Raw genomic sequence first — 217,413 nt, 5'->3', positions numbered from 1 at the left:
TTATGTTACACATGAACTTAGGCTATGGTAGGCTACATTCAGGATTGCAGGGTGTAGTGTTTTGTATGTGGATAACAGTTAGCTTAGCGGTTAACCTTAGCGTGATTTGTCACAAGCCTGGATTTTTCGTCTGCTCACACCAGGCTTAAGATGTGTCTAGAGCTGTTGTCAGTGCAACGAGTAGGCTGCAATCTTGCAAAAGTGTAGTTTGACTGCTCAACATGAAGTCATAGTTAAAGACGCAGGTTCACTGAATAAGAATTATCAGGATCATTTTAGCTGGCTGAAGTCACTTGAGGAAATCAATTCAGACATGTTGGAGGAATGGGCCAGAGGCCTTCAGAATAAGAGCCTCGGTGTTGGCCTACAGCTGCCACCTGACCTCACCATGCAGACTGCGCAGGATCAGGGCCCCGTTCTTCGTACGTCGCTCAACCAACGCAAAATAAAGCGATGTGTTTCGTCTTTGCTCATCCTGATCATTTGCATCCTAGTGATGGGAATTACAGCTCTTTGAAGGGAGCCAGATCTTATGGCTCCGTTCCTTTCCGAGAGGCGGCTCTTTCTGCTCCCAAACGGCTCTTCATTCAGTGCCACTTCTGCTGGTACTAAATCGGCTCTCAGACGGGAGCTGGCTCCCATCGTTCACCCATAGAGCCGACTCGTTCGCAACCGACACATCACTGGAGAGTTGGCAGCCCTGGTCTTATAGAACTGCAAACATGGCTAAAGAAAGAGCCCAGTTCTTCAACAGCAGCTCATAATGGAGGTTATGGTTATGAGGGGATCAAAAGCTCAGTTTCGAACAAAAGCAATATGGCAAAGGCATCCAAACCTAGAGAACAAGGCTGGCAGAAAACTGCTGATAATTTAAATGCATAAGTCATCTGCAAATAGAATTATTTAATGTTTTTCCATGTTTATAGTGTCATTATTTTGGCATTTAAAAGAACAATTATATGATTGGCTTTCAGAGCAAATAGAAATAGAAATTAAATAGAAAAATATCCTACAGAATGGTATGTATTGGGCTCGCTCTTCTTTCTTACTTTCTTACTGATAATTTTGTGATGGTATTCTGAAAATAGCCAACAGGAAGAGGACAGCATCAAAAAAACAAAAACTACGATGCAGCAACAGAGACATTGGTGGTAAATAAAGTTCGTCTCACATTTTGCAGTATTTTAGTCATATTTTCAAAGTCCTTTTATTTTCAAATACGTTAAGTTTTTAAAATTGTAATGTGTTAATTAAAAAAATAGGAATTGTTAGTCTTTTGAATATTTATCTTTATCATCTACAGATGGTTGAGCATGGAGATACTATTTCCACTGGCTCAGTTCAGGGTGAGGTAAGTCCTTGTTGGTGTTACATTGTGGAAAGATAAATTCACCCAGGGCATTGCTATAAAAGTGACTGTAGTGTCCATAATGTACCGAAGAACCGGTCATCATTCTGTAGGACCCTGGAGATGTACCCTCCCTGTATATAAGCAGTACCTCAAAATAAATGGAAATTAAAAGTAGGGAGAAAGAAATGTAGTATTGCGTCGTAAAGCTAAGGAAATTGGAAAAAGATATTCAGTTGCTTGATAAACATCTTGTAAGTGGCAACACTGTTAAATTTGAATTAAATCATGCCTCACCTAATTGAAACTTAACTAAACCTTTTCAAGGTCATCATCAGCCTGCATCTTCACTGCAGGGGCCCTTTCTTGTCGAATGGCGGTAATGTTATGTAGCACACATGCCACTGTGATGTTGCATGCCCCGTCAGGTGCAACCCTCAGACTATGAAGACACTGAAACCTTCCTTTCAGTTGCCCAAAGATCATTTCACTTGGAGCCCTTGTCCTGGCTGGGGCTGCGTTGTAGTAGCTCTGTGGTCCTGGGGCTGGGTCAGGGAATGGGGTCATAAAAAATAGCCTGCAGGCATATCCCCTGTCTCCTAGAAGGATCCCATCATAATGATCTGTAACATAATCAATAATAATGGTCAACAAAATTAGTAATACAAAGTTACTGGTGCATATTTTACATACTCCTGTTCTTGAGTCAAGCACAGATCCAGGCCATTTTGATTCAACATGGCTTATCAGACCGGCAGCATTACAGATCATGTGGAAATTGTGAATGAGGGAAGGCAGGTTAAGTCTCCCTCATTAGGGCTGCGGTCGAATGGTCCGATGGAAAACGTCATGAGGTCAAGGAAAGATGTGAAGGAGAATTCATAAGGACTCAGGAAAAGACAACTGCAGTGCTAAGAGAATCCAACTGCACTTGCACTAGGCTTTTTTTTTTTTAAACCAACTTTATGTATAACACATGGAAGATAAGTACAGTGACAAACTCAATGCTGTACAATTCAAGTAAGGTTTCCTGTCCAAAACAGAATCACACCTCCTAAGATAGGATGCTTTTAATTTATACACATGGTACATTTAACCATCAATTACTCATAGGAAGTAACAGCAAAATGGATATTGTTGAAAATAAAAATGAAAACAACACAATCAGGATTGAAATGTTGAAATAATATAATATAATAAAAGGAATATACAAGTAGAGAAAGTTGAGCCATTAAAATAATAATTAAATAAAAATAAGGAATTGAAAAAGGGCCAGAGTAAATTATATTCAGACATCATTATATAGAGTTTCCTGCCCATGGGCGCTTTTGCACTTTAGTGGTCCACAATGGGGGGTTAAGACAAGGCAAGTTTATTTGTATAGCATATTTCAAGGCAACAACAAGGCAATTCAAAGTGCTTTATATAAAAGCAACACAGGGCAATATAAAAAGACATTTAAAAACACTTAAAAAGAGTTAAATAGAAAATAATAAGATAAAACAGGAGAGTAAAAGTTACAGTGCAGTGTAAGAAATCAATCATTATTTGATTTAATAAAAGGCAGCAGCAAACAGAAGTCTCTCTGTAAACCAGAGAAAATTGCCATGTTGCTGTATGATTAAGACCTTACATTATGGTGAAATGTCCATCTTGGCATTGCAATATCATGTAGTGCATTGTGTTGCAACCATGTTTCTGCATGTCAGCATCCAATATCCTGTGATCATGTTTTGGGTCTGTTTCATGTACATCTAGAGCTTGAATGTTATGTAAACACACCTTCAGAGAAAATTCTGTTCTTGTTACTGAAGCCTCAATATATTTTTCCATTTTCTGTAGATGATGTCAATATCATTTTTTGGATATATGGCAGTGGCTTTAAAATCTTGAATGACAAGATTTTCCAGAGTCACTCGACTTAAGGCTACGTATGCTTGGCCAGCCGAGAAAATGTTTTTAAATGACACCACTGCAATGTTAAGCCTTGCACTATACGTATTGTCCAATCCAAGCCCAGGCTAGACGTAATGGAGACTGACGTCTGACTCCACCACTGCTCGTCACTTGGTCCTCGTCAGCAACTGTTGGGTTTGCATTTTCAAGCCCTCGTACTGAACATAGAAATTTAACCTTAAGTTTCATCAAAATGAATTGATATAAATCATTTTTGGGAATTTGATGTTTCAATCAAATTTCACAATACAAACAGTGCCAAACACTCCATTAACAAGACCATCTGTAACATCTAGATTTTTGATAAGCATAACACGAGCCTTCAGACCAACACTTAGCAATCTGTCCAAATATGTTTTTTTTATCATAGGTATCAAAATCTTGAGCTTGAATTTGCACAATATCTGAACATACCTTGTGTAACATACTGAAATGATGTTTGCACTTCACTGTTTGTTGCTAAAATGTGGGTCCTCTGTGTCTTTGCCCATACCTGTCTCACATTGTTTTAACAACACTTCATCCTGCTCTTTAAGTTTTTCCTCTTTGGCACGTTTCCTGAGTTGATTTAGTGTCAGGGCAAACTCTTGGTCTATTTGCTGCATTATTCCTGTCAACTCTATGTGACTGGAAGGATTTGCCCATAGGTGGTCCCTATTTGCTCTGTATAAAGAGGCCTTCCTTTAACTGGTGGCAGCTGATAAAAATCTCCAACAGCTATAACAGAAACATTGCCAAAGGGAGAAAAATCAGCGCATTGTTTAATTTGTCATAGTCTGCCATGGATATAGGCCGAAAGTTTGTGATCAAACATGGAAATTTCATCTATTCCCAATATTTGTAGATCTTTCAAATTGGCTCTTAATGTATTTACTTTTTCCTCCCTTAGAGGCTGATATGGCAATGAAACACTATTACCAATCGCAAGTTGTTGTGTATTGTCGTAGCATTAATGTTATATGCAGCCACACCAGTAGGAACAGTTAGTAAACAAGAACGTCATCTGGATTATTAGACATTCTTGCTAACAATCTGCATGCCTCATGATACACAGCTTTTATTAAATGATACTGTGCCTGTTCCTCGAGAAATAAATACATGAAATGGGTCAGGATTTTTCCCATTTACTTTATCTAGGCACCATTGATGTATTTTGTAAAACACCTGTGCCTGTAGCTCATTTGATGAGCACATAATAGACAATGCTTCTGATCAATACATTTTCTGCATTTGAAATTCAACTGACACGGCCTCTCTAGTGGCTGTAAATCTGGAATTTCTTCTTCTTCATTAGGACACACATCCCTGTTAATACTAATTTCTTAGAAATATTCTAAGCGTTCCAATTCTGCTTCAGGACAAAGAGCTGCCCTTGTTTTCCAATCTCTGTGCTGATCTCCACCTGCGACTTGCATCACACTCGTGGGACTGCAGGTCCGACTTGTACTGTCTTTCGCATGTAGCAACTTGCACCGTTAATACCTGCTTGCAGGTCTAGTTATTCTTTTCTCTGCTAAAAGTGTTCGTGCAAAAAACACAAGTGGAAAAGTCACCAAAATTTGCCGGTGGGTTGCAAATTCCACCCACTTCTCAGGCGAAAAAAATGACACTGATTGTCCTCAAAGCGGCGCTCTAACAATCAGGTTTACGTTTTTGCAATTATTTTGAAAACGGCTTGCAAAAATTTGCAATAACTCATGAACGTAGATGAGATATCAACCTGAAATTGGAGCCACATGTTAAGGAGTTTTCACGTAGCTTACGTCGCTGCACCTCTAGGGGGTACCACTAATGCGAAAAGTTTATACCGCATAATTGGCTACATCGATTTGTACAAAATTGCGTTGTTTGCACAAACTAGGTTCATGACTCAGTTGATGCTCAAAATTTAGTAATGATTGCTTAAAGTGGGCGTGACTTATTTCAACAAATTTACATTTCTAGACACTTCACATTCCAAACATCAAAATAAATCACCCATACCTCCCAAAGGGCTCTTCATTTAGTATCACTTTTGCTGGTCACTGCCTTTAAGTTACATTCTTATTTGTTGCAAGAAATAAATATGCAAGATTCTTCATCTGCAATACATTGAAATAGTCTGTCATATTGATGGTTAAAAAGTGGGACAAAAATATCACTACTAATGAAATAGTAGGCTATGGTTAATAAATAATTACACAACTCTATACAGACACATACAGTATACTTTAATTTAATTTGTATGATATAATATTAAACTAAATATTTCTGCTCTGTTCAAAAGTGCCATTGGTTCGTTGTCATGCACTGGGTGTGGGGGAGAAATTGGCTCTCAGACGGGAGCCGACTCCCATCGTTCAATTAAAGACCGACACATCATTACTGTAGATATGAGTACTGGAGACAGAAATGATTAATTAATGCTATTCTAGTGTGTGCATGCACTTCATAAGTCAAAGTCTGGACATGCCACTGCCCCAATAACATTTGGGATGCTGACGAAGACGAACTGGCAAAGAACAAAGGAAGAACACAGACTTAAATACACTCAGGTGAAACTAATCAGGGCAGGGCAAACAATTAAAACTGGCGGGAAAAGCAAACAAAGACAAAAGGTAAAACTACACAAGACACATGAGGCAGAACACTTACAAAATAAAACAGGAAATAACACAACTAAACCCCAAAACCATAACAGGCCAGGAAACACAATGAAAATGTTCATGAACATCCTGAGTGCTAAGTACACTTTTCTTTTAGCGCTGCACACAGGTTGAAATGACTTTCTGTGGGCATGAGCAGGCTTTTAAAGGCACAGGATGATCCAGCTAATTGTCAATAACCCTGCCCTTTTGCAGGTTTGGACTTAAGGATTTGTTGCATCAGAGTGCACATTTAAATCACAGACAAAGAAATGCATGATGACTAACAAATAACATTTTTGAACAGAGCAGAAATATTTTTTGTTTAATGGTAAATGGTAAACGGACTGTACTTATATAGCGCCTTTCTAGTCTTTCTGATTACTCAAACCGCTTCATATTATAGCATTACAAATTTAATTGTCATACAGCCTACTGTATGTGTCTGTATAGAGTTGTGTAATTATTTTTTAACCATACTATTTCATTAGTAGGGTGTTATGTTTGTTAGACACAGTAGGAGATGGGAGGGGGGATGAGGGGAGATGCCACCCCACCTTGTTAGCAAAATGACCAAAATCTGTCCCCTTTGTTAACCTGCTCAAAAGATGCTCTGTGCTTTGTCCCGTTGTGGCACTTCACATTGCTGCTTTTAATAATCACCACAATCTCAGAACATATGAGACATACTGGTTTTGAACTGCCTATGGGAAGACTGAACATGTAAGAGTCTGTCCATTCTTGATTAAAAGCTCTGTTTCCGCTGTCTACTTTTCTCTTTGTAGAGCACAGCATGTGAAATTATTTTTCTGACTCGTCTCGTCTCTACTCTCCCTGCGTGTGTGTACCTCACTCACTGACCTGACTCATTGGCCACTACACCAGTGCTGTAAAGGCTAGAAAAGCTGCACCGGTTAAAATAGAAACACTCAATTTTATAATTCTTAATAATGTATCGATATTCTCCACAGCAGACAGGGGTGGGGGGAGAAAGTGTGGCAGCAGCAGGTCTGAAATTAACAGAGCTTGGGGGGGTGCTGTTCTTAATTTATTTTTTCAAATAAAACAAATATTTGTGCCAAACATTGAGTGTTTATTTGACAATAAAACATAATAATTATACATTATTTCAGAGTTTAGTAAATGCCCCTAAAAATCAGCTCAAGGGGCAAAAATAGGATACCTTTTGAAAAAAAAAGGCACAAGGAAGCCCTCCTCGCCCTCCAGTTACGGTAAATTTTATGTCAAATTTCCAACAAATTGAGTTAAGAAACTGACTCAAACTGGACTAAATGTTTTGTTTTTCTCCAACAGTACCACTTTCTAATAAGACAGATTTTAGAGAGGGTTTATAATTTGTAATTTATGACTTAAATAATGGTTAATAAATAATTTACAGATGCTTTATAGATCAATTATAAGCCATTAATGAGAACAACTTTCAGGTTGCCAGTTATAAATGTTTCTGATAAGTTATCAGCAAAAGTCATCTGCAATTATAGGTGTTAATAGGACATTAATATAGAATGTTTACAATAATCCACCAAGTTTGGAGGAGTAAATGTTAGTTAACAATGTAATTAAGTTGTTAATAAATGGGATTTTGTTCAAATTCTCTGCAGCACTTTTCCACAAGGTCCATTGGAAAGCCTTCCCAGTGTATTAAAGAGCTAACTGAAAAGAAGTAAGAGTCATTCTGTAGGAGGATGGACACCAGCCAAAAGGATTTTTTCACAACCTGGCAACACAGGTTGTTTTCAATAATGGCTTATAACTGATCTATAAAGCATTAGTAAATTATTATTATTAATAAAGCCATAGTTACAAGTTCTACACCTTTTATAAAGGGTGACTTATTAGAAATCTGTACCCAAGTTATACATATGATACAACATTTCATACATTTTAGTGTTAAAATGACTGAATAAGGAACCTAGCCCAAATCAGAAAAAATAAAATAAATGGTCACAGCAGGCAGCGTCACAGTGTTGAGTATTTATTGAAAGATCATTGAGGAGAGAATGCATATCTCACATGTTGGCCATGTACAGATGAGAGGTGAGCGGACGTGGTGAGAGTGAAGAAAAATGAGGAGCCAAAGAGGATCTTTCCCCACACCATCATACACATACACAGTATAAACACACAGACACACACACACATACACACAAGCAAATGCATCGGATCTCATTTTAACAAACATTGTAACTTACTTCATTTTAAATACTTAAGTGCTATGTCAGAACTCTTCTAGAGTGGTGTGAGGGCCTATTCTTAGCCAAAGTGGACCAATGAAATGGAAATATGACACTGTTTCTCTGCTCTCAGGGTGTTGCAGTTTGCCTGTGCAGACTTGTCCTTCACAACTACAGTGTAGTAGTTCTGTATCAAAAGCTTCAACTGAGAAAATTCTGTCATTGTACAACAGAGTAATACGGACACTGTTAAGAATTTTTTTTGATAAATATAACAACTTTTTCTCGTAATATTGACATTTTTCTATCACAATTGCGTCTTTATTCTAACATTATGACTTTTTCTTGAAATGCTATGATCTTTCTTGTAATATTATGACCTTTTCCCTCAAAATTACAACTTTATTTTAGCATGACTTTTTTCTCAATATATTAAGACTTTTTCTCCTAATGCCTTTTTTCCAAATTACGACTTTATTTTAAGTCAAAATACAACTTTTTTCAGAAACATTGACTTTTTTTTTTTTTAAATATTATGGCTTTTTCCTCTAAATTACAACTTAACTCTCCTAACATTATAAATTTATTCTCAAAATATTTTGACTTTCTCAAAATCTCAGTTTTTTGTTTTAACAGTTGCCCTAATACTCTGTCGTATTTATAGCATCACCTATGCAACCAAAGTTGACACATGTATCCAGTATCTGCAAACGTGTTTCTAAAAGATGAAATGGTTGTTGATGAAAACAGAATCCCTGAGTTACACTTTCCAGGTGAAGAAGTGACATTTTATGGCAGACTTTTCTTTCTCGGACAGCTTTAAGCTATTCTTCAACTTCTTTTGTTGCATACACTTTGTACAGTGAATGCAAAAATTAAGCAGTACCAAAGCTGGAGCAAACCTTTTAAAGCAAAAGTCCAACGAGCCATTCTCAGCTGTTAAAGAACAAGGTCATTGTTGAAATCTTGAATGAAGTAGAAAAACTAGACATAATTACAAACACATTTTGTAGAAACCAGGGTGCATAAAAGTGCTTGTATAAAGGAAAAATAATTCTATTTTTTCATATATTTACATATTCTTTTTTTGTGCAGTAAGATGAGTTTTAGATGATGAAAGGGATGCAGGCCGGTGTAGCAACAATGCAGACTGACAGAGAGATAACATATCTCATTATAATGGATGAGAGAGAGGAAGACGTCCTTCTCCTCCACTGTAAACAAGAAATTAAATAGACTAGAGAAATCTGACCTCACTGACTGCACGCTGGTATTCATTGTCTTCAGCAATAACATCAAACACAGTCTCATTCGATTGGCTGTACAGAAGGAAAGCTGGGGTTTAGTACATTTTTGGGGACAAAGTGCTGTGTTGTCTTCAGACACATTATCGTAAAACTAATTCACCTCGGCCTCGCTGGAGACTCGGTTTCTAACTTCCTGAGAGCGTAAGACTCTGGCCCTGACCAGAAACAAGCCCTGGGCCCCTCCCGGACCTGAAAGATAATAGGTAGACAGCACATACCATGACTACAAATTTTGGAGTTAAAAAAATAAATGTCCAGACACTCATAGAGGAGTTTTAATGTCTAAAGCCCCAGTTCAGTATTAGTGGCTGGTCAGACCAGAAAGTGCGTAAGCGAAAATAATTTGTGTGTCTTCACAAAACAGGTAGCACTAGAAGCTCGGTGACGTAGTAGTGACTACTTGCAGGGCTAGTTTTCTCTCTGGCAAGCTAACTGGTAACATCATTTAGTTGGCTGGACTTTCATTTTTTAGGCCATGACATTTTTAGGTTGTAAAACTTCATTTGTGGCTACCTGCCACAGGGCATAGCAGTACTCTCAGATCCAGAGTTCCAGTATTTGTCAACCTGGGTCTTATTCTCATATTTTTGTCCATTATGACAACTAGTCATGATAACATTTTACTCAGCAACTGCATTGTAGAGATTTGGGAAATTCTCTACAACTACTCTGGTAAGAACAAAGTCAGAGGGGACAAGGGGCGAGAATAAGACCCTGTTTGACAAATACTTGAATTTCCCTTTAAGAAAGAAGGGGGAGGGCCGTTTCTGAACAGGGGCCATGTGAGGAGCAATGGATGGAAGCCCTTTCTAAGTGCCAAAGTGTGCTGGAGTGGGAGCCAGCTCGGTGTGTCCGTGGTCTTGGGAGGAGAAGCAGTCATCAGAGTGGATGAAGTGCAGGGCGGTCTGGTTGTAGCTCAGCAGGGCCTGCTGCTTCTCCTCTGGGCTGTAGTACAGAGAGTGGGGGTGTACCTGCTGGATGTGCCTCTTGATGGTGCTGACCTTCAGCGTTGCCAGAGTGGCTCCACACACCATGCAGATGAGCCCGTGTCTGCGACAGTCGTAATCCATCAGGTACTCCATCCGCCAGCGCACCTGGTAGTTCCTCCTCTGGTCCTTCCCGGGGTAATGGCCATGGCGAGAGGGCGTAGCTGCAGCGCTGCCGTCCCTCGCTTTACCCTTCCCTCCACTCACACCCTCCTCCTTCTTCACCATTTTGCTGGGTGTTCTGACATCAGAGGAAGCGTCCTCATTCGTCTCTCCTGTGGTGTTTAGGACATCGGCTCTGCTCGGGTCGATTTCTGCTAAAACAAAAAGTGAATGAGCGGGAGGGTGCTGCTGTAGTTAAAGTAAATGAACCGCCTAACTTTGACATTTGTGTCTATTTCCTTTGCCAAGAACTACTAACAAAAAGTTGCCCTGCTTATATCACAAGCTGCTTTGTCATTTTTTCTATCTAAAAGCTGCAATATGTCATGATTTGTATGTAAGAAAATTGGTCATCTATCTATGAAAATCTAATTATACTGTCAGACATGGACACAAGCTAAAAAATGTATAGGCCGGAAATGGTCAAATACATGCCTTGGTGTGCATGGTTTGCACAAACAAATTTACAAACAAAAAAAAGTACTTGTATAATACTACTGTGTACACACTTTTGTTTTTAGTTTCAATTTTTGAATTCTTGTTCCTGTCGCGTTTGAATGCACTTATTTTTGGGACAAAAATGTCTGCCGAATAACTGGAAGTGGAAATGTAAGTAGAGGGCTTTTAATGTGAAACAAATGTGCAGGAAGTGGAAGGGTTTTAGAAAAAAGGCAAAGTAGAAGCTTTTGCAAATGATAAGTGAATGAAAACAGTCTTTATGTTAAAAGGAGAAAGTGAGAGCAGCAGAGAGGTGAGGACGGCATGACAGTGTTGTTGTGCTGATGGAAACAGTGCTGATGGAAACTGACATACTATACTGTTGAGTTTGCATTAACAGCAAATTAAAACAGGAGCAAATCAGAAATCAGGAATAAAATATACTTATAAAACAAGAAAAATAAGGAATGAAGCCGTCTCTAGTATAAGCCTGTTTTTATCTGTAGCTGACATTAATAAACTAATAAATACCACTATTTGACAATTTACAGTTTTACAGTAGCAAGTAACAGTGGCTAAAAGCATCTCACCGTCTTGAATTTGCGTGCCTTCACTAGAATAATCTTTGGTCCAGGCAGCAGCCATGGCTTCCCTTTCTTGTCGGCTCAGGGTTTTGGTCTCGGGGTGATATTCCTGGATGTGGCGGCGGAAGCTGCTGACCTTGGTTTCGTGCAGGACCTGAGAACACACCATGCAGAACGTGCCCCGGCCCTGAGGCCCGTAGGCCACCAGGTAGTCGAGGCGGAGCCGCCACGGGTCACCCCCGCGCAGCCGCCTCTTCCTGGACTGGCGGAGGAGCTGGGGTCCCTGTTGTGGAGCTCCAACACCTCCGTCCTCACCGATAAGACAAGTGTCCTGAGTTAAAGTGCCATCACCTCCTGGGTACAAGTCAGTGTTGATCTGGATGGCCTCCACGTCCTGAGCAAAGAGGTCCACCCTGCCTTCTTTGGTGTTGGGCTCTGATTTGATTGCGTTTTCTGACTCTTCTGTTATGGGGCAGAGAATCATAAAACATATAATCTATGAAAGATTAAAAGATATACAAAGATTAGTTCTTTGGCATTTAACAACTACAGGCCCCATGAGGTTTTGGCACTGTTCCTGGGGATTCGTGGGAACTGTTGTTGAATGATAAAACCAAATAATCATTATTGTTGATATTGTTGGATGCTGATGGAGCACACTGAGGAAATCCTAAAAGCAAGAGACATGGACTGTGATCAGGAGGCAGTGTTGGAAGTTTCAAGAGAGAGACAGGATGTCCGGGCTGCTCGGTTCACCCTGTTACCATGGCAACACTCATCTAGATAAACAGTGATAAAAAGGGTTGGTGGGTGGTGGACAGGTGGATTTGTGCTTGTGACGTCAATACATTTCAGATGTCAGACTGATAAGACTAAAAGATAAGATGAATTTATTGAACTATACATTATCGAGTTAAAATCTACTTAGTGTTTTCCTTAATACCAATCGCACATCTTGTTTTTGAGTGCATATAGCGTTGTTCCTTCTGTTCTTACCATGAGTCTGAGCCCAGGCCTGCAGGATGCAGTGCTTCTCCTCGGAGCTGTAGACCAAGGAGTTGGGGTGGGTGTCCAGCACGTGGCTCTTGATGTGGTCCAGGTGAAGCGAGGGCAGTTCTCCTCCACACACCATGCACAGCAGCCGTCCGGCCTCCGCCTCATACTCCATCAGGAACTCCTGGCGGAACCAGGCGTGCAGCGAGTCATTCAGGTAGCGTTCCAGGGTCCGAGCTGATGGCCCGGGGAGGTCCTGCTCCTCCTCTTGGGGCTGGGGGGCTTCACCCTCCTCTGAGCGGGGAGATAGACTGAGGGGTTGCTGCTGCTGCTCCTGGGGTGTCACAGGGTACAGGGGTTCTGCTGTATTTAAAAAATATAAAACAAAACAAAATTAAAGTTAGAGTTCTTCTTGAGTATTATTGCTGTTGGCCACAGTGTATTTTTGATACTACCGTTGCCAAAAGTGAAAATGTCAAATTCTACTTATAGGGGCTTTAAAACGATCTATTTCAAATGATTGCCGACAGGCCTGCGTATATGTGGCTGTTTTAACATTAAGGAAACAAAAAAATGATATTAAGTCCATAAAGGCCTTTGAGCTTGTAAATGATACACAGCTAAACAAGCCAAAGGGTGTATTGACCTCACACTGTGGGAATAATGGAAACCAACAACCACAAGAGTTTATTTTATGATTGCCCCTTAACTAAGTTTTAGACAGATATGTAGGAATTTATCTTCAACAGAACAAGGCATTCTGTTTTAATTGGGGGTTAAGACATTATAATTAAATTTGAATGTAACAATAACACTGTGTTGTATTATAAATCTCACAATTTTAATGGGTAAACAAAACAAAACAAAAATTTCTAAGTCTTCCCCCAATATAGATGGGTTTTTGCACAGTTTGTGACACTATGTGACCATCTCTTACAAATGAGAAGTTGAAGTCATAAGTAATGAAATGGACCCTTGCTCATTTCAGTACATTCATGGAATTTTTGTTGCTACAGTCTTACTCCAATTTCCACTACCGCCAAGTGTGAGATTTAGGAACCTCCTAGCCAAGTAGAGTCCAACCCACCGGCAGCGTGTTGGTCTGAGTCCAGTTGCTCCTCTTCTTCCTGATGTGACGGTCCAGAAGCAGAGCTGTATGACCTCTGGCCTCCCCCCAGACTCAGGTGGCTCTCCCACCCTGAGCGGATGACCTCCTTGTCGGCAGCGCTCCACAGCAGGGAGTCGGGGTGCTTCTGTCGGATGTGCCTTTTGATGGTGCTGAGCTTCAGGGTGGCCAGCGAACTGCCGCACACCATGCAGATCATCCCGTGCCGTTGGGGGTCAAAGTCCATCAAGTACTCGCTGCGCCAGTACTCGTGGTAGTAGCGGCGATGGTCGCGGCCTGGGATCCGGCTCAGGCCCGGACGTGAGGCCCTCTGGACCCTGGGTTTACGTCCGGATGGCCCGGGGGCCGGGGAGAGGAGGAGCGGCTGGTCTGGGCCCTCTGTGATGCTCCAATAGCTGGTGCCTGGAGACCTGACAGGCGTGACCATGCCAGCCTCTGATTCCTCCTCACCATGGCCATTGGCAAGACTGTCCTCTTCTGACAGGAACAAGAGAGAAAAGAGATCAGTCCTGGTATGTTGTCTGTTTAGATATGTTTATGGCAACTAAAAATCTTAAAGACACACGTAAATATCTTATTAGTTGGGACGGCCGATCCTATTTCCAATGCCAATACTTATGCTCTTTGTGTTGGTCAATATGGACTGTGCTGTATATGTACTGTTAGCAATACTACTAATCTGTAAACCTCTCTGTGTGGATCTGATTGGAATCATTGTCCTAAGTGTACGTGTACTATGTTCATACACCAACATTCTTTCTGGGCTTGTTGTTCTTTTAGGTTTATAAATTTGTTTATTTAAATGATAGATTATAATGACAGTGACTAAGAAACTGTATCTAATGTGGATCTGGCTGATGCCCAATCCACTTAATAAGGTGCCAGTATATTAGTACTGTTTTTAAACAATTAGAATTATATTTATTAGAGCCCAACCAATAAATTGTCAAAAAATGTTTGAGTTAATTTAGAAACAGTGTCACTGTTATATAGTTTGTACTGTACACTGTAAAATATCCTTTTTCAATACATATCTTAAATGTAAGAGAGCCATGTGTATATACTGTAAATATATATATATATATATATATATATATATATATATATATATATATATATATATATATAATGTGCTTATAGAAAAACATTTATATTGGTATTGGCCTAAAAAATCTGGATCTGACCAATCTATGTGCTGACCAAACTGTGGAGTTTCCCTAAATGTGGAACTACTGCTTATGGTGTCTGTAAATGTTTAAATTTGGGTGTGTATGCTCTCATACACAGGTTATACATAGGTCTCTCTTGATTTTGCCTATTAAAATAAAGGATTACATCATGAGGATGCATCAGAGAAAGTGGCATAAAAACTATGCAAGTAACACGGTACATATATAATAAATAACGCATAAACATAAAGAGAGATTTCCTCAAATGTAATCTTTTAAGCAGGCATTGTTTGGCTCATGGTGACAGCTGGAACTCATAGATTTCCCAGTGTAATTTTTTAGCACCCTCATTCTTTATGTCTTTATGTTACCTTGTTTATATACTGTTCAAATCCTACGTGAAGGGATTCTCGTGTTACATATTATCTAATATGGGTTATTTATTCCAATAACCCATATTATTATTGTTTATTCATCGGTATGAGGCGGCCTGTGCCGCCGCTGTCCACTAGGTGGCAGCTGTGTGTCTCGGTACGCCTGCCTGCGTGCTGTTGAGCCTTTGTTTATAGGAGCCACAGAGACGGAGGGGCCATGCTGCTCCATGGCATTGTCCCTGACACGGATTAACTGGCTGCTTGACAATGGCCGTGGCTCTGACAGCCACGCAGACCCACTTTGCGGTGGGATACACCAAGAATAATAACACTAGTGTTTTTTTCTTTACCTCCCAAGTCACTCTCCTCTTGCGTCGCTTCCTCCTCCCCGCATATTATTAATGAAAGCAGCTCAGCCTGCTCGGCACAACGGAGGTCCACAGGCTCGCTTCCCCCCGTTTCTTTCTCTTCCATCACTGGCCTGGCTGCTGTTTTAATAGTGGCTAGTGTTCCTCCTTCCTTCACTGTATCGTAGCGCCGAAGCGGGACATGTCACTCCAACAACAACATGTTACAACAGTAACATGTTAACAGCGCTCGGCACCGTTCGACACGCATAGCAGGCGCTCTATAGCGAGCCCATCGCAGAGGAGCCCGTGCTCTACGATGTCCCCCCACGCGCCCCGCACGGGAGCCAAGTTAACTTTTCATATAATCACACAATCTTGTATTCCGCTGGCGATTAGAGCCCGCTCCTCCGTCCTGCTCTCAGTGGAAGCGCCTCAGCGCAGGCCTCCAGTAATGTATTTTAAGGCTCTTGCTTGTCTTCAGGGTGGGGAGCCGGACTAGGGGCCCCTGGGGCTCCTTAAGGGGCTCCTGGGTAAATTTAAAGAGACAGTAGCAGCGTCGACAACGCACGCACACCCCCCGCCGGGGGGACGGAGCAGCAGGCGCTAATACTGATAAGCAGCTAATACTAATGCTGTTGTTCTCAAAAATCATGCGATGATAGAATCGGTTTGGTTCGGCAAAGCATCGGTTAAAACACGAGGCGAGTCCATTGCAAATCAGGCCCTCATCTGTTCCAGCTCATAATATTTTGTGCTGGGGTTCCCATAGCCTATAGTAAACCGGTGTTTAGTGTTGTTTAGCCAATAACAAGCGACATGCTGGGTCTATACCAGATAATAACCTGCGTTATTATGTGTATATATATATATATATATATATATATATATATATATATATATATATATATATATATAGGCTAATTGTTTGGTCAAGAGCCCAAGCTGACATGTTCAAATTACTTGTTTTGTCTGACCAATAGCCAAAAACACAAACATATTCAGTTTGCTATCACAGAAGACAAAGAAAACCAGCAAATATGCACATGCTCTATTTTATTTAGTGTTATTTGTTCTAATTTAATTCTATTTAAATTAAAATAGCCTATTCTTATTTTGTTGGGTGTTGCCCCCGCATAAAGACCAGCCCCTAGAGATTAAGATTTATGTAGATAGGCTTCATAAACTGTGTTGATTAATCGATAATTGTTTCAGCTCTAATTATACATTCTCTTGATGTTATTTGTGGTAATTCAAGTTATATTGAAACAAATTTTTTTGTTTTTTGTTTCATTCACACCCCTCTTGATAGGCTACAGATTACGATTTTAAATAAGCTCTATAAAGAGATTTTACATATTTGTCTACTTTTAGCCATTACTACTACTTCTGCTACTACAAGCCGGATACCACCACTGCTACAGGTAGGCTACAGATATTTCATGGCGCCCCTGCTGATTCTGCACAAACCCCCACATCAATTGAGGTCATCAGCAGAAAAAAACAATAAATCAATGGACCTTTGTCCAGCTGTTCCAAGTTGGAAAAGACTATATGTAATTGTGTTCTTTACATAATCTCTGTGCCTTTCCTTTGATTGGTTTCAATTTGTCTCCTGTCCCAAATTCAGGTTTCCCTGAACAGTGAACTGGCAAATGAGGTTAGGCCCAATTAGCAGTCAGACTGATGGTGTGACTTATAGACGTATGAACTCATAGCAACAATTTTGTGAAATTCTTTTTATGCACTCCTCAACTCCTCTGGGTTAGGGTTTGAAAAGGAAAGGAGGGGGCGTTGTACTCTACTGTCTCTGTGTGTCCACGCCATAGCGTGAACACACACACACACACACACACACAGAGCAAGCATCCAGGTCCCACATCCTGGTACTTTTCAGCGTTGTCAAGCACGGCTGGCTGGCGGAAAGTAGCTGCGGTGTCCGGGCAAAATAGCTGTCCAAAAACGTTCATAAAACTGTCCCGGAAAGTTAGGTGTAACTAAAAGGTAACGGGTATGCATGTTTTTCTTCCACACGTTTCCAAGCGTCCTGCTTTACGACAGTAATGTGCGGGGTTTCTCGCTTCTTTCAGAAAGGCAGCAGACTCAGACAGGCGCCAGTCCGTGTGGACAAGAGAACCAAGATCTTGTCCATTGTGCCGCTAAGAGAGACAGCGCTTTAGGCACGATTTACTGTCTAATATGGCAATTTTTTACTGCGTTTCTGTATGTATTGTTAATTGTGCTTCAGCTGAGTCGCTTCGCTGCGTTTATAATCAAATAGACACAGAATATAGAATAAAAATGGCTCTCGACAGATATAATTTGTGATAGAAAGGGACAGGTTTAAAGGGACAGTGTCACTCTGCTTCCTTCCTGGTTCCTGTAGCTTACACATTCGCTAACACAAACACGACATGTTTATATCACCAAAGATGCTGTGTATTGAAAATACTGAACATTTATATTCTTAAATGCTACATTTTAAGATTCAGCCAACTATGTAGGCTACTCTGTCTCACGTGGAAATCGCACAAGTGTTGTGATAGAGGAGATGGGCGTTTTAGTGCATATGCATTGTCTTTTGATTTGCATTTAATCAATTTAAGCAAGCATCACTGGAAATTGAAACACTTGCTATAGTGAGTCCAAATGTGAACATTTTTAGTATGTTAATGAAAAGTTACGAAAAAAGCACACGTGAAACTAATGTTTTCAGAAGTGAAATGTCCTACAACCACATGCCTATATGTGAATTCATTCCATATGAATTGTTTCACATGGGATAAACCACAAGGCCTGAAATGTGAATATATCACATCTGAAATGTGATTCACAGGTGATATCAAATCATAAATTGATGTTTTCATATGTTGTGTGTTACATTTCAAATGTGAAATATCTGAAAATCATGTCGCTTTATGATGTTAATTCATCATAGGTGAAAAGCTTGATCTATGTGAACCCCCATGTGCTTCTGAAATATTATCACAAATATTATTCACATGTTAGATTATGTTTTTACGTAAGATGCCTTTCACATGTGAAATATTTGAAAATCACTTGCACCTTTATCATGTAAATTGCACATGTGAAAGATTCATGTGCGCTTTTTTTTGTAAGGAAAAAATGTTAATGGGTTGATAATTTGTCTCAAGTAATATTATTTTACACACTATAATTTCTGAAGTTAAAGTAGAGCAATAACTGTTCACTAGCAAGATACTGTATCTAATGCAATCCACAACAGCTCTGCCACATATTCTACCTTTTTGTTAAAACTTTACGAGAGGTGCTAATTCAACTATATGTTTATTATTGAGGTCGTAGTTAATGTTGTTGTGCTGGACTGCATTGTGTTGAAATGTGGTTCTAATATTCTTATGTTTGTAATAGAGCTGAATTGATTAAAGCGATTAATCGATTAGTTGATTGACAGAAAATTAACTGGCAACAATCTGATAATCGGTTAATCATTTTACTAAAATACTGAGCCTAAGACTCAATGGTTTCAGTTGCTAAAATGTGAAAATTTGCTGGTTTTCTTAGTCTCCTATGGTAGTAAACTTTGGACTCTTGGTCAAACAAAGCAAGACTTTTAAAAACGTCAACAAACGTAAATTGTTATGGGCATTTGTTTTTTTACTATTTTATAGACTTTTATAAAATATCTGACATTATATAGAGCAAGCGATTAATCGAGAAAATCATTGGCAGACTAATCGATAATGAAAATAATCATTAGTTGCAGCCCTAGATTATAAATGGGGTGGGCAAAACAATTAGAGACAAATCTCAATGTAGTGCAGTCCTGTACAACACCACTGTTAACTACAACCTCAGTGATAAGCACATAGTTGAATTAACACCTCTCTGACAGTGTCAACAAAAACTGAACATTATAGACATACATTTGTAAGGATAGAATTTATGGCTGAGCTATTGTATTGGATTGATTAGATTGTATACGTGTACCCAATAAAGTGGCCACTGAGTGTATATTATCAGTCATTGCTCCACTCTGACCTCAGAAAATTTAGTAATTTTTTATCAGAATGCTGGGATCTCCTTTTTAAAGACAAATTATATAAAATTTTGTTACAACCTGTTTGATAAACTACTCCTTCAGATCACTGAAATGTTGATGCAAATAAGAATTGTTTTCTGTTCCTCAGGACACCTGCATACCGATGTGATGTCTGAGAGATTTGGCAGCTGCTCTTCAGAGCAAAAACACCTACTGCGGCATCATATAGGAGGACACCATGTAAGTTAATGGCAGTGAGGATTCTAGACTGAGGCGATGAATTGAAACAGCGTGACAAGGGAAGAGCCAACCAGTACTGTTGGATGAGAACTGATGGGCTGTCCAAGCTGGCAATAGCATGCCAATTGCAAAAGGTAAAGGTGGTTCAATGTCCCACCGCTACCGGCCTGCCTCAGAATATGATGATGCCACCCTTGCCCAAAAGAGAGAATACTGGAGAACCAAGAAACGAGAGCAGAGGGCCAGACTGTCAGAGCAAAGAGGAAAGCCAACACAAGACAGTCGAGGAGAAAAGCTTCCACATCGAAATACCCCTGCAGTGGTAAATTCCAGTTTATCTGGCTCCTTTTCTGCTTTCTCATCTCCTTTGCAGAGTAATGATGAGTCATACAAAACAGCCGGTGTCTTTCCTGCATCACAGAGTGGATATACAGTGGGGGACAGATCAGTTGAAGCCACTGAAAGCCAAAAGGAGAAGTGGCTTCAAACAATGAAACTCAACAAGGTCTTGCCTCAGTTGCCAGCATCATGTTCCATCTCAGCCAAAGCTGCTGGAGGCAACACAGCCACAGTGAAATGCCTAACAGCAAGGGGTGCTGTGAGCAGAGCTGTTACCTCACCCACACCCAGTGGAACCCAGCCGAACACCAGTTCCTCAGTGCCTCCAGTCAGAGTGACCAGAATTACCAATGGCATCTCCGCTAAAACAAGACCTCAGCCATCTGTGTCTATGCAGGGCGCATCTGTCCCCAAAACGCAACATAAGGCACAAGTTAAATTACACATTCAACCCAAACTCTTACCCACCAATGTGACCACAGGTATGATTCTTGTGTCTTCTCCTTGTGTCCCTGTTTCTATTAAAACAGAGGACAAAACGGCAAACACAACACCTCAATGTGGAACAAAGAGTGCCTTGGTCACCTCGCAGAGGGCTAAATGTGTTCGTAACTCACAACCTTCCTTGGAGTCCGAGGAGGAGAGAGCAGCTAAGCGCAGAGAGCACTGGCGGATCAAAAAGCGAGAGCAGAGAGCAAAGGTGGCAGCTCGGATAGCTAAAGCCAGAGAGAGGATGCAGAGCGCAGAGATAACATTACAAAGGCAAACAGCACAAAAAACAGTGGGCGGCACGATTCTTCAGCATCTTCCATCTCAGTCGTTTTTGAGAGGAGTAGGCCAGAAGCAGTGTCCTACTCGAGTCAAAACTTCATTTACATCTGCCAAAAGGGAACATGATAAACTGCAAAGTGGGACAGCGAGTTTAGCTACAGTTAACCTGCAAGCAGATCAGATAAAAGTACAAAATCCACATGGGAATAGGACAACACAGACAGCCAACGCATCTGATGTTATTTCTGTGAAAAAGCCAGGGGAGTCACATAGAAAGCTTCCAAATTATGTACATCTTTCTAATGTTTCCCGAGGGATCGCACGATGTAAAACACCTAGACAGAGGTTCATTGAAGCCCAGAAGAATTTCATGAGTCAAAGAAACATAAGATGTAAATCCCCGTTGCTTGCTTCAGTCTTTGGTACCAGAAATATCCCCAAAATTGACCCCAACGACACACCTGAGCAGATAATAGCCAAACGGAGAGAGTACTGGCGGATTAAAAAGCGCGAACAGCGAGCTAAGCTGTCGATGGAGGTGAAGGCTAGGTTGAAGGAGAAGGACTCTCTGATGCGAAGAGTGAAACGTTACCAGAAAATCCTAGAGGAGATGAGGAGGGCCAGAGCGCTGACGCAATCAGCAGGAAGCACCCTTACCCACGCCTCTGAGACCATTGGAGGGTTCATCAAAGAGGACGGGACAGTGACCATTAACATTCCCCAGGTTCCTACAGATCACAGCACAGCAGCACACAAAAGTAAAGAAGAGTTTCATGTAGTTTCTAATAATACCCCCATCACAAAACCTCAGCATCAACCTGATACTAAACGGAGAGGTATTGCACCCATTTGTGTAAACCAGTCCCCCCCTCCGCTGCACCCAGCTCAGGTGAAAGTCTCTTTTCCACTTGCTGGACAGTCGGTCAACAAGCCTCAAAGACTACTGTCAACCAAACCAAACCAACTTGAAAGCACAACTATTCCTAATTCACACCCATTAGCAATCCAAACTGTAGGTCAGCTTACACTCACTCATCCTCAAACCCCTGAAAATGCTGTTTCTGGAGAATCAACAGCAGGGTCGACCCTCGGTGGCTGTGTCATGAAAATGGCTGTCTCAAGTAGTGCACCATCACTGTCAGTGCTCTCTCTGGATCCAGAGTTGACAGAGGAGGAGAGGATGGCAAAGAAGAGGGAGTACTGGAGGATAAAGAAACGTGAGCAGCGAGCAGCTCGTGCTGCTCGATTCAAGCAGGGTGTCTTACAAGCAAGGGCCAGTGTGGCCTTACAGAGGAGGAAGGCCCAGAAGCAAGTAGCAGTAACCACTGCACCACTTAGCAAAAGGCTTACTAAAGATACAGGAAATACACAACCTCTTCCCAACAACAATGTGCCTGTTACGCCACATTCAAGTGAAATAAAACAAGAGTGTGAGTCTATGCCAGCAGTTGACCTAAATTCTCAACCAGAAGAAGCCATCTGTCCAGATATCAAAGCCCCAACCTCTCCACCACCACCTCCAGTGCTTCAGCCAGAGCCTGACCCAGCTGTGAATGCAGATAGCCAAGCTACCACTCTGCTAGCTGTGGCCTCTATGAAGAAACTCCTGGAGGAATCACTTAGCACTGTGTCGGAGTGTAAAAGTGAGCAGACTGATATTAAAGTAGAGTCAACGGAAGAGGCTCCAGAGCCAGTGATGAAGCCAAATTTACCTCAGCTCTTTTTTGAAAAGGATGAGGTGGCTCCTATTGCTGCTGACCTGACGCTGGAGATAAAAAGCTGGCCTCCAGATACTGATGCCTTGGTACAAGAAGGTTCCATAAGCCCTCATTTCAAGGACTCACAAATTAGCGAGACATCTCCACCTCTTCCTACCTCCAATGAGCTAGTCCTGTATCCCACCTGTGAGCATGCATCCCAAACCCCTACTAACTTCATAGTAAACCCCTCCGTGGAAGCCTCTGACAGCCCATCTTCACCACGCAGAACTCAGAGGCTCTGCACCAAAAAAGCAGGCCATCAAAACTGTTGTTCGCCAGAGCCGCCAAAGCTACATCACCTACCCATGGATCAACTACAACCACAGCAACAACACTGTGAACAACAGTGTCAGGCACAAGAACAATGCCAAAACAGCAATTCACCATCAGCACAAACATATCGCAGTGTGGTAACGGAGCACAGTGGTTTGACCAGCCTGCAGAGGAAGAGGGAGTACTGGAAGCTGATGAAGAGGCAGCAAAGGGCCAGGTTAAAGGCCAGGCAGAAAGAAAGACAGGAATGCAGCAGTCGGCTTTCCCAGAAAAACATCCAGGTGATGTGGCACATGGCAATAATGTTTGTACCATCTGCAGTGTGCCGATACATTGTGTGGCAGTGTAACAAATAGCCAATACGGTACAGTAGTAGTTACCCATTTAGGTCAGATAATGGAAACCGCAGGAAAAGTTTTTTTAGCTGTAAGAAAAGCCATTGAATTACAAAAATTTGTGGAACAGCAGCTAGAAGAGGGGGTTACATTTCTGTGTACTATGTATAGATATGAGGAAAAACCTTTAGTTTGGTTTCTGTTGTGCACCAGTCACCAGAAACTATCTGGTGTTCACTAAAATATATCTGGTGCAGATGGGATACTATCTGGTACGTTCCAGAAACTTATAGAAAATAAGTTTTTGCTCATGTCCCCTTAGGGGCTCCATACACTCTGTGTACTGAGGCATTTAAATATTATTGTCTCAAAACGTTTGTGACCAAAGCGGTGGGTGACCCTTAAAAAAACCACCAAAGAAAAATGTTACCAGCTTTTGACCCTTGATGGATGAACCCTGATTATACTGAATTCATAGTTTAGATAAACTAAAAACTGAAGACCCAGAAAAGTCATTTAGAGACAGACCTTTGCCTTTTTACATTCTCTAAATTATGTGTGTTTCAGGTGATGGAGATATCAGTGACTATGCTGTGAGACTTTGGCAGTTAATGTCAATTTGTTTGTAAGCATGAAGAGTTCTGGGCTTGTAGGCATGGCCAGTGCCCTCTCCAGCCAAAACCTGAATCATTATACTGCATTTGACACTTGAACAGCAAAGGGGTGACTGAGAGGGGTATACTTAAAGCTAGGGGCAAACACATATGTGCATGTTTCAGAAAGATTATTATTATTATAGTACTGATAATTTGTTCATGTTGTGTTGTTGTCTTTCAGGCTCCAGGTCTCGTTATTATCAACACTGTTAAGGGTGTGAATCCTCGAGCAAAACCAGCCCTCCAGCCCGAGCCATCCATTTCTTCTCTGACTGCAGTGACCAGTATCCCTACGGTCCTGGTCGTTAGCCCTACAACATGTAATGCCGAACAGTCACCTGACACACTCCAGGTCAAATTGCCCGTCACCAGTGTCTCCTGTTCACACAAAAGCGAGCAGAACAACATGAACGTTGGGCCTTCACAGATCATGTCCACTCCAGAAAATCAGCAACAAGCCATGCCAGGTTCCCAAAAGTGGATGTCTAGAAGCACAGATGTAGACTCAGTCCCCTCCCTCCCTACTCTGAAGCCCCCAGACAACCCACTGTCCAGCATCAACCTGCACCCCATTGAACCCCCTGGTCAAACTCCAGATTCCACCCTCAGTCCAATAAAAATTCCTTTTGCCCAAATTCCGAGCCCCACACAGATGATACAATCTCCCACAAAGCTAGCACCTATAAGCACCATGGTTCCGCCAAAGCCCATCCCAGGGGAGTCTGAGGAGGATTTTCTGAGGAGGAAGCGGGAGTACTGGAGGATAAAAAAGAAGGAGCAGAGAGCCAGGAAGGCCATTCGGGACAAGGGAATCACCCCAAGGAGACCCTCCAACAACTGGAGGCCCATCCTGCCTGCCCAGGACCTACAAACACAAGTAAGAGCTGCACAGGTATATAAAAAACTTTTTTTTGGCTTAGAGGCTCTGTCTAATTATTATGTTCATATTATATGATGAAGAACACAGATTAGTCATAATAAAACACCTCTTACAAAAAACTGAAAGATAATTGTATGATAGAGTCTGTTTGCGGGTTCAAATGTCTGTTCACAAATCACATAAGTTTTGATTGAAGCATGATGTCTCTATTTATCCTCACAACACACAAGTAAGCCTTTAGAAAGTGACAGAGAGAGAGAGGGAGGGAGAGAGAGAAAAGAGCGCATAAGAGATAAAAAACTAAACTAAACAGAAACCAAACCAAAGCTTTACTTTACTTACTAAATTAAACAAAAACTGATGGACCTCTCAGCAACCTTCAGATAGTGTCCCCACACAGATGTTCATGTACTGCTGAATGCCTAAAGGTGGTGATGTCAGACTGGTTATCTTGTATACTGACAACCCACTTCAATTAAAAATCAGTATATTGTTTTAGGGGGCATGTTAGGGAGGGATCAATAAAATGTGGCTGAAACAGATGGTGTCAAGTTCAAATTAATGCAAAAATAATCTCTAAACATCTATAAAGTTATATAATTATTATTATTCAGCTTCTTTATACAGTGAGATAGATTTTTTTTTTAAATGGACAAAATCAAAGCAGCAGAGATATCCTGACTTTTAGTTACTAGTAGTATAGGTCCAAAAATACTAGATCCTACAATTCCCATAATGCAACTACATATTGTCTCTTCATTAGTCCTTCACCCGAGATTGTAACATAGGTCTTCTGTTACAAATGTGTAGTCTCCGAGGCCTTGCCAAGATAACCCTGAGGACAAAGTTCATCTAGAGCCACAGAAGACATGATACAGTTTCCACAGGCTGAGTAGTACTACCATGAATGGATTACTGAACGGGCCTGTCATGGGGCCCCAGGACCACAGCTTTTGCCCTAAGTGACTGCTAATATTTCTTATTCGAAAGTCAATCAAATTATTACAAAGACAAACAAAAAATGACCACAAAGAGATGCAAAAAGACTACAAAGAGACACAAAATGACATGAAAGAGACATAAAACCACCACACTGACGACTACGAAGAGAAAATTCTATTCAGTTTTACAGTGGTGTGCAAAAGTGTTTGCCCCCTTCCTGATTTCTTATTTTTTTGCATGTTTGTCACACTTAAATGTTTCAGATCATCAAACAAATTTAAATATTAGTCAAAGATAACACAAGTAAACACAAAATGCAGTTTTTAAATGAAGGTTGTTATTATTAAGGGAAAACAAAATCCAAACCTACATGGCCCTGTGTGAAAAAGTGATTGCCCCCTAAACCTAATAACTGGTTGGGCCACCCTTGGCAGTAACAACTGCAAACAAGCATTTGCGATGACTTGCAATGAGTCTTTTACAGCGCTGTGGAGGAATTTTGGCCCACTCATCTTTGCAGAATTGTTGTAATTCAGCCACATTGGAGGGTTTTCAAGCATGAACTGTCTAAGGTCATGCCGCAGCATCTCAACGCTTGTTTGCAGTTGTCGCTGCTAAGGGTGGCCCAACCAGTTATTAGGTTTAGGGGGCAATCACTTTTTCATACAGGGCCATGTAGGTTTGGATTTTGTTTTCCCTTAATAATAACAGCCTTCATTTAAAAACTGCATTTTGTGTTTACTTGTGATATCTTGGACTAATATTTAAATTTGTTTGATGATCTGAAACATTTAAGTGTGACAAACATGCAAAAAAATAAGAAATCAGGAAGGGGGCAAACACTTTTGCACACCACTGTACTTATATAGCGCCAATTCATAACAGAAGTTATCTCATTGCACTTTTCATATAGAGCAGGTCTAGACTCTTTATAATATTATTTACATAGACCCAACAATTCCCACCATGAGCAAGCACTTGGCTACCGTGGCAAGGAAAAACTCCCTTTTAAGAAGCAGAAACCTCGAGAGGGACCTGGATGCAGACATAATGGCAGAACTCTGCACGAGGCACCTCCCGCCTTAGCAGCGGAAGTTGTCTTCTTCATGTCGTTTTTGCGTAAACATCTACATTGCGCATGTGCGTGCGTAGTCCACTTGTGGCAGATAATGGAAAAAGATGAAACAACTTTATTTACTGATTTTGGTGAAATTGGATCATATTTTATTGAGTCAATATTTTCTGGTTTTCCTTCTGATGTCCTCCAGCTGTTCTTCCTCAACTCTTGGTGATTTATGCAGTTTCCTGATGGACAGATACCATCACCAAAGCTCATTTAGGTGTGCAGCTAACATAGCCGTCCTATTAGCTGACTCTACCCGGACTGGCAGCTTGGAGCACTGAGGGAGTGAGGAGGTTTTCAGGCCTGGGATGGGGACGGGTGGTTAGGCAAAGGACAGCTAACTGCAGGCTAATTGAGCCGTGGAGATGGAGAAACACTCTGCTCCGGTGTCTATTTTCCAACCTAATTCTTGTCTCATTTGTGGTCTGATAAACAGTAAATTCATCAAATGAAGTGCCCCATATCACTACTTTAACCAAAACCAGTGAATAAAGTTATAAGAATAAAGTTGTTTTACAGTAAGGCCTGCCACACAAAAACAACACGAAGAAGACCAACTTCTGCTGTTGAGGAGAGAGAGAGAGAGAGATGGGATAAGAATGCGTCTAAGAATGCGAGCAAATGACTACAAACAGATGGAGAATGACTACAAAGTGGCACAAAATGACCACAAAGTGACATAAAATGACCACAAAGAGACTTAAAACCACAACAAAGAGATGTAAACCAACTACAGAGCGATGCTAAATGACTACAGAGACTCAAAACGAAAAAGGTTTTACCATTAGCTACACTGCCTCAGCTCAGCCTCCAGCCTCACTTGTTATTTCTGTCTTGTCTGCTGATATTGTCTTGTTTGATGATGAACCAATAATAATAAAATACTCCTAACCATGCATAATGGTAGTGGATGGAAACGCATTTTCTTTTGCAGATTTTCTCTAAATTCGGTTAACATTTACGATACATTTGAATGGAAACCTAGCTATTGATCTTATGTCATTGTGAGAATGAAGTGAGATTACATTTATTTTATTGTCATATACAGTAAGAAGAAAAAACAGAATTGGGAGACATTTGGTACAGTGTAAACATATTCTAAGTTTGTTTATTACAATCTTTATTTTTTCTCTCTGACTAATCCCTCTAGGATTCTGGTCAGTGGGTGAGCTACTCTGAGGAGTCAGAACATCTAATGAGGTGAGAAATTTGTATTGCTCCCATAAAATTAGTTTTGCTGCCAGCTTGATGGAGGATAATAATGATTGTAACTGTTCTCTCTGTTTCACAGCACTTCAGTGGACACCGACCCGGGATCCTTTGCATACTCACATTACACAGCACCAGTAGAAGGTGAAGTATCAACTATGTCACGTTGAACCTAAAATAATGCACATTAGAATGGCAAAATTGGCACAAAACTTTCTCTCCTTCTACTGTATTTCAGATGAGTCAGAATTTCTGTTCCCTGACTATGAGAATAATAATGGCGAGGAAGGTCCTGTCTCAGATGGCGTGTGGAGGAACCGCTACCTCATGGACTACGATCCGCTCAACCAGCTGCTGGTGTGCATGGTGTGTGGGGAGCTGCAGTACTCCCACAGCCTGGAGGGAGTGAGAGCCCACATCGACGAGGCCCACCCAGAGACCCTGAACCTGGAGCCCGTGGAACAACAGCAAATACTGGAGGCCTGGGACGAGCAGGTATCCCAGCGGGAACGCTTCTTCACCAGCCAGCTCCAGCAGCATAGCGGGGCCCTGGCAGGTACAGTATGACTGCAGAGAGAAAACATGTAGAGAGAGCATAGGTGTTAAAGTATTGTTTATAGATATGGTAGTTCAAGAAGTGAAAGGATGTAAATATTGAATACCAGGACCAAACATTTTTGCTGCGCTAGTATTAGTCCAGAGGAAAATACGACATTAACTACTGGCCACATTAACCATGAAGTTATTTTAAGTATGACTGTGATTTTTGAAAGAAGAAAAAACACATTTTCCTTTTTAAAAATGAAAAGTTGAATTCATAAGCATTACAACCCACCCTTGCTTAATTCAATACACTCAGGGTTTTTTTGCAACAGCCTTACTTGGTTTGGTATGACCATTAGCTTATGGTGGCTAATGTTAGCAAACTTTAATAGATATTGCTGTGTAACTGATATGAATGAGTCAGTTTGCTGACTTTGACTTTTGTCATAGATGAACATTAGCTTTTTTTCATAAAAACTAAACCCAGAAGTAAACACACTGTACCTCACCAGGAAACGTTCCCCACTCGAGATACCCGTCCACTTGCTCTCAGTCAGGTGACCTAATGATAATTCCTTTAAACCTGAATTAATTGATTTTTTGTGACCACTTGGGGGCAGCGCAAAAACCTTTTAAACATATTAACATTTGTTCACCTTTTTAAGTTTTTGTGGTGGACATGTTAGGAAACAGTTACCCATTTACACATCCAGCAGACACAGAGCAACATTAGCATTCATTTGTGCCTTGTTTCTGTCCATCTGACAAATGCAAGTCCAATATTCACTCTCGGTTTAGCTCTGCTTTGGTCTCCACCAACTCCCGAGTCAAAATATCTGTCTCTTTCGCTGCTAAGTGCTCCACTATGTTCACCAGCTAGCCGCTAACTTTGTCCGTTTGCTGTTTGATGCTGGGCAGGTAGTGCACAGTGGGTTTATTGGAGTGGTAAACTAAACCAAAACGGTAAAGTTGAGAGCCATAAAACCAAAACAATGAGCTCAAAGATGCTTAAATGCTCCATAGAGCAGATGGAAACTGCAGAGTTGGTGATAATTCACTTTAAAGCAGCTGACTCAAAAGAGTATATTAAAAAATTAAGGGAAGTCAATGTGTGATTAATTACACTGTAATTACCACCTGTGCCCACAGTGGCTGTGGTTAACCAGTTACATATAGTTATAGAAGTTACATGTAGACGTTACACAGACCCACTTTAATGGTCCCCAGATGATGATTTCTAATGATTTTAGTGACCCTCTCTCACCTTTCTTCTAGCACCACCATCAGGTCACACAAGAGATCTAGAGGAAATTGCCATGAAATTTACTGGGCACATTCATACTCCCCAGAGACTAAAACCATGTCAGGTTTTGCCCTGCAACACCCTCAGGACCTTTGCACACTAGACATTTTATTTTCTGATATACAGATGGCCATGAAATTTGCTGAGCTCATTCAAGCTCCCAAGAGGATTAATCCTTTTGATTTCACAGTTTTTTCTCAATCGCTTTGGTTCATTTTTTGAAATAGTCTTAACATTCTCAAAACTGTAAGTGCAAGTGTCACAACTGTTTCATGGGACATCAAAACTCTATTACTAAGGTAGTAACTCACCCAAAACATTTCATTCATACTTCAAAACCTAGTTATTGTGTCAGTAAATTGGCCAGTGCCACCAAAATGAAAAGTTTTTTGTCATTGTGTGAGCCGTACTGGTCAAAATGTTTAGATGTTTTTTTTCACCATGGCAGTCAACACTGGAATTGTTTCTTATATACAAATCTCTGCTTTGTAGTACTACGTTTTTGTTGACACCGACTGCTTACTGTACTAAACAAGAATGTCAGTTTTGTCCAGCTGAATGCTGTTGTGTATAGCACTGAGCTTTTTAGATTCAGATTTCAACAGTAGGTAAAAGTTTACTGGGAAAAGTCAATACTGTACATTACTGTAGTACAGATCTTTCATGTGAAGTCATATACAGTGAACAGAAAATTTGCCACAAAATGACATCCATGCCAAACCCCGGAACAATGAAGAAATCTGCGGTAGTTCAGTAAAAAACAACAAATTGTACCTCCTCACAGTACGTAACACTACAATTTCTCATTTTCTTGGTGGACATCCTGTCGCTCTTGTTTGTCTGGCCAGAGATTTTCGTCAACATCACATCTGATGTTTGTTCCCTTGCGATGCACCGGGGGAAAAAATCTCCTTGCGTGGTGCAACCATCCCCTTCAATGATCGCCTGTGATGTCCTCACAAGCAGCATTCATGGCATCTAACAGCGATCTGATCTGATCTTGTGGCCGATGGTCATATACTTTCCACCTCCCTGCTGAAAAAATCTCTTCTATCGGATTCAGGAATGGGGAGTATGGTGAAAGTCATGTCATAGATATTTATGAAATATACATGTAGATTTTGATAATTGAATGGACCATTTTGCATGTGATGGCTCAAACGATGAAAGAATGTTTAGAAGTTGTGAAGAGTATGACCATTTCACTGTGAATCAACTCATCAGTTTTGATCAGCAAGCCAAGTGCAAATTGTAGACAATTGTACTTAGTCTTTTGCACATATGTGCCAAAACAAATCTGTTGTGAACAACAAATTAATTGTTCACAGATTAGAACTTATTGATTTGAAAAAATAATTCTCGTTCAAGAATTGAGCCAAAGCGAAGGAGAAAAACTGTAAAGACCTCATGGTCTCTCTTCTAGCAGTGGTGCCTAGCTTTTTGCCCCCAAATAGAGATATTTCTTTCTCAGTCTGTTTCATTTGAAGATTAGAGAAAAGTTAACATACTTCTGTGTAGCTGAAGTATGTTTTTATTCCTTTCTAATCCTATTAATGATTGCATGACCCCCAGGTTGGAAACCCATCCTCTAACGCTCCCTTCAAACTAGCTACTGGTTAGGCTGTATAGAAGAATCACCAGTATGTTGTTTGTCCATCCATTTTTACAGAAGCACATGGGAACTGAACAGCAGAGGACATGACTGCAGCAGACAACTGAAGACCACGGACCAGGAGACAAAACCCACACTTCTTTATTATATTATTTATTTATTGTAATTTTTATTCATCTGTTTACTTTCATAGGAAGTCACCTTGAAAGAGAATGCTGTATAGGGAACATTCACCCCAAAAAACAGCTTTACCTCGCTTCCTACCAGGGTTGTAATGTGGGTTTATGAAAGTCAATATGGACGTTTTTTATATTGAAGCTGGCACAACTGAGAATTTGTGATAATATTTAAAATATTTAAAGGAGAAGTCCAATATTCTGGGAAATACAGTCTTTGTGCTGAGCTAGGCTAAAAGCATCCTGGATGTATCTCTGTAATGGACACAGATAAAACTTCCTAAAATCTTCAATTATTTCTTTAAATGTAGCCATTTTAAACCTTAAAAACTATAAACATTCAGTATCTCCCACAGACTTTAAAGGGTAATTCCGGTATTTTTTAAACCCGGGCCCTGTTTTTACATATTTTGGGGTCAGACAACATTATGGAAAGGATCCCTACAGAGACAGACCTTTTTGTTAAAGAGTAAGATTTTTTTTTTAACCAGAAACAGAAGTCTTGCTCAAGAAGAAGTCTTGCTCTGAAATCTTGCAAGAGGTGAGTTGTTGCAGGATGACGATGGTGGAAACGTGAGTCAGTAAGTCATCTTACTCTTTAACAAAAAGGTCTGTCTCTGTAGGGATCCTTTCCATAATGTTGTCAGACGCTTAGAATAACAATCTGAGCCTGTCAGTGGCAAAAACGAGCACTTTAAGTGGACATACTTTTGACAAGCACAGTCGCCCATAAGGTTTACCTTGCAGCCATTGCAGCCCATTTTGCGGCTGCTGGCTGAGGCGATCTACTGGACCAATTCCAAAACCTTTTGTACCAATTAGTCATTTAGACCCAAAAATATGTAAAAATAGGGCCCAGGTTTAAAAATACCGGAATTACCCTTTAATTCAAATCTGATAGAAAACTCTCAGCATTTAGACCATCATAGGAGAATAAAATCCTTCCTTTAAGCAGACTAGTAACTTTTTTGATAAAACCATTGGTGACATGCTGAAATTGAGCCCTATTTATGACCTCAGCATTTCGTACATAAATCCGTGATTCAGTCACATAGTGTACCCTACACACACCCTGGGGGGGAAAAATCGAAAACTTTGTGTGATCCCACAGATGTCTATTATCTGCCCACAGTGATAAAATATTTGCCTGGAGTGAAACCAACAATGAAATCCAACATTTCCACAAACTGTGCTGCTCTGTTCAACCCCTCTTCTCCGCTGTGCTAGCTAGGGCAGGACGAGGTAGTGGCCAGCTCAGCACCGAGATATTGTTTTCGTCATTTTATCATTCCGGGAAGCCAGTAGACATCTCTGAGATCATGAAAATACAACCTGCTGCTGGATAGCAGGTAAAAGTAATATTTTGAATTTTCCCCCCTAAGGTTTGCACAGGGAACGACGGTATGTGATCGAATCACAAAGTTAGGTATGGAGTGCTGAAGTCACAAATGGGGCTAGCTAAAATGTAGTGTAGCACAAGTACAGAGTCATAAAGCAAACTGACCCAGTGAAGTCAGCTACACAGCAGTAACGTTAAAGTATCTATCTAAAGTTTGCTAACATTAGCCACCATAAGCTACTGGTCATACCACACCAAGTAAGGCTGTAGCAGCAAAACCCCTGAGTGTACTGAAGTGAGCAAGGGTGTGTTTTATGGCTTTTGAATTTCAGTTTTTATTGGTAAGAGGAAGATTGTCTTATTTATAAAGTTACATATTCTTTAGAGGTCATTAGAGGGTTTAGCACCCTCTGCAGCCAGAGAGACCCACCTTACCTGATAAGCAAACTGTGGGATATATTACTGCTCTAAAATGTTGAATTAATGTACATCAAACACTGTTGAACAATTCAACTAATAAAGAAAATGGGTTAAAAAGACATTAAAATGAAATGTCAGGTTTTGAAGCATGTGTTAACATAGCTGTTGTCAGAATCACATCAGTTGAACAACACTGACACATTGATATCTGATAGTTACAATACATTTAAACCCCCTGTATCAGCCAGAAAAGAAACTATGTCACACACATACAGGACAGGAGTTAATTTTTTAGAGCTGACACTTCCTATCAGTTTTGTATACAGTTTTCTTCTGCACTTCTGGTCTGGCAGGCTTGCATTCAGGTCCAAAACTGTTCTAGACCCTTGTTAGTTATTGGATTGTTGCATGGGCGTCTAGAACTGTTCCACATGTTTTTGTATGTGGTACTGCACCGTGCTGTTCTCCAAATCCTACATATTTTCCATGATGACAACTTTTTGTATTGAGACAACTTTTTTCAGTAACTTTCTCAACTCTGTAAAACATCTCTGCAGTTCATATCAGCTTCGCCATATGACGTAAAACATCAAACCAACTTTCTGCACTGTAAATACACAAAATACTAAAGTGGTTATGAGATGCCAAATTTTTCTTTAACTGTGCTGTTTAACAATTTTTTGAGCAACTTTATTTATTATTTATTGAATCTCCTATTATATAATGATTATTGATGATGCATTACACATATCCGTAGATAATTCCATGTTAGAGAAGTTTCTCATTTGTGAGTATTGAGGATCCAAAGGCTTTCCTGCATGAGTAGTAAATGGATGAACAGTTGTATATCAGAGATGAACTCTGGAATGCATTCCCATGTTTTTGTATGATTTTCATTAAGAGTAAAATGCTGAAATATTCTTCTGTTTGAGCACAAAGCTGTGGAGGTCAGTCATGCTTGGAGAAACTGCCTGCACAGCTACAACACCGTGTAAATAGCTGGAAGTGACCAAGCTATTTTACCTTCTGAGAATGTAATTCTGACTTGATGACTTGTTTACCAGTTCAAAGGGAATGTTTAAATGCCTTTTCAGTAATAAACCTTTTTTACCTTTAGGCTTGTTCTTTTAGTTCTTTTTTTCACGTTAACTATTTTTATTAATATAATTAATTTATTTGTTTGGTTTATTTGATCTTTGTTTTTGTCAGTATGCAATCAGCAACATAGCTTTTTACAGCTTCCCCTGCATTAGATTAATCAAAGTATTTAGATATTCATTATTGGGATACACTGTGAAAAAAAGGCTTATTGATTGGGTTTAGGATTGATTCATACCTTAACTTGAACACCTAAAAGCTTAAACCTGCAATATCTTATAACTTTTTTTGGCCACAAGATGCGAACACAACATTGACATATCTTCACCTTTTTAAGTTGATATGGTGAACGTGTTGGCAAACAGTTGCTTATTTACACATCCAGCAGTTACAGACAGCAACATTATCAATCATTAGGAGTCGTGTTTGTGTCACCTGATGAATGGAAGTCCAATTTTCACTCTCCTTTTAGCTCTGTTTTGGTCTCCACCAACTCCTGAGAAAAATATCTGGCTCCTTAGCTGCTAAATGCTCCACTATGTTCACCAGCTGGTCTCTAACTGTGTCTGCCTGCTGTTTGCTGCTGAGCAGGTAGTGCACAGTGGGTTTAGCAGAGCTTTTGGCTGAAAACAAATCAATGCTATGAGAATGAGAGCAGTGAGAGTGAACCAAAAGAGTAAAGATGTGGGCCGGACAGGTGAACAATGAGCTGAAACTGACTATAAAGCTCCACAAAGCCGAGGGGAGCTGCAGATTCAGGTTATAATTCTCTGTAGGTTCATCACTACAAGCTTTCGCGTTGTCACATTATCATTTGATACATTGCTAAAATAATAATAATAATAATAATAATATTTATTATAGCCTTCTTAAATACCGTAAACCTTAAATTGAATACCCCAGTGACTTAGTATTGCATTTTTATAAAGTTATGTGACATACAAGAGACAGATTTTTTTAATAAACCCCATATTTCCCATAATGCAACATATAGCATCATATTATATTATATCCTGCCTGTCTGGTAAACACCCCCATTTTTCAAATGCCACACCTCCAGTTTGTGACATCACTATGACATCATCAAGGTTATTTTCTCAGACTTGATGAAGCTCCTCAGAGCCACAGAAGACATTATACAACTGTTTTCACAGGGTAAGCAGTACAAACCATGACCAGTAAACTGAACTTCATGTGTGAAATCTGTAAAGTGCCCTTTCAGTATGTAGAAAGAATTGGCCAGCAGAGTGAAACAACTTCAATACCTTAAACCTTAAATTAAAGGCACAATCTGAGACCGAAATGTAAATCAAAGGGTAGCCCCTCCACAAGTCAAACTCTTATGTATGTAAATATATCAGAGCTTTTCCAGGATATTTTGCCAACATCACCATTTATGAATCCATTTATCCTGGATTTCTAGGATGAGCAGGAAACTTGTGTAGTTATTAATAAGCCAAATTATTCATTTATGCATTTATGCTATCTGCAGTTTTTCTTTAGAATTTTTTGCCAAAGACTTCAATACTTCTTTGTTGTTTTCCTACTGCTCAGATTGTTCCTTTTGAAAGAAATGAGAAAAATATGCTGCTCTGGATCCATCCATATTGGAGTGATTTAGTAGAAACCCTAACCTTAATTACATATCCACCACCATCATTTAAATATATTTCAGCTGCTTTTGTGAACACAAAAACACTTCAGTCAAAACAACTAGTTATTCTATATTTTCTGATATATATATATATATATATATATGGTCCTTCCCCTCTCTCTCTCTCTCTATATATATTTATATATATGGTACTGACACAACAAGAGAAAGACAAGAGAAAGCTGACCCTTTCCGTTTGAGTTCACTTCCGCTCAAAACAACAATGGCAGACCAGTTTGACTTCTTCTTCTTTTTGTTTTACGGCGGTTGGCATCCAGCATATTGGTGCATTACCGCCACCTTCTGCTCCGGAGTGCAGAACAGACAATAGACTTAGACTCTTAGTCTTCCTGTTTTTCCATCATATCCTATTAAAAACCCCTGTGCCCCTTAGAAAAGCTAACAGTACCTGACCTGTGCTCTCTTGCCCATGCTCAGTAATTCTTTTAATGTGAATTCCTGCACCCCAGATTCCCTCAGATTACTCCTCATCATGTCTCGCTGTGTCCCATACCCCCTACAGCTCAGAACTACATGCTCCACTGTCTCCTCTTCCTGACATCCCTCACACACGCCTGTCTGCTGTTTCCCTGCCATCTTCAGCGTTTTGTTTAGTGCACAGTGCCCTAACCTTAATCTTGTCAACACTGTTTATTAGATCTATATATAAATGTCTCCCTTTCCCCTCTCTGTCCCACCTTTCTTGCCATAATTGATTTGTTTTTCCCAGAGTAAACATTTAACCTCTGCTTTAATGATACTAATGTGCATTTCTATATTTCCTTTCTTTAAAGCCCTCTTTGCTAACTCATCCACCCTCTCATTTCTCCTCACCCCTACATGTCCTGGAACCCACAGAAATTTGACCTGACCTCCTGATGTGCTATTCTTGTTACTGACTGAAGGACTTCATATAGTATACTGTATCTTGATGGCTGTTTGAATGGAAAGACCTTAAACTTGCTAGGGCTGAAGATGAATCTGAGCATCAACACCTTATCTTGTCTAGTTTTTTCCACCCACTGTGGTGACACCAACACTGCCAACATCTCCACTGTGTAAACCCCTAACATATGGGATGTTCTCCTGTTGATTCCAATTCCTTTTGCTGGTATGTTTTAAAAACCCCACTGTACACTCTCAATGTGTCATAGTCAGCCACCATGCACATACGAACCCTGCAGGCTCTGGTGTGCCTTCCTCTCCCTGTGTGTCTTGTGTGTCCTCTGTTAGTCTCGAGTTGTGTGTGTGTGTGTGTGTGTGTGTGTATCTCCTGGTCTGGCTCCCTGGTCTCCTGCCAGCCGCTGATCACCGGCACACCTGATGCCCATCACTCATCAGTCTCCACAGCATAAATACCTGGCTCTTCCACACTACCAGATCGTCTCTGTACGACCCTATGTAATGGCTCCCCACTCGACCAAGCTAAGTACTATTGTAGCGCTGTCTAGTTATCTTGTTTTTTGTTTTTTTTTGGTTTGCTTCTGTTGCACAATACCCCTCACTGGTGATCGCAGTCACGTTCTCCTCTTGGATCTCTGCCAACCTGTTTGCCTGTCTTATCGGCTACACTGCCAGCCTGCCAGCTGTCTCCCCGGCTCTGCCAGCTACACCTCATGAGCCACTACCACTCGGATCCGGTCCACTCCACTCTGCGGATCCGCTGCCGCGCCTACACATCGCCATACCCGGACCACGCCGGAACACACCTCCCCAGTCTCCGTTCCTGGATCTTCGCAGTCCGCCCAGGGTCGGGCTTACTGCCTTACAGTAGACGTCTCCGGTGCTACCACTCGGGAGAAGTGCTATCTTCAGTTATTTCTTCTGTTTAAATAAATACTGACTTACCTTAAAACCAACTCATTATGTTCTGCATTTGTGGGTTCTCGATCGTGCACTACGACACAATGTCTGCGTTAACCGTGAATCAAAGAACTCCCAAAAATGTAAATGTTGCAACCCTTTCTAATTCTTTCCCATACGTCCTTAGCTTCATCCTTTCCTCAATTCTTTTCCTAGTGAAAAAGACCGTTTGAGTTTTTTCTACTGAGAACCTACACCCCCAGTCATAACCCCACTCCACCACCTCATCGATCGCTCCTTGCATTTTCCTGATTGCATGCTCCACGTTCCTTCCTCTCTTCCACAAGGCCCCAAACAGTGACCTACCTATATCTACTGGTACCTTTTGAGAAGACGTCATTGATCATAATGATGAAAAGTAGCGGGCTTATCTCACTGCCTTGAGGTGTGCCATTTCCAACCATGTACTGACTTGACAAGTCTGACCCAATCTGTACTTTGAATTTTTCTTCCAAACAGAAAATCCTTTACCCAGTTTAAAAACACCCATCTTGTGCAGCTTAATTAACAATCCTTCCTTCCACATCATGTCATATCCTTTTTCTGTCAAAAACACTGCAATTGCTGACTCTTTATTTGCCTGGGCCTTTCTTATTTCAGTCCCTAGCCTTATCACTGAATCCATAGTATTCTTTCCTTTCCTAAAACCACTGATAACTTGCCAGCATTCCTCTCTTCTTAAGCTTACATGATAACCTTTCTGTTATCATCCTTTCCATTATCTTGCATAGATTTGATGTTAGTGCTATTGGCCTATAACTAGTGGATTTAGATGGATCCTTGCCAGGTTTTCTTATCGGAACTGCTTCCTTCCATGCACTAATCTTCCCTCCTCCCACACTCTGTTATAAAGATGCAGCAACTTCGATAGCACTCCTTCCCCTAGATGCTTTAGCATAACATAGCATACCTGATCTTCCCCTGGAGAGGTTGGTCGGTCTTAACCTGTTTATTGCTCTCACCCATCTCTGCCAAAGAAAATGGTTCATCAATTATATCATCTGCTTCTTCCCTCCTGTCTAACACACCTGGATGCTGACTCATTGTTCTTTCCCTTCTTTGGTTACAGTTTCTGAGCTATGTATTTTTGCGAATGACTTGGTCATGATCTGTGCCTTATCCCTATTGGAGACTGCCGTTTCCTCCTCAGATGTCCAGATAACTGGATACTCCCATTCCCTTCTGTCTCCTCCCATCCTCTTTATCATTCCCCATACCTCTCCCACAGGTGGTGTTCTTCCTATTTTGTTGCAAAAAGTTCTCCAACTTACCCTCTGCGCTTGGCGTACTGTTCTTCTCACCACTGCCTGTGCCTTCTTATACTGCATCAAATGTTGCATGTTATGGGTTCTTTTAGCTTGTCTGAATGCTCTGTTCCAGTTTCTTACAGCCTGGCGACACTCCTCTCTCCACCATGGTACCAGTTTTCTATTCTTCCTATTTTTATTCCTGGCTATAGATCCATCTGCTGCCACAATAATTGCTGCGGTTACCTGACTGTTTATTTCTTCTATATCACCAGATGTGTCAGTCCTTGTCATTGTTTCCTCACTCAACTTCTGGAACGTATCCCAATCTGCTTTCCCAAAGACCCAGTTTGGGATTGCACCGCCTGGTCTCACTTCAACTCTTTCTCTCACCGAGCATGAGACTGGGTAGTGATCGCTGTCTACTGTTGTAGCTGTCCAAACTTCCAAGTTACTAACTTCAGTCAAGGGATTAGACACTAATGTTAGATCTAATGCTGATTCAGTACCTGTTGTTATGTTTACCTTTGTTCCTCTACCATCATTCATACAGACCAAATCCCTGTCATCCATCAAATCCTCAATTACCTTTCCATTTGAGTCTGTATGTGAACCCTCCCCACATTGTAATGTGAGCATTAAAATCTGCACACCATATTACTTTATGCTTTATGTCTGTTTTGCCCTTGTATCCTTAGTAGGCTATCCAAGTCCAACCTTTTGCATGGATTGTAGTAGTTTATTATAACCCCCCTCCCCTTCACACACCTCCACCTTCACACACCTCCACCACTATGTATTCTGATCATCTCCTTTCCCAGTGGAATATCTTGTTTGATGAAAGTAGCCCAACCTCCTCCTTGCCCATGATTTCTATCTTTCCTTATCACTATATATCCATGTACCATAAAGTCTAAAGTTGGTTTTAACCAGGTTTCCAGAACACATACTACATCTGGTTTTAGAGCCATTTTTTTAATGAAATGCTTCACTTCCTGGCCATTGGCCAGTAAGCTCCTGGCCTTCCATTGTAATACAATTACCATAATTAGTATTAACCAACCCATGGTGCTTCCTGGCTTGACTAATTTGTGAGGTTCTCCCTCACTTCTTCCCATGTCAGTCCCACTAATCCTAAATGATTAACTGCTGCTTTGACAACCAGCCGCACCGTCACTCCTGCAATGAATGAACCCCCATTGCTCTGTTCTCTTGATACTCATACAGCTTCTGCATAAGTGATCCTTCTTTCCACTCTACTTTTTGGATTTTATTCTCTCGTCTCATAATCTCACACCCACCATATGCCACATTATGCGCTCCTCCACAGTTACAGCATTATTGTTGCACCCCTGTTCCACTTCCCATACTCATGGTCGCCCCCAGATCTAGCACATCTCCTCTTCTCTTTACAGTTTTTGGCTGTGTCCAAGCCTTTGACAATTAAAACATCTCAGTGGCTTCGGCACACATAAAACCCAGGAATATCTTCTTTGGCACACACTCTTCTTCAAATTCAAGTAACCCTATTTCGCTATCCTTTTTTACTCCATCTTTTGTTGTTTTCAGTCTTTGCATTCACTACTTTTCCCCCTTTGAGATTCCTCTTTAGTTCCTCCATACCTACACTCATTGGCACCCCTGTGATCACTCCTTTACATCCGCCACCATTTCGTGCTGCCACCCTCCCTGTGTTTGTCACCTTATGTTTTCCCATCTCTTTTAGTTTTAGTGCTCTTTCAAGTTGTTCTTCATCCGCACATCTCACCAATAGATTGCCATCATTAAGGACCTTTGCATATAGTATCTCCCCAATCTTACTTGCCAGAGTTGTTGTTAGCATAAATGGGTTGACTTTCTTTATGTTTTCTTGAGCTTTTTCATTAAACCTTATTATGACAATACATTTCTCAGGTCTTTCCCTCTGGATTTGCTCATGCCCTTTTCCCCCACTTTCAGATCTCTGATCATTGACATTTCTTTTATTCCCTTTGCCTCATTTTTCATTCATCCGTCCCCTCATACTCTTCATCTCTCCCTTCATTGTAATCCATTTCTGCCCAACTGCCTACCTCTGATCCATTCACGGAGCAGTCGTGCTCAACCGCCACCAAGAGACTATCTTCAGCTCGATTTGAAATTCCCGAAGTCGCCGCCATCTCTCTCTCCTCCGACCAGTTTGACGTAGCCAAAGATACTCTTTAACAAAGACAACGCATTACAGGCAGCGCCAATGGTATGAAATTGTAAACACTTTGTCTCTTAAGTGAACATGAGCACAGATCATGACAAATTCTTTTGCCCCATAGTCACCAAGTAAATATCGGACCCGTTTTTCACAAGCCACATATCTTGCGAACATTCTGACACTAAGACAGACAAATCAGGAGAAAATCAACTTCCCCTCCTCTACATTCAGACAGGAATGCAATTGAAACCGTGTATACTGTACTGTCATGGAAACGCTCTGATTAGCTTTATATCGCCCCCTTGACGACTGACGTTTGTTACCTTCACCGGTATGTCAGAGCGCACATTGAGTATGTGCTGGTTGCACGTTTGTGCCGGCTGGTTGCACGTTTGTGCCGGCTGGGCCAGGCGTTGCCATTTGCGTTCACGTACTTGTGTTGAACATGTTTGTGCCCTTAGAGGTGTTTATAGGTGGATTTTGTTACCTTTGGACCAAGCCAGGCTAGCTGTTTCCCCCGCTAAGCTAAGCTAAGCTAAGCGTCTCGTGGCTGTAGCTTCATATTTAAAGTGGTATCAATCTTCTCATCTAACTCTCAGCAAGAAAACACATTTATGAAATGTTGAGGTATTTCTTTATATTTGGTTGGTTGTAAACAAGATATGTTCTGAGCAAGACAATTTACAGTTTACAATAATTGCCAAACTTTTCATTTAGATTATGACAGGATTTTCTGCTTCAAGTAAAAATAAACTTCATTTGAAGTTATTTGACTAAGTGTTGCAGCCCCCAGGTTGGAAGCCACTGCTTAAGATAATTTAAAATGTAGACTCAGCAACCTTTGACAGAGGACTGACTAAAATGAGGAAGCACACAGTTTTTTTTAATTTAATTTATTTGATTACTGAATCTTACCTGAACTAAACATTATTAGGTTCTGCTGAATTGGTGTGTTCCCAAGTTATATTAACCAGTACCTCGTACTAGTTCAGCCCCTACCCAGCATGAACATATACTTCTAAAATCAGCCATATACAGTATGTCATGATTTTTTTTGTCAGTCTTAACCACACAGTCTGACTGCTGTTCACTGTTTCATCCCCTGGCTTCTTCTAGGCTCTTCTTCCACTATAACCTCAGGTTCCTCTTCAGGCCGTCTCTCCTCTCTCTGGGTCTCAAAGTCTGGCCTGTGGTGGTAGCCTGACTCTGTTTCAGCCGTCCCCTGCAGTTCCTTGGGCCCAGCGTCCAGGCGGAACAGAGTAGGAACTTGACCCAGGACGGGATTGTTCTGCTGGAGGCCAGAGATCCACTGGTTGAGAGTGGCCTGGTCTCCCTGGCTGGTCATACACATGGCATAGACTGGACCCTCATCCACTGGATACAAGACACAAAACAGCTGCATTACATACTCAACATGAGGTTTCCTATGCTTTTATACTCCTGAGCACAATAAAAATTAACCAATAACTGTCAAGGTCTTTAAAGACCAGCAGTAATTTGGGTGTTAACTGAACAACCACATCAGCCCTGAACACCAGTCAAAGATAAGGAACTATCAAGAAAATCAATTTGACAGCTTCAGTGTTAATATCTTACAGTCTTCCACACTGAAGCTCTCGTCGTCCCCGAGGTCGCGGTCCAAATCCAGGTCTAGCTGCAGAGGATAGTCCAAACACCTCTCTGGATCATAGGGCTCCTCTACCTGTGGGGGAACACACAGATACAGCTGTATGAGCTTCAGAGTCAGTGACAAATATGAACGTGGATGAACAGAGAGGTCAGCCTACTGCTGAAGGCACGCTCAGGCCCACAGTTCATCCAGGGCTAACCTGAAGAGCAGCTTTAGGAGGGCCAAGCACAGCCACGAACTAAGGATTGAGGAGTTTCACCCAGTTGCACTCACCCCCACCATCATGAAGTGCTCTGAGAGGCAGGTCCCGGCTCATCTCAAAATCTTCCTGCCACTCACACTGGACCCCCTTCAATTTGCCTACCGCCAGAACCGGAGTATGGAGGACGCCATCTCCACAGTGCTACACTCCGCCCTCTCCCACCTGGACAACAGTAACACCTATGTGAGAATGCTGTTCATCGACCTTAGCTCAGCATTCAACACCATCATCCCCTCCTAACTGATCACCAAACTCACTGACCTGGGCATTGACACCTCCCTGCAAACTAGATACTGGACTTCCTAACCAACAGACCCAAGTTTGTTAGGCTGGACAACCACACCTCCTCAACCCTCACCCTGAACACTGGCGTCCCATGGGGCTGCGTGCTGAGTCCCCTCCTTTACTTCCTCTTCACCCATGACTGCACACCTGTACATGGTTCTAATACCAATATCAAGTTTTAAGACGACACAACGGTGGTTGGCCTCATCAGCGACAAGAATGAGTTGGCCTACAGGGAGGAGGTCCAGCACCTGGTGCCGTGGTGCGCCGACAACAACCTTGCCCCAGACCAAAGAGCTTGTGGACTTCAGAAACACCAAAGGCAGCACACACACTTCCTGTGGAGAGTGAAGAAAGTCCATCTGTCTCCTCAGATTTCTAGTGAATTTCTGCCACTGCACCATCGAAAGCATCCTTACCACCTGCATCTCAGTATGGTATGGTAACTGCTCTGTCTCGGACTGGAAAGCACTGCAGAGGGTAGTGAAAACTGCCCAACGCATCACCTGTTCTCCACTCCCCCGCCACTGAAGCTGTCCAGCGCAAGCGGTGTCTGTGGAGGGCGCGCAGCATCGTCAGGGACACTTCTCACCCCGGCCACAGACTGTTTGCCCTCCTCCCCTCTGGGAGGCGCTACAGGACTCTTCATTCCAGGACCAGCAGGCTCAGGAACAGCGTCTTCCCTTCAGCTGTCACCTTGCTGAACTCTGCACCATGGTAATAGCCCCCCACCCCCGGATACCCCCTCACACCTTCCTCCAATGACTGAACTTTTTTATTGTATTTATTTCACACTGTTCATACTGTTTATATCTTAGCATATTCATATCCACTATATCACTGTTATTTATATTACTCTGCACTTTACTGCTTTTTGCACTTCTAGATGCTAAACTGCATTTCATTGTCTCAATACTTGTGCAATGACAATAAAGTTGAATTTAATCTAAAAAAAATACAAGTCCCTGCTGTGATGATGCAGAAAGATTTCAGTGGGATTAACAAAGATTCACTGCATAATATTTGATGAAAATAGTCTTAACATAATGAGCAATTAACAATTGCACTGTGTGGATTAGGTCAGAAATATAAAGACTCATAGTGGCTTCCACTGCTCATATCCAGCTTGGATGCAGTTGAGCCAGGGTCAGTTTTTGATCAGGAAGGTTCCTAAATGACTGAACTGACTTGAAGTGTCTGAGTGCCAGCTGTGGAAATCATTAAATGGGAAGCTAAGAAACTTCCTTGAGCTTCGGAAAGATCAGAGCACCTTTTCTGAGAGGAAAAGACGTGATTCCTAGATGACTCACAATGCCCCTATCCCCAACTATCTGTTTCCATAATTTCTGTCGACTTCTCTGGCTGTAAACACAACTGTGGCTGGCAAAGTCAGCTCATTAAATTTGTTACAGCAAGATTGTTGAAAATACAAACTCACAGAATGGCAGGCAATCCTCTTAATGACTTAGTAGGAAAAAAAACATCAGGCAGGAGTTAATTTACAAAAAACATCCTTAACTCCAACTAAGAAAGGCCTCTTTCATTAAAGTCAATACAAACCATGTAAACTCAAAGATGGCGAAGGATTGCTTTATTGCTCACCGACTGGAGAGCTACTGAGCTGCAGTGTGCTCAGTGCTGCCACTGGTGACTGGAAGATATATCGCAGTAATACTACTGAATAAAACTGCTGTCCAATAACAATAATATTTATTAACTGCTATTAACTTAATAATAGAGGGTTTTCCCACCTTCTCGTCAGGCGGGGTGGGGTCAGCCCTGAGGATGTAGTAGTACACACACGTCTTCCTCAGCCATAGAGGGAAGGGTCCCTCCACAAACACCGGCCTGCTCGGGTTATGCTTGGCCAGCTGCTCCATCTGGCTGGGGCTCTGGATACCTGGTGTCAGTGCAGGAAGGAAAGAAAAAAGAGGCAATGGGCAAAAGTCTGGATATACAGTATATGGATATGATCCCGCCATTGTACTAATATAACATTTCACAAGAGAATGCAGTTTGCTGGATTGTTACTGTTGTTTCTCTGGTTTCCTTTCCAGTTAGGCTTAAAATCATCTACTGCAATCATGTGTCAAAGAAGACAATATCGGATATATTTCTGTAAAATTACAGGAGTATACAAAATTGTACTCATAATCCATGACTTCTCAAGAGATTATATCCCCTGACTTAACCAGTCTGGGTTAAGTCAGGTCAACTCTTGATATTCAATGAGCAGTGGGAATCCTGTAAACCATTATAACACATTAAACTTGAGACAAAAACTGTTTCCATACCTACTATATGTGGAAGTGTCATCTGCTCTCCACTCTCTGTAATGTCTGTACAGGGCATCTAATGGGAAGAGCAAATAAACAACTGATCTTTAGAGGTGTTGGTGTATTTTTGAACTTGAAGAGCCAGGCTAGCTGTGTCCCCCTGCTTCCAGTCTTTATGCTAAGCTAGGCTAACCACGTACTCCAGCTCAGTACTTAACACACAGACATGAGATCGATATCTATCTGAACATATAGATAAGAAAGAAAATAAAGATTATTTCCCAAAATTCTGAAACTAGTTAAGTCCAATCCAAAGTGTACAGTTGTACCTGGTACACAGTGACTTTAGCATCCAGGTCATTAGCGATGCGAGTCAGGGTGAAGTTAGCCAGGTCCACTGGATCTACAGGCAGCTGCTGGGGGACGGGGAAGGGGTTTATGTGTTTGAATTTGGGGAACCAGTACATGATGCGCTGGTACTTCCTCATGGGGTGGCTCTTCTCTCCAAAGATCTGGACCAGCAGGACTTTGGTTTCCATGTTGGGCATGATACCTGAAACACAATCATTTTAACGAAGATAGACAGACACTGCTGTATTAGTGTAAAATGTATACATTTCCCTGACATCTTGATGCTTCCAGATCCCTGGCCTACCCTGTCTGGAATAACCCTCTCTAAATTCCAAAGCATTCCAGGAATTCCATGACCAGACTGAATTCTGTAACAGACACGTACCATAGTTCTCCATCTGCTCCAGTAACTGCACTCCACACTCCTGCTGTCGGGGATAGTGGTTGAACATTCGCTGGATAAAGTTTCTGGGCACGAACACCTCTTTGGGAAAAACATCCAGCAGCTTGTTGTACACGGCCAGGTCTCTCGCCACGCCGAACTCCGGCATCTTCTTCAGAGCAGCGTAGATAAACTCCACGTGACCCCGCCGTCTCACGTCTCTCTTGATGAAGACGTCCACCACTTTGTTAAATGTGGCCTTGGTTTTGGCCTCTTTGGCCACCTGCTCAAACAGGTCATCATGGGTGACCAGAGACTTGTCCCTCTTCTTGTCGTCCTCATTGATAAACTCTGCGGGTACATGTCGACTCTTGGCACATGCTGGGCTGCTCTGGAAACGCCTTAACACCTACAAGTGACAATTTATTTTGTTTAAATATGGAGATTTGCCTTCCTGATTTTGTTCTAGCGCCCAAAATCACCGTTAAATGTGCTAACTGTGAACCGGGAGCACATTTGACAGTGTGGCTCGGTGCTAGAACAAAATCAGAGAGTGTATCTTTAGGCAAAGATACAAAACTAGATAAACACACTAAAATCAACCAATAGAATAACAAACAACGTTAAACTATAAATGTATACTTTTTAAAAAAATATGATTTACTTGAAATAGCTTTAAAATTATGAGACGTTTAATATACCATTTCCTTGAGGATTGTGTATTGCTGGATGTTTCATATCTCAGATACCATGACACATTGGGTCTCACTGAGAGAACATTTTCATATTTTTGATTTAAACCTCTCTTACTTTTTTACGTCACGCTTGCTAATACGAGTGTTCCAGGTCAACTCGGTAAACCTTCTGAAAAAGTCAAAATTGTAGTAAATTGTTTCTGTCAACTTGATGAATACCACTGTATGAGAGTAGATGTGCGTTCGTGAGATGTGATCATTAGCATAATCGATGCCCCCCAAAGGCTACCTGTTCTGCTCCAATTTTATTCACAAAAGTATTACCCAAGAGTAAAAAAAATTAAAAAAACGTTCACACAGCTTCAACTCCAAATGTAGCAGTGTGTGTCAGTAGTTGTACTAGGGGACCTGAAGCAATTAGAAAATATTAATACAGCTGCCAGTGACGTGTTATCAGAGCAGAGCTATACTGTCACACTCCCTCTTGTGACAAGAGGAAATAGTTTGACATTAAGTTAGATGGCAAAACACATCTGGCCAAAGTGAAGTGGTCCATATCTAAACTAGGAGGTGGTCAAGACAATGCCACAGAGATGGACGACAGAATACATTCCATTACAGGCGATGTCACACTGTCAGGTGTTATAACTGTATAAAGACCCTGAGGCAGCTGTTGGAGTGAGAGTATTGTCTTGGCAACTGCTGAACTGTATAAATTGTCATGCCAAAATACATATACCAATGAAATAAAAAACAAAAAACAAACATTGTTTAAATAAAAATAATAATTGTTTAGCATTTTTTGGCTTTATTGCTCAAACACGCTCATCGTTATCATCGGAAAGGGAAGCCGGCGTTTGGATTAAAGACCTAGAGCCAGATCAACCCGGACCAGGACGGCGGCTGCTGTGATCTCCCAGGAGGAGAGGACAGACAGCCGGGATAGGAGCCATGCTGGCCCAGCTTTGACTTAAGGCTGCTCCTGGCTAACGTCCGGTCTGGACGAAATGGGACTCAGGCTGGCCAAGCAACCGGAATCAGAGACTGTTGTGCCCACATCTTTACAGAGACCTGCTCCATCAACATCCCGGATCAAGCACTCGACGGGCGGACCGCGTACCGGGCTGAAGGAGCGCAAGACTCCAGCAAGATGAAAGGAGGAGGACTCTGTGTTCACATCGATGATGCTTGGTGCTCAAACGCAGGCAAAGTGGACGGACACTGTCTAACAAATGTCAAACTTTTTATGTGACGATGAAATCCATATTATCATCACTATCTCTATCTGCTGTTTACATTCCAAATTCAAAAAATGCGCTGCAGAATTAATTCCTGGGTGTGTATGTGTAGGCTATGTATATACAGTATGTATATAAATAACTGTATATTGTTTTATTTTACTTTATATGTTACATGTTACCCTATTTTAATATGAATTTAGTTATCTGTTATGTTCTATGTGTGTAGCATGACAGGACTAGAAACTTTCAAACTTTCATTTCATTATACAACCTTGTAAAATGATAAATAAATGACCTTGTACCTGGTAAATCCTCTCAGTAAATTGGCAGCCATAATGCATACCACAGTGACTGTGAACAGAATATTAAAGGGGAACTCAACCGATTTTACGCATCAAAGTATGTTTCCAGGTGTTGGGAGAGTCCTACTGCATGTGTGAAAACAATTGTGTCTCTAGAGGAAGCTGTGTGAAGTCTGATAAATGTGACTCAAGTGATGCCACTTGAGTCAGTATTTGTTGGGGCTGAAGACTACAAGTTCAAAGAATCTGGGGATGTGGCATTAGAAAGAAGTGAGCTTACCAGACCTCTGTAGGCTGCTCTTCATTTCTGCTTAAGACTAGAGGCTCCAGGCTACATTAGCTGCTACTAGCATAACACACCCTTATCCCTGACTCAACTGTTGGCAGTCGAATTGTATTGTGGGAAATGTAGGTGCCAGGTTTATTTAATGTTTAGTTTCACATTAAGGCATTACAATTCTTAAGTCAAACTGTGGAGAAAGGCAGACTATCTGTACTATCTGACAGGTCTGGACCAGGTCTGGACCACTCAGGAATTTCATTCACGTCGAAGAGAAAATTCCAAATATGAGAAAATTAGCTTTCCTAAATCACTTGTACAAACCTGTTCATAAGAGTGGTTCTTGCAAGAGGCCCAATAATTTCAATTAAAAATCTTATAAGATCCTCCCAACAAGATACAGTATATCGTTTCATTTAAAAAAATTATATATATAATAAAAAATAATTTTCTAAAAACAGCTGGCCATCTTAGTTTTTAACAAACATTACTGAAACAGGAGGAGACTGTACATTTGTTGGGGACTATGTTCAGCAGCGGATTCATCCACATTTGGTGCTCTTGAGAGTATTTGGGGCAGCAGGAAGGTGTATGTGTATGAGTCAAAATAAACTACAGTGTGTGTGTTCATGGTAATGAACCCAGTGCAAAGGTGTGGCTCATTGATGTGTTTTTAATAGTTTTTGGACAACAATGGAGGTTTATGGAAAAGAGGAATAAGATATGTCAGGCTTTGGATACACACACACAATACTTATTTGTAGGATCAGTTTAATGTTGGTTTGGGTCTGCATATGGGATTTGTTGGCAAGAGGAAAAAGGCTGGAATTTCCGACATGCTAGCTTCATTAAATGGCCAATGTGTTGAGCAGAGTCTGGAAGATACGTGTGGACAAAAAAGTTTACCTGGTGCTGGGTGTTATGTGGCATGTCGGGTTGTCTGGAGGAGGCTGACTGGAGCAGAGCGCCATACTGGGCAGCAGACCTGGCTGACTGGCCCACCAATCTGAGACACTGCAGCTGGAGCAGGCAGCGGGCACACTTCATGGTGGAGTCATTACACTGACCTTCTGGAAACAGGACTGAAGAGGGACAATGAACATGACACGGACAGTATTCAGAAATACTTAATTCCTTTAATAAAGCTGGCGATTTCATGTGGCACTCAAGGCAGAAGGAAGATGGTTGTAATGATGACTGAAGAGCAGCTTAATTATTTAAATCAATTAAGTAGAAAATAAAAATTACTTTTTAATGAATTTGTGTAAGCCGACCTGAAGAATGGCTCTGCTTTACACATTAACGTTCTTCAGTCAACTTCTATCGCGTATAAATATTTGCCAAGAGGTAAGAAAACATTAAACGGACACATTTTGTACGAAGTTTCGTATGAGGGTGTAATATGGCAAAGTGTCGGGCAGATTATTAAGAACTGATATTCTATAATACATGACTTATGTACATATTAGACTAACATATATAACTATATATCCCTTATGCAATACCAACCATGTATGCTGACGAACGTACGAAGAAATTAGTCTCCTTCAAAAAGCAGCCTCTGTGGACGCGTCCATGTTGAAAAGCCGGCCGAACATCCTGGTTCTACACACATTCGCTTCCCCCAAACAACAGAAACATTAGCGCTAAAGATTGTTCCACAAACTCCTGTTCTGTACAGTCAGTAAATACACTTTTGCGGTATTGAATTGTGTTGTACATTGATCTAAAATTGACCCTGTGGTAAAGATGTTTTGGCGCGTGTTTCTGCACTGAGTTACCTCGCTGTGAAGACAAAAGAGGAAAAAAATGCGCACTAGGCTTTTTGAAATACATGTATTTAAACAAAGGTGTGACAAGTGGAAGATAAATAAAACAAAAATTATTTTCAATTTAATACCCAGTCATGTTTTAGGTAATCATTGACAATTAAGATTCGCGCGCTACACAGCCCTGCCGCGTGGTGGTGACAAATGCCTTTCAAACAAATACAGTCTCATAGCTCTTTTGACAGGCGCTGAGGTGTAGCCCATAGACGATAAAAAGGTGTAGCCTGAAAAAGTTGTGTTGCAAGTTTCATACTGCATTCTACTATATATTTGCTACATCTAGATACTCTTTAGAAAATAACTGTTGGAGAGAGTTAATAGGTGCAACTTTTGACATTCGTAAAGCATCTCTGCATGTGCACTCCCGCGAATAGTATCAAACTGGCCATAATGAGATACAGGACTTCCGGAGGACACTTTCAATCTTTCAACTAGCGATGTGTTTGTTTTTTATTTCGTTATTCTATTTCATTTTATACCTGCAATTAAAGAAATGTCATACTATCATTTAATTTCCACGTGATTTGGGAATTTATTTGAAATCCCTTTTTAACAGTTTAATAAACAATAGCGCTTTATTTACTGTTAGGGAAACTGTCCACGTTTCCGGTATTCTTGTTGCTAAACCTGGCAATTTGACGCAAGTCCCCAGTGTGTGACTTCTGACACTCCTCTCTCAGCATGGAAAACACACCTCAGTCCAGGCTTTACCCCTAGAGAAACTTCACACAATTTAAACTTCGGATTATGGATTCCTCTACAAACAGTTTGGGTGAGTAAAGCAACGAAAAACGTCTTTTGTGTTTATGTTTAGTGATTTTCACTGACATTAACATTAACATTAGCATTATGGAAAGTTGACTGACTGTGTTCGGATATGCCACTCACATCGCTATGGAAGGAACACTTTGCCAAACTACTTTTCAAAATTTGGCAATAACTGCTTCTCGGCAAGCGTACAAACGTCGGACAACATGACTTACAGTATTTTACAAAACTGTAAAATTACAGGTTCGTTCGGTATACTCTACATATTTCTTCATCTACATCTTTCATAAAGCAGCGTTTAATTTCATAGATGTTTTATTGTCGTTTCGCAGTGTTAGCAGCCGCATTCCTTGGTATATTTTGGTGGAAGAGGATAGTGGGGGAAACAGGCGGGCTCCTACAAAATGTTGACATTTTAAGGAAGTTTAGTGGTGCTGTGGGCGCTTGGCTTTACACCGAATTAAAGAATAGCGCTTGAACATTTGGCACCGTCTTACGGTTTATTCAGCTATATACGCTACCGTTAAGCTAGGCCCTATAAACTTTGAATTTTTCAAATAGTGATGGAGGGCACCTCGTTTATCGTTGCACAATGACTGCAGCACTTGTGTAAGTGTGTAACTGTGTAACTGTGTAAGTGTGTAGGACCTTCCGCGTATCCTGAAGCGTCAGTAAACATCTGCTGTAGTTAAATTGTCTGCTGCTGCTAGTTTCGGTTTTAGCACGTGATGGTTCAGCATTGTATTCAAACAACTGTCTTCATTTTGTCACGCGGGGTCAAGTCAAATTTGGGGCGCGAGGGAAACTCTTTTTCTGTTTCTTAATCTGTCTCGCTCTGTTGCGACCAATGTGAACTGGCGGCAGAGTTTGTTAACTTTATGAAACATTCACTTTTGTTAAAATTAGGTTTTGCGTTGCTAATAGTTGCATGAGGTCCTCTCTGTGTTTTCAGCAGCCACATTGACAGACCACCAACAGAGCTGTCAGGAGATCAAAGAAAACTCTGGTCTGGTTAAATCCAAAAAAAGTATATGGTGTATATATAATGTTTTGCACCATATATGATATTTTAACAGACTTTCCATGTTTATGCACAAGCTTGACTCCTAAATTTAATTGAAAAATGATACATTTCTTGCTCCAAGTCAAGCTGACATTTTGCAAGCAAGCAATAATCCTGAGGGTTTCAAAAGCTTTACCCGCTCTGCCCCCACAATGCTGCCTGTTTAACAGGAGCTGTAACAGTGCTGCCTGTTTAACAGGAGCTGTAACAGTGCTGCCTGTTTAACAGGAGCTGTAACAGTGCTGCACAGTGCTGCCTGTTTAACAGGAGCTGTAACAGTGCTGCCTGTTTAACAGGAGCTGTAACAGTGCTGCACAGTGCTGCCTGTTTAACAGGAGCTGTAACAGTGCTGCCTGTTTAACAGGAGCTGTAACAGTGCTGCACAATGCTGCCTGTTTAACAGGAGCTGTAACAGTGCTGCACAATGCTGCTTGTTTAACAGGAGCTGTAACAGTGCTGCACAATGCTGCTTGTTTAACAGGAGCTGTAACAGTGCTGCACAATGCTGCCTGTTTAACAGGAGCTGTAACAGTGCTGCCTGTTTAACAGGAGCTGTAACAGTGCTGCACAATGCTGCCTGTTTAACAGGAGCTGTAACAGTGCTGCACAGTGCTGCCTGTTTAACAGGAGCTGTAACAGTGCTGCACAGTGCTGCCTGTTTAACAGGAGCTGTAACAGTGCTGCCTGTTTAACAGGAGCTGTAACAGTGCTGCCTGTTTAACAGGAGCTGTAACAGTGCTGCACAGTGCTGCCTGTTTAACAGGAGCTGTAACAGTGCTGCCTGTTTAACAGGAGCTGTAACAGTGCTGCCTGTTTAACAGGAGCTGTAACAGTGCTGCACAGTGCTGCCTGTTTAACAGGAGCTGTAACAGTGCTGCCTGTTTAACAGGAGCTGTAACAGTGCTGCCTGTTTAACAGGAGCTGTAACAGTGCTGCACAATGCTGCCTGTTTAACAGGAGCTGTAACAGTGCTGCCTGTTTAACAGGAGCTGTAACAGTGCTGCACAATGCTGCCTGTTTAACAGGAGCTGTAACAGTGCTGCACAGTGCTGCCTGTTTAACAGGAGCTGTAACAGTGCTGCCTGTTTAACAGGAGCTGTAACAGTGCTGCACAGTGCTGCCTGTTTAACAGGAGCTGTAACAGTGCTGCCTGTTTAACAGGAGCTGTAACAGTGCTGCACAATGCTGCCTGTTTAACAGGAGCTGTAACAGTGCTGCACAATGCTGCCTGTTTAACAGGAGCTGTAACAGTGCTGCACAATGCTGCCTGTTTAACAGGAGCTGTAACAGTGCTGCCTGTTTAACAGGAGCTGTAACAGTGCTGCACAGTGCTGCCTGTTTAACAGGAGCTGTAACAGTGCTGCCTGTTTAACAGGAGCTGTAACAGTGCTGCCTGATTAACAGGAGCTGTAACAGTGCTGCACAATGCTGCCTGTTTAACAGGAGCTGTAACAGTGCTGCACAATGCTGCCTGTTTAACAGGAGCTGTAACAGTGCTGCACAATGCTGCCTGTTTAACAGGAGCTGTAACAGTGCTGCCTGTTTAACAGGAGCTGTAACAGTGCTGCACAGTGCTGCCTGTTTAACAGGAGCTGTAACAGTGCTGCCTGTTTAACAGGAGCTGTAACAGTGCTGCCTGTTTAACAGGAGCTGTAACAGTGCTGCACAATGCTGCCTGTTTAACAGGAGCTGTAACAGTGCTGCCTGTTTAACAGGAGCTGTAACAGTGCTGCACAATGCTGCCTGTTTAACAGGAGCTGTAACAGTGCTGCACAGTGCTGCCTGTTTAACAGGAGCTGTAACAGTGCTGCCTGTTTAACAGGAGCTCTAACAGTGCTGCACAGTGCTGCCTGTTTAACAGGAGCTGTAACAGTGCTGCACAGTGCTGCACAGTGCTGCCTGTTTAACAGGAGCTGTAACAGTGCTGCACAATGCTGCCTGTTTAACAGGAGCTGTAACAGTGCTGCACAATGCTGCCTGTTTAACAGGAGCTGTAACAGTGCTGCACAGTGCTGCCTGTTTAACAGGAGCTGTAACAGTGCTGCACAGTGCTGCCTGTTTAACAGGAGCTGTAACAGTGCTGCACAATGCTGCCTGTTTAACAGGAGCTGTAACAGTGCTGCCTGTTTAACAGGAGCTGTAACAGTGCTGCACAATGCTGCCTGTTTAACAGGAGCTGTAACAGTGCTGCACAGTGCTGCCTGTTTAACAGGAGCTGTAACAGTGCTGCCTGTTTAACAGGAGCTGTAACAGTGCTGCACAGTGCTGCCTGTTTAACAGGAGCTGTAACAGTGCTGCCTGTTTAACAGGAGCTGTAACAGTGCTGCCTGTTTAACAGGAGCTGTAACAGTGCTGCCTGTTTAACAGGAGCTGTAACAGTGCTGCACAATGCTGCCTGTTTAACAGGAGCTGTAACAGTGCTGCACAATGCTGCCTGTTTAACAGGAGCTGTAACAGTGCTGCCTGTTTAACAGGAGCTGTAACAGTGCTGCACAGTGCTGCCTGTTTAACAGGAGCTGTAACAGTGCTGCCTGTTTAACAGGAGCTGTAACAGTGCTGCCTGATTAACAGGAGCTGTAACAGTGCTGCACAATGCTGCCTGTTTAACAGGAGCTGTAACAGTGCTGCACAATGCTGCCTGTTTAACAGGAGCTGTAACAGTGCTGCACAATGCTGCCTGTTTAACAGGAGCTGTAACAGTGCTGCACAATGCTGCCTGTTTAACAGGAGCTGTAACAGTGCTGCACAATGCTGCCTGTTTAACAGGAGCTGTAACAGTGCTGCCTGTTTAACAGGAGCTGTAACAGTGCTGCACAGTGCTGCCTGTTTAACAGGAGCTGTAACAGTGCTGCCTGTTTAACAGGAGCTGTAACAGTGCTGCCTGTTTAACAGGAGCTGTAACAGTGCTGCACAATGCTGCCTGTTTAACAGGAGCTGTAACAGTGCTGCCTGTTTAACAGGAGCTGTAACAGTGCTGCACAATGCTGCCTGTTTAACAGGAGCTGTAACAGTGCTGCACAGTGCTGCCTGTTTAACAGGAGCTGTAACAGTGCTGCCTGTTTAACAGGAGCTCTAACAGTGCTGCACAGTGCTGCCTGTTTAACAGGAGCTGTAACAGTGCTGCACAGTGCTGCACAGTGCTGCCTGTTTAACAGGAGCTGTAACAGTGCTGCACAATGCTGCCTGTTTAACAGGAGCTGTAACAGTGCTGCACAATGCTGCCTGTTTAACAGGAGCTGTAACAGTGCTGCACAGTGCTGCCTGTTTAACAGGAGCTGTAACAGTGCTGCACAGTGCTGCCTGTTTAACAGGAGCTGTAACAGTGCTGCACAGTGCTGCCTGTTTAACAGGAGCTGTAACAGTGCTGCACAGTGCTGCACAGTGCTGCCTGTTTAACAGGAGCTGTAACAGTGCTGCACAATGCTGCCTGTTTAACAGGAGCTGTAACAGTGCTGCACAGTGCTGCCTGTTTAACAGGAGCTGTAACAGTGCTGCCTGTTTAACAGGAGCTGTAACAGTGCTGCCTGTTTAACAGGAGCTGTAACAGTGCTGCACAGTGCTGCCTGTTTAACAGGAGCTGTAACAGTGCTGCACAGTGCTGCCTGTTTAACAGGAGCTGTAACAGTGCTGCCTGTTTAACAGGAGCTGTAACAGTGCTGCACAGTGCTGCCTGTTTAACAGGAGCTGTAACAGTGCTGCCTGTTTAACAGGAGCTGTAACAGTGCTGCACAATGCTGCCTGTTTAACAGGAGCTGTAACAGTGCTGCACAGTGCTGCCTGTTTAACAGGAGCTGTAACAGTGCTGCACAATGCTGCTTTTGTTGCACATCTGTAAGCTCCCACCTTGTGTGCTGATGTTGTGTTTACTTGTCTTGTAAAATGGTGGTGCGGCAAGGCACTGGGGAACAGTAAATATCCCGTGGGGACGCTCGCCAGCATCTGTGGGCGAGGCTGCTGTGGCTCAGTGCTGGAGGGACCTGAAATATAAAATACAGCCACTCTTCTCAATGAAGGACTCTGTCTTTAATTGGAATTATCTTGTACTAATGCCTCATAATTAAGGTGATTTAATAACCTTGAAAAGCTGATGTGGGTGCTCTGATACTGTGCAGCTGTGTGTGTACTGTATACACCTACAACATGGTAAACTAAATATCTGCAGTAACAATCATTTACAACACATTTATGCTTTATAAAGCTAATATCAGCTGATTCTCATACTGTGTTTGTATGCTAGGCTGCCAGGCTGGCAGTCTTTTCTTCATCTGTACTCCCACATACATACATACACGGTTCTTTTTTTAACTGCCTAGTTCACTGTATTTATTGCAAACAAACAGGAAGCTAAAATGCATCACTTCCTGTGAGCCAGAGAGATTTTCCCAGAAAAGAACTACAGCTACCCGACAATGACACTGTCCCAGTAGCTCACCTGGTAGAGCACACACCCCATGTACCAACCAACACTGAGTACTTACCGCAGCGGCTTGGCTTTGAATCCAGCCTGTGGTGCTTTGCTGTATCTCCCCCCTTTCCTGCCTATCTTCAACTGCTCTATCAAAAAAAGCCTCCCAATTCTTTTTTTTTTTATTAAATACTTCACCAATTCCTACCGGTTTTGAGTGAGTAGTGCATATTTTTACTCTACTTTTAAAAATTTCAAACAAAAATACCGAAACATCTGTTGACTCACTGAGTACAAAACGGTCAACTAATTCCTTACATACAACATGCCAAAATTTTATACATGAGCAGTGTTCCAATTCCATAATACATAGTTTACTGTATGTTCTATATATAGTAACTGTCAGACTCATAGTGTTTTTGCACTTAGTATACAAGAAACCAGTGTATGATTTATGGTTTTGTACTAAGATGAAATTATGTGCCAAATGTCAATCAAACTGCAACTTTGGAATGCCACTGCCAATTAAACATCACTGAGAGTAAGCAAAATGTTTTTCTAAAGCTTTAATACTTATTTTTTTTGTTTATTTTTATTTTTTAATTTCTTTATTAAATTGTTTTGTGTTTTTGTGTTACCACCATCTGTGATTTATCAGAATGTTTTGCAGTTGTGAGTAGCTTTCCTTTGTGCATTGCATTGAGGGACAATAGTGTCCATCAACAGGACACTCAAAAATCAAGTGGATTTAGTATGAATGCTGACTTTTTTGAGTGTACGTTAAGGATAACTTCAGTGTAATACAACTTTAATTGCAGCCTGTCTGATTGTCAGACTTGCTCATGTTTCTTGCCTTGGACTGTTGTAGTGATGTCTTTGTGTTCCCAGACAGTAACGATAACTAAAAAATCAGAATTATTCTTTAATGTTGTTCTTTTTTCATTGTGAATAACTAACATATTTGAGACATAGTGCAAGTTGCTCAGAGATCAGCAGGAAGTTGCATCAGCAGATGCCAGCTATTTCAGTGTTTTTCCCAGAATGTTGTAATACTGCTTTTTGTTTTTTTCAGAAGAGCAGGCATGCTGTTTTGCTGGAATCTGGAGGTAAACAGTCACTGTTTCTGTCTCTTAGGGCTGGGGATTAAACCCTCTTGGCATTGACCGAAATGTGTCTGTAGCACTAAGTATCAAAAACTGACGAATACAGAAAGCTGGCTGCATATGTCTGGTCAGATTCAGAGTTTTTTAGTTATTCTTTGATCATTTAAGTTGATAGTTCCGGACTTCAAGCAAAATTTTGACAATTCTATAGAATTTTATTTACAAATAATATGTTCTTTGACTTATTTTGTGGAATGAAAAGGTATGGTATCGACAAAAGTATTGAATCTCAGGTATTGTATCAGCACTACTATCAAAACATTTCAAACAAGAAAAATTGCATTTCCTGCTGAAAATGCAAATGTTTGGAATGATAAAAGCTGAAATTATTTTGCAAAACACTGCTGAAAGATTGTAGTTGTAGTCATAGTAGTAGTTCTAAAGACTGTAGCAGTAGTAGTTCTAAAGACCGCAGTAGCAGTTCTAAAGACCGCAGTAGCAGTAGTAGTTCTAAAGACCGCAGTAGCAGTTCTAAAGACCGCAGTAGCAGTAGTAGTTCTAAAGACCGCAGTAGTAGTAGTTCTGAAGACTGCAGTAGTAGTAGTAGTTCTAAAGACCGCAGTAGTAGTAGTAGTTCTGAAGACTGCAGTAGTAGTAGTAGTTCTAAAGACTGCAGTAGTAGTAGTTCTGAAGACTGCAGTAGTAGTAGTTCTGAAGACTGCAGTAGTAGTAGTTCTGAAGACCGCAGTAGTAGTAGTTCTGAAGACCGCAGTAGTAGTAGTAGTTCTAAAGACTGCAGTAGTAGTAGTTCTGAAGACTGCAGTAGTAGTAGTTCTGAAGACTGCAGTAGTAGTAGTTCTAAAGACCGCAGTAGCAGTAGTTCTAAAGACTGCAGTAGCAGTAGTAGTTCTAAAGACCGCAGTAGCAGTAGTTCTAAAGACTGCAGTAGTAGTAGTTCTAAAGACTGCAGTAGTAGTAGTAGTTCTAAAGACTGCAGTAGTAGTAGTTCTAAAGACTGCAGCAGTAGTACTTCTAAAGACTGCAGTAGTAGTAGTTCTAAAGACTGCAGTAGTAGTAGTTCTAAAGACTGCAGTAGTAGTAGTTCTAAAGACCGCAGTAGCAGTAGTAGTTCTAAAGACCGCAGTAGTAGTAGTAGTCCTAAAGACTGCAGTAGTAGTAGTAGTTCTAAAGACTGCAGTAGCAGTAGTAGTTGTAAAGACCGCAGTAGTAGTAGTAGTTCTAAAGACCGCAGTAGCAGTAGTAGTTCTAAAGACCGCAGTAGCAGTAGTAGTTCTAAAGACCGCAGTAGCAGTAGTAGTTCTAAAGACCGCAGTAGCAGTAGTAGTTGTAAAGACCGCAGTAGCAGTAGTAGTTGTAAAGACTGCAGTAGCACTAGTAGTAGTAAAGACTGCAGTAGCAGTAGTAGTTGTAAAGACCGCAGTAGTAGTACTTCTAAAGACCGCAGTAGCAGTAGTAGTTGTAAAGACCGCAGTAGCAGTAGTAGTTGTAAAGACCGCAGTAGCAGTAGTAGTTGTAAAGACTGCAGTAGTAGTAGTTCTAAAGACCGCAGTAGCAGTAGTAGTTGTAAAGACTGCAGTAGTAGTAGTTCTAAAGACCGCAGTAGCAGTAGTAGTTGTAAAGACTGCAGTAGCAGTAGTAGTTCTAAAGACTGCAGTAGTAGTACTTCTAAAGACCGCAGTAGCAGTAGTAGTTGTAAAGACAGCAGTAGCAGTAGTAGTTCTAAAGACTGCAGTAGTAGTAGTTCTAAAGACCGCAGTAGCAGTAGTAGTTGTAAAGACTGCAGTAGTAGTAGTTCTAAAGACCGCAGTAGTAGTACTTCTAAAGACCGCAGTAGCAGTAGTAGTTGTAAAGACAGCAGTAGCAGTAGTAGTTGTAAAGACTGCAGTAGTAGTAGTTCTGAAGACTGCAGTAGTAGTAGTTCTAAAGACTGCAGTAGTAGTTGTAAAGACTGCAGTAGTAGTAGTTCTAAAGACTGCAGTAGTAGTAGTTCTAAAGACTGCAGTAGTAGTTGTAAAGACTGCAGTAGTAGTAGTTCTAAAGACTGCAGTAGTAGTAGTTCTAAAGACTGCAGTAGTAGTTGTAAAGACTGTAGTAGTAGTAGTTCTAAAGACTGCAGTAGTAGTAGTTCTAAAGACTGCAGTAGCAGTAGTAGTTCTAAAGACCGCAGTAGCAGTAGTAGTTGTAAAGACTGCAGTAGCAGTAGTACTTCTAAAGACCGCAGTAGCAGTAGTAGTTGTAAAGACCGCAGTAGCAGTAGTAGTTGTAAAGACTGCAGTAGCAGTAGTAGTTCTAAAGACCGCAGTAGCAGTAGTAGTTGTAAAGACTGCAGTAGTAGTAGTTCTAAAGACCGCAGTAGCAGTAGTAGTTGTAAAGACTGCAGTAGTAGTACTTCTAAAGACCGCAGTAGCAGTAGTAGTTGTAAAGACTGCAGTAGCAGTAGTAGTTCTAAAGACCGCAGTAGCAGTAGTAGTTGTAAAGACTGCAGTAGTAGTAGTTCTAAAGACCGCAGTAGCAGTAGTAGTTGTAAAGACTGCAGTAGTAGTAGTTCTAAAGACCGCAGTAGCAGTAGTAGTTGTAAAGACTGCAGTAGTAGTAGTTCTAAAGACCGCAGTAGTAGTACTTCTAAAGACCGCAGTAGCAGTAGTAGTTGTAAAGACAGCAGTAGCAGTAGTAGTTGTAAAGACTGCAGTAGTAGTAGTTCTAAAGACCGCAGTAGCAGTAGTAGTTCTAAAGACTGCAGTAGTAGTAGTTCTAAAGACCGCAGTAGCAGTAGTAGTTGTAAAGACTGCAGTAGTAGTAGTTCTAAAGACCGCAGTAGTAGTACTTCTAAAGACCGCAGTAGCAGTAGTAGTTGTAAAGACAGCAGTAGCAGTAGTAGTTGTAAAGACTGCAGTAGTAGTAGTTCTGAAGACTGCAGTAGTAGTTCTAAAGACTAGTAGTAGTTGTAAAGACTGCAGTAGTAGTTGTAAAGACTGCAGTAAAGTAGTAGTAGTTCTAAAGACTGCAGTAGTAGTAGTTCTAAAGACTGCAGTAGTAGTTGTAAAGACTGTAGTAGTAGTAGTTCTAAAGACTGCAGTAGTAGTAGTTCTAAAGACTGCAGTAGTAGTAGTTCTAAAGACCGCAGTAGCAGTAGTAGTTGTAAAGACTGCAGCAGTAGTAGTAGTAGTAAAGACGCAGTAGCAGTAGTAGTTGTAGTAAGACTGCAGTAGCAGTAGTAGTTCTAAAAAGACTGCAGTAGCAGTAGTAGTTCTAAAGACCGCAGTAGCAGTAGTAGTTGTAAAGACTGCAGTAGCAGTAGTAGTTGTAAAGACCGCAGTAGTAGTAGTACTTCTAAAGACCGCAGTAGCAGTAGTAGTTGTAAAGACCGCCAGCAGTAGCAGTAGTAGTTCTAAAGACCGCAGTAGCAGTAAAGAGCAGTAGTAGTTCTAAAGACCGCAGTAGCAGTAGTAGTTGTAAAGACTGCAGTAGTAGTAGTTCTAAAGACCGCAGTAGCAGTAGTAGTTGTAAAGACTGCAGTAGTAGTACTTCTAAAGACCGCAGTAGCAGTAGTAGTTGTAAAGACTGCAGTAGTAGTACTTCTAAAGACCGCAGTAGCAGTAGTAGTACTTCTAAAGACCGCAGTAGCAGTAGTAGTTGTAAAGACTGCAGTAGTAGTACTTCTAAAGACCGCAGTAGCAGTAGTAGTTGTAAAGACTGCAGTAGTAGTACTTCTAAAGACCGCAGTAGCAGTAGTAGTTGTAAAGACTGCAGTAGTAATAGTTCAATTTATATAGCGCCAATTCATAACAGAAGTTATCTCATTTCACTTTTCCTATAGTGCAGGTCTAGACCGTACTCTTTATATTAATTACAGAGACCCAACTAATCCCACTATGAGCAAGCACTGGCAGAACCAGACTGAGTGTGGGCGACCATCCGTAGTAGTAGTAGTAGTAGTAAACCTATAGTTGTAGTCTGTCAGTAAAAATCCCCACAAAGATGGAAAAAACAGTTTGTGTCTGTGTATGTTTGTATGTTAGTGCATTAGTGTGTGTGTCAAAAAGTTTTTTTTGAATTTGCCTAATCACTAAAGTTGAGGGAAAAAAGCAGCCAGCCATGCATATTAGACTGAGATTTAGGCATTGAACTAAGCCAATCACATTTGAGCTGAGCCACTGGTTGCTATGGTGATTGATCCCTGAAAGTGCTCAGTCATGGAGACAAACAGAGGAAACCCTGTCAAAGTACCACTCAAAAAAGACACCCTCATTAAAAAACTGTCGTATCATTGAAAAGACCACGCTGAGAGCATCCTAAGGCTTTGCCGAACGTGCACATATGTAATTTGTGTGGCTAAAGTTAAAAAATGTGAGCATTACAGCGATTTTAAAAACTGGCACTTCCTGCTTTCCCCCGGAAATTTCGACTCTCAGTTAACATGTATAAGTCCGTTTGATTCCATAGTTACATGTTTAGAACCAGCACAAAGTTTCCTACGTTTTGGTGTAAAATGATGTACGAAGAGTCAAAACTGTGGGAATAAGAGCAAATTGAAGAGAAATTTTTAAGAAGATTTCACAGCTGCCCTACACGCAATGATGTCACGCACTCTAGCTCTGAACATTCTGACCAATTCACACTCATTACACACTCAGAAAAGGCCTGAAAAAAGCATCAAACATTAATTGTGATATTGAAAAAAGTTTAATAATTGAAAGGCTTGTGACCTGTTTAAAGTTTATATGACTTCTGTAGCTGAAAGTATGCAGAACTAGTAGCATTTCAAAGTGGAGTAAGTTTGAAGAGGATTTGAAGATGAAAGATGAAAAAAGCTTAATATTAGAAAAAGTAGAAAAAGTTACAGAATCTTGATAGTTGAATGGTTTCTGTAGCTGAAAGTATGCAGAAGGAGTAGCAAACCAAAAAACAAATGGAAGAAGAATAAAAATAAGAATAATAAAGAATACAATAACAATAGTGATAATAATACACTAATAATACCCAGCTCTAGACTCTTTGTATGAAGTTCCATTTGAACCTCTCAGCTGCCACCAGACATATAAATCAGAAAGAACAAAAACAACTCATTGTGGACTTAAGCTCAGTCCCCAAAGATAAATGGTTAAATCTCTGGTTATTAAATCAGTAACTGTAAACCTCATTGCTCCTCACTCAGTGAGATCATCTTGCTGCAGATATTTATGTTCCATCAGGAATCAACAGACTAGCTGACTGTTTTGTTATCTGTATCCAGAGCAAGCATGGTCTTGTATAATGTTTGTGTCTGCTTCGGCTAGATATGACAGTAAAATCTGCGACAGTATGTTGACCCGCTGCCAACGCTGTGAGCTTGCACATGTACCATCTCCTCTGGCTTTTTGACAATTATTTTTAGATGCTTTTATCTTCTAAGACAGTGCATTTAGCAGGCATACCACATAGGCTGATTGTGAATTTCTGTCTACAGAAGAATCTAAATAAGAAGCTTGACGGCTGTTGAAAATGAAAATGTTTAGTGTAGCTAAAATGAGAATTGATTGTTGGGGCTTTATGTATCACAGAAATCAAACTCTTACTTAAAGGAACTTAATTTGAACTTTTTAATTTCAACTTTATTTAGGAAAATGCACTGTGTGAGCACAGTATATACTAAAATAAAACTAGATTTTGACACAGGACTGGTGGAAAGCTCCAACATCTGTCACTTAAGAGCTGGACTTCTGACTTCTGAAAGATAGAAAAAACAAAACAAATCAGTGATTTAGTTTTGCTCTTTCGTAAGATTTAGGGACTTGCGAGAGATAGATTGAAAAATGGTGTCCCTAGTAGGGATAACCCGATCAACGGTTTTTAGCCCTAGTCCCGATCCGAGTCCTTTTTTAATAATGGGTATAAGAGCTACTTGATCCAAATACTGACAGTCATGGTTCAAAATGATAAAGCTGATAAGCTTAAATTATTGATATGATATGAATGAAAGATTAACCGGGAGAACGCAACTCTGAAATTGACATGAAGCGATCAGCTGGAGAGAAGACGTCTCACTCTGTTGGAGTTTTGGACCTATAGAAAGACTCAGTCCACTTGCAATTGTACATCGGTGTTACGGAGTCAGTGTTCTTCATTTTATCCATCATTAATATAAAAATATTAATTAGTGCAGCTTAAAGTGAAGGATTTGCAGTGGAGGTCGGTGCTGCCGTGCATCCACCTCATTTGATGTTGAATGTTTACTGATGCTTCACACAGTGAATCAAACTCGACTATTCTGCTGTTGCACAACTCAGCCATGCAAATGGTGCAGTACTCTTGTGCAGTGGGGGAAGAGAAAGTGTTTCTCAGAGGTGATGCTTCTCACTGTTTCACTTCTCAGATGGGACCTCAGACACTAGTGCAGGGGCGTACAGGATGTTGAGCGGTGGCGAGGCGTCAAAATCGGAGAAGAGAACAAAAGGCAGTGAGCAGTGTGCTCTGGGACAAACGGAGTCTGTAGGTGCTTGAGGTCATTATGCAGCACCCTTGGGTGAGAGGTAGAGAGAATGAGTGGGTGGACACTGTGAGATTATGTTACATGTGATTGTCAATCAACTGCTACAAGAGATACATTTGGTTTTTGAAGGCTGGAAGACCTTTTAGCACACATTAAATGCAAATAAAGAAAGTATCTTTCATTTTTGGGACTTTGATACATTTAAAATATAAAGCGACATTTGGAGAAGAGGCAGTAACCCAGATTACAAACATATTTACTGTAGATAAAAAGTAAAATGGGAACACATGCTAGGCTAATTATATCTGCTGCTTCCACTCTACTTCTGGCTCTAATCAAGCTGGATGAAAAGGGAAGTTTTTATAAACTCGTACTACAACCAGTTGGACAAGAAAGACTGTGTAGCTGAGCACAGAGACTCAACAAAAGACTCTGATCAGGCCAAGAGTGTGTGGCTGTGCAGCTGTCAGGCAGCCAACCTCCCACAAGACCTGGAATGACCCCGAGCCTTTCAGAAATGTGAAAATCAAATAGAGGATTTGTATTCCCTGCTTTGGAATCAAATTCTGCGGCTTTTTCTTTTTTTAGGATCATTGGATACATGTGGCTTTTCATCCGAATACCACCAAGTCTGAGACATTGCACTCACTTGTAAGGGGTGTGATTAACCGGGAAAATATGTTTTTTGGTGAATTGATCTGATTCATTTTCCTTCATAACCTGAACCATAAATTAATAATTTGTCACAAAGTTATTGGAATTCAATGAGGCCCCTTAAACTTGCAAACTAACCTGGTTTAGTTCACTGCTGCCAGGGCTGGACTAAAATGACCTCAGGGTCCCTGTTTTTATCTGTTTAGGTAATTGTACGATTTTGATTCAAATGTTGCTAAATCCTGATTGGTGCGTAGAGATGCATGACATCGCCTTTTTCCAACTGAGCCCCACCCTTTTCAAACCAGTAAGAGGAACAAAGAGGAAAACACAAATACAGAAAACTCTCATGCGAAATATCTGAAACAGTTTTAACTTTGACAGAAAATGCTGTGTTCATGTTCAAGACGCCATCACTCGTACTAAGAAAAAATGCTTGTTGTCATCATGCGAGGGGCATTATGCTCTGGAGATCCCTATTAAAATTTTGACCTTAAACTATTGATGTGATTCGCTTACATGTATAACTGACGGATTCTGACTTCTTTACTATCCGCTAGTGTTGGCTTTCGGGTCAGTACTCGGCTGAGTCCTTACCGCAGAGGCAAGGGTTCAAATCCAGCCTGTGGCCCTTTGCTGCAACTCACGAATTTAATGTTAATTGGCTACAGCGGATAATATATAAAAATGAGAAGCCTGCTAATATCCTTGATTTTATGGGAACTATTAATTAAGCGCAAATTAATTTAAAAAATAAGCCCCATGTAAGCCCAATATATACTAAAATAATAATAAGGCCTTAACTAGATTTTATCTGAAGATATCTCAAGATTCTGCCTAATCAGCTAATAAATAACTATTGGGACCAAAACGAGAAGTAACATTTTTGGTTTGAAGGTGAAAACAAAAAAGTGACCGTATTTGGTAGCTTAAGATTTGACCATTTTCATGGCCAAAACATTCCAAACATCAAGTGTTTATTAGAGCCAAGAAGACAAAATAGGAGTGCCTTGTCTACCATGTTTGATATGCATGCGTGCATCATTTCCTGTCAGTTCTTCTGCATGCTGGTACTTTCTGGGCAGGAATGTCAGACGCCACCGCCTGCAGTGGAAACTAGCAAATAGAGAAGCATTTAGAGGACTTGAAAACATTGAATTGCTAACCAAAAATGCTAAAAACAGTGACATAATGTGCATTTTTCACAGTAATTTTGAATGACCCTGTTAACACAGTAGTTGTATGATCTGACAAAGTCTTAATATTAACCAGAATTTCAGTGCTGTTGCTGTGAATTTAATATGGATCAGATTCCTGCTTCCCCTGAGCTGTTGCCAAACAGCTATGCGTCACCCATAGTCTTGGCTTGTAACTGAAAAAATGAAAACAAGAAAAGCAGACTCTCAAAGTAAAGTGGGAAAGCAATCATGCGTGCAGATGTGTGTGTGTGTGTGTGTAGATGCTGGTATGCTCCACCATATAAAATGCTAACTGCTATGGTGTCTGTTAATGTGTGTTTGTGTTGCGGTTAGACTGTATTAGGCCAGTATCCTCCAATAAAAATCTGATATTGATTGATTTGATTAGAGCTGTAGAATTGATCAATACTAAACTGAATGTTTGTAGGAGGTAGTTACCGGGACAGGATGTTGTTTGTTCCGTGCCACTCAGCGGCGGTTATCGTACCAAAATATTAATAAATCTACATGCCTTTTCAAAAACTGCACCTGCTGTATATTGTATCAAAGAGTGATATTTTGCACCCCGGCCAATGGACTAAGAGGCAGCAATGTGAACTTGTCATAATGTAATATTGATAATAGAAGTAGAACAAACTTACATAAGGATGCACTTAAATCAGAATGAAATCCAAACAAATTCTGTATTTGGTTTGAGATGGACTGATGTTTGGTTGGTTTCATTCATTAATATTCAGCTTGCATGTTTATGACTAGTTCAGAGTGCTTAGGTGTCATTACACTTGTAGCAGCACACAATAACACAGTCTAAAAGGAGGAAAGTAGGGGTAGGCGATATGGCCAAAATCTTCTTCAATTTCACTCTCCTCCTCCATGTTTTCTTGTCACTCTCTTCTTCTGCGGCGGTTGGCAAACCAGCTTAGAGGTGCATTACTGCCACCAACTGTCGCTCTCGCGCCACGTGAGAACGTCGTACATAGTCCTGCTGCCCAAATCATGTGACCTCGCAAGGCAGCTGGAGAGTCGCAATAGCCTACTTAATACGAAAGAGTCATATTTATAGTCTACTGTATATTAAAAGGACTGTCACTAACTGTGATTACAGTTATCCTAACATGCACATTAACAGATAAAGCACAGGCTATGAAAAGATGAGACATTCTAGATAGTGAAGAGATACTTAAATGTTCTATTTTAATTTGGACGTTGGAGTGTTGGCCCATATTTAACCTTCACATTACCACTGGCACTACCAGTAAAACCAGACAATAAACACTCTATTCATCTAGTCCATGTATAAAACCAGCAAACTACAGTACAGGATCCCACTGCCATAAACAGATCCTGTGAAGAAGCTCTTTTACAGCAGAAGTGGGTGTGGTGCCACCAAACTGGAGTTTTTCCCAAGATAGACCCACAGAAACAGAACTCAGAAACATTTCTGATATGCTGTGTGTTGACTAAAATAATATAAAGTGCTTTGGACTGTACTGTATTCTTGAAGGTCCACATTTCTTGGAAGTTTGGTTTTTCTATGTGTGAGCAGGAATTGCAGATGGAGCCAGGCTGGTTGGGGACAGTAGTGGTTTTTCCCCCGAGGACAAAATCAGCAATAAACAGTGCCTTTGGAGAAAACTCCTACTTCCTGTTTGGTTTACCTTCCTGTGGAGAATTGACCAGATGTAGACAGTGTAATGTCGCGTCCAGATGTTTACAGCTAATACTGATGACTCTGATGGTAGAAAATGTTCCCGTTATGTTACATGTCAATAGTGAATCTCAGTTTCAGGTGTCAGTCCCTCAGAACTGGAAGAGTCTGGGCCATGGCTGTTTAAAGAGAACTACACAAGGGGGCTGCAGCTCATCCTTGCTTCCAACTTTGAACAGTGGCCACTCGCGGCATTTCAACGAAAAATCCCCCTTTGGCTCAAAAAGCATTTATCCAATAGGCCACCATTACAAAAGAGACGTCTGTAATACTGTTGACAGGACACTTTGAACTGCAAACAAGGTCAATTATGACTCTTTCTATTGTGGATTTTTGATCCATGGAGGTTTTATATTTGTAAAACTTTCCTCAAGCCAAGAAAAGCGATTTAAAAATCTGTGACATCATCACAATGTGAAGTCCATGGGTCGAGTGGGAAGCTATATTCCACAGCTTTCTAGGTTAGTACCCTCCTCTAGCTCCTGCCTGCATTATTTTGTGCAATTGTGCATGTGTACACCATAGACTGTATATAAAGATGGACGACACGTCTCCACATCCTCCCACTGTACAAAAATGAAGCCAAAATATCCTGGAGAGTCTGCGCAGTAGTGACGGGGTTTGGAGCCGCGGTATCGAGGTCCCGCCCACACACCTGGCCGACTCAATCACGAGCCGGCCTCATCATATAACTAATTAGAACCAAACTTATCGGAAAAATTAACGCTTGAACATACACCAGCATGATAAGAACTACCTAAAATGACAGAAACCATCTTTGGGAAAAATTTATTTGACATGTACATTTGAGTTTTTAGTTTGGCTCATGTCCCATCCGCTAACATGGAGGGGGCGGGGTTTATGACCTATACTGCTGCCAGCCACCTAGGGGGCGAGGGAAACAGCTAGCCTGGCTCTGTGCAAAGTTTAAAAAATACACCTGCCAACACATCTAATGCTCACTAGTTAACATGTTGTATCTCGTTTGTTTAATCCATACATGACTAGAAATGTACAAATGACAACTTGTGGTTTTGGGGAGAGTTATGTGTCGAAATGTCCCAAACTGGTATTGGGGCTGAACGGGCATATTGTAATTGATCTGTATGTGATTTTGGGCAGTAGTCTTTGCAAGGTGTACAACAGAGATATTTAACAGAGATTTTGTAGAGTTGAAGCCTATGAGCTTGTTCAGGCAGTAAACTCAAGTCCGCTGCTACACTGACATGGCACTCTCCTCTAACTGCAACATATATCCAATACACACTTTAAATCATGGCGCTGTTATTAAGCCTCCAGCGCTCTGCTCACTCTGTTACTGCATGCCTTCTGCCACACCTCACCTGTTGCTGCTGTTACTGCTGCCATCGCTGCTGCTGTTCATATACCATTTTATAAGCCCCACCTCCACCTATTCTACCTTCCCCTAGGGGGAAATTGGTATCGTCAACAAGGTCAAAGCCTAGACATCAAAATGTTAATGCTGTCCATATTCTACATTCACATGATAATCTGTTCCGTGTGAGTTGGCTGACTGAACTAAAACTTACTATACTGAAAACGTGTGCAGTGTGGAACTAGTAAAAATGAAAATTATGGGAAACCCACAGCTACATACAACATTTGTAATACTAGCATTTCACAAGGTAAGAATATGAATGCTACTTTCAACCATAAACTGTATGAAACATGGACATAGTGTTTGTGATGTCATATGATTATAAAAAATATTTTAAATACTAGTCATAGTGATAAACTACTCTTATTACCTTTTTACTCGCAAAGTTTTATTACACTTTCAGTAACGAGATTTTACTTTTAAATCACGATGTTACGATGGTAGAGTGCTCAGTGGTCGATGGTTGTCAGCCATTGGCGATGGACAATGACATTGTTCATTGACCTAACCCTAGTGGGCAGCTCTGGCCATCGCCATTTTGGCAGTGCCTAACTCTGGCTAATCCAAAAATGGGCAAAGCGGTAGAGCTGAGGCGGGCTTTAGAATTACTTAATAACCTAATTAATATTATTTTAATACTCTTATCGTTGATCTGTTTTGCGTTTCCACCACAGACAGTACTCTTAAAATGTAGGCAGGGTTGTTACATGGTCTTCAGGGCTAACCCCCTTCATTTTTACAGCAGTTCCAACAGACGAGTCTTTTCTTGGTCTTGAGAAGCTGCAGCATTTATTAACAGGCACACTGTAACCTACACTGTACATTTACAGCCAGATTGACATCTTACTGCTAACCTTTTCCTTTGCTCTGCTCCATTCACTGTCACTGTTTTTTGCCGCTCGCTCTCTCTCTCACTCGCATCTCACTCTCTCTCACCTACAACAAGGAGACAAGCTTTTACTGCACTTCTGAGCTCTGTCTTAGAATGATCTGTTCTGCCCGACCCCTGTAAATAGTGCAGGTGTAGCCCTGCTAGGTAGAAGACGCATCAAATTGAAAATGCATGGTAGGCTACAGACAGAATTAATTAAAATAAAATACAGCATGCAAGAGACAAATAATGGTTTATTTTAGTATGTACATGTACACACCTTATAATTAACCATGGCAGTGTTTTTCTGGCCCAAAAAAATAAAATAAATAAATCGTCGAGCATTGGCAGCTGGATAGGCATTGCCGATTGATTCAGTCCATCGTCAATTCTCAATTAAATTGACGATCCGCCCAAGCCTATAAGGCACCTGAAACCAAAACATTGAACATAATATAGCAAGTTCACACCGATGACAGAGGCGACACCAAAGCAGCAAACTTTGGAAGGGAATTTTTCAAAAACAAAACAAGTCTCAGCGAGACACTGACAAACTGATGAAAAGGTAGCTGAATTTATCCCTATGCTGACCAGTCAATAAGCTCTTTTCCATGTGCGACATGACAGGTGCGTGGCTGGCAGAGCTGCCCCCCTTCCCGCAGCGCTAGGCAGCAGCAAACCGAAGCAATGAGTCAGAAATGATAATAAAATTTAACACTGCTCATAATATAGCCAAAAAAGAGCTGCCTATTACAAAATTTAAGTCCATTAAAAAACATTTATCTGCACCTTCATTCCTATTTACAATCATTTACATGTGTTAAGAAATTACCGATGTGTATGGGAACTGACAAAAAAAGGTAACGCTAAAAATGTAAATTATGTGCTGGTGCACCTAAATGAAAAAGTTAGGCGCACCAGTGCCACCAATGTAAGTTAGTCTGGAGCTCTGCTTTAAAGATAGTGTGTGTTTACTTAAAAACCAAACAGTCCCAACTTTAGACTAATTATAGCCTACAACTTCCATTAATAGCCCAGGCTTTTATTTGCTTCAATCACTAAACTCAACCTGCCTATATTTGGGACAGGCCTTTAATTCCTTTCGCACAAAACTCTTGCTCGGCATAGATACTATCAAATTGTTTATTTAAGCCAGTATGAATATTATTTGTATAAAAATTAGGCTATCGAATAACATATAAATTATGAATTATTCATTTGATCTAGCGCTGAGGGACAGCACATCTAGGCCAACCTCATGGAGGGAGAGAGAGAGAGAGAGAGATCCTTAGCCTAAGCCTAAGGTTACCGTAGTTATTTCAGCCTTTATTTGGACTTAGAAAAAGGTGGGGACACTTTTATTTTGTAGCCAGCAAGGTAACGAACACACTGCAGGAAGAAGAGAAAATATTGTTTCAGTTAAAGTGCAGTCTTCGTTTGACAAACAAAGTTAGCAGACAGGGAGGAATGGACTTCACATGACAATATTCACAACTTGGATAAATTTTTATGAAAAAACATTTTGATTCTTTTGATTGGTGGACCCTTACGGACTATAGGAATATAAATAATCGAAGAATGGACATATATTCTGACTTTATGGCCGCTTTAAAGGTAGGGAGTCAACACTTTTTTTTCGTCTCTCTTAATTACCATGCCGGTAAATCTGAATGAATTATACTTTGGTACAGTTGAATTGTGGAGAATGTAATCGATCTAACAATGTGTAGCATGTCCATATTGACAAAAGTTTAACATTTGTATGTGCGATCTAAGCAGCATAGAACTAGCTCATCTTCATTTTAATTTGATCTTACATTTTTTATTTATTCGTTTTGATAGTATTTGGCACTATATTGTATGGACAAAATACAGCCTGTCCGAGTCAACTCCTGACTTCCAAAGAAAAAAATGTCCACCACGGTGCGGGCCATATATATTTTAATAGCTATTTTGTTATCTTCTGTTAGTTCAACTGCTGTAAAATAAAAGTGTGTGTGTTTTGACTGTTATTTTTTTATTTAATTCCATTATGTTATTTATTTGTTTTTATAATAAATTGCATTATATTATATGCACAATATAGTTACTACTTGCTCCCAGTCCGGGCAGAGTCAGCTAGCTAATAGGACTGCTAGCTGCATGGCTAACTGAGCTTACTAGCTAACAGCAGCTACAGTTAGCAGTAGTTAGTGGTTACTTTCAGTCAGAAAGTCAGGGCTCCATTACTCATAGTAAGAAGCTGAATGAGAAAATATGTTTTCAGGGCCTTTAAACACACTAACAGCAAATACCCAATACTGAAGGACTCAGATTGGGACCAGGGCCAAAAAACTTGATCGGAATAGATAGGTGACAGTAGAGAGTAGAGAGATGGGGGATGATACAGTAATGTAGCAAAAAGGCTACCCAACTGGACTCTGGGTATTTCAGATTGCATAGTAAGCATCTTAAGCCCCTAGACCACCAGCAGACCCCCCAAAATGATCAGATTTAAATATAGAATATAAAGAATATTGACATGGCTAGCTATCATTAGCTTCTAAACAGAAATGTAAAATAAAAACAACAAAAACAACATGCAGGTAAAGACAACTCCACACCACAAGTATTTTAAATTCTCAATGGCTGCGCGGCCCGTGTGAGCCAAGTACAAACTGAGAACATGATTTCTGGATGAAGATTTGCTGACGATAAAGTTTTAACAGTAATGTGTCCATCCATCATTGTCTGAGTGTTGGAGTTGAATGAGGTTCATCTGGGTTTCAAAAGGGAAACTAGTTTATTTGCTAATGATGTTGGGCTTTGATGCTCCTCATTGACTGATGAAGGCTCTTTTTCCCCTCAGAAGCAGGAGGCCCGCAGTGGGAATGAGCTTTTAGCATGTGTTTCTGCTTTTCTCAGCCTTTTCTGTCCACATTTCAGCACCAGCCTCACAAAAGGAGGGTTGGAATGTTTTAATTGTTTATCATCAGGCAGTGTTTAGTGAGGAGGGTTTGGGATGGCTATTAAAGCTCCAGCCACTTTCTGTTAAAGTCTGCAGAGGCAGGAAGGCCCAGTGTTTAGAACTGGGGCCTTCCACAAGATCCTGTGTTATCAGGTATTTTGTATCTCCAGGTTGAAGGATTACATTCCTGTCGTGTGTGTATGGTATCTGTTGTTTTAAAGGAATAGTTTTGGAAATACGCCTATTCAATTTCCTCCCGAGAGTGAGAAGAGAATCAATCAAATCAAGTTTATTGTCAGATACACAATCATATACAGCACAACGTCTAGTGAAATTCATCCTAAGTATTAGGAGCAGTGGGCAGCCATCTCTCACTCCCAGTCAGTCAGCCCTTCTCCCCTTTGGCAAATTCTTGTAAATTTAGCTACTGGCTGAGACGGCAGCCCCCCTCCAAACCAGCCCCTCCTCTCTCTACAAGCGGTACCTGCAGGCAGCGAATCACAGCAGCAGCAGAGGGAGGAGGACAGAGGACAGGAGGAAGGACTGACGCTGACTGATGTCTACCTTCTTCATTCTTTCTAAACTTCACTCAGTATTTTGAGGTCAGGAATATTAGGCTTATTTTACTGACATTTTAGAATTGTTTCCAGTGGGATATTATTAAGTGTATAGAGTGACTTTGCTGTTGTTGCTGCTCTAGAAACAATGTTAAGTTAAATATAAATCAATCCTGTTCTGAATTTATTTATTTTTTTTAAAAATCGGTTCTTTTTTGTTATGAAAAAAAAGAGTACTGATAAAGAGCCGGCCGATTAGGGTATGGATAAGATAAAGCTACAACCCTCAGGATCCCCACCCCTGCAGCTGGTTATGGCTTCACCCTGACAGGATGAGCAGGTTCACATCCCTTCACTATAAGCCTTGTTTAACCAGTGGTATTTTGTGATGATGATTTTTTACACAGTGCGATCACTCACACAAATGTGAAGGATTACTTCAGGACATCGTGCTTACTTCATCAGTGAGCATATTTTTTCCCCCTTTTTTCTTGTTAATGTCTAAGAGTATGTGAAAAACTACAACCTGTGTTTTTTTTTTTTTATAAAAATGCATAGTTTTTTGTCAAATAACATCAAATTTTCTTAGGGTAGAACCTCCAAACCCCACAACCACACAACCCCCCCACCACAACCACAGCACCTAAGCCCTCCAGAAACCTAGGGAAAACCCTGAATGTGTTTATGATCAAATTGTTTACTAGAGCACAAAATTCTTCATAAATGTAGCCTCTTAATTTTGCTCTCAAAAAGAGCACCTGATTGATGCATTTAACTTTAACGTGCACAAACTTTTCTTCCGGGGGACCGTGCCCCCAGGCCCCCCTTTAGGGTCTGAGGTACACCCACCACAGTCTCATGAAATCCTGTGGGAAACATGGTACACCTGCCAACACCTCTAAAGCTCATTACTTAACACGTTATATCTTGTATCTGTAAAAGTTTGAAAGCATAAATCGACACGTTGTGGATTTATGTGAGGTTACGTTACATATTGGACCATTTGCTGTTAATGCAAAGTCTTTATCCATATTTAGCTGTTGTCTTAAATAATATAAATAATTAATAATATAAATTCGGGATAATGTGCGTTTCCACAGCATTATTATACAGAGATGTCCCGAGCCGATCCTAAAGTTCGCTTTTGAGGCCGATCCAGGCATATTATAATGGATCGTATCAGCTTAAACCGTGAGGTGCCGACAGCTGGCGTAAAACTGGCACAGCTAAAAAATTGGAAGGTAGATTTCATATCCACCTGAAATACTAGGCTCCATTTATTAGTTGTGGCGAGCTAACATTGATGCATAAAGCTACTGCTGATACCATGCCACTTTCTGCTTGTGCTTCACAATAAATTCACAGCTCAGTGGTGTTTGTAAGGTTTGTACACAACACCAATAATCCTACAGCACGATGTGTGTATGTGTTACATGTATTTAAGTTGAACATGATGGTGTGTCTGGCATTGTGAAGTTAATTTCATAAACCTTCTAAACAATATAATAACATTTTGCACACGCCTAAAAAGGATGTTTTTGTATGAATGTCTTCACTGTAAGAATTGAAGCGTAGTTACAGCCTTGTGTTACCTTACACATAGAATAATGGGTATCAGTAATGGGGGAGAAAACTGATTGATGTTGGTATGTGTTGTACATACTGGTGCACTGGGCAGGGAGTGTGTTCATAGTCTGCATTGCAGTCCACAGGACATGTGAACAGACACAGAACCCAACGTGGAAACACAATCGGATATCCATTCCATTGTGTACAGTATTTTATTTTCATTCATGTTCCTTAAATACACATTTTTTTGTAAAAGAAAAGAGGTGCTTAGAAAGAATTATTGGCAGATATTGGTCACTGGAAATTCTGTATGAAATTCTGAATGACTGATGTTGGAAATTCTACATTGGTCTAACCTAAATGTGAACAGATCCTTCACTTGTATTCCTACTTGCTAGCTTAAGAATTTAAGATATTTATCAAGTTTCAGAAGAATTTAAGAGAGCTCTAGAGGTCTTTGAAGTTGGCAAAGAGTAGATCCTAGATGGCTGCAGTACAGAAACAGAGGTGAACACATCTTCTGAGACATGTTTTGGAATGATTATTCACAATAGAATTGGTCCGAGGTGCAAACTATATAAATAAAGCTAACAGATTTTGAATGCAATCACTTTCCGTGTATCCTCATTGTCGGCATTGGTCAATGTCGTGCTAAATTCTTCTTATACGTTTTCTCTTATGTATACCATCAGCAGAATTTCTTTTTTCTTTTCTTTTTGTTTCCATTTCAGCATATTTCCTATTATTTACCCCCCATTTTATATTAATATGTAATAAATATATTTGATTATTGTTAATTCCACACATTAATTGCGACTTGAGTAAGGATTTCACACCAATACAATGAACATTTTTAAAACTTAAAATTTGATATGTTTGCAGAAAAACATATTCCTGACAAAAATACAAGCTTTTTTTTAAAAAAAAAAGAAAAAATAGAATGAACAATGGGACAGAAATATGGTTAATCCTTGTCTCTGGCTGTTCCTGCTCAGCATACACGTTGCTCTCAAATGTTACTCCTACACTTTGCTGTAAGTAGGAGTAAGTTGCTTGATAAATGTGTCTTATTCTTCATTCTCAGCAAAGAACTTTTTTTTTTACACCCAAGTGTAATTCTCAGTTTCAGACTTTGATAAATATGGGCCCAAATCTGTGGGATGAGATGAAAATGAGAACCGTGACATTTTCACACTTTCACACTTAGCACTGTGAACATAGCCAGAGAAACCTGTTTGACCTGAGATCAGCAGTGAAAACAGGTTTCATGGCTCCATTTCACACTTAACATCCAACTGATAGAGAGGTCTGCTGCGTTCCGCTCTGTACTTATTATTCTAAAGGATAATCAGTGTGCAGGATTTCCAAGCGGTCCTAATTGTTGAAGGAACATTTCCTCTACTGCTGAGTTGGATCAGCTCCAGGCGTTTTGCAACAGCACTGATGATGAAATGCCTCTTCCAGTGAAACTGTTACATCAAAGGAAAATGTCTTAAAGGCCTCAGTGAATCATAATCCTGACGTGCCAAAACTTCCACGAAGCCTCTGGCAGCTTTTACATCATTCAGCTGGCAAAGGCAGTGACATCTGGTGTTGACAGTCACCGTACAGCGAGCAGCTACCAGCTGCAGGCCAACTGTGGGCAAGTGTGGGCGTCTGGATCCAGGCTAGGCTACATTTATTAAATACATTTTACTTTCTCTTGTAATTTATTTACTGAGGGCTTTATAGATATACAGTATATATCAGGTTTTTAATTGCAGATATTATGCACTAATATTATCTTTAAATTTGGACATTTTTTATGCCCAATAACATTCCAAAAAGGATTCATCAGAAATTAAATAAAATTTTCTCAATACAATTCAATCCACGATATGGGATTTGATAAAACCACGATACAATAAAAAGTAGAGCTGCAACGATTAGTGGACTAATTGATTAGTCGATCGACAGAGAAATAATCGCCAACTATTTTGATAATCGATGAATCGTTAAAATAATTTTTCATTTTCAAAATGCTGCTCAAATATGAAAATGTCCTGTTTTTGTCTCTGACAAAACGAGACATTTAAAGACATCACCTTGGACCTTGGGAAACTGGGATAGACATTTTTCACTATTTTCTGACATTTTATAGACCAAACGATTAATCTAGAAAATAATCGGCAGAATAATTGATAATGAAAATAATTGTTAGTTGCAGCCCTAATAAAACGTTTATTGACAGCAATGTATGGCTGTGCACTGCAGAATACTTGTGCTTAATGTCCAGAGCCATATATCTTTATAGATAAGTTAATAAGCACTGTTTGATTAGGCGCTGTACCCCTGCCGCTGTACCACGTTTGTTATTTCATTGGCTCGCAGACTTGTTTGTGGTAGAGGGGTGGCAAATAATTTCTTCACTGTTGTTTGGACCCGTGGCAGTTTTTTCAGCATATCCATTATCTCTTTATGGTAGCATTGAAAATGAGTGTTTATGTAGGTTGTGTTATCAGTCATTTAGGTTTTGCACAACTTACAGATAGTCTTCATCTTGTCGCTTACTTTTTCGTTGTTTTTCCACAGGAAACCCGTAGTGCTGCCACACTGCTGATTTCAGTGCTGGTGGAGCATTCTCTATCTATATCAGACGTTTGACTTACGTTACTAGCACTTCCTGCTGCCATCTTTAAGGAGCGTTAGGTATCAGGAGACATTGCACCAAAGGTGTTAGCGTCCTCTGCAGTACAAAGTATGTAATGGGCAAGGGAAAGCTTGTTGAAGTGGTTATGGAGCTAGCTTGTGACTACATCTGTACAACAGAAAAATAAGAGAAAAAATCACATACATACATCAAGATACATATTGTCACTTTTGTATCAAGATATATTGAATTTATATGTATTTTCCCATCTCTATTAAAAAGAGTAGAAGATCTTGTTCATGTTAATATCCCTGTAATGATAGAAAATCACTGCTATATTCTTTATGTAATCTTGTTTTTGTATTCTTTTCACAAATCTGCCCGTGATGCTGTTCGTGTTTGTTTTATGGAGGTGTTAAAACTCCAAAGCAGCAAGCTGTTTCCTCCATGCTACAACACTTTTGATATGAGCTAGCTTTCTAACTAGCTTCACTAGCTTGCACTGAAACCAAAACCAGTCTTGTTAAATATTTTATTGGGTCTGTTTACTGTAGGTGGTGGATTGTAGACAATATGATGCTTCATCCAGGTATTTTATGAGCTACAGTGTAGTTTGTTAGGAGAAAATGATGAAATCTGCCTTATTAGCTGTAAAAGTCATATTTTGGTGTCAGTCCTTCAGAATTAAAGAACCAGAGCTTTTCTCTGTAGTCAACATTTTGCACCAAATTAATTCAGCTTCAGCGTAGTAGGCTAGCTATCTGTGCAGGTGAAGCAAAACAAAATCTAACATCTTCGAAGCTCAGTTTTTTTGGTTGTTTCAGTTGACATGCTAGGGAAAGTGATTTATCACTAACTGCCATGGAAGAGACAAGTTGAGACAAAGTGAAAATAAATGGGAACGTCATTTACATGTTGTCAAAAACAATGAATTGAAGTAACAGACTGAAATCTTCTAATGAAGCAGTAGAGATTGAATGCCTGCCAAGTGCAGACAAGACTTTGTGTAGCTTCTCTGAAAAGGGTTCAAGGACATCTGTTTTGCAGTGATGAGTCATGTTTAGATCGCGAAGGAAACATGAAGATTTGATCTTGGACATCAGCCTGCTGTACGAGGGCTGAGAAAGAGGCAGGAGGATCTGGTGATCGTTGAAATAATTCCCGGTCTGTAAAACACTGTAATACCCCTTTCCTGTCATGCAGAGGCACCCTGATAACAATTCATTTCTGTGTGTGTATTTTATATGTATGACCATTTCCGTTGTGATCCTGGGTTACTTAATGTGCTGGTTGGGAGCAGGGGGGAATATATATTATATGTTAAATAATGCTTTTATCCAACTGTTTCTTTGTCAGCTAATTTCTGGTCAGACCACCTCATAAAACCTTAAACCATAAACCTGAGAGCAGTTAGGTGACACATCATTCTCTGTTACCAGAATGAACTTTATTTTGATTCCCCCCATGGCTCTGTGTAGTAATGATGACACGGAATGACAGCTCATCAAAACTGACCCATGAATGAGCTCACTGTCAGGCCACGTGACTTTGTGTTTAACACTTTTGGTGTGTTTATAATAAGGCAGTGTGAACTCTAAATGGATAAGAACTGAATAAATCATAGCCTGCTTTGGTCTTGACCAAGGACAAGGACGAAGTACAAGTCATCTTCGGTGTGATTTCAGAACTACGTTGACCTTTGTGGCTCTGTAAAACTCTAAAGCGAGACTGTGTAATACGGGTGGGAATCTTTGGGAATCTCATGATTCAACTGAAAAGTGATTCTTGATTCAAAACCAAAAATTTTTGATTGAATAAGTGGAAAGTGGGCAGTAGTTTTAGGCTCTTACTCCTGTATACTGCGTGCCAAACCATTTACTTGTCCTTAGTCCACTGAATTGCAATATGAAACATAAGTGGCAGTTAAGCTAAATTGTCTTGATTAAACTCACTGTGTGACAAACAGAAAAGAGGAGAGAAAAGCTTTTTTGATTAAAAAAAAAAAAAGAAAGTCAAGTGCATTAATTTGGAAGCATGTTACAGTCTTATATATGAACTCTGTTTAAGAATAATTAAATGAAATTGTCATTTACTGTCCAACACCACTGGCTAAATATCTTTTGAAAAACAGAAGCTGCTCTATGTGTTCTGGAGTAATGGGGAGAGAAAGAAACTAGGATTACTGCCCCGCAGTTGTAGGCCTCTGCCAACCAGTCAAGTTGCAGTTTACATCCATGTCTGTCCAGACTCATAATATATGCAGTGAATACTTGGGAGGAATTGAATAAAAGGTATAACGTGTGTCTTTATATATTATGATGTCACAGTGAAGTTGACCTTTGACCTTTTGGGTAAAAAAATGTTATCACTGTTAAACATCTGTGTGAAACTGTGTCATAATGACTGCATCAGTTCTTGAGTTATGGCCAACAACGTGTTTGTCAAGGTTGTTTTTAGGTCACAGAGACCTTGACCTTTGACAACCAAACTCTAATCAGTCCATCCTTGAGTCCAAGTGGACGTTTGTGCCAAATTTGAAGAAATTCCCTCAAGGTGTTCCTGAGATATCGCGAGAATGGGACCGACGGACAACCCAAAACCATAATGTATTAAAAAAAAAGCTGTGTTGAATTACAGTCTCTCTGTTAGAACGTTAGCACCAGTGAAACCCGTCATTATCCACAACTCTGTACGGGCGCAGGTCTTCTGAATTGAAACAGACCGTGGACCGAGTTATTTTCTTCACCCCACCAGAGCTGAAGTTTTTGAAAGCGTTGCTCAGTCAGCTGGTCTCGCTAACATACAGACAAAGTTGAGTTCAGTCTTTTTTTGTTCCATCAACATAACGTTATTAATGACATACAAAAATCGATTTTTATGTAAGAATCACAATTCTCATGTGATGACATGCAGCAAAGGGCACAGCACTCAGCAACTATGTCTTTTAGATAATGTGTCTCAGGTGTTTGGGGCTAAGTACAATAACATCAGGTACATGGGTGCGCGCTCTACCAGGTGAGCTACCGGGCCGCCCCTTGAATTGTATTTCTGTTATAAAGAGAAGCTCCGAGCAGCAGAGTAGTGAGTCAGACATGACTCTGTTGTTGTGCTGATGCAGTTAATGCTGTGGGAATGTACATTATAATGAATTTGTCAAGACAACAGGTAAACATTGAGGAAGGGTTGAGTTTGCATTAACATAATTAACAGAAAATTAAAACAGGAGCAGAGCATAAAATAAAGAGGCTTCTGACTAAATATGTTAAAACTTCACATCCTGATCTGTGCTTTACCTGGCAATGTTGCCACTTTGGTTCCCACTAGGGCTATTAATGAAGATTTTAAAAAAGTTAGTCCTGAACAAGAACATTTCTAGAGAATATTGTTTGTGAATTGCAAGAGAATTTTGATCTACGTGGAAATGGAGCTTTAGTCCAGTGTTTCTCAACATTTTTTCAATCAAGGCTAGTCATGGGATGATGGGAAAATTTCATGTCACGATTATCCTGGCCAAAATACTTGCGATTCATTGATATTATCCTGATAATCATCAAAACATGCTTAAAACTCGTAACATGGCACTACAACATACTGGAATCACTTTACCTTACATTTTGTTAAGAAACAAATATTTTTATTGCATCACAGATATGAAAGTGGAATAAAACAATCATAAATAAGGTAGTAATCAAAAATCATAAGGCCCCCCTGCATAAATAAAGGATAAATAAAAAATAGAAACATTGTGTGAGTATGTTCTTCTTACATGATAATTCCAGTATTTTTTAAATCAGGCTCTATTTTTCACTTTTAACATGATGTCAAATGGTACAGACTCAAATATCATCAGTTGCATCAGTATATTTACCCCTGACTTCAGAAATACAGTAATTATCCTTTAACAAAAATAAAGTCCAGCCGGCATTGTGGCACAGAGTCAAGCTGTACAACTTTAGACCTGTCTTAGTAAAAAAAAAAATAATAAAAAAATAAAACCTGAACAGCACTGTGGCACTTTAATGTCATCAAACAATACTGCTAGCCTTGTGGTCTAGAGAGTGAGATGTGCCAAAGTATTTTGCTCCAAGAGCTGAAAAGTCTTTTTACACTTGACTTTTGCTACACTTCTGCCGTGGCAGAGATCTGCAAATGCGTGTGGCAATTTGCAAATGTTTGTGGAGATTTGTCTGTGTGCCTCTGTAGCTATACATCCTACATACACCCAGTGATTTTAAGCGTGACATTGCTGGGCTGGGTAGTGGTAGTGGCTGCAGTTGTGCTGATGCAAGGCAGACTACGATGGAATCTTGGAGGGAAATTTCTAGGTTAACTACGACTCCTACGGTGCACTTCAACATGAAACATCCAATCGCTGATTTTTAAAATTCTGTCAGATGAGCAAAGCTGAGATCCTCCCAGTGGCACTCTTCTCCCATAATATTTGGTCCCGCTCTAGTTGACAGTGAGTCGAGGGAGGCGTCTCTCAACTGCTGAACAAGTGCCGCTCACCTGCCACACAGGCTGCCACGAGCAGACACAGAGCTCCTGGTCCACAGCCCTCAGTCTCTCCCTGTCCTTGCTCTTGCTGTAAGTTAGGCTCGAAAAGCTCAGTTCACACAAATATGTTGTGGAGAAGGGTAGCAGAATTGCAGTGGCCCTACTTGAAGCTATTGGGTACTCCTTCTCCAGTGATATCCAAAGCAAGTCCAAAGCCGTGTCTTGAAATCAAATTTTTCTTCCCTGATCTCTGCAAGTTGCCCCTGTGCCAGCAAGTCTTTTGAGCTTTCCTGTGCACATGAACTCCAAGGGTCATGGACCCAGTCAAAATGTGCAGAAGACTATAATGGAAAATAATGGCTAAATCTCTCCTCCAGAATTTTCAGATGCTGAGAGATAAATAGGGCTGGGTTTAAAAAATCGATTTTCTGATTCAAATTGATCTTCATTTGAATTATCCGATATGGATTCATAAACTCCGAGATCGATCTTTTAATATATGCCTTTTCCCGTGGATGCGTGAAGCTTTAATCCTGTTAGGCTTGTGTCCACATGGCCTAGTGGGGTTTTTCTGGCAGAGAAACGCTGGAGTGAAGTGCTTGTGCGGAGAGGGAGAAAAATGCTGTGCGTGGGTTTTGTTTCTATGACAAGTAGATTGACATTAGCTAGGTACCTAAAAAGAGAAAAAACCCCACCCAGGTCAGAAAGTAATGTTTACCCGTATTTTTTAGATGTATGAGGCTGCTATGTAGCCGGTTTTCCCCGAGGACCGGGACCCCAGCCACCAGTGTTATTTGCTCCTTTCCAGGAGAAGCTTTCTCCGGCCATGAAGTGCAGCGAGTTGGTGCTCCGCGGATCGGAAGGCGTAGCAAGGGTGCAATACTGGAATACTTGGGGAAACTACAGATTTGGCTGCTTTCACCTGTTGTGCTGCTAGCTTGATGAACTCTTTCTTTGAGCTAAAAACAGCACGTAGATGCGCCGAACGTAAGGAGGAGGAGGAGTTTCACAAACAGCGTGTATAAATGTTGATACATAACCACTCAGTATGAAAGTATTAAAGCATATTATGCTAACTTACATGTATCACGGAGGTTTAGTGAGTTGAGTGAAAATCTGCCATTCAGTCATACAGGTTCCCCGGCTCACCTGACTGACTGACTGTCATCAAACAATCTATGTCTAATCTTTCTAACAATCCATTTAGCATGGAAAAACCAGCACATTTAAAAAACAATACTTAATGATACTTTATGATTAAGGGACATTATTTCAACCTTAAATGTCAAGTTGTTTTTCTTAATATCTATATATTTATTTATAATATAATGGTTGGGGAAACACTGGGGCGTCTGAGTGGAAATATCAGCTCTGTTATAGGTGATTTAAAGGGTCAATTCTTAATGTAAACATTAATATTTGTAATAATGCACCAGGTTAGAGGTTTCCTTGTACAGTTTACTGCATTAGTTCTCTGAGAATCTCTTTTATATCCATGCAAATTAACCAAATTGATATTGAATCAAAACGGAAATCGAATCGAAACCCTGTGAATCGGAATTGAATTGATTCGGGAAATCTGTGGCGATACGCAGCTCTAGAGATAAGGTCAGAAAGTGTGCTGCTGTTTGAATGTTCACTGCACAAGGGAAACATGTCAAGCCTGCCCTGTTCCACAAAGGATCGCCAGAGTGTGAGCTTAGATCTGAAGCACTACAATTTGTCAGACGAGGTGAGAAGATTTTCTTCTTTGCCTTTTAGTGTTCAGTTCATTGAGATGCCTAAAAATGTCGGCCAAGTATGTGAGTTTCGCACTCAATTGCTCATCTGCAATCAATTCCGCATATGCAGAATTCTCTCCCATCAGGAAAGTTCTGAGTTCTTCTCGCAACTCGTACAGTCGGCCCAAAACCTTCCCCCGTGAAAGCCAGAGGACGGCCATTTGTAGCAACAAGGTATGATGTTCCGCTCCCATTTCCTCACATAGATTCAAAAACAGAAGGGTCTTTAACGGCTGCACTTTGATGAAATTAACAGTGTCCACCGCTTTGTCCAGTACATCTGAAAGTTCTTTTGGCAGCGTCTTTGCAACCAGTGCCTCCCTGCCAAGGAAACAGTGAGTGGTTTGCACGTTCAGGTTTTGTGCTCTGACCCTGCTGATGAAACCCTTGGCACTCTCCATCATGGCAGCGGCCCCATCAGTGCAGATACTGATACAGTTCTTCCAACTCAGTCACCCCTGTTCAAGATACTCTGTTGTCACGCGATAAATCTCTGTTAGGCATTGCTTTGAAAAATAAAAAATTCTCTCTGATATGGTTCCTATCTACGATTTGAACATTTGCCAATAGCTGAGCGTGCCCAGCAGACATGTCATTGATTTGCCTTCTGACTGTACAGTCCCACAGCAGAACCTTTGCATTTCTTTTGCTTCTTGTGGGCCTAGCATTTTATTGACAATTGCTGGCAATATGACCGTGTAGGCAATCGTGTGTGGCTTCTTAGCCTTTGCTACTATTTCAGCCACTAGATAGCTAGCCTCCAGTGCTTTCTCTGACACTTTTGCACGCTTCATCATCACTTGCTCTTGTTGGTTTTGTTGACTTTTCAAACAAATAAAATATTCTGCATCCTTGCTGGCTAGTGACGGATGAGGTGTTTTTTAAGTTTGCTCGGAACCATTGCTTGATTTGACAATTTAACACCACATACCAGGCACAGAGGAAGAGGGGATGATTGATCCCTGGTAAAGATGAAACCATATGATACGTAGCTGTCATCATACTGTCTTTTCTTCGTCTTGCTGCTGGCCTCAACTACCTGCTGCTGGGCTACCACGGGATTGCGAAGTCGATGGCTCAGATTCAGAGTTATCTGATTCTGGCCTTTCTTTTCAAAAATCGTTCCATGCTAGTTTGTGTGCATTGACTGCTTCACTTCACATCTAACTCTGCATGCATCACGCGGTACTGAAAAAACCCCCACTGTATGCTATTTACTTAGTCACGGTGATGTTGTGACATGAGGAAAGGGGCATGTGAAACAAATTTTGATGATGTATGAGGTGGCTAACGATTTGCATTTTCATGATAGCTTTTTTTGATTTACAGTGCATTTATTATGTCTGCAATGTCAGAATACATTTTTGACGGCACCCCTGACAAAGCCAGAAGGCACCCCAGGGTGCCGCGGCACCCCGGTTGAGAAACAATGCTTTAGACTACAATTACTGGCACTGTGTGATTCCACTTTGTGGCTCTCAACTCTTAGCCTTTGCTAAAATTGAGGATTTGTGCAGAGAGGAGTGGTGTCTGAGGACCTTTTACCTACTTATAACTGAGTGGGCAAACCATTTCCTCAGAACTTCTTGGTCAATTAACACTTGTGCTTTGTTGGACTGCAGTGCAAAAATAACACTTAAAATGGCTGAGCGAGAATTGAGTGGCTGAGTAATCATCAAAACTACCAACACAGCTGAGTTGAGCTGGAGCAGGAAAATATCCTCCTGATGCTCGCTATGCACAGCTTTGTTCCATCCGGTGACACAAGAACAGAAGGAGGCATTTCACACATTCACACACACACACACACACACACTTTTTGAACTAGAACCAGCTATGTCCTTCATATGCACTCACTCATACACACACACACACACACACACACCAGAACTCAACACATAATAGGGTCTTTGAGAGGCTTTGGACACTCAATGCTCTAAACATCTGTAATTCCCTTCTTCAAATGTACAGTGCGCCAGAAAACACACACACACACACACACACACACATTTGTCTTTCTATACTTGTGAGGACCCTCATAATTTATAATGCATTGGTTGGCATAATGTCCTCACACACACACACACAAACACACACACAGGAATGACACTAGAATTACTTAATGAACCAGAACATTTTTGTTATAGTTTTAGTCATCTATTACAGAATTGTTAGCATGTATTCAGGTCCTATTTCCTTTTCTATTTCCATCCAGATGTCAGGTTAATTTTACACTATCCTTCAAAATATTGGGGAAAAAATGTAGTGTAATTGTGTTTCCATCAGTTGGGTTGACACAAATTATTTGGCTTCCTGAACGTGGAAAAAGTCTTTCAGTTTGCAAAGGTTAGTGTGTATTGGTAAGGTTGCTGGTGTCAGCTAAAATGGTTGATTTTAAACTCTCATCCAAAGAGAAAAACAAAGAAATCATGTTTCATGAAATCATGTTCCAACTTATTGTCATGATTCTACAACAAACACATGTTAAAAAAACAACTGGGACTATATTGTTTATGAAAATAAACTAAATGCAATGACAATGTTTATGTTTTACCTTTATTGTGAAGTGCTTTACAATATTTATTAAAACTCAATTTGCTGTGTTGTTTACTCCTGAGGAGTGTTTAGTAAGCCAGTGTTACAATCTACTAGCCAGACTTCAGAGTTCCCCCACCGCAGTCTCTCCAGACTGATTTATTGTGACCACACAAGTCAAGTTGCAGCACATATTTATCCAATTTATCACAATTTGACATACATTACGAGACATTCCCAACTTGTAGAGCTTAGACCTTTGTCAGTTTCATCTGTAGTGAAAAAAAAGTTTGTTTGTTTTTTCGCTTTAGGCTGTGGTGTATTAAGGACAGGTCAAGGGTCCTGCAAGATTTATTTCTATTTACTTTTTTTTTTTTTACTTTACATAAAAAACAACAACAAAGGGATGTACAGTAACTACATTTTTACATTAGTTTTTGAAACATTTCAATGAGAAAAAAAAAAGCAATAATAATGTTATGGCTAAATCTGATACATTTACATCAGATTGATGCTAATTAATAATGTCTGCCAAAAAAAATAATAAAGAGGGGGGAAAATAACTGTCCCACGTAGAAAAGCCTCATCTGCAGGGAAAAACGGAGGGGTGCAATGAAAAAAAAAAGTCACTATCAAAGGTTACCATGGTGCTTTAGGCTATTTGATTACATTAATTAAATTAAAGCTAATAAAAATATTAAAATGCAAAATGTCGTGTAAATAAAAATGCATTATTAAACAGCAAAATCCAACTGATAAAGAACCTTAGTTTCTAGAAAATGCTAATTATCTCATTTTCTTGCTGCAAAATAATTATCCGTGCGCTGGAGTCCTACTTGCAACTTCGAAGTTGTTTAATGTTATGTTGCATCTTATACATCTTGTACACAAATGTCCAGCACTTCACATTGAATTTACATTACTCACCTGGTTTGAGCCTCAGTGGCATATAGTAATTAGATACAGAGTGCTGCAACAGACTGAGCAAACAGAGGAGTTCATCTCTACTTGTGTTAAAGTCTGAGCTCATCGCTGGTCTACAACATGCTGCTAAATGTTGTCTTTGGCTTTTCATGGCAGTGGTTTGGTTAATTTTTGCTTTGATATTTTATTCTTCATATTTTATGTTTAGAATGTGTTGCACTGTGGCTGTGAACACTACATGTCAGTTTTCTTTATTGTAAAGCAAAGCATGCATCAAGTCCTTACCGCTGGGGCCTGGGTTCGAGTCCAACCCAGGCCCCTGCGGTAAGGACTTGATGCATGGTACACGCTCTACCAGGTGAGCTACCGGGGAACCCTGAGCCCTGCTTTTCTGAGCCACCTTTATGAAACACCCTTCTGGTCTCTTTGTAGATGACGTGTCTGCAGACAGCAGCGCTGAGTTCCCAGACCGAGCTTCCATGATGGAGGTGCGTCTGCAGGCACAGGAGGATGAGATCACTCTGCTGAAATCCTCACTGGCTGATGCCCTTCGCAGGATCCGCCTCCATGATCAGCTCTTACCATTACTGAAACAGCAGCTGATTGCAGGTGAGTGATCGTCAACATGTCATATACAGCATACTCTACAGCCTTATGGTACACTGGATGGTAGAACATTGTCCAGTGTTTTCACTGTGGTTTTTTCACACTGGACAATTACATATGCAATTTGACTTTTTTCCAGTTTTGTCAATTAAGGAACCTACAGTGTGTTAATGTGGCCTGTGTTATGTTAGGCTCTTGATTCAATACATGTGAGTTCATCATATTTTCTTCAAAATCATTTCAACAGTGAGGTGCTATGGTGGTTGAGCTGAGCTGAAAATAGAAATGTAAGGCACTTCTTATATTTGCTGGTTAAAACTTCGAAAATGTTCTGGTACACCATAAAACCTTAATGTTTGGCAGGTGTCATGCAAAAACCAAATTGTAATGCACAAATTAGTAATTCATGGTCGTGATTAAAAACTTGTGTGGACTAATCAGTAATTTATGCTCTTGCGTTAGTGTGAAGGATTCCATTCCTGAATTCTTCATATACTTTCATATCACTAGGTTATCACATTGAATACATTCACCCATGTCCCCTCACACACTCTTTTTTTATATAGTTGTGATGCTACATTGGATGGTGTCTCTGCAATGTTGGTTAGCTTTGGGTGCTATCAGTTAGGTGCACTGTATAGCCTAATGTTAATGCAGTGCAAAATAAACAGTAAAAGTGGATGGTAGTCTAATCTAAATGAGCCACTTGGATTTCATAGTTAATTTTTGATTTTGGACAGATACATAGATATGCTTCATATTTTGCCTGTTAAAGGGACAGTTCACTCCAAAATCAAACATACATATTTTTCCTCTTACCTGTAGTGCTGTTTATCCATCTGGATTGTTTTGGTGTGAGTTGCTGAGTTTTGGAGATATCGGCCGTAGAGATGTCTGCCTTTTTTGAATATAATCGGACTAGGGCTGCAAAATTAATTGAAATATTATAGAAATCCCAATATGGCCAAGCGCAATTGCCAAAATCGCAGAAGCTGCAATTTTGTGATTGATCTAAAACATGGAAATGAGTTTTCATTTTTGCATTTCCCTCGTCTCGAAATCAGTGGGTTTTTTGAATGGGTTTTTGGTTAGATGCCTGAAATAAGGTCTGTGGTTAACACAAGCTTAAGAGATTTTCACGTTTTGTTCTACGCCAGTAAATACCCCACTTGTGAATTTTGAAGCTTTTATCTGTCTTATAAAAGGCAGTTGCTAACAAGTAGCTAAATGAGAATACAGAGGTTGTCAGGGACATTAAATGTCATCATGCTGAACACGGAAACTCATCTACTCACTAGCTAACTCAAACTTTCCAACTTTCCACAGCCATGACCACTAGCTAGATCAGGTCTTGTTGAGGACAGGCATTTTTAGAAGAAATAACACGCAAAATCAAATTACAAGTTGGAAGCTTAGTGGTGGTGACGTTGAAGTCATGCAACGATGGTGTAGTTCGTTTATAGTCTAACGTTAGCTTTTTACTTCTGCGGATCAAAAAGTGGTGTTCATTTGTGAAGATTATCTTGCCGAACAAAACATGTATCATAAACTTTGCCACAGATCTTATTTTCTGCAATAATCCAAAATCCAGTGGAAAATTCCTATTGGCTTTTTGTCAAGGAAACCAGGGCGATGCTAACTTCCGGGTTGGCCTACAAACATACGTCATCCTTGCGGCACTCTATTGGTTCTGAAACTTAGGTTTCTGCAATTGTATCAAACCATTTCATAAGAAACTCTGCCCTAGATGGTGCACACTGTTATTCTATTACCCACCCTTCATGGAAAAATTACTGGACATACAGAGTGCGCCAGTGCAGTATCACTCAGAAATAACTAATAATGGCCATCTACCTCTGGTCATAAATGGTCAGGACATTCAATAGGTGGAACACTACAAATTCTTGGGTGTAACAATCTCTTCTTCTTTAAAGTGGGAAGTCAACACTACAACTGCTGAAGATAGCTCAGCAAAGACTTTTCTTTTTAAGACAGCTGAAAAAGTGTTCCATAGCACTGGTAATGGTTTGATGCAATTTTATCATGCTGGGATCGAAGGCATCCTCACCGTTGGAATAACTGTGTGGTATGGAAACACCTCAGCACAAGAGAAATGACTGGACAAAATGGTACGCACTGCATCAAAAATCATAGGCCAGGAGCTACCATTCCTTGCTGAAATCTACACCATTAGACTGCGAAAAAAAGGGATACGATATTCTTCATGACTCATCTCACCCTGCTTACCATCTTTTTAACTTCCTCCCTTCTTTTAAAAGAGTGAAAAGTATCAGAACCAGGACAGTCAGGTTCTGCAACAGCACCTACTCAGAGGCTGTTCCAGCCCTTAACTCCTAAATCATTAATGTGTTGTTATTATTCCTGTCTGTAAGGGCATGTATACAGTGGTATACATCATAGCTGGTTGTGGTACTGATAGGATCCCCATGGGAATGCTTGTTTTAATTATTTCATTATTATTACTTAATGTATTTTTATGTCCTAAGGTGGTCCCTGTATGTGAGTTCTTGTTTTTTGTTTTGTTTTGTGTGAGCTCACCAAACCAAATTCCTATCGACAATGTTGAAATGGCAATAAATGATTGAATCTCTCCTCCAACTAATAATCAGCTTTCATCCCACTCAGTGAACCCAGGTGCTGCACGAGTGCTGAACCAAGTGTGTTGCTCAGATGGTTGCACCAGCAGCAGAAAACTGTCCTCCAGCTCAGCCGTCGACGGGATCCGCCACCCTGCTACCAGGTACTGGACCTAGGACAGGAGGGATGATGAGGGGCCATAATTGTTTTATTTCACTTTATTTCATATTACTTACTACATCAGAGGTATGCTAGTCCATTCAGAAGCCTGGTTGTGTTCATATGATGTCTGTGTAATTTCCTGTATGACTCTTCTGTGTTGACCTCAACCTTTGAACTATCTCTAGCCAACTGTCAGACAGCATCGTGACCAATGCGAATGGCCACATAGGGAGCCCAGTGTCGATGAAGCCAAGACCAGCAACACTGGACAGGTCAACCCAGACAGATCCCACCCTCCCAGGGCAGAACACTGGGCAAGACAGGGTCCCTCTGCCCAGGCGGGTCCAGAGCCTGCACCTGGAGGACGCCCTCCCACCAGGGGAGCCTGTGGTCGAGGGGACGCGGGCCAAGCTCTACCGTGTCCCTGGCTTGGAAGAGGAGGATGAGGAGCAGGAGGAAGATGAAGAAGGAGGAGGAGAAAAGGAGTTGAGTTGGACATCATCAGTGGAGGAGCCCATTCAGCCTACCACCATCAGAGGCCTCCAGAGGGAGGACTTCCAGGATGGAAGCTGCTCTCCCGAAGAGCCGGGCTCTGCCTCAACCTCAGTCAGAACCTCAGACCAGAACCTCAGCTCCCGCTCCGGACCGCTGTCCCCCATCCAGGAAGGAGAGAAGAAACCGCTGTGCGTGATCTCGCCATCCTCCCCCTCACTACTGCTGTCTTCATAATCAACTTTCTCTCACGCAAGTGATTGCATGGCTTTTAAGGACGAATCAAAATTTCCTGACTTGTGTGACTGCAAACCCCAGCTACACTGCAAACCCCCTCATGAAACAATCAGCCTCAGGTTGCCAGGGTGTGATTATGCCGTGTTAGAGCAGGAAACCCCAGTAGGATGACATGTTCTATCGTCATGTTCGCTCCAGCCTCCATGTACTTTCTTCTCCATGTGTTTGAGCAGGGGGTGAGGGAAACATAAAGCTGAGGCTGAACATAATAGCAGCACTCATCCACACTGAGTGACAAATCCAAGATTAGCGTAGCACACAAAGATTTGCGCTCAGTGGAAAATGTGATGTGAGGGCAATTGAACACAGCATAATGTACAGAAATGGGCAGGAGCAGGTTTAGGGTTACAGTATGTATACACTTGACTGAACAAGAAAGGTCAGAGGGTTTGCAAGGCAGTGCAGATGTAACCTTTCAAGGACAGAAAACATTTTGAAATGGTATGTCTGTCCAAATAGCATGCATCAAAGTTAATATCCATCAAAAGAACCTCCAGAGTGGTCCTCTCTGTTACAACTTCACTGTAGCCACAAAGTATTAAAGTTGATGGTTCTTTAAGATGATGCAGATGTGCAGAGTTGACACAGTGCTACAAAGGATCTGCCATTCAACTGGGTTTTGCAGAAACACACAAACTGTCTTAAATATTGAGGTTTTTCAATACAGTTCTGCTCAAAACTTTAATCTGTCTTTTAACATTGTCTTCCTCAAACAAATCAAGGATATTTTGCATGCTGTGTTCTCCACTGTGTTTGTTCTCCACTGTGAACTCAAATGATCGGCTTTCTAATAGTGATTACAAAGCAGTGCCAGAACACTGCTGCTTTTATTTACTTGTGTATGTGCTTGTGCATGCATGTGTTCTTTTGTCCTACTTCCTTGTTGTGGCTTTTAAAAGGGTTTCATTGGTGATAGGTAACATAAGCTCTAGTCCCTCAGCTCAGCTCGGTCATGCCCCTCCATGGAAACCTGAGGTATTGGGAAAGTTGTACCTCAGTGCTCACCTCTACTTTCAACACTTTTTCTTTAACACATTTAAAGATTAGTAGCACAGCGATTTGGGAGGAGGGGGCGGTTGCCAGCAGAGTTTCACTTCCTAGAACAGTGATAGATGATAGACGTCAAAGCTACTTTTAGTCCCGTAACACTTCCTCTGGTGATGCTTCTGTTACAATGGCATGTCACCAGGAAACAGAAGGTGTGTCGCAAGAAATCCCCAGAGACAATAAGAGATTAATTATGGTTTACAACTGTGTGTTTGTGTGTGTTCTTGTTCATCTGTCCTTGGTGAATTCAGTTTGAGACCCTCAGTATGCCCACAGCCTTTAGAAATAAGGTAATTTTCACCAATCTTCTCCTCTACAAGTTGCCAGTTTAGGATTAGGATTTGGGTTTAGAGCAATAAAAGAACTAATATAAATGGCCAGGGATTTTAGGGTAATTACAGTTTATTACAACATGGGTACAATTTTCATGGTTTTGTCCAACATTTCTATGAGTAATAACAACATTGAACTCAACAAGTTCATTGCTGAAATCTGGGAACAAGATGACATTGCCAAAAGTATGAGCCCCCCCCCCCCATCAGACAGGTTGTAAAAACAAAAGACAGGTTAGCCAAACTTGTTTGGAAGAGAAAACGAAGATGAACAATAAAGTCACTACCCAAACTGTCTGTTGTAAACATCCATCACAATTTTCAGATCCACTTCCTGCTCTGGATAAACTGTTGGCTTGTTTACAACCTGTCCGATCATCTGACTGCTCATGTTACCTGTGTGTTTGTCTGCTTTAAAGTAAGCTGAAAACGTTAGCATGCCTGGCTAACTAGCTTACTAACTATAGTAGTAACCCAAGCTTATCTCAAACATATTGTTAAAAAATACTAACAATAATAAATCTAACCTTTGTGTTGCTCATCCAAGCAACTTATAATGTATTTCTAGAGTAAACATCTGAACAGCGCTATGTATGTTTTCTTGTAATAGTGTACTATAATACTAGAGCTATTATACTAGAGCTTACTAGCTCTACCCTGTAATACAAGAACAATGCTGCTCTTCTATTTACATGTCTTCTACATGGATCATCAGCTGGTGAGGATGCTGACTGTTTGCCTTGGACCTGTTAGCTTTAGTCTTTAGGTTTTTAAACTGAGTTTGAGTTCTTTGACACAGAGTGAATAATTAGCTGGTTAGCTACAGCTGATCAAATCTGCCAGCAACAGGTGTCATTTTAGCCAGCTACAAATAAGAAGCTGCGTTTGTCTACATCTGTGTGAAATCAAGGACCATTGTTTTAAAAAGTACCACAAATTTTGGTGGTAAATCTGCCACCATTATTATTGTAAACTGCAGTGTTACATTGGAAACCTAGACAGGCATAGCAATAGTAAATAGCGGGGGCAGGGCTTAGCGAAAGGTTAGTTGCTTTGGTGAGTACAATGTTATTATTACAGAGAGTAATGATGGCCGAAACAAAAAAATAAGATTTGTATTAAACCAGATTTTTCCTTTGGGAAGGTTGGGAATTAAATCAATAAAATATTCCAAACATGCATGTTTCTGCGTGTACATGTACTGTATGTAGTCACATTGGTAGTTTGTGGATATTTTGCATGCATAAATAGTGGGGTAACTGCATCCATCTGTGTAGGATTTAGTGACTGTATGTGGACATAGAGTATTTACTCTTGGAAGCTGAATCTGATTTCTGTCCTCCGGTGTTCCAGGGTTCGTAGGAACAGCGAGAAACTGGGGAACCCGGAGAGGCAGAGGAAACGTTTGGACAAGAAGGCGGCGTCCTCAACCAACCTCCTCACCCGCTCACCCAGCCTGGAGAAGTGAGCCATGTTACCATCACTCACAGCTGTCACCACACAGTCACACAGCTCACTTTTTCCTATGGCTGCTGCAGCCTTGCATATCTCATCAAAGAGACACTTGCTGGAACACTGATGGCCCCTGTGAATAATAATAAAATTCCATTCCCATGAAAACCTCGCAGTAACACAGTATGTGATTCTGAAGTGAGGGACTGACGGATAAATGCTACTAATTTATATGAAATGGTGTCATATATTTGTTTCACACAGTTGCTTTCTGTCTCCACAGCCGGGCTAAGGAGCTGATCGCCAGTGCAGGTGATGTATCTTTAAACATTTCTGTCTTGTCTTTAAGCCTGAAACTGAAATTGACATCACTGTTTTCACCACTTTACTTCACTTTAAGACTCGTAACCTGTAGATGGAAAACAAGATTTTTGGCAACTCTCATAAATTTGCTTCAATCAGTATTTTTTGTGTGTGTGTGGGGGGGCACATACAGTACTTAAAGGCCCTGAAAACCTCAACTTCTCTATGAATGTTGGCATACATGTACAAACATTTTCTGCCAAATTAAAACTGTTTTGGTTATTTCACGAGATATTTCTGTATTTATGTTTTTCTCTGAGCTCTGTTGGAAAAGGATAATGTCATGCACATCATTGCACCAATCAGGATTTAGCAACATTTTGAATGAAAATGTGATGACAGTTGGTGGGTTGTTTGGTTACTGTCAATCAAATCTGATTAAACACCACCCACACAGTCCTGATGAAGCAGATTAGCTGAGTTTTCAAGGGCTTTAAAGAATGAATTTCAAGTCTGTACAAAGCATGATCAAGGTCATATGAAAAAAATCAATCCAGTTCTTCTTTTTATTAGTATTTCATTTTTAGATAAGTGGTTCCTCAGTTGTTCAGTGCCAGGCAGAAAATTAGGATGTGGAGGTTAGGGTGGTGGATGTGCACCTAGTGCATCCTGCTTTGATGATGACCAGAGCTCATGTTTTGGTTGCCATACCTCACCATACCTTAACCATACTGTACTATAGTAGCCATGTGCAGATATGATATTTTAGTTAAGGTAAATAATCTACATCTGGATTAAACGTTAGTTAAAAGTAAACATAATTGGTTTTGCAGAACTGTCCAATCAATTTTATGACTTGTGATAAAGTTGCATATAGTCATGCATAATGCTGCTTAAGGTGTGTATAGTGCTGTTTTGACTATGTGGAATGCTGCATTAGGTGCCGCACCAGACTAGGTGATTTTCTGCCCAATTTGGCTACTTTTTATTTGATTGGGCAGTTTACTGTGATGAAAAGTTATAGAATATATTCCAATCAATAAGACCTTCCTCTCCTTCAATAAGAGTACATTGGCACTGATGGGATGCCATCATTGTATCCAGTCTGCTGCAACTTTATGGAGGAGAAAAAGAACAGAATTGACAAGCACTGATCCAAAGATGACTAATGGCTGATAAAAAACCAAATGTCTTTTCAGCAGAAACCTTTTTCTTTAAATTATATTCAACTCCAAAGTCATAACTAAATACAAATTTTGTAAAAGCTTCCATGTGTTCATATAAGTGAAGACTTTGTCTGTTTAATATACCGTTATCCAAAAGATAATTTTTCATTATAATAAGGTAAATCTGGCAACACTACGTACAGTGTGCACACTGTGTGTGTTTGGAAGCTTAAAAAAAAGGTTTATGTCCCTTGTGCCCTGCAACTTGAACAAGCTATCTGTGTTGCACTGTGTTTTATGCGCAAGCGTGTTAATAATAAAGGCAGCGCATATCAAATTTGCACAAGGCTTTGCACCCACCTTGCAACGGCTCTGGTTGTGCGGTAATTCATATAATAATGTAACTAATCATAATGAATGTGTTTACATGTCCCCTGTTATCCCAGTTATGATTAGGTTATTGCAGTATGCCAGTTATTCGTCTGCATATATTAGCATCATATCCTGGTTTCAGAAACCTGGAAAAGCCTTTGTCCTGTCCTGTTATGTAGTAGTCCGTCAGTAAAACTATGATGCTAAACAACAAAATGACGGTCCACATGCTGCAGTGACAGTGGTAAACTGTATTGTCGCTCTAATCTTCCATTATTGGTGACTGGAAGGACAGGCTAAATGCAGCCAAAGCCAAGCTAAATGAATACAGGCTGCCACAAGCTAAACTGGGTTCATCTGCAGCAGTTGAGTTGATTCAGTACAAAACCAGAGATTTCATTTAAATGGAGGGAACAAAGACACACCTGCGAGCAGACTATCAGAAACCTAGATAATATCAGTCATGTAAACAAAGAGTTGAATAACTAGGATTCCTTATGTTCTGTGTGAGTGTCATATCCTGAATAGGGTAAGGGTTACCATGACTATAATAATACTCTTGTGTTGGCATAGGCTTTTGTTGGAAATTCTTTTAGTCACTGTGATATTGTTTCATCCTATTGATGCAAAAATTGTTCTTGGCAGTTTTTCCTCAGTATGCTGCCTGCCAGGCAGTGTCTATAGCCAGACATCATAGGACCAGCTATACTGCTATACTTTGATTGACAGGTGACCTTTATCTGGAGTGCAATGCAAAAACAGCACAGCAATGAATGTTTTTTCCCCAATGAATACTGTCTGTAGTGTAACAGAAGCATAATCCTTAGAGGAGCAAATATAGACACGGTGCATGGGTTTTGAAAAGCTGTCAGTGATCATTATCACATGTCATTTTGTTATGAATTGGGGACTTTTCCGACAATTTCATCCATCCTTCCTGACTTCAGTGTTGGCAAGGCCTGACTTAAACTACGCTTTTTTACTTGTGCCCAGGCAGCTTCTCACTGGTTCACACATGAAGTCATTTGTGCAAAAATGAATGCATTTCCCAACCAACCACACTTGTGGTTAACGTAGCTTTTATGAGTGTTGTTCTTCAGTCTGGTTATGGTTAGCCCTGTTTTTAGGCCTCATTCCTACAGTACAGAGTGTTAGAGGACTCTCACTCGCTCACATTGTTTGTGAAAGTTAAGCAAAAGAAGAATTCTACTAGTCAAAGCTAGTGGAAAACTTTGACTTGGCAGTCACTGTGGCTTAATATAAGTGCAACAGGCAGTGCCATGTGTTGTTGTTATTTTCGTTAACGTAAAATGGAGAAAGTTAGTGAGCTGCGCTGAACAAATAATCATGTCACCACAGGTTTGGAAGCATTTAGATGGAAAAATCATGAATAAATGTAAAGTCCTTTGCTGGCTTTTCAAAAAGCAACTTCCTGCAGTAACATTGCCACAACAACAAATCTGAAGTCACGTTTTAGCTTCTCATTGAGGCAGCTGAGGCACCATGAATAAACGTAACATCAAATTTATGATGTATTTTACAATTAGGCAATGTGGGTGTGTCAGAATTCATTCAAACAAATTGCATGTTACCCTTTTTTTGTTTTTAAAGAATTGCTGGATGGACGGTTAGACTGTTGCTAGTCATAAAATAATTCTAGGACGTAACTGTCACCAAAACAACACTTTGACATTTTACATTTCTATTTATGTGTACAAATTAACAAACAAGATTCAATTACTTAGTGTGCTGGTAGGAGTATTTTTGAACTTTGGACAGAGCCAAGATAGCCATTTCCCCCTGCTGCCCGTCTTTATCCAGTCGCGTCACGACTCCAGCATGAGAGTGGTCAATTGTCTCATCTCACTTTCTAGAATAACTACTTACTAAATCACTAAAACTATTTGTAAGTCAGGGAACTGACAATATATACCTATATTATAAGTTTGCTAACATTAGCCACCATAAGTTGTCATACCAGACCAGGTAAAGGTGTAGCAGTAAAGACCCTGAGTGGGCTGAATTGGGCAAGGATGTGTTTTATTGCTTATGAATGAAACTTTTTATTTGTAAGAGGAAGAAGGTTCTAGTTTTTTCTTTCGAAAGTTGAATAGCGTCAATTTAAATTAGTGCTCATGGGTAATTTTTAGGCATCGTGAAAGCATTTCAAGCACAAGTACATTTTATTCTAATCAGTATGAAAAATCCAGTACATCTGTGCTACCAATGGATGTGTTACGTGTGTGAATGGTCTTCAAATACAGTGATAGACAGTATGAAGTGTATTAGTAAATAGTGAGTAATTTCAGGAAAGTGTGGGGAGCCCATACATTTCAAACTTCTCCCTCAGGGAAACCTGCCTAGATAACTGTTGACATAAAACTGCTTTACTTCAGCTTGACGTCAAACTGAAAGCTACCAGGTCATTTAGAGGCTATCTTTATGGCTTAACATACCCTTAGAACACCAGAAATATCACTCAACAGGGCATTTCCCCCTCCAGTATAAACTGGCCATCACTTTTTTAAGTGAGTTCTTGTGAAGTCAATCACTGCAGGGCCAGTTTGAGCTGTGGGCACTGCCTGGAATCACAGTCACTGTGGTTAGCCGAGCTGCCACACCACACCAACTCGCCTGATGGAATGATGGATGGCCAGCTCTGCAAAGCAGGTTGTCTTTAAGTCTTTGCCTCTCATTCTGGATGTCTCCACAATTCTTGTTTGATTGAGTAATTGTTGTGCTTGGCATCAGTCTAGCTTTTTAGATTCCTGACAGTGGAGAGTGTCAGGAAATTTAGGGGGGCATAGGACAAATGTCTCCTGAGACTATACTGTTTGGGTACAGAACCAAATGTGTCCGTAGCACTGCATATCAAAAACTGTCACTGAAAGCTGACATCGACTACCTGGTCAGCTTCACGATCTTTTTATTTATTCTTTGATCAGACAGTTGATTTAGATCATAATTGTGCCAATTTTAGACATGATTTGGAAAGGCACACACCTGTCTATATAAGGTCCCACAGTTAACAGCGCATGTCAGAGCACAAACCAAGCCATGAAGTCCAAGGAATTGTCTGTAGACCTCCAAGACAGGATTGTATCGAGGCACAGATCTGGGGAAGGGTACAGAAAAATGTCTGCAGCAGGAGGGCCCAGTGAGCACAGTGGCCTCCATCATCTGTAAATGGAAATTTGGGACCACCAGGACTCTTCCTGGAGCTGGCCGCCCGGCCAAACTGAGCGATCAGGGGAGAAGGGCCTTAGTCAGGGAGGTGACCGAAAACCCGATGGTCACTCTGACAGAGCTCCAGGGTTTCTCTGTGGAGAGAGAACCTTCCAGAAGAACAACCATCTCTGCAGTGACTCCACCAATCAGGCCTGTATGGTGGAGTGGCCAGACGGAAGCCACTCCTCAGTAAAAGGCACATGACAGCCCGTCTGGAGTTTGCCAAAAGACACCTGAAGGACTCTCATGAGAAACAAAACTCTCTGGTCTGATGAAACAAAGACTGAACTCTTTGGCCTGAATAGCAAGCGTCATGTCTGGAGGAAACCAGGCACCGCTCATCACCTGGCCAACACCATCCCTACAGTGAAGCATGGTGGTGGTAGCATCATGCTGTGGGGATGTCTTTCAGCGGCAGGAACTGGGAATGAATGCAGCAATGTACAGAGACGTCCTTGATGAAAACCTGCTCCAGAGCGCTCTGGACCTCAGACTGGGGCGAAGGTTCATCTTCCAACAGGACAACGACCCTAAGCTCACAGCCAAGATAACAAAGGAGTGGCTACGGGACAGCTCTGTGAATGTCCCTGAGTGGCCCAGCCAGAGACGTGAGCGCAGATTCCTTCACCTCATTGTCACCAAAGTAAATATTGGGCCCAATAGAGGGGGGGAGAGGTGACCACGCCCACTTAGGCGACAGGAAGTGTATGCCATTTCATACCATTGGTGCAGCTTGTAATGTGTTATCTTTGTTATAGAGAATCTTTGGTATGACCTTCTCCAATTCACTAAAGTTAACTGCTCATCTCCTAGCAATGCTGGCTCTCATTTGCCAGCCAACCTCTGCCATGTGAATCGCCAATCCAGGGCCTCAAGTTGCTGTTTCCACAAATATGTCCAAAAACAGTTTTAGTGATGAGAATTCAAATGTCAGTTTGACTTTAAAAGCATTTAACATTTGAGAAGTTTGCTTTAGCTGAACGAGGGTTTTGTTATTTCTCATGGCATAGAAAAAGTATTGTTTTGGTATCAGTACTGAAACTCGGGTATTGTTTTGGTACTAGTAAAACTAGTAGAAAAAAATCTAAGTGATACCCAGCCCTAAGTGGGACAGTCCCACTGTATTTATAAAAAAAAAAAAAAAAACTTTGTTGGATTCATTAATCAAAAAATGTAAATTTTCAGAAATAGAGTAATATCCTTTCTTTCCTTTTTTTCTCTTCTTCTTTTTCCTTATCTGCTAATATTCCCAAAAGTGTCTTTACTCTCATATGAACTGTCAAGGTAGACAGTGTGACCAGTGTTCTTATTGGGATTTGTTGGGTCTCTGTAAATAATATTATAAAGAGTACGGTCTAGACCTGCTCTATAGGAAGTGCAATGAGATAACTTCTGTTATGAATTGGTGCTATATAAATACAATTGAATTGAATTGTCCTTTTACTGGATACAACTAAATTGGCCTTGCTGCTTGCCTTCCCCCTCCAGTCTCATAAAAGAACAGAACAGCTACCAAGGTAACAGAGTCAGGTTAGAAGTCCCAAAAATAAATGGAAAATATAACCCAGCTTGAAATTCAAAGCTCATAGATCTAACCCGTATAAACTGGGAATAGATCCTTGGGGATTCCTAAAGTTAAAGTTAGGTCAGCTACAGCTGGAATCAGCTGTGAGTTAAAGCTCATGGTCTTGGTATTTATTTGTGCTTTCATTCTCACACAGGATCCCCCGGGTCCAGAAGAGGAACCTACAGCCAAGGTAGATCTGCTATTATGTCATTTGTATCGTTAGTTCTTTTTATGCTTTGAAGGTCAACAGACCATGTTGTACTTTTCCAGCAATATCCCATTAACTGTTGCACACGTCACACACAGTTTTCTGCTGTTGTCTATTGACTGCTGGCCAGTATAACCATACTGAGCGTGAATACTGGACTTTGATTCATCATGGACAGAAAAGAATTACAATGGGATGATAATGTTGCTCTGTGTTGTTTGCTAACATGTTGACTGAAACAACTTTATAAGGTGATATACACTCAGTTGCCAGTTTATTAGGTACACCTAGCTACCACTCAGTATAACGGAATACAATTCAAAAGCACCACAAACTACATTCTCTAAAACAGTTTCAACAAAAACTGAGCATTTTAACCTTCATGAAGGTAGGATTTATTGCAGGACTGTTATATTAGACTGCATTAGTTTTAGCTAGGTGTACCTAGTAGACTGGCAAGTGAGTGTATATCAAATTATGTTTTTTAAGCTTGTTCTGCTGCCCCCAAGTTGCCTAAATAATCAGTTAATGCAGCTTTATGTAAAACAAAACTGCGATCAGTTGCACAAAACCCTTAATTAAACTTTATGTTTGACCCACGTCACAGAAATTACTAAAACATTACTGGACGCATTTTAAAAGTTTCTTTAGGTGAAAAATAAAGTCAGCCCCATTAAATACTTTATAGTTGCTGCAATGACTTAATTCTATCTCCAAGGGTCTGAACATTTCTAAGGTTGTGGTGATTGATGTTGCTGTCTCTGATCATTCATGTGTTTTCTTTGAGAGTGCTATCTCCGCGCACACAAATGTTCAGAGGTAATCACAAAACGCTACATTAATGAAAACACCAGTGAAATATTTATTCAGGCATTCTCTTCCACACCCGCCCTCTTTAGGGTCTCAGTCTATGAGCTTGTTGATAACTTCAATTCTAAAATTACAAATTAAAAACAAATCTCCATTATGACATGTATAAAGCATTTCTAATTTAGAACTGAGAAATGCAAGGCGTCTTCTCTGACGTCATCGCCAAAAACAACAATAATGCACATGCCTTGTTTGCTACTGTCGACAGGCTAACAAACCCTCCTGTGTCTGAACTTCTATCCACCAGGGCCTGCAATGAATTTGCCCCCTTCACTGGCAAAATTCAGAAAATTAGACAGGCAGTCAGTGCCTCCAAATCAGGCACAGGATATCTGTTGTCCCTGTGTCCACTCAAAATCAGTTCAAATAGCATGACATAATTTGATCCAGTTAACCATATAAACTTGGAGGGCATGCTATTATACAACATCTGAAAGCCTTGTTATTCTGCCAACAGGCTCTTTCAAAAATATTTCGAACTGCATGGCCTCAGATCATCTACAAACTGTCAACATGACTCTTCTCTCAGGTGTCTTCCCACAGGCCCTGAAACCAGCAGTCCTCAAACCACTCTTAAAAAAGAACAATCTAGACGCGTCACTAATGAACAATAGGCCTATATCAAACCTCATGCTGTTTCTCAACAGCTGAACAACTTCTTGGCATTAAACAGCTGTTTTGATGTCTTCCAGTCAGGTTTTCGAGCACACCACAGCACTGAGGCTGCTCTTGTTAAAGTCTTCAATGACATCCACCTAAACACAGACAGTGGCAGAAGTTCAGCCTTGGTATTACTGGATCTCAGTGCTGCATTTGACACGGTCGACCACAACATATTACTAGACCGACTGGAAAACTGGGTGGGACTTTCTGGCTCAGTGTGAAACTGGTTTGAATCCTACTTAAAGGACAGAGACTACCTTGTGTCTATAGGTAATTACACATCTGAGCGGACAAAAATTACATATGGAGTTCCCAAAAAGTCAGCACTCAGCTTCAATCAGTAATGTTAAAAACCATAAACCAAGCCAGAAATCTTGGTGTAGTCATGGACTCAGACCTGAATTTCAACAGCCACATTAAGACAATTACAGCCTACCCTTAAGAATATATCTAGAATTAAAGGACTTATGTCTCAGCAGGATTTTGAAAAACTTGTTCATGCATTTATCTTCAGTAGACCCGACTACTGTAACGGTGTCTTTACAGGTCTCTCAGACAGCTGCAGGTCTTTATCCTGGCTTCCTGTCTGTCAAAGAATTGATTTCAAAATACTACTGTTGGTTTATAAAGCGCTGAATGGTTTAGGGCCAAAGTACATTTCTGATCTGCTGCTACATTATGAACCGTCCAGACCAAGGTGTGCTTTCTGTCCCCAGAGTCAAAACTAAACATGGAGAAGCAGCGTTCAGTTTATATGCTCCACATATCTGAAACAAACTCCCAGAAAACTGCAGGTCTGCTGCAACTCTCAGGTCTTTTAAATCGAGTCTGAAGACTTTTCTGTTTGCTGCTGCCTTTTAGTAAATCAATGATTAACAACAATGATTCATTTCTTACACTGCACTGTAACTTTTACTCTTTACTTACTTTTTATCTTGTTTTTATTTTCTATTTAACTCTTTTGAAGTGTTTTTAAATGTCTTTTTATATTGCCCTATGTTGCTTTTATGTTTTATGTAAAGCACTTTGAATTGCCTTATTGTTGAAATGCGCTATACAAATAAACTTGCCTTGCAGGAAAACTTAAACCTACATCGGCCCCCCTTAAACTGATTTCTTTGGCCACTTGGGGGCAGCGGAAACAAGTTGTGAACAAAACATTGAAATATCATCACCTTTAAGTTGACATGACAAAATTATTAGCAAACAGCTGCTTATTTACACAGCCAGCAGCTACATTAGCTTTTATTTGGAGTTGTAGTCATGGTTACCTGGCGAAAGTAAGTCCAATATTCACTCTCTTTTAGTGCTGTTTTTGGTCTCTGCCATCTCCAAAGAAAAATATCTGGCTCTTTAGTAGCTAAATGCTAATACAGTTTTGGTAAATAATGGCCCTGGCCACTATTTGATCATTTATGATATACAGTAAATGGTACTAAGTGGAAGTAGGAATAGGATACATTCAGGGACAATAAACAGTAAAACACTTGTCTTTGTTTGCCTCTATCTGTATTACCGCTACATTACTTTTCTGCTGCTGTGTTTGTCTTCCAGGACAGTCTATCAAAATGTTCATCCGAGGCCGGCCGATAACCATGTACATACCCTCTAACATCCAGAACTACGAAGACCTGAAGATGGAGCCGCCCTCTGAGAGACTGGAGCTGGACTGGGTGTATCCTTCCAGAATGCCACAGCAGTGTTCAGCCTCTTGTTCATATTTATGAGGGTTATGTTACATTCAGAGAGTGATGATTTCACTGTATGTTCATTTCCTAGGTTCAAGCCACAGTGTCTGTATTGGAAAGTATCTCTCTTAATAGTTTAGTGTCTGTGAGAGCAGCATCAAGCACAGATTAACTGTTAGCTGTGAAGCTGTACACTAAAACAGTGTCATTATTTATTCTATGTCAGTTAAAAATTCATAGAAACTCAAATTTTCACATGCTGAATAGTTGATAATAACACAATTTTCATTGTTGAGTGAACTGTTCATTTGATGAATAAAACGGACCAATGAGTAACATGAATGTCACCTTGACCCTGTCATGCCAGCTATGGTTACCGGGGACGGGACTGCCGGGCCAACCTGTACTTCCTTCCAACGGGCGAGGCAGTGTACTTCATCGCCTGTGTTGTTGTGCTTTACCACATCAACAACCGCACACAACGCCACTATAGCAAACACACAGATTGTGTCCGCTGGTCAGTGGAAGAGAATTTACTGTAAATCATCTGCATCCATAGATAAGATAAAATGAAACTTAGGCAATAGATCACCATTTTGGGAAACACACTTACACACGAACACAACATTTCTGAGAAAGAGATGACAAGCGCTGGACTGGAGGTATTTAGCCTAGCATAACCTAAAGACTGGAAAGAGAGGGAAACAGCTAGCCTGGCTCTTTTAAAAGTGAACATACCAACATCTCTAAAGCTAGCCTACAATAACTGGCAGTCCTATACTGATGTTTTTCAAGAAATAGTTCCAGCACGTTATGCTCCTCTTAAACCACAAAATGTTTCTTTATATTTCTGTTTGTGTACAGATGTACCAAACAAGGTACAGCATGTTAATCAGTGAGCTTTAGAAGTGTTGGTAGGTGTATTTTTTTTTAACTTTAGACAGAGCCAGGCTAGCTCTTTAAAACTGTTTCCAGTCTTTATGCTAAGCTGGGCTAGAATACAGGGCTCAGATGTGGCCCACAGCTAACTCACTGGCTCCATGCCATATTACTTCATGTTTACATCACCAAAAGAATGATGGGAAATGGTGGTGATTGTGAAATCTCAAAAATTCATTTGAAATCGAAATTTTAAAAAATAAGAAGTGACAAAAGCCATCCTTTTTTGTTTTTACACCATCATTATCAATACATTTGTGGACAGAACTAAGGCTCAGTATGTCCTACATGATCTATATATCCCTAGAATACTGACACTCCCGTTTCTATATTAATTTACCAATATTTGTGGTGTGTTGAAACATGTACTATATAGTACCACTGACAGTAGCCTAACTCATGGTCATTTGAAATTAACATTATTAATTTGCCTAGCTTAAACTTGTATTGACTATCCCATAAGCCTGTAAATAAAGGCTGTGAAAATCAAAAACAAAAATAGTCTTGAGTTCAAATGGTTAAAGCTTGTTCGAACATCTGACAAATATTAAAACACACTAAAATCCATTTAAAACATTTAAACCATCACAGCCCATTAGAACCTCTCAAAACATTTAAAAACCCATTTAACCCTGTTAAGAGGTATCGACATGCTGGCAACCAACACACCAAGGGCAAATAAAGAGACTAGAGATTTGGGAGGCGATCGGCACATTGGCATGTTACCACATGCCTCAAAGAATAGGTGTGATTTGATATCTCTTTTGACAGCTATAATAATAATAATAATAATAATATAGAAAAATAAAAGCAATGGCGGTGGTGTAAAATAACAGATACCAAATACTTATATTCCTGAAATAACGGGGAACTTACTATGGTTTCCAAATGGCACTTAAAGGCTTTGGGACAAGCTACAGTTTAACTGTTCACTACAGTGCAGTCCATAATTATTTAGGCAGTGACACACTTGCATTTTGGGGCAGCCTGATAATCATAATGAATTACCATTTAGTTATTATTCAGTCTGACATTGTGTTCATGTTAATTGTATCCATCTCGCTGATGCCATTTTCATGCCATTTTAGCAGTTGCTAGGAGCAGCTTTTTCATATCAAAGAAATATGTAGATTTAAAGTGGTCACATTATGCTCATTTTCAGGTTCATAATTTTATTTTGGGGTTGTACTAGAATGGGTTTACATGGTTTAAAAAAAACACCATATTTTTTCTCATACTACACATTGCTGCAGCACCTCTTTTCACCATGTGTCTTGAACGCTCTGTTTTAGCTAAGCGAGGCATCTCACCTCTGTTCGATCTTTATTGGGAGTTGCACATGCTCAGTACCGACGTAAGGACTACTAGCGAATCAGAAGCAGTAGGGCGGGTCCTGACGAGGAAGTAACTGTGATCCAAAACAAAGCCTCTTTAGCCAGTAATGGCTAAAGAGGTCTGTATGGCTTCAGTTCAGCCGTACATGTTCCAGCCTGAGTCTGATACCGAAACACAGGCAGCCCAAACCAGCTTCACAAGATGTTTCAGAGTTGTAAGTTATTAATTTGTAACTAATTTATCTTTCATACGTAATGTTTAACTGTGCACTGTCTCTACATCACAGTAACAACTTGATGCCCATTGGCTGCCTGGAGGGTATCTAACATTTTAATTAATATTTAGGTGTACTTATGGAAACTGCTCAATTTGTGCATTATGACAGGTGTTACATAGTGACATAGATATGTTACAGAAGTAACGACTGGACTACAATCGAGCTGTTTTCAGGCAGTTCAGGAGCAGTGAGAGGGTAACTCCCTTTGGGGTGGACTTTGGGCTTTTTCACTTTGCAAACCTACTACATAAACAAAAAAGATATATAACACAATAAAGTAAAGGGGGAAAGCCAAAAAGCATAATATGACCACTTTAAGTTGTTATTTTGGTAAATTGACTTACAACAACCTGTACAGCTGCATCAGCTCCTCTATGCTTTTTGCCACCATGTGACCCTTTGTCTCTATTTTTCATGGATGTAGTTAGGTAGCTAGGTTGCTATGTAGGGCGATAACGTCCCCATTCTTAATCCCACCTACAACGATCTGATTGGTCGATTGTTTGTCCAATCGACACCAAACGTATATAAGCAAATCGAGATGTGGGCAGAGATTCAGAATTTCGGTTCACATTTACAGGTATATCTATACTGGCTGATATCTCTGGGTCGCAGATCTTAAACAGTCACTGACAGCAAAGGGTTTGAAGCCAGATATTAAAGGGACAGTTTACTCCAAAATCAAAAATACATATTTTTCCTCTTACTTGTAGTGCTATTTATCCATCTAGATCGTTTTGGTGTGAGTTGTCTAGTTTTGGAGATATTGGCCGTAGAGATGTCTGCCTTCTCTCAAATATAATGGAACTAAATGGCACTCTGCCAAAAAAATACATTTGAAAACAGCAATGTCTCTTTCCAGAAATCATGACAGGGGTTACGAAAGATAATCTACAGACCCTGTTGTGAGCAGTTTCATGTAGGAACTATCGGTAGAAAGAAAATTCCCACATGAAACTGAAACACACACGTTGCCATCAAAAATAAACTTTAGCCACTCAGCTCCTCTGTCTTCTGAGCCTGGGGGCCAATGTAGTGATTTGTGCTGGTTCTTTGACATGGTGTTAGTTAGTATGGAGCTGAGTAAATGTTCAGTAAGTTATTAGCAGTCTCGGTTGGGCGGTTGGGCGAGTTCAAAGTTGTGAAAACGGGTGATTTGAGTTCCCGTCTTTTAAGTCTCATAGTCTATTAAACCATACGATTATTAAAACAGAAACACATTTGTTGAGTAAAATATGTTTGAATATAATTTTTATTCATAATCAATGTTATTTCTAACATCACTCAAAAAGTAAAAAACATCAGGTCTGCATATCCCTCCCGCCCCCGAAAATAATGGATAAAGAAGCGCTTCTCCTTATAAAATTAACACCAGCGATTGCCTGACCAATGAGAATTTGGTCGGACAAGAGTATTGACCAACCGACCAGAAGGTGTCAGCCCTACTTTAAATATAATGAGTGTATTTAAGTTTATTTATTTAAGTTTATTTTAATTTGCTGAATTACTTTTGTTCCCCTACAATTTGGGGAGTATGTGTAAAAATGGCTACAATTCCTTCACTGTGCAACTGAATTGGATGTAAACATCCTCAAATTAAAGCAGAGTCAGCACTTTAACCTCGTAGTCTTTGTTTTGTTTTGTTTTTAAATCCAATGTGCTGGACTACTGAGCCAACACAACCAAAAAATGTCTCACTGTACGTAACGGACTGCACTTTATTTGACTACAAGTACACTTGTCATTTTGCCATGGTGGTTAAAATCACATACACAGATATGTTGCCACTGGTCAATATGTTTGAATAGATATTTGTTCAAAAGCCATGTACAACCCTTTCTTGTTATTTAGTTACATTATTTTTGTTCATCCTGCAGTCTTACCCTCCATCCTGACAAGGTGCGAGTGGCATCTGGCCAGACAGCAGGGGTGGATAAAGACGGCAAGGTGACTACTGCTGTGATACCAGTCTGATGCACTTTGATCCATTATAGACAAATGTTTTTTACGTCTTTAAATGCTTTATACTGTATTTCTGTACACGTATGTGTGCAGCATTAATGCATACTGTATATTGTGTAATCAGGGCCCTATGAAAGTCAGACATCTTATTGGGGACCCTAGCAATGACCTTAACCCTCATGCAGATATACAGTGTTTTGCTCCATTTTAATTCTAATGCATATAACCAGTCACTAAAAAATCTAAAAAAGTTGTTGAATTTTGGCTCAAAATAATACTGGTAGATAGGTAGAACTATGTGTTGAGGATAAATGTAAGTAAAGTTTGTGTGTGTGTGTATTAGCCCCTGCAGCCTTGTGTTCATATCTGGGACTCCACTACCCTGGTCACCCTGCAGCAGATCGGCCTGGGAACTTTCCAGAGGGGAGTGGGATCAGTTGCATTTTCCTTTGCTGTGAGTTGATTGTAAAATAACATAATGTAAATTCTCAGAGTTATTCACAAATGATTTACCTCAACTGCAGCGAGACCCAGGCCTTTATTTGAAACAGACTTATATTTCCCCTGTCCCCCAGCTAATGCAACATGATCACCTGTCTTGATTGATAATACATTTCCACAGCCCTAAACTTATCAGTACATGTCATATTTACTACTCTGCTGCTATCACTTTCTCTTTTCAACAGAAATATTGTTTTTCATTTAATAATTATCTCCAGTCACTTGCCATTTTTAGATCGCAGTGAAGCTGTTGTCAATGAAACTAAACACTTCCTGTACAGGTGTTTCACATTGAAAATCTTCAAGCCTTTCCTTTACTGGCTCTTTATGTGAAATATCTGCAGGACAGGTGGAGTTTCATTGATGATAGCTTAACATTGACCAAAAAATGGCAAGTAGAAGCAATTGGAAATAATTAGTGGCATTAACAGTATTTTTCTCAAAAAGAGAAAGTGAGAGTAGCAGAATGGTGAGAATGACATGACTCTAGGTGGGTTTCCATCCACCTGTTTTTATGCGTATTTTCAGTTTGCGCATAAAAAAAACGAGTGGAAAATTCTAAAAAATCTCATAGGGCTGACGTGAATGCTTCGAAGCTTCAAATCAGTATTGCAGGGTTTTTCATTATTATATATGCATTATAGTAATCCAACATTATTAACATTAAATGGCATCTCAGAGGATGACAGCAAGGCAGTGTTTCCCCTAGGTTGACTGCTTTGGGGGGGTGACCGTTACTCGAGTTGACGACAACTCATTACATTACGTAACACTGAACCATGGTGTTCTGTCAGGAGATGCAGTGACTCAAAGAAAAAGTATAAATAATATGTAATTTGTTAAGCTATGAGTAGAGGAAAAGTCTGCTAGCCACTAGGCTAATTTATGCAGTGTAAATACAATTGTTTTGTCTATGAACCTTGACAGTTATACCCCTCCCCTGAAGCTTATAATATTTGCGGGGAATTCTCATCAAAGCCCCAAATCTTTTTTTTACTCTCGGCTGAGGTGGAAAAGTTTGTGCAAAGCGATAACCAACTCCTAATAATTGCATAATGGTAGTGGATGGAAACGCACATTCATTTGCATTTTATTTTGCTGATTACTGGTGGAATTGGTGCTGTGGAAATTTACATTATGCTGAATTTAGCTTCTTTTTTTTTTGACTGGTCTTTATTTGTTCCAAATGTTGTTTTCAGGATTCTGGAGCGTTCCTATGTGTGATCGATGACTCTAATGAGCACATGCTTTCAATATGGGACTGCAAGGGGACCAAGCATGCAGAGGTCAAGGTAAAGAACAGTCAAAGTAAGGTCAAGTGTGAATGAACTTAACAGGCTCAGTAATAAAGAAATCTCAACCCTTTACAATGATACTTTACAATGATAAGGCTAATTATTATCACCAGTTTTATTCAAAGCAGAAATACTGTTAACATTCCTCATTGTTTTATAAAGTTGCATTAATCTTAGCTGAGTACACTTACAGTACAGACTGTTACTGTTACAATAATAAGATGATACAATAAAATATTAAATATAATATTTCAAAAGTACAATAATAAAACAGTTGCTATAATATGGGCATGAATACTTCTAAAGAAGGTAAGTAGGTTAAAAAAATTACAATAATAATATAATATGTTTGATGTTGTGTTTTCAGCTTGTTGTGGATTTCTTCTGTTGCCATGTGGCCAAAAAATAATAGTGTTTAAAAAAGTATTTGAGAATTATGAAGGAGGTAAGCAAGCCGTTTCCCCCTGCTTTCAGTCTTTGAGCTAAGCTAGGCTAAACATGTCCTGGACCTACTAAATCTCCTACACAGACATTAAACTTGTATTGTGCGTCTCATCTGACTCTGAGCAACAAACCACTCTCTTTCCCAAAATTTTGGACTGTTCCTTTAACAGGTTTTATTACAGTTTGCCTGCTTTGGGATGACATGTTTTTACTTTTAATTTGAGAAGGTTCGAGTTTTTTTATTGTCACATACACAATCGTAAACAGTATAACGTATAGTGAAATTCTTACGTGCCTAGCTCAGAATGAGTCTAACAAATAGATAAATAAAATAAAGATGAATCTAGCAAATAGATCAAATAAAATAGAAATATATAAAAAAGAGTAAAATTAACAGTGGAACAATGAACAATATAACCAGCAGTGACTTTTAGAAAAATGGAACACTAAAACCAGTGCATAATAATATATGCAATATAAGGTGACATTAGTATGATGATGTAAGCGTAAGTGATGTATTATAAGTTATGTATGTGTGTAAAGTGACTGGTTCAGGACCCAACTGGCTTGAAGGAAGAAACTCCTCCTCATCCAGGCAGCTGTAGCGCCTCCCTGACCGCAGCACAGAGAAGAGTCTGTTGTTGGGGTGATTGAGGTCTTTTATGATCCTCCCAGCCCTCGTCCTGCACCTCCTAGTGTAAATGTCTTGTAGGGCTGAGAGTTGACATGCGATGGTGCGTTCTGCTGACCGTACCACCCTCTGCAGGGCCAGGCAGTCCCTCTTGGTGCTGTTCCCAAACCAGGCGGTGATGCTGCTTGTCAGTACGCTCTCTATGGTGCAGGTATAGAAATCCTTTGGCACCTTGAGGGGTATCCTGAAGTCTCTTAGGCATCTGAGGTGGAAGAGACCCCAAGGTGTCGACGCGAGAAGACCATGATAAGTCTTTTAGGCCCTGTTTACACTTGGCATTAACATGCATTCTGAATGATCCGATCACAGGTGGACAGCTCTAAGTACAGGTGTGAACGCACCCAAGACGCATTGAGGACGCATTGAAATCAGATTGCTCAGACCACATTCGGAGGTGGCTGTGGCTTAGTGGTAGAGCGGGTCATGGACTGATGACATTAGTCAGTTTCTTTGGACTGATGACCACTCAAAGAAGCGCTTTGAGTGGTCGGAAGATTAGAAAGGTGCTATACAAGTACATACAAGTAGAGTCCATTTACCATAATGCCAGGTGTGAACTAACGTACTTGGAGCTGTCCACTTGTGATTAGGGCTGGGTATTGTTTAAAAAATGACGATACCAGTACTAATAACAGTACCCTTAAAGTGATACCGGTACCAATAGAGTACAGTATATAGCATTTTTTTCCCTACTTCATTCGATACCCATCATGTGAATGGAAGCATTCCGTTGCATAAAATAATCCAAATGATTTTTAGAGATACGTGTAGAGAGCCAGCACAACAGACCAGCCTTGTTTATACCTTTAAAGGTATCGAGTACCGATACCCAGCCAAGGCTCAGTACTAACTTTTAAAAATGGTTGCCAGGCTGGCAACCAGGCATCAGCTTTTGGTTGCTGAAAAACTGAAATATGGTTGCCATTTTTGGTCACCTTGTATTGTGAGTAATTAAGATACTATGCAGTTATACGTCAGCTTAATGATGAAAATGTGGCATAAAAGAATGTTTAAAAGCATTATTACAGTAACCAAACAAAATTCTTTCTAGTTTGTGTTTTATCTGATATTTTACAGAATTTGAAAGTGTTATCAGTGTCCACCCTCAATTCCTGGTATCCAAAATACCAGCATTCGTTTGTGATGTTGACAGATTAGTCGAACTTTTCACCCCATAGTCAAACAACTTAATTTGCTTCGCCATTGTCTCTAAGACATTCATGAAAACAAGATGCCTGTGAGCACGTGGGTAAACTCACCAACGCACGTGCAGCATTGTCTAGTTCCAGCAATATTTCAGTAATGCAACAGAAAATGTATTCATGTTGAGGTGCAGGTTTTGCTGTTTGCTGTCCCTACTTTTTAAATGTTAAAAAGTGGTTGCCACTAGGGATGGGAATTGATAGATTTTATTGATACCAATGTCATTATCACTTCTGCTTATCGGTCCAATTCTTTATCGATTCCCTTATTGATTCCTGATTAATTTTCTGTGTGGGGAAAAAAGTAGGCCTACACTGGTTTTCAGCATCCATGCAACAATTTTATTATCTTTGAGTCTGAACCTACAGTCTATGGTCTGAACACAGTGTAGAGTACAGTATTTCCCTCCCCTAGGTTGACTGGTTTTGGGGGGGGTAAGGTTCATAGAAAAAGCTATTGTTTTTTGCTAGTTATCATTATTAGCTTAAGCCTATGGCATTTTACACTGCATAAATTAGCCTAGCGGCTAGCAGACTTTTCCTCTACACATAGCTTAACAAATTACATATTATTTATATTTTTTCTCACTCACTGTTGGTTTAAGTCACTGCATCTTCCGACAGAACACCGCGGTTGAATTTCAGCGTTAAGTAACGTAACGAGTTGCCGTCAGCTCGAGTAATGTGTACTTCACCCGTCTCTCCTCCGCTCCGTCTGTGTGCTCAGTCCCACCCTCGATGAAACACAGGGAGCAGACAGAGGAGAGGAGAGAAACTAGCGCGACCGGCATGCCGGCATTGATAAAAAGGAATTGATCAGCTCCGAGGCATACGATTCCGATGGATTGGACTATTTAGAACCGATTCTGAACTGGAACTGGTTCTTGATTCCCATCCCAAGGCCAAGAATTGGTTGCCAATTTCTCAAATTGGTTACCAATGGCAACCTGGCAACTGTTACTGTCAAGCTCTGCCATCCCTACTTGTGATCGAATCACCCAAGACGCATGTTAATGCCAGGTATAAAGGGCCTGTGATGCACACACTGAGGTATCTGAAACTGTCCACCCTTTCCACCAGGGCCCGGGTTTTACATCATCTGACATTTATGAAATTATCAGTCACTGCAGGGTTTTATAACCCACACAGAGACAATGAAATCCTTCAACTAAAGTTAAAGCATGAGAATCAGCCAGGCTGCAGTGTGAACATAGTGCCAGATAGGCTGTTCTGCAGCCAGATGCCCAGCGTGGCTGCGTGCTCAATATGTAGATGCTTTTTATAAAGGAGGTCTGTTTGGAGAGATTAAGGAGGGGGGGAGGTGTCTCTGCTATGCTTTTATGGGCTTTTATCCCAAAATGCCTCAACTTCCCTGAGAGCAATTTCAGCACAGCTGTCATGGCAACAGTGTAAATATTTTATACAGTGTGTGTGTGTATGTCTTCTCTAATGCAGCAGTGGGAATGCATAGGTGGGTGTTTGAACTTGTATATCATCTCAAGTCAAGAATTTAATGGGCTTGTCCAAGAACTTATGTTGTGTTGAAGGTAGCATCCAGTGTACATGGTTCAATGTGGGAAGGCAGCTCAGTGCTGAACAGGCACACTGACCCACGCTGTATAAACATACGAGTTCATCCAACAGGAACAAGGTAATTATACCAAGATACCCCTTCTCCACAGCAGTGGAATAGTACATATGCCACTTTACAGCACAGCTATGAATGGAGCTTTTTGTGTAGAAATGATGCTTCTGTACTTTTTGTACATACTGCATACATGGTTACAGAAGACCTGCCACTGGGACTGTGTTTCCATTTTGTGTGTCTGTGCCTGGTGGCAATAAACATCTCAAGAAAGAAATCCTATATAGTTCTCTTTGGGGTTGTTTAGAAAATAGAGTTGCACAAATTTAACTTAAAGCTGCAGTTCTTGATTTTATTTTACCACTTCTGGGCAGCGGTACAAGCTGAAAACACAACATCAAGTTGTTACGAGTAACCTGTTACAGTGTGAGTAAACAAATGCCTAACTTTGGCTGTAATTTGGTCCTGAACAGGAAGTTTACAGTGGGTTTTAACATGGCTTTGTTGCTGCCTGCTACTGGTGGAAAGAAGGCTGAGTTTGAGTTCGCAGGCTGTAAAAAAGAAACAATAAGCTAAAAGAGGCTAAAAAGCACAATAAAAAAGTATGATAATTCTTTGTGGGTTCCTTACAACAACCTCTTTCACATTACACGGTCATTTGATCCATTGTTCATATAAAAATATTGATTAGTGCAGCTTTAAATAGATGCATGAGGTGCATTTTGAAGTTCTTAATGCCACACTAATCAATATTTTATATGAACAATGACTCAGATGATTGTGTGAAATAATAATAATGTGATGAAAGGAAAGCAGTCGATCATAGAGATGATCAAACAGAATTATCACCTGACCCTCCATCTCACCTCAGGTCTACAGAGCCTTTTAGCGTCTTTTATCTCCACAACTTCAACAACACAATTTCTCCACAACTTTACTGTTTTGGTTCACAAATACATCAATCTGTACACAAATAGAGCTGCAACGATTTGTCAATGAATTGATTAGTTGTCAACTATTAAATTAATTGCCAACTATTTTGATAATCGATTCATCATTTTCAGTCATTTTTTAAGAACAAGTGTCCAAATTCTCTGATTCCAGCTTCTCAAGTGTGATTATGTTCTGGTTTCTTTAGTCTTCTATGACAGCAAACTGAATATCTTTGGGTTGTGGACAAAACAAGACATTTGAGGACGTCACCTTGGGCTTTGGGAAACAGTGATCAACATTTTTCACAATTTTTTTTTTTACATTTTTTGGACCAAACAACTAATCGATTAATCGAGAAAATGATTGACAGATTAATCATTAATGAAAATTATCATTAGTTGCAGCCCTATACACAAACACGACTCCAAATGAATGCTAACATTGCTCCGTATCTGCCGGATGTGTAAATAGGCAACTTTTTGCTAACATGTTACATGCCATATCAATTTAACAATGCCACAATATGTCAAGCATGTGTTTGATTTGTTCATTTTAAAACACCTACAATGTGTTATGAGGAAATTTGAGGCACCATAACAAAATCAGGGTACACTTTTTCCATGTGACAAAGGCTTGCAGTCATCGTTTAACATTGTAATTGTGCAAAACACGTGTTTGTGTGTGTTGTTGTTTTTAGAGCACCAACGAGGCTGTGTTTGCTGTAGAGTTTAACCCTAGCGACAGCACCAACATCATCACCTGTGGTAAATCCCACGTGTACTTCTGGACGCTCAGTGCAGGACAGTTCACCAAGAAACAAGGCATCTTTGGAGTAAGACACACTTGAGTTTATTCTAAATCAGTTTATCCTGACCTGGCAGCAAAAAATGTTTTGCCAATTTTCTGTATCTTTCTATTCACTTCAGTTCCTTTATTGTCTGTGTACGAGTAAGTTCTACAAAATGAAGTTTGCAGCTTCCTCAGTTTGAGGCTAAAAAGGGAAGTAAGGAGCATAAACAAAGAGAACTGAAAATTGAGAGTAACCATATGGAGATATGGAAAATCCAAAAGAGAAATTAACAATCTGGGTTAATCGAAGGTGTAAATGTGATTTAAACTCACTAACATATATTTGAATAACAGAAATATGTTATTAGTATAGTAAAGCAAATATTTACTTTTAAACCTGTACTAACAATAAATCAAATTATTGTTCTAAAACCAATCTCCCTTTCTTTTCAGAAATACAAGAAGCCCAAGTTCATCCAGTGCTTTGTGTTCAGTCTGACTGGAGATGTTCTGACCGGAGACTCTGAAGGAAACATCCTGACTTGGGGAAAATCAGCTGCAGATGTCAAAACGCTTGGCAAAGGAGCCAAAGGTCAGTACTGTAGATCAATATACACTATATAAAATGAAATGTCAATATGAAGAAATTAAAGCTGCAAACAGCGATGAGCGGGCCCTTGCACCTCCCGCATGTCGGGGCGTGCCGCAGCGTTGTTACCGGAGATTGGTCGAAGTGGCTCTGAATTGTCATGTATTTTGGATGCTGCACGAAGGAATAAAATTTCACTTCCTGCGTCCACTATGTGGCGCTAGAGAACACCCACTAATTATACATTACCTTCCAGTATATCAAGTGTACACCAATGAAATTTCATGTAAATTACAATTACCTTGTCACACAAGGGTTACGTCCTGTTGCCAGTAGGTGGTGCAATGACTAATCTCCTAATGTATGTAGATGTCCCAGGCTGGGACTCTCATCAAACATGCGAAATTTGGAAAAGATCTGACATTGTGGAGCTTAGATAGTACAGTTACTTTTTTCGAAACATCGAACCAGTAACCACAGTTACTAACTGCGAAACATTGAAATTTGCCGCATCGCCATGGCCACGCCATTTGATGGAACCTCAAATGCTTCGCAATTCAGCATCGCAAAGGTCTTTAGATTGCACTGCCCAAATTTGAAGTCGATCTGATTAATTCTCTAGGAGTTCATTAAAGTACGGAGCCTGTAAATGGCGAAAAATGCCCTAAAAGTGCACTGTAAATTCAAAATGGCTGACTTCCTGTTGGGTTTAGGGTAAGAGGGGGTTTTTTAAGTTTAGAGATGATACATCTGCCTCCCAAATTTTGTACGTTTCGTTACTTTTCAAGCATCCTAAGCCCTTCAAAAACAGCTTCCTGTTTCCGAACAATGCGTTGCCGTGGCAACAGCGTTTGATGAAAACTCACAATTTTCACAATAAATCATCATCAATGTCTTAAGGCTTTTCTACCCAAATTTGAGGTGGATCTGGTCGACCTGCTAGGAGGAGGAAATCAAAGTATAGAATAGTAATTTCCTGTTGCCAGTAGGTAGTGCTATGACCATGACTGAATATTGGCCTGTGGATGTCTTCAGGCTGGACTCAGGGTTCAAGGTTCATACATACAATTTTTTAGCTTTTCATTTTCAATTTTGTTTTTCATATTGACAAACCTTATGGCCTTCATTTGTCTCCATACACACTGATGAATTTGTCTTTCATTTCCCACAGAGACCTTCCAGATCATGCGACAGACCAGAGCCCATGAAGGCAGTGTGTTCACCCTGTGCACCCTGCAGGGCGGGGCTCTGCTCAGTGGAGGAGGGAAAGACCGTAAAATCATCCGCTGGAGCGCTGACCTGGCACCTGAGAGAGAGTGTGAGGTGAACCACAACTGTATGTGTGTGTGATGCTGTTGGTGGAGGGCTCTGTGAAGTTACATTCAATTAAGAGGGAAAGGCTTGTTGATTAATGTGATTATTTGTCTAGATTCTAGAAAAATATGGGGCAGTCCGTACCATTGCAGATGTGGATGGGGAGGAACTATTAGTTGGTACAACCCGTAATGCCATCCTCAGAGGCACCTTCTCAGATGGATTTGTGGCCATAGTACAGGTATGCTTATTATGTACTTGTACATTAGCATTGTCAAGTTTTTTGGATGCTTGCTACCTGCAGGTATTTTAGGATAAAATTTTCTTGGATTGAAGCTGCCAAATGCTTTTGTATGTACTGTATATATTCTACCAATATTAAAGGAATGGTGGTAACAACAAGTGCAGTTTAATACTACAGCAAACAGTCCTTGAGGAGCTACAGTCAGAAATACAACAGAAGAACAACTGGTATGTCTGTTTACAGTACAGCCAAACAAACTAACATTGTTTTAATGAAATAGCCATTTAGTCTTTTTCCATCATGAGCAACTGTGATCTGATTTCATGCTGCACGCGGTGTGAGTAGTTTTCCACAAAACAGCAGTACACAGTAAAAGGATAATATATGATAAGACATTTGTCATTGTAGGCATACAACAAAATTATGTTTGGTAACTCTCAGAGACCAGCAGCAATAGAAAACAAGATAAGTAAACAAGATAAATATGATGAGGTAGCGTCCTCTAGGCCTGTCACAATAACTACTTTTGTTGGACGATAATATTGTTCCAGAAAAAAGTGCGATATACAATATCATTGTCATTTTAAGACCATTTTATGCCACTGATATAAGGATAATATCATAGCATAACAATGCAAGTACACCTTTTCAAAGAGCAGTTAAATTTTAAGCTGCCTGAACCCCACCCATGGTGAAACTCAGACACAGAAAGCAGACGACGAGAGGACAGAAGCAGCGCGACCAGAAATGACAGCAAAACGTGTCTCACACTCGTGTCTGTTACATTCGGCTTAGCAGCTGTGGAAAAAAAAGGTGTTGTGCCCCAAGTCTTATAATGTAAGGAAAACCCTGCTGTTTATTCTGGCATCATGGTTGGTTAAAATGTTGGTGACATTCTTATCCAAATAAACATACATGTAAACGGGAAATATCAATATATGGACATAACCTAAATAATTTTTGCTGACCTTGATAAGTCGATAAAGTAACTATCGAGACAGACTTAGTGTCCTCTATCTATTTATAATAAATAAAGGCACTTGGATGAGGCAGGAAAACAGTGACAGTGTAAACAGTGCAATATAAAAAGGTATTGCACAACAAATTAGATATTATTAGACATGTGAGCATAGAAGTAGTGTTTTCTATCTGTACATAATACTTAAAAGGCACTTATGCGTGGCAGGTTAACCGTAACAGTGCAGTATATCTCTTCAACCATTGACCTGTTTGAGTTTTCTTAGGAAGAAAAGCCTCTGTAGAGCTTTCTTCACCAGGTGGGAGGTGTTAAGGGACCATGAGAGGACCATCTGTATAAGATAATAAGGATTTGAACCATGTGAACCATGCAAAGCTACTCTAGTGGAATCCCAGAATAAAAATATAGAGCTGGAAATGAACATTATAGGTCCTCTTTAACTGACACACTGTAACATTAACCTACACTGTACATTTACTACCAGATTGACAACTTACTGCTAACCTTTTCCTCCGCTCACATTCACCATCACTTTCGCTTGCTCCCTCTCAATCGCACCGCACACTTACTATGCACACACACTATGTGGTTGTTTATTACAACAAGTAGACAAGCTTTGAGAAAAGGCTACAGGCAGCAAGTCAAAATACTGCTGAAAAAACAGGAGAGTTTGGGAAATCCCACATCAGAGCGTAGACGACGAGGCGACTCTGGTTGCTCGTACTCCCATTCACCAATCGGTGCTCTGCAGTGTTTTAACTTCACCTTTTATTATCGGCTCGGCTCGCTTGGAACCTCAACAGAGGGATAACGAAGAAACGGGACGGTATGGAGTGGTTCTTTTGGTACCATCCACAACTTTTCAAAGTATCAAAAACTGGGTTTGATTTCATAAAACTCTTAAGGACTTTAACTTTAACGCAAGTCCTACATTTTCACCTCATTTTGAGGCCCTGTCTAGCAGAGCCACTTGTCTAGTTTTAAAACCTTTATTGTGTCAGTTTCTATTGTGCTTATCTGGTGCAAATGTATGTAAGTAAATTACTAAATGACCTCAAACTTCCTCACGCACAGCAAGCCTGGGGCAGGACTCTGACTCTGGGTTCCCATGAGTTGTTTACAGAATCACAATCAGAATCAGAAATACTTTATTGATTCCAGAGGGGAAACTCTTTTATTACAGCTGCTCACTGTCACGTCAGTGCACGCTGGAGAATAGAAAGGAGACTTACTAAGCAAATCAGAATATAATACACTATAATACAGGTAAGATAAATTAAGTACAAAGTGGATATAAGTAAATAAGTATAAAAGCTAAATAAGTGTAAGTACCAAAGTGGATTTAGAGGTTTGATTAGTATGCACGGTATAATACAATGTAATAATATAAGTAATAAGTAATAGTGCAATAATGAGTAATGTCAAGTTAAGTGTAGCTTATTAAGATTATTATGAGACAGTGGATATTGCACAGCAGTAACAGAAGTATGAATAAATAAATATCTGAAAACAGAGTATAATACACAGCAGTATTAAACAGAGAATACTGCACAAGTATTTCAGGTATTGCAGTGATGTTAATGATCAATGTCCAGTTTAATGACTTAGGGTCATACAGACTGACACTTAGAGGGAGGAGTTAAAGAGTTGGATGGCCACAGGCAGGAATGACTTCCTGTGGCGCTCTGTGGTGCATTTTGGGGGATGAGTCTTCCGCTGAAGGTGCTCCTTTGTTTGACCAGCACGTCATGGAGCGGGTGGGAGACGCTGTCCAAGATGGCGTGTAGTTTACCCAGCATCCTCCTCTCTGACACCACCGCCAGAGAGTCCAGCTCCACCTACAGTGTACTATGTACACTGTACATGATGGGCACTTAAGAATGACTGGACACATACACAATTCACAGAGTTTGGGAGGAATGGGGAGTCAGAGGCTCATTTATGTCCCATGGTCCTTAACGTTTTAACTCAGCCCTGAGTATGTAATATCCACACTTATTCAGTCTGTTTAGATCCAACAGATGGCAGCAGCTGGCATCAGAATGCATTTTAGCAATGTCTCTACTGACCACTGGAATTTGGCTTCCTGCTCACATTTGATTTTTATCTGTGGGAAACTGAAACCATTTTCAGCTACAGTGATCACTACACCCCACAAGTGTTGGATAGAATGAACAACATTCATTTGACAAACAAGATTTAGTTTTTCTTAGAGCCTTACCAGGATTGGAACTAAAAATGTAAAGTTTGTCCTGAGGGAGGCGCAGGAGAAAATGCCACGAGGTTGTAATTAAAAGGGTTCATCCTCTTTGGAGTATGAATGAGTGCAGTAAATTTCACAGCAATCTACCAATGACCTCTTAGATTATGAGGTATTTTGGGAGCCATATTGACAGTGTAGCCTAAGGTTGGTGGTACAGGAAAGCTTCCTTGTCATGGACCGAAGCGGTTCAGGAGAAACTTTGAACTAATTGCAGTGCTACGCAAAACATCAGAATGTCACTAAAGTCATTAGAAATCACCTTCGCACACACACACACACACACACACACACACACACACACACATGCATACACACACACTCTCTTAGTCCCCTAGTTCATCTATGTATTTGTGTAACTGTCTTGTTTTCTTTTTTATGTGTTGATTGCTTGCTTTCTCTGCACTATTTGTCTTGCACATGTATATGTAAACCCTATGTTAACTTGCATAAAAGGAGGCCCATCACAGAGGACAATGGAGGGGACTGGCAGAGGCAACTGAGATATAATAATTAAACACTAACCTACCACATTACTCTCCATTACAATCCTTAATCCAAAACTTCTCCATGCCCAACAATAAGTCACCTGGTTCTGATGGCTACACAATAGAATTCTATAAATAGAAATTGGACTGTACTTGTATAGCCCACACTACTGGTAACTCATAATTCCTCTGTTTAGCAGGATGGTCAATGAAATCAAATCATCAGGAACCATACCCACACACATGAACACAGCCCTTATTTCAGTTTTTCTCAAACCTGACAAAGATCCATCCCTCACCTCCAGCTACAGACCTATAAGCCTGGTTAATTGTGACTTAAATATAATTAGTAAACCACTAGCCAACAGATTAGAAATAGTCATATCTACATTAATCCATCCAGACCAAAAAGGATTTATAAAGGACAGACACTCACTCATGTGTTGTCTATTCAGCCTCATCAGTCTATCCCAGAGAAACCACCTCAACACCGTAATTGCTTCATTGGATGCAGAAAAGGCCTTCTTGCCCTGCTCTTTTTCTATGACCCCAGTCTAACCTACATCACATTGATTTAACACTCTAGATTCTACCATAATGAAATTCTATTGGAAACATAAGAAACCACAAATCAAATTATCCACCATGCAGAAACCAAGAGACCGTGGAGGCCCTAGCCACCCCAAATTTCAGATTTTACCACCTATCAAACCATCTTCAGTATATACCTGTTTGGTTGCAAGAGACTCCACAATCACAACACGCCTGTCTAATTATAGAACAATATGACTGCTAAGAACCCAGTCAATTAAAAAACATAACTGTTTCAAAAATAAATTCATAGCAGTGACTCAGCGGCTTGGTGGAAATCCAATCAAATCACTGGATACCCCACATCTTCAAATAAATTCACCACAATCTGGCAAAATCCGAACATTCAGCTCAAAAATAAACCACTATCATTTAATTCATGGAAAAAAAAGTAGGAATTACAAATTTGGAACACTTATTACCCTACGAGACACTAAAACAGAAATATATCGGTGGTAACAGCTTCTTGCAACATCCACAACTCCACAATCCACAATTGTAGATTGAAGAATTAATCCTAAACCCTCACATAAGAATTCACATAACTAATATGTAAATAATTTTTTAAAATTCAAATGTAATTTTTTATTCATTTCTGAAATTTGTTTGAACAAATTATGGATCTTTTTTATTCCTCTCATTTGATATACAAGATAATTTTTTCTCAAACTAAAACTCTTTTTTCCATAATCATATATTTTCTTTGAGTTGCCCTGCACCTCTCTTTTGATCCCAGCTCCCCATGCCAGGAAAGGGTTAAACGTCAGATGAAGAAAAACAACATTGGAAACTTAAAACTATTTAAAAAATTGGGGAAAATTATTTTTCAGCTGATGTTAATGGTGTGAGTGTGCATTCTCTCTTAAGTGCTGCTTTGGGAAATTAATGAAAGAAAAGATTTTAGAAGTTAAGATTGTTTTCTAAGAGTTTTTGTAGAAAGCTGTTCAATTCAATTTTATTTATATAGCGCCAATTCATAACAGAAGTTATTGCATTTTTCCTATAGAGCAGGTCTAGACCGTACTCTTTATAATATTATTTACAGAGACCCAACAAATCCCACCATGAGCAAGCACTTGGCGACAGTGGCAAGGAAAAACTTCCTTTTAACAGGTAGAAACCATGGGCAGAACCAGACTCAGGGTGGGCGGCCATCCGCTGCTGCCATATTAGGTTTTGAGAGAGGGAGAGAGAAAAGGGGGGTGAAAAGGGGGCCTGATTTTTACAAGATTACGTAGGTGAAAAAAGGCAGTCCTTGAAGTAGTTTCAAGTGGGAGTTAAAGGATAAATCCTGATCAAAGATAACTCTGAGGTTCCTTACAGTGCTGCTGGAGGCCAGGGCAATGCCATCTGGAGCAACAATATCTTTAGATAATGTGTCTCGGAGGTGTTTGGGTCCAAGTACAATAACTTAAGTTTTGTCAGAGTTTAACATCAGAAAATTGCAGGTCATCCAGGTTTTTATGTCCTTGAGGCTTGCTTGAAGTTTAGCTGACTGGTTAGTTTCATCTGACTTAATCGATAGATATAATTGGGTATCATTCGCGTAACAATGAAAGTTTATGGAGTGTTTCTTAATAATATTGCCTAGAGGAAGCATATATAAGGTGAATAGAATCGGTCCAAGCACAGAACCTTATGGAACTCCGTGACTAACTTTGGCGTGCACGGAGGACTCATCGTTAACATGTTCAAACTGAGATCGATCTGATCTAGGATTTAAACCAGCATAGTGTGGCTCCTTTAATGCCAACTGAATGTTCCAGTCTCTGTAATAGGATGTGATGGTCAATGGTGTCGAATGCAGCACTAAGATAGAATCGAGTGTCATTCGCAGTGAGCCTGCAGCACTTTCAACAAGCTGGTGAATTTGGGAGGGCTGAAATTAGTTTAGGAGTCCTCTGTTATATTGAGACATGGCACCGAATTAAATGCAGATGGGATCACTTCCTTAAATTTAGATACAGCACTATCAGATAGACATCTACAGTAGGAGTTTTTGCCTAATGGCGTGTAGTCCAGTAGTAGGAGTTCAAAAGTTATTAATTAATGGTCCAATAATGATTCTGTGGAAATACTATTAAATGTTCACTTTCAATGCCTTATACCAGAACAAGGTCGAGGGTGTGGTCAAACAATTAGATAAACGCAGTACTAAGGCTATCATTTTCAATGTCCACATGAATATTGAAATCACCTACAATAATCACTTTATATGTTTTAAGGACTAAACTTGAAAAAAAACTCTAGAATTCAGATACAAATTCAGAATAAGGACCAGGAGCGCAGGACACTATAACAAATAGAAATGGCTGTCGTGTTTTCCAGGTTGGGTGTGAAAGACTAACAATAAGGCTTTCGAGTTAGTTATAATTTAGTTTAGGTTTCTGGTTGAGTAATAGGCTTGAGTCGAAGATGGCTGCAACTCCACCTCCTTGGCCAGTGCCTCGAGGAATGCGAGTATTACTATGACTGGGTGGAGTGGATTCATTTAGGCTAACATATTCTTCATGACCCAGCCAGGTTTCAGTAAGACAAAATAAGTCAATATGATACTCTGATATTAAATCGTTCTTCAAAACAATCTAACTTCTAAGATCAGTTGTTATCAGAAAATGGGACCCTAGTGGTTCTTCAGTGTGGTCAGGGACACCTTTGCAGACACACCACAATACATCCAGTATGTGGTCAAATCCATCTGATCACCTCTGATTGGGACTTCAATGAACTGTTGCCAATGCATCCTGGATGCCTTTTGGGGGCATTCACAACTGCTGTGTACTTATGATGCAAGATACAATATACCATATACAATATGATGCAATGGGATATCTACAAAAGCACATGGAAGTAGCATTTAGCACTTCCTTTCATTGTATACTGATGAATGTATACTGATGAGTGTGTGTGTGTGTGTCAGGGCCATGTAGATGAGATGTGGGGGCTGGCTACACACCCCTCTCAGAACATCTTCCTCACCTGTGGTCACGACAGGCAAGTCTGTTTGTGGAACACAGAGGAACACAAGCTGGACTGGTGCATCACCCTGGAGGTAGGACACACTGATCCTGGACTCTGACTGATGATGAACTAACAGTACTTATATTTGAATAAAACACATTGATACTCATTTCAGTGCTGACACACACTGTTAACTAGACCTGTGTGTCTCTGACAGGAGTATGGGTTGTGTGCTGGTTTCTGCCCTAATGGATCAGTGGTTTCAGTCGGCCTCAGCACAGGAAGGTAATACAGCACAAAGTCCCAGCAAATATTATACTTAAAGGGACAGTTCACCCCAAAATCAAAAATACATATTTCTCCTCTTACCTGTAGTGCTATAAATCCATCTTGATTGAGTTGCCGAGTTTTGGAGATATCGGCCGTAGAGATGTCTGCCTTCTCTCAAATATAATGGAACTATATGGCACTCAGCTTGTGGTGCTCAAACAGCAATGTCTCTTTTCAGAAATCATGACCTGATTACTCAAGATAATCCACAGACCTTGTTGTGAGCAGTTTCATATAGGAACTATCGTAGTTCCATACTGGATGTATTTTTGATTTTGAGGTGAACTGTCCCTTTAAGCAATCTATGAACTGAAAAAAAATTCACAAGATAATGGGGGGAAAAAAATGATAAAAATTTGCACAATATGAAAATTTACCAAAAGGTTCAGTAGCTGAAACCCATTTCAATATATGCAGTATGTAATAACTGAAACATTTTAAAGGTAATGGTTCAACATTTTGGGAAATACACTTATTCACTTTCTTTCCAAGAGTCTGAGTGTCTGAGCTGGAGTCAGGATGTGATTAGCCTAGCTTAGCATAAAGACTGGAAGTAGTTCCAGCACGTAACTCCCCTACAACTTCAAATGTAAATGTTCCTTAAACAAATGTTTCCCCCTATTTCTAGTCTTTGTGCTAACCTAGGTTACCCATGTCTTGACTCCAGCTTCGTACTCAAAGCAGTAATAATATTTATTTTTTATTTTGTTCAAGCTGTGAACACAACATCTGACATATTATTACCTTATAAAGTTGTTATGGCTAAGATGTAAGAAAACAGTTGCCTATTTACACATCCAGCAGACACAAAGCAACATGTGTTCAATATTCTCTTTTAGCTTTGCTTTGGTCTCCACCAACTCCAGAGAAAAATATAAACAAAACCAAAACAATGAGCTAAAACATGCAAAAAATCTGAGAGCTGAGAAGAACCGTAGAGTTGTTGATAATTCTCTGTGGGTTCATCACTATGAGTGACATCTTTTACATTACAAGAAAGAGCACTAAAGAGACTAAAGAGCACTTCTCCCTGTAATAAACTTAATTGTAAGAAATCAGCTGCCTGCTGTTCAGTCAGTTGTCATTGCTGATGAATCTCTATCTGTCTACCTCTGTCCTGATGAACCTCTCCCATCCTCTTGTAACACTAACAGGTGGATGGTCCTTGACCTGGTGACCAGAGAGGTGGTCTCTGAGTCCACCGATGGGAACGAGCAGCTGTCTGTCATGAGATACTCACCAGGTCAGACTTCTCTGCCAGCGTTCTATTGTCTAACTGCTCTCAGAATTCTGACTGTAGAAATTACAGCTGGGTTTACAACATCAGCTGTGAGAACTTTGCAGGAAAAGACTTGAGGCTGCATTAATAACCATTACATTTTCCTGTGGATTGCTATTGATGAGCTTCTTCACACAAAACACATGCACTTTGAGGTAGGATTGCATTTTTGGAAAAAAAAAACTTTCTAGCTCTGGAGGCTAAGCTGGTAAATTGACCTTGAGTTAAGATTTTTGTCAAATCACTGTTCTGTATATACTGTATATGGTTCTTTTTTATTATTCCTATTATTTTTGGGAATTTTATGCCTTTATTAGATAGCAATAGTAGAGAGATGACGAGGGAGAGACAGATGCAACAAAGGTCCACAGCTGGATTCAAACAGGGGACGTTGCGGTTCATGGTTGGCACCTTAACCTAAACCAGGGGTTCTCAACCTTTTCTACTTCAAGGCCCACCTATTCATACTTGTAACGGCCCAGGGACCATTAAAACATAAATTATAATAATGATAATAATACAAATGATTTTGGCTATTATATATAGGTCCTGGCAGTCAAAGAAGGTTGCCGCAAATGTGCCTGTTCAAAATACTAAAACTAAATCTTTTACAACAATGTTCAGAATGACATACTATCTGGAACATATATTTTTCATATATTGAATGAATTGTATTGAATGAAGACAAAATAGAATTACGTTTTGTTTTGTTTTTCCCGTTTTTAATTACAAATGAAGTACGAATTATCCAACGATACACGGACCGAACTGTTACATTTCCAATGATTAAACACCATTTTGTTATCTTGAGTGTGAGTAGGATTATTTGTCATTCATTCATATCACGAGTCATTTTGAACATTTTGCGGAAACTGTCTTTGACTGCCAGGACCTGTTTGGCACATGTGCAGAACGGATCAGGCAGCCGGTACAGATCAGGCACTGACTTTCGCCGCACCACAGCTTAGCTTAACTGTCAACAAATTAAGCATCCCGGCCCAGTGGTTGAGAAAGTATGCCCGAAACCACGGACAACAACCAGAAGAAGGTTTTATTTGGACATTTTTGACTTTATTTTAGATAGTTGACAGTAGAGGTGTGATAAGAAATGAGAGGGGGGGTGACATGCAACAAAGCTTCCAATTACATTGCAGTTACTTAGTAAGTGTCTTTAACCATAAGGCTAGCTGGACACCCCAAACAGAAGATTTCTGGATGATGGATTAACTCAAATATCTGAGCAGTTAAACAAATACAGTTTGCAAAACAATACCCTACATTACCCTAAACCTTCCTGCAACCCAGCAGAATAATGGATCTGGACAGCCATCTGATATGAAAATAATAATAATTAAAAAACACATTGAGTGGTTATGGCCAGGGTTTTTTTAATTTCCATAATAGCAGAGATGCGGCACGCTGACTGAACCATATCCATAATCCAAACGTTAAGAAGAGCCAATGTTTGACAAAGCCAAAACATCAGCATAAATTACATTTCAATGCACTGAATGAAAAAAACCTGGACCCTAAGAGAAAGATATTGTGGAAATCCCCTTTAACTGTGTGAATGTCCTCTTGTGTTGTCAGATGGCAGCTTTTTAGCAGTTGGATCCCATGACAACTTCATCTACATCTACAATGTGACTGAGAGCGGCCGACGTTACACCCGCTTCGGGAAATGTAATGTGAGTTAAATATCAAATCCATGTCTAAATGTTTGGTCCTTGGATTTTCCCTTGATCCAGTCTGACTTTCTGTAAGTGTGTTTTGGTCTCTGCCTGTTTAGCCATGGTGGCTATCACTCCTAATGCTAACTACTCAGTTCTTCTTCTTGAACAAAGTAAAGTCTGGTGATAGTCTATATTTTTCTTATAGTCAACAAATCCCACCTGCAAAGCCATACTTTAAAATCCGACCCAGCTGAACCCAGCTGGTACTGTCAAATTTGAGACCTGAACCCGACCCAAGACCCAAGGCTAATGTAACTCTTTCCCACTGGACATTGTTTATCTATTTGCTACACATGACATGCATGGATGCAGATGTTTGGCAAAGTCAGAAAGAGAAAGTGAGAATTTTTTTAAGGAAATAATATTTTTGGGATGCTTTGTTTATGATTTTCGTCTTAGAACAGACAATCAGACACAAAGGATGTCCTTTAGCAGTCCAATTAGAATAAACGGTACAATGGGGAACATTTCAACAACAATAACAACAAAACCCCTCCTACCTACCCACACACCTTGTTGGCAAAAGAAAATGAATGAAAAGAATAAAAAATAAAACATAAAAAAGTCAGCAACATTCACATCTAGACCAGACCACGTTCAGAGTGAATGTGTGTGCACTTCTCGACACGAGTAATAGTTGCCGGTCTTCATGAAATTTATAATTAGAATCCCTCAGAATGAATCTAACCTTCTGTAACTGCAAATGAATTAGACCCCTAATCCGCCCACTGCTGGGTATTTCACCTGTCTACTTTAGAAGGGTCAGTCACACTGTCGGTTTGGGTCAGCATGCAGGATTTGTTGACAATAAGAAAAATATAGAATAACACAAGCCTTATCCTCCAACATTGATTTCACAGGGTCATAGAGCATTATGTGACACTGCCTCTGCTTACCTCTGCTGTCCAATCAGGGTCACTCTAGCTTCATAACTCACCTGGATTGGTCCAAAGATGGAAAGTACATTATGTCTAATTCAGGCGACTATGAGATCCTTTACTGTGAGTGAACAAGTATCTTTTTGCACTTCAATCCTCACACAGCATGCCAATCTACTGTTGTGACTCTGAAGATGAATGTATTTTGACAGGGGACATAGCAGCAGGGTGTAAACTGTTGAGGAATCGCTTTGAGAGTAAAGACAGAGAATGGGCCTCCTATACCTGTGTGCTGGGCTTCCATGTCATGGGTGAGAAATAGAACATTTTTGTCCTTTCACGTGTTATGACTGTTGTGGCCCCTAAACAAGGTAGTGTTATTCTGTCAAGTCAGATTGACGACTTTGTTGCTGTGGTGTTCCAGGTGTGTGGCTGGAGGGCTCTGACGGCACAGACATCAACGCCCTGTGTCGCTGACGACTCACAGTCCAGACCCCTGTCCTAAACCTAAGGTGGCTGTGGCTGAAAACCCTCCTGACTTCTGTAAGAGCAAAAGTCCACCTCTTCCAGTACCCCTGTCCTAAACCTAAGGTACCACTAGATTTGGACAAACCTGTCTGTCTTCAGTAACCATTCACAGGTTACTGTAGCATAGCAACATTTTGTCACTGCTTTAAGTTTGAGTGTTAGTTGATCACCATCTGAAAATCTAACTTTTTCCATTCTATATGTTAACAATAATGACTTCTGACACCTGCCCTGACTCCAGAAATGGCTGCTCATCATCAGTAACATCATCAGCACCATCAGTAACATGTGCTGAGTGATTCCTAGTTGCATGAGAATCTTGTAGCACTATAAAGGTGCTTTGAGTATTGTAACTTTTACACTCCCTGCAGCATCCTGTACCTCCGGGTCAGAGTTGGTGAGAAACATCTATTTGCAGTAGAGCAGTTTGAGACAAACAGCAGAATTAAGGTGGAATTATACTTGCCTCTGGCACAGGAATCAGTTTAGAGTTAAGTGTTGTAGGTGTAACTGAATACAAATCCATTGTTGGGATACGGACAGATAATGCACTCTGAACAGATATGAACAGCAACTGAATATGTGCTGTAATATTCCTTTTTTCCGCCACTAAATTGATCTGTCAGCTGATTGGCGCAACTTGCCTCAAAATTCACTGCCCTTCGTCTCAGACTCAGACTTTAGACAAATCTAAACACACAGATATCATACACACACTGCTGAAATCGTCAGTTTCATTGAAAGCAGGATCTGTGATGAGTATCTCAGTAGCTCCTTATGATTTCATGATTCACTTCAGACTTTTTCCTCAGTATAAGTAATCCAGGCAGTGGTGGAAGAAGGATTCAGATCTTTTACTTAAGTTTACTTAAAAGGACCGTTACAATAATGCAAAAATACTCCGTTACAAGTGAAATTCCTATATTCATAATTTTACTCAAGTAAAAGTACAGAAGTATTCAGTATCAGCAAAATGTACTTAAAGTATAAAAAGTAAAAGTACTCATTCTGCAGAAAAATGGCCACTGTGAGTGATACAGTATATTATTATATATGACATTATTCATTCCGATGCATCAATGTATAAGCATAAACTGGTCGAGGTGGAGCTAGTTCATATACAGTTAGCTAGTTTAGTCCAGTGGTTCCAAACCTAGGGGTCAGGACCCTCCAAAGGGTCACCAGATAAATCTGAGGGAAAGAAGAAAAAACTAAGTTCTGCTACAACTTTTATTTTTGGAAACTTTTCTTGAATATTTGCTCTCTTTTTTTTTTTAAATATTGGATAATTTGACCTCTTTGGGCCTCAAAATTGTTGAAATGAAACCATGTGAGAAGTTTAGAGGGGACTCTCTCTTTGGTGAATCTGCTAACAACTCATACCATCTGAAACATGACAAGGAGACAACTACAGACTGCTCTTTTGTTAGGGGTCACAAGCCAAAAGGTTGGATACCCCTAGTTTAGTCTATAACACTGCATTGTATTATAGAAACTAAACATTTGTTTGTTTATATAAAATCTGCAAAGCAACCAGTAATTACAGCTGTAAATAAATGTAGTGGAGTAAAAAGTACAACATTTCTCTCCGAAATGTAGTGGAGTAGAAGTATAAAATGGCTATAGTCAAGTATGGTACAAGTACCTAAAAATTGTACTTACGCACTGTACTTGAGTATAGGGCTTTTCACACTGCACTTAGCCCTAGGCTAAGAAAGCTTTTATACTGGCACAAGTGGACTAACCCCGACTTCAGCCTAGGGCTTGCTGGCCCTGCTCTGGAGCAGCTATCCTTAGCCCTAAGGTTAGCTGCTGAGATCAAGATCTCTTTATGTCTTTTACACCAGAAACCTGAGAACAAAATGCATATATTCCGTACAACATCACAACAAGACAATTCACACAAAGCTGTCCTCATACACAGACATACACAAATTAAAACAGTAACAAATATTATTTAGAAAATCACCAAGTTGGACTTTATAGTCTCTGAGAGGAATGAGGCTCTAACTTCAGTTTGCTTTGCAGTTTATTCCAGTAGTGCGGTACATAGTACTGGAAATTCAGTCTGAGGTATCAGGCTCAGGTATGAGGGACTTTTAAGGCCAACATATCCTGTGATCTGGTGTCATGGTTATTTACTTTAAACTCAACTGAGGATGTTAAATATCTCTGCAGCTCAGATCAAGATAATGTAAATGAAAACACAGGTACGCTGATTGATACCTTCTGGATATCAGTGATGACCAATGACTTTTTGTAGCAAGCACAATGAGTAATGAATTGAATGGCACTGTGGTAAATGGCATCCAGTGGTACTGATGCATGGTGCTTTGGAAACCTTGTGCAATTGACAGTAGAGAGAAAATGATTTAAAAAAAGTTAGGGACCGTCTTAAAAGTGCATGCAAAATGGCAAAGAGAGCTTTTCAGATTTGTGTCAATAACATTCTCATTTTTATCATAGACACTTCAGACCATCTTTCTTCTGGACCTCTTCCCATTATATTCACGACCTCCATTTTAAAGAAAAATCATGCAATATGTCCCAATGATTTATTCTGACTTGTATTTTCTCACTGTTGAACCCCCCCCTCCCTACTGGCGTTTACAGTGTGCTACAACGTGGCGAAAAAAAGTGGACTCTTTCTCTCTTTCCTCTCCAGGCACCGAGCCACAAGTACGAGGGCCACGGCAGCCACGTCACCAACGTGTGCTTCACCCACAGCGACTCCCACCTCCTCTCCATGGGTGGGAAGGACACCTGCATCCTTCAGTGGAGGGTGATGGGAGGCGGGGTGGGCGACGGCAGGGAGAGACTGGCCTCGGCCTCGTCCACTTCCACCAGCTCTCCAGAACCTGCCACCAGCTAGGAAGGACACCTGTTATTAACTGTGACAGAGGGGGGACTGTTCATACACAGCCAGAGAGGCATGTTAGTCATTGGCCAGCAGCCACAGTTATCGGCTCAGACAATCCTCTGCGGTGCCACTGCTGCGTCAGTTTCATACAGAACATGTAGAGGAATCCTCTCCAGGACGAATGTCCATATTAAATTTACACTTACACACCTCCATAATCATGTAAATCCTTCTGAAACTGGACAGTGTGATCCTTCCCTTAACACAGAGTCTTTGTCATTCTGTTGGATATGTGGTGAGGATCGTTAGAGGTGGTCATGTATGTTTGGTGGTACACAACATGACTTGACTTCTTTGGTGACCAAGATGTTGGTTTCAGTGAACATTCCTGTGTTTTAGTCCATCTTGTTTATCAAACTTACCAAAGTGCTGCATCGTGGTGTGCGCCATCTAGTCTATAAAGACTTTTTCATAATGTTTTAACATATTTTGAATATTTTAGCAGTGTTTGGTAGACATCTCAGCTAATAATGAAGCTGTTTTTATGCTTGCTTTAGACAGACTGTGACAAACCTGTTCCAATGACATCAACTCTCAGCATTTCTGACTAATTAACTTCTCTAACAGTAGATCAGTACATGATTACTTTACAGTTTTATATATTTAAGAGAATATTGGGAATGCGGTGATGTTGTTCCTGTCAAGCTCCCAATAAATAACTGAAGACTGGAAAGTGTATTGTGTGTGAAGTGTCACTAGTGGGCAGTGCTGCTCCAGGGATTGTGTGCTGTGCTCAGCGTTGAAGAAATGCATGTTCCCAAACTACATGTCCCAGACTAGAGCATCCCACACTGAACCCCATAAGTACAGTAGGAGTTTGGTCTTCCAATTCAGTTCAGTTAATGAAACTTACATCCAAACTCTGCTGATGAATGTCTTTTCATAGGAGAAGATAACAGGTAAGTAAGTCAGTGGTTTCAAACCTCGGGGTCAGGATGCCCTCACCAGTGAAAGTGAAAGTAAAGTAGCAACACTGCAATATAAAAAATACTCTGTTAAAAGTAAAAGTCATGAACTAAAAATGTGACTTGAAAGTATAAAAGTATTATAGATAAAATATATATGAAGTATCAAAAGTACTTATAATGCAGAATGAACTTTTACAGTTCAATATATTATACAGTTGGATTATTATTACTGATGCATCAAAATGAAACATGTAGCTGGCTGAGATGGGGCTAATTGTGCGCCTAGATTAATAAAAGTAACAAAAAACAAAAAGTACAATATTTCCCGCTGAAATGTCATGGAGATGAAGTCTAAAGTAGCAGAAAATGGAAATACTCAAGTAAATCACAAGTACCTCAAAAGCTCAACACATAAGTGCAATACTTGAGTAAATGTACTTAGTTACTTTCCTACACAAGATACATGTGGTGGGTGGCAGATGAGTAACGGGCTAGGGAAGGAACAAACATTTCTGTAACACAAAATTGGTTTTATTTTCTTCACTTTTTAGTTTATATTGTCCAATTAGCTTTTTTTCTGGTGAGATGAAAAAATGAAAATGTTGACTTTTTAAGTCAAAATGATTGAAATTTAAAGTGAAATGTATTCTTGTCTGTCAGTAATTACAAACAAATAGGCAAAGATGAAAAAACTAAAGAAAATCCCAGCCAACAAAACAGTAGGCTACTTTTCAGTTACATAAGTAGCAGACAAAATCTTAACACTAACCCACCATACTAATGCCCACATGCCTTTCTGATCATACATTTTTAAACTTGTTAAATTACAGAAAAAATGATTAATAGTAAAAATCTTGACTTTTTAAGTAAACATAATGAGATACTAAGTCATAATATTGAGATAATCAAATTAAAGTTATGATATTGATTATTTTTTTGATTTTGACTCTTGACAGACTAAAATTACTTACTGTAATTACAACCATAACGTGACTTACTAGTTCATTATTTTAAATTAAAAAGTAATGATTGTGTCTTACTCTTTCCTCATATTGACTTTGAAACTATGACTTACCATGGGTGTGTTTATTTTTGTCTTTCATAACATGCCATCCCGTTTTCCCTCCTAGCAGTAATAGGCTTCCATTCTCAGGCCTCTAAAATGTACTCACATTAAACAATCTGAGAAGTAAACCTCACTCCCAGCTCACAGACATGCACACGCTGTCACTGCAGGTCACAAGTGGACATTGCTTCATTTTAAAGGCTCACAAGCTAAAAAAAGGTCTACTGGAAGAACTCATTCTCTTACACTGAGTGTTAGTGGATAACAGAAATAACCATTGCAGCTGTGTCCCCGTGAAATTGGTGATACAACATTACTTAGAACCTATTACATAACTTGGTGCGTTCGTTCAGGATTTTATTTTGAAGGAGGCACATTTTCTTTGTTTCTGCTGTGTGTGTGTGTGTGTGTGTGTGCAGCCTACTCTGTGCATTTGTGTAATATGTGGAAACTGCTATTATTTGCATGTAAACCTTAATTTCTCGGTAACCAATTTTCTACATAAACTTTTGGTCTCCAAAAAGCACATGAGAATCACTTTTGGGCTTTAGTCATGCGTGTGTGAGTTTGTATTTCATATTCTAAACAGGTTTATTAAACCAGGACAAGTGAAAAAGTTAATTGTGAGACACCGGAGATTGTCGACAATCTCCGAAGATGACGATTTGCGCACGAACGAAGGGGGCCAGTGAGTGAGTGTGTGCTTTCTGCGTGCGAGTGTGTTTGTTGAACTGAGCGGAGGTGAAGAAGAGGAGGATGAAGCTGGGAGCGGAGGATGGGAGGAAGAGTGGAGTAAGAGACAGGCTAGCTGTGTGTGAATGAGTGAGTGAGAGAGGAAGAGGAGAGGAAGGTCGTCCGAGGGACCGAAAACAAAGACAGCATTTTTGGGGGATAACCTCCGGAACATTACTAACGGAAACTTTCAACTTTTTGCCCGCCACAGCTCGGCTTGTTGTGCACGGAGCCGGCTTTGTTTCACGGCGGGGGTGTCTACGATAAATGAAGGAATAAAATAGATCCACATCGACCTTTTTCTACCCAAGCGGGGAATACCCTGGGACTGCTTTTGATAAAGGTTACGAGAGAATGGCGGCCAACATGTACCGAGTGGGAGGTAAGGAATGTTTTACATTTTTAAGACACCCCCCACAACGTGATTGTTCGTTTCGACAGCAAGGTGGTTAGCTAGCCGCTAGCTGTCTGTTCGGTTAGCCGCTAACTAATGCTAGCTCTTTCCTAGCGTCCGTACGTGCGTCCACTCTTGCATGGAAGAACGTCAAACCTATTAAAACATCCAACAATGTAATGTGACTTAGCCAGTGGGCAAATAAAAAAAAAATCCACATTCTGACTTAACAGCTAGTTTCTACTCAGTTCTAACTAGCCAGAAACGCTCCTGCATTTGGCGTGGATATAACGTTAATACATCAAGCAGTATTAATTTATAGAAAATAATAACTTTTACAACAGATTGGCGTGATATCCCGACTACTTTCCTCCACCAAAGTACGTTAAGTTACACCGCTGCGGGCGGCTGCCGAACAGCATGAACCGGTTCTAAAAGTTGGTCTTTAATTTGAAATATATGCAGCCTAGTGGATGCTAGAGTTTGCCGAATTGTATTTGTAGTTGCAAGTAAGCGAAGCAACAGTAATTTGTCATATTTTCTGACGTGGAGTCTGTAACTTTACATATGGTAACGTCCTGGAAGTGAACACAACGCTAGTTAGCATTAACGTTAGCTGCTAGCTGTGGATGGGTCAGCGTCCAACAAATTATAGCAACGTCCGTGGTAGCTTGCTAAAGCTGGCCGGCTAGCTTTGTCGGTGTGGTGGGTTAATTTCAGTATCGCCTCCGCCATACCACTTCATATGCAACGGATAGCGTTAGCCGTGCTAGCTAACGTTGATTGCTAAGTTTTGTTAGCTTAGCGTTTCGTACCGTGTGCGATGTGTTAACCGGTGCGATTGCTTTTTGAAATACTAGCAGATACGTGGTTAACTTACAAAGAATAACTAACGTACCTCCCGTCGTATACTGTTTAACGTTACAATTAACTAACATTATTACGAAACACCGGCAAGAGAAACACGTAACTTAGCATCTAATTCCTTAACAAGCTGAACTAAGTTAGCTAACACTAACTTGCTACCAGTCTAAAACATTCTGTCTCAGTGAGACTTCTCCTACCTGTACTTTGCCACTGGATGGAAAGCAAAATTACATCAGGATATATGATTGACATTAAGCACATCGTGGAATGTCAAGTGTTTGTGTGAAACAGTAAAATGGTACAGGTAGCATTAGGTAAGATTTTCACCTTACTCGTTTGCTATCACTGGGTTTCAAAACGTCACCATTATTGTGGAGAGAAACGAAGCTGGAGACGGCTAGCTGCCAGCTGTACTGTCGCCACTGTTCCCCCCTAGTTTGATCGATCCTTCAGTGTGTACAAGTGTACCTGTACTTCTCAGTGGATGTTAATCTGTCGCCTCGTCTTTTCAGTGCTTGTGCTTGACGTTTAATGTCTCTAAGCATTAATAATGGTTAGAGATTAATAATGATGTTAGGACTTGGTGTACCTTCTTTGAGCCTGTGTGGCGGCAGAGATGGCTAAATTGACGGTGAGACAGTGTGACAGGCTTATCGCTATGTAAGGTCACACTAGAGTCTGAAGGCTATTTAGGTCATGCTGATTAAACACTACTCTGCAAAATATGCAGCATAATTCTGTACACTCAGTTTTTGTCTAATGTTATATTAGCATACTACAATGTAAACGTGTTTGTTATAAGGTTGCATTGTTTTTTGCATTGTGCATTTCTTTAGTATGATGCTATAATGAGTCTGGAACTCTGGTATCCACAGCAGATAGCAAGAGCACCTCTTGTCAGTGGCAGACTAGATAGATTGGATTGGTATTGATTATTCACAATTGCTCAGTTTTTTTCAATTCTTCATTCAAGGCGTAATGTATGTATAATGTATGGCTCAATCTGCATAAGACAACTCAAAAAACATTTTAGCAAATTGGGGTTTTATTGGATAATTTCAATGTCCTGTGATGGTAAAAAAAAAAGAAGCTATTTGAAGAGCTGTTCTGTAGTTTTAATCCTTAAAACACCGTTCTTAGGTGGTAATGATTTGTGTTTACGTTGAACTCTCTGACGTGTAGTTCCATATTCTACTAATTTTCTCCCCTTTGGTGTTATGGTTTCTCTTGCTGTAAAGTAACTCGCTATCCTGTCAGCACACTTGCATTCTCTTATGTGGCGTTATGAACCAGTGTGTGTGTTGCAGTCACAGCAGGAAGTGTCCTTCAGTGTGGCTGTTAGGCTTTGTGGCCCTTCCAGTTGAAGATGAAGGAGATGCATAACATGTGTAGGGAAGCAGAGTAGTGGTTTCTGTGTAGCTGTAGCTAGAGGAGGCTTACAGGGCAGCTAATGTATAAACCTTGAAAATGTCAACCAGTTTGTAGTAATTATTTTAGGAAAAAAATTCTATGTCCCAGAAAGACCTATGTATTTTGGAACTAATTATAGGCAGTCTTTCAAGAAAAGTTATCTTTGCACACCTGTGTACATACAGGTGCTGAGTGGTGAGTCAAAGCAACAAAAATCATCTCCTGCAAATTGTCAACACTAGTGACAGATTTACTAAATAGCTACGTTTTGGTACATCAGCGGCTAGCTTGTAGCAAAATAGTGATTGTATTCAGTTGGCCCACTTCAATTTAATTAGATCAACAATTAGGCGATTTATCTGTATTTATTAATTAGTTGATCGTCAGAAAATCAATAGGCAACTATTTTGATAATCAACTATTGGTTTTAAGCGGAATTGCCAAACATTTCATGGTTCCAGCTTCTCATATGTGAGAATTTGCCGCTTTTCTTGTCCTACATCACATGAAATTGAATGTCTTTGGGGTTTGAACTGTTGGTTGGACAAAGCATGACATTTTATGACATCATCTTGGGCTCTAGGGAATTATGATGGGCATTTTTCATAGTTTTTTTTATGCTTTATGGATAAAACAATTGATGGAGAGAGTAATTGGCAGATTAATCAATAATGAAAGTAATTGTCAGTTCCCTACAATTAATTGCTTGTGTGACTTAGTCTTTTAGTCGTTGCATAGCAGGTCAGCTGAACATACTGAAATGTGAAATTTGCCTTTAGTGTTATCGGGTAAAGTGTCCTCCCTCAATTCCTGGTATACCAAATACCAGCATTCGTTTGCGATATTGACGGGTTAGTTGAACCTTTCACCCCGCAGTCAAACAACTTAATTTGCTTCGCCATAATCTCTAAAACAAATGCCTGTGCGCGGATGCGAGTAAACGCAAGTACAGCGTTGTCTAGTTCCGGTTCCGACTGTAACAGCAGTATTTAAATATCACTAATGCAACAAAAATTAAAAATGTTTTGCTGTCCCTATTTTTTATGTTTAAAAAGTAGGGTTGTCACAATTTTCCGAATCCATGATTCTATTTGACTTTCGATTTCAAATTCGATTTCGATAAAAAAAATTTCAACTTAAACTTTTTTTTCCAGCCATTTTTTTCCAGCAGTCTATGCCATTGTTACTATCGTCTGTGTCAGTACAAAAGTTCTCTGCTCAGTTGAGACTTTCTTGGTTTCCACAATTACTCCGCAGAATTGGCGATCCAAGAATTTAGACAGAGTGAAACCTCTCTTCAGAGTTGTAGCCTTGTAATTTGGCCCAGAAAGTCCGGCATTAGCTCATGTACTCTGGTCCTGATGAGGTGGCAGGCTCTCGGGAATGGACGGCCCGGACGGACTAATGGATGGTTAGTCGGTAAATGGCATGGAGGGTGAAGAGAAGACGGCTCCGGACTGTAAGGATGGGCGGCCTAACAAACGGCAGACTTTTTGGACGCACTGCCAGGCGTTGGCAGGCTAGCGAAGAACACTCTCAGACAGTCTGACCACTTCCCTGTGTGTGTGCCTGGGTGTCCCGAAAAGTGCAGCTGCAGGCTACCGGTAAGCTACGCTGTGTCTCGTTTGAAGTGCTTTTTCTTCGGACGCTACTAAAGTAGGTGTAGGTGGAGAGAAAAAAATAAACTGGGAGAATCGCTGATCCTGCATTTGATTTTGAAGCTTGAAATCAAAAAGTGGTTGCCACTGATGGTAACTAAAGATTTCTCAAAATGGTAACGGCAACCTGGCAACTGTAACTGTCGAGCTCTGCTGTATCTGCTATTTTGTTTAGGGCTACATATTTAATCTGAAAACTGACTGACTGGTGTCTTTAGAACTGCATTTTGAAAACTGGCTGGTACTGAAATTTGGCAATGAATGCTTGATCTGATTCTTAGTCTTGAGTTGAGTTATTTGTTATGATATTTCCTGATGTTGACAATAATTTGTATGTTTTATAATGTATTTTGTGATGCTGAATCCCTGCATGGCTGTTTACGTTAAGACAACATTAAACACTAATGCAGTTGAGAAACTGAAGCTGGGCTCGCACTACAGTTTTAAAATCCTAACCGATTTTGAAATCGGGTTGCATCACACACTTAAGGAGTATCTTCACAGATGTTCTTCTCGAGTCTCAAACATGCTCACACTACAAGATTTGAAATGAATGGCGCATCACAAACTACAGGATATTATTAAGATTATCAGGCCAGAGGGAGTGATACCCCACCTCGCGTGATCTCACAGGAACTTGCTTTGCTAACATAAATGATTTTGCAGTGAGAAGAAACAAAAGCAGAAGCACAAGTCTGGGTGAGGAAATGGTTGGGGAGACGCGGTCAACATGGGTTGTCAAGTCTTAACAGAGAACTGGAGGTGAGATTTTAAGTTTTAACAGTAGCTAGTATGCTAGCTAACGTTAGCCTCAAGTGCTAGAATGTTTACCGTTGCTTGGCAACACAGTCAGCGTCAACGTCTCCTTGTAGACTTGTCTCTCTCATTGGCTATTGTGGTCCCGCTGGGAAAGTACTGACGTAATCATCCAGATTTTAAATCCTAAATATCAAACGTGTTTGAAATTATCGGGGCGGCCCAGATGAGTCTGTGAGCAGGTTGGGAGGCTTAAGACTGGATCTGTAAACCCCTCACATTACCAGATAATCTTAGTTGAACATTGGTACCGACCACTGTCCCAGACCAGAATTCCCCTCCGATTGTCGAGAGGGGTGAATCGGGGATAAATCGGCCCAAAACTCCTGTAGTGCGAGCTCAGCTTTAGGTATTGGACCCTTAACGTTCCTAGTATCACACAACAGGATTTTCTCTTTATTTTAATTTTGCTTAACAAATAAGTTTCCAGGATTTGGGTATGTTGTTTGGATTCTTCCTTAGTTTTAGGTGTATTTTGGTTTGGTTTATGTGATATTGCTGTCCAGTGCACACATTAAAATGTGTGTGCATGAGACCTGTAAAGATGGATGGATACAGAGGCTTGCTGCTCAGAGCTGTGCCTCATTCCATAAAGGACTTTTGATGTTTCTGTCTTGTGTACAGTCAATGTGCATTCTGGTGGAACGTTGCACAAGATCCATTCCATTCTGGAGGCTGCATAGAGCTGTTGGGTATTTCAGGCAAAGTTGTACATTTTGCCAGCTTGCTGGATCATGTGTGCATTGGAATTTCCACAGCAGGAATGCAGTGTGATGTGGCAAAAAAAATGTTAGTGTAATGCAATAATATAGTCTAGCCCATATAATATTGTAGTCAGCAACAAGCATATAATTATGTAATGACTTAGAAATTGATTTTTAAGTAGCCCACACAGTAACAAGGATAAGTTGTTTGGTATGGGGTGGGTGGTATGCCGGTTTCGTCACTGGTGTCACGTTCTTCCACGACATGGATTTTGCAATGCCGTCTTTACCATGATAAATATTTTAGCATATTAAAACTAAGTGCTTTGTGTGCCTGCAATAACATGTAGGTAGAGGGTTACACACATACTCATAGAACTGGAGTTACATCCAGAAATGACTGTTTTCCTCACTAACGTCAACTCCAGTAACACAAAGATGTGCAAGGATGTTACGAGCAAAGCATGCCGATTTCTGTCGTTGGCTGCAAAAACCAACACAAAGGTCTTCATCTACTCACACCATCCGAGGAAGTGAAGACCCAGTGGATTAACTTTATTTTTGATGGAAATGTCCCCGCAACAACTGGAAAACTCTTATGTGTGTGCTAAGTTAACCTTTTTACTTCGGACTGCTTGAGCTTTGACTGCTATGAGTTACAAAGCAGGCTTTGCTTCAAAACTGAAGCTCAAGGATGGATCGATACCGACTTCAAACTTGGAAACTGTAAGTTTTGCTATTTTTATGTTGCTTGGCTGTTGCGGGGCTAATGTGACTAGCGTCTATTGTACTCGATGTTGGACTAATGTAATATTAAGGGACAGTCATTAGAAATTGTGTGAATGTTACGCCTCATTTGAAGCCAATTAAATAACCAGAGTAGTAGGTTGGATGTGGGAAACAGTTTTTTTTTTTCACGTTGCTTTTTGTGGAACTCCATACTGCGTTCCACGAAAGCCCCCTCTGTTCTCGCTGGTTTTATGTCCCAATTGGTTTTCAAACTAACTGGTTCCCGTACGCGTCCATGCATTGTGTTCACCTAACAGCAGATTACATTTCTTTTTTCGTAGGTGGCTGTGATGTAGTGCTCACTTATACAATCATATTCGTTGCAGTAGCTAAGAATCTGGTTGTCTGCCAAATAAATGCTGTTGAGATGCCTTATCCTACCCCTTGTCTAACTCTGAGAATGAATCGCATTACATTAACTAATTAACCTACATTATGGGACAGGCTACTCCTCCCAAAACACATGTAGGCCTATACCGCATTTTTGGAGCCAATAAACACATCCAGTTTTTAAAATCATTTTTTCTTTCTTAAGATATCCACCTGCACATTACCAATAGAGTGAAAAGAGGTAGAATCATGTTTTGAGTGGAGTATCCCTTTACCGTATACAATACATACGCATTTATATATATATATATATATATATATATATATATATATATATATATATATATATATATATATATATATATATATATATATATAATATAAAAATGTAAATTTTAGGTCAGCCCACCCCTATTGTTTGGTTGTATAAAGCAGAAACAATAAAGTAACAACTCCAAATTTATTTATAAAACAAATTTAAAAATAATAGTTGACCAAAGTGCTGTACAATCAAAAATAGCAAAAACCATTGAACATAATAAAAACACAAAGACTAGTTTTAAAGACAAAAGGGCAATAACATAATAAAAGCAATAAGACCATAAGTAAAAAGGCAGTTAAAAGCCAAGGAATAGAAATTTGTTTTAAGACGGGATTTAAAAACAGGCAGTGTAGCCTAACATGCAGAGGCAACTTGTTCCAGAGTTTGGGGGCTACAACTGCAAAGGCGCAATCTCCTCCTCATGTGTCAACCTTGATCTTGGGACAACTAGAAGCAACAGGTCAGAGGACCTGAGTGACCTTGATGGCACGTGTGGTTGTAAAAGGTCAGAGAGATAGGTAGGAGCTACCCCATTTAATGATTTATAGGCAAACAATAAAATCTTAAAATAACCCTAAAATGTACAGGAAGCCAGGGAGTCAAGGCCAGTATGGGGGAAATGTGCCCTTGCTTGCGATTTCTTTTTTTTTTGCGAAAAAACGAGCTGCAGCATTCTGGACCAACTACAAGCGTGAGCCGGAGGCCTGGCTAACACCAACATAAAGGGTATTACAGTAGTTGGGTCGAGATAAAAGCATGTATAACCCTTTCAAAATCACTTAATGATAATAAGGACTTGACCTTAGATAAGAGCCTCAACTGGAAAAGGCTAGATTTGATCACTGAGTTTATCTAATTTAAAGTCATTTTCCATTATCACACCCAGATTTTTTACAGTGGGTTTTACTTATGGTTCCAGGAAACACAGGCCCATACAGTTGCGTTTCCACCGCAGGAACTTTCCCCAGGGACTTGCAACCTTTGCAGGAACTCAGTGCGTTTCCACGGCAGGGACCAGGGTCTAAATTAAGGGGACATTATTTTACCCCCCAAAAGGTCCCTGTTCGGGGGGTAGTACTTTCCAAAAGTACAGGAACTTTTGGGGTGGGGCTTTCAGTATTTGTTTAAAAAGTGTCAACACTTCCAGTTTCTCTCAGATCCTCATAAAAAAAGCTAAAAGCTGCCTCACCAAAAGTTTTAGTTCTGCACTTGGAAACAACTAACAGACTCGTGCTAGAGGACCTGAGGGGCCGTACCGGTTTATATGCTGTAAGCATGTGTGCCGGTGCCAGACCCTAAAGTGCTTTAAAAACAAGTAAAAGAATTTTAAAATCAATACGGAAACTAACAGGCAACCAATGTAAGGACTTTAAAACAGGTGTAATGTGTTCTCTACTTCTGCTCTTGGTCAGCACTCGGGTCGCAGAATTCTGATTCAGCTGTAGATGATTTATAAGGGTTTTTTTTGGGTAGACCAGATTACAGTAGTCCAGCTTGCTCAATATAAAAGCGTGCATTAGTTTCACTGTGTCAGAAATGGTCGCACTTTTGTGATATTTTTACGGTGATAAAAGGCTGATTTGGTGACAAACCTCACATGAGCTTTAAAGTTTAGGTTGGAGTCAAAGACCACACTAAGATTTCTTGCTTGTTGGCTTGGGGTAAGTCCAATGGAATTTAATTTTGTGAGTTTCTCTCTCTGAGCTTTTGGACCTATGACTCAAGTTTCAGTTCAGATGTCCTGGTTGAGCTGTAAAAGGTTTTGTGACATCCATACATTAATATCTAAAATACATTTAAAAAGGGAGTCGATTTGTCCTGTGTCATCAGGAGACACGGCTACATAAAGTGGCCCTAAAATCGATCCATGGGGAACCCCACAGGTTATTTGGGAGGTTTTGGAGAAGTTATTATCAATAGCAACAAAAGACTCTCAGCCAGACAGATTAGAAGAAAACCATTTAAAAACAGTTCCTGACAGTCAAATGTGATTCCTCAGTCTCTTTAAAAGAATGTTGTGATCAACTGTATCAAAAGAAGCACAGAATCAGAAATACTTTACCAAGTGGGTATAATTATAAAATTAAAATAAGTGTGAAGTACAAAGTGGGTTTACCGGTTGATGATGATAATACGGTATAAAGTATGGTATAAAGTAATAGTGCATAGTAATAGTGAACTGTTAAGTGTAGCTTAATAACATAATAAAAACCAACACCGAAAGTTTGTTGGTATCCAGATGCATCCTGATGTCATTGACTACCTTGACTGGGACTGTCTCAGTGCTATGATTAGCTTGAAAACCAGACTGAAACATTTCTAACTTAATAAAATTAATTAACTGAATATACACAAGTTTTTCTAAAATTTCACTTAAAAATGGAAGATTGGAGATTGGTCTGTAATTGCTGGCTATTGAGGGGTCAAGGGTACCCCACCCCCCTTTTTGTTTTTATAGAGATGCTTCACAAGTGCATTCTTAAATGCTGTGGGGAATACGTCTTGTTGCATTGAGTGATTTTAAAAATTGTAAGAACCTCCTCAGACACTGAATTTTTAAAACATTTAAAAAAAAAAAAGGAGTTTGGGATTGAGTCAAGGGTGCATGTGGAAGACTTCAGTGTTGTTACCACTTCCCTGAGCATTTCAGTGTCAACCAGGCTAAAACTGTCTAGGGGTTCAGAGTGTGTGGAGGACTCCGCCTTCTTCAGCTTTTATGGTATGTTGGAGTTGGAATATACTAGACCTGATGTTGGCTGTCTTTGAAGTGGTCCGCAAATTCATCACATTTAGAAGCCGTAAGATGGTTGCTGTGGTCTGTGACTGGGTTTATGAGGTGATCTATTGTGATAAAAAGCACTCTGGGGTTGCTTATTAGAGGTTATTAGGTTAGAAAAATAAAATTGCTTAGCAGTCCTAATTGCTTTATTGTACTTTTTTTTTTTTGATAAAATCTCTTTATGAACATGTAACTTAGTTTTCTGCCATCTACACTCTGCAATCCGAAAGTGAAATGTTTGAGTTTAGCCAAACAAAATGGCAAACATACAGGACTTTGCTACAATGTAACATATCCGGTCTCTCTTTCTTCATCTGTTCTGTACTGTAGCGAGCGACCATACGAGGGACGGAGACCATGCCGTTCGGCGGTGTAACAGTTAATAGGAGTCACCTCTCAGTACACTACACAGTGTGTACTTCTGGTGGTAGTAAAGCACTACTAATAAATATGTCCTGTAGATCTCAAGAGCTCGCACGTGGCACTGCACTCCCTTGGATCCTCAGCAATACACCTGCCAAGTGTGAAGTCGATTTGATGAATGTGCGTCGAGAAAATCAAAGGACATACATACCGGCTGACCCACTAACCGACCTACCATCCTTCAGTTTTAGTTAGAGTAGTGCGGTGCCCTTTCGGGGGGGGGGGGGGGGACCGCTCATCCGATCAACTCACAATTGACACTGCACTCTCTTGGGTCCTCAGCAATACACCCGCTAAGAGTGAAGTCGATCGGATAAACAGTTCTCGAGATATGCGAAGAACAGTCATACACACATACAGTACACACATACAAAGAGAAAGAGATATTCCTGCCTTTTTATAGTTAGACTAGTGCAGTACCTGTTCAAAACGTGCCTGTTTGGAACGGGCCAGTCGCTTGGCCTCCAGTATTGCTGCTTTAACACATAGAAAAGTTAATACTATTGATTTGAGGTGTGAATGAGTATATTCACCAACAACATGAAATACACTTTCTATCATCCTATCATACACATATTTAGTACTGTGATAGTGAATCTTTTTTCATTTAAAGTATGACGGCTGCATTTAAAAATATAATACATAACAGATTTTGAAAAAATGCTTCCAAATATAATGTGGATCGATCATATTGGACTCTCAGATTGTTTATTTTCTGTGCCTTCAGTTCGGATAATTTGAGTCGTTATTTTTTCTCAAAAGATTTGTGCTTATATGAGACATCGCTTCTGGTTTTGAAGTAGTCCAAAAGCTGTGTTTTCACTGTCTACTTTTCTGTTAGAGCACAGGCCAGAAAAGCTTTACTCTGACCTTCCCTCTGAGCTGCGTACAGCTCTGATCGCAGGCTGTGCTCATGCTTATGGTTTTATTATTATGGAGTACAAAAAGTCTGAAACTATTTTTTGGTGAAAACAACTCATGCAGGGACTTTCAGCCATTTCCAGTTAGGCCCTATGCAAGTAATCAAATTTTAACCTGAGTAAGAATATCTACTCGCAGTAATCCAAATTCATTTCCAGATTCTGAGAAATGCTGCACTCCAGCAGTGGAGGACGGTCACCACTTCAACACCCTGCTCTTTCCTTAAGAAGAGGAAACATTGCTATATGTAGGGGACTTTGTGTCAAAATTTGAGAGCTCTAACACAAAAATTCTGCACGTTATAGGTGCCGAGACAAAAGTTACAGCCATCCCCAGACTCCCCTTAAAAGAAAACTTCCTGTCAGACAAGTAAGACCTGAACCACTCCACAGCAGCACCTTTTAATGCCAACACGGTGCTCTGGGAGAGAGATGAGGATACTATGGTCTACTGTGTCAAATGCTGCTGTGACATATAAAAGCATAAGAATTGGGGAATCCCCATGTGTGTGTGTGCCCTGTGAAGGGCTCGTCCACACGCAGTGGCTCTTTTGATGACACTCCGCGCTGTTGTAGTTATATTCTAAACAGTCTGAATTTAAATGCAGCACACAATTGAGAAAAAAACGATTGACTATTGCAATGTCTTTATAGGCCTACACGATAATAACAACAATAATAATAATAATGATGATGATGTAGAATAAGAATCTAAGGTGTTCTTCCTGCTTGTTTGTTCCAGACTGGCGTGCATGCAACAATTACACATACAAAAATATTTATCGAAAAGAAACAATTCTAATCAATTCCAAAATTCAAAGTAGATTTTTACCCAACGTAAACATGTATAATGATCACTTTTGCTAAACAATAGGCCTACACTGCGGTCGACAGCTCCCACTTTCCACAGGTCAAAAAACACAATGAGGGAGCCGCACACCACCTGAAAGGACCGCAAAACACACCTGTGTCAGAGGGAAAGACTACTTTAGACTCAGTCTATTTGATAAATGTTTATAGGCTACATTTGATAATATTAGTAGAATAGTTTTGCCTCACTTTTCGCAAAGGTTCTGGATTGCTGTCATGACCCGTCAGAATCAACCCAGGACACGTCACTCAGTCCTGAAACCTCCCCACCATTCCTTCACTCAATGCAATGAGCAAGGCTAATGCCTGTTTTTTGGAGGCTAGACTATGACTTGACACAGCTGTATCACGCACGATAGTAGACAAAAAGGTCCAATAGACAATAGAAATTAATAGGACGAAAATGACTGTACAACTTTCTCCAAAATTTTTGAAAGAAATGGGAGCTTAGAAATTGGTCTAAAATTGGAGTGGACTGGGGTGTCCAGATTGGATTTTTGATCAATGGTTGCACCTACCGCATGCTTAAAATTTGCTGGTACAACATCTGAAGAGAGACTGCTGTTAATAATTATTTGGATGTTTGGTCCAATAGTCTCTCAGATCTCTTTAAAAAGGCGAGTGGGGGGATCAACATCTGTGGGACAAGCTGAAGATTTCATGTGATCAATAATTTCCTTTAGAAAAAGAGGGTTAAAAACAGCAGCGCAAGTGACAGTGATGGATGGGTCATAAGAAGGGGGTGAGATGTGTGCTCTAATTGCAATCTTGTCAACAAAAAAGTGGAGAAATTTTTCACAGGATTCTGAGGAAATGACAAAGGGGGGACCCTGAGTGAGTCTCAACAGAATTTTTAAAAGCAGCAGTGAACTGTACAGCAGTGGAAGGGTTAAACATACGACAACAATGAGCTGGAGCACACGGTTTAGCGATATGACAGGGGAGAGAGATCTCAAATAAAACAGGCATGGGATCAGAGAAAACTGCATTGCAAACTTCAATGTTAAACGGGTAGACCACATGATAAAACAAGATCTAGTGTGGTCCCATGCAAATTTATATAATGTAAACATCACTAGCAATGTTGTTAGACTTGAACCTGTCAGAAGGAGTTCATATTTATGAAGCAAGTGCCCATGGATTTTGCGTTCAGTAAGGATTTCTGTTGTTGCAGCTGACTGGTGCAGGCAGTTCTGTATGAGCGAGCACCTATATTACCAGTCCTCCAGAAGCACAGTGTTCAGCCTGCATGTAAGATCATTATCTTCCCCAGAGATTAGTCAAAGGGCTTCCTCCTCTTCATTCACCCTCAAGCACCCGGCACACCGCGGCCACTCCAGCTGCATACATCCACAACAAACTCTCACGGCTGCGTCAGCAGCTCCTCAGCAGACACTTTCTTTTTTTAGATCTTTTTTTTTTTCTTCTACACACTGAAACTTACATGCATACATTAACATAAAACCAGTGGATCCGGTTTCACAGGCGACGTGATTATGCCCAACGTCAGGTTTAGCTGAGGTAGGTGTGTGTGTCATTTTTTTTTTTCTCGTTTTTTTTTCAGAAGGGTACACGCCGTGAACCTTCTGAAGTCCTGGATCACTGATCCATCTGCCCCCTCTCACATTAATACACTGAGCTGGCCTCACCGGTGGAACAGGATCATTCTTTAATTTATCCCACTGGGCAAGAAGAGAAGATGGAGGGCTACGATATAAAATAATTTCGTACTTCCACCATCACTATGTCTTTAGAGGTAGAATTAGTCATGTCAGGCACATAAGAGTGCAGATCCCCCTTTGGTGCTTCAGCCAGTGTTATGTAATATGATGCTGTTACGTTCCTTCACTGTGAACAAGGAGGTGATGCTTGTCTGGTCGGGGTTCCCATCAGTGTGCTAAGTAGAGCAAGAAATCCTCTCCCTGTCTGATTCCTTCCTTTTCCATCTCTGCTTGTGGTGATGCATCAAAACCCACTGATATCCTCCTGAGGCTCCCTGTCCCTGCTTGTGGGAGGACCAGATGGAGCTTAACGTGAAGCCACACTGCTGTGCAGAACTGCATCAAACATCACAAGGAAGCCCTGTGTCTGTGTAGTTGTATGATGAATGATAAATGACTGCCAGGTTTGATCAGTATGGGTTTTAAAGACTGAAATCGCTGTTAAAGCGGTCAAGAGCTGATATTGTAAGCACATATTCACTATCATTAGCCTAAATCTGAACATACTTACAAAAAATTATAAAGACAATCCAGTAATTACAAACTGTTTACAAAGTACAGTAACCTTTTAAATTAAGAACCAATTTAGTCAACTGTTTTGCATAAATCACTGACTGTGTTGTGCACCAAATAAGATTAAAATTATATATGCAACTCAGCCTCACTGCAATGTTACATTAAAGTGTTGCATAACTAATGTGAAACTGTTTGAAGGGACTTTTATTTGTATGAGGGCATAGCCAACCTATCTTGTAGAGCTAGGTAAACAAAAAGATTTCAGTGTAATTGCAGTGTTATTAAATATCACTCAGCCCTAGATAAATTCCTTGGTTGCCCATTTTGTTCAACAATTTTATAATTGCGAAATGTGTTTACAATTTAGCCTATAATCTAGATAATGGCATCTGATCACAGGCCTTTGCATTTACACGTGGTATTAAATGTTGTTATCAATATGCAAATTAGGTAGGTGGAGCTGGTGGACTTGTCAGTAAACATGGGGTTTCTCAGGTCAAGTGATGCTGTATGGGCTCTACTAGGGATGCCCAGATCAATAGGCCGCTGATGGTTATTGGCCGATATTCAGTAAAAATATGCAATCGGGAGATTGCTAAAACCAATCGATGACGGCAACATTTTTTGACAATTCTCAGCTGAAGCGCTTTGAGTAATCAGAAAGACTAGAAAGGCGCTATATAAGTACAGTCCATTTACCATTTAGGTGAGTTGGTATCTTTGTTTCATGCTAACTAACCCAAAGGAGCACTTCACCCCCAAAATGATTTGTATATCAATTACTCACCCTGTGTTGCCTTGAATTCCTGAAGAATGTTTTTTCCTTGCATGCCAATGCCTCTTATGTGAAAGTAGAATGAATCCAAAACACGCTATCCAGACTTGTTGAAGTTGATGCGCTCTTGTTTCATAAAATTTGTCTATTGAAAATATTATATAAAATTTGGAAGAATACATCACCCTTTTTCTAGTAAATTATCTTATTTCACCATTTTAATTCTACTTAATCCTCCACCTTATTATAGTGTTTACCTCACAAACTAATCTGCTCACCTTGCTTTTCCCTTCAGTCCCCCCCCCCGCCTCTTTGTGTTTCTCTTTCTTTCTTTGTCCACTAGTTAATCGATCGTCAATGGAGCCGTTTCTTAAATTTTTATCAGACCAGCTAAATTTCAGGCGCGCTTGGGTGACCAATGCAAATGTTTAGTTGCACTAAACAGATTTTGATGGTCGCGCCCTGAGTTGATTAAACAAGTAGTTGATTAAATGATTAGTTTATTAATCGATTAGTTGAATCACAGATTTGATTAAACATTTAACTTATCAAGGGAAAATGTTCCATTTCTCAAAATGTGAGGATTTGCTGCTGAGTAGCTTTGGGCTGGTCCAACCAGTTTGATATACAGCCAAAGACCAGACGGGTATACCAAAGTGTACCCCTAGGTGTCGCATGTGACTCAGTCGCTCCCGTGTGAAACATAACGAGAGCCCATAAATGAGTGGAGTTGCAAGTCAGTGAATTTTCCACAACATGTTCCTGCAAATGTCTCACAATAAAAGCCTTGTTAAGAAATTAAGGGTTTCTGTCCACTGAAACACGAGAGGGTTTTTAATTTGAAACATACATGATACAGGAAGTGTAGAGTTTGTATTAACAGCATAATGCAGTAAATTTAACAGGGCAAACGGGAGCGGATTAACACAAGGCTTCATACTTACCTTTTTAATCTGCTACATTACTGACTACTGACAAACTATACCTGGCTAGCTACCTTGCTAACACAGCAAACAGATGTGATAAGCATGAGTGACAAGACGATTGTCAGGGACAGGGTTATTAGAGTTATATTGAAAAGGGAAAATGATGGGTTCATTGTTTATTAACTTTCCAGTAATGTATATCACAAACTAGTTAGCAGCTTACCATGAAGACACTGCTTGACTCCGCACCACCATCTGTTCAGCTGTGTTGTGTACATGTGCTGCAGACAGCTCTGAGAGAGTGACGGCCCACATTTCCCATCATGCAGTGCTGGACTGAGTAGTTTAAGTTTGCTGTTTTATGTTCCAAAATGCAATGTTGCTTTTTGTTAGTGTTTGTAATGTGTTTGTTCAGAACATGGTGGCTTATGTTATGTTGGTAATTGTCATTTTTGTGCTGGTTTATAGTTTTAAACATTGGTGAGGTGGCTGTTACATTTCTTGAGGACAGCTGTAGAATGTTGATATTGCTGAGAGGAGCTGCAGTGTTTATTCATGCGCAAACTGTAATCTACACTGTACATTTACTGCCACTAGACAACTTCACTGCAAACGTTTCCCTCATTGCCAACACCTGTTTGTTCTGAGTGCAGTCAGTCACTCTCTCTCTCAATCGCCCATACACTCACTACGCACTGCCCTCTTCCTTAAATGGGCCGCTCTTATAACAAATAGGGAGGAAAAGTAATTGTTTATCCCAATTTTTCACTGTGGGCTAGGCCTGTTGCGCCTGTTATTCTACATATTTGTCAGTTGTCTCTAAACAGAGAGCGAGGGAGACACTCTTACCAGGTGAGCTACTACGGCGCCCCTATCTATTCAATACTTTGACCCAGAGCTAGCCTTAAAAGACATTGATAGGTGCACTGGCTGCACTAGCATCTGTATGCTAAATATAAGTACCAAACAGACGCATCACTAGTCACTGAAGCAAGCTAACTGTGATAGTGTAGTTACTAGGGCTATCCCTGACTCAGGATTTTGAGAGTGGACTCCGAGTCTGCACTTCAAACTGATGCATCGACTCGGAGGGCCGGTGGGTATTAATTTGTCATGTGCTTGTGGTTCATTGGTTTTACATGTAAGACTCATGTTTCAATGCTTTTGTTCAGCATCCGTGATGTGAAAACATCAGATTCCCACACAGTCAGAGAAATAAAAAGTGTGCATCCTGGTCATAGTTATAAAATCCTGGTGCACCACAGAGCATCTCTCCTGCTAAGCTGCTGACAGCACTGTGTGTCATCTACAGTGGTGTGAAAAAGTGTTTGCCCCCTTCTTTTTTTGCATGTTTGTCACACTTAAATGTTTTAGATCAAAAACAAATTTAAATATTAGTCAAAGATAACACAAGTAAACACAAAATGCAGTTTTTAAATGAAGGTTATTATTAAGGGAAAACAAAATCCAAACCTACATGGCCCTGTGTGATATAGTGATTGCCCCCTAAACCTAATAACTGGTTGGGCCACCCTTAGCAGCAACAACTGCAATCAAGCGTTTGCGATGACTTGCAATGAATCTTTTACAGCGCTGTGGAGGAATTTTGGCCCACTCATCTTTGCAGAATTATTGTAATTCAGCCACATTGGAGGGCTTTCGAGCATGAACTGCCTTTTTAAGGTCATGCCACAGCTTCCCAATAGGATTCAGGTCAGGACTTTGACTAGGCCACTCCAAAGTCTTCATTTTGTTCTTCTTCAGCCATTCAAACGTGGACTTGCTGGTGTGTTTTGGATCATTGTCCTGCTGCTGCAGAACCCAAGTTCGCTTCAGCTTGAGGTCACGAACAGATGGCCGGACATTCTCCTTCAGGAGTTTTTGGTAGACAGCAGAATTCATGGTTCCATTTATCACAGCAAGTCTTCCAGGTCCTGAAGCAGCAAAACAGCCCCAGACCATCATACTACCACCACCATATTTTACTGTTGGTATGATGTTCTTTTTCTGAAATGCGGTGTTACTTTTACGCCAGATGTAATGGGACACACACCTTCCAAAAAGTTCAACTTTTGTCTTGTCAGTCCACAGAGTAGCTGCAGTGTTTATTCCCAAAAGTCCTGGGTCATCAAGATCATCAAGATGTTTTCTGGCCAAAATGAGACGAACCTTAATGTTCTTTTTATTCAGCAGTGGTTTTCGTCTTGGAGCTCTGCCATGCAGGCCATTTTTGCCCAGTCTCTTTGTTATGGTGGAGTCATGAACACTGACCTTAACTGAGGCAAGTGCGGCCTGAAGTTCTTTGGATGTTGTTGTGGGGTCTTTTGTGACCTCTTGGATGAGTCGTCGCTGTGCTCTTGGGGTGATTTTGGTCGGCCGGCCACTCCTGGGAAGGTTCACCACTGTTCCATGTTTTCGCTATTTGTGGATAATGGCTGTCACTGTGGTTCGCTGGAGTCCCAAAGCTTTAGAAATGGCTTTATAACCTTTTCCAGACTGATTGATCTCAATTACTTTCTTTCTCATTTGTTCCTGAATTTCTTTGGATCTCACCATGATGTCTAGCTTTTGAAGATCTTTTGGTCTACTTCACTTTGTCAGGCACGTCCTATTTAAGTGATTTCTTGATTGAGAACAGGTGTGATAAACCACAGTTAAGTTGTGTTTTAACAGGTGAGGGCAATCACTTTTTCACACATGGCCATGTAGGTTTGGATTTTGTTTCCCCTTTATAATAACAATCTTCATTTAAAAACTGCATTTTGTGTTTACTTGTGTTATCTTTGACTAATATTTAAATTTGTTTGATGATCTAAAACATTTAAGTGTGAAATCAGGAAGGGGGCAAACACTTTTTCACACCACTGTATAGGTGACATGGGCAAAGTGGCACGCATCCCACTTATTTTCAAAGTAGTATTCCAGTAGTACCATAGCATCATAGTACTTTGTTCTTTCTTGTTTTGTTTTTCGTGGCATCTTGACTTCAAGGAAATATATTTGAATGGAAAATTGTTTGTGGATAAAAGTGAAAATGAAAATTTGAAATGAAACATGACAGTCACATGAGAGAGGGAAATTGTTCTAACAAGCTACATGGTAATGCAAGTGAAAAATGAGTGTGTGAGCACTGCCACTGCTACTTGCTTTGGGTAACACCCTGCAGTAATTTCCTCTATATGATTCTAACCCTAACCTCTGACCAATTAGCACCAGCCAAATGCTGGTATAATATGAAAGTGGCTGGAAAATTTCAGACACAAAATAATGATTTACTATTGAGTGGCTGGTCAATTTGAACATTTATCTGTCAGTGGCTGGTAGATGCACATTTTAAAAAGTTAATTTCTACCATGCCTCTAACCCTAGCTTACACATCAAATCAATTGATCATATCACATAAAATCAGTCTGCAACCTGGACAGAGAGCCTTCCTGGAGCTCACATTACCCCTGTCCATTTATTGAGCTGGCAGGGTCTGGCTCTCCTAACAGCTTCTCAGTGTTGTACGAACAGGCTTCCAATTAGAGCTGTGTGTCAGATTGAATGGGTTCCTATCCATCAGGTTAGCCAACATCTTTTCGGTTCTGCCATTAGAGCCTCATAACTTGAGCCGGACTGATGAGATTCAATAACAAATGTGTTGGTGTCTGTCCAGAAGGAGACTGAACTATCAGAGGTTCAATCTGACAAGTATTTGGGGCTGCTGTAAAATGTATTGTAGAAGAATATTTATTATGCTTAGTATTTATTTTCTGCAACGCAACATGAAATAATTGTTTTTTCTGTTGTTTCTTCCAGATTATGTGTACTTTGAGAACTCCTCCAGCAACCCTTACCTGATCCGAAGAATAGAAGAACTCAACAAGGTTAGTTGTCTCTTTCTTCCTTCAACCATATATGTGTCCATTAAAAAGTTGTTTCAGTAATACTTGCACGGTTGTATTACCCTATTGTGGACCCTAACCAGACTGTGTTTTCTCAGCTCATATAACATAGACACAGAAAATTCTGATTGACTGGCCGGTGTATTAAAATTGGATGATTGGACACCTCAAACTTGGTTCCAGGCACCATGCTGTACACACACTAACACACATAACATGTCCCTCTCTCTTTCCTGGGCACTGTTGGTAAACCGTGGATACTGTAATGACAGGACACTGGTACAGGAGCCACTTATATAACAGCAGCAGCAGCATATGACACAGGCTTGTTTCCCAGTCAAAGGATTAAGCTCATTTATGTAACACTCTTACATTGAAAGGGCTTGTGCTGAGCACCAGGAGGACTGCATCGTCCTGAGTGCTAATGGCTTCTGAGCACAATGAATGGATAGTAAAAAAGAGTAGCCAGCTCTCCAGTTCCAGGCTGGTATGTGGAGGGAAGCACTGTCCCTTTTTATACAGAGATCCCGCAATACTGCCATAAAGAAGAGCCGTCATTACGCCGGCTTTGCTTTTTTACACTGAACCTAACCACGCCGGCACAATGCTGCCCCAGTGTGCAGTGATGTTGCTAGGTAAGCGGCCTGCATCTCTGACTCATTTTAATGTGTCAGAGATGCGGGTGAGATTACTGGAGTTGACGACAGCTACACTCGTTACTGTAAGTAAGTGCAATAAAACCTTCGCGAGTAAAAAGCCAATACTTTATCATTACACCTGTTCAACAAGCATAAACATGTGAATAACCAATAGCGAATTGTTACAAGCTAAAATGAAAGCTGTCTGTATGTAGTCAAACGGTTTAACTTAGTTTGTTACGTATCTTACAATTTAGCAAATACTTGTAAACTTACTGCTGGCTGAGACAAACCAGCCCTTCCACCAGGTAACTTACCTGCAGGGGAATCACATCAGCAGCTGTCTATTCTTTCTAAACTTCACTCAGTATTTTAATTTCAGGAATATGATTTATTTTATTAACATTTTAGATTTGTTTTCAGTGAGATATTATTGAGATTATATAGTGACTTTGCTGTTGCTGCTCTAGAAACACCATTTTGTTATATTTAAAGTGGTCATTTTTGGCTTTTTCCCTTTCCTTTATTGTGTTATATATCTTTTTTGTGTATGTAGTAGGTTTGCAAAGTGAAAAAGCCCAAAGTCCACCCCAAAGGGAGTTACCCTGTCCCACAGAAAACACTTCTCCTGAACTGCTTGCAAACAGCTCGATTGTAGTCCAGCCTTTACTTACGTAACGTATCTATGTCACTATGTAACACCTGTCATAATGCACAAATTGAGCAGTTTCCACAAGTACACCTAAATATTAATTAAAATGTTAGATGCCCTCCAGGCAGCCAATGGGCATCAAGTTGTTACTGTGATGTAGAGACAGTGCACAGTTAAATGTTACCTATGAAAGATAAATTAGTTACATATTAATAACTTACCACTCTGAAAAGTCTTGCTCCAGTCTCGGTTGTGAAGCTGTTTCAGGTTGTTCTGCCTGTGTTTCGTTATCAGACTCAGGCTCGAACATGTACGCCTGAACCATAATGGCTGAACTGAATCCATAGTTACCGGCTTTGTTTTGGATCACACTACCTTGCTCGTCAGGACCCGCCCTACTGCTTCTGATTGGCTAGTAGTCCTTACCCAGGAACTGAGCATGTACAACGCCCAATAAAGATAAGAAGTGCAATGCCTCTCTCGTTAGCTAAAACACATGGTGAAAAGAGGTGCTGCAGCAATGTGCAGTATGAGAAAAAATATATTTTTTAAACTAAACCATGTAAACCTATTCTGTTACAACACCAAAATAAAATTATGAACCTGAAAATGAGCATGAAATGACCACTTTAAAATACTCAATTATAATCCTTTTTTGAATTTATTATTTTTTTAAAATCATATATTTTTTAAAAAGTTATTACCTAGTAATGAAAAAGAACTGATGAGACTATAGATAAAGAGTAGTAGTATAGATAAAATCCTAATGATACCCATCCCTAAACACGAGTTTAACACTACAATGTGTCAAAAAACACAAATTTTATTTGGGGACCCACTCAAATGTCCACCTGTGTGCAATTATCATTTAAGTGCAAACTTGATGAGAGCAGATGAGAAGACAGACTTTGCCAGCTGTAGCTGAACTGTTGAATGTGATTAGTGAGTGGTTGGTATAGATACGATAGGTAAAACACTCTGGCAGCCTACATCTGCTGATAATTAAAGTGTTTTTTTACCTGCAATTTATTTTGGCTCATTCAAATAATATGCCAAGAATCAGAACTAATGAAAAGCAAATCTGAAATCGGAAACAGTATGAATCAAATGTAAATGATACTGAACCCTAGTTAGTAGTACCTCTGATTAACCCTTAGCGTGAGCAGTGATTTAAACCATGTCAACATGGCTGAAGAGACAGAGAAATGAATGGTAGCTACAAAAGCTCAGACTTTGACAGGGGTTATAACAGAGGTAGTTATACCAGTGCTTTATTTTGATGCTAACTTGTAACCACATACTCTCCACTTACAGACAGCCAATGGGAATGTGGAGGCGAAGGTGGTGTGTCTGTTCAGGAGGCGAGACATCTCAGGCAACCTCAACACCCTGGCTGACAGCAATGCGAGTAAGTAGCAACCAGAGAGCCCAAACCTCCTCTCAGCTCCCTTCTTGTTTTCTACAGTGTGAGAGCAGGTATGATACGGCTCACTGCCTTTTAATGAACCTGTTCCTCATTGTGTTTCACATAAAAGCCTCAAAGCTCCTCTTCAGCTTTTATGTTGTAAATTGCACCACAGCCTGCTTCTGGGGTTGAAGTAAGACCATCACTTTTGTCTAAGGCTCAGTGCTGAATGCTAGTTTGGAAAAGGAATAGTTAATGGGACAGCTGTGTTTATTTGTTCATTACAAACATGTTAGGTATTAAGTTGTGGTCGTAACATTTTTTAAATAAATCAATATGTATTGAAAAAAGGCTATTTTAAAGTGATTATAACTACTGTTAGATCTTAAATCCACACAGACATGCTGCCCGGACTAAGTGTGAACACACTGTCATTACACGGCTTCCTCTTGTATTGATTAGTTTAATTTTGTCAGCTATTTTTAGATTTCATCTTAGTCCTGAGATCAAAAGTCCATGTCCCCATCCTTTTTAGTTTTAGCCCATTTTTAGTCAACAAAAGATTAGTTGACAAAAAACATTTTAGTCTATTAGTCTTTAGTTTTCTAAATCAACAAGATCTGACTATCAACTGTGTGTAGCAATTATATTGTGCATACTTTAGCATGGACAGCATGTCTAATACTCCAAATTAAACAGACTTGTCTTAAGCAAAATGTTATCCAATTTAACCGGCCGAACTACTGACTTTTATGTTCGGCTAAACCCCCATGTGCAAGCAATATCCTGTTGTTTTGAGATGCTCACAATACATAAAGTTACACCACTGCCTTTTGTAACTTTGCTGGCTTAAGTTAATATACGTTAAAAAGTAACATAACATTATTAAACATCTTTTCATTAATGTTGCCTCACTTTCCGTGCGGTGTGCCTTGATTTCCCTTGAATACTACAAACTTCAAATTTGTAGTATTCTTGCCAGCTTTTTTGTAGCCACAGGGTTTCTCTCTTGACAATAACGTTACTACAAACTCACTTTTTTGTCTCCTCTGCATTATATTTGAAGTGCGTCCAAATGTTGACCCGTTTTGCTATCCTGTACTTTACCCTTCATCATCTCACATTTGCTAAGCTTCTTCAGCCGTAGGGAGCAGCTAGCTCTAGACTTTAGCATTGTTGGTGGTGCGCTGCTGCTGTGCAACAAAGAGAAGATGAATTGGGCACGCAGGAAGAGAAATGCGCAGCAATCCAATGACAAAAGAAAGATTTGGATTACATGATTATTTGGGGGGGGGGCTGTCCTATTAGGCTTGTGCGGCATCTATTTCTTCATGCCTTCATACCTTCCTGACATTTCACCGGGGGATACAGTATATGTATTTGTGTGTGTTTAAATTAAAAAAACAAACAAAAAAAAAACATAAAAGCTAAGCTGCTGGTGGTGTTACCCTCTTTAGCCACAACTTTCTTTGGCTGGCTCACCTTTATCATTGGGTCTAAACCCAAAATACTCTCAAAGAGGGGCAAGGCATTTTTCTTTTTTACTAGTCCTGTAACGTTATTCCCACCACTCGCAGTCGCCATCTTTCTCAGCTCAGCTGCCTGCTCCACCAGTAGAGACTGACCTCTTGTAGCGCGCGCTGTGCACTACAGTACATCACCTCAATACAGCATCTCCATATCATACATATAATAGAAAGAGGAGCTTAATGTGCTCCTAAGGACATAATTGAGGGGTGAGGCGAGGGTGCGCGTGCCAAAACGTCCAAACTCCTTTTGCGCCAAGCATGTAGGCTTTGCGAGTCGTTGTGGCGCGTGGCCTGCACCTTTTTTAGACTAGGCACCCACTGCATGCGCAGGGCTTTTCATTTCAACATGAATGAGTTCAAAGGTTTTTTTGGATTGAATTCATTTTGAAAAAGCAACAGCTAATGGGGAAACTCCAACACTCGACCAACCAGTGGTGTAGCTTCATCACTCACTCAGTAAGTCAGGGACAGACTTTGGTGTTTACAGGGCTTGCCCCACTTTCCTGCGGTCCAGCCAAAAACAAAAGACAAACGGCTCACATCCCTTCTATAGCAGATTATGTCAATTTCAGGAGTCATATTCCCGGAGTCATATTCCCGGTTTAACCTTCATTCATATTGTATCAATACTTTGAGCTGAACATCTTAACAGTTCTGAACTAAGGCCTTCAGTATTTGGATTAAACAGCTTGTGAAAAAGAAGGTGTGTAAATTCAGTAGTCTACAGCTGTTTTTTCAATGTGTCAGAAACATTTAATCAACATTTCATATATTCTGCTCTGCTCATTTTAAGATTGTGGGAGGAGGCAGGTTTCACCTCAGGTTTAACAGGCTGACAAATTGTGTGGCAGTAAAATGATCCCACAGCCCAATGGAATTATTAGGTGAGATTATTATTGGTGACTAATAATAATAATAATAATAATAATACAAAAAAAAGTCTAACAAAATTTTTCAGTAGTATTGTTTGTCTCAGTATGCAGTGCCTGCCCCAGCCCCCCCTCCACCCCACCTTGATCCAGCCTATGAGCCCACTCTCCGTCTTGTGTGTGATCAGGGAACCAAGGAGGTGGGAGGGTGGAGGTAGTGGGGTGGAGCCAATGGCATGCAAACTAAGAAGCCTGATCACATTCACTCATTACCCCCACCCTGACACCAACACCAGCTCCCCCATCCTCCTCCTGGGCCGCAGTGCTTCAGACAAAGACTCCATACACACATACATACATACACACTACATCTCAAAATGGATGCATTAATGCAGATTTTTTTTTTTCATTGTACTCAGCAACATACTCAGATGCTAAGTGTCTGTTCACTGGTCAAGTCTGTGATTTGACTAAATGCATTGATGGTTATTTCATTATGTGTTGTCTGCTGGCAGCCTTGACACGCTCTAAAGGTTTTTATTCTATTTTAAAGGAGACTGCCGTCTACCTTCCAAACATGGCTTAGATTTTATTGGTGATACAGTGACAGAGCTGAACCACAACAGCACAAAATGAACTTAATTGACAAAATTATTACCATGTTTTTCTATATTTTGATTTAGCTATTCTCAATAACAAAGCATGAGCTCTCCAACATTAGCAAATGCACTGTTCTTACCATTTCACCACAATCTGAGACAGGTGGTTATAATAACGATGCTTTGGTTATCATTGACAATTCTATCATCATACAACGATAATCATTTTGTGTAGTTAGGGCCTGAGCACAAAAGTGCCAGAGCCGAACGGTCCCTGGCACTGAAAGTGCCATTGTTATTACTATTATTATTATTATAATTATGTTATTATTCTGCTCTTCGAACACATTTTTGAGGGGCTTAGGATGCTCAAACTCTTGAAATTTTGCACACACATCACAATTGGCAAAAGTCGCGAAAGCCCTGCGGTGATTCGGCTCGGCCGTGGCCTGGGGGCTCCATAGCGCCCCCAAATGCATGCCACGGTTGGGGGAAAGTTGCTTTGATCTTCATGAGATTTGGGTGGATCATTGCTTTCATCATAAAGAACATATTTCAGTTTCTTTTGAGAGAGTTTTCCCAACAAGTAGTCAGCCATTTTGGATTTCCTGCATCAATTTAATTTTTTTTAAACACATGTTTGAGGCCTTTAGAATGCTGAGAAAGTCACGAAACTTTGCGCCCAGACTTGAACTGGTAAATACTTTGAGTTCACTTTTGGGCTTGGGGGGTGGCATGTCGGCTCTATAGTGCCCCCTAATGACTTTTAACCTTCAAAACGGTTAGGGGTAGCTGAAAACTCACGAAACTTGGCACATGCGTCAGAAGGGGTGTGTATTGTTTTCTGGTATAGTCTGGGGCTTGGGTGTGGCAAAATGGCTCGATCCCCTACAAAATTTCCCCGAAGCAGCCCCTGCGGTACGTTTTCATCTAGATATACGAAATTTGGGAGGCAGATGTATCTTCTCTAGACTTTCCTCAAACGGTGTTGCTGTGCTGATGTGACAAAGTTTGGCGAATTTTAGTGTTTTTAAAAAATGTATTTATTTTATGTTGAACTGCTCCTAGAGAAATAATCCGATCGACTTCAGATTTGGGCAGTGCAATCTAAAGACCGTTGTGATGCTAAATTGCGAAGCTTTTTACGTTTCTCAAGCGGTATTGCTGTGGCGATGCAGCAAAAACTGGGTTCCAAAATTAGTAACTGTGCTACCTCAGCTCCACATCATCAGATCTTTTCCATATTTCACATGCTTGATAAGAGTCCCGGGCTGAGGACATTTAAAGGCTAATTTGGAGTTTTATTGTGTGACTACACTTGATACATGGCAACACCGTGTATGATTAGTGCATGTTCTCTAGCACCGCATACTGGATGCAGGAAGTGATATTTAACTCCTTTGCGCAGTGCCCAATGGTCTTGAAGAATTGGAGCAGTGTCGGCTGGCCTCCGGGCACAAGACCGCAGCTGCCGCTCCCCCCCGAGGTGCGCTTGGAGGCGAGGGCCCATTCAACGCTGCTTGCAACTTTAATTAGATTTTCTTCTTCCCTTCTGTATCCAGTTACTGAAAGCATCATCAATCTAATTAGTTGTTTTCAGCCCCATAGTTCATGTCATTATAATTGAATTTGGAAATTTTGCATTTGTCCGCTGCTTTGGCAGTATTACTTCTAGTAAAGTCTGTCGATTAGCACCTGAAGGTGACTGGCTAAGTGGGCATTCAGATAGAAAACAGCCCTGTGTTAAACAAAAAAATGGGCTGTGTTTGTGGGGGCGTGTTCTTTAAGGTAGCGATGAACAATGAGATAGGATCCAGGGAGTCCAGTTTGAGTAACAGATCCATTAGTTTGAGAGCTTAAAGGCCCTGAAAATACAATCAGCTTCTTACTATAAGCGATGGGAACACAAGATCTTCTGACAAGCTGAACCGTTTTGGTTATTTCACTTTAATGATTTTTGTATTTGTGTTTTCAACATTGCTCTTCTCACTGGTTTTAAGTGGGCGGGGTTCTGTTGGAAAAACGTGGTGTCGCATATTTCCGTCCACCAATCAGAACTTATGTTGCCAGCACTGTCAATCAAATCTGATCAAACCACACATTTTATCTTTCATCGCGACAATCGAGAGGTTAACTACACTTGACAGTTCATGCGCTATTACCTTATACCGTATTATTATCATCAACCGGTAAACCCACTTTGTACTTCACACTTAATTTATTTTATACTCATACCCACTTGGTACTTAATTTATTTTCTGACCTGTATTATAGTGTATTATATTTTTTTTGCTTACTACTTCTATTCCTGTGTGCACTGACATGATAGTGAGCTGCTTTAGCAAAAGAGTTTCCCCTCGGGGATCAATAAAGTATTTCTCATTCTGATTAACAGTAGAAATGTTATGTACCTTCATGTTATGTACCCGGAATGTGCGTTTGCACTCAATTGATTGGCCAGCACAACGCGTTGCCGGTTGCCAGGAGCCCTCTGCATTGGCACTCCTGCTACGTCACCAGACTGGTCTGATTGCAATTAACGAGAGGGCTGCGTTTTTTCAAACAGTGCTACTGTCAGTCCGAACACAGCCTCAGGAGAAATAATAAAAGCAAGATGGGACAACTAGCAGTACATCCGCTCCAGACTTTATCCACACTAAAGAGGCTAAATCGGAATACACAGTTGTCCCATGAAAACAGTGTGCATCCTAGCCTTTTAGGTCATTTTCGTTAAGAAATCAATCAACCCTAAAACACCAAAACAACAGGAAAATAGCCAAATCTCTTCTTCTTTGTCCTGTTTCGGTTGCCAATTGTGCATCACAGCTAACATCTGGTTTGCATAAACTCAGTCAGGTGACGCTGCTGAGTGTCAGCTGGTTAAACCTCGGTTTGCCCCCCTCTTCTCTGTCAGCACCTTTTTACAGATCACTGCAAGTGTCATGGAGGAATAAAAAACTACTTGTGTGCACAATTTAATAAAACTAATTAGTTTGTTTACTAAATCATGCACCCAATTTAACTGAGTATTGTTACATATTGTTATATTTAATGGATGTCAAAGATTAAGTGGAAAGATTTCATTATTTTTTTTGCCTGACTAGTGTTTCCATAGTCAAGAATTAACTTGCTCGCTCAACAAATTAAGTAGTTAAAAAGTACAGATTAATAATTTGTGCTGTCAAATTATCAACACGAGAACACGATTTATTGATTTTGTGCACACAAATTAGTTTTTCTTCATGACACTTGCTGGCCTCTGCATATTTTTAGTTTCTCCACCACTGAATGAGTATATAATAGTGGTTTTGTTTATGGCTCATAAAAGCTAAACCAATCAAACACTTTTTGCTGCACTGACAGGTCGATCAAATCTGTATTTTGTGATCACCGGCGTTTTCAGTTTTATCCCCTCTGGTGAGTGGTTTGGAAAAGCTAAATGTTCGGAGTGGAAAAAATCCTGCTTAACAAAAAATTTTGTTAATGTAATTTCAAAGTTTATCCAACCCTGTCATAGACACAAAGTAATGTATGTGACTGAGTCTAACTGAGCCTGCTCTGGTCTGTTCAGGTCTTGCTTGATTTGGCCCGTTGTAATCCTGTAACAGTGATGAAGAAGAGTACCAACGCCTTCTCTCTGCTGCTGCTCATTTGTACTAAACCTTGCTTTATCTGCCTCACTTATTTTTTTCATCACTGCTCCCCTCCTCTTCCTCCTCCTACACACACACATCAATTCTTTCTGCAGAACAAAAGGCCCTTGATCTGTCCCAGGGGACCACAGCATGCAACGGGTTAATTCTGACTTGCCTTGTGTCTTTGTCAGAGTGAAGAAAATGTGTGTGTCTGTGTTTGTCTGTACGAGTGTGTTACTGTTATGCTATGCTCGCGTTTCTGTGTATATGTGGTTTCTTCTCGCGCGTGTGGGTGGGTGGGGGGGTGTGTGTGTGTGGGTGTGTGTGTGTGTGTGTGTGTGTGTGTGTAGGGAGTTGGGGATACATGTTGGGGGGGATGGGCGCCTCAGGTTTGGTATACAGGGTTTCCTACTTTGTTTGGCAGGGACTAGCCGGACAAGGGGGAGGTGGGCGGGGGTTGAGAGGTTAACAGAAAAGGGGTGTGGCTTAAGGTACCGTCCCTCTTGCTCACTATCTCTCTCAGTGTCTCTCTCTCTCTCCCTTGCCCTCACTGACAGGGTTTCCTGTGGCTGAGTGCAGGGGTGGAGTCCATGGAGATGGAGCGATATAGTCCTTCCCCTCCAGTTTGCAACAGATTACTCATCCGCCTGAAATTAGGAATGTGCAATCTAGTAGCCGAACACACACACATAGCTGCCTATGGTTTATGATTTTTTCATATCTCTTACTGGCTGGGAACATGGGTTTCACATGTCACATGGGTTTGGTAATGTGAAACAGTTGCATTGTTTTATAGTAAGTCCATTAATAACTGTGTCTGTGGGCCTGTGCATTGTAGTGGATGGCAATGATCAAGTACACAGCTTACAGTCATACATTTCTTGTAGAAGTCTTAATCACACCATTGAGCACTCAAAACCAATTTTCTCAGACCTGATCATTGGATGACCTCTGAACTCTCATAAAATGCTTCACAGAGGATTAACAAAATATTAACAGCTGCAATAGGAAGTAAAAGCAATAAAATAAAAGTAAGAAATTAACTCGGAGGACAAAAACAGTAGAAGGTCATTACATAAGTGTGTCTATAAACATAACGGCCTGAGGCATAAGGCTGTGTTCAGACAGACAACAGTACGGCTTAAAAAAAGGCAGCCTCCTTATTCGTGTCAATGAGACCACTGCTTTGGCACAGCAGGCGTCCCGATGCAGAAGTCTCCCTCAGAAATGTTGAGCCTGGCTCATCTTTTGCCACAATGCAATGCATTTTTACTATACAGCAAGACCTGCCAATTGATTTTAACATAGAAAAATCTCACATAGAGATAGTAAGAGGATAGTTACCACAGTATGGCAAAATCTTTAACAGTAGATAAATTTGTGTCATCTCACGCAATATATTGCCATATCGCCAAACCTTAACTTGCGATTGTCGACACAGAGGATAAAATGATTGTCACTGTAATAACTTTCCAGAGTTGTAAAATCCAGTCCTATGCTGTTTTAAACTGCTGCGCAGTGTTTTGGAGTCCGATAAACCTTCAAACTCATGGATCTATTACTCAAACTGGACTTTTTGGATAATATTTTGTTGTCTCACCTGCACCTAAAGCAACACAGCCCTGCATTTGTTAACACAGGGCTGTATTTTGTCTGAACACTCGGTAAAGGCAGGCTCACAATTGACAACAATTCATTGGACCTGGTGAGCGAAATTGCCCTCTTCACACCCTATCAGTACACACACTGGAAAATGAAGTTCTGACATGGGGTTACCCATTATAAGACTGATTAAGTCGTCATCTCTGTGAGAGACAGAAAAAATAGAGGGAGATAGAGAAGTGCAAAAGAGAGGGACTAGGTGAGAACAAAAGAAAAACTAAGCAGAAACTGAAACGTAACTGCTGATTGGTCCACAGTGACAAGATCCACATTTCATTGCAAAACTCAGCAGAGCAGATCATCTCACAGTTTTAACCTAACATGCTGTTCAGGGCCCAGCCACCACCAGGGGGCCTCTCTGTGAAAATTGTGGGTATTAACCAGGGCATGGGTTTGCTTGATACCTTCATTCAACCTCCTATCAATGTACAAACTACAACCGGAAATGTTATTTTAAAAATGTTTTATTGATTGATGTATTCATTTTTTTTAAACCTGAAAAAAAGATTTTTGATTTCATATTTTACTCTGTCTGTGGGGTCCTGACCAATAGCTTACAGATTGTTTTAGACCTCTAAACTGGCAAGACTGTACGGAATTCTGTATGTCCCTTTTCAATGTTTGTCATGTCAGTGGAAAAGCATTGCTGATGTGTTTGTGTTGTAGGAGAATTTGAGGAGGAGTCGAAGCAGCCGACACTGTCTGAACAGCAGAAACACCAGCTCAAACACAGAGAACTCTTCCTGTCTCGACAGTTTGAATCTCTACCTGCTACTCATATACGGTACGTGTTTATTAACAGGAGCTACTGACAGAGCTGAAGTTCAGTTTGAATCCAGACACCTGTCATGCACGGCGATGACTGAACTGCTGAGTAAATCGATGCTGCAGTCATCCTCAGCTGTTAAGGCAGTGATATGTTCTGTCCTGCACAGGCCATCCCATTCTGTTTCCTGTTTAGAAAGAGTTGTCGCCATCCTGTTCAGCTGTTAAGTGAATTTTCAAATGATGCTATAGTGACAGAGGGGCACATGCATACCACATATTGGATTTAATCATGCAGGCATATTACATAGATATCCAAGTATGATATCTACTAAACTAAAAGCAGCTGCACCAGCAACAGATGTCCATATTATTCACATTATTTCCATATTCATTCGAATTGGCTTGTATTGAACCGTTTTTAATAAGGTTTTTTAATGTGTGTAACACATTGCTTTTAAACATGTATTTGCCTTTAATCAGAAAATAAATAGGTGTCAAATCTCCTATTGAAAATATTTGATGAAAAAAATAAATAAAAGATACAAGATGATAATTAACATAGTAGTAGTTTATTATTTGAAATCTGGCTGAATACATTGGCAATCTCAAAGGCACACAATAAGGCTCGCACATAAGGCGTTTTTGTTTCTGGTCTTTTAGCATCAGACTTGGTACAAAGCCAGAGGGCCTGAAGTTACAGTGCTAGTAAAGTTGTAAAAAGGTTTTGGAGATGCAAAGATGAATGTCACATACACGTTTGCCTTTCAAACAGTAATTTCATTGGTTTCCAGCAAGTTTCTTTATTTCTAAATGCTGAACATGTCCATATATATATATCTGTATACTTGATACTTTGTAAACAGAAAACCTGTCAGTAGCAAAATTAGAAGAGAAAAAAGGATTGCCCCAACTGGCTTTACAGTGGGCATGTCCTCACACATAACTGGCCACAAGTTTGTCATAATGTCCAGTCATTACAAAACACATGTTCGTGAAACATTTTCTAACGAGCCTGCTGTGGTGGAAATTTGAGTGAAATTGATTGGTTTGTGAGGTGTATTACAAAGTAGCTCATTCACGTCAATGTCCACTGGTTTCTACAATAAAACAGGAGCACCTTATGGTACAATGTAATCCAGAATAAACACGTTTTTTGACACGCATGATCACAATCACAATGTTTGGTTGACGCCTGTCAGAGACGTGTTGTGTTGACTCCATGATCATCTTTTAAGTTGTAATTTGTGTTGACATTTGACTACATTGTACCATTTTATTTGGTGTTTTGTTATTCTTCTTTTGGCAGCACTAAGCATAGTTGTGTACTGTCTGATATTGCTTGGCTCTTTTTGGCTTTATTATTATAATTATGTTATTGTATTGCATGTCTTTGTATCAAACCTTTTTTACCTTTTGAGACTGTAGAGAGCATGTACATCTTTGTCTTAGACTTCTTGGTCTCTGAATGCTCCTCTCTGTCTCCCCAGGGGGAAATGTAACGTCACCCTCCTCAATGAAACAGACGTCCTGGCCAGCTACCTGGATAAAGAGGTAAGTTAATTTGTCATCAACAGATTACTTTGGCCAGGCATGCAAACTTGTCACCTTTTGGCGACAGTCCCCGTTTCGAATCCAAAATAGGTAATTTGTGGGATTTGTGTAGAACCGATGGGTGTTTCAAATTCCCGCATGCCTTAAAGGGACGGTTCATCCCAAAATCAAATTTGTCCTCTCACCTGTAGTGCTGTTTATCCATCACAATTGTTTTGGTGTGAGTTGCCAAGTTTTGGAGATATCTGCTGTAGAGATGTCTGCCTTTTTGGAATATAATGGACTATATGGCCCTCACGGCCATGGTGCTATAAGCGCCAAAGAAATACATTTGAAAAATTCAACAGCAAAGTCTCCTTCCAGAAATCATGACCCGGTTACTCAAGATCATCCACAGACCTTGTTGTGAGCAGTTTCATGTAGGAACTATCGGTAGGAAAAAAAATAGTTCCTACGTGAAACTGCTCACAACAAATACATTTTTCCTAGCCGATATTTTAAAAAAACATATTTCCGGGGTTCGCATCTTTGTCACCTTTTTCGCCCCTGATGAGTTTGAATGCCTGTTTGGCGCCCATTTATTCTCAGTTTTTACTTTTCACATTACAAAAAGAAAGACACTTTGAATGAATTGCATTTGGCAAGCAGCTTCTTCTGCTGTGTGTTCTGTCTAGGACTGTTTCTTCTACTCTTTGGTGTTCGACCCTGTCCAGAAGACCCTGCTGGCGGACCAGGGCGAGATCCGGGTGGGCTCTAAGTACCAGGCAGAGATCCCTGACAAGCTATCTGAGGGTGAGCAGTGCACTAAAAGTTGGTGATATCAGGCAAACAAATATTTCCTGAATTCAGTCGCTACTTGAGTTGTTTCTACCTAGGGATGTTCCTAATGAGTGATTTCCCTGTCGATAAAACATAAATTATAATTTAGACTAGTCGATTAAGAAAACTCTCAGAAAACAGTCAAAATTGAACACAATTTAATTGATAAGGTTAAACATTGTCCAACAAATTAGTGCATGTATTTAAGAGCCATTTGAAACAGTTAACCACATTCTTGAATAACCAAATCGTATTTAAAATGGCGCTTAAATGTGTGGCACTTTGCCCCGTGCATTATGAACATTGCACATTATTCTACAAAACACGACAACTCACTAAATAAAAGTCAACAAATACCTTTTGAAATACAAACATTGCTACTGAAATGTGTGGCATTTTGCGCCGTGCATTAGGAATATTGCACATTATCCTACAAAAAACATAACTCACTAAAAGTCAACCGATAACATTTGAAATAATAATAAAAAATATTTAAAAAATAATAATCTTTCATCAGAAAAACTACAATAATAGGCCTACAAAAAAAGAATAATTAGATTAATAAGATTAACAGTTTTATTAGGTTATTCAACAACAACGGCATGCTGTTGGCAATCAGCTTCAAACAGCAGGTACACACAACATGGTAAGCCTACTTACGCGACTTACGAAACATTTTTGTTCTGCAAAATCAACATGTCAACATGTTCGGGTGAAAGGCGAGACCTCAGTCTATTTACCATAAGTCCAGCAGCTGACAAAACACTCAGCTGGCACAGATGTTGCAGGTAGACAAAGGTAGCCGGCATAGTTTTGAAAAGCTGCGTCTTCCTGCACCACCACACAAGTGGATCTTCATTAGGTGGGATACAGGTTTGCATCCAGTCGCGATTCAGCTTATCTTGATCCGTGGACTCTCCATAGCCATGCCCAAATAAAGAAATTTTGGTTGAGTGTCAGCCAAGTCGTCTTCTATAGGCCTGTCACAGTCTCCCTCATCATCATCCTCTGGGAGGCTGTGATACTGAGCAGCAAGCTTTTCTCCTATTGCCCGTTGCATGTCTATCTGGAGAAAGCTGAGGTGCTTGTCTTTACTCTAGTGCGCACGTCTGGAGCACATTACTAACTTCAGTTTCCTTCAGTCATAAAACGTTATTGTCATGTACGACTCAGTTGTCATGGAAGTCCAACCATCTGTAGTTATGGCCACATTCTGCCTACTCCATGTTCAGTTGAATCTGTCATTTTTTTTTTAATGGCTGTGCTCCAATCTGAATGTGATCTGAATGATTTTGTACCCCAGCACCGTGTATTCAGGCTCAATATATTCCATTAACGTTCGGAAGCCTTTGCCTTCAACAAAGCTGAGTGGAAGCATATCTTGCTCAGGCATTGCCGTGATGAGCTGCGCTATCTTTTCGGACTGTTCGGGATCGCAGCATCTGCGGATTGGGGTGGTAAACAGTGTCATACTGGTTTGCAGAGTGTGGCTAACGCTAGCAGTGCTAGCACCGGCAGCCTGCTCTCTTTGCAGGTTAACATCCACATGTCTGTGCTGAATGTGGTTATGCATTGCTCCGGTCGAGTGGTTATATGCCAGTTTGTTCTGACACAGCCTACATACAACCTTATTTTCATTTGCTAGATCAAAATCAAAATACTGCCAAACCATGCTGGTTTTGTGAGATATCATCTTTGTTCAAGTTTACAACATCCAGACATTAGCGATCCTGCCACTCCATCTTTTGGTAGGTGGCTGCGTAACTTCTTAGATGCAACAGTTACCAGCGTTAATAATTAATACATTTAATAATTAGTTTAACTAGTGACTAGTATTTCTGGTGCCGACTAGCAAGGGTAGTTTTTGTTGGGGTTTTTTTAGTCGACTAATCATGCACATCCCTGTTTCTACCTGTTTCTTCCTCCTTGTCTCAGGTGAGTCAGATAACCGGATCCAGGAGAAGCTAGAGACCAAGGTGTGGGACCCCAACAACCACCTCAAAGACCCTCAGATTGACCAGTTCCTGGTGGTGGCACGGTAACGCTCCCTTGCCATCTGTCACCCAGTTGCATCATCATCACTAGATCCTGTTGCCATGACAACTTCTGACTCTTCTGACAGCTTTTCTAGAGGAAATGCATGCATTAGCAACAAATTTGATAATCTCTCATTGGAAAATAAATATTATTTCATGATATATGTAACATCTGTTCTTTGCAGGAGCTTAAGATAAGATTGTAAAAGTGTAGTGTTATGAAAGTGAGGTCAGCAGAATATTAGTGATGCAGCACAGTTTTTTAAAAGAAATCTATAGCATGTTTGCTTTTGGAGGGAATCATTCTGCTCGCTTTAAATATGAGCCAAACACTCCATCTAGTGGTCATTTAATAAACATTCAGCACTAAACACATTAACTCATAAACAGTACTAATATTTACCTATTGCAAATGTAGAACAGACTGATCAGTGATATTAACCAGTATCTATTTGTTTCAGTGCGGTGGGGACATTTGCTCGGGCCCTGGACTGCAGCAGCTCTATCCGCCAGCCCAGCCTCCATATGAGTGCAGCTGCAGCCTCTAGAGACATCACATTGGTGAGACTATTGTGTGTGTGTGTGTGTGTGTGTGTGTGTGTGTGCGAGTGCGCTTGTTTTTCCATACTATATTACAAAATGAAGAGAAATAAAGTTGTGTGTTAACGGTTTGTGAAGTTTTTTTAAATTTGAAATTGGCATTAACTAATTCCTATAGCAGACGTCTTGCATCATTTCTTGTTAGTACACAACAGTAATTCAATTCAATTTTATTTATATAGCGCCAATTCATAACAGAAGTTATCTCATTGCACTTTTCCTATAGAGCAGGTCTAGACCATACTCTTTTATATTATTATTTACAGACACCCAACAAATCCCACCATGAGCAAGCACTTGGTGACAGTGGCAAGGAAAAACGTCCTTTAAGAGGCAGAAACCTTGGGCAGAACCAGACTCAGGGTGGGCGGCCATCTAGAGAGAGAGGGAGAGAAAATTCCACCTAGAATTTTAAAATAATAATAATGTAATAGTAGTGGTAATATTAATAATAGGATAATAATAATAATAATAATTTATCCTTTAACTCCCACATGAAACAAACTTCAAGGACTGCCTTCTTTCGCCTACGTAACATTGCAAAAATAAACGGTCGCTAGCAAAACTGAATGGGATTAGCGAGAAAGTCGCTAAAAGGAGGAGAGAGCTATGAGTGCTTCAACAGAACTAGTGTACATTTAAATGTATAGCAGATAGTCACTATAATGAAGAATCGAACAAAATTAACTGTGATGAGCTAGAGCAGCAAAAATACACTACTAGTAACACACAAACACCGGTGACGGGAAAGTCACAGTTCATTACATTTCTTGTGTAATAACTGCCATACTAGTTGGTTTAACAACCAGGCAACTGCTCAGGTGCCCCAGATCCCCCAAGGGCTCCAAAAACCCCAGTGTCACTATCTGTTATTTGGCTGCACAGAATTTAATTACTTGTTAATTTTATTGCAAGTACAATATCTACCAATGCACATCTTGAATTATTAGCTAATCTTGGGCAGTATGGCAAACATTTATATCACAGTAAGTTTTGTCATGTGTCTGTCGCGATATATACGAGTCATATAAAAATATCCCAAAATTTTCAATTGTATCAGGCTAAATTCTTATATACTGTACTTTGCAGTGTGAAATGCTTTAAGCCAGGGAGCTCATACCTTGGGTTGGGTATTATGTTCACCTGTAAAAATCCCTCATTTTTGGAGGTTCCTATAGGCACCGTGTCTTTTACTATTGGGGGGTGGAGGCAACAGCATGTGTGATGTGGAAAAAGCTCATATTAATGTTACATTTGTTGCTCAGGTGTTTGTCTGAGAGCCTCATAGCTTGTTCCAGTTGATGGGTGTAATTGCTGGTCTTTGAGACTGTGCACTTGCACTCTGCTGGCATTAATAAATGGCGATGCATCCGGTGATAAACTGAGTTTCCCAGCTTTACTGGCACAGGCTTTCAGCTTACTTAATATGGACTGTACTTGTATAGCGCCTTTCTAGTCTTCCGACCACTCAAAGCGCTTCACACTACTACTTTCATATCACCCCATTCACACACTGCTCATCAGTACAAAGAAACTAATTCAGTCACACACCGAAGGCACAGCCCTCGGGAGCAATTTGGGATTCAGTACCTTGCAGACGGATACTTTGACATGTGGGAAGCCAGGATCGAACCGCCGACCTTCCGAGTGGACGACCCGCTCTATCTCCAAGTCCCCATCATAGCACACATCACCTACCTGTTTCGTGTCAGATTTTAAGAAGCCTAGTCCCTTGGGACGGTCTCATCCACTGGCTACTTAAAGCCCCATTATGACACACAGTCTCTCACACCGTCAGTATCTTGTTACCTCATTAATCTACAGCACCTTCAGTTTAAGATAGTTAGTATGTCACTAAGTGTAACTTATCCACAGTCTATCGAAGGTACAATTTTTTTTTATTAAGTAAATTTTATGTTTATATTGCCCAGCCCTACTCAAGGGAGCCTATGTCATAATCTAGTTTTTCAGACTAGTTTATGTTGTCCTCACAAAGGACAAAGAAGCACTGTACTTGTATCAGACCCAACAAAACCTTTTCCCCCCGAGGCTCCTAACGTGTTTCTCTGGCCTTGATACGTAGTACTCGTGGTACCTTCCTAGAGACTGATTTTACAATCTGGCTGTGTTTTTAGAAGTATGTACAGGTAAAATCACATGACAAGCCTCTAATGGTAATACATGTATGTTATATAATTGCCCGCTGAGGACGAAGCTTTAATGTTCCACCGCTTGTCTCTACCATCTCTCTCCTGTCAGTTCCATGCTATGGACACATTGCAGAAGAACAACTATGACCTGGCCAAAGCCATGTCCACCCTGGTTCCTCAGGGGGGTCCGGTGCTCTGCCGCGATGAGATGGAGGAGTGGAGCGCCTCAGAGGCCATGCTGTTTGAGGAGGCTCTGGAGAAATATGGCAAAGACTTCAATGACATCCGCCAGGACTTTGTAAGCTCTTCTTCTCTGCTATCTCTTACCGTATACATGTGGAAGCTTGAGTAGTGGTAATATTGATATAAAATTCCAGGTATTCATTGTTGATACACAAATTTTAAAGTGTGTCGTAAACTTCAGTGTGATGTGGAATTGAATTGAACTGTCTTGTATATGTCCTGTATGCGGAATTCTGGTTCAGTAGATGTTTTCTTCCTCTCCCTCAGCTGCCCTGGAAGTCTCTAGCCAGTGTGGTCCAGTTCTACTACATGTGGAAGACTACCGACCGCTACATCCAACAGGTATGTCTCCACTAAGCAAAATTAAAAAAGCGTTTGATTTGGGTTTGACTGCATGTTTCTATCAGAATCCGTGTACCAGAATAATTAGTTCTTTTCATATGCAATTTGGAATCCAAAATCGGAAAATGAAAAACCGCTTCGTTATGTCATTATTCATTTATGAATCTAACACAAAAAAACTAATAACTTCTTTTCTTTTTTTTTGTACTTCGATTTTATGCTCAAGGAAAAATAGGAAATTTCTGACTTCTGATAGCCTAACTCTGCCGCACATACACTTGGCTGATGGCACTACCTGATTTAATGTAGCCTAATGAATGTGAGCTTGAACATCAATAAAAGTGGGTGTGTGTTACAACAAAGTATTTTGGAAAATGTCACTTGTGTGAACAGAAACTTTTACAAGAAACAGGAAGTATAATGTTGCCATGGATACAGTGAGTTAGGCTGTGGGCAGCAACATGATGGATGGATTCATAAATGAATAATGAATTGTTCTTTAATTTTCTAAGTTTGGATTCTCTATTGAATATGAAAGCAACGAATAAGAAACGGATTTATCAGGCTTCTCACAAACCCATTTCCCATTCACTCTTTTCTTTTGTCAGAAACGACTAAAGGCAGCAGAGGCAGACAGCAAGCTGAAGCAGGTGTACATCCCCACCTAGTGAGTATTACTGTAAACTGCTACACACAGTACCCTCCTTGAGTTAGAACTACTGTCAGAATAACTCATTCTTGTCTCCACACTCTCCTCCCCTCACCAGCACCAAACCCAACCCTAACCAGATCATGGTGCCAGGCAGCAAGCCTGGTATGAACGGGGCAGCAGGCTTTCAGAAAGGACTCAGCTGTGAGAGCTGCCACAGTAAGTACACACTCTGAAGGAGGGATTTGATGTGGACAATTTCTGCAAGCAGTTTGAGATAAAAAATTGTTTGTAGGACAGCACTAATCAAAACAATCTTTGCTAATACGATACCTGATAAATAAGATGAACCAACACAGACGTGATTATTTCTCGCTTTGTTTTACAACAATAAAACACAGCCGACGTAATTGCAATTTTTGATATTGATCAATAAAAGAGACTGTCAAAGTAAAAACAACTATGACACAGCTAAATTTCACTTGTGCAGTCTCTGGTGCACATTATACCCGAAGACCTGCATCATAGGTTCACATCTCTCCCACTTGACCACATACGCGTTTCTATTTTCCCTTTCTGTCCTTTTCTCTCTCCCCATCTTTCTTCTCTTTCTCTTTTCAGCAAGTCATTTAAATTATGTCAAAACGTTAGCATTAAATTAATTTCTAAACCTGATAGAAATGTTTACAACAAGTTTTTATTTTTTTATTTTATTTTGGTTGATTTCAGTAACAATTGAAGTCCAAATTCATTCAGATTAAGGCAATGATAATTAAGTCAAACGAGAGTTTTTTCCCCCTGTATAGACAGGCAGACTATCTGAGAGAATTTATAAACTGGATATTGCATTCTTGAAAAGACATGGTGATGTAGTGGCTGAACCTCTAATTCACTTGATCAACATGACTAGTGGGAAGTTCCCGAAGTGTGGAAGCAACCAAGAGTGATGCCTATTTTTAAATCTGGAGCCACTGATCAAGTGGATAATTATCGGCCAATTAGCATGCTTCCTGTTTTCTCTAAGCTTTTGGAAAAGGTGATGGAAATGCAACTGATGAACCACCTAGAAACGAGTTGTTACCTGCACCCTTTACAATTTGGGAGTGCAAACTGCTACCTTTTTGGAAAAAAAATCTAATCATACATAGACAAAGGGAACTTGGTGGGGGCAGTCTTCCTGGACCTTAAGAAAGCATTTGATACCATAAATCATAGCATTCTTATCTCCAAACTTTCCAAGAATAGTTTCTCTGAAAAAAAAAAACAAACCCTGTCATGGTTTGAATCATATCTTACCGTAAACAATGTATCATCAACAATAAAAAAATCCTCTTTTTTAAAGAGTAAAACGGGAATCCCACAGGGATCGGTGCTAGGACCAATACTCTTTAAGTCTATACATTAACAACCTTCCTGAGTCATGTCCTGGGGCTGGTCTCCAGATGTACTTAGATGATAGTCATATACGCTTATGGGAAAACAGCTATTGCAGTTACAGACCAATTGTCAAAACAGCGTTGGCTTGAGAACTCGTGTTTGACATTTAATGTCAAAAAAACAGTGTCCATATGTTTTTCCTCTGGAAGATGGCACAGACTAACTGAATTAGATGTTAAGATCAACAGTCAGTCAATCAATCAAGTTTCTTAGGTCAAATATCTAGGTCTAAAGTTGGACCTTCACTTGAAATTTGACAAACATGTTAAAAAAAATAGTAGATATGTAAAAGTCAATCTGTACTAGAGCACGACTGATTTATTGTTCTGGCCTATCGCAGATATATCAGTATTGGCGTATATGTTATCCAATATGCGCCGATATGAAACTGAAGAGCCTGTGTTAATATATTGGTGTTACTACAAAGTTTATCCAGCAGAATGCATTCAGAATCAGAAATACTTTATTGATCCCCAAGGGGAAACTCTTTTGTTACAGCAGCTCACTGTCACGTCAGTGCACACAGGGATAGAAGTTCTAAGCAAATCAGAATATAATACACTATAATACAGGTAAGATAAATTAAGTGCAAAGTGGATATAAGTATAAAATTAAAATAAGTGTAAAGTACAAAGTGGATTTACTGTTTGATAAGTATGTACGGTATAATAATACAATGTAATAATACAAGTAGTAAGTAATAGTGCATGAACTGTCAAATTAAGTGTAGCTTATTTAGATTATTATGAGGCGGTGGATATTGCACAGCAGTAATAGAAGTATGAATAAATATCAATAAATAGGGAATTTTAAACTGAAAACAGTTTATTGCACAGCTGTATCAACACAGAATATTGCACAATTATTTCAAGTATTGTATGGATGTTAATGATCAATGTCCAGTTTAATCACTTAGGGCCATATAGACTGACACTTAGAGGGAGGAGTTAAAGAGTTTGATGGCCACAGGCAGGAATGACTTCCTATGGCGCTCTGTGGATTCACTGCAGTGGCAAGCAGTGTAACATGAGAGAAAAGAAGCAACTCTTAAGAACTCACGTCATAAGAGTAAAATACAGGTGGTGTTATGAAATGTAACAGCCACCTCACTAATGGTTAAAACTATAAACCAGCACAAAAATGACAATTGCCAACATAAACACCGTGTTCTGAAGAGACACATTACAAACACTAACAAAAAGTAGCATTTACATTTTGGAACATAATTTAACACAGATTGCAGATTGAAAGGTAAGCGTCAGAGCATCTCGTCATCATTCTGCAGCTCAGCAGACAACAGTGTGGTGTGGTGGTGTGCAAAAGTGTTTGCCCCCTTCATGATTTCTTTTTTTTTTTTTTGCATGTTTGTCACACTTAAATGTTTCCGATCATCAAACAACAAGTAACACAAGTAAACACAAAATGCAGTTTTTAAATGAAGGTTGTTATTATTAAGGGAGAACAAAATCCAAACCTACATGGGCTTGTGTGAAAAAGTGATTGCCCCCTAAACCTAATAACTGGTTGCTCCACCCTTAGCAGCAACAACTGCAATCAGACGTTTGCGATAACTTGCAATGAGTCTTTCACAGCACTGTGGAGGAATTTTGGCCCACTCATCTTTGCAGAATTGTTGTAATTCAGCCACATTGGAGGGTTTTCAAGCATGAACTGCCTTTTTGAGGTCATGCCACAGCATCTCAATAGGATTCAGGTCAGGACTTTGACTAGGCCACTCCAAAGTCTTCATTTTGTTTTTCTTCTTCGTCTGTCAGCCTCACTATGCTGTATCAAATTCACATCTGAATCAATATAAGGTTCGGCTATTATGCAGCAGTTGTTGAATAAACATTCCAAACAGTTTGCTCAACTTATCTCCACTAGGCCACTCCAAAGTCTTCATTTTGTTCTTCAGCCATTCAGAGACCCCACAACAACATCGAAAGAACTGCAGGCCTCACTTGCCTCAGTTAAGGTCAGTGTTCATGACTCCACCATAAGAAAGAGACTGAAGGAAAGAACATCATACCAACAGTAAAATATGGTGGTGGTAGTGTGATGGTCTGGGGCTGTTTTGCTGCTTCAGGACCTGGAAGACTTGCTGTGATAAATGGAACCATGAATTCTGCTGTCTACCAAAAACTCCTGAAGGAGAATGTCCGGCCATCTGTTCGTGACCTCAAGCTGAAGCGAACTTGGGTTCAGCAGCAGGATAATGATCCAGAACACACCAGCAAGTCCACCTCTGAATGGCTGAAGAAGAACAAAATGAAGACTTTGGAGTGGCCTAGTCAAAGTCCTGACCTGAATCCTATTGAGATGCTGTGGCATGACCTTAAAAAGGCAGTTCATGCTCGAAAACCCTCCAATGTGGCTGAATTACAACAATTCTGCAAAGATGAGTAGGCACACATATATATATATATATATATATATATATATATATATATATATATATATATATATATATATATATATATATATATATATATATATATATATATATAAATAAATAAATGAGAGAGAGATCTCCACTTAGAAGTATGCTTTGGCAGTACGGCAAGTCCTATAAGGTCAACTAAATGCACCATATAGTTTAAATTTGTTCTGTGAACATGTTTTATGGCTGTTATTTTAAATGCCCATCAATGGAACGGGCATTGGAAATCAGCAGCACCTATAAATACTGTGATACATTGCATTGGATAATTGTTATGCAATTCTCTGTTTCCCTTTCAAATAAACATGAAATGAAATTAAATTAATAATTCTAAATACGTATTTTAAAAATAAAAAATTTAAATCGTATGTACGTGCCACTTAAGACCAAATTTGTTTGTACATGTGGTTCTTCCATGAGGCCCAACATGTTCCAAAGTACGGTGTCTCCTATAGAAAGAGGATGGTTTGAGTTCCTGAGGTTTCAAAGATACAATACAACAATATCACATTGGTCTACTGTGACTATACTGTATGTGAAAGTTTGTCAGGTACATTTCAGTAGTTACTTCCTACTGTCTGTATTGACTTTGATAGCACTGCCTGTGTAATGTACAATGACACTGCATACTTTGGTGTCATTCCAGACTCCATCTATAAACCACTGCAACTCACAAAAAGATGTGAGCAAACGTAGAAAATCAAACATTGGTTGACTGGTTTTGACCAGTGATCATATCACGGAGTGTAATGTGTTTAGTCCAGAAGTAGTATAAGCCTGTTAAGCTGCCCTTTCTTAACACTGATTCTACCCTCACCAACCCAGCGGCCCAGTCTCCTCAGTGGTATGCCTGGGGGCCTCCCAACATGCAGTGCAGACTGTGCGCCTCCTGCTGGATCTATTGGAAGAAATATGGAGGCCTGAAGACCCCCACACAGCTAGAGGGCGCTGCAAGAGCTGGCTCTGTAAGTCTCCTTCCTTACAGTCTCATCTTAGTTAAGTAATGTCTTTTATATCAGTCAAAAGCAGTATAGAAATTAATCATGCTATTGCAGTGGTTAGACTTGAGTTATGAACAAGAAATGAGCTGTTCCAACATTGTTTTCAAGAGTTGACCGCTCAGAATGACATGTCTCTAGTTGAGTTGCTTCCTCATGGTGTCCCTTCTTCCTCTCCATCCAGGAGTCAGGCCCCCGCGGTCACATGACACGTCAGGAGGTCCAGGGCATGTCGCCGTTCACCCGCAATGAGGGTCGAGCCAAGCTGCTGGCCAAGAACCGGCAGACATTCATCCTGCAGACCACCAAGCTGACCCGCATTGCCCGGCGGGTGTGTGAGGACATCCTGCAGCCTCGCCGCGCGGCACGGCGGCCCTACGCCTCCATCAATGCCAACGCCGTCAAGGCTGAGTGTATGTACACACACACACATCAATACTCAGTACTTATTAATAAGGTTAGACAGGATTTTATGCTCGACCATCATATGTAATTTATGCTTTCTTGAAGCAAATCTTTGAAGCTTATTTTTAAACTACTTTAACTTTAGGATGTTCAGGTAGCATCACATACTCTACTCATACTTTTTGATATTTATTCATGCTTTTAAATATACTGTGTAACATCAGCAGATTAGATAAGAAGATTAATCTAAACCACATTGTACATTGGTTCAAATGTTATATCTGTTTCTTCAGGTATGATCAGGCTGCCCAAAGCCACAAAAACTCCCCTGAAGAGCAAGTTGGTGCCTCGACAGTCACTGGCCACCATAGTGAAGGATTTAGGTAAGAACACATCATGTGACCACCACTTCTCAGCAGGTCTCTGAATCCTAAATTGCTACATGTGTCTTATCTGTCCTTTCTCCAGTATGATTGGTTGTTGAGGAGTGTTGTTGTGTCTCTGCAGCCATCTCAGCTCCTCTGAAACTGAAGGCATCTAGAGGACCCCCAACACCGATCAACAGGAATCAGGCCAGCCAGCCCCGTGTGGGCCAAAGCCTGCTGGGAAAGAGAGGCTTCGACAGCGTCCGTATTCCCCACACACACACACACACACACACACCGTACACTGTGTTTACAGCACTGCTGGTTTATAATTTTTAAGAATATGCTCACATAAACTGGAATTACACATCTCCAAGCTGCATGTAGGAAAACGTGCACGAGAGTCGCTTGGATATAAGTTTCTTATATATGTGTATGTAGTACGTTTACGCTTGTCTCCGTTTTGAACCCACCTCCTGACAGGAGTTGAATCAACCAAACTTTCTTGACATGCAGGTCCGTACAAAGCGTTGTTGAGATTTGGAGGGTGTGTGCATCAGCTCCTCTGTGAGCCTCTGTGACCTACAATTAGCTGCAACAGCTGATTCTATGTGTTGTGGTAGTTACTATCAATGTTTCCATTATTCTCCTCAGTATTGTCCCTAAAATGTGAAACTTCTCTTCAGCCTAAAAGAAACGATGTTCAATGTTCAATTGAGGAATCTTCCGAAGTGACAATTTTCCAACTATTCTGAGGCTGCTCCACACTTATTCTGGTCTTTCATTGGTTCACAGGCTACAGGGGTGCCCTACCCAGCCAATGGGAGGCCGTATACTTCAGGTATGAGGACCACCTCTCAGTCGGTCATCAAGCGGCAGAAGGTCAGCCAGGGGGAGGCACCCAACCCTGTGGTGTTTGTGGCTACAAAGGACACCAGGTACATTTCACTGTTTTAGTCCTATCATTAAAACCCTATCATCTTAAAGGTGAAGCCTGTGTCATGCCGCACCATTAGTCCATGTTCATATGTACTGAATGTGTTTTCATGTGTGACAAGTCGTCGTGGGTGTAGGGACCTTCCTCGTCCAAGCTCAGAGGGTGATATTTAAATGAATGTTTAGGAATATTCAGGCAGAGCTAACATTACTGTCAGCCATGGCTGCTCTATTATCTGTTCTTATCAGCAATTGCAAACACTGTACTCCTACAACGTCTACTACTACTGCTATTACTAAACTGCTGGGGTACAGTGGGAACAGCAGGTTGGAGAAAGGAAGGCCTCACGAGTACAGTAACCAGGGTTACTGGCCTCACTTGTGCAAAGCCAAATACTGCAAAGAAAAACATGTTTTTTTAATTAAGCAAGACTACAGTGGGATGAAAGACCACAACACCTGCGGCCGCTCTAACATCCAAAAAAAGGTTCAAAAAGTGTGATGTGAAGTACCTCAAGTTTGTTATGATACATTTCTTAAATTATAATGGCTCCTGAAATTGTAAAAAAGAAAAGCAGTGTCACAGGGGGTTCCACTGTTGAAGGTTCAACCACAGTAATAGCCCATTATGTCCACTTAAGCAGCTTGTATATGTTGTAATTAATTTTCTGTTAGAGAGTAAGGAACACCTGGAGACACTACTGACAGGCTGAGTTGGGGATGCAGCCATTTAACAGATAGTTCAATTTAATTGAAACATTCTTGACCGCATCAGTTGGGAAGTTTGCAGTCTGAATTAAGAAAGTAGAATGTAAATCTGTCGGGGTATACACTAGGCAAGGCAAGACACACTCCCCACTGCGTCTCGCCCAGACAGTCTAATCAAATACAATTTGCACTGGTATTTTATTTTTGTCATATTTCAGCTTTGGTCTTTCCTTGTATGTAAATCGTATGTGTAAACACACTCTTGTCATCAAGGGTTTAGAATTATAACCGACACAAAAGTAATAACAATATGAAGGCTTTGTGAAATACAGGTAGTAATCTATAGTTCAGCATTCATGAGAGTAAATGAAGTCCGAAACACACCGGTTGTGCGACAACCTTATACCGCATACCAGCATCATTACCGATTTACACTCGAGAAAAGCAGCAGCATTTATTTATTTCTTTTTATTGGATGTATTTATTTTCTCCCTCACTTGGCACATCCAAGCTACTGCACTTGACTTCTTTTATTGTCAGGTTATAACACACACTGTTCTTTAGTCTTGAGCATGAAAGTACATTCTTGACCTCAGAAACAGTAGTTTGACAAAACAATGCTATCTCAATGTCCACTTAGTATTTTGTCAAACTTGCAGTCTTGTAGCTTTCATAGTGGATGAAGAGAAGCTTATCATAGAGGTGTTTAAAGTATTGGACTAGAGTGGGCCTCGTAAATGATATTCTGGTGCTCTCGTTCAACCAGGGCTCTGAGGAAACATCTGACCCAGTCAGAGATGCGTCGGGCAGCGAGGAAACCTCACCTCCTGGTCCGGATCAAGCTCCCGCCGCCCCCCCGCTCCCTGGCCATGCCCCTGCTCCCCTCCAGCACCAGCGAACCCATCGTCCTGGAGGACTGAAGGGGAGGGACAGGGGGGTCTTTTAACAGGACATGGGGGTCGGGTGGGAGTTTGGGAGGGTCTGTGCTCAGGCCATCACTTAACAGGCAGCACAGTATGCCATACCAGTAGTCTTTTATTTTCCCTCTTTGCAGCGTCATTTTTCTTTAGTCCTCTGTTACTTCCCAAAGGTTGTGCCCAAAACACACAGACACACACACACACACACACACACACACACACACACACAAGCACTTAGAAGACTGTACATTTCCATCATATTAAACACACACATCAACACACTGACACTCACACAACACCTTGGGCTTTGTAGTATTTTATTCCAGATCCTGAATTATTTTGCTCCCCTTTTCAATGCCGCCTGTGTTTAAATGTGTAATTTAAAATCAAGATATCTCTCATCCTGAAACAATGATGATAAAGCACACTGTTTTTCCCCTCCATGTCTCTATTTTTGTGTAAATATATTCATCATTTAAGGGGTGACACCCACAGTATGTGAGGAGAATTGGGGGTGAAGAGGTGGAAATGGGAGACTGTGTGGGACAGCTAGCAGGCTTAAGGTCTAATTTGATTTGATTTTGAAGATTTCACTCGTACACTGATCTGCTCCATTCCAGCAGGGGAAATCTGACTGGCTGTTAATTGTAGCTCACGGACTGTGCACATGTTCGTTGGTCAAGTTGAGGAGACATGTTGACAGAGCAGCCCTCAGTCAGTGTGAACACAGTGTTGGATTAATCTCCTGCCTTTTTACTCTTAACTTTTCGTCATATTTTTCCATCATCAGTCAGGAGCCGAACACAAGCCTGTTACAGGGGTTAATGAATCCCGGCAGGTCAAGTCCTTCCCTAGAGGTTCATCCCATCTGCACCTCTTAACATCCTCCATCTTATGAAAAGCCCTCAGTGTCAAAAATATTGAGTGAGCACAAAACAACTTAAGCAGTGTGAAAGTCAAGGTTTGAGAGAGTGCAGAGACAGATGTGCAAGTACAGAACAAAACTGTAGACAGTCAGGGTGGAATGTAGAGTGTAATTAATGTTTTGCGTTAGCGAGGGATTGTAACTATATTTAAACAAGCAGTAGGGCTTTGTTTGCCCACTGGTGTCAAAGCTGATTGCTTAGTTTTGACAGATTGTATCACTCATACAAAATCAAAAGTGCCACCCTGTTAGACAACGCCTTCGAAGTAATAATTTCAGTTTCGGGGCTGTAACTAACCATTATTGTCATTAGAAATGAATCTGCCAATTATCTTCTCAATTAATTGATTAAAAAATGCCTATCGCAATTCTCCAAAGCCCAAGGGGACGTCTTCAAATTGCTTGTTTTGACCGACCAATAGTCCAAAACCCAGATATTGAGTTTACTATGACTTGAATGATTTAAACGAGTAATCAGTCATTAAAATTGTTGAAGTCAGTTGAAGTAAATATGGTCATAGAAGCCACACATCATGTTAACCTTAAATTATTGATAACTGCTCTCTCACTTACAGAATCTACCCATTTCCACCTGAGTGTGCACAAATTCAGGATTTTAGTGTCTTCACTGAACCCTGTCTGTCTACTACTTACTAATCCTGGTAACCTTAAGTTGTTGATAACTGTTCTGTCACATTCACATCTACCCAAACAGGTGGAAATATGCACAGAGAGTGCGTAAAATCTGGATTTTAGTGTTTTTACTGAACCCTCATTTTGCTGTTTGTTTTTTTTCCCCCCCTATTGTTTGTACGGCCTGAACTGAGTCCTGATTTAGGATTTACTAATCCTGACATAACGGCTTAAATTTGTTTTATGCTCACTTGATAGTTTGGTTATTAATGACCCTCCATGCCGTCTCCACCTTCACCAGGCATCGCAGTAGTAATGTTTTAAGAAACTGATGAGGGTTGCTATTGCAGTCAAGCCACATTTGTCTTTCGTCTCTTGTCAGTTGATAGCAACGCTTTTATAGCCACTTTTAGCCGGTTTGAAGAGAGACGTTCCCTGGGTCCTGTTCTCTTAACCTCACCCCAAGACATTTGAACAGGCAGTCTGGACTCAAGGGGACAGGATCATTGCTCAAAGGAGTCTGTAGGTTTACAGTGTAGGAGGGATCATATGTAGTGTTTGAGGAAATTCAAATGATTGTGCTTACCATGGATTTGCACAAGTTACTGTTTGACTCGCCATGATGAGAGAACACATTTGGCTTTGAGGTACTATGTTTGAGTCTGCAAAATTCCAAAATGAAGCCATAATGTGCACCAAAAAAATAAATAAAAGTTGACGTCCATTGTGAGTGGACACTTTTAACTCTGAAGTACTGTTAGACTAAAGCCACAGCATTTCTGACAATGTACTGTTTGGTTGCTTTGAATGAAACTGACACAATTATGTTACTGGTCAGGTGATAAGTCTGTTAATAAAGCAGCAACATATGTAAATGCACGGAAGACAATTAAGGCTAAAAAAATAAGTTCTGAAATTAATGTTAAAAATTGCAAAAAGAGTGAGATTAAAGTTGTAGTTTTCCTCCAAATATTGATTAATGCAGAACTTTTTTCATATGGCCTTAATCCTCGTCTGTAAATGTCTGATGATGCAGCAGATGTGATGTTTTTGATTGTGATTGGGTATGACAACAATGTGAAAGAAATCTTCAGCTGTCTCAACTTTTGCTTTGTTTATTTTAGTCCCCCCCTGTTTGTACCATTACGAAAGGGTGAGTACTAAAAGTAAGTTGTTAATTGGATAATTATAATTCCTCTGTGTCCCTCAGCCTGTGAACCCCCATAGCAGCGAGGGGCTACACTGGTTTTATAAGCAATTTTGGTCCCAATGTGGGCTTTGTAATATTTCTCAAAAAAAGAAATTGAAGTGTTTAGTTTGTAGCAAATACTAATCTGTGTAAAGAAAAGTTGAAAACTGGCATATTTTAAACTTTTTTTTACATCTAAAGTGTGTAATTCTGCTCCAGTATGGTGGAGATGGCTCTAATAGGCTACTGTACATGTGAAACATTGCTCTCCTTCATAGGGTGGGTGGGGTGGTCATTTGAACCAGGGGCGACATTCAAAAGGGAGAGGTTGCTGATTTTTGTATGATGGAGAGACAGACATGCTACAATTGAAACTTTTTCTCAAGTGTTTTTTATTCCAATGTCTCTGTATCCTTTAATGTATCTTGATAAGAAAAGAAATAAAGAATTTTTTTTTCTTTGTGGTCAGTTATGGGCTCTTTCTCAGCTGTGTTTCTCTAGGTGTTTACCAGGTTAGAGAAAACTGAGCTCAGGTCCTCAGTAGGGCTGGGTGTCAAACTTCAGTACGTCTTTGGTACCAAATTAAATGTCTCTAGCGCACAGTATCAGAACTGCCAATTACAGGAAGTTGGCAACAAATGCTTTTGTTTATTAGATATTTCCTAAATTTCTATATAAATTTTAGACTGACTTTTTTTATTTAGACAAAGTTCTTGGACAGCTGTCTTGTTTTAAGACAAAATTTAAAAACCTACATTTGAGAAGGGTTTTTGTAAGAAGAGGAAAAAATGCAATTCCTCAATGTGAGCTATCAGAAAAGTACCATTTTGGCAACATATGGGATTATATTTGCTCCGGTATGAAAAACAGTACCGATCCTGGTGACTACTTTTCTGAAGGTTCAAGCATTTAAAGTTTACTATGCTTAAAAGTTTGTGGAATTAAACTTTGGGAATGGCCTTGCATTATTAATTTGTAAATTATGTGTCACATATGCCTCCATTAACTTTGTTAATATGCCTGCCTTGTTTGCTTCCATGTGCATTTTCTTTTTTATAAATTAATGATAAAATAATATTTAGACCCATTTTTTTTTAACACTTAAGTTTTTCTACAAAATGGATTAAATGAGCCTCCAAATTATTGAATTGAATTTGAAGCAGCATTAACTGTTTAGCTGCTTGGGGGCATTGGAAGCAGCTAAAAACACAACATTGACATTATCACCTTATAAAATTGTTACGGTGATTCTGTTCAATAAACAAATGGAAGTCCAATATTCACTCTCCTTTTTGCTCTGCTTTGGTCTCCACCAACTCCTGAGAATATCTGGCTCTTCAGCTGCTAAACGCTCCACTGTGTTCAGCAGCTGCTCTCTAACTGTGTCTGCCTGCTGTTTGCTGCTGAGCAGCTCCTGCACAGTGGGTTGATGAGAGTGGAGTTTGCAGGTCAGAAAACTACAATTAGCTGAAAGAGGCTAAAAAGCTCTGTAAAGATGAAAAAACTGCAGAGTTGGTGATAATTCTCTGTGGATTCTCACTATGAGTGAAACCTTTCCACAGTACAGTTCAACATTAGAGTATAAACAGTATTCATACCGCTTCAACTTCATGTTTTTCTTTTTTTACAACCTTGAATCACAGCTGATTAGGGGAAAAGCTGTTGTGTGGGAGGATGACTGCTGAGAGGCTGTTAATGTCCTCAAGTGAGAGGGTTGGAGTCTCAATGAAACTTGACAGAGCTTGAACAGCTTTGCAAAGGTAAAAAAAAAAAAAAAAGAAAAAAATTCAAAGTGGTGACTTTTGTGTTTTATATTTGTTCTTAATTTGTAGAGATGTATTTTCACCCTGCCATTAAACCTTTGTCTTAATGAAGCTTAATTACATCCACTGTGATTTAAAATTGCAGAACAATAAAAAAAGAAAGAAAGAAAACATTTTCATGGTGGATAAATACTTTCTATGAGCACTGTAAATTGTGTGTTTCTACTGGAAGTCCATGATATGAAAATATTTAAGGATTCCTGCTCTGGGCCTGATTGGACAGAGCTTAAACAAAGATTAGCCAAGCTAAAGGAAATATTTGTCTATTTTTACTCAGCTGTGTTCCTATCAGACGGCTTTTAATTAGAAGGTTTGTTTTAACCACTTCCGACTGAGGTGTTAATCTCGACAAATCTAATGAGCTTTATTTCTGAACAGTGTATTCACTGAGGATGTTGATTGAGCCCTACGATAAATATCCGCTAGCCGATAGCAAATTAGCATTTCACTGTAAAGGACGGTAAAGAATAAAAATAAATAAATAAAATTAAGTACATGAATAAAACAATAAGACGACATTCAGGACCAGAATTACTTCTGGTGTCCCACACTGAGTCCACATACAACCCAACCCTGTATTTTAGTATTATTTAATACACACACTGACTGGATTCAGCTTTATGCAAATACACGGACATTAGCGTACCGTGACGCTGATATTAGCATAGCTGCTAAACGGATTGGTCCGCCATCGAGCGCGTTCCCCGCACGTGGACGTGATTGGTCGCTCGAGACGCACTTCTGCCTTTGAGCTCGAGCACACCTGATGCTCATTTGAAGTGGAAGGCGGGAGGTGAGCGCGTGTTTAAAAGACCAACGGAGGTCAGTCGTTCGATGCTTGGGACGCCATAACAAAGCAGGAGTGGTGGGGTCCATGCCATTCTACTAACACACTCTTCCAGCCACTCTGCAGGGCTTCTGTTATTTAGACCGGTTTGGAGGCTGTTTCCTGCCAGGGGCTTACCTCCCAAATCATCACAAGCAACTCTCCATCTGTTTGCAACCATGTTTGAGGTAAGTCAAGTAGATTAGGCTATACATCCATTCTTAAGACAATGCTGTCTTTTTAAATTAGTTCTAAAATATAACTGCTCAGTTCTCTTAATTAGTCTTTGCTACTCTGTAATAAGAAATATTGTTAGTAATGTTTGTCTTAACATAACTGTTAAGACAAACTATGAGCGTATCCAGTCACAGCACTTGTACTTTGTATGTATTGGTATGGTGTTTAAATAATTAGTAGATAGTAATTAGGTTGTCTGAATGAAAATGACTAAACTTTATCAAAGTTACTGTTGTAAATGTCCACCAAAACATTTTGTGGGAATTTGCTGCTTTTCTGATTTTTATATTGCTTTAACTTGTAATTTTTTTTTTTTAAATTTCAAACTATTTAAATTGTCCCTTGCATTTAATTTGAAGGGATTCTATAGCTTAATTGATTTAAAAAATATTTATTTTCTAATGAATAATTATTAGATACAGCCTTTGATTCTGTGAAAACCTCATATGGCCAGTTTTTGGCTCCTGATCTCCAATCAGGGATGAGCCAATAAATGCTAAACAAACATACTGGACTAAACCTTACAAAGCATGTGTGTTGAGATAGATATAACAAAATAAATAAATAAGTAAAAATTAATTAAAAAGCAGTATTGAGTATTATACCATACTCAAGTCATACTCTGAATTACTTATTTTTTCCAGACCAGTAGTGATGACTTGTTCCTGCCTTCCTACCAAGATGAGGAGTTAGTGGACAACCTGCTGTCCAGTGAGGAGTCAGATGGAGTTGGTGGTGGACTCTCCCTGGCTAAGGCCCTGCTCCCCCTGGTAGAGTCATCCTCCCCTCCACTCATCCCCTGGGTCTGCTCCACCCGCTACAAGACGGAGCTCTGCACCAGCTACTCGGCTACTGGTTTCTGCAAGTACGCCGAGCGCTGCCAGTTCGCCCACGGCCTCCATGAGCTCCACGTTTCCTTCCGCCACCCAAAGTACAAGACTGAGTTGTGTCGCAGCTACCATACAACCGGCTACTGTTACTACGGCAGCCGCTGCCTGTTCGTCCACAACCCCACTGAGCAGCGCCCCGCCTTGCGCCGCCGCAGGAATGTCCCCTGTCGCACCTTCCGCTCCTTTGGCGTTTGTCCCTTTGGGACCCGCTGTAACTTCTTGCACGTCGAGGGTGGAGATGTCGGCAGCGGTTTGGAGTCGCCCGACGTTGGCAAGGAGAAGACTCCGCCTGTTCCCAACCCACAGCTCCAGCCGCAGATGAAGGAGTGGAAGCCACGTGGAGCCCTGTGCCGCACCTTCAGCTCCTTTGGGTTCTGCTTGTACGGCACACGCTGTCGCTTCCAGCACGGCCTCCCCAGCAAGATCAAAACCTCCGACCAAACCCAAGGAGGGTCCTTCTATCCTCAGCCGTTCCCTGGCAGTTCAGGTTTACCTTCCCCCACCTCTCCTTTCACCACCACCTCACCAAACTCTTCAACCTCATCTTCTCCTCCATCAACCTCCCCTCTCGCCACCCCGCCTGCAGAGGCCACGGCCCACAACGCCTTCACCTTCTCCAGTCAGCACCTTAGTGACCTGCTGCTGCCGCTTGCCCTCCACCTTCAGCAGCTGGAGAGCAGCAAGGCCCAGGAGATCTGGGACAACAGGGCACTCTAACTGGATGTGGTCACAGTTGGAACCAGCATCTGCACTAAACACCACCACAGCTCAATTTTAAATCTGTTTTTTGTTTTTAACACTTCTCCCTAGGAAATTAATTAATTATATATAATTATTTTTTTAACTTGAGGTTGTTTGACTTGCAAGCTTGTGTCAGCAGGTCAAGAAGGCCTTAAACTGATCAGTTGTAGATCAGGCAGTCTGGAATAGAGCTGGACAGGTGGTCTCCTGAATCCCTACAGGTGTAGCTATGAGTGTAATTTAAATTTCTTTTTTTAAACTATTGTAAATACTTTATTAATGAACTGTGTAAATGAAATGTCTGACCACAGCATCATGAATAAACAAATTTTAATCTTTAACCCTTTGTGTCTGGGTTTGATGTAAGGAGGTTTTCAGCACAGTATTTTACATGTTAATACTTGGAACTAAGGTTTGCTTGTGCATCAAGGTCCCTCAAAGAAGTGAACCTGAGTATAATAAGCCCCATAGTTCAATTGCAGGAAATATTAATGCTACAGCATGCAATGATATTTTAGACGGTTCCAACTTGTTTGGTCCCCTCCTGTTTCAATAAAACAATGCTTCCATGTACAAAGCCAGCTCCATAAAGGAATGTCCTTCCCAGTTGGGTGTGGAAGAATTTGACTGGCCTGCACAGAGCCCTGCCCTCAACACTTTCAGATGAACTGGAACACTGACTGCAAACCAGGCCTCATCACCCACCATCAATGTTGGCCCTCACGCTCTTGTGTAGCAAATCCCCGCAGCCAGATTTCAGAAGCACATTCATTTTGGAAAGTAAAATGCCAGCAGTGATCAAACACAACAATTTCAAAACATTTTTGCGTTTTTCTTTTTGGGAATAGTTATGTTCAAAGTAGACCCATAACTTCCCTCCATTCAAGGGGGCCATCCCCCTGTGTCTGACAGGTATTAAATTAACCAATCCGTGTCTCCCAATGCTCTTCAATCGACCAATCACTGACTTCACCTCCTGGCGCGTCACTTGTATACGGAAAATGTCAATATGTAGCCAAAACAGTCAAGTTAGCCAGAATTAAACCGGATGTTGTGCGTTTTTAGTCAAACCCATTTACTTAAATTAAGAAGCTTTTTGAAAGCCATCAATCAAATCTTGATGTTTTAAAGACTCCTTAGTATATTTTATTTTTTATCATCAATGCGGCATACTATTAAAAGAAATGGACAGAATTACTTTATTTTGAAGGGCATGACGGATGTCATCTATTCTCGTGCTTGCTAACGTGATGTTATTTATGGAGCGCCTAGTGTAGAACAGCGCCATTAAAAGAATAGTTACGCTGAACTTTTTCTTCTGACACTCAGCATTCAGTCGTTCTAGCTAAGAAGGTAAAGTCTTGGTAAATATTAAAGATTTTGCGCTGCATTTTCTCTGCTATTCTTAGACAGCTAACTATTAGCATCTCATGTGATTGTAGCTAGCTTCAACCGGTAACCTAACTTAAGTTAATGACTCAGGCTAGTAACGTTAACGTTATTTGGTTGCTTGTCACATTATTTTATTATTTATCTACACTTTTTGACACAATTGTTTGGTTCAGCTGATAGACGGAAACGAAATTTAATTTTGTTAGCATGCTGGAGAGCGAGTCCGCGCTGGTCCTTATATTCAGAAAGAACTGTAACAGATCCCAGTGGAAAAATATGGTCATTGAAAAATTATTGGCTTATTGTCACTAATACATAACGGATGCACCAAAAGTCAAGACCTGCAACGGATCGAATATGTGTTTTTGTATATTCGGGATATAGTTGATTCACCAAGCACGATTCAATCATAATAAAATGTATAAGTTAAAGCTAAACTTTAAAACACCAGCTGTTTATTATACGGAGCCCCCGAAGTTCAGAAACACCTGCCGTACATCACGCTGTCGTCTTGTCTAAGAAGATGTCAAAGGCCATAGGTAGCAAGTGTTAACGTAAGGTGCTTTTCCTTGCCAGGTTCTGAGTGGTCGCCGTGAGCATGGCGGACCGGGAGGAGCGCCGCTTCGCCGAGGTTTCTCGGGAGTCTGTCAAACTCATGGCCGAGAGTTCAGGCGTGGAGCTCGGCGACGATTTGGCCGCTCTGCTGGCTGAGGACGTGTGTTACCGGCTCAGGGAGGCCACGCAGGTCAGTGCTGCATGGACGGATGTCAAATCTTTGAGTATGAAACACTCATCCCATTTTGGGTGGAGTATCACTTTAAAGGCTAAGCTTCATCAGCTGTTTCCATGACCCAAGTATACACATATGGACAAGTCTCCACCACATCATTATTGCTGAATGGATATGTAATACATAGAAGTGTGTCAAAATGTGTAGAAGTGCAGTGCAAGTTATTCGTGGAGTCATGCAGTATTGATGGTTTGTTGTTTTGGACCCACACAGAGCAGCTCTCAGTTTATGAGACATGCCAAGAGGAGGAAGCTGACAGTGGAGGACTTCAACAGAGCTTTACGCTGGAGCAACGTGGAGGTGAGAATGTTGTAATGCTCACATCAGTGGTCGCTCCCAGTCTGTCTGTACGGTCAGTCTGATATGACATGAACATGCTACAGTAGTCATTGCCTTCAGCTTCTTTAACGCGCTGTGTTCATCAGGCTATATGTGGCTGCGGGGCCCAGGATGCTCTTCCTTTCCGTTCAGTAAAAGAAGGAGAGCTTTTCTTCATTGAGGATCGGGATATAAACCTGGTCGAGTTGGCTTTGGCCACCAACATTCCCAAGGGCTGTGCTGAGACCATGGTGCGAGGTATGACCCCCTGCACTGTCATAAACTACTGACAGAAGTATCCTTGATGCTGAAAGCTAATGATTCAGGTCTTTGAACCAGGAGGGATCATTTAGTAATAATTTCTCCTGTCTTCTTCTCCCATCAGTGAATGTGTCTTACCTGGACGGGAAAGGCAACCTGGAGCCTCAGGGGACAGGTAAGACTCAGCCATACTATGATTAACGGGCTCAACACACAGTAGGGGTTGCCCCTCCTCTATTAATTTTCAAGGAAATTAGTATGAAGGGGCAAAAATCCCTTACTTGTGAAGTAATATGCAGTGTTCAATCTTGGGAAATGTCACTCTGGACGCAACACGATGTAGTAAAGTAGAACATTTTTCAACTTTTGATTGCCTGACATTGACAAATTAATGGAGGATGTATTATGTATACAAACCGTTGAGATGATACACACACAGCTGAGTCACTGGCAGGCTGTGTACAACACAACATGTGGAGGAACGTTTTTAAGTCCTTTTCATAATTGGATTTGTTTTATGTTGCAAAAACATGCTAAATGAACTTCACTGAACAAGTATTAGTGCAATGCCTGCATTCAAAACCATCCATCACCTTATTAAAATCCAGGGCTCTGACCAGATCACTACATGCTAACAGCTAATTCTGCACTCTGAGCTAACAGTGAGGTATCCTTCTTGTGATATTGAACATTTGCCACCTATTACATTTGCAAGTTGTGCACTTTAGGCACAAAAACCACTCTTCATGTTGATCTCCTTATAAACTCTCTGACATGTCAACATGTAACACCCTGATTGTATCCAGAAGAGAGAATGATTTTTAAATTAGTGACACCTGTTTATAAAGTGTGAGTGTTGAGCCTGACTGTTGACTTGTCACAGTTCCCACAGCAGTGCAGTCTCTGTCAGACGACCTGTTGAAGTACTACCAGCAGATCACACGGGCCATCCTGGGAGAGGACCCCCAACTCATGAAGGTAAACTGCTGCTGAATACAGGCAGACGTTCTGTGTGACTAAACGATGTGTTACTTACAACATTTTTCTTCTGTGTGTTTCAGGTGGCTCTGCTGGACCTTCAGTCCAACTCCAAGATCGCTGCCCTCCTGCCATACTTTGTTTATGTCATCAGTGGGGTAGGTTTGTCCTAAGATCACATCTTGTAGATATTTAACTTTTCAACAAAGTTAGAATCCAAACAAACTATTACTGTACAAAATATCCTATTTGTTTGCTTTTAGATGTAAAATGTGCAAAAACTGTGTTCTCAGGTTTCACAATTACATTTTAAAAAATAGTTTTTCTTAGACTTCTTTATTGTCTTAAATTTTCAAATGCTGCTTTTTATTACTAGCAGAATTTGATCTATATAAAAGTTAAAACTGGAAAAATATTTTTGCATTTAGCCAATTGCTGATTGTGTGGCCATTTCTGTCCAGGTGAAGTCAGTAAGCCATGATCTGGAGCAGCTCAACAGGCTTCTCCACATGGTGAAGAGCCTGGTCCAGAACCCCTACCTGTACCTGGGCTCATACGTGCGCAGCCTGGTCTCCAGCGTCATGTACTGCATCCTGGAGCCGCTGGCCGCCTCCATCAACCCACTCAATGACCACTGGACCCTCAGGGACTATGCAGCCCTGCTCCTCAGCCACATCTTCTGGTAAGCAAATCATTGATGACTACTTAGACACACAGTTTATTCATAGGGTTCAAATGATACGGGATCATATTACCACATTAATACCATACATGTGCAAGCAGGGTTTATTATGCTTAATGTGAAACTCCAAAGAATATACCCAAAACAATAGTAGTAAACTAGTCGATCACTCATATTGTGCAATACATGCAGTATCTTTACATTTGATCATTTTCAAGTCAAGTGATGACAATGACTCAGCGTTTTTTAACTGTGAAATGTACTCTCGTCAGGGCGGGAAAGTCTTTAAAGCATTTTGACCATCATCGGACACTGATACTCTTAAATGATCAGAATTTTACATCACTATTTAGTATTTGTGCGTACTAAAGAGTTTCCCATTAACAACCAGTGTAGTATTGGCCAGTTTTTAATATATAGCATAAAGCCTTTATCTTACCTAGTTACAGTATCCCAACTGTGAGGATTTGCTGCTTTTCTTTGTCTTATGTGATAGTAAACGGACTACCTTTGGGTTTTCAACTGTTGGCTGGACAAAACATGTGATTTGTAGACATCACCTGGTCTTAATGAGAAATTATTCAGCAGGTTAATCGATTATGAAAATAATCATTAGTTGCAGCTAGGTAATTCTCACTGGCTGATTCCTGAATTTTAAATGTAAGGCCAAAATCTCTTTGTCATATCGGTCAATAGGTATTGGTCCAAAGCTAGTTTGAGTTTGTAGTCTCTGTTAGATTCAGAATTTCATGGACAATATTTTTTTAATGGAATAGCTTTCCTCCCTCCCCTGTTTTTGGCCACTGGGTGCAGCTGAGCAAGCTGAAAATACAACATCTGACATATTATCACCCTTTAAAACTGTAACGGCAGACATGTTAGCAAATAGATATTTCCATATCCAGCAGACGCAGAGCGACATTAACATTCATTTGAGTCGTGTTTCAGTTTGTCTGGTGAATGTCAGATGAAAGTCCAATATGTATTCTCCTTTTTATTATTGTGTTTTCTCTCTAGGACTCATGGCGATCTGGTGAGTGGTCTCTACCATCAGATCCTGCTGTCGCTCCAAAAGGTTCTGTCTGACCCAGTGAGACCACTCTGCTCCCACTATGGCGCCGTGGTGGGGCTTCATGCTTTGGGATGGAAGGTATGTTCACTTCTTCCATCTGTAAATCTTGGCAGTCTTGTGTTCAAGACATTAAAGTAGTTTACCCGGTTCATGTTATCAGGTATAACCTAAAAATGAGAACCAGTGGAGGGAGTGGCACCTGCATGTTGTTACTAGAGGTCGGTTGACACAGCTTTTCATGCTTCACTTCCTGTTGCCAGTAGGTGGTGTTACATAAGCGAGTTATTAATGCAGCAATACATTTACTGGAGGTCGCATGAAATGGATATACATTTTCATGAATATTGGACATTGCATGAACGAGTTAAATATCACTTCCTGTGTCCACCATGTGGCGCTAGAGAACATGTACTAATTGTACATCATATTGATGTATATCAAGTGTAGACCACACAATGTAAATTTGATGTAAATCAAATGTTTGTCACACAAGGCTTGCTTCCTCTTGCCAGTAGGTGGCGCTATGCCTCAATATTTTTTGTAAGTCTAGAGATGTTACATGTGCCTACCAGATTTTGTACATCTAGGTCAAACGTACCACGAGGGCTGCTTCGTTGAAATTTTGTAGGCGCCGCCATCGAGCCCCCTTGCCACACTGACGCCCAGGACCCATATCAGACAACACTTCTCACCGCTTCTGATGCGAGTTTCCCAGTGTCCCTAGCCCTTCAAAAACAGCTTCCTGCTTCATGGCGAAAAATGCAAACTGTAGGCCTTGCCATGGCAAAACCGTTCAATGAAAACTCAAAAGTTTCACAATTTTGCCGTGGATGCCCCGGAGTGTGGCCATAATGCCCCGTCTAAAATGAACTACCCACACGGCCAGTTTGGCATGCCCTGTTGTGAACTGGGCAATTTCCTCATTTAAAACTAAAGCAAATAAACTTAAAAAAGTTTCTAAAAGTTTCCCAGTGTCTACATCAACAGGAGCACGAGATTTCTCCCACTCCCGCAGATATAGCTGTGTTAACGTAATAAACATTAACAGCTAACCCACTAGCTAACATTGGCTAACAATTAACGTTATGTGATAAGCACAAACAGCTAACAACACTGTACAGTGTAAGTATTAATACATGTGTGTTTTAAAGTTGGTAGGATTTTGCTGCATAGTGTTAGCTAACTACGAATGTGCATAGAGTTTAGCTCTAACTTTTAAGATCTGACGGGGGGGGGTTACTTTTTCAGCGCGATGCCACAAAAGGAGCGCACATATGGTATTTCTTTCCCCTTGATAATGCTAACGTTACATTGTGAACAACAAATCTGGGTTGAAATCATAGAAATAAACAAAATAAACCCCACTGTCAAAAAACTTTTTCTTACCATCTGCACATGTATCTCTCCAGCACCAAAGGCGAAACCAAGTTATTTTGGTAAACTCCTCAAATACCGTCACACACACTAGACCGTTACATAAATAGTGTTATGAGTCAGTGATTAATTCGGTTTGTATCTGATCCACCAACCAGCACGTATTTTAGTGAGAAATCTTCATTTTTGGAAAGGTTTGCATCTCATTCCCACGGTCTTCTCCCGTTACAATAGCGCAGCTAACCGACCGTTGGTTACAGGCTGGTAGCGAGCTGATGATCTCGGACTCAAATGCTAATAGTTGCATGGGTGCTGAAATTTGTTCGGATTAATTTTGCTCACCCTTAGCCTATTTATAGACTTTATTTTATCATTAAAATATAACAGTATAACAATTAATATAATGAACTGTTCACATTTAAAAACAACAATCATACAGCATTTTGTGGAAAAGTCAAAGATTAATTGTACCGTTTTTAAATAAACTCAGTACTGTGTTTCAATACACTGGATCCTAATTGTTGATTGTATTCTGTTTTGTCTTCATTCAGTGTAATTATCACTTATTGTTATTGCACCATTAGTTTTGGCCTTGGTGCCCGACACTTTGGCCGTGATGCCCCAATACATTTGTATTTATCAGAGGCCAAACTGGCCTTGCCCTAAAAATGACTTCATTCCAGGCCTGTGCTAGTAGGTGGCACTATGACTGCTGGAGCCCTAAATGTTTTGTATCTTTGGAAAACGTGAAATCTATGCAAATCTATGTAAATATTTTTTTTATTCTTTAGTCTTCAGTACTCCACTATATCTGTTTTCTGCTTGTCTAAATGCTCTACTCTCAGGTCTCCTCAGTAATCTGTATGAGAATAATCTCTGCATTAATGTGTGTGTGTGTGTGTGTGTGTGTGTGTGTGTGTGTGTGTGTGTGTGTGTGTGTTTTTGTTGACAGGCTGTTGAGAGAGTGCTCTTTCCACACCTTCCTGCCTACTGGGCCAACCTCCAGGCTGTGTTAGATGACTACTCTGTTTCCAATGCCCAGGTCAAAGCAGATGGACATAAAGTCTACGGAGCCATCCTGGTCAGTACTGCAGCGGCTCGTATTTTCTTGATTTTAGGCAACATCCTGACCTATAAGTAGTCATTGTTTTGGTGTTTTGCAATGGCTGACAATGTTAACTGCTGCCTGTCCTGTGCCATTTCATTAAAACAAACTCACTCATCATCTCATTCAGACAAACTGCTGTCTCTCAAAAAACAATTATTCTGCCACTTGCTGAAAACACAAAATTAACATTTCATTTTATTAAGTTGTTATGGTGACAACTTACATGTCATGTTCCATTGTTAATATATAATGTGCTATGATAGGGCCAAACAAATACCAATTTAGCTATATTCTTAGGGAGAAAAATGACGGTGGCACTAGAGGAAAGTTCATTGGGTCATTAAAATGGAATATTCTTGGGAGCATGAACGTGCCCAGCAATGTCATGGCAATCTGCCTGTTAGATGAAATACTGTGTCTTGTGTGCAAAGTTGACATTTTGTTGGGACATGAATATTCAAAGAAAATGTCATGTTCAAGAGCAAAATATTCCGACAGCTACTTGTCAAAGCAAACAGCTGACAGACAGACTGGTATGGCATCACGTTGCAGTTATAGACATTGTCATCTGTCCTGCAGGTGGCAGTGGAGCGCCTGCTGAAGATGAAGGCTCTATCTCTGTCTCAGCCGCCTGAGGGGGGCTCCAGCGGTCAGCCAGGCTCCGTGGCGGGTGCTATGGGTTACATGGTGAGCTCCCCTGGCCTCAGCCCCCCTCCAGAGCCTCTGTCAGAGGCTGCCCTGGGAATCGCCAGCCACCTTCAGGCAGGTGGGGCCGGCTGTCCCTGGGAAGAGTGGACCCCGGTCCCTCTCCCTGCCATGTACTGTGAGCTCTACTCCTTCTTTGGAGACAGCCTGGCTGTCAGGTTTAGTACAGGGCCTGGTTATGGCAGCTACCCTCCTTGTACCCCGTCCCAGCTCGGTGATGCCAGGAAGGAACCTCCTGGCCCTGCCTCCAACCCTGACACCACCCGAAAGATGCCACAGTTGACTGCCAACCTCAATATCAGCCCCAGGCAGGATGGGAGTCCTCGCACAGATCCGCCCCCACCCAGCCTGGCAGCTACCGGATCAGGAAGGTAACACAAACAAGTCTAACCCTTGTTGAAAACTAAACCACTGGGTTGGGGTATGCAGTACTGAATGTTGCTCTCTTTTCTCCTTCAGGTCCCTGGCTCGCTCCTCCTCTGTGCAGCGCTCCAGATCCTCCGCGTCACGTTCAGGCCAGCGCTCAGCAGGTCTGTCTCGTGACGTTTTCCCCAAAGCTCGCTTCACCTCTCCTCAGACAGGACCTCCGGCGTTCTCCTTCCTCATCGGCGGGCGGCAAATGGGTCGCCGTTGCCAAGGCCGCCGTCCCTTTCAGACCACTTTTGCCCCGACTCCTCCTCTTTCTGCCATCCCACCGCGTGCCTACGCCCACAAACTGCCTGTCATCGGCAGGGTGGGTAAACCTGTACGCCGCTGGTCGTGTTCCCATTACTCCCTTCATCTGCCTCTCTAGCGACGAGGGTCTCAGAAATGAGCTACAGACTGCATTGCTACAAAGGAGGGTTTGCCTACGACAGTCTTTAACAGGCCCATATTACTATTTTTCGGCTTAAAATGGCAATAATTGGTAATTAATGATATTTTCATAGTTGAAAATCGAAATTGATTCTGTTTTATTATCAAGGTGCAGAACTACATTTGGACCGTAATTCACTGAGACAACAAAAGTCTTTATGGTCCAGTTCAAACTGATTTAAATCTACCAAGTGTAGTATTTGAACATTTCTGACCCCCAAGCGGTAGTGTCAAAGAAGACACTGGTGGACAGCACCACTCCACCGACGTATCCAACACATCACACAGACTGCACCAAAGTGATGCTGGTGTAACGTTAGACCACAACAATTAAAACACTATACATGCAGTTTTTGTTTTTTATAGATTATTTTTCAGGCATTTTCTAGCCTTTATTTGACAGTCACAGCTGCAGAGACAGACGGGAAAGGTGTGAAAGAGAGGGTGGATGACATGCAGCAAAGGGCCGCGGGTTGGTATCGAACCCGGGTTGCAGGACTCAGCCCTAATGGTACGCACTCTACAAAGTGAGCTACTGGGGCGCCACAGTACATGCAGCCATATTTTGGATGTACTGCAAATCAAAAAAACAAGCAAATTAAGAAACACATTTGACAATACATACGTGGCAAACAGAAATGCACTGTAAACACAGAACACAAACAAATATGAAACACTGCAAGTGACACAGAACAACAGAAGTTTCCGAAGGAGACTTAACATTGATGAACACCCTGGTACTTTGTGAAAGGCTAATGTTAGCTGGTGTTAGCCAATATCTCCAATAATATCAGAATGGTGCGATCAGAATGTTGAAACTAGAACTTTTTTAGCTAATTTTCCAACATCGCTGGTCAACATTGTCCGATTTTAGTGTTCCCCAAAAATTTCCGTTATGTTGTGAATGACACATTTGCTTTTCTCTATTTCCAGCATGTTTCTTTGTCAAGTATGTGTTGTCAAATTTAAAATGTGTTTCTTAATGGGTGTTTTTTTTAATTTAATTTTATTTGCAGTCTTAATCTTTCTTAATCTGATGTATGTTTTCAAAGTTGGGAAAATGTCTTCTTTGCGTTTTTTTTTCTTTGGTTGTGTTTTCTTAAACCTCCAATAACTTATTTTTTTTTTAGCCACTTGAGAGTAGAAGAAACCAACTGTGAACACAGTATTGACTTATTATTATTATCTTCACCTTTAAGTTGATGTAGTGAACTTGTTAGCAAATAGTTGCTTATTTACTCATCCAGCAGTTACAGAGCAGCATTATTATTAATTGGTCTATTATTAGCTGGTCTGCCTGCTGTTTGCTGCTGAGCAGGTAGTGCACAGTGGGTTTAGCAGAGCTTTTGGCTGAAAACAGCTGCTGCTGCGGCCGAAATCAATGCTATGAGAATGAGAGCAGTGAGAGTGAACCAAAACAGTAAACGGGTGTATGGGCGGGACCTCGATACCGCGGCTCCAGCCCCGATCACTACTGCGCAGACTCCGGCTCCAAATGACGCCACCAGTGCAAGATGGCAGCTCCCGTAGCTAGGATATATGGGCTTCATTTTTGTGCAGTGGGAGGAAGTGGAGACGCGTCGTCCATCTTTATATACAGTCAATATTAAACCAACACTTAATTCCAAATTTATGGCTGTAACTAACAATCATTCTCATAATTTCTGATTTATTTTTTAGATTTTTCAGACTAATCATTAAGTCCAGAAAACAGAAAAATGGCCATCATAATATTGAATATTTTTCTTGTCCAACCACCAGTCAAAAAGCCAAATATGTTCTCTTCAGAATGATATAAAGAAGAGAAAAGCAGCAAATGCTCATATTTGAGAAGCTGGAACCAGAGAATGTTTTTGGCACTTTTGCCATGTGCTTTTGATACATGATGTAAAAGATGAATTGATTGTTTTTGTTTGTATTGGTTAATTAATGAGTCAAGTAATCCTTTGAGCACGATACTCTACACTATATAGAATTAGCTGAGGGCTTATCATCAACCGTTGTACTAGTTTGGCCAATTCTATAATGAATGAATACTGTATGTAATTACTGATGGCACACCAGTGTATCAGTCTAACCCTTCTGCAGCATCATTTGGTGGGCTCTGCTGAAGCTGGAGCTCAGACCTTAGTGTCAAACAGGATCCCACACAAGAGAGTCTAGAATATGGGTGAAAAGTATGGAGTGACCGGTAGGGTTGTTATTTCTCTCCAAAGCCCTGAGACTGAATACCTGCTGAGAACAGTGTTGGAGCAAATGGACAGGTTATAGGCCTGCCAAGTTTTGTAATTTGAAATCTTGTATATAGCTGCTGTTTTCATTGAATAAAAAATTCTCTACTGTAGTTTTGAAACCTTTATTTTACCCTTTTGAATCCAAAAATGCCTGTATTATACAGAATTGTTTTCAACTGATCTATCTCTTTGACTGGACCTGTGTCTGTGGCCTGCTCTACCTTTCTAAATATTTAAAGCCTATAGCTTTCAGTATCTGGTTGCAGTCTGTAGAGAAACAGCAGTCAGAACCAACAATGGCCCAGCTTGTGTCTTCCCTGGGTCTGTTCTGCCAGGTTAATGCATTTGCCTGCCTGGTTCTCTGCTACCTGCTCTTCATTGTGCTGGGAGGCCTGGTGTTCACAGCTGTGGAGAAGCCGGTGGAGAAGGAGCTGAGAGCTGAGGTGGAGGAGCTGCGTCGTTCCTTCCTGCAGGAGCACCCCTGTGTACTGGAGAGCAGGCTGAGCGAGCTGCTGGGGAAAGCGCTCTCTGCTCACCACGGTGACGTAGCTGTTCTGAAGGCTGATTCCGATGAGAGACACTATGATTTCACATCATCACTCTACTTTGTCATTGTCACTCTCACCACTATGGGTAAGATGCAGTCAAGAACTTTGTAGAAATTTTAAATACATCTTCAAATTGCTTGTTTATATTCATTTTACAATGATATAAAGCAGCAAATCCTCATTGGTAAACCTGGATCAAACAGATTTTTGTATTTTTGCTTGATAAAAAATTTCACCCATCACAGGCTATATTTGCTAGCCTGGCAGGAACCTCTCAGTTCATTTTCGATTTCCAAGGGGCGTTATCAACGGATGCAGACAGAGACTATAAAACGCAAACCAAAAATGTATGGAAGCATATACTGGACTATATTCAAATGATAATGTAAATTTGAAAATGTAATTCCACAATAGCATTTGAATTTTCCACATATGTATGTGTTACTTGAGAAAAAATGAAAATGCAATAATCCAATTTTCATTTTCACATACTTATATGGGCGTTCTATGACTATTAAAATGAAAGTGGAAAAGTTATAACTTTTAATTGTTTTTTTCACATTTAAAAGTTGTAACCCGCTGTACAGTGGACAATATTCAAATGTTAATTCAAATTTGAAAATGACAAATTTGAAAATTGACAATTTAACAGTGGTATACCACTGGGTAGATCAGTAGCACAGTGCTGCATCATACATCAGCATATCATGTATTTTTGATGAGAAAAGTATCAGTGTCAAATAAATTTAGTGGAATAAAAAGTACAATATTTGCCTCTGAAATGAAGTGGAGTAGAAGTACAAAGTAACATTAAATGGAAATACTCGAGTAAAGTACAAGTTTATCAAAATTGTACTTAAGTACCTGAATAAAGTGGCTACAACATTAAAAAATAACACATTCATACTCCATGCAACAGGTATGTGGCCTTTCAAATCAAGCAGCAGTAGGTCCACAGCCTGCTGACTGTCCCGGACAAAGTTAGAGGAAGAGTGTTGTCCCAGATATGATACTCTTTCACTCTTTTAACAAGAATTCAAAGCCGAGCTATGGCTTGTGTTTTCAGAGCTGCTTCTTTGCTGAACTGTGCTGAGGTTTTAAGGGAGGTATGATCAGCTTTGACTCCAGTAAGTCAAGTATTCCACACCATTCGGTGAGCTCTCGCTCAGTCCTCCTGAGAATGATACAAACAAGCAGCCATGATAGTAGTAATGTTTTGCTTTAATATATCATCAGTGTTGCACAAAGTTACCTGTGTCCGTGGGCGATGCCATGTTTGTAGAGTGCTTGTGCAGGCCATAGTTGGTGGAACCGCCGTCGCCTGCATCATGCTATAACGGGCACTCTGAAACAGCATGGTGAGAAGATGGATGCATAGAACTTTGCCTACTGCACAGGTGCATGATGATCCATTCAAACGAATAGCCTCTGTGCCAGCTTGGAAAACAATCTACAGTGAAGACATAAAACTATGAAAACGATTTGACTACAAGAAATTCCATCCATCATTTTTATTATAATAATGTGCTTATATTAAGGTACATCATGCAGAGAAAACAATAAATGTTATTAAAAATTGATTCCAGTCATGCACAAGCTGTACAATACTGCAGGACAATACTGGACTTGTCACTATGCATTCCCATAAAGCCATATTCCCAAAGGTAATTTCGGTTGGTGGGCCAAAAACCGGCAAAAGAAAATGCGAATAAATGCTTTGTTTCCATCCACTCCCGTAATGTGATTATTAGGAGTTGGTTCATCGAGATAAGCAGTAGGTGGCGCCAATTTTCCATTATAAGAGGGCGCAACAAGATGACGTAATGGAGTGCGCGCCAATCAAACCTCAAACAATGTGAATAAAACAATGTAGAAAACACGATGGAAATGACATTTCTGTTTGTTTCATGTATTAATGTGAGGAAGGTTACAGACTCCTCATCGCTCCACACAGAGCTGACGGGTCACAGGTCTGAGGCTACTATTAAAATCGAAAATAGCTAGCTGAGCAGTCTGGGTTTCTCTCCACCTGTTTTTATGCGCGACACCTAAGACAAGATAGTGACTAACATTAACTAATGTTAAGCAGGCTGATAAAATAATACAGCACGTCACAAATATGGAATTAACTAATGTTAGATCGTTGAACCTAAATAGTCCTGTTAACTAGTAGCTACATGCACAACGTCATGTAGGCTAACAGTTCCAGGCTAACAGGCAGCCTGGGCACATAACGGTAGTGACTAGCTTATTGAGCTAAGCTAGCAGTTACAGGCTGACAAAATAATGTGTATTTATTTAACCCATTACAATATCACAGATCGTTAAACAAAAGCAATCGACGTGCACCATTTCAAACATAACATTCTTGCCAAGCTGTCACTCTGATCAAGGCTGGCCAATAGGAGACGCGTCTTACATCTTTCAACGTAGGTCCCGCCCACGAGAGTCAGCTAACAGCAAGCAAAGCTTTTGGTTTCAAAAACAAAACTTTCGTTTTCAAAAGCAAAACTTTTTCATTAATACATTTTAAATCACAAATTAATTTTACTTGCAATAAAAAAAATGTATTGCAGTGTCGATAGTTTTGCTCTCAAATCTATTTTATGATTGCATAATAAAGAAACAAAAGTACCCTCATATGGCAGAAAGGCGAGAAGGCAGCAGGACCTCACTGACTACTGGATTACTGTACAAAAACACGCAACTTTTATAACTTTATTCACTGATTTTGGTGAAACTGGATGATGATGATGATACTTTATTGTCAGATTGAGTCTGACATGTTTCTTGCATCACAGCAGCTCCATTTGCAACATCACAGAAATCACATTTTATGGAGAAAATATTTGCTGGTTTTCCCTCTGATGTCCTCCAGCTGCTCTGACTAGACCCTCTGTGATTTATGGAGTTTCCTGATGGACAGATAGCTTTACTTGTTGCTAAAGTAACCACTAACTGCTGCTTAACTAGTCAGTGGTCCTATTAGCTGACTCTGACCGGCCTGGGAAATACAGTACCAAGGTGACTTACAGTGGCTCTGACCAGGGGTGCCAGGAGTAAAACCCGGCTAGAAAAGCACCTCGGTAACCTTAACGCATCTTCGTCGTCAGTGTCCTGGACGGAGCCACTGAAAGTTGGCCAAATGCAGTTTTAATTTTAATTTTCAAATTGTTAGAAAATAAGACGGTGTAGTCCCTCATTCGTCCAGGAGTGTTCTAACGTAGAAAAGGTTTCAGTCGCTGTCATCTGGACACTGTTTTCAGAAAATGTCATTTTCATTTTCATTTAGACACCAAAAGAGCATGATGACATGTATATGAAATGTAAATACAATAGACTGGGGCCGCTATTTTGCTTATTGCATTTGAATATTGTCCAAAGTACAGCAGGTTAAATATTGCTTGCATAAATGGAAAATCAGGTTACATTGTTTATATTTCATTTTCAAATGTGAATTAACATTTGAAAATTGTCCTTTGTAAATTAAATGTCAGCTTTTCCATTTTAATATAGTCATAGAACACCCATACAAGTATGTGAAAACTGGATTATTGCATTTTCATTTAAATTTTTACTCAAATAACACATACGTATGTGGAAAATTATAATGCTATTGTGGAAGTTTACATTATCATTTGAATATAGTCCAGTATACGCGTCCATAAATATGCCTCTGGACCACAGACTGTATATAAAGTCTATGCTCTGGATGCAATTGAAAAGACCTACAACCAATCAGAGCTACAAAACGTGCTGAGTGACACATGCAAGTTGGGGCGGTGCTTGGTCCGTTTTCAAGCAGGAACAAAATGGCGGCATGGTCACAAATGTTCTCAAATTACAGCTAAACAGTACACTAAAATGTGATTTTGAAAACATTTGAGATGGGAAATAGGCAATGCAGTAACTGAATCTTGATTCATATTCAAACAGCACTGCCTAGTTTGACAGTTTCAGAATCAGAAATACTTTATTGATCCCTGAGGGGAAACTCTTTTGTTACAGCAGCTCACTGTCACGTCAGTGCACACAGGGATAGAAGTACTAAGCAAATCAGAATATAATACACTATAATACAGGTAAGATAAATTAAGTACATGTGGATATAAGTAAATAAGTATAAAAGCTAAAATAAGTGTAAAGTACAAAGTGGATTTACCGGTTGATAAGTATGTACGGTATAATACAATGTAATAATATAAGTAATAAGTAATAGTGCAATAATGAGTAATGTCAAGTTAAGTGTAGCTTATTAAGATTATTATGAGATGGTGGATATTACACAGCAGTAATAGAAGTATGAATAAATATCAATACATAGGGAATTGAAACTGAAAACAGAGTATATTGCACAATTATTTCAGGTATTGCAGTGATGTTAATGATCCAATGTCCAGTTTAGTGACTTCGGGTCATACAGACTGACACTTAGAGGGAGGAGTTAAAGAGTTGGATGGCCACAGGCAGGAATGACTTCCTGTGGCGCTCTGTGGTGCATTTTGGGGGATGAGTCTTCCTCTGAAGGCGCTCCTTTGTTTGACCAGCACGTCATGGAGCGGGTGGGAGACGCTGTCCAAGATGGCGTGTAGTTTGGCCAGCATCCTCCTCTCTGACACCACCGCCAGAGAGTCCAGCTCCACCCCCACAATGTCACCGGCCTTCCGGATCAGTTTGTTGAGTCTGTTAGCGTCCGCTACCCTCAGCCTGCTGCCCCAGCATGCAACAGCATACAGGACAGCACCGGCCACCACAGACTCATAGAACATCTTCAGCATTGTCCGGCAGATGTTGAAGGACCTCAGCCTCCTCAGGAAACAGAGGCCCTTCCTGTAAACAGCTTGAGTGTTCTTAGCCCAGCCAGTTTATTGTCCATGTGTACTCCCAGGTACTTGTAATCCTCTACAATGTCCACACTGACCCCCTGGATGGAAACCGGGGTCACTGGTGCCTTGGCCCTCCGTAGATCTACAACCAGTTCCTTAGACTTTGTCGCATTGAGCTGCAGATGGTTCTGCTCACACCATGAAACAAAGTTCCCCACCACAGCCCTGTACTCAGTCTCATCACCACCGCTGATACATCCCACCACAGCAGAGTCATCAGAAACCTTCTGAAGGTGGCAGGACTCTGTGTGGTGGCTGAAGTCTGTGGTGTAGATGGTGAAGAGGAAGGGAGAGAGGACGGTCCCCTGAGGGGCCCCAGTGTTGCTGACCACGCTGTCCGACACACAGTGCTGCAGACGCACATGCTGTGGTCTGCCAGTCAGGTAGTCCACAATCCAGGACACGAGGGGGGCATCCACCTGCATCGCTGCCAGCTTCTCCCCCAGCAGGGCTGGCCAGATGGTGTTGAAAGCACTGGAGAAGTCAAAAAACATGATCCTCACCGTGCTCGCCGGCATTTACATCTAATAGGTCCATTACACACCAAATATTCCTATCCATCCAGTTCCTATAAAACAGATTTTCTTTTGTGTAGTATATATCTGTTGTCTGTTGTCATAATGGTGTATTATGAGGTGTGAAGCTGATTGTAAAATCATTTCCAAAAAAATAAAACCTCTTGGTGATATTTAGAAAGCTTAAAAGGGAATTTGGTGAAATTGTAATCACATTTTAAAATAAATTATATACCACGCATCTTGTCAAATATAATGTGGTTTGAGGGCATATGTGCCAGATACCCCCAGGAGATTTAACACATTGTTTCAGCCAGTTCAGTTTTAAAGTTCCATTCATACATTCAAAGTCTATTGCCTTATCCCACCTTCAGAGAGGTTTTTGACAGTGATAGCTTTTTTGATGTCGTGAGTTTGATTCCTCCATATAAAATTAAAGTTGAATTGGTTGATAGACTTAAAGTCTGAACTAAGTGCTAATGAAGATGCAGGGTGAACACCTCTAGAGATGCTTTCCATTTTGGAGAGATATGTTCTATTGAAAAGATAAATCAATGCAGGTTTTCCAAAAGTTACAGAAAACAGATAATGAAACTTGGGCAGCTACATGGAACTCTGCTATTATAACAGTATTATATAAGCCAGGTAAAATTCCTACAGATTGTTCATACTATGGGCAGTCTACATTTACCAAAACTGCAAGCTTACTATCAAGCAGCACAAGTAAGGAATATCCAAGTGTGGATTCTAGAAAGCCCACATACAAGATGGAGAGAGATGGAATTAAATTGTGGAGATACAACACTAACTGTTCTGCCTTTCTCCAAATATAAAAAAATCATATGTTGAGAATTTAGACAATAGATGGGTAGTCACAACACTTAGGGTTTGGAGGGAAGTCAAAAAAAAAAAAAATGAAATCTTCATTTACTTTTTAATTCTAAGAAATGGGAACTGATCCAGACTTCCCTTCTAACAAAGCTGATCGAACCTTTAGAATGTGGGCTTCTTCCGTTTATGTACATTTGGACAAATGTTTGGGGATAATGAAATAAAATCCTTTGAATAGCATCGTCACAATATGGTCTACCCAGTTCTCATTTATTTAGATGTGAGAAGTTACCTTTTTGATGATTTTAAAAAAGAGATCTATTTAAGATATAAATACACTGATAAAATGATGTAGGACTGTGGGGTCGAAACAAAATTCTTAACAAAGATGGTTAAAATAATACAACCAACCATCAAGATAAACAAATAAATGTCAATGTAAAAAATGTATGGGAAAATGAACTCTCATGCAATATATCCCCAGCTGATTGGGAACATATATTCAAAAACATACATGAAACAACTATCTCAAACTATTGGAAAGAATACACATGGAAGACTATAATTCGATATTTTCAAACACCCCAAATTCAGTAAGTTTTCTTTAAATTTAACCCCAAGATGTTAGAGAGAATGTGATGAGCAGATGGCAAACCACAGTCATATATTTTGGTTGTGTAAAGTGTCTTCTAGGAAAATTAGAGAACTGTCAAATGTTTTTGGTATCTCTCTAAATAAAAACCCACTAATACTACTACTTGGGAATATACCAGAAGAGATCAAGAAGAAAGATTTTCATTTGTTCCTAGTAATAAGGGTCGCAATAACTAAACAAATTACAAGGAACTGGTTAAAAACGTATAACTTAATTAATTCCAAATGGAAGGATCTTGAATTAAATATATGGAATGGAAAAAAAACCATGAGAATTAGAAATCAAGTTCATATATTTGAAGAAAGATGGGAAAAATGGGTAAGGTATACAACATACAATATTTCTAATGATCATCCTGTTAGATAAGACAATAATATGATATCAGTTGTATTGATGTCATTCTCCTTGTACATGGGTATACACAAGAATGTGTGTGTGAATACATGCGAATGCACGTGTGTGTGTGTTTGTGTGTGTCTATGCTACCCGGTCATTGTTCCTATATTAGTATAATGTATCCTCTGACTTAAATTTCAGTAACTATATCAGTCAACTATATTCTACGTACTGATAATTATGTAATCAGTTATTGTACTTACTCATTTTTAAAAATGTATTTATTTTTATTTTTTTCCCTCTTTATGAGACGGTGTAGTCCCTCATTCGTCCAGGAGTCTTCCATTGTAGAAAAGTTTTCAGTCGCAGTCATCTGGACACTGTTTTCAGAATCAAGACGTTTCGGCTCCCATCAAGTCATTCTCAATTGTGAAAATGGTCTGAGAACTCATTACAACTCATTACAACAGTGTATTAACACCTTGGTGAAGCCAATCATATGCTAATCAGGTACTTAACAGTGATGAGGGAGGTGCAGCCAGAAAACAATGGGCCTGATTACTGACTACTGGGCCATCATGGAAACAAAGGAAGGTCAGTTTCAGGTGAAACTAGGCAGGGTAAACAGCAGATACTCAGGAAGACTCCTTCCTGAGGGCAGGGCTTAAGTAACACAGAGTAGCTTAAATTTCTGAGTTCTCAGACCATTTTCACAATTGAGAATGATTTCCGGATGGGAGCTGAAACGTCTTGATTCTGAAAACAGTGTCCAGATGACTACGACGGAGCTCTTTATGTTTCTTCAATTATTTATTTATTTTTATTTATTTAGTTTTTCTTAAACTCTGTAACTCCAGTATTAATATAATTTTTTAAAATGCAGATTAAAAAAAGAAAAAAAAGGTTAAATTGTGAGCGGACTTTAGGCAAGGAAAAGAAAAACTTGAAGAAAGACGTCTAAGAAACTAAGATAAAATACAAGCAATGTTACTTGACCTTAAGGGTGAGGTCCAGCCTGAGGGGAAGTCCGGGTCAAGCTCTTTTAGCCAAAGGAGGTGGTGTTTTGGGCTTGGAGGAAGGTTTTTCGCGCTGAAAATTCTATTACTTTGTTTGAAACTTTTTAGATGGCTACTCAGGTTTTCTGACTAGTTAATTGTGATTTAAGTTTCTCTCAAACATCACTATGGCCACGCAATCATGATTCAAGACATAGAAATAACAGTGGTTAGGGAAACATTATTTAACCAACAACTATTTCAGCAGATCATTCAACCAGTTACCTGAGACTCTTAACTACTTTAGCTGTCAAAACACACATTTTATTACTACTAATAAATGTTAAAAAAACGCAGTTTTGCTCATACAATACAGTATAATAGCTTCAATCTTACACAGATTCATAGTGGCAATAGCTGCAGACATTTCTGTCCTGTTGTCACTAGACGGCAATGTTGTTACATGTTAAACAAGAGGTAATTTCTATTAATAACTTGCTAATTTTATGTCGTACAAGAATAAAAGTTGGATCAGACATCACGCCAACGTTTCCTGATTAATGTTAGCTAGGTTACTAATTGGTTAGATAGCTAATTCACATTAATTCAGCCTTGGCTGAAAAGGAAGAAAAGTGTTACTTCCTCAGGAATGCACTTTCAACTTTATGATAGGCAGGATATCTTATCTCAGACCAGCGCCGCTGCTCCCACCACGCGCATCACGCACTGTGCGTAGGGCACCAAGTGCTGAGGGGGCACCAAAAATAGCCTAATAATATTTTTTTTTTTTAATGCCGGTAAATATTAGGCACATTTTAGCCATGTATATGTAACAAAAAAGGGGGAACAAGAAAGATATTTAATAATTGCTCTAGTCTAGTCGTCCCCCCCCCCCATGCCAGATGGTCCGTTCCGGTTGTTCGCGCAGGCGAATAATAAAGGAATTATGCTTAGGGCACCAAAATGGCTAGCAGCGGCACTGTGTGTTTAGTCTCTCTCTTCCTTCAGTTAAACTAATCCAGAGAGTCAATTAATTTTTTTTTTAAATTTGGCTGTTTTCTCCAGGGTGGAAAGTTCTTGTTTTGTCTGGCAAGTCTCCAATATGGCACCTTTACTGTTGAAAAGAGGGGAGTCACCTCAGCTATGGAGAGTCATAGCAAGGTTTTTTTTCCCCCAAAACCCCCACTGAAGATTCCACAGGGTCATAAACAGTGCTGCAGAGTGTTTGCGAATCGCTAGGAGACATTCACCCCATTGTGATCACATCATTATTCTTGAGCAACAGTGTTGTGTCATCCGCAAACTGACCTTACCTTAAGTTTTGTCAAGTTCTCACAGTTCTTTATCATAACAGCCAGCATTTCTGCCACTAAAATTAATAGTCCTGGACTCGTCGGACAACCCTGCCGGATTCCTTTCTGTACATCAAAACGAGACGAGGTACCGTGAGGTAATGAAACACAGCTATTAATGTTCTTGTATAAAGTCTCCATGACCTTTATGAAACTGTCCAAAACCAAATGCTTTCAGAGTATCAATATCAATAAATAGGGAATTTTAAACTAAAATATTGAACAAAAAATGAACAAACAGAAAAAACAGTCTTTCTCAGCAGATGAAGCTGGCTCAGTTGAAAAGCATGAGGTTTGATCTTTAATTGCCTAAGTGTTTCATGTATTTGTCAAACTCCTCAGTGGTACCTTCCTCTCTCCTTCCTCAGGTTCTGACTCTTACGCCCCTAAATCAGATGAGGCCAAGCTCTTCTTTATCTTCTACTGCACCCTGGGGATCCCCCTCACCCTGTTTCTCCTCACCCTCCTCTCCAACATGCTCCTCCCTGTCATCACCCATGTTCCTGTCCACCACCTGCACACTTACTGGGGTTTGCCCTACACCTGGGCCGCCCTCGTGCACGCCATCCTCCTCTCGGTGCTTGTCCTCGCTCTCCTTTTCCTCCTCCCCGCCCTCTTGGTCTGTGTCGTGGAGCCCGACTGGAGCTTCCTGGATGCTCTTTTCTTCTGCTTTGTCATCCTTAGCACCGTTGGCCAGGGAGGAAACTCTCTGGGGAGAACCTGGGGCCCAACGGCCAAGGAGACACTCAAACTCTTCACCACATGTAAGTGGAATGATACGTAAGAATCATGCTTGAGTAATGCCAGTGTATGTAACTAGATGTCCTTTATAAAGCATTGAATTCTGTTAATTTTATTATAATAGTATCCTTATAATGCAAGTAATGTATTGAACTGTGATATTCTGTATCATTTCAATGTGTTAAGAAGGAAGTTATCTCTCATCGTCCTCTATCACTGAGAATCAGGAACTGAAATGATATCGACCTGCAGGGTTCTAAAGGATGTTGCATTAAAAGAAGATGGACAAAACTGATATTTTCTCATTATAGAGGCGTAAGCTTGTAAATTTAAAAGGAAAACATCTGGTGAGAAGGTTATAAAGCACCATTTTATTTAAAGGGAAAGTAATACTTATACATACTCGTACTTCCATTCTTCTATACTGGATACAGGGTGGGAATTGTTGGGTCTCTTAATAATATTACAAAGAGTACGATCTAGACCTGCTCTATATGAAAAGCGCCAAGATAACTTCTGTTATAATTTGGCACCATATTAATAAAATTTAATTAAATAAAAAATTATTAATGGATCAAATGATGATGTGAAAGGTGTCGCTAATAATGACAAACTCACAGAGAATTATTACCAACTATGCACTTTCAGGGCCATGGCCAGGATATTAGAAATACTGAGTCCAAAATCCCCCAAGACTTTTTTTAAAAGCCACCAAAAAAGCTAATATTTTGTCTTTTTTACATTTTATGTATTCATTTAACTGTTTTATGTCTGTATGTGTAGTTTTAGAATAAAACTATATTATTATTATATTATTAAACTATATTATTAAAAAACTAATTTAAATAATTTGATAGACTTTTTAATGTGACCTAAATATGCATGTTGACAGACTGAACTTTAATTTTAAAACTGAACCCCCCCCCCGCCCCTCAGAATTCTATTTGCTACTCTCCTCTCTCCACAGGTTACCTGCTGGTGGGCCTGGTGGTGATCATTACTTTTAAGGATACTGTCCTGCAGGTTCCCTGGGTCTGTGCGGTGATGAGGCTCTTCTCTGGTCCACAGTATGCAGAGCTGGAAGGTGTCCATATCAATGAACTGACACTGAGTGAAGACAACTGTGAGGACGAGCCTCAGTACTCCCAGTCAGTCTGTACCATCTCCTCCATTCCATTAGAGTTGATGAGCCCCTATTCAGACCGGCCTGCTGTTGCAGACCTCCGCAGAGCCAGAACCTCAACTCCCGAAACCGCCTGACCTTCACAACTTTTATTTTTTATTTGAATTTATTTATGTAGCGCCAATTCATAACAGGAGCTATCATTGCACTTTTCATATAGAGCAAATCTAGACCGCTGAGTGAGCCAGCAGAATTGGTGATAATTCTCTGTATGTTCGTCACTGAGTGACTTCTTTCACACTACACGTAGTCATTTGATCCATTGTTAATATAAAACTTTTAGTGCAGCTTTAAATTTGATGTTTTTCTTTTGTTGATTAGCTCCACCCTCTGCTCTGGTCAATATGACCCTGAGTCTGGTTCTGCCCGAGGTTTCTGCCTCTTAAAGGAAGTTTTTCCTTGCCACTGTTGCCAAGTGCTTGCTCATGTTAGGATTAGTTGGGTCTCTGTAAATAATATTATCTACACCTGCTCTAGAGGAAAAGTGCAATGAGATAACTTCTGTTATGAATTGGCGCTATATAAATAAAACTGAATTGAATTGAACTCACTCTTCTCCACAGATTTTGTGCTTTGGAACAGTACATTTGGAGTGAATGCTCCTTTAATGAACCATCTAACTGAAGGTGCAGACTGCTTCTCTTGGAGCTGTAACAGAGGCCTGTTTTGTGTTCCTACTATGGCTGTGTTTGTTCAAGACACAGAGGACTATAGGAGGGAGCCACCATAAATCTGAGCTTGTGCCTAGTACTGCCAGTTCTCGCCCCTCCCTAGCACACACACACACACACACACACACACACACACACACACACACACACACACACGTTTTCAT

At 40.4% G+C, this 217,413-nt stretch overlaps 8 protein-coding genes across 15 annotated transcripts; 6 read left to right on the top strand and 2 right to left on the bottom strand.

Moving 5' to 3' along the window:
- Positions 1 to 7,908: 7,908 nt before the first annotated feature.
- zfta (zinc finger translocation associated) lies at positions 7,909 to 16,288 on the bottom strand. Of its 4 annotated transcripts, none has more exons than XM_044185207.1 (5): positions 15,613 to 16,288; positions 13,681 to 14,193; positions 12,597 to 12,953; positions 11,607 to 12,062; positions 7,909 to 10,730 (listed from the first exon to the last, which is right to left on the bottom strand). In XM_044185207.1, exons 1-5 carry the CDS (start codon positions 15,734 to 15,736, stop codon positions 10,240 to 10,242), a joined length of 1,941 nt encoding a protein of 646 aa, XP_044041142.1. In that variant the 5' UTR covers positions 15,737 to 16,288; the 3' UTR covers positions 7,909 to 10,239. The 4 variants fall into 4 exon arrangements, with proteins under 4 accessions (XP_044041142.1, XP_044041141.1, XP_044041140.1 ...); XM_044185206.1 differs by having other exon boundaries at positions 12,597 to 12,956; positions 15,613 to 16,252; XM_044185205.1 differs by having other exon boundaries at positions 13,681 to 14,196; positions 15,613 to 16,251.
- Positions 16,289 to 17,415: 1,127 nt separating this feature from the next.
- Positions 17,416 to 34,670, top strand: si:dkey-28a3.2. 2 transcript variants are annotated; one of them, XM_044185201.1, is made up of 7 exons: positions 17,416 to 17,613; positions 19,782 to 23,297; positions 24,189 to 24,899; positions 28,103 to 28,152; positions 28,244 to 28,305; positions 28,400 to 28,717; positions 31,677 to 34,670. In XM_044185201.1, exons 2-7 carry the CDS (start codon positions 19,992 to 19,994, stop codon positions 31,691 to 31,693), a joined length of 4,464 nt encoding a protein of 1,487 aa, XP_044041136.1. In that variant the 5' UTR covers positions 17,416 to 17,613; positions 19,782 to 19,991; the 3' UTR covers positions 31,694 to 34,670. The 2 variants fall into 2 exon arrangements, with proteins under 2 accessions (XP_044041136.1, XP_044041137.1); XM_044185202.1 differs by having other exon boundaries at positions 17,417 to 17,613; positions 24,189 to 24,884.
- Positions 34,671 to 42,219: 7,549 nt separating this feature from the next.
- Positions 42,220 to 50,969, bottom strand: ecsit (ECSIT signaling integrator). Its single transcript, XM_044185200.1, has 8 exons — positions 50,818 to 50,969; positions 50,215 to 50,390; positions 46,794 to 47,199; positions 46,387 to 46,610; positions 46,076 to 46,133; positions 45,533 to 45,681; positions 43,201 to 43,306; positions 42,220 to 42,978 (listed from the first exon to the last, which is right to left on the bottom strand). The coding sequence occupies exons 2-8, from the start codon at positions 50,353 to 50,355 to the stop codon at positions 42,692 to 42,694; spliced, it is 1,371 nt and encodes a 456-aa protein (XP_044041135.1). The 5' UTR covers positions 50,356 to 50,390; positions 50,818 to 50,969; the 3' UTR covers positions 42,220 to 42,691.
- A 745-nt stretch (positions 50,970 to 51,714) lies between these two features.
- eml3 (EMAP like 3) lies at positions 51,715 to 135,010 on the top strand. 2 transcript variants are annotated; one of them, XM_044185198.1, is made up of 24 exons: positions 51,715 to 51,909; positions 88,669 to 88,845; positions 91,489 to 91,603; positions 91,788 to 92,285; positions 95,124 to 95,234; positions 95,506 to 95,534; positions 102,013 to 102,048; positions 105,154 to 105,274; positions 105,655 to 105,804; positions 109,716 to 109,785; positions 110,144 to 110,254; positions 111,501 to 111,593; positions 117,149 to 117,283; positions 117,694 to 117,832; positions 119,001 to 119,152; positions 119,259 to 119,384; positions 126,626 to 126,757; positions 126,884 to 126,951; positions 128,151 to 128,239; positions 129,866 to 129,963; positions 130,922 to 131,009; positions 131,099 to 131,197; positions 131,311 to 131,477; positions 134,080 to 135,010. In XM_044185198.1, the coding sequence occupies exons 1-23, from the start codon at positions 51,885 to 51,887 to the stop codon at positions 131,361 to 131,363; spliced, it is 2,715 nt and encodes a 904-aa protein (XP_044041133.1). In that variant the 5' UTR covers positions 51,715 to 51,884; the 3' UTR covers positions 131,364 to 131,477; positions 134,080 to 135,010. The 2 variants fall into 2 exon arrangements, with proteins under 2 accessions (XP_044041133.1, XP_044041134.1); XM_044185199.1 differs by lacking the exon at positions 91,788 to 92,285 and having other exon boundaries at positions 51,716 to 51,909.
- Positions 135,011 to 136,963: 1,953 nt separating this feature from the next.
- On the top strand, positions 136,964 to 188,718 carry mta2 (metastasis associated 1 family, member 2). The gene is made up of 18 exons (XM_044185191.1): positions 136,964 to 137,422; positions 157,062 to 157,129; positions 159,752 to 159,845; positions 168,803 to 168,920; positions 170,392 to 170,455; positions 171,130 to 171,247; positions 173,210 to 173,312; positions 173,772 to 173,871; positions 176,170 to 176,358; positions 176,571 to 176,645; positions 177,254 to 177,312; positions 177,413 to 177,513; positions 181,997 to 182,136; positions 182,354 to 182,582; positions 182,868 to 182,957; positions 183,082 to 183,200; positions 183,735 to 183,877; positions 185,350 to 188,718. Exons 1-18 carry the CDS (start codon positions 137,395 to 137,397, stop codon positions 185,501 to 185,503), a joined length of 1,992 nt encoding a protein of 663 aa, XP_044041126.1. The 5' UTR covers positions 136,964 to 137,394; the 3' UTR covers positions 185,504 to 188,718.
- Positions 188,719 to 190,852: 2,134 nt separating this feature from the next.
- cth1 (cysteine three histidine 1) lies at positions 190,853 to 193,108 on the top strand. The gene is made up of 2 exons (XM_044185197.1): positions 190,853 to 191,087; positions 191,781 to 193,108. The coding sequence occupies exons 1-2, from the start codon at positions 191,079 to 191,081 to the stop codon at positions 192,741 to 192,743; spliced, it is 972 nt and encodes a 323-aa protein (XP_044041132.1). The 5' UTR covers positions 190,853 to 191,078; the 3' UTR covers positions 192,744 to 193,108.
- Positions 193,109 to 193,964: 856 nt separating this feature from the next.
- taf6l (TAF6-like RNA polymerase II, p300/CBP-associated factor (PCAF)-associated factor) lies at positions 193,965 to 204,646 on the top strand. Of its 3 annotated transcripts, none has more exons than XM_044185194.1 (12): positions 193,965 to 194,120; positions 194,736 to 194,904; positions 195,163 to 195,249; positions 195,375 to 195,525; positions 195,653 to 195,703; positions 196,421 to 196,506; positions 196,590 to 196,664; positions 196,968 to 197,188; positions 198,206 to 198,338; positions 200,587 to 200,715; positions 201,322 to 201,818; positions 201,907 to 204,646. In XM_044185194.1, the coding sequence occupies exons 2-12, from the start codon at positions 194,758 to 194,760 to the stop codon at positions 202,238 to 202,240; spliced, it is 1,911 nt and encodes a 636-aa protein (XP_044041129.1). In that variant the 5' UTR covers positions 193,965 to 194,120; positions 194,736 to 194,757; the 3' UTR covers positions 202,241 to 204,646. The 3 variants fall into 3 exon arrangements, with proteins under 3 accessions (XP_044041129.1, XP_044041127.1, XP_044041128.1); XM_044185192.1 differs by having other exon boundaries at positions 196,412 to 196,506; XM_044185193.1 differs by having other exon boundaries at positions 193,985 to 194,131; positions 196,412 to 196,506.
- A 105-nt stretch (positions 204,647 to 204,751) lies between these two features.
- On the top strand, positions 204,752 to 216,891 carry kcnk7 (potassium channel, subfamily K, member 7). The gene is made up of 3 exons (XM_044185196.1): positions 204,752 to 205,169; positions 215,023 to 215,418; positions 216,363 to 216,891. The coding sequence occupies exons 1-3, from the start codon at positions 204,833 to 204,835 to the stop codon at positions 216,653 to 216,655; spliced, it is 1,026 nt and encodes a 341-aa protein (XP_044041131.1). The 5' UTR covers positions 204,752 to 204,832; the 3' UTR covers positions 216,656 to 216,891.
- The last annotated feature ends 522 nt before the right edge of the window (positions 216,892 to 217,413 follow it).

This window comes from Siniperca chuatsi, linkage group LG22 (assembly GCF_020085105.1).
Source record: "Siniperca chuatsi isolate FFG_IHB_CAS linkage group LG22, ASM2008510v1, whole genome shotgun sequence".
Classification (NCBI taxonomy): Eukaryota; Metazoa; Chordata; class Actinopteri; order Centrarchiformes; family Sinipercidae; genus Siniperca; species Siniperca chuatsi.
Note: the sequence above shows the minus strand (reverse complement) of the source record. Positions and strands in the feature narration are given on the sequence as shown.

Excerpts from the sequence above, each read along its gene's own strand:
- zfta (XM_044185204.1), bottom strand. The coding sequence starts at position 15,736 with ATGGAAGAGAAAGAAACGGGGGGAAGCGAGCCTGTGGACCTCCGTTGT. Across the intron at positions 14,197-15,612 it reads AGAGGAGAGTGACTTGGGAG|AAGAGGACAGTCTTGCCAAT; the intron begins GTAAAGAAAAAA and ends TGTTCCTGTCAG. Across the intron at positions 12,957-13,680 it reads CTCAGACCAACACGCTGCCG|CAGAACCCCTGTACCCTGTG; the intron begins GTGGGTTGGACT and ends TTTTAAATACAG.
- si:dkey-28a3.2 (XM_044185201.1), top strand. The coding sequence starts at position 19,992 with ATGCCAATTGCAAAAGGTAAAGGTGGTTCAATGTCCCACCGCTACCGG. Across the intron at positions 23,298-24,188 it reads TTTCCCAGAAAAACATCCAG|GCTCCAGGTCTCGTTATTAT; the intron begins GTGATGTGGCAC and ends GTTGTCTTTCAG. Across the intron at positions 24,900-28,102 it reads CACAAGTAAGAGCTGCACAG|GATTCTGGTCAGTGGGTGAG; the intron begins GTATATAAAAAA and ends TAATCCCTCTAG.
- ecsit (XM_044185200.1), bottom strand. The coding sequence starts at position 50,355 with ATGAAGTGTGCCCGCTGCCTGCTCCAGCTGCAGTGTCTCAGATTGGTG. Across the intron at positions 47,200-50,214 it reads CACATAACACCCAGCACCAG|GTGTTAAGGCGTTTCCAGAG; the intron begins GTAAACTTTTTT and ends TGTCACTTGTAG. Across the intron at positions 46,611-46,793 it reads GGAGCAGATGGAGAACTATG|GTATCATGCCCAACATGGAA; the intron begins GTACGTGTCTGT and ends ATTGTGTTTCAG.
- eml3 (XM_044185198.1), top strand. The coding sequence starts at position 51,885 with ATGGATTCCTCTACAAACAGTTTGG. Across the intron at positions 102,049-105,153 it reads AAGAGGAACCTACAGCCAAG|GACAGTCTATCAAAATGTTC; the intron begins GTAGATCTGCTA and ends TTTGTCTTCCAG. Across the intron at positions 119,153-119,258 it reads CACCTGAGAGAGAGTGTGAG|ATTCTAGAAAAATATGGGGC; the intron begins GTGAACCACAAC and ends TTATTTGTCTAG.
- mta2 (XM_044185191.1), top strand. The coding sequence starts at position 137,395 with ATGGCGGCCAACATGTACCGAGTGGGAG. Across the intron at positions 176,646-177,253 it reads CCGACCGCTACATCCAACAG|AAACGACTAAAGGCAGCAGA; the intron begins GTATGTCTCCAC and ends TTCTTTTGTCAG. Across the intron at positions 182,958-183,081 it reads CACCATAGTGAAGGATTTAG|CCATCTCAGCTCCTCTGAAA; the intron begins GTAAGAACACAT and ends GTGTCTCTGCAG.
- taf6l (XM_044185192.1), top strand. The coding sequence starts at position 194,758 with ATGGCGGACCGGGAGGAGCGCCGCTTCGCCGAGGTTTCTCGGGAGTCT. Across the intron at positions 195,704-196,411 it reads CCTGGAGCCTCAGGGGACAG|TTCCCACAGCAGTGCAGTCT; the intron begins GTAAGACTCAGC and ends GACTTGTCACAG. Across the intron at positions 196,665-196,967 it reads TTGTTTATGTCATCAGTGGG|GTGAAGTCAGTAAGCCATGA; the intron begins GTAGGTTTGTCC and ends ATTTCTGTCCAG.
- kcnk7 (XM_044185196.1), top strand. The coding sequence starts at position 204,833 with ATGGCCCAGCTTGTGTCTTCCCTGGGTCTGTTCTGCCAGGTTAATGCA. Across the intron at positions 205,170-215,022 it reads TGTCACTCTCACCACTATGG|GTTCTGACTCTTACGCCCCT; the intron begins GTAAGATGCAGT and ends CTCCTTCCTCAG. Across the intron at positions 215,419-216,362 it reads ACTCAAACTCTTCACCACAT|GTTACCTGCTGGTGGGCCTG; the intron begins GTAAGTGGAATG and ends CTCTCTCCACAG.